Source organism: Lontra canadensis, unplaced genomic scaffold (genome assembly GCF_010015895.1).
Source record: "Lontra canadensis isolate GAN:19392208 unplaced genomic scaffold, GSC_riverotter_1.0 scaffold100, whole genome shotgun sequence".
NCBI lineage: Eukaryota > Metazoa > Chordata > Mammalia > Carnivora > Mustelidae > Lontra > Lontra canadensis.
In genome coordinates, this window is record NW_022631094.1 from 2,378,552 (window position 1) to 2,641,548 (window position 262,997).

The window sequence follows — 262,997 nt, forward strand, 5'->3', positions numbered from 1 at the left end:
AAAAACTGAGATAGATAGGAGAGGAGAAGGGAGTTGGGGGAAATTGGAGGGGGAGACAAACCATGAGAGACTGTGGGTTCTGAAAAACAATCTGAGGGTGTTGGAGGGGTGGGGGATGGGAGGTTGGGTGAGCCTGGTGGTGGGTATTATGGAGGGCACGTATTGCATGGAGCACTGGATGTGGTACATAAACAATGAATTCTGGAACACTGAAAAGAAATTTAAAAAATAAATAAAAATTTAAAAAAAAACTGAGATAGGCCAAAATCTAGGCACCAGTAGTCAAATTGCATGCAAAGGAAAAGTTCTTGATGGAAATTAGAAGTGCTACTCCAGTGAACACATGAATGAATGATAAGACAGTGAACTAGCTTGATTGTTGACATGGAGAAAATTTGAGTGGCCTGGGTAGATCAAACCTCCATAACATTAAGCCAAAACCTAATCCAGAGCAAGGGCCCAACTTTATTTAATTCTATGAAGGCTTAAAGAGGTGAAGAAGCTACAGAAGAGAAGTCTGAAGCTAGCAGAGATTGGCTCATGAGGTATAAGGAAAGAAGCCATCTCCATAAAAGAATAGAGCAAGAGGAAGCAGCATGTGCTGATGTAGAAGCTGCAGCAAGTTCTCCAGATCTAGCTCAGATCATTAGTGAGGGGGGCTACACTAAACAACAGATCTTCAATGTAGATGAAACAGCCTTCTGTTGGGAGACGATGCCAACATAGGACTTTACCAGCTAGAGAGAAGTCAATGCCTGACTTCAAACCTTCAAAGGGCAGGCTGCCTCTCTTAGTAGGGTCTATTGTAGCTGGTTGAGGCTAATGCTCATTAATTGTTCTGAAAATCCTAGAGCCCTTAGGGATTACATTAAATCTACTCTGCCTGTGTTCTATAAACGGAACAACAAAGCCTGAATGACAGCACATCTGTTTACAACATGGTTTACTGAATATTTTAAGGCCACTATTGAGACCTTCTGCTCAGAAAAGAAGATTCCTTTTAAAATATTAGTGCTCACTGACTATGCACCTGGTCATCCAAGAACTCTGAGGGAGATGGACAAGATTAATGTCTTCATGCTTGCTAACACATCCATTCTGCAGTCCATGGATTAAAAAGTAATTTTGTCTTTCAAGTCTTATTAAGAAATACCTTTCATAAGGCTATAGCTGCCATACATAATGATTCCTCTGACGGATTTTGGCAAAGTAAACTGGAAACTGAGTCATGGAAAGAAAACTTTCCTTCTGGAAAGAAGTCACCATTCTAAACGCCATTAAGAATATCTATGGTTCATGGAAATAGGTCAAATATCAACATTAACAGGAATTTGGAAGGAGTTGATTCCAGCCCTCATGGAGGACTATGAGGGATTCAAGACGTCGGTGGAGGCAGTCACTGCAGGTGTGATAGAAGCAGCAAGAGAACTAAGATGAGCAGAGGAGCCTAAAGATGGGACTAAACTGCTATAAACTCATGATAAAACTTGAACAGATGAGCGGTTGTTTCTTATGGCTGATCAAAAAAAGTGGTTTCTTGAGGTGGAATCTGCTCGTGGTGAGGATTCTGTGAAGACTGTTGAAATAACAAGAAAAGATCTAGAAATATTACATAAACTAAGTTGATAACACAGTAGCAGGGTCTGAGAGGATCAACTCCAATTCTGAAAGAAGTTCTACCGTAAGTAAAATGCTATCAAACATGCTACAGAGAAATAGTTCATGAAAGAAAGAGTTTTATGGGCAAAATTCACTGTTGTCACCCCTGCCCTCAGCAACCACCATCCTGATCAGTCAGTAACCATCTATCTCAAGACAAGACCCTCCCAGAGAAAAAACATTATGACTTGTTAAAATCTCAGATGATAGTCAGCAGCTTTTAGCAATAATTTTTTTAAATTACAGCATGTTCACCAGCTTTTTAGACATATGACTATTGTACACTTAATAGACCACCATACAGTGTACATGTAACTTTTATATGCACCGGTAAACCAAAAATCTCATTTGACTCACTAGCTTTATTGCAGAAGTCTGGAACCAAAACCACAGCATCTCCAAGGTATGCCTGGACTCAAAACTAGTTGTTCTAATGTGAATTTTAAGTAGGAACTGAGCTAAATATATTCCCCCATGTAATTTCTCCTCAAAAGCCTTAACAAACTGTTATTTGCAGAAGAATTTCAACAAATAATGATTATTTGCCCTACAATTAAAACTAGAATGGCTGCTTGACATTTAGAACTCAAAATGGAAAGTTCTTTTTATCCACCCTGCCTACCTTTGGGATTGCACTTATCTTGCTATTTGCCTTTGAGGGACTCAGCTCGTTTTCCGACTTAGGGTCACAGAGCCTTGGAAAACTATTGTATAATTTGAAAAATTACCATTTTACCAAAAGGGGTTTGCCTAAGGACCTCCCTCTATTTGCCTTTGATTCTATTGCCTCTTGGGTGGGGATGAGGAAGAGGAGTAATGGCTGGAAGGGATGGGAACAGTGAAGATATGCTGGGAAGCGAGCGACATAAGGTCAAAGTGAAAGTATCTGTCTCCTATGTTCTAAGACAGTGCTGCTTTTGAGCTGGCTGAGAGGGACAGATTGTCCCAGGGGTAGTACACACCACCTGGAACTGACAAAAGGGATTAAGAATGATGATGGGTGGCCGTTGGCTCTCAGACTGTCATCTGCGTATTTTATACAACCAGATGCTTTCTTGGATTGACCAGATTAATTCCAGGCCCAAAGAGCAAAAGAGTCGTAAAACAGAGTCATAGAATGTGAGAAGTGAACTGAACTGTGGATATTACTGCCCTGATATGTAGAAAACCAAATATTTCCCATGACTTGCCCAGAGAATACACAGGGCAGGAATCTGAGCTGGGAATCCAAATGCCAGGCCCCTCAGCCCATATCCTCATATGCTACACACTGTGGTGGTCCCAATCTTCAGACCCTGTCTTCCATTTGCAATCATGCCTAAAGCAACAGGGCCAGTGGGGAGGTGATAATGAGACTCACTTTTCTCCCTGGCTCAAGCCTTCTGAGAAAGTTTGTTTTGGACTTTGAAGCACTCTCCTCCTCTTAGACAAATTTCTTACTTCCTTTCCTCTTTACTGTGCCTTATCTGGGCAACCAAGGGTATGGAGTAGAGAAATCTTGGAGTCCATGAAAAGATGACACAGAGATTACTGCCACTAAGGGGACTCAAATCAGTCACTGAGGCATGCTATAAAGACTGATAATTAGTTAATAAATCTAGGCATTTTTTCATCCAAAAATTCCTCCACTCAGGAGGGTAAATTCTCACACCATCACTATGATAGGTATTTATAAATGGGGCACTGCTGGGGAGCCTGGGTGGCTCAGTCGGTTAAGTATCCCACTTTTAACTTCAGCTCAGGTCATGATCTCAGGGTTGTAAGACCGAGCCCCGCATCTGCCTCCTCAATGGGCATGAAGCCTGCTTAAGATTCTCTCTCTAGGGGCCCCTGGGTGGCTCAGTCAGTTGAGCATATACTTTTGGTTTCAGCTCAGGTCGTGAACTCGCAGTTGTGAGACTGAGCCTTACAAAGGGCTCTGCACTTAGTGCTGAGTCTGTTTCAGATTCTCTCTCTGCCTCCCTCCCCCTCTCCCCACCTTGCTTGCTCTCTCTCTAAAATAAATGAACAAATAAAATCTTAAAAAAGAGATTCTCCCTCAGCTTCTGCCATTCCATCATCCCTCTCTAAAAAGATAAAAAATAAATAAATGGGGGCATTTCAGGAGCCTCCCTCCCCCTTTTTTTTTTCTTTACAATTCCCACTGCAGAGTGTTTTCTTGTGGAGACCTGCACTGGCCTTACTATCAATAAGACTGCCCATATTTATCAGTTTGCAAATCATATGAAATATGTCTTTTCTTATTAATAAACATGCATGGTAGTCAGTCATACTAAAAATGAGATTGTCTTAAAAAATGACATTCTTTGGGACACCTGGGTGGCTCAGTGGGTTAAGCATCTGCCTTCGGCTCAGGTCATGATCCCAGGGTGCTGGGATTGAGTCCTGCATCGGGCTCATTGCTCAGCGGGGAGCCTGCTTCTCTCTCTGTCTCTGCCTGCCACTCTGCCTGCTTGTGTGTGTGCACACACACACTCTCTCTCTCTCTGACAAATAAATAAATAAAATCTTTTAAAAAAATGAGATTCTTTAGTACCAGTGTTCCAATGACCCACTCAACCTGGGTCATCTATAGTACTCTCCTCCGCTTATAGGATTTTTAGCACTAACTTTTATCTGTTGAACGCCTCCTCTGTGCAAGCATGATTTAAAATATTTTTCATGCTGGACTCATTTATATCTTGAAATAAGTGTATGGGGTAGGTTCTGACATTATCTCATCTTACAGATGAGGAAACTGACTTACAGCGGTTAAGTATAATCATTTGTCAAGTGCCACACCTACTAACAAACAGAGCCAGGATCTGAACAGAGGCAGCCTGGTTCCATGCTGTTTCCTATTAACCGTGTTACACTACCTCTCTAGAGGTCAGCTAGTCTGCAATAACTGTGTGTGTGTGTGTGTGTGTGTGTGTGTGTGTGTGTGTGATATGATATAGTTGAAAAGAGCACAGACTTTAAAGTCAATGAAACACTGAGCTTAATTCCAGCTCCTCCTCTATATGTTATTTGCTTTAAACAAGTTCTAAATGACTTCGTTTTCTCACCTAGGAAATGAGAACAGAAATGACTACCTCACTGAGTTAAGGAATTAAATAGGACGTGCACAGAAAGGGTCTAGGTGTGCATGACTCCTAGCAGGTGCCCAACATAAGTTAGCACCCTCCCTTCCCTCTGGTTCCGACCCAGTTATTTAATCTGACAGTTCTGGTCAGTCTATTCTCATTAATGTAAACCTTAAGACAAGAAGGGTTAGATCACATTATGGAAATTATATACAGTACTTCCTTTCAGCCTGATTCTTTGGCTTTCCAGACTCTTACGTGTTTCATTACAATCAGAAGCATGAAAGCAATCCTCGGGAACTGGATTTTCAATCAGAAAAAGATGATGTAGAATAAGGAAACAGACTGACCACTATGTAAAATTTTGGTACATATTTTTGATTCTTATATTTCTATAGTCTCAGTATCTTAAGCTGTTTTTCCTTTCTAGGACATACGTTCAGGATCACAAGAATAACACAGCCCATCGCCTCCTTCAGTGTTCATTCTTTTTTGCATCTGTTTAAAATGTTAAGTGGTTTGACTGGTAAGAAAGGCAATGATCCCTTTCAACCCAAGCTAATTTATATAATTTCTAGTTCAAAAATTGTCTAGTGCAAAGGACTTGTCCAAATGTATCCAGATTTATCAAAAACATACATTTTCCAGCTCCTAAATGAGACGTGAAACCTATTATAGCCAGCTCGGCAGAGCATTCTACACCCCTTGGCACAGGACAGAGCAAGCTCGGTCAGGGTGAGGGCTGGGATCTGGAAGGTGTTCAGCTCTCGTAGCTCTTGGCCACAATGTGGGGATATATCAGGAGAGCTTCAAGGGATTGAACTTCATGTGATTGACTGGGGAAAGGTACTTATTGCTTGTACAATCACCAACGGAAACTTTACTTTGGAAAAGTGTCATAGGGAAGATGGATGGTCAACCTGTTTACTTCTTCTAGAGAGGACACTAGGTCTTGCTTGTTTTACCACGTGCTACATGTATCAGTTAGCAATGCTCTCATTGCACTACTGAATGAGAATCATCAGAGCTTTGATTGAGACAAACCCTAACCTTCGCATGATGTCACAGAATTGCATACGTGAAAAATGCTTCATCCCAGTCCCTGCCTCCCTCTACATGGTATTTAATGTGTTGGGGGCAGAGTATTGTCAGTGTGCTTCTCCAGTGTCTCCAAGCAAATACCCTCTACTGTTTGGTGACCCAACACTGATCTTGCACACTATTATGCTTTAGAATGGGTGACTGAATTGTATCCATAAGAAGAAAAAGAGGACACAGAAGGAAAGACGAAAATGCCTTCACCGAAGTAGAATACAAAGAGCATGGATTTTAAACCCACAGAGGGTGGTCCCAGCTCTGTCACTTGCTAGCATGTCACCTTGTACAAGTAATTTAACCTCTGAGCCTCAATTTCTTTGCGTGTAAAATGGGGATAATACATAAATTGGATCATAAATAGTGCTAAAAATAGTCATCTATTATTACTGCGTGCTTCCTATGTACAGCATTTGGTTCCAGCACTTTATGTATTCATTTAGTATTCAGAACACTTCTAAAGAATAGATTTTATTGCAATCTTGACTTTACAAGGAGGAACTGAGGCACAGTTATTGATCTAGTTGTAGCCATTACTATGAATAATCATGGTGTCATACTGTCAGGATTTAAAAGCATTAACATCTAATAAAGGCAAGTAAAACCAACAGGAATTTCTTCACTTAAAAATATTATATAATCAAGACATATATGGAAAAAACTGAGTAGGAGGTAAGATAAATCACTCTTTAGATTTATACTTGATTTCCTCCCCCTTTCTTTCTTTCTCCAAAATGGTAGGTCATCATGAAAACCATTTGCTATAAAAGAGAGCTATGATTTAAAGAGCTCTGTAAAAAAAGTGATTAGAAAGCGAAATTATTTGCAAGTCCTAGTGAGAACAGAGAAAATGGATGTGGGCAGGAGTAGCCAAAATAATTTTCCAAAATGTTCTCAAACTAAAAAACAAGAGTTTCCAAATTGAAAGGGGACTAGCACAGTGAACAAGAAAACACCAACACCAAGTCACATCATCACGGAAATATAAGAACATCAGAAGGAAGAGAAGACCCTAAAATCTTCCCAAAAGTACAAACAAGCAAACAAACTGCCTGCAAAGGTGTCAAATCTGACATCAGATTTGGGGAAGCATCAAACTCCCCAACAACACAGGAAACTAGACAACAATGGTGAAATCTCTTCAGAAGTTTGAGGCAAAATTATTCCCAACCTAAAAGATTACACCCAAATTACCAATTTTTTCAGATATGTTATGAAATTCAAAGGATCACAAATTTTATCTCCTCTCGGGGCACCTGGGTAGCTCAGTCATTAAGTGTCTGCCTCTGGTTCAGGTCATGATCCCAGGGTCCTGGGATCAAGCCCTGCACTGGAATCCCTGCTGGGCAGGAAGCCAGCTTCTCCCTCTCCCACTCTCCCTGCTTGTGTTCCCTCTCTCACTGTGTCTCTTTCTGTCAAATAAATAAATAAAATCTTAAAAAAAAAAAAAGAATTTTACCTCCTCTCCATATTCTTTTTCAGGAAACTACTAGGGAATCTGTTCCACAAAAAAGAGGAAGTAAATGAAGAAAAAGGAAAACTTGAGATACAGGAAAGAGAGGATGCAGGAGACTAAGGAAATTCCCAGGACTTAGTGAAAGAATGTTCCAGAATGACAGCTGTGCAACAGCCCTGGACAGCAGGGCTATATTTCAGCAAGAAGACTGATAGCCATTGGAGAGAAATCTCCAGAGAGGGGAAAATGGACTTGATTGATTTGCTGTAAGTTATATTTTAGTTGTTTGGCAGGTATGTTACAGCATTAAAGAAAAGTATATAGTGATAGATACACAGAAACTAAGCAAATATCAATATAAGCAAGGTAATTATTAATTCTAGGAAGAATAAAAAGTGCTACAAAAAAGGAAACAAAGTATACTACCCGAATGAGCACAGAAACAATTTATGTAGTTCTATTCATGTAAACAATAACTGTTGATTTAGCCAAAAATTGAAATTTCACTCCATAGGTAAGATGGGAGAGGGGGTATGGAGAGGGTGGGGCACTATAACTATAGCTCCACCTATCAAAATATCCAGTTGATATTGTCTAGAATTCATAAACCAAGAACTGGATTCAAGTATATTACTTACAATGTTGAGAGCAGATAAAAGAATTGAATTTTGCTGCCTTTGCATCATCAGTTTGGTAAGTTAAGAGGGATAGTGAGAGGAGTGTTGTTTTTCAACAAGACTTTTATTTTATTTTTTTTCAACTGAGATGTAATTGATATATAACATTATATTAGTTCCAGGTGTACGGACTTCAGGTTTTTTAATCCCCAAATATGTAAATATGCTCATGTACTACTCACAGATGAAAAAAAATTTCATTTAAAAAAGGACTACTCATGAGTTGTTAACCTTCATCAAAAATGCTATATTAACTTAAAGAAGCTGCCTTTTCTAAAGGCATTTTCTAAATGATTCCAATCTGATGGGTAAAGATTATAATTTTGTTCTTGTAAAAAAAAAAAAAATCCTGAATTTAGGAAGTTAATTTTAGTGCCTCAAACTGATGGAAAAGAAGCAGAAAAATTAAGGATGAGACATATTCAGTAAGAGAAAGAGAAATAAAGAGGAGAAAATGAGAGAAGAGAAAATAAGTTAGGAAAAAAAAACTTAAGAGGAAATAACACTGAAAGCCGAGGAACTGTGGAAACGTTTATGTACTTAGTATAAAGTGGGAAAGAAAAAAGACTCACAGAGACCTGTGCTGGTCATCCACAAGCACAAACAGAAAGCAACGGGAAGGAAAATATTTAATGAGGGCAAATAAAGCATTTTAAAATTTATTGGTAATTTGATTTGAAACTAATTCCTAGAAAGGTTTATCTTTTTTCCTTTTGAGCTTAAGAAAGGAGACTCATGAAATTACATAAATATTAATAATCCATTAAATACATGAATTATATATTTAATTATAATTAAAGAGAATAGAACCAACACATTTTGAGAGAGAAAAAGAGCATTTCTAAAGCAGCTGAAAGCTCTTTCTTAGTGTGTATGTAACCAGGGATTCCAATGCTGGAGAACAGTCTTCTCTGGAACAAGAGGACCATGTAGGGCAAATGAAGATCTGGAAAAGATCTCAGAAGTGTACGGTTTTTTTTTTCCTTCTCTAATTGAAAACAGCTTTAACTCTGAATTAATATCCCTTTCCTTCTATACTTTAATAACTATTTATGCTACATAAATTTCCAAATATTTGGAGTTTCTGGGTAAAGTGATATTTAAAGCCTCATTTCCATGCATCCAATGCATTGTGAAATTTGAATGCCTGTCCAACAACTATGGAAACTCTAGGTCCCAGGTAGATGGTTCTAAAGCCAAAGTTGCCATTTTGAGGTCACCATTATTTATCATACCAGAATTTTGAAGACCTATCAACTGTGTGGAGAAAAGGAAGAAAAATGCTTTATCTTTTTTGTAAGGGAAATGTAAATGTGACCTGCTTATTTTATAATAATTTATACAGTTATTTATTTTGTAATCATTTCTAAGTATAGTCACAAGAATTCTAGGAATAAAAGTAGCCCAGGTCTGCACTATGCTTTTCCCTCTTATGTTCTGGGCCTGTCTTCTGAAGAGGAGGAGTAAGGCAAGCCTTATTTAGAGATCTTACTAGCTTCCTACATGCAACTTTTATCTCATCATTGCTCTTTGTCTGCCGGCCAAGTGGCTCATAATTTGTCTCTAAGCAACACCCTTCTGGGGACAAATTACTGCAAAAGGTGTCACAGAGATTAATTGTCTTTTGAATATGACTGTAAATGAACATGAATATAGAAAAGTATATAATTGTTTTTCCTATACCAACAACAAGACAGAAGAAAGAGAAATTAAGGAGTCGATCCCATCTACAATTACACCCAAAAACCATAAGATACCTAGGAATAAACCTAACCAAGGAGGCAAAGAATCTGTACTCAGGAAACTATAAAGTACTCACGAAAGAAATTGAGGAAGACACAAAGAAATGGAAAAACATTCCATGCTCTTGGATTGGAAGAACAAATATTGTGAAAATATCTATGCTATCTCTATCAATCTACACATTTAATACAATCCCTATCAAAATACCATCAATTTTTTTAAAGAAATGTAACAAATAATCCTAAAATTTATATGGACCCAGAAAAACCCCCGAATAGCCAGAGGAATGTTGAAAAAGAAAGCCAAAGTTGGTGGCATCACAATTCCAGTCTTCAAGCTCTATTACAAAGCTGTCATCATCAAGGCAGTATGGTACTGGCACAAAAACAGATACATAGATCAATGGAACAGAATAGAGAGCCCAGAAATGGACCCTCATCTCTAGGGTCAACTAATCTTCGACAAAGTAAAAAAGAATGTCCAAGGGAAAAATGTGTCTTCAACAAATGGTGTTGGGAAAATTGGACAGCCACATGCAGAAAAATGAAACTGGACCATTTCCTTACACCACACACAAAATAGACTCAAAAATGGATGAAAGACCTCAATGTGAGACTGGAATCCATCAAAATCCTTGAGTAGAACACAGGCAGCAACTTCTTCGACCTAAGCTGCAGCAACTTCTTCCTAGAAACATCGCCAAGGCAAGGGAAGCAAGGGACAGAAGGGCAAAAATGAACTATTGGGACTTCATCAAGATCAAAAGCTTTTGCACAGCAAAGGAAACAGTCAATAAAACCAAAAGACAACGGACAGAATGGGAGAAGATATTTGCAAACAACATATCAAATGAAGGGCTAGTATCAAAAATCTATAAAGAACTTACTAACTCAACGCCCAAAGAACAACTAATCCAATCAAGAAAATGGGCAGAGGACATGAACAGACATTTCTGCAAAGAAGACATCCAGATGGCCAACAGACACATGAAAAAATGCTCAACATCACTCCGCATCAGGGAAATACAAATCAAAATCACAATGAGACACCACCTCACACCAGTCAGAATGGCTAAAATTAACAAGTTGGGAAACAACAGATGTTGGAGAGGGTGTGGAGAAAAGGGAACCCTCTTACAGTGTTGATATCTATCTATCTATCTATCTATCTATCTATCTATATGTGACGGAATATTACCAGCCATAAAAAATGAAATATTGTCATTTACAATGACAAGGATGGAGCTAGGGTATATTACACTAAGCGAAATAAGTCAATCAGAGAAAGACAAATACCATATGATTTCACTCATATGTGGAATTTAAGAAACAAAACAGATGAACATGGGAGGCTTAGGCAAACCGTAAAATACACTCTTAACTATAAAGAACAAACTGAGGGTGGCTGGAGTGGTGGTGGGGGGGAAGGGTTAAATTGGTGATGGGTATTAAGGAGAGCACTTTTGTGGAGCACTGGGTGTTATATATAATTAATGAATCACTAAATTTTACTCTTGAAACTAATATTACACTATATGTTAGCCAACTAGAATTTAAACAAAAACTTGAAACTACAAAAAAAAAAAAAAGAGAGAGAGAGAGAGAGGGGGCCACCTGGGTGGCTCAGTGGGTTAAAGCCTCTGCCTTCGGCTCAGGTCATGATCCCAGTGTCCTGGGATCAAACCCCACGTCGAGCTCTCTGCTCAAAGGGGAGCCTGTTTGCCTCTCTGTCTCTGCCTGCCTCTCTGCTTACTTGTGATCTCTGTCTGTCAAATAAATAAAAAAATCTTTTTAAAAAAGAAGAGACAGAGAGAGAAATGGTATACATACACACACTCATACAATGGAATAGTAAAAAAAGAATGAAATCTTGCCATTTGCAACAACGTGTATGGAGCTAGAGAGTATAATGCTAAGCAAAATAAGTCAGTAGAGAGACAAATATCATGAATTCACTCTTATGTGGAATTTAAGGAACAAAACAAACAAGGAAAGGGAAAAAAAGACAAATCAGTAAACATATTCTTCTTCTTCTTCTTCTTTTTTTTTTTTTTTAATAGAGAGAACTTAAGCAGTCTCCATACCCAGTGCGGAGCCCTACACATGGCTTGATGTCAGGACTCTGAGATCATGACCTGAGCCGAAGCCAAGAGTTGGACACTTAGCTGACTGAGCCACCCACATGCCCCAAGGAACAGATTCTCAATTATAGAAAACTGATGGTCACCAGAGGGGAGGAGGATGGGGAGATGGGTGACATAGGTGAAGGAGATTAAGGAGTGCAGTTGCTGTGATGAGCACCAGGTGCTGTGTGGAAGTTGAATCACTGTATTATATACCTAAAACTAATAAATCACTGAATGTTAAAAAAAAAGTTTTCCTTTAGATAAGTATATACGCATACTCCATGGAATACCTTTCTACATTAGAAAAATCTCTGATTATAAGTCAAAAAGCTTGAATTAGATTTTTTAAATTTCCTTAATAAAATGACAGAAAAAGGAAATTTATTCCACAAACATTTGTTAAGCACCATCTCCTAGGTGCTGGGGATTCAGTAGTAGGCCAAAACATACAGAAAGCCCTACATTAATGAAAAGTACTTTGGGAAGGATGAAAGCACGGAAGGAAAGTCAATGTAAAAGTAGACTTCTTTTTACAGAAATGTGCTGGTTACTATATACAGATATTTGCTATGCAAAATGTTCTTGGATTTGGAAAACAGGTTGAAGACTGGTTAATTTATGTGGTTAAAATTCACTAAAATATAATGAAAGAAATTAAATTATTCAGTAACAACTAAAGTATAGATTTAGTTATGGAGGAAACATATAGTCTTTAGATTTCACTTCCTATATCATGGAGAGCCTACACATAAAAGATTATATTATATCCTAATTCCTGTATCATCACATGGCTCCACTTCAATGTGGCAAAAATCTGTATTTCTGTAACATGTTTTTTATATACTTTCACTGCTAATGTCTGAGATTAATCAACTACTATTAGCCTCAGGAAGTGCTGTATCTATTATATGAGAATTCTCCACTTATTCCCACATAGCAGTAGCAACAATAACAACAAAAAGGACAATAGACTCAGAGTTATGACAACTACTCAGATTTTTAAAAGGGGGTAGAGAGGTGGAAAGGGATGAGTAAAGAACTGCACAATTAACCAGTGGGCTCGTATACAGAATTCTTCCTCAATCTCCCCCTGCTAGGCAGATGACAACAAGGAGAGGGAACCGGTGGGCAGTCAGAGAGTCAAGGTCAGCATGGGAGAGACCCTGACACCATGGCTTTGGGAATCAATGTTCCTTCTAAATTATTCATTAAAAGAGGAATAAGATAGCTAATAAAATAAGTTAGGCTGTTCTTTTTTTTAAAGATTTTATTTATTTATTTGACAGAGATCATAAGTAGGCAGAGAGAGAGGGGGAAGCAGATTCCCTGCTGAACAGAGCCCAATGCAGGGCTCGATCCCAGGACCCTGAGATCATGACCTGAGCTGAAGGCAGAGGCTTAACCCACTGAGCCACCGAGGCACCCCAAGTTAGGCTGTTCTTAATCAAGGCAGAGAACAGAGGGAATCCTACATGGCCTACCACTTAAATAAAAGGCCAGTGAGTGAAACACTGGTTCTCAAACTTGAGTGTGCATCAACATCTCCACAAGGGCTTGTTTCTGACACAGATGGGACATGAGGATTTACATTTCCAAGTGATACTGATGCTGAGAGTCCAGGGATCACACTTTGACCACCACTCGCAAGAGATATATACACAAAAAAGATACAGAAAAGGAGCGTCACCTCGCGCCTGGGTGGCTCAGTGTCCTGGGATCAAGCCCTGCTTTAGGCTCTCTGCTCAGCAGGGAGCCCGCTTCTCCCCTACCCCCGCCTGCCACTCTGCCTACTTGTGATCTCTGTCTGTCAAATAAATAAATAAATAAATCGTAAAAAAAAAAAAAAAAAAGAAAAGGAGGGGCATATGACAGGAAAAATGCTACAATGGCTCCTATTATTTTTGTGCCCCCCTCCTTGAGTACAGGTGGAATCTACACATGTGACAGTGTCACTCTGATGATTAAATTAATAATAAGTTGACTATGAGTAATCAAATAAAAGATTGTCCTGGGTAGGTTTTACCTAATTAGGTAAGCCTTTAAAGAAAAGTGGAGAGTCAGAGACACATGTTTCAACTGGCCCAGAAGAAAACAACATCTGTATTGTGAACCACCTATGGAGGCCACATATCCCCAATATTTGACTGGACAACTATTTATCAACTAACTATTATTTGTAAGACTCTAGTGGACTCTTCTGTGAATTTTTTAATGATTTTTTTAAAGATTTTATTTATTTATTTGACAGACATCACAAGTAGGCAGAGAGGCAGGCAGAGACAAGAGAGAGGGGGAAGCAGGCTCCCCGCTGAGCAGAGAGCCAGATGCGGGGCTCGATTCCAGGATCCCGGATCATGACCCGAGCCGAAAGCAGAGGCCTCAACCCACTGAGCCACCCAGGCACCCCTTCTGTGAATTTTTTTAAAAATCACAGTTCTGTTACTCAAAGGGTTCAGTGTCTAATAAGAGGGAAAACAAACAATTTTTCTTCAAGGCAGACTATAATAAAAGTCCTAAGAGATACATAAGCAAAGTGTTAGAGCAGTTTAAAGGAAGAACAGGTCACATCTGGCTGGGAATAGAAATATTTACTAGAGAAAGAGGCATGGGAGAGAATACTAAGAAACAAGGAAGATTACCATAAACAGAGATATTGGGAAAAAAAAAAAAAAGAGCAAAGAGAGGATCTATTCCAAGGAGATGGGCCAAATAAACAAAAGCTTAGAGGTATAAAAAATACAGGGCATATTTACAGAATTGCAGGTGGTCTAGTAGGGGTGTAGTATAAGTATCAACAAGGCAGGAGAGGAAGATGAGGCCAGAAAATTAAGTTACAAGGGCTTCTAAATGTTTAAAAGGATCAGTAATTGGAGGAATCAAAATGGGAATCAGTGATGCGAGCCATCTGTAGAAGTCAGTGGGACTAGAATTAACTGGTGACACAGTAAGTTGATGATTTACCAACTTTAAATTCTTTCTTTTCTGCCAACAGTTTCAAAATTGTTCCAGGGAATTATATTACCTTAATTTTAAATATAAGTATGTGTCTGGGGATATTAAGAGTAGAAGTGATATGAGGCTCAGAATTCCATTACACTTAGAAAGATAACCTTCATGACAAATTGGAAATCTCTCATATATTTCTCTAGCTGTTTATATGTACTACAAACAGCTTACCCTAACTTTCATTACTTATTCTTAATGCTAGCTGCGTATCTATATCCCAATATTTTATCCTTTGCCAATTTGGTCTTCATTTAGAGGGATTTTATCTCCTTGGATTTTCCTTTCTAAGGACAGAAAATTCTCATTCTGCTTTTCCAAACAGTCATTAGAAATGTAGCTATCCCTATGAGTCAGTAGAATTCCTTATCTTTCTGATATTGGTCACATGTGTCCCTGTCCTCAATCTCTAGGAGGTATCACATGGAAGAAAAGAGATAACACCCCCTTCCTATAACATACAGAAATTTTCTTACCTTATTTTTAATTTTTAAAAAAGTATTTGAAAGGCCTTGTTTGGATTACAAACACTTTTTTCTTTAATAATTTTTTTAAGTAAGAATTACTTAAAATATTTTTTCTTTAAGTAATATTTATTCTTTATGTAAGAATTACTTCCAGACTCCTTCTAGATTATATATAACTTACCGGACATAAAATGTTTAGTATTTAAATAATAGTGTTAGCAACTAACCGGCTCAGCAACACACAGAAAATTTGGATCTCGTAAAACATGGATCAATTGAAAAGATTAATGTGAAAAAATCAACTTCCATTTTAAGGGATACACCTTGGAGTATACCAATGCTCCCCCTGAGGGGAAAAAAAAGACAAATAGAAAATGAGATGCATAAAACATCTATTTAAATGCATCAATGACCTACTGAAGCAATGAGAAGGAAGGGAGGCCAAGATTCTGAAGAGTCTTGAGAAGAAACAACCATGGAAAGAAAAGCTGAGAATCCTTAACTGCTCTTTCCCTGGGGAAATTTGGCAGTGCTGGATCCTAGAATCAGAACTGGCTACTAAGGAGACACACCAGCAGAGTTTTGGGTGGCCTTGCAGTACTGGAGATACAAACTTAGAGATTTGTAGGGCTAGTACTTAAGGGAAAAGGACTGCTAAGAGTTTAGCTGAGCTACTCCACAGTATTGCTGCTTCTGCACACATTTTTTTAGCCAAGTGGTCTGCAGGGCCTTCAAACTGACACTAGCCCCTCATGTAACAGCTTTGGATAGTCACAAGCAAATTGTGATCAATTTGATAGACAGATAACAGCTTTTGCAGTTACAAGCAAATTGTGACCCATAGTCTCCCCTGCTTCGTGGGGACTTCTTTGTGTACCCCATCAGCCTACCAAAACCTCATTCTTTTTGGTTTGAATTGACCAACCTGACCTTAGCTTGGGAACCCCAAAGCACTTGGCCCATAGACCCTAATAAAGACATGTGCCCATGTCCTGCCTCTTTCTTTGCCTGCACCTTTCTTTGACCTCTTGATGTTGCCTATTGATGTGCCATGTACTTTCTCCAAGATCTGTGGATAATAAACTTCTCTATTTCTATTTCAGCTTCTCTTATGGACTTTTGTTGGACCATGGCCCACCATCTGGTACCCTGTGCTCCACTTAACAAATGTTAACTTAACTGTGTCAAAAGAGGGACAGATAAATCACTGGAATTGGCACATGGTATTTTCCCCAAAATATTTGTTGAATTCTGAAGCTGAATGAGGTGGGGAACTAAGAACCTAAAAACAAAGACCTTAAAAATCAGATCTGGGTTTCTGGCTGAGGAGAAAAAAGTAATAAATGTAAGGATTAAACAGAAGGAGAGGCACCAGTGAACACATCAGTCCTCCTACTGAAAGCTCAAGAGAGCAATACCCTGGAGAGGTAAATGGAGACCTATCTCCTGTGAACAAAGCTCAGTCCTCAATTGGATTTAGGTGATCAGTCTTCACTCCTGCCTAGCAGAAGAAAAGGTCAAACTGGAGAAAGATTACATGACCTGGAGCCTCTATGATTTTTTAATACCCTGTGTACAAAATTAATTTAAAAAATTACTTAGCATTCCAAGAAAAGGGTCATATAAACAAAACTTAAGAGATGAAAAAGACCTCTATATGACTTGGTGATTGGGTTTAGCAGATAACAACTTTGGAATGACTATGATTAACATGTCCAATGAAATAGAGGAAAAGGAAAAAAATACATTAAAATAGTGAAAAGGGCAAGAATTAAAATTAAAAATTCAACACATGGATTTAATAACAGATTATATACAAGGGATTAAAAGGGTAAGTAAACTCAAAGACACGTGATTGTGAAATAGCAATACTAAAGAATAGAATAAAAAATGAGTGGTAAAGACAAAAAAGAATATGAAATATATGTGAAGCATAGTGGAAAAGTCTAACAAAAATGTAATTAGAGTCTTGTGAGGAGTGGAGAGAGAGAGTGAAACTGAAGAAATATTTGAAGACATAAAGATGACTAGTCCAAAAGATGAAAGACATCAAAATACAGATTAATAAGCTCTGTAAACCTCAAGAAGGATAAAATACAAAAGATAAATATTCCTAGCACATCAGAATAAAACTTCTAAAAAAAATCTTCAAAGCAACCAGAGAAAATTTTTACTTGAAAAGAATCCACAGATTTGTTGGTAACTTGTCAACAATAACAGAAACCATAAAACAATGATATGACCCCTCAAAGTCTTTCAAAATGACAGTGATACACTTTTCAGAAAAACAAAAACTGACACTGAAATAATTTGTTGCCAGTAGACCAAGAGAAGGAAAATAATCACAGATGAAAACACCAAATATATTAAAATCATGAAGAGTTAGAAGAAAACTAGACATTTAATTGAATACTGACTCCACAGCATGATGATGGGGGTGATGTCATTGTATAGGGTTCAAACTACAGAAGATCTATAATGCATATAATAAAGAAGGCAGAAGGGTGTAAACTGAATTAAGAACTTATTAGATCTAAGGATTATCTGGGAACTGTTAAAAGTAATCATTTATATCAGCTTGTTAGAAATCAAGAACATAAATTATAATCTCTACGGTAGTCACTAAAGTTAAACAATGACTAAAAAGTAACATATGAAAACAAAATAATAAAAAGCATTAATATAACAGTAGGCAAGAAAGGAGGAAAAAAGCCCCATAATATAGGCGGGTCAAATAGAAAACAACAGAAGACAGATTTAAACCCAACAGTGTCAGTAATCACAATAAATGTAAGTGGGTTAAATATTCTAAGAAACTAAGACTGTCACACCAGATAAAAGCAATTCGACTATATTCTAAATCTCAGAAACACATTTTGAATATAAAGATACAAATTGAAACTGAAAGTATGAGAAAAGTTGCTTTAGTTATAGTAACACCAGATGAATAGATTTTGAAACAAGAACAATTATCAGAGATAAAGAAGAATTTTAATAACAATAAAGGGATTAATCCCCAGGAAACATAAATTTCCAAATCTGTATGCACTCCAAGACAAAGATTCAAAATATATAAGGGAGAAATTAACAGTACTAAAAGGAAAAAAATGGTCCAAATTATAATCATAGCAGGGAGACGAATATGTTCATCCAAGTAGCTCATAGAGCAAACATGCCAAATCTTAGAAAGGCTATAGAAAATCTGAACACTACAATTAGCAAAGTTGGTCTAATTTATGCATCAAGAAGAAAAGAATTCACATTCTTTTCCAATGTATATGAAATATTTAATAAGCTCTACTATTTTTGGGTCATAAAAATGTCTCAACAAATTTTAAAAGAAAAAATTATTTAGAGTATATTTTTGATCACATTGGAATTCTGCTAGAAATTGATACTAAATCCAACTCCCTGCAAAACAACAACAACAATAACACATTATAATCCATTAAACAGTTGTGAAAAGGAGCATTTTATGAGGTGCGATCTCTTCAAAAAATGGATCAAACTTTTTAACTCAACATACTCATGTTTGTAAATAAACTTATAGCATGAAAAACATACATTACAAAACAATTCATGGGGAAAAAAGGAAAATTAGAAAGAAATAGAAAATATTTTGACCTGAATTGTAATGAAAAAATAACATATCAAAACTCAGGGATGCAGTTAAAGCCTTACTTAATGAAAAATTATGTCTTTAAAAACAGTTTTGAGAAGAAAAAAACGCTAAAAAGCAATTTTTAAAGTTTCTATATCAAAAGATAGAAAAAGAAGTATACAGACCCTAAGGAAAAATAACAAACACAATGGCAGAGATCAACAAAAACTGATGAAAATCTACCAAGACCAATCTTTGAAAAAAAAAAAAAAGCATACACAAATTACAATATCAGGAACAAAAAAATGAACATCACTACAGATCTTACAGACATAAAGAGTATATTAAAGGACTAACTGGAACAAGTTTATGCCATAAAATTTGACAGTTTTGATGAAATGAACAAATTCTTCTTTAAAAATATAACTTGGCAAAGCTGACAAAAGAATAAATACACAATCTGAATAATCATACATGTGAACAAACATGTGCATGCACACACACTAAATAATTAAATATATTATTGAACACCTTACCCTGAAGAAAACTCCAAGCCCAGATGGCTTCATTGGTAAAGTCTTCCACTAATTGTAAGAAAGACATATCACTAATTAACAAATTCTTCTAAAGACAGAAAAAGTCAGAATGAATCACAACTCTTCAATGGCATCAGAATCATCTTTTTTTTGTATGCATTACAATTCAGTTAACTGTCCATTTAGACAACTTTTTTTTTTTGTAATCACAGAATAACATTTAATTATAAATCAAGACATGGTATGATATAATGACCATGTATGTTCCCAAACAGGTTTTACTATTGGGAGAATGGAAATATGACCAGAATAATCTTGATACAAAAACAAGGACATTACAGGAAAATTACAAGTCAATCTCTCTTAAAGATAGATGCAAAATTCCTAAACCACATAATAGCAAGTCAAATCTAGCTGTGTATAAAAATAATAATAGATTATGAATAAGTGGAGTTTTTTTACAGGAACAAAAGGGTAATATGACATTTGAAAATCAGTTAATATAATTTAACTCATAGAGAAAAAATGAGAAAAAAATGGTATGATCAAAAAAAATTTAAAAAAAATGGTATGGTCATTTCAATAGACACAAAAAAGCACATGATAATGTTGAGCAATACAAGAAGTTCACCATGTACCCAGAACAGGGAAAAAGTTTCTCTAATAATGAAGAAGAAAGTGGGAAGAAATGACAGTTTGGAACTCAGCTTCCAGATAGGGATATGTTCCAGGGCACTGATTGGGCAATCCAGGATACAGATATCCAGGTGCAGTAATGGCTGCTTCCCCAACAGAAAGGTATTCATTTCCCAAAGTCAACACTCATTAATGATATAAATTTTTAGCAACAAGGAATAAAAGAGAATTTCATTAATCTAGTGAATGATTATTTACAAAAGCAAAACAAAACTTACAGCAGGTGTAATACTTCATGGTGAATTATTGAAAGCCGTCTCCCTGAGACTAAGAATGAGACAAGCACATCCAAAACTAGCATTTCTACTCAAAACTGTATCAGAGATCCTAGTTAGTACAATATGGCAAGGCAAACTTAAAGATATTTGCAATACTATATATGACTAAAATCTAGAATAAAATAAGAACTCCTATGAATTAAAAATAACAAGGCAACTGGTGGAAACTTATTTAAATAATAATATTTAGAGGAATGAATAGTAGTAGTTAGGCTTCAAGGTGGGCTTGATCCAGTGGCTCAAGAATGTTATCCAGTTTCCTTTAGTTTCACCACTCTACCTTCAGCAGTGTCAACTTTATTTCCAAAGGCTGGCTCTCACTGTGGTCAAAAGATGGTTGTCAAGAACTCCGTAGCCATATTCTTTCTCACTAAAAGACAGAGAGAGGAGATTAATATTGAGATTGTTCAAGTATTTTAAGCAAGGGACCTGAGATTTACTCTGACTGGGCTGATGTGGGACACATGTTCATCTCTTATCAAAACCTAGAGAGTGCACTGCATTGATGAATTTAGCTTGATTATATACTCCATCCCTTGGATTTGGGGGTAAATTCAACGTCTCAGATCCATGTGGATCCTCAAAGAGAAATAAGTTGTTGGGAAGGGGATAATGCAGAGGTGCCCAAACTTCCTCTGTTCACAGTGCCCTTAGTGTCCCACTAATTTTTTCATGGTGTCAAAACAAATAATCAACAGGTCTTTTTTATTCCTTTTATTAAGTAGTCAGGCACAAACAACTTAATAATATTAGTTCATGTAACATCCAACTGTTACAGTGCTTCTCTTGAGAATTTAAAAGATCTCACAGTGCTTCTTTGAGTTCTCCATGGAACAGAACACAGCAGGGCAGTTTGGGAACTATGGTAATAACAGCTGATGGAAAGGCAATCACACATAACCACTGACTTCCTAAGTCAACAATCATGACAAGAAAATCAGTCACCAATTGTTTTGGAACAAAGTATAGAAACTTCCACACAGGAGAAATTTAGAAAGCATAGTTGGTGACACTATCTTAATGAGACCACAGAATATAAGGAAGAATGATGGAGTTTAGAGAAGGGGGAAAAAAAGATGATAAAAACTCATCCCCTCCTGCTCACCACTGGGCCAAGAGCTTCGAAAGATAATGAGAATTGAAACTCCTGGTTGAGTCTCTTTAGCTCTCTTCTACACTGGCTTCTTTGCTCTGAACCAAAACAGTTAAACCACTTTGTAGATTTGTGATCAAAGGACAGGCTTAATGGCAAGTAAGGATTTTTAGATAGCAAAAACATAGAGGCAAAAATAAGAGAAGTTTAATAATCTTTATTTTAAAGGCTATGGGTTTAAAAATTAAAAACTTACCTATAGCTAACTAGCATAATTCTTACTTTACTGGATCTTTCTGTCACTTGCAAATACAACATCTTAGATCTCTAAAAACCTGCTCCAAGTGTTTCTGGGAGTTCCTGAGGACTGTCTCACATGAGCTCATTAACAAATGTGGTTAATTTTCACCAAGCAGTTAGAATAAATAAAGGTAATTCATCATTGTGTAGAGTTCTAGCCCCTTTTTTCTCTCTGTATCCCCTCCACGGATTATCACTACATCCTCTGGGCACCGTGGCATCCACTGGGTCTAGCCAGGCCTGCCATGCACCACCACATTTTATGTGCATGACTGGACACTGTTGTGGATGCCTCCTTCTCTATAGTACATAGCTGTATGGTTTTCCATGAGAAAAAGCAGAGATTTAAGATTATAAAACAGCCTCCCCCCCGCCCCCGCCAGAAAACCTTACCACCAATCAACAGGGCTCCGGTATAACAAGCATGGAATACAACTGAGAGAACTGCAAGACACAGACTCTATTTAAGGAGGAGTTCTTGGGGCGCCTGGGTGGCTCAGTGGGTTATGCCTCTGCCTTCGGCTCAGGTCATGATCTCGGGGTCCTGGGATCGAGTCCCCCATCGGGCTCTGCTCAGCGGGGAGCCTGCTTCTCCCTCTCTCTCTGCCTGCCTCTCTGCCTACCTGTAATCTCTGTCTGTCAAATAAATAAATAAAATCTTAAAAAAAAAAAAAAGGAGTTCTTAGGGAAACCTAAAGTCAATGGGAAGAAAAAAATGCACCCAACCAACCAACCAACCAACCAACCAAACTTACACATGAAACCAAAAAACCCCAGAGGAAACTGAAGCCTCTGACACAGTTGGAGCAAACATTAAACACAGCCCAGCTCCTGGCTAGATTAACGTAACACCTCACACTTCAAACCTGATTGCCTCAGTTCCTATTCTCAGACATATCATATCTAGCTTTCAGCAAAAAAATTACAAGTCATCTTTTAGGGCAAAAGGTTAAGATGACCATTTCACAAAGGATACATGCATAGAAATATGTGTGCCCTTGTCTAGTCCCTCTGCCCCAAAGCAGGAGATATCTCATGACCAAATGACACTGTGTGCTCTGAAGTGGGAAGGCAAAAAAGACGTGGAGCCTCAGGCTTCGCAAATTCAGAACCCAATGAAACTCCACTTCTAGTGAAATAATGAAGGGCAGGAACTCTGTAGCCATATTACCTGGGTTTGAATACTGGCTCTGCTTCATACGTGTCTACTTTGCTTAGCATTTGTACACTTCCTATTCCTAATCTGTGCAATGGTGCTTTTTGTAACATCCAAGTTATAGGGTTTTAAATGAAGTACTTACAAGTGCACCAAGCACTTAATAAGCACTCAAAAACGAGCCATGATTGTTCCCAAAATCTAAAAGTCATTCAGATATCAAATTTCCACCATGTCTTCTGTTCTTTCACTATTAACAAAAATTAAAAAAAAATTTTTTTTTAAATCTTGTATTACAGTGAAGAAACATTGTATTTTGATGCATGGTATAGGTAAATAAAAGAGCTAGAGTACCAATTGTCTGGCTGTAAAGAAGAAATTGTATCTGTTCCTCTCTAAATTCCAACTATTTTTAGAGCACATTAATACAAATAGTGTCCACTGCTTCATTTCTAAGAGGTTTTGATGCCTTCATTTCCTGGTGTTAAACTAAGGATCCCTATCAGCAGTCGGTACAGACTTAAATGATCAACAGTTCTCCAGCAGAAGAAAAACTCAATTCTTAGAACAGCATGATTCAAGGATGATCTCCTTTTAGAGTAAATGTGGCCTCATCCTGAGAAGACAATTTCTAATATAAGGAATCTAAACAAAATATTTTACTTGATTATTACTATTATAAATTTGTGATTTTATTATATTACAATTCTTGTTTGTGAATAGAGACTGTACTTTTAAGTTTTGTTTGTTCATTCTACATTTGACATTCAAATGGTTCTTGTGACTATGGGCTTGGAGCTGGGGAAAACTATCTCCTGTATGTCTTTCCTTCTACTAAAACCCTATACCATTAATGGTTTAGTATATCCTTGTCTTGAAAGATTGGTTTAGTATATCCTCTGTCTTGAAAGATTCATTGGTTCCCATTTTGGTGCTTTACCTGAAATTAGTTTTCTTGATATGATGCTCTATCAAGTTCTCAATGACTATTCACAAAAGTAAAGTTTGGTTTGGTTATTTTCAATGTCAAAAAATATTTATACTCTTGACTCAGCAATTCCTACACATATACTCTCTCAAACAGACACACACACACACATAGTGTTGTAACATTTTTGTAATGACAAAAAAATGGGAACAATCTATGTATTACAAGAAAGTCCAAGTAATAAATTTTCTCTGTTGGAATATTATGCAACCATTAAAAAGAATTGTATATATATTACCCAGATTTAAAAGAATGATGTAGATATTTATGCAATGACATGAAAATATGCAAATATGCTGAAACTATATTGATGAAAAACAAAGTTGCTGAAGAGTATGAGCTCAAAGTCTATAAAAAAAATTACACTGACATGTACATAGAGAATTTATGGAAGGATGCAAAAAACAATGTATTAAGATCATTTATTTTAGGAAATAGGATGGAGGAGGGGAGGAATAAAGGGGAATTTACTTTTCACTCTATAGTCTTTTTAGTTTGAGTAACTTAATCTTATAAAAATAAATGAAAGGATTTCAAACATATGTTTTAGGTATAAAAATAAATCACAAAATAACATGTAATTTATGAACACATTTTATATTTTTAAAAACTATATATTTTCCATGTGTTGATAAATGCAGGCATAAACTAATGTCTGGAACCATAGAATATATCTTAATTTGGAATTAAATATTATTTAAAAAGGTATTTACTGGGCGCCTGGGTGGCTCAGTAGGTTTAAGCCTCTGCCTTCAGCTCGGGTCATGATCCCAGGGTCCTGGGATCAAGCCCCACATCGGGCTCTCTGCTCAGCAGGGAGCCTGTTCCCCGCCCCCCACCGCCTGCCTCTCTGCCTACTTGTGATCTCTGTCAAATAAATAAAATCTTTAAAAAAAATAAAAAATAAAAAGGTATTTACTTGGTAAAGTGCTCTTAAGATTTTGTCCTCATGCTTACTATCTAAAAAGATCCAGTCATTTTTCGTGCCAAGATTATGATTTCCCAAGGTGCTATTATATGTATTAGTTCACCTAATGCCTTTCCCAACAACTATAAGACACTATACAAAAATAAATGATTGACAAACTGGTAAAAATGGCACCTAGGAAGTAATAGTTGCTATACTGCAATAGGTATTTTTAAAAAATCTTTTAAAAAATTATTAAGTATAAGGGTGCCTCTGCAGCTCAGTCAGTTAAGCAACCAACTTTTGGTTTTGGTTCAGGTCATGATCTCAGTGTCATGAGATTGAGCTCTGAGTTGGAATCTGCATTCAGTTGAGAGTCTGCTTGAAAAATTGTCTCCCTCTGCCCCTCCCCCCAATTCATTCTCTCACAAATAAAATTTTAAAAATTTATTAAGTTTAAAAGACATATTAAAGTGAACACAACAAACTCAGTGAATTATCACAAGATGAACACTATTTCTTGTTTGTTTTTGTTTTCTTTTTGTTTTTACCATCACACAGGTCAAGAAATAGAGTATTACTAAACATTCCAAATACCTCTTTTGGTCCTTCTCCATTTAGAAATCCTCCCTCCTCCTAAAAAATAATCAATGTTCTCATTTTTATCACCATAGTTTTATCTATTTTTGAACTTCATATAAATGGAATAGCAGTGGTTACTTTATTTTCATTGGTGGAATGGGCATTTTACAATATTTGTTTATATGCTGGTATGAACATTCTTGTACATGTCTTCTGGTATCTGTGCACATATGTATGCATTTCCAACAAGGAGCAGAATTACAGGTATGAACCTGTTCAGTTTTTTTTTTTTTAAGATTTTATTTATTTATTTGACAGAGATCACAAGTAGGCAGAGAGGCAGGCAGGCAGGGTGTGGGTGGAAGCAGGCTCCCCACTGAGCAGAGAGCCCCATGCGGGGCTCAATTCTGGGACCCTGAGATCATGACCTGAGCCAAAAGCAGAGGCTTAACCCACTGAGCCACCCAGGCGCCCTGGAACCTGTTCAGTTTTGGTAGGTAATACAAAACAATTTCTAAATTACCAGTACCAATTTACATCCCTACCAGCAGCAATATGAGTACCCATTGCTCCACATCCTCTGCATAGAGTACTGTCAGACTCTTCTATTTTAGCCATTCTGCTGGATTTGAAATGCTATCTCCTTGTGGTTTTAATTTCCATTTCTATGAAGAGTAATGATGTCACCTTTTCATATCTTTATTGGCCATCTGGATATCCTCTTTTATGAAGTGTCTGTTCTTGTCTCCTGCCCACTTTTCTTTTGGTTATCTTTTTCTTATTGACCTGTAAGAGTTCTTCACATGTTTTAGATATGAGTTCTTTGTTGGTTATACAATTGACAAATACTTTCTTTGACTCTAATTTTCACTTTTATTCTCTAAATGGTTTCTATGAGTGGAAGTTCTTAATTTTAATGTAGTCTACTGAGTGTGATGCATCAATCATTTCCCCTTTTTAGGTAGTCCTTCTGTGTTCTATTTAGGAAACCTTTGCCTATCCTAATGCCCTGAAGATAATCTACTATTTTATTTTCTGCAAGATTTAATTTTTATTTCAGATTTATATCTACAATCTACTTGTAGTGGATTTTTGTAGATAAAGGCTCCTGTTTCATCTTTTATCATATGGATAGCTAGTTGACTCACACCAATTTTTTTTAAAGATTTTATTTATTTGACAGAGAGAGATTACAAGTAGGCAGAGAGGCAGGCAGAGAGAGAGGAGGAAGCAGGCTCCCTGCTGAGCAGAGAGCCCGATGTGGGGCTCAATCCCAGGACCCTGAGATCATGACATGAGCCTAAGGCAGAGGCTTAACACACTGAGCCACCCAGGCATCCCAGCTCACACCAATTATTGAAGACTATGTCACCTATCATAAACCAAGAGTCCATAGATATATATGCATATATATATGCATAGATACATGTGCATAGATACATATTCTGGTCTTTTGGTCTTTTTCTCAATCCTTTTGCCAATTTACACTCTTAACTCTTCTGTCTTATTAAAAAAAATCATGATATTTGATAAAGGAATTTCTCCATTCTTCTTTTTCTAAAGATTCTTTGCTATTTCTGGTCCTTTTCATTTCGATATAGATTGTAGAATCAGCTTATCAGTTTTCATAAAAACCTGGAATTTTTATTTGGTTTGGTTGAATATATTCATTCCATCAAAATCACTGAATTAAGGGAGAATGAACATCTTTACAATAGCAAGTTTTCCAACACATACATATTTATTAAGGTGTTCTATGCTTTCAATAATGTTTTGTGGTTGTCTGGGTATGAAAAGCTTTTTATTATGCTTTTATTAAGTTTATTCCTAGGCATTTGGTGCTTTCTAATATTCTATATGGTGTCTTCAAATTTTTTTCTTTTTCTAAGTCCTATTTATTTCAGCTATTATTTGTATATCGTGTACTCAGCCTTCTAATACTCTAATTCTAATTAATCCTAAAAATTACCTGAAGATTCTTTTGAATTTTCTTTGACCTAATCATATCATCTGTGAACAAAGAACTTCATATTTTACTTTCAGATCCTATATGTTTCATGTCTTTTTCTTGCCTATTGCATTGGGGCGGACAATCATTATAATATTGATGTGCTGATATAGGGCATCATTATCTCCTCAGATCTTAAGTGAGAAGGTTTCCACCATTTCACTGATAAACATAACGTTTAAGTTTTGTTTAGGTACTCTTTGTCAGATTAAGTAAACATCTTTCTATTCTTAGTTTGAGGTTTTTTTTAATTTAGTTGAATTTTATCAAATGGTTTTTCTGCATCTATTCAGATATAATTTTTCTTCTTTATTAATATAATTCACTAACTTATTATAATGTTCAGTAAGACTTGTACTCATGTAACAGTCACGTCTTACTACCTATTGGACAAAGACATCTGATAATCCTTGTTACAAAATCACTTGGGTCTTCCCCAGTTTCTCGCTCTCCTCTTAGATTCTGTTTTTCTCACTCACCACTCTATCCCTCCCTAATGTGAGACGACATTAATGTGCTCAAGGTAGATGCCAGCACTTAATTGCTACTGAGTTAACATTTGTAGACATTACTTAGATGCTTTTAGCTTAGATAATCTGTGTCATACATCACAGAACTCTGTTAACATCTTTTTAGTTCCATAATAGTTTAGATTAGATTTTAGGAAATAGCCAAGCAACATGAAGTAATATGTTTAGAATTCCTTTTAATAGGGGCATTTAAAAATCAGCATATGATTTAGGTACTGTTTCTATGAGAATATTCTGATTAGGATTTCTGGAGAGTGTCTATAAACTGTTGAGATTCAGGAACAGCATGTGGAACCTGACAGACCTTGTTTCCAACCCTTGCTCCTGGGCCAAAACAAGCCTGGCCTATTCAAGGAACATTGAGGAGGCAGATGTGGTTGAACTGGGTGAAGGATGGGGACTGTAGGAGGTAAGGCTGGAGAGCTGGGTGTGAGCAGATCATGTAGACCTTAAAAACCTTGTAAGGACTTTGGCTTTAATTTATTGAGAAGGGAAGTCATTGGAGGGTTTGAGCAAAGATCACAATCTGACTAGTGTTTTAACAGGAAAACTGTGGCTGGTCCACTGAAACAAGCCAAAGGATGACAAAGGCAGAAAGGAAAATACTCCGTGAGGGAGAGAATAGCAAGAAAACTGATGAAAAGTGGTCAAATTCTGGATGTATTTTAAAAGTAGAAGATAAGAATTTTCTGGGGAAAAAAAAAAATGAACAAGGATTTAAAGGAGAGTTATGAAGAACTCCAAGGTTTTCACCTGAGCCTTTAGAAGGATGGAATTACTCTTGTGTGAAATAAGAAGTTGAGATTGCAGATGACACAGGTTGGGGTCTGGATACCAGGAGCACAGTTTGGGGCTATGTTTGCAATGTCTACTGGCCATCCAAATACAGAAGCCAAATAAGCCTGGAGTTCATGGGTTAGGTCCAGGCTAAAGATATTTATTTGGGAGCCATTAGCATATAGATAAGAATTAAAGCCAAGAAGAGGGATAAGATCATTTAGGGAAGACATGTAGACTGAGAGGGAAAGACTTCCATGGACTGACCCTTAGCAATTTAATATTTAGAGACTGGGAAGAGGAGAACAAGAAAGAAAGACTGAAAAGGACTAGCTTAAGAAGAATTAGAGAAACCAGGCAAGTCCTAAAGCTAAGGGCAAGAAGCATTTCAAAGAGGAGAGTGGATCAACTATGAGGATTTGCTTATCACAAGGTATATAAGGACTAAGAATGAACCACTGGGTGTAATAATATTATAGCACATTGTACTACTGAAGAGAATACGGACACAGAAGAAGGGAGGTAACTTCATCCCTGAGTAGATGAGAAGTTGTGGGATTCAGTGTGTAGATCAAAGGGCTCACTTAGTCTTATTACCAGTTAGAGAGAAAAGCAGAAGAAAATCCAAAATTGCAAAAGTGGTAAGCTGTCTGAGCAATAAAAAGGTTATCTTAATAAACCCGCAAAAATCTGGAATGAGATTCTAAATCTCCTTACCTGGGGAATCACTTCAGTCTTTAGGGATACTTGATAAACAATACAGTTATTTTTCACCCGGGAATGGGGTAGGACACTTCTGCTGGATAATGTTACATTTCATCCCATTATTCAACATGAAGTTAAACTTGTTTACCAATCCCTTAATATAGTGCATGCATACATGCCCACACCAGACCTACCCACCCACCCCAACACCCCCCCCACTCCAAGAATATTTTTGAACAAGGGAAAAAAACCTTTAGATTTCCAGAATAGTAATTTTTTATTGTCAGTTTCATAAAACAAAATGTGATATGTTATTCTTTTGCAAGCTTAGTTAATAACCAACTTGAGAGATCTGAGGCAAAGCCTATGGCAGTTAATGTTCTAGACACTAATATACAGCAAAAGACTAAATGCTTAGCATTTCTAGTTCTGTAATTATATGAGTATTGAGAGTAGAAATTTTCACAAACTTGATTTCTAAAATTTTGGCTTGATCCATAAATTATGTACAAAGTAGTAAAAAGCAGGCTTTGAAATACTAATTTTTACTATACCCATTTTGAGATTTTTTCAGTCTTAAAAATCATGAATTATTAAGAATGATTGTTCAAGAGATATTGTTTCACTCAAAAAATTTTTACAGTCCATATCCTCAGTAAGCATAACATTAAAAATAAGCCAACTAAAATTTCTGTGCATCCTTTGTCACTTACTTAATTGGAGATCACTGTTTCTGCCCTGGGAGCTGAAGTGAGCTGTGCTACTGGCAGGGCAGAGAAAGGAACAGTGGAGTAAAGATGCTTTGTCATTTAATGACAAGCATTTACCTAGACAATACAATGTTTAGATTTGGTAAACTCTATTAAATACTCTTCCAGTTTTCACAATAAAACCAAGTCACTTGGTGCAAAAACAATGAATACTGTTACGCTGAAAATAAATTAAAAAATTAAAAAAAAAACCAAGTCACTTAACATAGCTTAGAATATATTATTTTTAAAGAACTGTAGATTCATCTCAGTCCCATGCACTGTGCTCTCCACCCCACCCCTACTAGTTAGTGACCTTGGTAAAATAACCCTCTCTGAGCCTCAGTCTGGAAAGAATCTTCCTGACATCATGTTATAATGAGGATTGAGATTTTAAGTGGTAAAGAGCACAAAGCTCTTTGAACTACTATTATTGTAGTTTAATAATAATACATTAGTTTCCTATTTCTAACAATCTTCCAAGAGTTGAGAAAAGGAGGCAGAAGTTCCTATATTCATGTGGTCTATAAACTTACATGTCATTGATAACGTTGCTGCAAAAAACTAAAAGAACTAAGCAAAAGGTACATGAAGCCTGAGGTCTTTGCCTACTCCTAACTTAGTAAATTCCTGTGCAAACAGATGAGATGGACATATTCATCTGTGGTAAAGAAATTATTCCTTTTTTTAAGCATACTCAACACAAAACATTATATTATCATTAACAATGATGGAAAGAATAGAATGTAAATGTTTTATGACTAATAGTGCACATATGTTCAGTTATTTTGTTTTAAAACAGTAGTGAAATGGTACTTAACAAAATGAAAAACAAAAGGTAAATGAAGAGAACAGGTGTTAGGGATTCAGTTAATGGGACACATCACAGATTTTGTTTATTATAGCACTCATTTAAAAAACTATATATTTCTTTTACGAGAATTCCACAACTTAATTTCTGCTATGACACCTGCTGTGAACCAAACAAGAATTACTGAGCAGTTAAAATCAAATGGTCATTTACTGGACATATCTTAATGCTCATCTCCACTGACATCCTCAATATACTTACGTGCAGCTTTCTGAGAATCCATTACATAGTCCTGCAATTTTATGTTTTGTAATTTAAAAGAGCAACCATGATGTTTTTGCATCTCCAGTCATTCTTATCCTGCTCTATTTTTCCAGAGCAGTCAAACCTCTTCTAACATATAATTTGCTTATTTATTATATTTGTTATTTGTCTCATTTTACTAGACTACAGGTTCTGCTAGGCAGGGATTTTTCTCTCTGGTTCCTTATCGTAGTCCCCAAGAACTTAGACCTGTGCCTTGTACAGAGAAGCAGATCAACAAATATTTGTCAAATAAATGAATAAACAAATTCGTAAGTGTCCCCATTTAAAAAGACAGGGCACTCTCCTTGGTTTCAGGCTAGGTTTTCAAGATTAAATAGCATGTTTTGATATCTTTGGTTCAATATTTTACCTCAGTTTTAACACACCCACACACACAGTTTTCTAAAAATAATCCAGCAATGTTTTCGGTAATGATCTTACCACATTGACCTTCCCCATCAATGAAAGAACAATAATTCTTGTGCCTTAAACTAATAGCTGGTTCCATCCAGAAATCCTTTAAAAAATCCTTCTGTTTCTACTGATTTCTTTTGATCTTTCTTAATGACTTGATTCTTTTTTTAAAAGATTTTATTTACTCATTTGACAGGGAGGGAGAGCACAAGCAAGGGGAGCAGCAAGCAGAGGGAGAAGCAGGCTCCCTGCTGAGCAGGGAGCCCGATGAGGGGCTCAGTCCCAGGTCCCCAGGAACATGACCTGAGCCAAAGGCAGACACTTAACCCATTGAACCACTCAGGCACCCCATAACTTGAATGATTCTTAAAAGGCATTCCTTCTCTGTTGACATTTTTTTGTGGAAAATTATTACCTGTATCTATATTTTTTCCTGTTTTTTTTTCTCAAATATTAGATTTTCTCCCAGCTCTCACGTCTTTCTATTATCATTTCCCTCAGATATACAGTTAATATGTTTTTTATTTCATTTCATTCTCTAAAATTCTCAATCACTACATTTTGCGTGTTTCTGTGTAACACTATCTTTATTCTTGTAGAATCAGTCTTGGTTCTGAAACACAACTTAAAATTTTTTAACTTCTAAATTTTTACTTTACTTTTAAAACCATTTTTTGGTAGGCTTCTGAGATTTCTTCCTATTCTGGATTCATTTGTTTTTGACTACAGGTAGTCTTAGAGATTGCTAAGATATGAGTGATACATTTTTGAGATCTTGCCCTGCTTATGTTTCATTCCATGATAACTAGTGACAACTAGAACATCTTGTGTTATCTTTAAAAAACTTTTCCTCCTCTTACCTCTATTTCTACCATTTGTTAATTTTTCCACTGGCTAATATAAAATGTGCATATTGAAGGAAGGCTACCCTGAGAGTTCTACAAATTAATGTTGTATCTGGTTGGCAATTTTTTCCGTGCCAGGAGGAACTACTATGGCTATGGGGTCTTGGCTCCATATATTATATTAATGCAAGAACTTTAAAATTGTATTTTAAGAGAATGTTTGTGGGTAACACTAACAACAATGTAGTATTAGTTTTCCAACTCTTAGCTTTCCCCACTAGAGGTATTCACTCCTCTAGATATATTTTCTTTCCTGTCCCTATAACTCTAAAGAGGTATTGTCATGTGTCCTCACATCCATTAACAATGTAGATTCCTTTCTATCCCAGAGCTACTAAATTCTAATTCAGAATTTGAGTTGTTTTGGAGGGTGGATATCAACTTCTGAGTGCTGTCTTCCTTTTTTGTTTTTGCCTAGTTATGTTAAAGGTGTTTGCTCCAAGAATCAGTCTTCTCTCCTTTGGCTCTCAGAACTCAGGTATACTAATATCATAATACCATATATAATGGTACTAAAATGTGATGGCTAATCCCTGGCAGCTCATTTTAAAAGGGGGGTACTTCTTTTTCAGCTCTTTTGTTTCCTATTGGGTTAAGTTCAGGTTATCAAGTGCACTGAAGAAAACTGTGGTCTCTTTCCATATTAGCATCCAATTAGGATCGTTGTTTTTTTTTAGAGATTGATTTTAGAGAGAGAGCACATGTGCCCAAGAGAGTGGGGGGAGGGGCAGAAGGAGAGGAAAAGAGAATCCCCAAGCAGATTCTTTGCTGAGTGCGGAGCCTGACCTAGGGCTAGATCCCAGGACTCTGAGATCATGACCTGAGCTGAAATCAAGTCAGCTGCTTAATCAACTGAGCCACTCAGGCCTCCCAGGATCCTCTTCTTATACCAGCCATAGATGGTAGTTAACTATCATAAAAGATATTTAAAATATATTTTTTTCCAGATATGGTCATCACTATAGCAGGAATTATTAGCCATGGTCTCTATCATAAATGAGTTTATAATATGGAATGAAAGACAAGACACAGAGCAACTGATTATGAAATAAAGCTGGTAAAATTTGTGTTGGGTCATCAGGGCAAGTGGGGAGGGATAGAGACTGGGGAGTAAGGAAAAAGTTGGGAGGGATAGAGACTGGGAAGTAAGGAAAAAGACTTTCTGAAAGGGGGCAGGAGAGAATGTTTTATGTTCAATAAACAGAGAAAATGAAGTATAGAAAGAATTATATGCCACTCAAAGTTTTGCATGAGAAAATTTATAGAAATATTGAACATATAACAGAATATTCATTAAAAAGAATATTCACAATTCTTTTTCTGAATATTAATTTTATGCTTTAGAATAAAGGTTTATGCTTTAGAATCTTGTCTTTGGACAGCCCTGGATATTTTATGTTTACTGAGCACAACAGAATTTACACATAGAATCTGAATTTGAGTCCCAGTCTATATGAACTGGGTGACTGTAGCCTCTGAATTGGTCTCTCTATACATAAGAGATGGAAATAATATCTACTAATGTCATAATAAAGCTCAAATAAAACAATATGTAGTAATTATAAAGGCTCTACAAATAGTACATTCTCTATTAAAATTGGTGTGTATTAACATACGCAAACTATTTCCTTCTTTTACTTTTTTATCCTAGAATCTAAACAGGGGATATATGATTCACCATTTTATTCTGAGAAGAGCTTTCATTCTTTATCTGGAACATGACAGCAATCATTCTCTAGTTAGATCTAAATGACTGAATTGCAAGGTGAACTGTATTGGTGACTAACTCATTTTCCCTCACCTCCAGCACCCTCTTTTCCCAAGATCAAGCAATTTTCCTGTGTAATGAACTGTATCTGCTATCAAGTGGCCTGAAAATTAAGAGGTCCAAAGCATCTCCCAAGTCCTCATTTCCTATTTGGTATCATGATGTCTTTTACTGCTACATCACTGATCTATGCTTCCCAAGGCTATACAAAGCAGGAATGCAAAAAATGAAGGGAATGACAGAACAATTTTACATATGGGGGAAAAGCTTCAATCGATTTTGAATTATTCAGGTGATGGTTTTCTAGCTAATGGGTTGTCAAATTCTTTGCATCAAATGCTTTTGTGGGGTTGATAGTCTTTTGGTCAGTCCGCTGCTGTCTAGCACTGAAAGGAGAGCAGACGCAACAAGGATATGATTTGAAACCAACCTCAACCACCCAAAGTGGACTTTAGTAGTTTGATGCATGTCCATAACATACCCGAAGACTGAAGAACTTGATTTCAGGGGAGGACAAAAATATAAGTAAACTAGGTAATAAGAAAAAAAATCAGGTTGCATTTTCCTCTATAAACACAAAAAATAAAGTAAAATAGGGAAGAACTATAATCAATTTATTCTATCATCTCAAAAAACTAGTATTTTTCTCATAGAGTCAATTTTTTTTAGTTTTTTTCTTTAGCAGACAATATCTGAGTAATATCTTCTACTATCCATTTCTGCTATTTATAAAGTTGATGCTGAACATATGATGTTTTATAATCATATATTACTTTTGGCATTTACTAAAAATGTTACCAGTTAGCTAATGAAAATACCCACCAGAAAATTCTTCATCCTACTATGACATTATTTGAAAAACAGTAACATATTTATTGGTGACTTTAACAGATCAAAAGCACAATATCATATGGGTAGATTCAGGAAATAAGTTGAGCTACTAAAGAGAAAAGATATTTAATGACAGTAAAGAATTCAGTAACACACAAAATGACTAGATTCCACAGCTATTTACAAAATTAAAATAATGTAAATCATTAGTTGTAATAACAAAACACATAGAATAATGTTGACTCTAAATGTGCATACTTTATATACTATTTTAACTAGGAATAAATTCAGCTATAACTATTAAAATATGGTTTCTGAGGGTGAAACAACATAATTATCTATACATATACAGCAACAATGTAAAGCAGTATCAAATGTAGGAATAAAGCAATAATTTGGCTCTTTGTGGACATTTTTATGATCTGTAAAAACACTTCATGAAGCTACCTAGAAAGAAAAACTTGCTTAAATTCAATTGCATTTGACAGTTGTTCAAAATCTAAGTAGATATATGGTTTCACTTATTTGTGGAGCATAACAAATAGCATGGAGGACATGGGGAGTTAGGAGAAGGGAGTTGGGGGAAATTGGAAGTGGAGGTGAACAATGAGAGACTATGGACTCTGAAAAAACAATCTGAAGGGTTTGAAGAGGTGTGGGGGTAGGAGGTTGGGGGAACCAGGTGGTGGGTATTAGAGAGGGCATGGATTGCATGGAGCACTGGGTGTGGTACAAAAACAATGAATACTGTTATGCTGAAAATAAATTAAAAAAATGATTAAAAAAAATCTAAGTAGATAATTTCAAAGACAAAATTGGTCATAAAGCCAAAACCAGTCCTTTGCAACCACCTTAAGAAATAAAAAGCAAATATTTTTCAAAACTGTATCAAGGTAGATTTAATGTAATAGTCAAGTATTTGATATACCGTGTCAATTCAGACCTGTTTTTGACATTTTAACTCCATCACGGTGTGAACAAGAGGAAGAAGTAAAAAAAAATAAGTCGTTATTTAAAAAAAAATTCATGTTACTCAAATGAGTTAGTATCATGGGGGTTGTCATAAAATACAAAAGAGTCAATTATTCAAAATTCATGAATATTTAACTCTAGGGAGAATTATGTTGATCTAGCAGGTTTGTACAATAAAAATTCAAAATTCTTTGTCTTATGGTTTTTAAAATAACTTTCCCATACATGATCTCATGTGACACTCACCAAAACCCTGTGAATAAGTAGGGAATTTTTGGTGTATGTAGAAAAATTAGATTTGATTTTGCAGAGAAGGAACTCAGGCTCAGAGTCAGAGAAGTTAGGGAGGTATATCCAAGGTTATACCCATAGGAAAGAGTTGAGTGTGGACCCTCAAATCCCATTCATTCATTCATTCTTTTGTTAATAGTGAAAGTGTTCTTCCATTCCCTAAGTGCCCTTTGCTACCTGAAGGCAATCTTGATAGAGGAGAGCAAGAAAAGCCACCTGAGATTAAGAACTTACCATAGAAAATCAGCAAAATAGAAAATTGGCCAGAATTGTAAGGTTTAGATAGGAATTAAAAGTATAAATATTGGCTAACAGAGATCTGTGATTTTGTCAGACCATGCTATGCCTCTGCCTGTTAGCAGGGCTAAGAATTGACTATGTCTCTACAGCTTTAAATGGAATCGCTTTAATATAGAGAGAAATAAACATATCTTTTTTAAGCCACCATTATCTTAGATTTTCTGTTGTAGGCAGCCAAAGTTAATGCTGTTTGATATAGGTATATATAGGTTTTTCCTAATGTTACTGCAAAAAATTATCACAAACTTAGTGGCTTAAAATAACACAAATATATTATCTTACAGTTCTTAGAAGTCAAAAGTCACAAATGGGTCTTACCAGGCTAAACTCAAGGTTTTGGTAGGATTAGGTTCCTCCAGAAGGGTCTAGGGGGGAATCTTTCTTTGTCTTCTTTGGGGCTACCTACATTCCTTGGCTCATGGCCCCTTCTTCTATCTTCAAAGCCAGCAACACTGGACAGAGAGAGCAACACTGGACAGAGAGAGTCCTTCTTCGGCTGTCAGCTCACTAATTCCATTTCTGCCTCCCTCTTCTGTTTTTAAGGGCATTTTTGATTGAATTAAGTCCACCCAGATAATTCAGGATATCTCCCCATTTCAAGATCAGCAAGATTAATTCCACCTGTTTACCCACTTCTGCAGCCTCATTTGGAATAGGTATTCCTCTTATTTGATGCTCTTATTCTATTGGATCCTCAACACTTTCATCTGGAGGGGTCTGCATATGCTGTAATTTCTGCATTTAACATTTTCCCCTCATTTTCCTGACAAATTCTATCCTTCTCCAAGAAGGACTTGACTCCAGGTTAGTTTAGATGTATCTATCTCCTTTGTATACTAGATCTCCTGGACATTTATTTAAACAGTCTTTTTGTTAATCTGTTTCTTTCTTCACTTCTTGAGGTCAAAAGGTGTATGAAGCATTATAGCCCCACATAGCATTTGTCACATAGAATATGCACAAGAATAGTAGTTGAATAAATGAACTAGTGAATGGGATCATAATTTTGAGTACTGCAGTCTTTCTAGTTTACAACTACCACCCCTTAGGGAATAACCTTATGCCCAAAAAAAGTTTTAGAAGGATTCTCTAGCCCTTTGTATCCATTATTAAAAATTACCATTATCCAGAGTTTTGGATATATTCACAATACAAAATTCAAAAAATATGAAGATATGTACAAAGTAAGTTTCTCTTTCTTGTGCTTTAGTCTCCCAGAACTCTCTAGAGGCAAACACTGCTATCATGTGCCCTCCCACAGAAAATCTATGCACTTACACATGTTTGGGTATGCATAATTGTGTGTTTTTGTGTGCATGTAGTAAACGGTAGAAAACAATATACACACTGTTCTTTACCTTTCTACCGGACTTTATTTTTAATCTTTAAGAGCTTTTCAGATTAGCTGCTTCATCCTTCCTAAATGATTGCAGCAAAGTATTCCTAGAAATTCCTTTGAGTTACTTTTCAATTTATTTTGCAGTCAAGTACACTTACCCAAGAATTCTAAAATGGTTAACTTTTGCCAGCATATAACAGGAATCTTTGCAGTTAATTGATTATTGCTTAAGAGCTAGCAGGAATTTGAAACTTAGAAAAATTCTAAGGATGGTTATTTTGTTAGACATTTCTTTAATTTAAAAATCTAGTGATAAGTTTAGTTAGAAGCTAAATGAAATACAAACTGTTCTTTCAGCAAGGGTATTTTAAATAAACAAATATATAGGGTTTTGTGTGTGTGTGTTTTTTTTTTTTTTTTTTTTTTTTTTTTTGTAATACTAGGCATAAAAGAGCTTGAAGAGGTTGCAAGATCCAGAACTGAAATGATTATTGGTTTAATCCAGTATGGAATTTAATACACATTTAGGTGTTTTCCTATGTACATATTCTAAACCATTAGGAAATTCATGTTTACATTCAGTGTAAATAAACTACCAATATCTTTTCTTTTCAAATTTTTATTTAAGTTCTAGTTAGTAACATACGGCACACTAGTTTTAGGTGTAGGGTTTAGTGATTCATCACTTCAATAGAACACTGGGTGCTCATCACAAGTGCTCTCCTTAATACCCAGCACCCATTTAACTCATACTTCAACCTCCCCCCAGCATTCAGTTTGTTCTCAATAATTAAGAGTTTGTTTGCTGGTTTGCCTTTTTTCCCTTCCCCTATGCTCATCTCTTCTGTTTCTTAAATTCTACATATGAATGAAATCATATGGTGTTTGTCTTTCTCTGAACTTACTTCATTTAGTATAATACTCTTAGCTCCAACCATGCTGTGCAAATGGCAAGATTTCATTCTTTTTTTAATGGGTGAGTAGTATTCCATGATATATACAGATATAGATATATATGCACCCCTTCCTCCACATCTTTATCCATTCATCAGTCAATGGCCATTTAGGCTCTTTCTATAATTTGGCTATTGTTGATAAATTGTTTCTATAAACACTGGGGTACACGTATCCCTTAGAATCACTGTTGTGTCCTTTGGGCAAATACCTAGTAGTACAATGCTGGATTTCAGAGTAGTTCTATTTTTAACTTTTTGAGGAACCTCCCTACTGTGGGAATGCAAAGTTCATCCACTCTAGAAAATAAGCTACAAATTTCAAAAATTTTTTAATCATGGTGAGACAAGTTCATGTATTTCCAGTGGCCTCATACATTGGTACGATCCTTTGCAAAAACAAGCTGACAATAGACTTAAAAAGATACAACCATATTTATTCCTGTTGACTAAATAATTCCAGTTCTGAGACTATTTCCCCAGGAAATGATCAAAAAACCAAACAAAAACTACACTACAACAGTGTTCATTATTCATAAAACAAAAAATGGAAGTGATTCAAATGTTCAATAATATGTAACTGGTTTAGTAAATTATAGTAAATTTAGTAAATTCCAATTAGAGGAATATTATAGCCAAGTTAAAAAAAATTCAAGTGCAAGGTTATGTGCCTATATAGGAAAAGGTGTGTGGCATGTTAAGTGAAAAGGCATAATACTAAATTTCATGTAGTTCTCATACGTGTATGGCAAAAACTAGGCATCACTGCAACTATATAAACTATACATGTGAAAAAAGCACTGAATACTACTAGTCTTAGGGTAGGAATAGGGACGATTTCTTTTCCTCTAAGTATTGTGTAATTTTAGAGTGGGCACATTTAGGTGTCTTTTCGTACTCTTTTGAGTCGATAACACCTTTGTGCACAGTGGTAAGTCCTGAAAGAAAGTTAAACAGAAGTGCGGAGATGCAGAGGTAAGAGGTGGAGAGGTTCTGTCTATCTAAAGGTGATTCAACTCTTTACCTAGGAGACCTGATTGTTCTCCTACTCTTGGATGCTATGGAAAAAAAAATATCATGAACTTCTATCTGAATTGGTGTCTGTTCCACACAAACCAGGAAATAAAACTAAGACAGATTTTATAGTTCTTCTATAATAATCTTTAACTTGTATTTTAAAAAATGTTCTCGCCATCTAATTACATTGAAAATAGTGTTATTTATGCTAGGGTAGTAAGTTTAGTTACTGTGCAGACAATTCCTTAGATAATATAGTTAACGGAAGCCACCAGTATCTCTACATGATATAACAAATATTCCAACTAATGCTAAACAAACAACATATTAATCTCACCTCTTCCTTTTGTCCTTTATTAGAATCATTCCACCTATGCCTGAAGTGACATTTTCAGGGATAAAAATTATATTTTAGCCTTGTGGAACAGAAAGGTGTGGTGTGGGTTATGCTCCAAATATCTGGCTCTGATCTTTGTCTAAAAATTTGCATTTGCTGTATTACCTATTGTTTACTATTTATCACGTGCCAGGCACCATGTAAAAACACCTCACATACAAATCTCATTTGCTCTTCACAAAAGTGCTTGTGCCAGAATGATTCACAGACGGCAGAAACTTCTGCTCTATTCCATAGTTACTGAGTGTGCTTCCTGTTTGACAGGCATTGTTTTTGGTATCAGAAATACAAAGATGAAAATTTCAGGCTAGGAAAGAAGACAGATGTAAAACATAGTAAAAGCAAAGTAAATGCTACAATAGTGGTGTGTACAAGGTACTCTGAAGGATGTGAGGGAAAGAAAATGAAGTCTGCCTTCTTCGAAGTATATAAGGTAATTTGGAAGACAGCAGAATCTGAACAGGGAGGTGTTAGCTTTAGTGCATTAGGGTGTTGTAAACATAATAGAGGGAAAACAGTATTAAAGGGTATACTGAAGCCTTTTAAAACATTCACTTATCATATAATTTTGAGAGCCTGGCATGTAGCAAGACAGTTTTAGGAGTCCAACCTGAAACAATTTATTATTATAAACATTACAAATATTAAGTATGGTTTATGTTGCTTACAATTTAACAATAGTATTATCTATTTGTTAATATAATCTGAAAACGTTATTCTTCACCTGTGCTTCATTTCAGATAGCCACATCTTGTATGGCTTTTAGTTATGGCTAAGTTATTCCTTTATAAATGATTATACAAGAGGAAAAAAACTTGTATTAAAGTTCCCTTGATGAATGCTGTTCTGTTCACTTTTCCTCTGCTCCTCTTGCTATCCCCCCACCATCAGAACACTTATATAATGTGGACACTCTTGACTTTTTAAAAACCCTTTCATGGATTACAATTGCTTTCAGTACAGGGTCCCCAATCCTTACAATCTTTATGTGATCTGTTTCCTGTTTACCCACTTCTGCAGCCTCATCTGGAATAGGTATTCCTTTTATTTGATGCTCTTCTTCCCTTGGATCCTCTGCCCCCAAAACACCGCACTTTCATCTGGAAGGGTCTGCATATGTTGTTACTTCTGCCTTTAACAGCCTTCCCTCATTTTCCCAATAAATTCTATCCTTCTCTAAGAAAGACTTACTTGACTTCAGGTTAGTTGTCTCTCCTTTGTATACTAGATCTCCTGGACATTTATTTAAACAGTGTTTTTGTCAATCTGTTTCTTCCTGCACTTCTTGAGGTCAAGAAGTGTATGAAGCCCCCACATAGCATCTGTCACATAGAATATGCACGACAACAGCAATTAAATAAATGAACTAATGAATAATTATTAAAACTCCTATGTGGCACAATGCTAAATGTTACATTAAAAGTAATGACCAATTACCATAATGTTTTAAAGCTGTTTATAAATTAAATATGAACAAATAAATCAATTAAAAATATTTATCATGAAACTTAAAGCCTGCATACTTTGGTAGGCAAACAGTGGTCTCCAAAGATGTCTATGCCCTAATTCCCAGAACCTGTGAATATGTTAGATTATGTGGGAATTAAGGTTGCAGATGCAATTAAGTTTGCCGATCAGCTGATCCTGAACTGTGGAGATATCCTGAATTATCTGGGTGGACCTAATTTAATCACAAATGCCCTTAGAAATAGAAAGGGGAGACGGTTGCCAAACTGTGGAAAGAACCAAGATGCCCTTCAACGGACGAATGGATAAGGAAGATGTGGTCCATATATACTATGGAGTATTATGCCTCCAACAGAAAGGATGAATACCCAACTTTTGTAGCAACATGGATGGGACTAGAAGAGATTATGCTGAGTGAAATAAGTCAAGCAGAGAGAGTCAATTATCATATGGTTTCACTTATTTGTGGAACATAACAAATAGCATGGAGGACATGGGGAGTCAGGAGAAGGGAGCTGAGGGAAATTGGAAGGGGAGGTGAACAATGAGAGACTATGGACTCTGAAAAACAATCTGAAGGGTTTGAAGAGGTGGGGGGGTGGGAGGTTGGGGGAACCAGGTGGTGGGTATTGGAGAGGGCACAGATTGCATGGAGCACTGGGTGTGGTACAAAAACAATGAATACTGTTATGTTGAAAAATAAAAAGAACTAATAAGCTGACAGCAGAAGAGCTTGGCCCAATGTTGCTGGCTTTGAAGACAGAGGAAGGGGCTATAAGCCAAGGAATGTGGGTAGCCCCTAGAAGCAGGAAAAGGTAAAGAAAGAGCCCCTCCTAGAGCCTTCTGGAGGAAACTAATCCTACCAAAACCTTGAGTTTAGCCTGGTGAGACCCATTTTGGATTTCTGATTTCAAGAACTGTAAGATAATGGATGTTATTTTAAGCCACTAACTTTGTGATAATTTTTTGCCATAATAATAGGAAACTCATATATATACCTGTATCAAACAGGATTAACTTTGGCTACCTGCAACAGGAAATCTAAGATAATGGTGGCTTAAAGAAGATGTTTATTTCTCTCTAAATAAAAGAGATCTGGAAGTAAGAAGTCTAGGGTTAGTTATGGTATTCTATCGTGTCAAGGACTTGGGCCCCTTCAATCTTGTTGCTCTACCTTTCTTAATCTTAAGAAGCTCTAGCTAGCAGTTCTGATTCAAACCAGCAAGAAGAGAAAGAATGGTGAACCATCTCCTTTTGAAGGACAGACTTCCTCAACATTGCACACATCACCTCCACTTATATCTCACTGGCCAGAACTGAGTAGCACAGTAACACCGAGATTTGTGAAAAGAGCATTCAAGTGGCATGGGTAGGAGAGGAGGGTTCCATTATTAAGAAGAAACATACTGGAGACAACCAGTTATCTCCAACTTAATACTGTGGTATTAAGATTTTCTTTTCCCCTTCATGTTTTATGTATATAAAAGTAGTCTCTCTTAGATTTCATATCATTAGCACAGAGGCCTTCATTCTACAAATAGTTACTGAATAATTACTATGTAGTAGACTCTGGAATATTTCTAAGTATTTGTCAGATTTTGCATGTACACACAGTACATGAGTATATACTTAGTCACTGAATGATATATTTATATCATATGCAAACTTTAGTGTTGTGATCAATAGAAATAAAATTCTGGATTGATAAATAAGGGTAAATGTATTTTATTTCTCTATGTATAGTGCTGAGGGGCCTGGCAGGAAGCAAATGGCACACTCAAAGGGTAAACTGAAGAGAGTTTGATGAAGAGACTATTTACAGAGATGTGGGCAGGCGTTAGGGGAACCAATAAGGAATAAAGTCCCCAAGGACTCATAATATATGACACCATTGCCATCCCTAGGCCTGAAGGGACAAAGGGAAGCAGTTGCTGGAACTTGCCAAGACCTGTTGCCATGAGATAGCGTTGTATGACTAGAACCATGGCCCTAGGTAGAGGAATGAAGTTACTGCCAAAAGCCACAAACAGGTGAGGCAGAGTATGGGGGAAGGTGAAATAAATATCCTGACCTCTCTCTCTTTCCTTCCTGTGATCATTTGCCAAGGCCCCAAATTGGTTGAAACCAAACAGAAACCAGAGGGCAAAGGATCCTGGGTGTTGTGGTCCATAAAAATTAGCCTCTAAGAACATAGAAATGCAGAGAATGGGCTTTGAAGGACAAAGAAAAACCAGAATATGAAAAATCGAAGCATTTTACAGAGTTGGGATGACTCAAAATACTTTGAACAAAGAGAGAAAGGAATTGATCCAAATAGGTATGTTAGACCTGGCACAAAGAAAGATGAAGAGAATGATTAAAACATAAACCAGTGGAGAGGGGCAGAGTCTGTGATCTATTTATGTGATTAGGATAAAGAGAGTGAGCTAGAAATAGAGGCATAAGAAAGAATGAAAAGGGTCTGACCAAGGATCTTAAAGTTGTAGATATAATTCAACACAGGGTGTTTCTTATTGCCAACTTTTTCATGTGAGCTTAACACAATTGTGGGACATTGAAAACCCTTTACTGACTGCTAATATTTAAAAAAATATATATATACCCCAAGGAATGAAAAGTGGCAGTGACTGTAACTGAGGATCTGTGGACTACAGGTCAATCAAATAGCTACACTCTGTCACAGAACCAGTCAGCTACTTAAAAAAAAAAAAAAAAAATCAAGATGCCACAGAAAAGACATACAAGGAGACAAGAGGGGGGGAAATCAGCAGTAGAAACCAGGTATCAGATCCCTGATAGGGTAAATTCACTGAAATCCAGAATATGCACGTAGCTCTTTAATTTACCTATAGTTGTCAAGTATACAAAAAAAATGTTATACATGTTCTAAAAGAAAGTCTCTTCCGTGAAGGCAGCCTTTGAAAACAATCATATTAATTACTGTGATTTTATGGAAAGATTAGTTTTAGTTTTTGGATGTTCATTAACACCCTCCAAACGTATTTTTTCTACATTTATTTATACTTACATCTGTCCGTATTAGACATGTTCCTGAAAAAAAATGCCCCCAAAATAAGAAGCTCTGTGTGTTAACATTTCATTGACTTATATTAAAAATAGGAGACTTACATCCAAGAGGAAAAAAACATTTTATGGTGCAATATATAATAAAACCACATGGAGGTTTGGGGAAACCATTTGTCCCTATTATTACCTCCTGGAAGACTTTATTAGAAGTTGGTGTGGGTCCCAAAGACAGCTGTTGGTTCTGGATCACTCTGTAGTCATGTTTCCTTCCTGACTCAGTGACTGTAGAATTTGGTCAAACTGCAGCAGTTAAACTACCATTGCCCTCTTTTGTCTCATTGTGAACTCCATGTCCAGAGTCACTATTGAGCTAAGGAATGAAGGGCAACATTACGGGACTTCTAAATTCTGTACTTTGATGGGAAACCTATGTCAAATTTATTCTTTTTCTTTCAAAGCTCTAAAATTAAAATTACATGGTAACATAATTAATTTACCTGATGCAATTAATGTTATCTTCCAATGAAAACAACCAACTTCTTATTTTGATGGAGATTATAAAATCGTATTATAAGTTATACTTCCCAAATGTGTTCAGGAAGTGAGGTTCGAGAAAATCATATGCTTGATGTAGAACACCATGAAATATCTACATTTTAAATTCAAAAGAATTTTATGTCGAATTTTATCCTAACTTATACATGAACCATACATGGAAAGCAAATAGCAGGTGCAAAGGGTTTATGAAAAATTTATAGAAAAAATTTATAGAAAAAAAATCAGTATTGAATATCCTAATTTATTTTCTTTATAAATTTAAAAAAGATTGTAATAATTCATTTTTACCAGAATACCTCTTTCAGCACATGTGCACACTAGAATTTCAATCCCAGTGCACACTAGAGGCAGAATATAAACAATTCATTTACAGTTAAATTAGAAGTACATATATTGAATAAATATTGTATATGGACACTATAACAACTAAAATCAATGATAAAAGATACATGTTAAACTCTTAATAGTATGGTTGGGGGAACCAGGTGGTGGGTATTAGAGAGGGCACGGATTGTATGGAGCACTGGGTGTGGTGCAAAAACAGTGAATACTGTTAACGCTGAAAAGAAATAAAAAATTAAAAAAAAAAAACCCTCTTAATAGTATGACCACCATGGTGACGTAAATGAACCTAAATTTTTTACTGAGGTATAACTGACTAAATAAAGGTAAACTTTAATAAAGTTTAATAAAGTTCTCCCTTTTCTAAATTTATTCTAAAGATTTTTTTCCAATTATTTAGTTATATTTAAGAGATAAGAAGCAACCACCACATATGCATAAGGCAACAATTTATTCTGAGATTTACTTTCGTCTGCTTTCTTTTCAGTCTAGATTTCAACAATTTTGGGAACGTTACAGTGAACAAAATGTATTAATCAAATATTCAATTTGTAATATATATCATTTTTCCAGAATTTTACAAAACTGAAATTTCATATTAGAAGATTTAGGATATCAATAATATTTCCTACGTATATTTAAAACACAGGAGTGAGCAGAGTTAATCATTCAGGGAAAACCATTATGGAGACACTAAAATCAAAATCAATTAGTTTCAAAATAAGGCAAGATATAAATGACAGTATTTAGCTTTTACATCCATGACTTCAACTGTTCCTAACAACTAATGTGATGAAGGCAGATAAACAATCCTCACTTTATATAGGAAAGGTCAAGAATATTAATTTAAGAAATATTTCCGTATTGAGCATCTACTATGTAACTAGGTACTCCACTAGGTCCTGAGGGCACAGAAATGAACAACAAAAAAAGTCCAGCCCAAGCTAACTAAACCAGTAACCATTAAAGCAAGGAAGACAGTAACTACCTACTTGTCGCTTTGTCTCTTTGATTTTAAGGTGAGGATGAATATTAAAGGAAGCTTAGTAGGGAGGTATAGGACACTTCAGAAAGAGAAAAGCACAGGAGCAATACTTCCTAAGTTTAAGACTAGATAGAATGTGTGCTACACACTTTCTACTTAGAAAGTATTTTTTTTTCCCCTTTCTGACTGGAAATTAGGATAGCTATAAAAAAAAAGTTGTGTGTGGTGGGAGGAATTGCTGGATTCAGAAGGCAACTGAAGAACACTGTACAGCTTTTAGGAGGTAGGAAAAAATTACTGCTTGAACCAAGCAAAACATGGACATGGTTCTGGTTCTGACATACACAAATGCAGTTAACATGGTATTAAGGAAATGGAGGACTGCCTGTTCTTAAGATGATCATTAAGAGTAATGATTCTGGTTTTGGCATGAGGATGAGTAGATATATAGACATAATGTATAGCAAAGAATATTTACAGTCACATTTCATGCACTAATAAATAATGCATTCACTTCTCTAAATGCCAAAGAAAATGTGGGAGAGAAAATTTTCATCTATATTCAGGATTAAACTTTCTAATTTTAAATTACCAGACTTCAGATGTAAATTTATTTCAGTTGAAAGGTTTGAAGAGATTATTAATGTATCTTCTAAACTTCTAGAGTGTTTAAAAGATGATTTTAATATAATAATCTTGCCATAGGCATGGCAACAATTACAAATTTATTGAGCACCTACTATGTGACAGCACTGTGCTGGGTGACTTATTTCTAATACTCTAAGTCACATTTCAGTTTTCTCAATTTTTCTATCAGTAACTTTTAAAAAATATTTTATTTATATATTTGACTGAGACACAGCAAGAGAGGAAGAAACACAAGCAGGGGGAGTGGGAGAGGGAGAAGCAGGATTCCCGCTGAGCGCGGAGCCCTGTCAGGGGCTCGACCCCAGGACCCTAAGATCAGGGCCCCAGCTGAAGGTAGACGCTTAACAACTGAGCCACCCCTGCTTCCCTCCATCAGTAACTTTTACATTGTTAATTTACAGCTAAATTACTTGAAATACAGCTCATTCTATAAAGCTGGTACCAAAGACATGTCCTCATCTGAACGGGGCAGAGGGATGGGTGGGAGGGAAAGCTAAATTCTACTGAATACGGAAGACCTGACTTTCTTGTTATTTGTAGTGTTATCTATATGGTCTTTCAGAAATCCCCAAACTTGTATAAAGTGAGAGACTTGAGATAAGATCAGCAATCTATCAATTTCAAAGACATGTGTCAGCCCTTGTCTCTTGCCTTAAGGTCCTATTCAGCGATAACTGCCCATTTAGGTAGTAAACCCTTAGTACCTTAATTCTACGTCTCAGCGCCTCCGCTCTCCGTCTACTCTAAGGGGAAAGCAGGGAGGAGGGCCCACAGCTCGGCGGCGGGGCGGGGGAGGCCGAAGTGACAGCAGGTGAGAGCCTGGTGCGGATGAGGAAGTGAGACAGGGGCCGTGTGGGTATTACTCATTATGCTTCACCGCCGGTGTTGCCTGCAAGAGGAACTTCTCGCCTCTCTTTCGGTCCAGCTGAAGTTTTTATCTAATTGAAGCCACTTCCCATCCCTGTTCGCTTGGGGGAAAACCGTGCGTCCGTGTCAGGCAAGGGAGTGAGAACTGCGGGGTCAGGTAGTCTCTCCGTGACGCCGCGTGTCCTCGCCGTCAGAGGCCGAGCTTCCCAAATCAGTCCCTACTGTTCCCCGAACCTGCCTTCCCTCTACGCTTGGGAACTCCCCGGGTAGCCCAGAGCACGACCCTCTCCCGCGCCCCAAGATGCGCTGAGAGAACACACGCTGCGTGGGAGCGGAGCCCAACCTTGACCAAGCGGGAGGACAGGTTGCTCCGGTCACTGGGAGGGGGCAGCTCTGAGGGTACCGGGTCCTGAGAGCGATCAGCCAGACCCGTCCGCGCCCCAGGCAGCCGCGGCGGGTGTGGCCAGTTCAAGAAGCACAACGCTGCTGAGCCTCCTACTTTACCTTTCTCACTCCAACTGCCTGCCGCCCTTCAGACCGCGTCTCCACAGTTTCCCAACGCCCCCCTCCCCCATCCCACGACACCTGAGGGAAACTTTTCCCTCTCCCCACAATTCAAACTCAGCTGTTTCTACGGTTGCCGCAAACCGTCCTCTCCCTAGCAACGAGGTTCCGGCCGTAGAGCGAGTGGCTCTAGGTGTAAGGAAGGTGATGTCGTAAAGCCGCGAGTGTCGTAAACCAGGTGCGGTGGGGAGGGGGGAGGGGTGGAGGCGGAGGGGTGAGGGGGGGGAAGGGGGAGGGAGGGGGAGGAGGTGACTCGAGCATTTAGACACAAGCGAGAGGATCATGGCGGATGGCCCCAGGTGTAAGCGCAGAAAGCAGGCGAACCCGCGGCGCAATAACGGTGAGTGGCGGAGGGGACTGGGGAGCGGCGGAGTCAGGGGGAGCCGGGCAGCCGGGGCGCCCCCGGGGGTGAGGGGGGCGAGCCGGGCTGGGGGCGGCCGGGGCAAAGACGGGCAAAGTGGAGTGGGAAAGTAGAAAGTAGTGCTCTCTGCCCCCCTCCGCTGCTGCCGCTGCCGGAGCCGCGCCGCGGCCGCTCGCTCTCCCTGAACCGTTATGTCTCTTACCTGGTCTCTCTCCGCCTAGCGGCTCCTGCCGCCCCTGCCGCCTCCTTGGACCGTTAGCCGCCGCATCCCCGGCGCAGGGCGGGCGGCCGGGACGCGGCCGGCCACTTTTCTGGTCCCGGGTGGAGCGGCTGTTGCTTCTTTTCGCACTTTTCCCCACTCTTTTGCCCCTCGGCGCCTCCCCTCTCCCCCTCCTCTCAGCCCCCTCCGCGTTATTCTCCCTCAGCGCGGAGGCCCCCGGGAGCCGAGGAACAAACTTGTGGCCGGCGCTGACCGTGCAAAGTGGCTTCCGCGCGCCGCGGCCCCGGCCGGCGCCGTCGCTCGGGCCCCGCGGCTCCAGCCGGGCCGGACTGCGGGCGCGCGGCGGGCGGCGGCGGCGGCGGGACGCGGCGGCCGCGGGCTGCGTGTCGTCCGTGCGCGCGTGTGCGCGGGCGCCGGCGGTGCGTGCCGCTGGCGGACCGGGCTCGGCCGGCGGCGGTAAAGTTGTGACCGGCCGGCGAGGCGCGCTTGCGGAATGGGGATTAGCGGAGCGGAGGCGCGGGTCCCTAAGCGCCCCTCCTCCCCCGCGCCTCGGGCCACCGTACCGCGGGCCCCCGGCTGGGGACGCCGAGGCGAGCCCCGCGAGTGAGGTCCACGTTCAGTGGGGAGCTGGTGGGGCGGCAGAGGAGATGGGGCAGGAGCGGACACCTACTTGCTGCTGTGGGAGATCTGTGGATGGCGGCGAGCTGGGCAGCGGGTGTGTTTGTGGAGTTGTTACCTGGTCTTAGGGAAGCACCACAGACAGATCCCCCCCTCCCCGGGGGAGACTCCTTCTCCGCGCTGGGATGGGGTTCTGTGCGTACGCCTCTCATTTTTCTCTTTCGGTTTTTGGGGAAGTTGTTACCTGGACCGGACGCACGGAGCGCTGAAGCCGGATAATGGAGCTTGGATGGCGCTCTTGGTCTCGAGTGGAAGGGGGGTGGGGGAGGGGGCAGACGGACCGACGGACGCACGGGTCTGCTGCTGTCGCTGCAGCTGCAGTGTTTATTGATTTGTGCTGATGTGCCGGGGCAATACACACCCCTCTGCCTGGCGTGAGAGTTAAAAATAAATAAATAAATAAATAAATAAAAGAAAGAGAGAGACAGCAAGAGAGAGCGAGACCCGAACATGTGGTTGTTGTTGCACTGTCGCCTTTTCCAGTTTGGAGAGACGTTGTAAGTTGATTGTATTTCTGCTTATCTTGGGGGCGATTCTGTGCTTTCTCTCCCTCTTGTTCAGCAGCGAAATGTCTGCTGATTGTTATTGTCTGGACAGTTCCTGTGGCGAGAGGGGCGAGACTTCTCCGCCCGGGGGCGGCGGTAGCGCGGGGCGAGGTCCCCCGCCCGCGCCGGCCGGGTACCTGTTTGTATAATAATGGGCGGCAACGGCCCTGCCGCTGGCTGCAGCCGAGTCTATATAAGGAATTACACGTACATTTCGGACCGAGGGGCTCATTTTGGTTCCTACGTTATTTTTGAAACGAGTTTTTAACTGTAGGGAAATAAATGCGCCTATAATGGGAACGCTGTTTCTTCCAGAAAATGAGGAAATACGTGTTTAAGTAAAAACTCTCTCGCGTTGCCCCCGCCCCACCCCCAGCTCCTGGGCTCCCTTTCTCCCTCCCCTCTGGGATGCGAAACGAGAGGTTTTGTAACCTTTCCTGGCAATTTTAGATTTTGTGTGGGATTTCCTGTCTAGAAGCAGATACGAAGATTTTTAGCTGTTTCAAGATGTTTCCTTCCAATCGTAAAAATATTTTTAATATATTTGAGCCGACATTAAAATTACTGCTTTCATGAATGATTTTAGCTATACAAATAAACATTTGCGTTTTAAAGACGTCTGTTAGTTATGATTGATAACTAATATTTGGTATCGTCATTGTGGAGAGATGACTTGTTACAGCAAGGAGCGGAGCATAGGCTATTGCAATTTTAATTTCCTGTTTTAGCGTCAAATAGTGTGCTATATTGAGCTGTTGCCACTGTTGCTGATGTGGCTTTATGAAAGGTAAGTTGCTTCAGAAAGGGCTGCTCGCTTTTTACCTTATTTAAAATGTTCATCGCCAGAGAAAGGGGCTTTTCTTGTTGCTGACGACATGTGTGTGACATGTGAGTCTGAACCACCCAGCGTCTGTGCAGCTGCTGTAAACATGTTTACCTGAACGGGAAAGAATGGATTTTTCTCCTAAAGATCCTGTGATATGAATATTACACTCATAAGGCATATCAACAGATGACTTAAGGGGGAAAAAGCTTTCCTGAAAGGTACTTGAAATCAACAGGAAAAAGAGGTTCTCGATCGCTGCAGCAAATGGCAACTTGTGCAGGTAGAAAAAAGATGGTGTTTAGTTTTCTCCTGCATGTATGTCAGCCCCCTCCTGTCTGCTGCTTTCATTCTCAAGGGAGGGATTTATTTACCATGCTTGCTGTCAGTGTTTTTCCTTTGTGTTTAATATTAGAAAAACAGATTTGGGCTGTTCAGCACAAAATGTCTTGTCTGCAGTATGCATTACTCTCAGAAAACAAAAGGTGTTTAAGATAGCACCGTACTACTACAGGTATCTTCCATTTTCATCACTTTTGGCTCTGTCCTTGTATTTCTTTTTGTTCTCAAATGCATTTCATGCATTGCTGATGATTACAGCCATGCTATTTGATTAAGCCTTATAATTTACAGATTAAAAATGAAGTTATATGCCATTTTGTTGTGAAACCTCAGAATAGGTGCTGGTTAATATTTCTTAGCAACGCAGTCATATTTAAGTTGCAGTTGTTTATTGGAAAGAATTGCATGAAAGATAACTCTTAAATCTTTTTAATGAGGGAATAAATGATGTGTACAGTGGATGATAGCATTAGAGATAGTTTATGTTGTTATTTATATGTAAATAATTTTTTGTTCATTTAAAAATAAGATATGCAGATTTTACTGCTAAGCCTCCAGTGAAACATTTTAATTTCCTTTCTGGAATATATCTGCAGAGTAGGATATTAATGGGAGAATCAAGTAATGTAACTTGACAGGGGTAAACCAACTGAGCAAGGCTTGGCCAAAGCATCAAACATTAGGTAGTAACTTTACGGTGATGATGTTAGTCATGTATAAAGGAGTGGCATTAGAATTACGTAGAATCGATTTTTACCATTTGTAATGTCATGCTTTGTTTGTTGTATTTTAAAAATATGTCTTCTAATTTTCCACTTCTGTTCTGCGTGGTTTTTGTATGTAAGTATATATGCATTTTGGAGGGGGAGAGAAATGTGCGCTAGTTACTAATGACCACATGCTGATTAATTCACTTTAGATGAAATAGCAGGTACATATTTTTCTGTCATTTGCACCATTTCCACTTGCTGTCTTTGGAAACCACCAGTAGAGGATGCTAACAAAAAAATGATTATTGGTATAGTAGCACCATAAGTCTCTCTGTCTCCTGTTGATTGGGACCTCTGCATTAATAGGGACCTTTGGTGTAATTCTGGGTCTTCGTGTTGCTTAAAACTAGCGTTGGGTAAATTAGGCATAAACATTATCTGGTTTGCTAAGATGGAAAGAAGTAGAAATGTTTTAACTTCAACAATTTTATAAATTTGAGCTTTTTAAATACTGAGATTGGTATTGCTATCAATTTAGTCTTGCTTTAGACCACTTATATTACTACTCTTTTGTTTTTATGTTATTAGGTTTGGAAAAGAATATGTGATGATTGGCCTGTATTTATTTTGCATATTTACTGTATTTTTAACCTTTTTTATTCATTGTAAGATTCCCTGAAAACATGTATTTTAGATGTTTAAAGATGTAAACTGTTAAATATGGTTAAGAAAAATTGCAATTAATTGATTGTTAATACTTTCTAATTATCTTCCCATAACTTATGTAAACTTAAACTATATACATGGATTGGGCAAACAACAACTCAAGAAGGTGTTAACCAGCAGCCACTCAGATGTTAATGATTTTTAGATTTTATCTTTTCCTTTCCCTTCTAATTAAGAATCAGGTAGTGTAGAAGTTTTACATTTGTCAATTGTAAATTAGGAAGTATGTTAGCTTTGATGTTTTAAATGCAGCAAAAAATTATCTGTGGTTTGATAATTATAGTATGTTTGTATTCATGAATTCTTTTCAAAGTGTATAAATTGGTATTATAACTTTCACGTATAAAAAATTGCATGAGACTTGGTGTATTTAGTAATATTTTTGGTGTGTGTCTACAATTAATATAACTAAACTTTTGGAAGACTTTCGTTAGGTCAAATGTAGGAAATATTTCTTTGCCTATTTATTTTTAATGGTGTTTCTAAAAATGCATCAACAGTAGTATCATAATGCAATAGTAATACTGCTTATTTTGAATTAACTAGGAATTACCTGAATTACCAGGTAAGCTTGTGTGATTTCTCATTTTAGAATGTCATGGTTTTTCAAGAGTGTGTGTGTGTTTGTGTGTATGTATGTATAAATATAGTTTTACATTTCCTGACAGATATTTCTTGAATTTGGTGTTCACTTAATTCTTAGAGCTCAGTAGTAATAGGTGTGATTCACTTACTACTTTTATGAAATGGGGAAGTTTACCACAAAGCCATAATGTATATGACTGTGGCATGGAGCAAACTTGAAGTATCTTATAAACTGAGAGCAACCATCATTTGTTAAGATGAGCCTGTTGTAAAAGCACATGGAATATTTCATTATTTTTTCTTTCTTTATTTCATAGTATTTTTGAAAGTTTGTACCCTCTGTTTGCAATTTTAGTAGCTTTGAAGCATTTGGTGAGAAGTGAGAAAGTTCTACCAAATTGGGAATGATACTTTAAAAATAACATAATTATATCCCATAATTGTGTTTTTATTGTTTTTTTCCTCCTCTCTTTTTTTTGTTTTCCCCTGTATAAATTACTTTTAAGCATGTGATTAGAGCCATATGTAAACACAGATGCAACATCATGTGGAATTCTATTAACTATTCTCAACTACCTGTATTGAATTGTAGTAGAGAAGAAGAAAAATCTTTTGGATGTTGGAAGAAGATATGCATTAATATGTAAAAGTGCAATGAAAGTTTAGAGGCCTTGATGAAATTGTGGAATAGTATTTGGGATTGGAAAAGGTTTCTTAATGTTTGCAGCATGATCATTAATTTATGGGGAAATGTCTGTTCTTCTCTAATTGAGACAGGAGCTAGAATAAAAGTTCATTGTTAAAAGAAAATCTTAAAAATCTTAAACTAGAAAAGTGCCTGATTAGGAAATAAAAAGTTTTTGAAAACACTTTTTAGAAGCCTATATTTTGTGCATATTACTAGTAAAATATTTAACTAGATGTAAGTTGAAAGAAAATTAATGGATATATATATCTAAAAAACAAGTTTTTAGTAACCCCAGTTAAAATGTAATCTATTAGATATACATTGCTTTAGGAAATAAACTTTCCTTTGGATGGGATAGAGTTTTCAGAATTGTATTCCTAGAGGAAGCCTTCTTAAGACATCATTTTTAACTAATAAAAATTTTCAGTATGGTGTATATGATCATGTCCTGACTTTTAACCTTGAGGGAGGTGGGTTATACTGCTTGTTAACATGGAACTGGTTGCTTAAAAGATGGCAATATTCTGTAACACTTAAGTATAACTGTGTACTCTAATAAGTAGAATATCCATTATGATTGTTTTCAGAGAAAAAAAAATTTAATATTTAGAACTCAATTCATTAATTTCGTTAAAACATATTTTGAAGTATATCATTCAGGTATAGATAAATTGAAAGATTCACTTTTAAAAAGCAAAACAGCCAAATGTAAGTCTACACTTGTATTATAGCTATGAAACGTTATTATTTTTTCATTCTCTTAAAATTTATCTTTATCTCGTTTATTTCTTCAAACGCCTTCCTGTTATTTAATCCATACCTACTGTATTTATAGGGATCACACTTATCTGTCCATGTAGACAATTTTATGTATTTATTGGGACTTGAAACATCGAGCTTGAGTATAAACTATGGCTGTTGGTAGGAGACAATATAGTATGGCAGCCTGTGAACAACTTCATCATCTCTTTTATAGGAACAACTACATCTGTGCTGGAATTATTAGTAACAGATGTTTTGTGACCTCTTAATTCCCACCCCCGCTTCCCCATCCATATTTAAAATTAAATGTGAATGGGAGATAAGGGAATGATGTCAATTTCTCATATTTATTGAGAAATATTCTTAGAAGTATTCTAAGAATATTGCAAGTCTTCTGTTTTCCCCTTTAAAATATAATTTCAAATATTTAGGTATTATAACTATCTTAATTTGGTTTTTAGATATCTTTAATATTCTGGTTTTAATTTTCTTTTTATAATATGTGACACTATTATTTTTTAGATATCTCAGTTACCATTCATGGTTACCAACCTCTGATATATTCTAATTTTCCTTATTCTTAAGGAAAATTATCCCCATTTATCCCCATTTAATCCTCACTTCTAATTGAATGCTTGGCTTTTTGTTAAATACTCAGAGTATGACTGGTCTGTTAATTTAAAAATTCATTTTTCTCTTGGAATGTTACATGTTTAGTATGGAAGGGATCTTTAGAGATCGTATTTTTTTAACAAAACTGATACAGATCAGTTGAAGTTTAGGGCCTTCAAGTAGAAATTCTACTAGAGACTTTAACTTACATTTTAGAAGAGGTAATAGTGACATGTGGTAAATCCTTCAGAAAGTAGATTGAACTTGGGCTGAAATACTCTGCCTTACATACTTGAAAAGGCTGTGAAAATCACTGTATCTCTTTAGTGTTTTCTCCTTCCTACCTTGAGAAGCTAAGTTGCTATTCATACTTATTGCTATACCACTTTTCTAAATCTCTTTTGACCTTTGTTGTTGTTGTTGTTGTTGTGGGGCAGGGGTAAACAGTTGGGAGAGAGAGAGAGAATAATTCCAATAATTCCATAAGTAAGTATTAGGAAAATAATAATTTTAGAGCTGGAGAGATTTGGAGAATCATTCAAATTCGATTTTGCAGATAAGCAAACATTCAAGGAGGTAGAATGACTTTGCCAAGTTCCTTCTACTAGTTAGCTTGGACTAGGTTACAGCTTTTCAGGTTCATAGCTCAATATTCCTTTTATTAGGCCATTTGAACATGTTTATCTATGATGGCAACAAGGAAGAACTAAATGCCATGAATTTTCAATAATATCATGGTTAAAACCAAGAGGTATTGTAAGGAATACTCAATCATCCCAGGAAAAGGGATTTCTTAACCATTTGCATAAATTTACCAAATTTAATAGTTTACATTACTGTATCACTTAAAACATTTCAGACAACAAAGTTAGGTTTATATTGTTTAAAGGCATTCCCTCATTATTTGGATTATAATTTTTCCTCTTCATTCTCAATCTCAACTCCTTCCCAACCCTTACTTGCACCCAATCTAGTATGTTTTATATATGTTCCTGGTTATGTCTCTGTCCTTGTAAAATAATGTGTGTTTTACATCTGTATAGCTGCTATTTTGCTATGTATTTTATTTTCTTCACTAAGCATTGTTTGATATTTGTTCATGTTGCTCTGTGCACATCTAGTTCTCTAACTATCTAATATTTCATGGTTTGCATGTAGCACAAATTATCAGTTCCCCTAATGACGGATGCCCAGGTTGGTTCCAACTCTTGAGTAAAATAATGTGATAAACATCTTCATACATGTTGCTAATGGCTGTGGAAGAGTTTTTCTGGATATACATATCCAGGTGTGATATTGCTGTGTAATAGGTTAGTCGCATATTTAATATCACCATATTATGCCAGATTATTTCTGAAATGGCTACAATTTTTACCCTCACCAACATTGTATATGAATTTTTACTTTTTCCCAGTTTTGTCAGCATTTGGTATTGTAGAATGTCTTACATCTTGCTAATTTAACTGTTGTTAAGTGGAATCCTATGGTTTTGTGCTGTGATATGTTTCTCTGTTTACCGAGGTGGTTGGTTATGTCTTCATATCCTTGCTAGCTGTTTGAGTTTGCCTTCTCATGTCTGGCCTATTCATACCCTTTGCCCTTCTTTTTGGTTGGGTTTCCATTTTTTCTTGGTTTCCCAGAATCCTCTATCTGAGGTCGTAATCCCTTGGTGGTTTTAGACATGGCAAATATTTTCCCAGTGTGTCAGCATGTGTTGACTTTGAAAGGGGTACACAGATCCTTAATTTTAATGTACTTACAATTTTTTATTTGTGGGTAGTAGAAGTCCTTCCTGATCCACAAACTTCAAAGATATTTTCCTATGTTTTCTTCTAATAGTTCTATAATTTTACCTTTCGTATTTAAGTCTTTAATGCATCTGGAGTTCACCTTTCTTATATAGAGTTTCTTTCTTTCTTAAGAGAAACAGAGTGGTTAAGAGTGTAGGTTATCCTGTCATTTATTAGCTGAGTCACCTTGACCAAGTTGTTTAGTCTCCCTTTGAATTTCCCCATGTGTAAAGTGGGTAGGATAATCTCAGAGCTGGGAATGTTAAATGAGGGTTATAAAGTACTGTGCTTCATATCTGTTTGTTTAAATTTTTATTTACATTATTAGATTAAGTTTGTTTTAAATATATCTTCCATCAGCTGACAATTTCTTATTCTCTTTGTCCAATATTAACTCTGATGGAACTTCAGTCTGAAAGGATGTGGTTATAAAATTTATTCTTTGTTTCTATAGCTTTGACTAGATATTGCTTAGTTGTTCTGGCCTTAAGGACAAGGCTCTTTGTTAAGTCAGTAATAGAACAGTATCCTAATGCTATTTGTGATACGGCTTCTTTCAGCCTGAGGAAGGCTGCCTTGGCCTCTTTAAGGGGCACTATATTGAAGGAGACCTTACCGTATTACTTTTATATGTAGTAAGGACATGAACTTTAAGGAAAAGGTCCCCCATGCTATTCTTTTGGATAACATAAAGAACCCAACCCCAAGGAAGCTAAACTTTATATTCTATATTTGAATACCATAAGCAATGGGCAGTCCACAGATTTTCATACAGATTCATTCATTTAGTTGGGAATATTTTTAAGAAGATGGTTGTATGTATTCTTAATACATAATATGTTCTTGTGGCATAGATTGGGGCAATCCTAAGACAAAAGTTGAAATTGTACCATTTTGTGTGTGTGTGTGAATGAACTTTATTGAGGTATAATTTACATTCATCATTATGCATGTACATCTTAATGAGTTTTCACATACTTACATGCATGTGTAACCACCACCACAGTTAAGCTATAGAACATTTCCATCATCCCAGAAAGTTCTCTTGTTCCTCATCTCAGTCAGTCTTCCTCTAGTCTAGCCCAAGCAACTAATGATCTGTTTTTGATAAGTAGAGATTAGATTTACTTTTTCTAGAGTTTCTTATAAATGGAATAATACAGTATGTACTCTTTTGCCTGCCTTCTTTTACTCGTGTGATGTTTTTAAGATTAATCCCTGTTATTGCTTGTATCAGTAGCTCATTCCTTTTATATTGTTAAGTGGTATTCCATTGCCTGAATATATCACAATTAGTTTTTCCGTTCACCTACAATGGGCAAAATATTTGGGTTGTTTCTGGGTTTGGGTATAGAATAAAGCTGCTGTGAACATTAACATACAAACTTTTATGTGGATATATGCTTACATTTCTTTTGGGTAAATACCCAAGATTCAAATTGCCAGGTCATATAATAAGTACAGGCTTGACTTTGTAAGAAACTGCTGAACTAGTTTCTAAAGTGCTTGTAACATTTTACATTTTACAAGGTATGAAAGTTCTAGTTGTTCCAATCCTTATAAACATTTGTCCATGTTTTTAATTTTAGCTATTCTAATAGTTATGTCATAGTATTTTGGTTTTAGTCTGGACTTCACTGTAATGTTGTTTGAGTATATTTTTGATGTACTTACTAGCGATTTGTGTATTTTCTTTTATGAAATGTCTGTTCTAATCATTTTCCCATTTTTAATTGGGTTGCTTATCTTTTTATTATCAAGATATAAGACTTCTTTATTCTGGGTCCAGATTCTTTTTTGGATATAGGTATTTAAAGTATTTTCTCCCTTTCTGTGGCTTATCTTCTGATTTTCTTAATGGTATCTTCGAAGCGCAAATGTTTTAAATTTTGAAGAAGTCCAATTTATAATTTTATTCTCTTAGACATCGTGCTTTTTGTCTTTTAAGAAATCTTTGCCCATCCCAGGATTTTCTTCCCTTGTGTTTTTAGAAGTGTATAGCTTTAACATTAGGCCTGTGATCCATTTCAAGTTAATTTTTTGTCTGTTACCCTGTTTTGATCTGCATCTAGAAGCCTGCCTGAGATAGCCCTGAGTAGTTTGCAAGAGGCTAAAACTTGGTCTTACTAATCAAAATTCTGTGTGAGAATTTCTGTTGAGTATTTTAAAAATATTTTTCAGGACCCAACTAAGAACCAGAGCTCAAGATTGTAGAGAAACACAAATCCTACTTTCCTGGTTTTATACATTTTTTAAACTGAGAGCAGTGGTGTTGTGCTTAGTGTTTTCAGAATTTTTCATGTTCTTGACACGTTTTTAATTCACAGAGACATATTTGAGTGAAGCTAGAGTTTAAGAGAAAGATGCGCAAAGAGTGTCCAAAGTAAATGTTATCTTCATGGTCTCTTATTTCCTACACAGTTTTAATGAGTTTAGCATCATACCAGTTCTTTTTTTTACATTCCATAGCTTTTATCTTTACATGGGAATTTGTTCAAACCTGCCATTTATCTTGAATTCATTAAGGGACATAATTTTATCCGTTTGAAATGAACATTTCTTTAGCCATCTCTAAGTTTCTTGTATAAGGATTCCACCTTACTGTTCCGCTGAAGCTGCAGTATGAGTAAAGGTCTCCAGTGACCTCCAAATCCTGCCAACCTTTCTCAACCTTTATCTTACTTGACTTTTCTACATTTGTTGTTGTTGAATCTCCTGAAAGATTTTGCTTCCTTAGCTTCTGTATTTTTACTCTTTTCTTAAATTTTCATCTTTTTCCATTCTTGTTTCTTAGAGCCTCTTTCTCTTTGACGTTGCCCATGACTGTGTCATTGGCATCACTCTTCTCACTCAATATACCCTACCTAGAAATCTGACCCAATTCTTATAGTTTTAGCTCCCACCTATATGCTGATATTTTCAAAGTTTTTAATCTCTTGCCCAGAACTAGATTGAGTTCCAAATATGTATACAGTTGTCTGTGCAACTTTTCTACATATATATCCCTCAGGACTGTCAAATTTCACAAGCCCAAAGTTGAACTAATTTATATCCCAGGTCTCACTTTCCTTCTCATTCATGATCTTGTTAGCACCACTGCCAATGTATTATATTTAAGTTAAAACCTAGGGTTAACCTTCCCTCTCATAACCTGACATCACCAAATCTGCCAGTCCTATATTCTGAATGTCTTTCAAGTCAGTCTTTTCCTTTCCATTTCTATTTCTGTTGCTTTAGGATCTTCATTTCTCATGCAAACTCTTATACTGGCCTATTGTTTGTCCCTACTCTTTGCCATGCAGGCTGCTGCCAAAATTATCTTTGTACAAAACAGCTGGTTTAATAATTCTCCCAATCAGATGCCTTCCCTGGGTCTTTATTAACTTACTGGATGAAACCAGGATTCTTTCCATGACATACATGATCCAGATTTATTATCATTTCCCTGCTATTTCTTCTGTCTGCTGACCACTTCCCTCCTCCTCCTTTTAATTATAGATACTTACATCCACAGACTGTTTTTCCCTCCATGCATTTGAATATACTTTTGGTCCTTCTACCAGAAATGTATTTCCCTTTTCCCTACTTCATATTTTCTGCTGTATTTTGAAAGGTGGACAGGAATTTATCTCAGATATTTCTTCTTCAGAAATGCTTTCTCTGATCCCATTCATTCTTCTTAAGTTGGTGATTTTTCATTTAAGTTAAAATATTATCTCCCTCTACCTTTTTTATTCAATAAAAGGTAACTTATGTAACCAAATAAAGCCACCCACCTTAGGCCCCTTTTTACCTTGGCATAAATTATTACTATGCCAATTGCCTTGGCATAAATGCTTGATCTTACAGGTTTTTAGCTAAATACTTTACCCCTCATTTTGTTATGGTTAAAGAAAAAAATGTTTATTTCCTTTAAACGTCGATGAGTTGATTACAGATGCATTCATTTACTTACTCATATTTATGAGTAAAATGTATATGTCACTGAAATGCTCCCACATAATTCTTACTTTCAAGATAATATTTTCCTGACTTTTCTATTTCTTTTTACCACCTATTCCTATTCCTTGAAAATCCATCATAACTAGCTTGTGTTTTATTTTTGTTTTTAAAGCACGTACTTTTTTATACTCCATTTAGCTCTGTATCTGCCTTGAACATTCTAGATGTTAGTGACATAATTCCTTCTGATCTGGTATCTGTAGGTGCATTTAGATAAAAGTCTTAGTCTAATATTAAATCTGCCATTAATTGGCCTATGAAATTGGGAAAATTATTTGGCCTAGGTCTGTTCATCTGTAGAATGAATATGATGGATTAATGTGTGCTAGGCAGTGAGACTCTGAAGATAAGAAATGTAGCTTCTTTCTTTAAAGAGCTTAAAGTACACTAGAGGGGGAAGAAAGGAAAACAAAACTTTAGAATATAGTTTGGTAACTGATTCTATCCCAAATGTAGAGAGGATGGCCAAGTCTTAAAGGATGTGTGTAGGTTATCTTAGTAAAAACGTGGAATGTATTACTCCAGGTAGGGAAACAGAATGTGCAGAAGCATATGAGACACACACGTACACACACATACATGTGCACATATACATATATTATGGGATCCGCAAGTCATAGGTTTGGTTGAACTCTAGGGTGAGTGGAGGAATGGCTAAACATGAGGCTAGAGAATTAGATAGGAAGCAAATGAAAACAACAAAAAACAGCTTTATACTGCCATGATTGGATTCTGTCTTGAAAGTGTTGAGGAACTGCCAAAGATCTTAAAGCAGGAGTGACTTGAATATAACTGTATAGCTCATTATCTTATTTTCTTTATGTATTCTAAATGATTAAAAATTCAAGATTATACATGTTTTACTAAAAGTAAAAAAAAAGGTAAAAGCTGATTTGTCTTGCTTTCCTGAGTTTTTGCTTATATATACTATAATGCGAATAGATTCACATAATAATTGCTCTAAAATGGTGCTGCCACCACACTACCATCATCATCAATATAAATAAAAAGCATCCTTTACTAGAAACAAAAGTGGCCTTGGTTAGAGTTGGTTGCTAAAATTTTTTACTTTGGGGAGTATATGTGTTGTAATGAGCACTGGGTATTAGATAAAACTAATGAATCATAGTCCTGTACTCCTGAAACAAATAATATATTATATGTTAATTAATTGAACTTAAATTTCTTCAAAATTAACAGAATAAAAAACAAATTTATACATCAAGTTGGGTATGCATTTCTGAACTCTGCACTATTGTGAGGGAATTATGTTTTCATTTTTTTTTCTCTTTCCAAATCGTTAAATCACAGCTTATATGGATGTGTTGTGTACTTACAGTCCCTATGGAATAAGATGGTTTTACTGCTATTAGTGATGGTTCTCCAAATGTGTAAAATTCTTTGAGTTTATTATTTCTTCATAAAATTTTGGGTTATTTCTGGTACTTATTAATGGTTCTGTGTAGAACTCCATCTTATGAACCTGTTATATATACTTTGATATCCATTCTCTATTATGGATATTTAATAAAATACAGTTAGACAATCCTTGCCATTCTCTTGACTGGCATGATCCCAGTACCTGATTATGATAAATGAGGCTAATGAGTAAGCTGGCTATTTTGTTGTTTGCATTGAAATAACTGGATATCCATGAAACTTCAGATTCCAAATAAAATAAAACTTTATTTTCCTGAGTGTTTCTTGTTGAGTGAGGGAAAATAGCCATAGGCCTGATACATGTTTTTCTTACTGAACAAAAAAATTTGAGCTTTTGAGGGGAGTTACACTATATGCAACAAGATGTACAGATTGAGGACAATGCCGTTTTTTAGTCCAAGTGCTGAGGAAATACACTTTATCATGTTTCAACCTGTAAGTTAATAATTTTATGTAAAAAATAGTGTCTTATTTATACACCATTTCTCTCAGTATTTTACATATGACCTAGGTTGTATGTTAAGGGGCTTTTGTGCTGATGTTGTATACGAAATGTTTTTAACCTAAACTGTAAAACTTATCCTAATCTTACTAGTATTCCTTTATACTTATTATACATTATTTATATGCTCAACTTGTCTTATGTATTATGTGTTATAATAGTGAAACTTAATGGTCATAAAATTCTATGTAATTTCAATTCTATCACATCAAGCTGATTTTTTTTTTTTTTTGGTGGGAGGCATCATCCTTTTTTTTTGTTGTTGTTGTTTCTCATTAGAGATAGATTTATAGTCTTATTGTACCAATGCTAGAATAGTTCAGGACAGTAAGACAGATTTTGAGTGTTTATTATATTGAGAGTCTTAATATATTAAGCATATGGGGAGGGAAGCAAGGTGCTAGCTATTTTAAGGTCTCATGGCCACACTAACATCCATCTTGTTCATGTTCACCTGGGTTTTACAGAGCTTGGGGATTTCCATCTACCCTTACTGTATTTGGTTGAGTCATCAGTCAGGTAACAGTAATGGTCATACTTCTGCCATTATTTTCTCTGAGTTTCTGATCACCATAGTCTCACAGATGAGGAAAGTGGTTACAAATGGAAGATCTGATATGTAAAGATAACACAGGAAATGATAAATATGGGTAGATATAAACAAACACTGTATAAAACCTGGGAGCAGAGTAAAATTATTGATTAGCTGTAGACTTTGGTAAGTTATGTGGTCATGTTAAAATCTCTGAGATAAGTAAACATCTAGAAATAGTATGGGGAGCTTTCAAATTAATAGAGGAGGGAAATGAGAAAAAATAATCTAAAGAAAAAGGAAGCAAAAGAAGAGAAACAAAAAAGACAAGTGGGAAGCACAAATATTAGTGATAGATGCAAATATATTAGTAATTACAGCGCATATAAATTGACAAAATACTCCAGTTAACAGAAGCTGATTGTCAGATTGCATAAAGTAACAAAATCTACATATGTACTATTTATAAGAAACATACCTTTAAAAAAGAAATAGAAAACTTGAAAATAGAAAGGATGTAAAAGATATGCTTGACAGTACTTACAAAAGAAAGGTTGTGTTGTGTGGCTTTATTAGTATCAGCTGAAGTTGGCTTTGTGGAAGAACTTACCTTAGAGAGTGAGGGTCACTAAATAATGATAAAAGCAACGATAATTCTAAATTTGCATTGGGGCGCCTGGGTGGCTCAGTTGGTTGAGCATCTGCCTTCAGCTCAGGTCAGGATCCCAGAACCCTGGGATCTAGACCTGCGTGGAGCTTGGCATAGCGCTCCATGCTCAGCGGGGTGTCTGCTTCTCCCTTTGCCCTTCACCTTGCTTGTGCTTTCTCTCTCTTGCTTGCTCTCAAATAAATGAATAAATAATATATAAATAAATTGGTATGTACCTGATAGTATACTTTGAAGATGTATATTAGGCAAAAAATAGGACCACAGAAGGAATGGGCAAATTCATCAACATTGTGAATTATTTAAAATAATCTTTCTTGGGGCACCTGGGTGGCTCAGTGGGTTAAAGCCTCTGCCTTCGGCTCTGGTCGAGGTCCCGAGATCGTGGTCATGGGATCGAGCCCCGCATGGGGCTCTCTGCTCGGCTGGGAGCCTGCTTCCCCCCTCTCTGCCTTCCTCTCTGCCTACTTGTGATCTCTGTCTGTCAAATAAATGAATAAGATCTTTAAAATAATCTTTCTTAGTAAATATTGGAATAAGCAGAGAAAATTTTAAAAAAATATAGATCTTAATAGGATTTACAGACTTGCTGTAATGAACATTTAGGAAACTGCATCTCAGAATGCTTTTTAAAAAATTCTTTTAAAAAATTCTCTAAAAGCACATAAGACCTATTTACAAAAAGTGATGATTCTGGTCAAATATAGCCAGTTTTCACAATTTCAGTGGATTAGCCTTACACTACATTCTCTGTTTACAATGACATTAGCTGTAAGCACCATAATTTTCCTGTATCTTTGGAAGTTGAGATGTATTGTTTACGAATAACTCATGGGTAAAAGAAATACTTGTAAGGAATATTAGAAAATATAATTTAACAGTAATAAAACACCATACACCAAAACTTATGTGATAAACTATCATTAACTGATACTTTATGGAAATTTATAGACTTTAATGCTTACATTAAAGGAATAAATGCTGAAAAATAGTAAGCGCATTCATAAGAATTAGAAGTGACTAAAAGAAAACTCCTGCAATTGAAGTAAAAAGTAAATATAAATTAATGAAATAGAAAACAAAAGCAAATCAGAGAGGAAACAGTGCAGGTAAAAATAGATTATTTGAAAAGACTAACAAAATTGAAAACTATTGGCAAGATTAATCAAGGGAAAAGAGAAGTCAGAAACAATAACTTGAATGAAAAAAGGAGATGTTACCACAGATGTTTCAGGAATAGTCATCTTTATGCTAGTATATTGAAAACATATCAAATGGACAAGTTCCTAGAAAAAAGTAGCTCATATTAGCTCAAGAGGGAGTAGAAAATTGAATAGTCTTAAAATATAAAGGAAAGAAATGCCTCCAAAGAAAAATACCAAGGCCACACAGTTTATACCAAGTTCTTTAAAACATCCAAGGGCTAATAGCAAGACGCTCATTAAGGAACCTTGATCTTTAATGGTACTAGTATTGCCTGTTAGTGGAAAAAGGATGGCTCTTTCAATAACCAAGTAGTTAGTTAATTAAATGGACAAAATTGAGTTGGGCCATTATCTCATCTTATTTAGAGAAATTAGTTGGATTAGATTATAGATCTAAATCTGTAAGTAAGGTAATTGTATAGTTAAAGTAAAACTAACTTTCTAGAGATAATAGAGTAGAATGTTTTCATGACTTTGAATAAGATAAAAATGCATAAAACACAGAATGCAAAAGATTGGCAAATATGACTTCAGGAAAATTAGTAATTTCACCAGTAGATACCATAAAGAGAGTGGGGATTAGTATTTAGCACAAATAAAGATCTGCCACACAGTGAAATAAAGATAACAACTTAAGAGAAAACTAGGTAAAAGAGTTGAATGTACACTTCATAAAAGAATAAACTCATTTGACCAATAAGCACATTATAAGATAGTCAACCTCATATATAATCAGAGAAATGAAAATTAAAAACAGTGAAAAATTATTTCATGCCTCCTAGATTCTCAAGAATTCAAGGTCAAATTTTTAAAATTTGACCTTAAAAATTCAAGGTCAAATGGAATTGCTGTTCATGGGAATATGGAGCAACTGGAACACTTAGGCAGTGCACGTGGTAATGTTAATTGCTATGTCCATCAGAAAAAAAATGGCATTATTAAAGTTGAAGATGCACATATGCTATGATCTAGTATCTCTATTCCTAAGTATGTCTTTTTTTTTAAGATTTTTATTTATTTATTCAACAGACAGATCACAAGTAGGCAGAGAGGCAGGGAGAGAGAGAGGAGGAAGCAGGCTCCCCACTGAGCAGAGAGCCCGATGCTGGGCTCCATCCCAGGACCCTGGGATCATGACCTGAGCCGAAGGCAGAGGCCTTAACACACTGAGCCACCCAGGTGCCCCCCTAAGTATGTCTTAAAGGAACCTTTATACAGATGATCAGGTGATATATATAGTTGTTAATAATAGCCTTATTCATCCATAATAACAAAACAAAAAACAACTCAAATATCTATCGGTAGTATGATGAATAGTGGTGTATTCATTCAATGGAATGTACACAATTCTGAAAATGAATGAATTATAGCTTGTCAGCAGGTAGGAATGTAACATTGGGAAATATAGTGTTGGGATATAATGTTGGGAAAAAACAAATCATAGAAGAATATACAACAACATGTTTCCATTTATATAAAAATTCAAGAACATGTAAAATGAAGTAATATATTAATACAAATATACTGCAGCTCTAAAAGAAAAATTTAGGGATGAATGAGTAACACAAGTTTGGGAAGATAACTCTGTTTCTACACAGAAGATACAGCGGGTAAGTGTGATGATTTTTTTACGCAACTAATAAATCGTTGAACGTAGCATCAAAAACTAATGATGTACTACTATATGCTGACTAACTGAACATAATAAAAAAAACTGGATGGTGGGTACTCAAATAATTATTGTATTCTTTTTACCTTAAACTTATTTTATAGAACTATTTATTTCGTACTTAGTATTGATTGATAATTACTGACAGGAATGATATTTAATGATAATAATTAATTGAAAATAGTAACTAGAAAAAGAAAAGTGAATCATTTTGGGGAGAATGCTGTGTATTTCCGATATATCTACATTTAGTCTTTCTGTGAATTCTCATATATAGTCAATTTTTTGGCTTTTATTTGAAGTAAATTTAGTACTATTGTTGTGTTTTATAGAGCATAATAATTTCTGTCCCTGGTTGTGAGACACTGCAAATGTATTCGTTTATCTCAAAGGGTACAGACAATTTTAGTTCTTTTACATTTTTCTAAGCACTAAATTAACATGTTTTCTGCCTCATATATTTCCTGAATTTTTTAAAAAAGATTTTATTTATTTATTTGAGAGAGAGTATGTGTGTGCATGAATGGGGGGCGGGGGGGACAGTGGGTAAAAGTGGGGGACAGAGGGACAAGCAGAAGCTGAACTGGATCCCACGACGCTGAGATTCTGACCTGAGCTGAAATCAGATGCTTATTAACTGGCTGAGCCACCCAGATGCCCCTCATACATTTCTTGTTTATTGCCCACATTTTAAGACAGTTGAGAAAGATATTGCCTTACCTTATCTTTTTCTTTCTTTCTTTTTTTTTTTTTTTTTTTTTGTAGAGAGAGTATGGCATGTGAATGGGGCTGGCAGGGTTGGGGGCAGAGGGAGAGGAGAAAGAGATGTTAAGTAGACTCCACTCTCAGTGAGGAGCTCTATGGGAGCTCGATCTCAAGATTGTGGGCTCAATCTCAAGACTGCGAGCTCATGACCTGAGATGAAACCAAGAGTCCCAAGAGTTGGATGCTTAACCTATAGACTGAGTCAGCCAGGTGCCCCTGAAAGTATTTTTAAAAATTTTTTGTTTTTTAAAGTAAGCTCTATACCTAGCATGGGGCTTGAACTCATAGCCTTGAGATCAAGAGTTGCATGCTTTACCAACTGAACCAGACAGGTACCCCTTATATTTGTCTAACTTCTATGTCTTTTTTTCTTCTACATTTGTAGGTATAACATTTTGTTTCAGGATATTACCATTTTGTTTATTTATGAGACTTTATCATGTTTATATGTCAGGCACTGTTCTAAGCAGTTTAAAAATACTAACTCATTTCATCTGCAATAAAATCCTATGAGGAAGACATTGTTATCCTTACTGTAATGGTAAGGAAATGGAGGCACAGAGAGATTGTTGTCTTGGGTCATGTAGCTAGTAGGTGGAGCCTATATTCAAATGTAGGCATCCTGGCTCCATATCGTGCATTTAACCTCTAAGCTGTAAAAAACCATAGGAAGTATATCGCTAAGAAGAATATGCCATCTTTTTCAATATTCTTTAATAAATAAGGTACTATTTTTAAAGGTTGTTAGCATATATTGTCATACAATGATGAAAAGATTATGCAATTCCCTTTCTTTTATCCAAGAATATATATCAACAATTGATATTTTTAGATACTGCTTTAAAATGAAATTTATGTCCATAGATCCATGGGATGAGAAAAGTATATAGGTCTAATTGCAGATATGACCATATGCATAAATGGTGATAACAACCTCTCTTTCTTATTCTAAAGGTAAGTTCATAGGGTCATAATTTAAAATCAGAAAATTTAATAGAAATATATATATATATTTAAGAAAGCAATATTCAGGGATGTTGACATGGTATTTTTGGAAAATTCTTATGGTAAAATAGAGTTAAACTGTGAACAGAGAAAGTTAGGCAGTTGTGATTTGTAAAGCTAGTAGTAGTATTCGAAAGTGACACACCAAGGGTAGAGAGAAGAATCAGACAAATTCTTGCAATGGTTCTTTACCACTGAGAATATGATGTTAGCTTACAGAAATTTCTGTTAAGTTCAAGGGTTTTATAACTACATGAAAGTCTTTCCATGGGTCAACCCCTAACCCTATTCCGAATTGGAGCCTTTACTTCAGAGGCTTTTGAGAGAACTCATCCTATAGCTATATGCTTGTGATACTATGTTGTCTCTAAAAAGTTCACCTTTTTTTGTGCATGGCTTTTTGTCAGCCACTTCAGATAACTTAACTTTCAGCAACACGTGGTTTTACCAGTCAAAACACATGACTGTTACTGATTTTTCCTTTAGAGTTGAAACTGTATATGTGGCCTAAATATACTTTCAGAGATTCTTCAAAGAGACAGTATTTCCTGCTTAATTTACTTTAGCGGCCTGTTTTTATATTGTAAGATCAAGCACATATGTAGCATATTTTAAGCATTAATTTACATTTAAATAAAGAAACCTCTTGCAGTTGAATAAAGGCATTTATTTATTTATTTTTATTAACATATAATGTATTGTTTGTTTCATGGGTACAGGTCTGTGATTCATCAGTCTTACATAATCCACAGCACTCACCATAGCACATACTTCCCCAATGCCCATCACCCACTGCCCCATCCCTCCCATCTCCCTCCCGTCTAGCAACCCTCAGTTTGTTTCCTGAGATTAAGTTATTTATTTTTTAAGAATACATATGAATGTACAGCAATTTATAGCTCCAACCATTAGGTAATTTGAGGTACTCACATAGGATTCTGAGTGATTATGACAGTGTCCCATCTGCATCTGTATTTGTTTTGTCCGCTTCTCTACTAGGAAGACAAATATCATACAATATGTGGTATTTTCAGTTATTTTAGATTAATCCATCTCAACATAGCGGAGGAGAGTATATTACACATGATACTACATGAAATAGCCTTTAAGAATTTGGATGATAACTGCCACAAAATGTTTCTCAGAAAGTGAGAAGTATCTTTTGGCTATAACTTTTATAATGCAGACTTGCTGTGTTACTCCATAATTTAATGTAAGAACTATAGGAATTTGTATTAATTTTTTACCTTTAAAAATTGAGTCAGATGAGTTCTCTAGGATGAGTACATTGTTTAATCTGTGGCTTCAATTCTCCATGTTGTTACTCCCTTCCCCTACCAAGTACATCCTGCTTTTGGCACAAGATATCTTTCTTTCAGATGTCAAAACACTTAGGAATACATTTTTTAAAAGATACTTTTTATTTATTTGACAGAGAGAGAGGTCACAAGTAGGCAGAGAGGCAGGCAGAGAGAAAGGGGGAAGCAGGCTCCCCGCTGAGCAGAGAGCCCAATGCAGGGTTCGATCCCAGGACCCTGGGATCATGACCTGAGCTGAAGGCAGAGGCTTTAACCCACTGAGCCACCCAGGTGCCCCAGGAATACATTTTATAAATTATTAACTTATTCTTTTAGTACAGACTTGAAACCATTTGGAGAATAAGCTATAGCAATTGAAAAGTCTAGTTTTTGTTGAATGGAGCTGCAGCCAATCTTGAAAACCCACTGATAACATAGCACTTAACATTCAGAAAAGTTAAATAAGTCACCTAACTTTTCATTTTCAGTTTTATGTAACTTTACAGTTTGGTACTTGATACTTATTGTTGGTAAGAGATAAGGTTATATGATGTAACAAACATTTAATAATTGCCTACTGTGTTTCACTATGCTAATTGCTAGGGATACAATGTGGGTAAAACTGGGGTTCTGCACTTACAGAACTCAGAAATGATGGATAGAATCACAAAAACAGATATTTGTAGTACAGTGCAGCCACTATAATATAGAGAAATGGAAAGAATGGCCAATGAAAGCATTGCTGGAAAAGTTAATGTCTGATCTGAATATTAAAGGATCAGAGAGAGAGAAAATAGAAGTGAAGGAAATGGGGGAATGGGACTAGAGGACCAACTGGTGGAGAACAGAAGCAAAGTCACATTGGTAAGAAATAGCATGATTTGTTCTGGAAGTACAAGCATATATGTGTTGGAAGAGTATAAATAAGGGACAAAGAATGATGGAGGGGTATGGAACCAAATCCTGAAGGGTTTTTAATGCCATATTTATGAGCTTGAACTTACCTTTCTTTCTAGGCTTTAAGAAGTCATTGAAGACTTTTAAGCATGGACCTGGTTTGCTCTTATTTAGGTTTAAATAGAACACTCTGGTAGCTGTTTTGAATGACAAATTTTAAAGGGAAATGGTTGGAGACAGGGAAGGCATTTGTGAAGCAGTTGGCTTGACAAGATCTGATGGGGGCTTAAACTAGGGCTGTGATAATAGAAATGGAGAAAAGGGAACCGATTTCAGACTGTTTACTTTTGTTGTTAGTGAATCATACATTCATTTGGACTTGATACTTGGAATGGCCAATGAGGGAGAAGCAGACAAGTTTAAATCCAGAGTTTCTAGCTGGGGCGACTGCATGGATGGGGATGATGCCAAACAGAGAGCGAATACATGAGTAAGGGTCAATTTAGAAGCTAAGGAAATCAGGTTTAGATATTTTGAGTTTGAGATGGTAATGAGATAACCAGTGTGGGTAGTCTAACAAGGCAACTGATCTTTTGAATCCGGTGCTGTGGGATGTGACTGGGGGCCCTGGGCTGGAAACCGTGGGGCCATTTATGGAAGGTATATGGGCTGAGAAGAAAATAAAGAAGGCAGTAGATAGGATCTTTGGGAGCATCAGTGTTTTAGAGACTAGCAGAGAGAAAGAAGCCCCATAAAGGAGAGAAGAACCTAACCAGAAACAAATGAAATAATTAGTGAGCCAACCTGTGGATCCAGTTGAGACTAGAAACTATGCATTTTTAATGGAACAAAGTGATAAAGTTGTAATTCACTTAGATGCCCTCTGTAGTAAGTGATGGGAGATTAGAATGTAACATTAGTCTAGGATTGAGATTTTACCAGAGTGGTACAGTGACAAGTTATGAGCCTTGGGAAATTAAGGTGTTGTAGTTAAAGAGCAGTTTAGATGATGAGCTGTGACAAATGTTGCATATTACGTGCTGTGCATTATTCTTTATAAACATTAACTCATTTGCTCCTGACAACCAGCCTGGTAAAACTTCAGTCCTTGAATATAAATTCCATGAAGGAAGGGAGTTCATTTTTTTGTCTCTTTGTATCCTCAGTGCCTGACCTGCAAAATGGGATCAAATACCTGTTGAATAAATGAATGAAGATGACTTGCATTATTATTTACATTTTACAGATGTGGAAACTGGGTAAGGAGAGGTTAAGTAATTTATGCTATTTAGTAGCAGAGCTAGTGGGAGAGAGTATGAGCCAAGGAGAGTGAGCTGGTAAAAAACGGAGGGATTCTAGGACTTAAGATCTCTATGCGATATAGTAGAAGTGAAGGCGTGAGTGATACAGAAGAAGAGGAAGTCTAGTCAGAGAGTAACGTGTTAAAAATTATAATTTGTTGAGGTGGAGTTCTGGATGACAACAAATAGTCTGGTCCTAGGAATGGAATGGAGTAGATGTTAATTATGGAAATTCTATGGGTATATATATAGATGATAGAAGTTTTGACATAGAGGAAGATTATGATACAGTCTTCAACAAATGAAGAGTTATTATATGGAGATATGTAAATGAGAAAAGATAGTGGAATGGATGAATATCATTTGGATAATCTTGTTGGAAAACTTCAAAAGTACTCAGAATGTAAATATGAATGTTTAAAATTTTGCCTGGTCTTGCAGCCACACTTAAGGTTGAATTTTGAATGTTACATTTCTCCCCTGCAAAAAGAAGCTTCCACACTTTTCTTAATGTAGGGGTAGAGAACATAATTTTGTTTGAGTTCCTAGCAGCATGGTTTACCTATTTTTGTTTGGTAGCTGTTGAGTACACATCTCAAGGATAGTGAAAATAAAACGCTCTTGCTCTTCCAAATCTCCAGCAACTGCCCAGTGCATTGTCATTCATTGCCAGTTCCCTTGCTGACCCTTTACCCTCCTCCTCCCCTACGTCTCTTTTTGAATGCTTTTGTTTCAAGAAGCTCTTGAGAGCTCTCTTTCTATATTATCCTTGTGGCAGAGAAAAAAGTAAAATTTATTTTAGCACTAAATTATAGTTAACATTTTAAGTTGAACATTTGCAGCATGTTTCAATAACCTAAGCAATCAATTCAGGTTCACTTTAAAAAGATTATTCAGGCTCATATTTTGTTTGTTTTAAAAGGCTCAAATTTCTTTTTCATATGTTTTGATAGCATTATAATTTCTGCCCTGAATATTTTCCTTCAGAAAAATATGAAAATCCTGTAATTTATTATAAGAGGATATTAAACCTAAAATTGAATTATTTATATCAGTTTAAAGCATAGACTTTGAGTTACAGAATTTTTCATTTTCAGTTGCATAGTTATATGCCCACCTATCCTTTTGTGTGTGTGTGTGTGTGTGTGTGTGTGTGTGTGTGTGTGTGTTTCCCACAAATAAGTATCTGAATAGTTATGAGAAAATTCAGCTCTTAGGAATTCAGAATTAATCAAATGTTTATATAATGAAAAGGTTGGAAGAGATGATTTCCAAGGTGTCTTCTAGAACAGATATTCTGTGATTTTGTGGTTCTCTATGCTCTGCCCACTTCAGATCTTAGTAAATAGTCACTGAGATACTGCTAAATGACCTTTGACACAGAACCCATGAATGCCCTAGGTATGATTTCACTTTCACCTACTTTGTAAACTTAAATGCTTGTCAAATTAAAATGTGTGTTTAGGTCTTTTTGTTGAACGTGCCTTGAGGAGGAGAACAAAGCTTGGGATCAACTTGCCATAATCCCCATGTTTATCTTTTTCTGTTACAGAGATTTGTTGGGAGATGGGGTGACAGTCCTTTCTGAGGAGAAAGTAGGAGTGTAGGTGGACTTGCTGTCTTCTTCATATTTTTCCTTGCAGCCTCACTGGGCCTTGTTGATTTCCATAGGTTAATAAAAGCAGACTAGGTGGGTTACTGGTTGGTACTTGTTTTCATTTGATCCAAGTGGTCTGTTATAGACACCCTAACTGACAAATTAAATCAAGGCGCTATATTTGGAAGTATCTCACTTTTCCATTGTCAGTAAACTAGATTAAATTATCTCACAGGAGTTAATACCATACGAGGTTTTTCATGTGTTCATGTGTGTAGTATATATTAAAATATTATTTTTATGTTTTTCTGTATAAATTTTATAAATGCTAGCTTGTCAACTCTGAAGTATAAAATACTTAAATGTAAGTATACTTAAGTAAATATTTGTATTAAATTTATATTTTAACTATAGTAATAAAAACTGAAAATTCTTGGATCTTACTCTTAAACTTTCTCATTTAGGTTCTGATAATCTGATAATCTGTAGGAAAGTGCTCAGGCTCACATGACTTTTAGTAGCAGACACTACTACATCTCACTGGTTGTAATTGATTAGAAGCTGTGAACAGTCATTAATTGTTTGAATATAAGAAGGTTGTAGGAGACCATATTACAAAAGAACTAGTTACCTTTACAGTTTCTGTGTTACACCTCAGGCACTTTGTTTCAGAAGAAAAGCTCTATTCAGTGCCTTGGGTGAAAAGACCCTTACCTCCTTGTAGATGAGAGGGCTATAGGAAATTTCTTGCTAAATTGGACATTTCACCTTATTCAGGGTTATTTTGAACACACTGAGCAGGAGTTGTGAAATGGTTGAGAACTTAGCTAATTCCTTTTTTGGGTTACTTTGCTGAATGAATGTTTAGTGATTAAAGCTTATGGCCTTTTCACAGGTTTAATAAAGAAATGTTGAAATTTAAGTCAATGAAATGTAATTAAATTACATGGAGGTGATGTCCAGTAGTTTTGATATTTTAGAACATAGGAAGTCATAGTATTTAAAGATTTAACCAGGAGAAGATGTTTTCTACCAGAAATTGTTTTGATTTTAATAATTTGAGGGAGGGGGAAATGAGTTGTGAAGGTGGTTAAGCCCAGATTAACCACTAACATGCTAACTGTACAAGTCCATAGACATTTCACTAAACCATTTAGTCATTTTTGTTGACCACTCTTTTCATTTACAGAGCTCTGAAGTCACTCTATTTATCTATAAATTCATTTAGCTAAAGTTTAAAGCATACATTATGATAAATGAAAACAATTTTAGGGGTTTATATTATAAAATATAAGTTCCATCAAAGCTATTTTGATTAGAAACATTAATTTCACCTTTAGAATTGTTTAAGTTATAGGGAAGTAGAGTGATAACCTAAAATTGATTTTTTCTCTTAAGTTTATCACATTTTTTAGCTAATACGGTAGATATGGACCTCGTGTGCTCTAAGTTGTCCAGCTTACAAAACTACTGTACAAAACGACTTTTTGGAAGACTTGATGTTCCCCGAAAATGTATAAAGGCAAAACAAAACAAAATCTTAACACCTTTTATGGGAGATAAACCCTGTCATGAGTTTTGGCACTCATCTTGACTAAGCAGAAGGCTGTAGGAACTAGTAGTCTAAGAGGAAAGTGACCAAAAGGAGGCTGTTAGCAGAGACCTCATTCATTCATAGGAGTCATCATGTAACCAGGCTAATCAACTTCTCCAGATCTTAAGGAGGGTTTTGAAATGCTGGGAAATGCAGACTGTCAGAGAAAGGTGAAAATGTTTTCTAAGTGCCTTATTACTTTTGAAAAGAATTTGAAAAAGACAGAGAAATGAAATAAAGATTTTTAAATTGGAAAGAGACTTAAATTCATTAGGTCTAGCCATTTTATAGAAAGGAACTGAGCCTCTCAATAATGTGATTTGGTGTAGATCACATAGTTTGAGTTGAAAGCTATAATTTTCTCACTGGGTTTATTTGGTTCCAAGTGTAAGGAGTTTATAGGGGACCCTGGGACAGAAGAACTACTACTTTACAGTTTGTTCACTGCACCTCATCCACTTTGTTTCCAAAGAAAAAGTGTTCAGTGACTTGTGGGAGAGACTCTGACCTTCCTACAAATGGGAATTATCAGAAATTTCTTGCCAACTTGGGTGTTTCATCTACTTCAGGGTTATTTTTAGGAACTAGATTTCAGAATCCTAGTTAGACTTAATAGCAAGAGAGTATAAGATTTATTGATACATGGAAACCTTAGGCAAAATAAAGATAGAATGATGGGAATTTATTAAAATTTGAATGGAATAATGCATTTTTAAAAAGATTTTATTTATTTATTTGACAGAGATTACAAGTAGGCAGAGAGGCAGGCAGAGAGAGAGAGAGAGGAGAAAGCAGGCTCCCTGCCAAGGAGAGAACCCGATGTGGGGCTTGATCCCAGGACTCTGGGATCATGACCAGAGCCGAAGGCAGAGGCTTTAACCCACTGAGCCACCCAGGCGCCCCTGGAATAACGCATTTTTGAGATATTTTGTAAGTTGTCCTTAACAATTTATCTTAAACAGGTCTGAGAGTAATACTGTTTCTTTTGACAAAAAATAAATATATGAAGGAACTTTTGTGTATTCGTTTTCTTTTCTCTTTTTGAGGTAGATAAGGCATTTGAATGTTTCTAATCTAGTATGTCTTGGTAAGTCAAGAACAAACCACTTGTTGAAGAAATTAATGAAATAATAACTAAAAGAAAAAAATCCCCTTAGGAAAAAAAAATAGAAAATTTTCACTGTCTTTTTGTCTGGTTATAAAAAGAAGCTTTTATAAGCTAAATGAGTCTTGTCAACTTTCACATAAGTCCCGTTTGTATCTTATTTCTGCCACTTATTTATTTATTACAGAATAAATAAATGTGTTATCAGAACTTTGAGTCTTAGATATGAATATCCTTTGCACTTTTTTTTTTTGCACTGCCTAGTTGGTGATAGATACACAAAATATTTTTCTCTCCTCAGACTGTGCCTCTGCTAGTTCAGCCCCTAAACTCAGGGTTAGATTAGTCAAGATTTATAGACCTTATAGAATGAGATTTTTGAAAAGCCTCTATTGAGGATCATTAGAAGCTTTGGTATTTAGTGCTTTAATAGCTATTACTGCTTTACTAACTTTAAAAACATTTCTCACATCACTTGGAAAATATTTATTCCAGTTCTTCTAAGTAAAATGCACTTCAGCTTTAGATAAGGATACTCTTGAAGTTTTATTTGGGGTTTAGGAAATTCATTTTATTTCCAGTCCAAAGTGATAATCAGTGCAAGTTTTTGTTCCCTGTTAAAGCTCTAGAGAAAGAAAATGAATTGTGCACTGCCAATTAAAAAAAAAATAAGGCAAATATATTTCCTAGAGAAAGATCATTTTCTCTCTCTTATAACCTCTTCTTGTTGAAAATAAGATTTTATTTGGTTATTTGAGAGAAAGCGAGAGACAGAACATGAGCAGGGCAGGCGGCAGAGGGACAGGGACAAGCAGACACTCCCTGCTGAGCAGGGAGCTGGACTCAGGGCTCAGTCCCAGCACCCTGGGATCATGACCTGGGCTGAAGGCAGCTGCTTAACCGACTGAGCCACCCAGGCTCCTGGGAAGGTTTTGCTTGAGAACATTTGCTTTGTATACATTCATAAGTTTTGTAAGTTGTCCCCTTCCCCAAACACACAGCACCACTTAACATGGAAAAGTGCCTTTTATAATAGTACTCTAAAATTTTAATAAACATTTCAAATTTTTCCATTATATTTCTTTTAATGGATATACCATCTCCTCTTATTATTGGATATATAAATATATATATATATATATATTTTTTAAATGTTCTTATTACAAATACCTGACATGAATATTTGTATATAAAACTTACCTGACAATTTATCCTAAGAGTGTCCCAGGAGTGGAATTACTGGGCAAACCTTCTAAGCTTCACAGTACATATTGTTAAAGTGCTTTCCACAAGCCTTTATCAGTTACTCTTCATTATCAATTCCAGGATCCATTTAGGAAGTTGGTGAAGACATGTAGCAAAGAGTACCAGATGGTGTCTGGAGACTTGGTTTCTGCTCTCTGCTATGCCACATACTAATTGTAGGTTTCTGATTAATAACATCGTTCCTATAGATCTCAGCCACATCATAAACCTAGATGAATTTTAAGTACTCTCCCAGCTCTGATTCTCGTTCTGTGAAAAAAAAAAAATGAGTTTAAACAAGGATCAGTGCTGACATCTGACCAGGTGATTTGTCTGAAAGGAAAACAGAAGCAAGGTGAATCAGATGTACCTGGACCAGGGAGGGAGGGAGCTAGGCCAAACGGATGAGACATTTGGTTTACTATTTGGGTATTTTATCTGAAGAAGAATGCAGTCTAGTCAAATTATAGACACTTCTGTTGAGATTTAGGGATTTTCAAACAATTTTAGATAAAGAACGAATGTATAAGGAGATTTGTATGTAACTTTTCAAAAGAAGTTGTGTTCTATGTGGGTTATAGGTTACAAAATGCCTTAATTCAAGCCTAAAAAAAGAAAGGGAGATTGTTAAAGATTCAGACATTCACACAAAAGGCAAAATATTTTCATATTTCTAGAGTAATTTCTTTTGTGGTGAGAAAAGGGGCAAAAATTCTACATCATCTTGAATACATAGGGAAAGGTGACAGGTATAAACCTGATTATTTCTCTTTTCACAAAGCAAGTACTTGATCTGTGCCTTTAGTCAAAGACTTAATCTCTATTAATAATTTAGGCAACCAAACATTATTAATGTTGTGAGGGAAATCCAACTCTAGCTTGGCTATTCTTATCAAGAGCCAGATTACCTTCCAGAGATTTCTATAAAACAGATCTCAGTGACATTAGCACCAGCAAAAGCAAGGTTTCCTTGAACCAGCTTCAGATACTTAATTATTAAGCAGACACGAATAGAAGTAATAATAAAAAGTTTGATAGATGAGAATTTTTGTAATTAGCTTCCTAAATTAAGAATAACAAAAAAGAGTTTATTAATTCTTAATATCTTATGATGAAAGTTATTAGCTGATTTTTGCCTGTTTTCAAAATTGACACTTCTCATTTGATCTATAAACCTTATGAATTAGAAATATAAATTATTCTGTAAAAACATAATTTATTAAGTTAAAAATGTTTTTAGGTAGAAAAAATTAGGTTTGCTAAGTAGTGATAGTTTTTAAACCTTATTAGTCTTTGAGTTCACTCTTTACAGTTCCCTGATAGATTGTTAGAGTTAGAAATAGTGAGTTCATTGCTTGAGTGAATAAATAATTCATATGGCACAAAAGCGGCTTTTCCTTCATCCCCAGTTCCTTTCTCCCCCATTATATTCACTTTCTCTCTTTTAAAAGGATCCTTTGCAGCCAAAGAGTAACTTTGTGTGAATGTGCAAGGGCTTTGGCATCATTGCAAACTTAGTGTTAGCTGAATATCTGGGATCAATCTAAGAAAATGAAGAATCTGTTTTAAATGTATATTCTGTAGTAGCAACTGAAGAGGTATATAGTAGTTATAAATCATTAGACCTTACCCTTATGGTGGAGTTGTCTTGGAAATTTCTTTTAGCAAAAGACAATTTTCTTTTTGGATATAGTATCTTTCATAGTGTCTGCCTTAAAATCAAATTGAGTTTTAAAATTGAGTAAATCATTGAATTTCTTCTAGTTTTTCGGAAACCTTTTCAGTAGATTAAATGACATGGAGTTAGCAAAATATGAGTTAATAAAATGAGTTTTTTTAAAATTCTTTACATGATATTTTAGAATTCTTTATTTTCTAAGGATGATAAGATTATATTAAATATTTATATGAAATTGTATTTATTCTACCTTTTAATGTAGCACCAGAGTATGAATCATGCCAGATTATTTTGTCTCTGCTGTTTAAATCATGAGAGACTCAGTGTTATATTGAATCAGAGCAGTTGTCTATCCTAATAATCTCTTTGACAATGACACTGCTGGAGATGATGGTTGTTTTTCATAAATCAACTACATTCTGATTTTTTGTAAAAAATTCACATTTGATATCCTTAAGAGATATCTAAAAGTATTTCTTGAAATTTGTCTGTATTCAGCATATTTCATGGTATAACAGTATTTTTATATAATAGAAATTTAATGTAAGCTAATCCAGACTTCTATCCACTGGAAATATTTATGAATATTTGATATTTTGCAACTTCTCCAGTGTGCTAATACTTTAGTTCTTCTTTGAAGAAGTTTCTGAATAAGATAAAATATTATGTTTAGCATAATTCAGTGCTGTATATTTTATTGTATGCTATTCTTCATATGATGGTAATCTATAATACATAGGCTAATAAATCTGATCTGGATTATCTATTTTGATATAACCAAACTTTGTTGCCTATTTGCCTTTCTTTTAACTTAAAGTGATGCCATCTTATTTTCTTATTTTAAGACTTAGTGATTCAGTCAATGTTAATTTTATCTGTAAATAGTCATTGTGATTTTACCAAACGTTGTGATTTTAAGCTCTGAACCACATCTTTTTTTTTTTTAATTTAAACTAGGTGTAACCCTTAGTAATTCTTAAAACTTGGGTTTTACCATTGCTTTTCACAATTCTATTTCATTAGTCACAGAAACCAAATATTATTGTTTTTTTTTTTTAAGATTTTATTTATCCATTTGACAGAGATCACAAGTAAGCAGAGAGGCAGGCAGAGAGAGAGAGAGGAGGAAGCAGGCTCCTTGCAGAGCAGAGAGCCCAATGTGGGGCTCGATCCCAGGACCCTGGGATCATGACCTGAGCCAAAGGCAGAGGATTTAACCCACTGAGCCACCCAGGTGCCCCATATTATTGGTTTTTATTGGCCACTTAAGTGTTGACACTGGTGGTGTTGAAATATATTTCTAAGGAGAATAGTATTTCACTTATCAATTACTGCATAACAAACCACCCCAAGGTTTAGTGGCTTAAACACCAGTAATTTATTATTTTTCATCATTTTCAGTGTTGACTGGGTGAATCTTCTGCCTTGTATGGTCTTTGTTGGGATGCTAGGAAGGCAGGGTAGTCTCAAATGGCCCCCTCACATGACTGGCAATGGATGCTGGTTGCTGGGCCCTAGTCCTTAGTTCTCCTTAAGGGTGCTTCTCTGTGATGTTAATTGGGCTTCCTCACAGTAAGATAGCTGGATTCTGTACAGGAATGTTCTGAAAGATAAAGGCTGAGATTCTGGAGTTACCCAGAATTACTTCTATCCATTCTGTTGGTCAAAACAGGTCACAAGAACAGCCCAGATCAAGGAGAGGGGCAATAGGTTTTATTTCTTTGTGGACGAAATCACGCTATAAAAGAGCAAATGGGATGGGATATATTGTTGTAGCCAACTTTGGAAACTCAGACTCTATCACAGGGGAATATAATTTTTTTTCTGAATTTAGCTGTTTGCCATTCCACATTTCACAAACTGGTATGGTCAGGCATATAGGATTATAAGCTGACTTATACTAGAACTCACTATTTTCTCAGGTATACATGGTAATGTTAACATCACATGATAATTCAGCAGTTAAATGAGATGATTTGTTTGGAAGTACGCTGCATAGAGATGGAAATTCAGTTACTCCTCTGCCACCCTTTTTCCATGTTTTCATGTTTGATTAATATACATATATATTTGTGATGATAGTACTTAAAATTATGCTTTTAATGACAAGTAATAATTTATCTAAAGTCTTACCAGTCCTATCAAGGCATATTGATAGCTGTACTCTGAATAAAATTCATAATGATCATATAATTTATAGGTCTTCTAAGTATCTATTTAATGCAAAATTCTTTATAAGCTGTCTATATGGGCTGTTTTTAGCATAAGGAACTGCTGTTTGGTAGAAAAGTTTAAACAAATTGGCTGTCCTTATTTGCCGTAGTTCTACATTCTATTCTGCCTTCCATTTTTCAGGAAAGTCTTGCGACTTTTCATAAGCAGTCTTTTTAGGACATCTTCCAGAATTTGTTTATGACCTAATGTATAATAAGTCTTTCACATAGGGATTTACAAACTGAATCAGAGAAAGAAGTCTGAAGAGATATATAATTTTCCAGTGGTCATTTATAAGAAGGGCATAAGGATACTCTACTTTCTTTGCTCAAGAAAGCAAAGAATTGTTCTTGGTATTAATTGTCAAAAGTTTGATTCTGTTTGAGTCAGCTATTGTTTGTCCCCATCTCAGTAGTCACCAGTGCCACGAACCTGTCATATTGTCAGTACATAGTTTTGGTCACCAGGTAAGCAAGTCCTAGAAAACCAGTACTGCTTGTATAAAAATAAGTAAAAGCCAGTGTCCTGTTTTGCTCTTAAAGACCAGATTGAAGAGGATATTGTTTTGGCTTTAAAAAAATATCTACAAAGACACAAATTAAATATCATATTAAGTATAATAGGCAATTGAAAGAATGGAGATAAACAAAGGAAGAAGTTTTGGATAGTAGTAATGATTAGATGCTAGAATAGAATTCCAAGGAGAATATTTGAAAGAATTGAACATATGACAGTGTTATGGATTGTGTGGGAAGCACTGAAAGTGAGAATAAGACAAAAGAAATGGAGTCAGTTTTGTCAAGTCTGCCTACTAAAAGGGGGAATGTTTCATTTCCTCTAAGAAATTAGTAACATTTAAATCTTGCTTCATCTTAATTTTAAGCACTGACTTTATAAGTGATTTTTGGGAGAAGCTTTTAAGTTTTATGTAAAGCATTATCTTCTGTATGCAACACACAATGGGTACCTTTAAAACTACCTATTTGTGTTAACACTTAATTTGTAGAATATGTTCATGCATATTATGTATTTGCTTAATTCAAAGAAATCAACAATTGTAAGGCACATCTTTTAACTTAATAACTTTTTCCTCTGTTTTTGGAAAACTGAAATACTTTTGTTGGGGGATGGAGGAGCATCGTATCTAGGGATTATTCTAAATTACTTTTAGCCACGAGCAATGTAGCCACATGCTACTCTTGACCCCTAAAATCTTTAGGATTGATAGCATAGTTCTGAGGCACATCTAGCAATTACTTTGGCTTGGTTTCCATTTCCTATTTAAACTGGTAGCTTTTTTTTTTTAAACTAGTTATATTATCTATTACTAGAAGTTAAATATCATCCAGAAGAATTTAACATTATGTTAAAACTCAACTGTATATGGTTCTATCAATGCAGATAACTGAGGTGACAGATAAAAGGTATATTCTTGGTTCATACTTGGATAGACAGTGTAATGACTGGCAGGGTTCTTCTGATATCTACTCTAGGGCTCCTCCTGGTCTGAAAAAAGTTAAAGTGAAAAGAATACACATTTTGGAGTTGAGAAAATAGAGTACTTATTTTTTTCCCTCCCAAAACCTACATAAGGAAGACAGAACAGGTGTTGGATAGTGTTACTAAGGTAAAGAATTGGAGTGTTTGAGACTTAAAGTCGCATAATAAGTAGTAGATCTTGGACAGATCTTTAATATTCCTGGGTAAGTGTACTGTCAACTGTACTATGCTGCCTTTTCAACAAGTTATCAATTAACTTCAATTTCAGGAGATTCACTATCCAACAAATATTTATTAAAAGCTGTTTTTGCATGTCTGATATTATGTTAAATTATATTGTGAGACAGTAAATAAAACAATAAAGATCTTTGTGCTCACAAAACCAAAAACGTTGGAAAAGACTGAAACTAAACAAATAATTACAAGTACATGAACGTTAAGAGAGAGACTATAGGGTGATGTGAGAGTACATCAAGGGCAAACTGAACTGCCTGGAATGAGGGCAGTGTTGATGGTCAAGTCAGGCAAGGACAAGAGAAATAACTTTTTGGCTGAAATGCGAAGAGTCAGCATGAGTCAAAGAGCATTGCAGGTAGCAGAAATAGTGTCTGCAAAAGCAAAAGAACTGAAAGGATTCCACTGTTAGCTGAGCATTGAGAAGAAGGAGGAATAAAGATGGAAAAGAATGCAGGAAAGAGGTGATGTGATCTTGTTCAGGATTTTAGCCTTTATCCTAGAGGCTACTGAGAAGCCTTGAAAGGGTCTTAAGCAGAGGCGTAGCATGATTAAATTTTCATTCAGAAAACGTGAATCTGACTGCAGTGAATGTAGAAGCCTCTTGTTATAAGCTATTTCTGCACATGAGGTTGGAGATGATGGATATAGCTGTTGAGTTGGAGAGAAGGTGATAGATTTAAAATTTTTGAGATAGATAAAACCTAAGGATTTTACAGAGATACAAAACCAGTATTATTATTGTTTAATTTGTAGAGTTTGAGTGCAAGATTATCTCTAAAGTCCTTTCAATAACTTGTGCTTGATGTTAGGAAGTGATTATATTATATAATTTAGAAAGCATTATTCCTTAAATAATTTGTGAGTTGAGCTAATTACTATTGTTTATTTAATTCCATTAAATAGTATAGGGAGAGCTTAGTTTCAAAAGAGAATTTGGCATCTTAATTTATATGGCAAAGCATATAAGTAATTTTGTATATACATGGTGTGTGTGCACGTATAAAGCTTATTATTTTGTTTATACCACTTGTTAGTCTGCATCAGATTTGAAAGTTAACTAATATTTAGGATTCTTCTATTCTTTGTTGATTGGTTGAAACTCAGATGAAGAATTTAAACCATTCTCTTTCAAGTAACATTCTATTAAGAAACACTTTTTCTGGGGTGCCTGGGTGGCTCAGTGGGTTAAAGCCTCTGCCTTTTAGCTCAGATCATGATCCCGGGGTCCTGGGACTCAGGGGTCCTGGGATGAGTCCCGCATTGGGCTCTCTTCTCAGCGGGGAGCCTGCTTCCTCCTCCCTCTCCTCCTCCCTCTCTGCCTGCCCCTCTGCCTACTTGTGATCTCTGTCTGTCAAATAAATAAATAAATAAATCTTTAAAAAAAAAAACACTTTTTCTTTATTATGAATAAAAGTTATTGCTGGATCATTTTGTTTTAGAAACAGACTCCTAGTTAAATTAGAAGGTTCGAGAAGACAAAGTTTTAGAAACATATTTCCCTGAATGCCTTAAGAGCTGCTTTATTTTCTTAACTAACAGTTTCTTTCGTATTCTTCTGGCTGTTATTAGCTGTTGTATCAGGAGTAGTGTAGTCAAATACCTATAAGCACTTTTGACTATGAAGAATTAGGCCATTTAGGGAAATCTGTGGAGACTGGATTTCTAGAAAGGCTATGCTCATCTCAGTGGGACAGGGAACAGCTAGTATTCTTTTCTGCTTGATTGTGGCCATGTAAGTATTCACACTGATTGTTGCCAAGTTTTTCAGTTTTTCAGCAAGATCCTAAAATACATATCTTTATGCAAATTAGTTGGTTACTAATTCAGATGTTTTAAAAATACTTTAGCTCTACTGTGCAAAATATGCCTGTGGAATATATTTGGTCCACAGGTCTCTGTTTTAAATTCTCTGCTTTATGGAGGTCTTCTGTATATAGGTAAAAGATCAAATTATTCCTAGGCAAAGTAAATGTCAAATATAAGGAAGGAAAAGAAAGGGAAGAAAAGAAAGAGAAGAGAAGATACTTTTTATTAAAAGGACAAAACTAATTATCTAGGTGGTATTTTTAGTTTAAACTAAGTTCAAAGAGAAATTCACTGTCCCCAGAATAATTTTATATGCTCAGAACATATTTCTAACAGGTTCAACTATCTGAATATGGATAACTGGGATGGGCGTATATAGGGTATAGGAAGCCAATGAACTAGAGGAAAGTCTAGTGGTTCTCTCTTAATCAGTTAAGAGTAAATTACAGCAAAAATAAGAGACATGTGACATCAGAAATCAGATTATAGCAATCTGAGTAGATGATGGACCCATAAAAGCATATTTGACTTTTATATTAATGATCAAAAAGAGGCCCAATTGTTTGGCACACTCTGATGTTTTAAATACCGCCCTCCCAATAACATATATGATACACGATCATTGTAGGCAATTAAGAAAATACACAAAAGTCACATAGAGCACTATTCTTTAAAAGCCAGGAAAGGAAAAAATAGATTTTATAATTTCCTGAAATAATTTAGAACTTGGTGTTTTTTTCTAAAAGTTAGTTTCCGAATTCATCTAATTTTGGCCTAAATAAAAATATTAATTACCTCATGTAAGAAAACACCTTAAGTAAGACATATGTTGTTAGTTAAGCCAGTGGCTCCTTGATTTCTTCAGGGACCAGTTTGTCTTTCTGTTCTACTCTTTCTACACAGTATTGCCTTTCTCCCAATGTTGTGGTTATAGAATGGCTACCAGTTGCAGTCAGGATTATGTGTTTCTTCTTTCAGAACCACAGAGAGAAGATAAATTCACTTTCGAGGGCAATATAGCTTTTTTTTCGTTCCCCTAAGCAGTTACCCTTTACCTTCACCCCTGCTTGCTTCTCATTGACCTAAATTTGTCTAATCGAGAAATACCTAAAGTAATCACTAGGAAGGGGGAATGGGCTTACCATAATAATGGGTTAAACTCATTGTGGTGTAGGCTCCTAGCTCAGGGTCAGTCAGCTTTCCCTGAGGTGCGTTGAACTAGTAGAGAGACTTGGATACTGAATCAAATCATAGATCATTAGGAAGGGGAAAGCAAGGGAAGGCTGGATAAGCCCTCAGCATGGTCCATGACAGGTACTTTAAGAAGTATGTGTTATCTGGAACTTTAGAAGCACCCCCGTGAAGCCCCACCAATACTGGGTAGAATGAGGTGGGTCTGTGGTGAGTGTGTGCTGTCTTCTGTTCCAGCACCCTCATTAGCAAAACTTTTATAGCTACTGAGGACTTTTTTCTCAAAAATTTTCTTGTCACTTAAGAGACAGTTCTGTAGAATAAACGGTATGGGCCACAAACAGAACAAACTTAGTTTAGATAAACAGTTTCTTAAATAAGCTTTACTTTGAAAAAATGTATATTCTCCTTCTGCTCTTCAAAGGATTTTTATACCATGATCTCTGTAATAGGTAGTGTTGTCCTTACAAAACAAAAATATGTGTTTTTAACATTTTAAAAATCTTTGTGTAGAAAATGCTAATTATATATTTTTAAGCACCTATCATTTTGATTATTTTTTTTTTACTAAAATGTGTAACCAGCTGACCATGTATCTCATTTCTCTCAGTTTTCAGATTTCTAAATATTAGCCAAATATTTAGTATCTGGGTCACATTGTCATTACAAACAAATCTAGGCCAGAATGGGTTATGCTTCTCAGTTGCCAGCTTTAGTTTCTCTGTTTGACCAGGCCTGACTTTCTGTTATTTGTTTCCCTTTCAACTACACTTTACTTGTTTCATGGAGTGCCATGTTAGTTCTTTGTGTGGAACTGGGTCTCTTTGGGCTCCCCCAGCCCTGAATCAAGGTAACGGAGCAAATAAATAACTGCGATGCTTTAGAATTGTGACAGTGCAGAGGGTCACACCTGTTAAATGACCTACTGCAGTGCTAATGATTGTGTGAGACCTTGTTTAAGATGCTAGGGAAACTGTGTCTGAGCACAGAAGCTATAACATTTCTTAAAGATTCGACCTGTATGCAGATATTGAGAACATGAAAACTCCTAAAGACCCTGTGAAAATCTTCATTGTAAATTTGTTCCACTTGTCATACTAGATGTGACAGTATCTTTCTTCAAGTTAAAATGAGAAGTCTTAAGTGTTACAGTATCAGATATAAGGGAAAAGAGAAGGAAAGTATATTAAAACAACAAATATTTCACCTGCATTTTTGAAGAAGTAAAGGCTGTAAAAGACTATTTTGAAATATTTTTAACTTTGAAAGTAGTATAGTTTATGGCAGTTTTTGTGTTAATGCAGGGCCCATAGTTTTGCTGAAATTAAGAACTTTGTACCTTTTGGGATTTTTTTTTTTTCATGAGTTATTCACTGCCTCTACTTTATTTATTTATTTTTATTTTTTTTTAATTTTATTTTTTATAAACATATTTTTTTTCCCCAGGGGTACAGGTCTGTGAATCGCCAGGTTTACACACTTCACAGCACTCACCATAGCACATACCCTACCCAATGTCCATAACCCCACCCCGCCTCCCAAATCCCCTCCCCCCAGCAACCCTCAGTTTGTTTTGTGAGATTAAGAGTCACTTATGGTTTATCTCCCTCCCAATCCCATCTTGCTTCATTTCCTTTTGGGATTTTTAATGCTATTTTTTCCTCTAAATTAGTAATGCTTGATTTCACAACTGCTGTATCGTGTTGTGAAAATATAAAATGATAGCATGTATACTTCTTGAAGGTTTCTAGATAAAATAAATTTGTTATAATTAGATACTCAATTAGTATATTTTCTAGATGATAGATACTTCTTTGATTGTGAAAACATTTCATCTGAACCATTCTTACTGTAAAGTATCTTAGAAAGACTAGCATTTCTTAATGACTCTGGATTGTTGAGGGATATTTGTTAACACAGTGTCTTCAGGGGCTACTGAGGTATGTCATAGGGCCATTTGTCTTTAACAATAAGCAGTTTTCAGTAACTATTCTTTTGGGTTTTGTTAAATGGTGTTTCTATTTTTCAAAGCTGGATATTAATTCATATGGCTACTAGAATGCAGAGAAGAGTATTTGTGAATTGAGTAAGAGAAAGAAGGTTCTTAATAGGCTTGAAGAGCACTTCAGTGAGGGAAGTACTTGGACTTCATGATGTTTACTTTTATTTCACTTGGTGCCTCCCCTCTGTTTAATGAGACTGCTCCCTTATACCCAGCCCCCACCACTTTTTTCCCCAAAAAGCATGGTACTTGGCACATGTTCCCGTTATTATAAGAAGGTTAGGCTTAGATTTTGGAGCTAGACAAACAATGATGGGGATCTTAATTGGATCATTTAATAGCACCAGAATCTTAGACAAGTTAATAGCTGTAAAATGGGTACGTTATACCAATCTCTCAGGGTTGTGAGGATTTAAAAATAATGGATTTTAAATCTAGTGTTGGAGATACTTTAACAAATGCTAGTTTCCTTTCCTTATGTTTTAAAATAAGTGACCCACTTACTTTGGAAATGATACTTGCTTGTTTTAGTATGATACTATAATGATTAATGAGTCAGTGTCCCTAAAATATGGTAGCTTTTAATATCTTTTTAATCAGAAATAAATGGTATATGACAAGGTATTGTTGATTAATTTGGTTGGTCATATGAATGACATGAGGTGGAATTTTTTGAAGACAAATACAAATTCAGAAGCAAGAAATTTTTTTAATAAAACGTGGGAAACATTTTTTTTTTCAGCCAGTAAGATTAATCATATTGGAATATTTTGCTGGTATCTTCAAAGAGTTTGCATACTAATGTAATGAGTGCTGTTTCTTTAGTGAAAAGGTGAATGTTAACCTGGAAACCATGTAGATAAGTTAAAAAGCCCATAGAGTTCTCAAGTCCATTTTGTATTTACTAGGCCACATCAGTGATGCACCCCATTGCAGCACACTTCAGTAATCTGAAACAATCCTGCCTGGGTGCTCTAGTAAATCATGTATTTACTGTTATGAAGTTTTATAATCATCCATAGCTTTTAGTTAATTCATTTACAGATCAGATCCTGAGGATATCATGCACTTAATAAATATACATCTAGTGCCATTAAGTTTCGATAGTATGGGAGGGGGAAAAACAAAAAAGCATATAAGGAGCTGTCTCCTAATAAATCAAAGATGTGATTTAAAATTTTCTAATGTTTAAGAATGATGTATGAAATTTAAGGTGAGTTCAGGGTAACAAAGCAAGGATTCTCACTTCCAAAGGAAATAAATGAGCTTTATTATTGAGTTTTGTTCCTAAATACAGACTTGTGATTGTTTTGGTAGTGGTAGGGTAGAATTAATTTGTTTAGCATCATTGCCTGTTCAAAAGAGTTTTGTGAGTGGTGAATGATTTTAGGTGTTGCCTAATGAGTCCTCTGACTTTTGAGACCAGTTCAACTAAAAGCATGTTGTTTCACTAGAAACATGACTTATGACTTGAGAGACAACGAAATCTCATGAGAGTTAGTAGCCAAATTTTATTTGTACAACGAAATCAAAGCAGCCTTTTGACTATTTCTTTTTATATCTCCCATTTACAAATATTCTGAACCTCTCTTCCTGACCGTTTTTACACCATTGGGATTCATTATATCACCTGAAGCAGTCAAAATACGACTTTTTATTTCTAATGTTATCTGTGTAGGTGCTTGAATTGCTAGACAGTCCTATGAAAAACTGAATAAAATAGGTTGCCAGTGAAAGAAAAATAGAAGTGATGTCATGGCAAATTCTAGGAAATAGTCTTTTCTATAAAAAGATTTGATATAATTGTATATATTCCTCAAACCTGTGTTCTTAGTCTGTAAGTTTGGTATAAAACTGAATCTATGCCTTAAAGCTTATAAAGGGGTTTAATTTAGTCATACAGCTTTACTTCCCTAACTTTATGAATTGGTTCTTTGCATTTGCTGGGGCTGATGATTTGGATGTTTCAGATTTAGTTTGGAGGTTAAAAAGTTGAAATCTTTCTAACAAAATTATATCTCTTTCTGAGTTGCTACTATTTCTTTCCCTGATTATAGTAAAAAAAAAAAAAGGTATTTGTTCTTGAGAGGTCTTAATTTTGCTCCTGACTACCTGTGTGACTTTGCACAAATAATGTCATATTCCTGGAACTGTTTCTTTGTTTATGAAATTAAAGGTAGTGTTAAAATTTAAAACTCTTCTAAATAGATTAGTAGGCTATATTTAAGATGTATACAAACACTTAAAACACATTGACAGGTCCCTTGCTGCTCATCATTGCTAGAATATGAAACTTTTTTTATGTTAGGTGCATTATCGATAATGTTACTCACACCGAGGAAATCATTGTGTGCTTTTTTGTTTCATGATTTTGTTAATCTGATAGTACTCTTCAGGATTATGTATCTTGTATTAAAAATTAAATTACTTCCATGATGATTGGAATTATTAGGGTGAGTGACATAAGCAAATTGAGAATTGTTTCACTTGTACTGAAGACCCATTTTTTAAAAAATATACCCAGTATTCTGTAATTTCATTTGACTAAATAATAGATCTTTGACCTTCTTCCAGAGTAAGGACATGACTATGTCTATAGTTGTATTCTGAATTAGTTTTTGCTTTGTGGGTTTCATCAGGCTAAATAAGAATAAAGTGGTTGTATATTTTCTGCTTTAAAAAGGTTCTTGTTATAAAGTCTTTCTTAGATCAGCCCCACATATCACAAACCTATTCAAACAATTTAAGCTGCCCCAGTGTGTTTGTTTCTTTCATGGAAATCTAACCATTTATATGTCTTTGTGAGCTGTTTTTCTCCTCCCTACACCTGCATGTTAAGTTGTAGATGATAAACTTGCTGAGAAAGGAATTTAATCTTTTCCTTGTATCTCTTAGTAGCCAGGAAAGAATTCTGTTAGTCACTGAATAGTTTATAAATGTTATTACCACTGAGAATTTTGGATTAAAATTACTGGATAAAATGAGCCTTTTCTAGGATATCATATTGGGGTAGTGTGAATAACTCAAAGACGTAGCAGTTTTGTTAAGCTCTTTCTTTGTTCTGAAGTCAGTTTATCTTGATTTAACCATAAATTGATTATTCACCTTATATACTCTCTTATATACTATTTAGTATCAGGTTATTGGTAGTGGAAAGACTGTCAGGGGGTGGGTTGGATAGATGTGCACATGCTCATACACATGTGCTCTTGTATGTGTATGAGAGATAGGGTGGGCACATGGAATATATGGGAATTAGGGGTACATGTTAAGTTTGGCATTCTAATCTGAGTATTACATAATTATCTAGTTATGTGCACTTAATTTTAGACTACTGACATTCAGTAACAACTTTTGATCAATGGTAAATGTGATAATTCAGGAAGATAAGGACGTTTTCCATTCCTTTCAGGTGATCTTTTTAGCTTTATTCTGTTGTATATTTTCCAAATACCTAACTTGTCAAAGATAAAAGAATACTAAAATGGGTCAACTTCTGTAGCTGGCAGAGTTGATTGGAGCTCTGCAGCATATCTTAACAACGTATAGGGACAATTTAATATGCCTAATATTTGAGAAGTATCCAAATAAACTATAAAACTTAACAATCATAATGTTTAGTGGTCAAAAGTCATATATAATTAACAGGCTGTATACAAAGATTAGCTATAATAATTGAGAGAAAAAGAGACTAAATTTGGTGCAGAAAAGGAGCTGAGTTGTTTTGATACTATAATTAGAAGTTTGTATCCATAGATTTTTTTTTTTTTTTTTGTATCCATAGATTTTTGTCTTCTCAGTACAAAGAATGATATTTGCAGGCAGGGCATGTCTTTTCAGTATAACCTTTAACTTCTTGTGGTATGTACTCCTACAAGTAGTTGATGATTTAGTAAATATTTTATGAATATAGATGATACTATTAAAATGTTTCCAAATATTACATTTAGTTTTAAGGTAGAGTAAGTGTTTGACAGAATATAAATTTGAGACTCTATAATTTATAGATATATCATTGAATACATGCCATCTTTATTGTGTGTTAATTTGGATTACAAAATAATTGGGGGAACTTTGTTAAAAAAAAACTGAAGTTCACTTAAAACTGTTCTCTGAAGAGATTAGAATTTTAAAGGGTTTTTTCTTTCTTATGTCCTAGCATTTCTTCTTAAACATAATGTTATGACTACTTGAAAGGAGATAAATCAAAGTCACTCACTTTATATTCCAGTTTAGAATCATTGCTCATTTTCAGTTGGTGGGTATGGAAACAACTTAATAAAGTTTGGGTAATTTAGTTTCAGTTTAAATTCTCAACTGGCAATTGGCCGAAAACTCCCATCAGAAGACGTGAGCATCCAAATGTCCTTTTGTGATTTGGCTACTGTCTGCTTGACATAGGAAGGCCCTATCAAGAAAAACTAATGGAGTGATTAACTATCAAAAGAAAATCAATGGTAAGAGTTTTCATTTAAATTATAATATGTGTGTGTATGTGTGTGTATAAAACATACCAACTTATTATTTGAATTAAAATTTTAGAACTTTAAAAATCTAGGACAAATATTTGAATTTATATGTCTGTGACTTACATTTGTAATAAAATAAATGCAAATAATGGTTTTATAGATGTTTTATGTGCTTAATGTTGATAAGAAAAATTAGAAGTATGAAAAATCAGTTATATAATTCATATAGTTTAACAGATTCAGCTTTTTTGTAGTTCTGTAGTCTTTAAAAAATAGCATATTATAAATATTATTTGAGTGAAGCTTAACATTTTTCAAAAACAAATTTATACCAAACTGAATTAGATGCTTCTTACTAAAGTAAATGTCATAAGTTTTGCAGTAGAATAGTCTGTTGATCTCTGTTTTGTTTTCTTTTACTTCCACTGTAAAATGATTGGGGGGAGCAGGGGGAGAAAAAACACATCATGTAATGAAATCCACCTTAACATTAGGTCTTTAAAACTGTATCATTGCTACTATATCTCTGGAAAATATTAAATGGACAGGATTAGATGTTTATACAGCTAAAATGAAGTGGAATATCTATTCATAATATAGCACAGTGTCAAATTTCGGTGATAAAATCAGACCTTTCTCATCTCCCTTATGCAGATTTGCATTGAGAAAATAAGTTAGATGCTTCAAGTGACCTTAAACCTTAAAGAGAATATTTTTATTCTCTTTGTATTTGCTTCCTTTATATCCCTTTATTTGGACATCTGTGTCCTGTCAGATTTGTGATTAATAATGTTCACTTTGGACAGGAGTGGAAGTAGTAGCTTACAAAGGTTGAGATAAAAAATTGCTATTTATCAGAGCTTATTTTAGTATCCTTATGGACATAGTAGCTTTGTGATAACTGGATAATGGGTGATAAAGCTCAGATATTAATAATATACTGTGATCCTTGTCAAACTTATAATCTTTGAGACTGACATAGTTTGAGTAATTTTTCTGCTCAATTAGAGATGTCAAAATGATGGTAACTGAATGTGACCATGTTTTTAACTATTTTCTAGAGCTTAAGTAATAACCATATTGGGAATTGCACATGTGGCAAACACCTAGCACAGCATCTGTCATTATGTAAGCATTCAAATATTGACAGTGAACTAAGTACTCTAGATGGCAACATCTGTCCTTCAATCCATCTACCTCATAATTCCAATTTTTATAGATTGTCTGTTATGTGTCATTCATTCAGCTAGGTGCTGAGGATAAAATGGCACTGTTAAAAACAGAGATACTTTCTAACTGCTCTTGAACTTCCACTGTAGATAGTAATTACAGTGTAGAAAAAATTATACAGACAAATGTAAAATTGCAACTGGAACCAGTACTTTGGAAAAGCAGAAGTAGCTATGAGCTATGATTTTTACAGGATGCTTTCACATTTCAGATTGAATGCAATGAATGAGGGACCCTGATTTCTTCAGCTGAATTTAAGCTAATTAAAAGATGTCAACCACAAAATAACTGCTCTCCTCTCTTAGCAACTGTTCCATTCTGTTATCAAGCTAGTACAGGGATTTATTTATCACTCCTTTTATGTCATTGAGTTGTTACATGTAGACATTTCTTAATGGCAGTATGTTTTCCTTAATCAACTTTTATCCCTTTTTGAAAGAAAATGTAAAATTTATATTTCTCTTATATATTCTAACACACACATTTACTAAATTTTTGGAAATAAAATGGGAGAACATTTGGAGGCCGAAATGTGAACACTTTCTCTGTGGGACACACGGAATCTCATCTAAGGGAAAGACCCTAGTGATCTTTGAGGAATTATAAAATTAGTTGTTTTATGTGTTCAATCTGTCAACATTTTTAAAAGCTCTCATTGAAGACTAGCTGTTTTCTCATCATCTGATAGTATAAACAAATTGAATCAGAGCATACAATCTAGTATGCAACTAAAATTTGAAAAACTTAGTTTTACAAAAGCAATGATCTTTCCCTAACTTACTACTAAAATATGTAAGCTATTTAAAATATTTTAAAAATGTCTTTTTCAAATAGCAAAATCAAAGTTAAGTCATTATTAACTTTTAACTTAAAATTACCATGTTGAATTTCATCTCTACATTGATGTCTAAATTTAGTTTTTTTATTTGATTTGTATTCTTAGTATTCTGATTTGAAGTTCTTAGCTCAAATACCTAGGCAGGTCTGCTTATCAATGCTGGACAAAAGATGTCCTTTCCATACCGCCCAGGAGAGTCTTGAGGGAAATGTTCCTTGCTGGGTAATATGCCTTGCAATGCCCATGACATTCCATTTTTTTTTTAAACTCTTTTTGCTTCTGTGCAGTTTGCTTTGATTGGTCTGTGATGTCAGCTGGACAATTGAGGCATTAGCCACACCAGGGTATTTTAAAGATGTAGATATTTAAGCATCACAGTTGGAAGTTGATACATAACATTTCTTTTACTGAAATGAATGAAAAATAACCCTTGTTTCTAAGCAAACAAAGGTCTACCAGACATTATCAGTTTTTAATTATATAACTTTTAAATATAACAATGCAGTATCTGATTGGGTGCATTATATAATGGCTTCTGTTTGGAATTTTGGGGCTACTACTGACAAAGAGGTGATGATTAATGAAGGTATTTAATTGGAAAGGAAAATTTTAATAAAAGTTAGTGTTTACATTTGTTGGAAGGAAAAGAACATTTTCAGTTCATTATATAAGGAAGAACCTTTTAACTGTGGAAAATAAAATGGAATGCCTTCTAGAATCTATTCTTTTAAGAATCTATGACAAAAATGTATGAAGAAGGAATTCTTGCTGATATAAGAATCATTAATATTAACATTAATCATTATATAACAATCCATAAGGATTATTATTATTATTATAATCCATAAGGATTATTTGGAGGAAATTTGTGGCACCTTAAAATTAACATAGTCAGATAATAAGTATATAAAATACTATATGTAACAGATGTCACTAGCAATATGCTACTATTTTTGATGGAATCTTTACTAAATAAACTGAAGAGATAAAAGAGCAAATCCAATTCATTCATTCTATAAATTCTTACTGACAACCTGCTTTATGTCAGGCATGGCACTAGACCTTGCAGGTGTAGTCATGAATAAGACTGATATGACTCTCTTGTTTATAGTCTCTCAGGGAAGATAGACATTAAACAAATAATTAATAATAAAGTTTAGTGGCTTGTGACATTATAAAAACAAAACAGTCCTTTTTTAAGGATACCTTGAGAATTGATCTCTAGATGCTAATCATTTAATCAGGTTACTTTCTTCATGAAATGAATTTATTCATTTTGACAGAAAAATTGGATGAAAATTATTTGGGAGTCAGTAGAGACTGAAATAGTCTTGGTTTTTCTGTGGCTTATTTAAAACAAGAAACTATTGTGGAAAGATGAGTATGAAGAAATGTGAATATATGTAGAATAAACTTCACATTGTCTCATATATATTATACACTATACAGATCATTTAATAAAATTATTAAAGCAGTTTTACATGAGAAATTTCAAAGTTGCAGTAGCTAAGGAGTTGCCCTCTAATCAGACTGGCTGGTTTGAGTAATAACTCTGACACTTACAAGTTTTGCAGTTTAAAGTTGTATAACTCCTCTGATCTTCAGTTTCCTTTTCCATAAAATGGGGATAATAAAAGTATATATCTTATTAAATAATTATTTGATGTGTATAAAATGTCTAGAACAGTGTCTGGCCCATAGGAAGTGGTTAAGACCCTATATGTTGTTGCACTTAACAATGACAATAACAATAATGAAATAATTTCCTCATGTCAAAATGTCTTATCTAAGTTATGAAGTTGGGCCAACTGTAGTAATTTCAAAATGTTGCTTCAAATATATAGGTATTGCACTACAAAGAGCTGTTATCTTTTTTACTGCTAAACAAAATCTCAGTAAATTCTCACCCAAGTTTCGGGCTCTCTTTAACAGCAATACAACAGTCACCCAAAGGTCTCCAGAGAGGGCCATCTCCAGGGCCAAGGTTATCTCAGCATTTAACCCAAGACTAGGTCCATCCCAAGCATCATGGAACTGATCCTTCGTGTCTAAGAAAGGAAGTAGCAGAGATCTTATTTACCCCATGGGAGATAAGTCCAAACCAGATTAGAGTAAGTTTGGGAAGGAAGTGACTATGTTGATATTAAGTATTTTTTTTTTCCTGCAGAAATCTAAACAAAGGATTTCTTCCTATAATAGGTCTACAATGTATTTGTAACATTTGTACACTGAGTCATACACTCAAACAAGTAGCACTACTTGTTACTTTGCTTATATTAGAAAACAAATTTTCTGCCATAAAATAGTCCTATATTACATTACTACATCCATATATAATTTGTGAAACTATTTTTTAAATTCATAAAAAATATTTTTATGTAGATTTTTTACTGTATCTTAGTTAGATATCCTAGAAAAATGTTTGTAAGAGTTAAATAATTTTTGCTAAGTAATTCTTGTGGAGAAACAATTTCAGGGTAATATTTACCATGACATTTTCAAGTCTACATATGTAAAATGGAAATTTATATATTTATAAATATAAATGGATTAATTCAACTTATTTACCATAATAAGTGCAAGCAAGTACTCTAATGAATTGTTTTCAGATTGAATGTTTGAATTAAATCTAAAGTATTTCATAACCTAGTTATTTTCATTTGTAATGAAAATGTTTCTTTCATTGTAAGACACTGAGAGAAAATTCTTTGAATACAAGTGTGGTTTCCCTTGACCACAATGAGTTTGAATAGGATCATTCAGTAGGTGTCTATTGAAAACTTACTAGCTATCTAGCACTTGCTAGTAATAGTGATGTGGTAGCCTAAAAGAATTATGCCACTGCTCTGTTTAGGCTCTAGGAACCGTGGAAAGAATACTTAGACATGGAGCAGAAAATCTAAGACCTAGTTCCTGTTCTGCTACTAATGAATAGAGGGATCTTAGATATAGAACCTTTTAAAATTATGAAGCCATCTTAGCATCTCAGTCTCCTCATTATATATGTTATGTGTATATATATATATGTGTGTGTGTGTGTGTGTTTTGCCTCTATATGTACACATATGTATATATTCATCCTAAATTATTGCACTAAATTGGAATAAAGAGCTAAGACTTTAAGTTTTTTAATGTCCAAATATATAAAGAATTCTGTACTTCTATAAAATATTTCACATGATTCCTTCAAGTGAAATACATTATTGATTTTTACATATACTATTTTAGGGCTTCTCATATATTCTCATATAAATTATGTACTGCTCCAAAAGTTCACAAAGGGAATGTAGAATTTCTTTAGTCTGCCTAATTTCATTTTTTAAAAGATTTTATTTATTTGAGAGAGAGAGAGAGAGAACAGAGGGAGAGACGGAGAAGCAGACTCCCCACTGAGCAGGGAGCCCGACGTGGAGCTCTTTCCCAGGACTATTGGATCGTGACCTGAGCCAAAGCCAGACACTTAACAGACTGAGCCACCCAGGTGCCCCAATCAGCCTAATTTCAAACTGGATTTCCTTGTTAAGTGATTCAGTTTTTTCCTAATAAACATTTTTAATAGATACTGAATTAATTTTTTATGCCATGATTCATTTTTTTCTTAATAAACATTTTCAGTAGATACCAAATTATTTTTTATGCCACTGACTTTTTATAAACCAGTTTTAAATAGTTACATCAATCATTACGAACTCTACCATTTGCCACATTGTTAAGGCTTCCCTAGTTTTATAGCATCATGAATTCTCAGATTAATTTTACTAATTCATTAAAAGAAATACTGAAGCATTTTAAGAGAAAAAGCAAGCATTACTTATGTGTACACAAATACACACACACACACACACACACACACACGCCTGCTTTACTGAGTAATCTCACTGACTCGCTCAAACACCATTCACTGCTGCTAAAGAGAAGAGGACTAGTTGAGAGCTGTTCATTGAAGCACAACATTTTTAGGGTTGTAGAGATCTATGCCCTGACTGGTTTTGAGTCAGGTGAATGTTGGGTGTAAAATGTTATATGTATATATATCTACTAACCATGAGAACTTATTTAGTATGTTTATGGAACTACTAGATGCTACTATAGTGAGAATAATTTTTCATATAAAAATCAAAGAATTAAAATTGATACCGTTTTAAGCCTAATAGAAGATTTAGGAACACCTGTATTGTGAGCTATTGCATTTTAAATGTTAAAATGTTATGAGGGTATTGAATGCAAACACTTTTTGGACAAGAATAACATTTAAATTTATGAGTTATTTGGAGGAAATATGAAAGCAATCATATGGAAGCAGACTAGAGTTTTTAAGAAAATAAAATTAACAGAAAAAATTTTCTTTGGAGGATTTCCTTTGGTGTTGTGTGGAAAAAATTTTTATGCATCATTAAGCAATCATTAACACTGTAGAAATGAAGTGAAGAACCAGCAAAAATAATCTAATTGCTATTAAAATGACACGTAGACAATCCCATCTTAGGCTGTAGAATTCTTTTTATGAGAGGAAGAGTACCTGACGACTGCTGCTCTTTGATGGAGACGGTGGCGCATGGAAGTCTTTCAGGCTTAAATGTATTTCTGCCACAAACTTTATGCATTAGAAATGCATTTAAATTTTTAAGAAAAGCATATAAGTCCAAATACCCCTATGGATGTTAAACTTTTATCTGTCATTCACTTGACTACCTGAGTACCTGCTTACTAAATGTAAAATATTGTGCTTTTCTACTTTGCACAGGGAGGCTGCAACACACTACCTCCTGTTACTTAGCTGAGACCAGTCGGTCTCATTCAGAGAAGGGCCTGTCCCCAAAGGGGTCCTTTGAATATTGGAACAGTTTTTGAAAATGTAGACCCAACTAATATGTACCATTAAGTATAAGAAAGCAGCAGCATGAATTTATTGAGGTTTAAAGGAGATAGGAAGATATCAAAATAAAATAATTTACCGTGCATTGATTCACTGTGCCCTACAAATTTAATTTAATTTTAATTGTTTTTTTTAGTTAGTTCATGTGCAATGTTACAGTAGTTTCAAGTGTCCAATATAGTGATTCAACAAGTTTATACTACTCAACTCAAGTGTAGCTACACTCTGTCACCATACAGTGCTGTTGTAATACCATCTACTATAATTATTTCAAAAATTACAAATGACAGAATTTTTTTTTTTTTATGACTGAATGAATTACCTGGGCAATTACCCTTTCTAGAGACCAAAATGCTAGTATTAGCCAAGGCAAATCCTTCCTGGTTGTAAGGAACCCAGGAAAACAAATTCAGTGAGTTAGAACTTAATCTTGGTTGAATGCCTTTTGTGTATAACAGTGGATTCTTTTTTCTTTACATGTAATTTTATTAAATCCCTCAATAGTTATGTCAGAAATATGCTATGATCTCTCTTTTACTGATGAGGAAACAGATTCAGAGAGGCTGAGTGATTTTCTCAAGGTCACACAACTAGTGTTCAAAGTAGTTTATAGGCCTAATAAGGCAAAGTCTAGAGAGCATTCATTGCTTTTTACAGTTAGAAGACCATTTGAGCCAGGTGGTGGGTATTAAGGAGGGCACTTATTGCATGGAGCACTGGGTGTGGTGCAAAAACAATGAATACTGTTACACTGAAAAGAAATAATTTTAAAAAAAGAAAAAAAACAAAGAAGACCATTTGATGATTTAGTGAAGGCATTAGGCTGACTACAGTTGGCTTAAGGGTGGATAAGGACCTAGAAAATGAATAGAACAGGTATGGGCTAGTTTTGGAGAATTCTGGCTGAGAGGAAGTAGAGGAGGGGACTAGTAGGTAATTTGAGGTGCAAAAGAAAGGTAGAAGTTTTGGATGACAGAGATGGAGGTTTTGCAGAAAAGCAAAAGCGAAAAAATAATTTTAAAATGAATCTTTTAAAATGTGGGTGTATCTCTTGCCAGTCACAGAACAATCTGTCATATCTTTTGCATTCTTGCTTTGTATAGATTGTTAATGTTTGGTATGCAGTATGGTAGTAAATAACAGTTCCATTTTTACTTTGACTAGAATATATTTGGCTTATTAGATGATATTCCCAGGGCCTAGATTTTAAAAACTTACTGTAAAAAATTTCAGACATACACAGGAGAGACTGGTGTAATAAATGCCCTCTGTCTGTGGCCCAAATTTAACAATTAGCCAAATTTGTCCACATTTGTTTCATCCACTTCCTCCTTTTTTAACTATTTTTTTCTTTTTTTTCTTAACTATTTTAAAGCAGACCCCATATTTCAACTCTTTTTACTCCTACATTCTTCAGTGTGCATTTCTTTTTTTTTCTTGAAAAAAAAAAAAAAAGACAGTTTTCTTATGTAAACAGAACACCTTTCTGACATCAAACAAAATAACAATAATTGTTTCTCACCTGATATTATCTCCCTATTCAGTTTCCCCTACCTTTGACTCAAAAACATCATGTACCATCTGGGTTGTTCATGCAGATTGCACCCAAGATCCACATAGCATTTGGTTGTTAGGACTCTTCTGTAATTAAAATGTCTTTTCTTCTCCTCTATTTACCTCCCTACATCCTTTACCTCCCTCACCCCTTTCCTTTTCTCCTTCTTCTCTTCCTCTTTCTTTCCTTCTTGTTCATGCCTTATTAAAGAAATTGAGTAGCTCTTCCACATAATATTCTCATTCTGGATTTTTCTGTCAGCTTCCCCAATTAACTTATTTCTCTAACCTCTAAATTGCCTGCAAATTAGAAGTTAGCTCAAAATACTTAGCTTGAGTTTCAGCTTTTATTTTGGTGAGTAGGGAGGGTAGACAGATAATGTCTACTTGTCATGCTCTTAGTGATGCTGAAATTGGTCTGGCGACAGTCCAGTCTCCATTGAGAGTTTTCCATCAACCTCTCCTTTCACTGTTTCATCTCTTGCTGATGGCTCTCTGAATCAATTCTATCATTAGGGTTTACAAGATAATAAATTTTTACACTGCCACCCCTTCCACATTTATTAGTGGAAATAAAGAAGAAAATTCTCTATTAAGAAGAGATTCTATAAAGAAGAAATTCTATAGGGAGAAATTTCTCTCATGAACTATGACTTTGGATTTCCATGACATAGTTCATCCTAGAAAGAAACCTGGTGCTTTTGATATCTCTTAAATGCCTAGTTTAATATTCAAGAATAATTTTAGATAGGAGGAGTATATAGCACTTAAGTACCCATGTAATTGTAGAAATTTTATGGAATAAAAGTATTTATAGTGTGATTTTCATGAACATTGTCAGTATTTTTTTTAAAGATTTTATTTATTTATTTGACAGAGAGAGAGAGAGAGATCACAAATAAGCAGAGAGGCAGGCAGAGAGAGAAGGGGAGGCAGGCTCCCTGCTGAAAAGAGAGCCTGATGCGGGTCTCTATCCCAGCACCCTGAGACCATGACCTGAGGCTGAAGGCAGAGGCTTAATCCACTGAGCCACCACCCAGGTGCCCCAAATATTGTCAGTATTAAGATAACTTTGTATAGTTATATAAGTTGAGCTTCAAGCAATAGGAAACTTCATTTAGCCAGCAAGGTAAACAGTATCACTTAACAGAGTAGTAGCATAGGTGGGGATGATTTTATATTGCTATAGTAGTAAATTCAAGAATGAAACAATCACAGTTTTTATTATTTTATTCAGTAATAACCACTAACTCCATTTTTATGTAACACTGTCAATGGACAGAACCTAAAGAAGAAGAAGGGAAATAAAACCAAAATATTTCATTTTTAGATGACATGATTGATTAGGAAAATCTATTAGCACTCAGCTTTAAAACCACTTATGAAAAAATAAAAATTTAATAAAGTACAGAATACAATGTATCTTAACGTAGGTAATAATGAAAATAATGGGAAAAGACCCAACTCAGAATTATAACAAATCAAAATATAAAACCTAGCAATAAATTTGAGAAAGATGTTATTAGACCTTTAGAAAGAAACCATTAACATACTTGAAAATACTTTAAGACCAAATAAATGGAGAGAAACTTTCTGAATCATGAGAATATTGGCAAATTGTCTATAAGTAATTTATAGATTTCTGGGTGTACTTTTAACTTTCAAAATTCCTACCAGTTTATTTAAATTTTTTTTTTTTTTTAAGATTTATTGACTTATTTAGAGAGCACAAGCGGGAGAAGCAGAAGGAGAGGGAGAGGGATAGATGATTTTCAGCAGACTCCCCATTGAGCTCCACACAGGCCTCGATCTCGGGACTCTGAGATCATGACCTGGGCTGAAATCAAATTGGAAGCTTAACCGACTGTGCCACCCAGGCGCCCCCCTAAGTGATTTATTTTATAGTGATTCTACAGTAAGTGTAAGTCTCACCCTTACTATGCATCAGAAACCTTTTAAAGCAACAACGTCTAAAACAGTGGAGTGATGCAGGAGTAGATGGGTGGTCTAGATACTACAAGAGACTCTCTGCTCCTTGGCGATTTAAATATAAACTTTTCTTGACCCTGACTTCCTGGTCAGTGCGAGGTAAGGGAATGCCTTCCATCCTGTGACTTACAGGATGAGATATCTGTGCCTGACTGATGCACCCTCATGTTTCTTGCTGCTGCTTGCATGCCTCCCTGATTTCTGCCAGTGCCAATACAGATGTGAAATCAGCTCCTTTTTAACTAGTTTCCAAAACTAAATAGCAGGACTGTCCATATCCATGCCCTACTTTTACTCATACACTTTCCTAAATTAATACACTTGCTTTCTTCAGGGGAATTCTGAAGATTAAGCCTTTTTTCCATTTTGTAAAACATGAATCACTGCAGCATTATTAGGAATCCAAAATTAGTCCCATCTACTACATATAACAACTGAACATATGATAAAATATTCTTTCCTATAGGAGAGACCACTTAAAGGATTTACTCAATAGTATTAAATAGTAGTCTTCACTAGACCAAAAAAATGTCATCCATACTTTATACAACCATAGGATTTTTTTTTAAAAAAGCATAGAATATACCTTTACATCTCATATTTGATGCATTAATGTGCTCACCAAGATGTAAAGATGTACTTGAATATCTAAAAAAAATTGCTTGACTGAAATACTATAATTAAATGATCACAGGAGATTGTAGGAAATCTTTAGATCAAAATTTACAAAGAAAATAATAGCTTTGACAATTTTATATTATTGCAGAATTTGCTAATTTAGACTTCAGGATCCTAAGGTATAAGTGAGAAGAAATATGACATATTAAGAATATGAAGATAAATATGAATATTTACAAGGGAAATGAATAAATGAATATATGAATAAATGCAAGTGAAAATATCTACCCTTATTCTAAAATTACAAGTGAAATGACTTTGTTTTTTCATTGTATTAAAGGAACTAAATTCTTTAAAAAGAAATCTAATACTGGCAAGATAAAAGTGATACCAAACTCTTTTAAAAGGTAATACCAGGAGTATATGCTGAGAGTCACAATAATGTTCAGATAGTTCCCTCATAGGAATTTAGCAAATAAATACTGTGCTAATTATAAGTCATAGATACAGAAAAAAATGTTTAGAGTCTAATTATAGAACATCAATGTAAAATATGTTGTCTTTAAATAATTATTTTTGAAGGCTCTAGAACAATTGTCCAATAGAACTTTCTGTGTTGATGAAAAGTTCTATAATTTGCACTGTCCAATATGGTATCTATTAGCCACGTGTAGCTACTGAGGACATGAAATGTGGCTTGGGCAACTGAGGAACTGAATTTTAAATTTTATTTAACATTTTTTATACTGAAATACATAGGGCTAGTGGCCGTGTTATTGGAAAGTGCAGTTCTAGAAATATAAAGAAATGTTAGGTGAAAATAAATTAGTAAGTGTATATGACATGATTACAAGTATGTAAATACCTGTATGTACATAAGGAAAATGATATTAACAATTCAAATATCTGTTTTAGGATTAAAGGAAATGGGTGATTTATTTTTAATGCTGATTAAAAGATCATGTGAAAATAATATATTACTCCAGCACTGTGCAACTCAATATGGTAGCCACTAGCCTGATGTGGCAATTTTCATTTAAATTAATTTAAGTAAAATTAAAAACTCAGTTCCTCAGTCACACTAGCCACATTCCAAGTGCTCAGTAGCACACATGGCTAATGTTTACCATTTAGGCAGAGGAGATTATAGAACATTTCTAACATTGCAAAAATTCTATTGTATAGTTCTATGGAACTGATAAAAAGAATATACTGCAACAAGTCATATGATTACTTATTAGTAATTTCTAAGGGCCCAAATGAATTAAAACTGGAAAGTGGATTTAGTGAAAAAGCGTAAGGACCAGTATCATAAGACCCTATACTTGTAACTTAGGTCAGCACTCCGTAAAATATGAGCTGTAAACTAGTGCTGGTTATACCGGTCCATGACTAAATGCTTACTCTTAATTTCATACTTGTTTAGAAACTTTTATAGCAATATGATAGTTGTCTGTCATCCAAGCCTATCAGCTATCTTATTTCATTGAACTGATGGAGTTATTAATGAAGCTGCCTGTAGAGTTCTATGTATACTACATAGCTGAGTTATTAGTTGGGAGCAATAGTAGTCCATGAGTGGGAATAAAAAGAGTTCTTTACTACAAATACCACGTGATCTCATTCATATGTGGCATTTAAGAAACAGCAGATGAACATAGGGGAAGGGAAAGAGAAAAAGAGAGCAAACCATAGAGACTCTTAAGGATAGAGAACAAATAGGGTTGCTGGAGGGTAGTTGGGTGGGAAATGGGCTAAACAGGGGGTAGGTATTAAGGAGGGCACGTCTTGGTTTTTTTGTTGTTGTTGTTGTTTAAGTTTTTATTTATTATTTGATAGAGAGAGACACAGCGAGAGAGGGAACATAAGCAGCGGGAGTGGGAGAGGGAGATGCAGGCTTTTGGCCAAGCAGGGAGCCCAATGCGGGGCTCCATCCCTGGACTCTGGGATCATGACCTGAGCTGAAGGCAGACACTTAACGACTGAGCCACCCAGGTGCCCCAAAGAGGGCACTTCATGTGATGAGCACTGGGTGTTAGGTGCAACTGATGAATCACTAAATTCTCCTGAAATCAGTAATACACTATAGGTTAAGTAACTAAAATTTAGTATAAATATGAAAAAAAATTAACAAAACTGTTAATTACTGTAGGCAGTATGAGAAACATTAGTCAAGATAAAGAAGAGAATGTAGAGGGCTCAGGGAAATTTTGTAAGGAACCTAAAGTAGCTGTTAGTATAGCTTAACATGTACTTGCAAGTGAAATTAAAAATTGAACACTAAATCTCTGAATGTGATAAACTTAGCTTCATCTCTCCTGCTAGTAGAAATAAAACAAAAGATTCATTCTTCAACAGTGTGAATAAAGATTTTAAAGGAGCTCTTTCTAGTCAGTGCCTCTATTTTGGGTGTCCCATTTTCCTCCTGGGGATGGAGGGATTCAACCAGCTAGCAGAATCTTTTCCTTTTAGCAAATTTTCCAACTTTGTGTTTTCCTCTACCCCTTCTAAACTCCTTTTGGCGTACTGTTACACTTAGTTCTTTGTAACTCTTTTCATCTCTTCTCCACAAAGTTAGTTTCAGAGGCTTGCAAAATGTCCCAGATGAGAAAATTGCTTTAGACTAAGTGAGCTTCTCACGTTTTGTTTAAAAATTTTGTTTTTTTTTCCACACTTAAGCTTGATTGATTCCCTGATACAAGATATTCAATTGAATTATTTGTGAAATGTGAAGAGCTTTTTACTACTATAATAAAGGTATAATCTGTCAGCTAAAGCGTTGTTGTAATGATAGAGGGTAGGCATAATTCTAGATTTACTACCCATTTTTGTATTGTGGCTTTGGCTCTACATTAAATGGCTGCCTATTCCCCTGAAATGAAATGCCCTATATGGGCTGTCCAGTTTGTTTTGAGGACCAATTCCACACTTGTGGAGTTTGTCAAATGGAAGCAAATACTTAATATATAATAGTTCTTCTGATTTTAATGACATTGCATTTTGGATTAAAAAACATACATATTCAGGGGCCCCGGGGTGGCTCAGTGGGTTAAGCCTCTGCCTTCGGCTCAGGTCATGGTCTCAGGGTCCCAGAATTGAGCCCCGCATCGGGCTCTCTGCTCAGCAGGGAGCCTGCTTCCCTTCCCCTCTCTCTGCCTGCCTCTCTGCCTACTTGTGATCTCTATCAAATAAATAAATAAATAAAATCTTTTTAAAAAAATAAAAAACATATACATATTCAGTCCTTCATCAATATGATTGATTAATCTGTTACTGATTTTAGCATTTCTTCTTTTTCTCTCTAACTTACCAAATTTGAAAAGGGTTAGAAAACACTTGAAGGAAATCAGCTGTTTTCAATAGCAGTCTGTAAATTACAGAAAAATAAATAAATGAATAGTGTTTAGCATTTCTTGTTTAAATTTTGCATTTTTTGAGATTGAACAAACTGTACATATTTATTTAAAGTATATATAAATATCATACTGATAGAATGGCATCTTCTGATTTCACTTTAATATTATGATTTGCTTAGGCAGATTTATAGATCATCATATTATCACTTGGCTTATATAGTATCTTTAAAAGATGAAAAATAATATTAATGTATTAAAATGTGTTACTTCTAATCTATATTAGTCTTATTTTATTTGATATTTGGTAATATTATTTTTCTGGTAATATTATTTTTAAGATACAATGTATGATTTCCTGATCTGAACAAAGTATCCCATTTCTTTTTAGGATTTGGGTGGTAATAATAGATTTATAGCATTTTCTCATAAATATGTTAAGGTATAGCATTTTAAAAACATGATACTCTTAGTATGTAATTAGAGGTTTATATTACTAATACTCTTTTTATATAACACACTTCAGTCTCCTTATAATATTTTTAGTCTTCTAATTATTTTATGCAAATTTTGACCTTGAGAATATTGACTAATGGGTTAATATTCTTTCTATTCAAATTTTTTTAGTGCTTACTATGTTTTAGGAACTATTTAAGGCTCTTCAGAGAATCAATGTGGGGGAAAAAAACCCTTTTCCTTTGGAAGCTTACATTCTAGCATTTCTTCAGTGAATTTAGCTTTACTGATTTTTCTAATGGAATTTACGAGTATGACCATTTGGCAACCCAGGATTTCTCTGTATTTTTTCTCAACTTCCCAACTGATAATTCAGTGCTGGGGTAGAAGTTAAACTAGCCACTTAAAGTTTTGGGTTCAAGGAATAGTGTTTGGAGCATGCAATATTCTTTAGGGAAGATACTCTTTTTCTGAAAGAAGAGAATGTGATTTTGGAATACTCATGATTTTATCTAATTTCTTTTTTTTTTCCAGAACCTACATTTTGCAATATATAGGTAGATAAACTTGAACCAGATGGTATGATCTCAGTATAATATTTTACTCTTCTCTCCTCCTTCAGGAAAATCTTTAATCCACCACAAGAAGATTAAAAAGAGGTCCCTCCTGCACCAAGAAAGATCTGCAGATCTTTTTCAGTGTTCTTGGAGGTGTGGGGTGTGAGAACTTGATCAGTTTGTGTCAACCACCTTGTTCTCTAAAGGTAAGCACCGTGTAGTGAGTGCACACTCATGGGCCCAAGCTCCTAATGCAGGTCTGGTTTTGGAATGCTCCATTGAGGGTTTGAGGCCATCAGATTTCCTCATAGAAGGATGGCCTAGGCAGTCACTTGTGGGCAAGACATCACACACATTCATCAAGAGATGGTTTTCCTTGTTTAGAAGTGAAGCATGTCCTAGAGATGTATGGGTGTTTCTTTTTTTTAAATCCCAATTATAGTAAAACTTGTCTTCTAGATCAGCCTGCATTTAAATCAGTTTAATAACTGCTGTGGTTGATCGCTCATCAAGAACTCTTCTTGGATGTCTCAGTGACAGTGTTTAAGCAGTCTGATTACTTAATAGCTTAAAATGATATAAACCACTCTGAAGAGTTGCTTTTCATGATCTTTGTGAAGCTGTCTCTTAACTTTACTTCAGAGAAAGTCCCTTAAACCATTTTTTAATCGGTATTAAGCTTCAGAAAGTATGGAAGCAAATACCTTCTTAATCTTTAATAGGTATATGATCATAAAATTGCTATGTCATCTCCTAATTTTAAAAAAATTACTTAAAATGAGCAGGGTTTTTTTTCCTATCTTAAAGCTTTTTCCTGTCTTTAGGAAATGAAGAAATATACATTGTTGGTTCCATGAGGGAAACCTCATAAAGGATAAATAATGTCTCACCTTTACTTCTAAACTCCAGTATCAGAAAACCTTATTGTTCTGTTGTACAATGTATTGATACCTCCCAAAAAGACCAATCCTAAATTATATTGTCATTGGAAAAGCATTCATTGACCATGAAAAAGAACAGGAACATGTTGATTTTGAAAATGTCAAGATTAAAAGTAGGTTAGCATTAAATAACAATAATTTGGACTGCCACCAAGAGACTAAATGTCTAACAAAACATTCACATTATAGTCACCAGGATACTATGGTATTGACAATGAGGATTTAAAGTGCTGCTGAAGAAATTAACTGGTCCACATCTAGTTTCATTCATCTTTTTTTTTTTTCTTAAAGCTCCTAAACTGATCTTGGAAACTTAGTTCTAAAAGACATGAATGATTCATGAAGCATTAAATTTGGGAGTAGTCTGCTGATTTTTGTCTGGTAGCCTTGTCTGGTTTATGATAAATTTTATTGTCTTTTCAAAATACTTTTTCTTCCTATATCTGTATCATAAAAGATATTAAGGAGGAAAAAACCTTTTGTATTTGCTGTTAGTATGGGGAAAAATGTAGCTGAGACCTTTTTCGAGAAAACCTTGTGAACCAGGTCTTGCTTATTGTAACTGAAGGCAACTTTAAAAGATTTAATTCTTCAAAGTAGGTATGATATAGGTTATATAGTAAAGACATAGAGATTTACTGAGTCTTTAGAGATAATCTTGCTATATAATTCTTTTGAATTTTTATTTGTGAGAGCATGTTAAATATTTTTAACCTTTATAATAGCGTGGACAGAATAGATAAATGCATTAACTTTTTGAGGCAGTTGAGAAAAAAAATTGAATTAAAAGCCAAACCAACTGAAAATGTAAGGTGGGATATAAGAATAACTACCTAGATTATTATTTGGTACCGAAAGTATTATTATAGCTGGATTTTTTAAATCAAAACCATCCCCATTTTTAAAAAATGAGCTCTGTCTTACAATAGTACTGATGATATATTTTGTAAAAAGAAAAATTTATTTCACCATGTTAGAACTAGTGTTCTAATTTCAAATCAGTTATGTAGCATGAATTATAAAACGGGGACCACTGAGATCTTGCCTTTTGTATCTAGAGTATGAAAAATAAGATCTTTTTTGTAACAATTCTTATTAATAACTTATATCACCTCCGTTCATGTTAGGCAGTAAAATAAACTATTGTTCTTTGATTTTGACGGTATATAGGAGTGAAAAACCAACATATTGGCACTAAGGAATTCATCTCTTGGAATTGGAACTAGGATCTGGGGAGATTTTATGTATATATATACACACACACTTAATCATACACACATATACATCCTAATATTTAATTCTTCTTTTGAATTATGTAAGAATGATTTGTCAAAGAATAGGTTTCTGATTTGTCTTTCACTAGTCTTAGATGCCATGTTTTGTTTTTGTTTTAAGGAGTCAAAGCTAATCTATGGAAAGAGTCGCTACTAGAAATTTAGATTCTTTGGTATGATCATGCTCCCTATCTACTCTAATAGCTAAATAAAGGTGAGAAGAGCAGCTGTATGTTCAACAGTACTGATTTTTTTTTTAGAGAAGGAACAAGGACATTCTAGCCCAGCCCTTTCCTTGGAGCCATCTAGACAGCACTGGTCAGTAAAAATATAATACAATCTACAAATATAAGCTACATACATAATTTTAAGTTTATTTTGTAACCACATTTAAAAAGGAAAAAGATATAGGCAAATTAATTTTAATACCATTTAATTTAACCTAATGTATCTAAAATATTATTTCAACATGCAATCAGTATAAAGATTTATGAGAAGTTTTATTTTTATTCAATGAAATATTCAAAATCCGATGTGTATTTTACACTTACAGAAAATTTTGTTTTGAACTCGCCACATTTCAAGTGCTCAGTAGCTACACACAGCAGTAGCTACTGTATTAGTGCAGATCTACACCAAGAGTGGAGCTCCGATTTTAGCATCATCCGTGGTGAATTCCATTGGGCAACTCTGTAAGCTCCCCTGGTCTAGAGTTTCCAGATTTTAACAGAACACAAAAAATTAAGAACAAAAACAAAACAGGGTGCCCATTTTAATTTAAATTTCAAGTAAATACTGTAATTTTGACTCATGTTATACTTGGAACGTACTTAGAAAAAAATTATTTGAAATACAGATTTAACTGGGAGTCCTTTATTTTATATGGCAATCCTACCCTGTTTTAACTGTGCGGAAGACATCATCAGGCTTCCCAGATAATTGTAAGACTAGAGCACAGAGAATCTCTTCCTCTGCAGAGGATTTTGATCCCACCCCCAAATCAGTATGCAAACCAGAAACTATCTATAGCTCGTTTCCTCCTGATTCCCTAAAATGTTTAAGACAGAAGATGGGCTTGTATCACAGAGGCTTGGTCCTTACAAATTTAAACATTTTAAATCTAGAGTATTACATTAAGCTGTAAGGTTTATGAAATTTTATGACTTGCATGATTAGTTACTTGAATTTATAAAATAGAAATTGTCTAACATCATATTGTTAGTATCACATCTTATGAAAAACATTTCACCCTTGGTGACAGTCTCGGCAGTTTTCAGGGTCTTGGCTATTTCATATTATTCTCCTACCTTCAGTTACCACCGCAGCTGTCACATCGTCTCAAGTTGACAAGCATTAACACAAAATATTAGGTCACTAAATGTCAGGATAAGGCTTTACTTTACATGGCGAATATTTAAGTACTTGTAATTCTGTGCTCTAGTGTTGATCACTGGACCCTGCCCCAGTCGACATCCAGTCAGTTCTTAAACCAGTATCTCTCATTCATCCTGAGAGCTGCTTTTCCAGGAGAACAGCTTTGCGTTCATATTTTTTAACATGTTTAATGTTCAAGTTTTAGCACCGTTTTGAAACATGTAACAATTTCTTTAGTAGTAGATCTATTCCTCTTAACCTCTAGAAAAGAGACCATTTATAATTCGTGTTCTCTAAGGACAGTAATTACACCAGCTCCACACTCCCTCTCGAGAGGAACACGTGCCTTCATGAGATGAATGACGTCAGGTGTCAGGTCGACTTCATCACCAGCCAGGCAGGTAGATCAGCCGCCAGTGCGGTTGGGCAGTTAAGCAGTTCAGTTTCAGCCATGGCGCATTCCAAATCCATTTGTGCTTAGGAGAATGTACCCAAGAGTGTGGATGTGTTTATAATTACTGCATTTCCTTCAGAGAACAAGAATTGCAGGTAAGGTTTGGTTTTTTTGTTGTTGTTGTTGGTTTTTTGGGTTTTTTTTTTCAGTGATCCAAAAATTATTTTTAGATAAGAAATTTAAGGATTTGAAAGGATTATTCTTTTCCTGAAACAGTCACCTAAAACATCTCAAATATAGCCTATATTATATAATAGTTTTCTTCCTCACTCTAAGAAGGAATTGAACCTGGAAAGGAGGGGAGTGGGAAGAGACAACTTATTGTCATTTGAAAGCTGTGAATATCACACATTTCCATGTCTAGAAATATCCTAGGTTTATGTAAGAATCTTACTTTGCCTAACTTCTAAGGTCTAAGGTATGAATTATTTTGTCAAATTAACACCTACATCTATATATAGATAAGGTGTTCAGCCTTTGTGAGCTAATATCTTTAGCAGCAATGCGTAAATTAGTGAATTGTGTTTGGGTTTTCACTTTTATTCTCAAGACTGACTTCCTCTGGTTTAAAGGTTTTAACCTTGTTTCTGATAACAGAATTTAAAGCTGTGGCAAAATACCCTAAAATGTAGCTCCTTTTTTACCCCATGATGTTTGGATGAGCTTTAAAGGGTCTGTGAATCCCCTAAAATTATACTAAAATTTTGTATGTATGTGTTTTTTTGCTGGGAAGTGTGTACATAATTTTTATTCTGTTCTTGAAGGGCTTTGCAACAAAAAATTTGGTTAACAACCACGGATCAAGTCTAACATCATCACTTAACTGATAAACTGAATTTCAAAGAATATGTTATTTGCTTTTACTCATTTGAAATTTAATACTTGTAAAAACTAAAATTTATTTCTAAGAAAAAATTGTACTTGTTGTTAGAAGGAAAAGCTTTACTTTGAGTTAATTAAACTTGAGAAGACCAGCCTAAATGGGGGCAGTTAATTTGCTACTAGTTTCTTCCATTCTGCCCTTTGACTGAAATCTTTACTAGTTGTTAACATAAAAATGGCCCTTCAATAAAGTATGAGGCTGAGTGCTAAATTCTTGAAGATCAGTTAAGGAAAAATGAATTATCTATTATAATTTGACTCCTACTTTTTTTTCTCTTTTCAAATTCTTTATTCAGAGAGTAACTAAAACTCAAGAAAATAGGTGAAAAATGTTGTTTTGAGGGTATTAAAAAAGCTGTTAATTCCTTTAGTAAACATCACACTGGGCATTCTTGGGACTCCTTCTGGTCTGGACCCTAGTTAAAGAAATTCTACAGTAGACTCTACATACCTTACGTACATACCTTACATGTTTTTCAGTGATACAGTATTTTAAGGTTATTCTTTTTTTTAATCAGAAGATAAGTTTTTGTTATTACAGTAGTACTTTAGAAGTAGTAAGTAATCAAATTCCATATTAAGGAAACTCATACTTCTTTCTTGAAATAAAGGAAATACCTTTTTTTTTTTAATTTTTTTTCTGGTACTGGCTAGGAAAGTCTGCCTAATTCAAGATTTAATGAATTTAGAAGGAATTAGAAGGAAATTAGAAATTGAATGTTAGAAGAAAAAGAAATTGGTAGATGATCCACAGAAAGCACTTATTTCCCAAAAGGAGCAGAAAAGAGTAAGACAACTTAGGACACTTCCTATATTTTTTATTTAAATTTAATTATACTTAAAGATTCTAAAATATATAATACAAAGTTCATTATAGAAAATGGTGTTGATTTCTGAAACACAGTTTTGGACATTATCATTCAAGATGATTATCTATCACTTATGCTCTCCTGCCTTTGTAGAAGGTAACTTTTGAAGTGAGCCAGTTTTTGTTTCTCATCCAGGAAGAACAGTATGTATATGCTACCCAATAGGCCACCTATGTTACTTTCTGTGGGTAATTCTAACAAATAAAAACAAATTTTTGACTTTTCATTCATCAGATCATTTTATGTTTAAATAGAAAAGCTTAAGTTCTTCTTAGGAACATTTACAAATATTTAGAAATAGTCGGGTTTTTAAATTTGAGGTAGACCAATTTTAAATATTCTCTGCATTCAAAGAAATTGAAATAATTGACTACTCACTCAGCTCATTAATCAGTGGTGGGGCTTTGGTTTACATAGCAGATTAAAACTAATGCAACATCTGAACATGGAGGAGTAGAAATTTATTTGCAGTCAATTTCATATCAATTTTATTAACATAGATTATTGTTTAAAATAGAAGTTTCAAATAAACTGGAACTATTAAAAGTGGCTCCTCTGTGCCCACATGCATAGCTTATATCTTTCTGTGTATAAACAATTTAGCGTTTAACTCTTATTTCTTTTTAGTTCATATATCAAAAATGTTTTAATAGCAATTTCACTGTTTCTATTGCAGTACAGAGACTTTGAAATTTTGCCACGACTACTTTACATGTTCTTGTCTAGGACATAAATTTATTCAGTCAGTCATCAAGTATATAGAGAATTATGAGAATAGAATGGTAAATGAAACACATTCCCTCATGAAACACATATGCTCATAGAAACTATAGTTTACTAAAGATGTGTGATGGAGTGGTACAAAGGGAAGATAGAGGGGATTCTCACCTAAGCCAGGGGTCAGAGAAGGCTTCCTTGCCAAAATGAAATTTTGACTGAACCTGAGGCATTATTAGGAGTTAGTCAAACAAAATGGGAAGGCAGAATAAACATATGTGAAAGCCCTGAAGGAAGAAACAAGAAACACTGAAGAGAGAAGACTTAGGAGAGAGGGAGAGATGAGACTGCACAGCAAAGTATCTTTGAAGTCATTATCAGATATTTGGCCTTTGGACTTTAGCTTAAGAGCAGTGGGAAGATGTTGAACATTGTATTTTATTTTTTATAAAACTTTTAATGAAAGCCTAATAACACAATTAGAAAAGTGAGCATATTATATCACTCCGTGAATTTTCACAAGCGAATTCTTCACTCCTATGTGACCATCACCCAGATGAAGAAGCAGAACACCAGCAGCAACCCAGAAGTTCCCTTTCATCTTTCTTTTCAGTCAGTCTTGCCCCCTTCCAACCACCAAGGACAACTCTCACCTGACTTCTTATTGCAGAATTGACTTCTTATCGCCTGTATTGTACTTCGTATAAATGGGGCTTTCAGTACACATGCTCGTTTCTTACAAGTGAAAGAAGCCAGACACGACGTTCTGATTTTGAGTGTGGTTGCTGATCAGTCTTGTGGCTGAATCCTGCATCATCTGAATACCAAGAGATTTGCCACTTCTGCCCAATGAAGAGTAGAAAGATAAGAAGTCAGCAAGTTTCACAGGAAGTCTAAGGGAGAGATAATAAGGTTTGAGCTGGTGTGGTGACAGTGGGGATGAAGAGAAGTGGGCACATTGGAGAGAGATTTAGGAGTTAGAATTTATAGGGCATGAGGATTAATTCAGTGAGGGGATGAGGAATACAGAGGCACCAAGGATGACTCATGGCTTTCTGACCTGAGCAGAAGTGGATGGTGCTGCCCTTTAAGTCCAAATACCAGAGAGGAATGGATTATTGTGTGAGTTTTAGTGATAGAAGTGGATAATGAGTTCAGCATCCATATATTTGAGGTACCTGTGAAACATTGCACTGGTCCACTTTGTACTGAATGAACGCGTGACTTGACATTCATTAATAACAGCGTGCTAACACAGAACTCCTGTATGTGGGGAAAGTTGTAAATCTTGTCTTCTCAGTGTCTGTTCTTCACCTATAAATCTCATCGGATGCTCTTTCTAATGTTTGTAGGAGTGGTTTTGGCACATTGTTTTGTTTTGTTTTTTTTCATACATTTGTTTGTTTAGTATATTTCCCGTAAAGTACTGCTAACTTAACATGCATGCAGAGGCTTACCTTCCCATATGCGTGTTAAGAAAGGCATTGTAATGCTTCCATACTTTAAAAATTGTGCTTTTATCATTACAGTCTTGAATTATTGTACCATAGCCACACTTTAAAGTGAGTTTATTTATATGAGATGATTAACCTACTTACTTGGCAAGACTTAAAAAGTGATTGCAGCTGAAAATGAGGTAAAACCTGAAGCCTAAGTACAAGCCTAGGTAAAGAGTCACAGAGAAAGCCCTAGGTGTCAGCGAGGAAAATGAAAGCTGTGATTTTAAAGGGATGAGGTACTGAAGGGGTTGGATGGGAACTAGAAACTTTGTCTCCTTTACAGTGCTGCCTGGGACTGGTGCCCTTGGGAAATTTTATGGGAGGAGGGTTAATAGGTATGGCACTGAATTAAGCAAATGCTTAGCACATAGTAGACTTGACAGTTTACCCAGTTCACACCACTCAGTTGTGATTTAGTGTTCTATTTAGCCCACAAAATTTGAACTAAAATCAAGGCATTTTATCATATCCGTGGGGGGGAAAAAACAGTAATCAGTCATGATCATGATTTTCAGTTTTTGGAGTTTTCCCTAGCTTTAGGCTCTGTCACTTATCAGGTAGTAGTGTTTTCAAAATTAAATACTCTACTTCCTTTTGTGGAGTTGGGTTTTTTTTTTTTTTTTTTTTGGTATGTTTTCAAACTTTTGCCTAATCAGCATATGTATAGTGAAATCAAATGAGTACTTTCTGAAGCCACTGGAGTTATTCAAAATACATTTATGAGAAAATCCCATATTTGTAATAGTTTTATAGCATAGGATGATGATGATACAAAGAAATATTTCTGCCTTCTGTTACTGGCACTATGGTTGGGAGACTCAGAACATACAAAAACAATGTGATAATACAAATTATTATTGGATTAACTGAATAGTGTTGTAAAAACAATGAATTCAGTTGGAGGGGATGTGGAGAAAGGGGAACCCTCTTACACTGTTGGTGGGAATGCAAGTTGGTGCAGCCACTTTGGAGAACAGTGTGGAGATTCCTCAAGAAATTAAAAATAGAGCTTCCCTATGACCCTGCCATTGCACTACTGGGTATTTACCCCAAAGATACAGATGTAGTGAAAAGAAGGACCATCTGTACCCCAATGTTTATAGCAGCAATGGCCACGGTCGCCAAACTGTGGAAGGAACCAAGATGCCCTTCAACGGACGAATGGATAAGGAAGATGTGGTCCATATACACTATGGAGTATTATGCCTCCATCAGAAAGGATGAATACCCAACTTTTGTAGCAACACGGACGGGACTGGAAAAGATTATGCTGAGTGAAATAAGTCAAGCAGAGAGAGTCAATTATCATATGGTTTCACTTATTTGTGGAGCATAACAAATAGCATGAAGGACAAGGGGAGATGGAGAGGAAAAGGGAGTTGAGGGAAATTGGAAGGGGAGGTGAACCATGAGAGACTATGGACTCTGAAAAACAATCTGAGGGGTTTGAAGGGGTGGGGGGTGGGAGGTTGGGGGAACCAGGTGGTGGGTATTGGAGAGGGCACGGATTGCATGGAGCACTGGGTGTGGTGCAAAAACAATGAATACTGTTACGCTGAAAATAAATTTAAAAAAATTAAAAAAAAATCCAGGGGAAAGAAGTTATAGGCTATGGTACCAGAGAAGAAATGGTGGAGATGGTAGAATTTAATTTGGGTCCCAGTGGCTCAGTGGGATTTGAATAGTTGTGGCAAGAGCCCTGCAGGCAAGGGAGCCATCACGAGAAAAGTGCAGAAACAAATATGGCAGATATTTGGCACAGTGAGAAACTAGCCAGACTGCACCAGAAAGCACAAGCTGGCATGTGGAGAGAGAGAAATGTTTCATTAAAATTTGACCATGTTTTAGGAGGCTTTGTATTACTCAAAAATCCACCAGATCTAAGAGCATGGATTACTGTCTTGATTTTTAGATTATCTGTAAGTATAATTTTACTCGTCATTAGGTGATAATTATTTAGGTTTTACTTGTCATCATGTAGTAATTCCTTAGATTTTTATCTTTTTAGGAACCTCATGATTATCTATAGGAGCAAAGTGATTGTGCTTTTTACGTTCGGGGAATCTTTACCTGGGATCTGTGGATTGGTTTCAGGGAGTCTGGATCTCTCTAAAATTAAGACAGAAGTTTGGATATATCTCTTTTTTGGAGGAAGAACCCATTACCTTTATCAGAGGCTTACAGGATCTGACAATCCAAAAAAGGTTAATAAAACAGCTTTTACTCTCCTGAATTAAAATATTTTTAATCTAATTCCTTTGCATATACATATTTTTAATATAAGAAATTAAATAGGGGAATTGAAACTTTGAATATTATTGGACATTTTTCTTTCACTAATTATAGGTACAATATTTAAGAGTTAAATATCAATTGGATTGATTATGTAATCAGAGATAGTGGCTATTTTATAAATTTCATGGCTTCCAGTAAAAGAACTACTCACTTGCTTTTTTAGATATAAGCTTATTGTTAAGCATGCTATTTCCAGTAGAACTTACTTTCTATTTTTGGAAAAAAAATATATCTCCTTTCTATAGAATATAAAGCATTTTAAATAAATATCCACTTTAATCCTGAGATATGACTTACCTGGATCCTGGCTAAACTTCTATACAACAGTTTAAAGCAGGAATCAACCAATTAGAGCCAATGGGCCGGATCAAGTCTTCAGCCTATTTTTATATGGCCCACAAGCTAAGAACTGTTTTTACATTTTAAAATCATTTTTTAAAAAAGGATTGTAAGTGATTACAATTGTCAAAAAGAAGATGATGAATACTGAATAGAGACTTGTGTAGCCCTCAAACCTAAAATATTTACTATTTGGCCTTTGGCTTTCTTGCCAACCCCTGGTTTAAAAGTAGTTCAGTTTTTAAGCTCTTCCAAATACATATGTTATGCTACAAGAGGATACATTTTTGGAGTTGGGCATATATTTGTATAATTCTAGCAGTCTTGATTAGGTAAAATAATCCATTTATTTTTCTTAACAGGGTATTTAGCTAGTAGTTCAGCTTTCTAAATTCTTCAGTGAAAGCATATAAAAAATGTGGACTTAATGATCCATTTCAGAGAACTATGTGAATGTAAAAGTAGATTTTGTTCTTCACAAATACATAGTGCAGCAACCCCAATACAGATCAGTTGATAAATATGATATTCAATTTAACATAAAAATACACTCTTTACCTTTGAAGATGTCATTTACCTAAAGCATGTATATTGTATGAAGGCAAAAGAAAATATACATTTAACTCATAAAGTGTTGGGCAGGGCAGTTACTACAAAGTGTATTATTCATTGATTTATTCAACATTTATACTTATATCTGGAACTGTTAGATATTTTTTTTACTTTTTAATTATTAATGTATGAGATACTGTGATTCTAGCTTTTAGATAAATATTGAAAAATTCTTATTAATGGGGAATTATTATGTATCATAACTAATTCTCCAACAGTTAGGGCAAGTCTCACTTCCCTCTCCTGCATTATTATTTTTCCTTCACTACCAGATCTTTTTCATCAACATACAAGTAATACTAGATTTTTTCCTCCCATCTTATAAAAAATTCTTATTTCCACTTTTCCCTCTGTTGCTTCCCTATGTCTTTCTATTTATAGCTCATTTCTTTGAAAGACTTGTCTGTACTCTGAATTTATTTTCTGTAACCCCTATCATGGCACCAGAATTGCCCTTGTTTCCGACCCCTATGCTGCTCACTTCTCTGTCCTCATCTTACTTGACCTACCTGGCAGCAGCACTGAACATACTCCTTGTTTGGCTTGCAGCTACTCCACTCTCCTTATTTCTCCTCCTACTTCTCTGGTTGCTACTTTCAACCTCTTGCTGATTCCTTCTTACTTTCCAACCTCTAAATTGGTAGTGCTCCAACATTTGGAATTTGGACCTCTTTTCCCCCCACATTTACTCCCTTGATGACCTCATCTAGTACCATGGCTTTAGATGACCATTCATTTGTTGACAAAGAGAAGTCATTTAGTGTTCTCAAAATGTAATGTGGTAAACTGAATTCCGTATCTCCCCTGCTCTCACCAAAACTTCCCCCCAAGTTTTCCCCATCTCAATAAATAATAGCTGCATTCTTTTGATCAATATTAGTGCCATCCTTGATTCCTAGCTTTCTTTCACCCCATATCTAATAATTCCCCATATTTCTGTCATCATATTCTCTTGTCTGTACCCTTCATATATACTCAAAATTCAGTACCGATCACCATTTCCACTGCTCTATGATCCAAGTCATCTTCACATCTGCCCTTGATTTATTTCAATCAATTCTTAATACAGCAGTAGAGTAATTATATTAAAATGTAAGTCATGTTATATCACTCCTTGATGAAAACCCATATTTTCATCTCTATGAAAATAAAAGCCAGATACTAAGAAATGGCCTACCAGGCTCTAGCTCTTGGGCCCCTTTTACTCCCAGACATCAACTACTTTTCTTCCCCTACTCACTCTGCTCTAGTCAGACTGACCTCTTTGCTGTTCTTGGAATGTATCAGGCAAGTTCTTGCTTGGGAAGATTTGCACTGGCTATTCTCTGCCTCTAATGCTTTTCCCTATTATCTGTATGGCTCATTTCCACCTCAATTTGGGATTTTTCTTCAAGTCAGTTGACTTTCCTTAGACACTCAATCTAAAAGTGCAAAATTCCCCCACTCCACCTTAATTCTCCTTCCCCCTTTATTTTTCTTTTCTTGTAAGCCTTGTTGCCATCTTCCATCCCGTATTTTACTTACTTTTCCTGTTTATTTTCTTCCACCTTCCACTAGGCAAGGTTTTTGTTCACTTTGTTTACTGCTCTATCCTCAGCACATAGATGTATTGTGCCTGGCTCATATATTTCACTGTTAATATTTGTTGAATGAATGAGTGAATGAATGTGGTTGAAAGTCAACACAAAAAAATTTAAATAATTCAGGGATTTGGAGAGTCCCTGGATCATTTAATAAGTGCTCAAACATTACAGCATGACAGTAGACAGCATGAATGGAACTAAGGTGTTAGAAATATGAATGTATATACTGATATTATAACATATAGAACTTGCTTCTTTGAACAAATCCTTGGTTTTGACCATTTACCCATTTACCTATCCAGTTTTGTTTTGTTTTGTTTTTTTGAGGGGGGTGAGGAGGGAGTGCATGCGCCAGGGGTGGGAGTGGAGGTGGGGGGGTCAGGGGAAGAGGGAAAGAGAGAATATTAAGCAAGCTGCATGCCCAACACAGAGCCTGACACAGGGCTCGGTCTCTTGACTCTGAGATCATGACCTGAGGTGAAATTGAGAGTCAAATACTTAACCAACTGAGCCATCTGAGTGCCCCTTACTTATCCAATTTTATAAGTATAGAATGCTGAAAAAATAAGTGCCATTTGAAATTAAATATGACACCTTAAATGTGCTATAATATGGGTATTTACAAAAGGAATTTTTTGTCAGGTTTTCAGGGTGGCTCAGATGGTTAAGCATCTGCATTCAGCTCAGGTTGTGATCTCCGAGTCCTGGGATTGAGCCCCACGTTGGGCTCCCAGCTCAGTGGAGAGTCTGCTTCTCTCTTTGCCTCTCACCACTGCTTGTTCACTCTCTCTCTCGGTCTCTTTCCCAAATGAATAAATAAAATATTTTTTTTTAAATCTTTTTGTCATTAAAAGTATTGGTCACTTAGTGCAATGTAAAAGGTTTTCTTTTTTAAGCTTTTAAAACTTTTATTTTGAAGTAATTTAGAATTATAGAAGAGTTGCAAAAATAGTACAAAGACTATATTCTTCAGGACCCTTGTTTTATGTTTTATAAGTTTGCAAGCTTCGAAAAGCATAAGACGAATACTAATTCAGACTGCCAATGTAGCTTTTGTTAAGGTTACTGCTTTTTAAAATAATGTTTTTAAAGTAACTGTTATAAAGTACCAAATAGCTACTGTTTTCAAATTTCCATATTTTCTATCATGACTACATGCATAACTATTTTAAATAATTGTAGTCATATATGTATTTGATTTTGATTCTAAATTATGACATCCATTTTCCATGTTTTATTATAGTCTCCATTTCTAGCTTTTTGAACAACTGATAATAGACCATATTGTGGATGTTCATTATTAATAAACTATTATCTTTTGGAGGTTGTCATCTAGCATGGTGGCAGTAAGAATGGAAAAGAAAGTATAAACATGAGTGGTAAGATTTGTTTCCCAATGAATGTAGGATAAAGAGGACGTAAAAATAAATATTTCTCTAGTGTTGCTCTTAAGTATCCTGAGTAGCTAAATAATAATAATCCTAAGAAAAAGAGTGGAGGATCAGGAAGAATTCTGTGAGTGGAAAGAGAGGGTATTCTTGAAATGACGTGCTTAGTACTGTACTCAGTGTCAGGAAAGTCTGATTAATCACCTGGGACCCTAGACGGCCATTTACTTCTCGAGGTTTCAGTTTTGTCATCTGCAAAATAACTATTGGGCTACTAGATGATTGCTGAAGTCTCTTCCAACTTTTGGACAATTGCTGTGTCTTCTATTTTATTTGAACTTCATTTCTGTTTCTTCTCACTGTTTTCTAGTGACCTTTCACGAAAGCTCTGATTTATAATGAAAAGCATGAAATGCTCAATCCTGAGTCTATTGGAGATTAAACTTCCCTTAATACTGAAACACTTGACTAGACACAGGAAGTACAGAACTGCTGTTTCACTTATCTTTCTCAGCCAAAAAATAACTTCTCATAGATCAAAATTTAGAACAAGAAATATTGGATTAAGGCCAGACTCAGAAAAAGCACTATGGAATTTTCTTTAATGCATACTTTGGGGGTTCTTATTGTTATTAGCTATCAGAAATCCCAGTAAATTATTCAGAAAAAAAGTAATGCAATCAAATATAATATCACATAAGTATATGTATAAAATAAGTATTATAAGTGTAATCTAGGGGAAGCAATATCCCATAGTGGAAAGATTAGACTTCGGAATTAGGTTGGATTCAATTATCAGTGTTACTATATTAGCTGTGTCACCTTAGACAAATTGCAATGAAAAGCTTAATTTTGGAGGATGATTTAGTTTCTTTCCATGTAAAATTGAAATAGTAGCACTGAGTTTGCAGAATTGTCATGAGGATTAGGGAGAATATTTATAAAGTGCTAAGTATAAAGCCTGATATTCAGTGAACAGTAACCCTTATCAATTACCAGTAATGTGTATTAACACTTTTTCAAAACCTTACCTATATGAAACACTTATTCTATACTTCTGTCCTGTAATTAGGATCATATGTGTTGTGTGTTGGGAGGAGTGAGACCGTGGGATTTCTAAAATTTAACTTATTAACAGTTTTAATGATTTGTCAGAACTAAAGAATTATTTTAAAATTCTCACTCTGCAGCTTCAGCATATTCAAGTCTCAGATGGAATAAAGTTTCTATTTAAAGAAATGTTTGTTTCCTTATAAATGCCCATCTTGTACTGCTCTTATAAGAGCTCTTGTTAGATTGAGACCATAATTCAATAGAATCACTGGAAGTACACTTTTAGGGGGTTGGGTCATATCATGCAGAATGTTTTGTGATAGGAATCAGGAGGGCTAGTTTTCTTTTCCTTAAAGATTATTGGTTATATTTTATAATGTTATACAAAGTGTGACCATACTATGTACAAATTTATTATTTCTAATGCCAGAGCCAAAGAATTGCCCCGGGTACTTAGCTGGAGGAAGGGTCTTATGGTTCTCTGTGGCCTCTCTCAGGAACTTTATTTGTTTGGGGATCTAAAAAAAAGTAGTTGTGTTTCACTGACTTGATAATATACTTTTTAACGGAAGTCCAGAAAATTAATTATTCAAATATATGTAGAGAAAGAAAGAATAGTAAGTGAGGGAACAAGGTTCATATAGACCTATCATAAGCTTCAAAACTAAGAAAGGATGGATGAAAATGACTTTATGGTTTGTCAAGAAAGATTTTAGTCAGGAATGCAAAATAGGATAAGGTGAAAAATCAGGAAGAAATTTTTAAATATCCCTAATACTTGGAATATATATTTTATGACAGGAGCAGAAAGATTATTTACCTTCAAGAGAAAAGACATGTTGAATTCTAAAGAAGCATGGACATGCAGATATTATTAATGCTAAGTCGTATGCTATCAGAAGACCTAGTTTATGCTGGAAGTGATGAAACTGTCACAAGTTTAGCTATGTTTTCAGACCAGTTGTCCTTAAGGAACAGGCATATGTTTTCTTTCTTTTATGTTGTATTCTCCTTATGTTGTGTTTTGTACCTGGCGTGAGTTCAGTAGGTGTTGTGCACTTATGATTTCTCAATTCCTAAGATTTATTATATAGTTGCTACTTATAGCATTTTTTGTGGTTCTTTTTAACCTGTTGTTGACCAAAAAATTACATTCAATCATAATTTCTCATATGGTTTGTTATATTATTGCTAGAAAGAGTAGATTTAATATATTTGTAAATTTCTGTGTTTCTTCTAAGCTGCCCTTAAACTATACATTTGGTCTAGGGATACTTTATAAATAAAAAATACATGAAATTTGGATCATTTAATTTCAAATACCTTATGATACATTTTGAAGACATATTAAGCCACTGGTTCTTAAACTTTAGCTGCATTAGAATCACCTGGAGAACTTGTTTAAATAAAGATTGATGGGTCCACCCCCCATTATTTCTGATTTAGTAGGTCTAGGCAGGGACCCCAGAATTTCCAAGAAGTTTCTAACAAGCCCCCAGGTGGAGCTGATGCTATTGTTCTAGGGACCATAATTTGAAAACCGCTACATTTAATAAATGGGTAACTTTACTTGACCCCTCCTCTAACCAATTAAAAATTAGTATTGTTTGAATTACATGCGTTTAAGCTAGTTTTGTGACTCTTTTTTTACCGGGTTCTAGCATAGAGGCAAAAAATGACCTTGTTCCTGGTAGTTAAACTAACTGCTTAGTTGGTTTATCTAACTTAGCAGGTAGTTAAACTAACTGCTAGTTAAACACAGAAATCACTCCTTTGTGAGAAGGATTTGTGAGAAGAATTATTGTGTAAAATTTTGGTGACTTTCCCTTCCCCATTTCTTACATTTAAAGATAGCATTATTTCTGAAAAAGTTCTTAAAAAATAAGTCTTCAGGGGCACCTGGGTGGCTCCGTGGGTTAAAACCTCTGCCTTCGGCTCAGGTCATGATCCCAGGGTCCTGGGATTGAGCCCCACATCAGGCTCTCTGCTGAGCAGGGAACCTGCTTCCTCATCTCTCTCTGCCTCCCTCTCTGCCTACTTGTGATCTCCGTCTGTCAAATAAATAAATAAAATCTAAAAAAGAAAAAAAGTCTTCATACTAGTAATCTACTAACTAGAGCTGACAAAATAATAGAAACAACATCTTATAGAATCTTGTTTACACTACTTCCTTTACAAGATAGTTGATATTGCAGTTATTAAAGATGGTTTGTTAGTATATTGTTTACATTTTATATCTACCTTTGCTTTTACAAAACTTATCTACATATTTCAAAAAAGTATTTTAAAACTAAGTACTTCTTAATATCTTTTTTGCTTTTGCTTTAAATGAAAACATGATGCTAATATGGTAAAATTGTCATGTTTTTGCAGAAACCCTATTTTATTTTCTGAAATAATAAAAACAGTTTTTAAAATAGGTAGAGAAAATATGAAAGGCACATTGCTGCTGAAAATTCACATAGTTTTTAAAGGGAAAAACTATGTAAGTGTTGACTATGAACAGACTGGCCTATATTTATTAAATTTCTTCTTAAGTTATGAAAGATTCACTATATTATCCTTCTGGACATTTAAATCACATTCTGTTTAAGAGCAGGAAAAGTGTGTTTGAAATACATTTTATGATTGCAATTATATTTAAAGAGTGTATCTTAATAAAATCAATCATTGCTTTTCTGCTCATTACCCTTCCTTTTCTACAACTTTTAATTTTTTTACTCTTAAAGTGTCATTATAGTGATTCTCCTTCTTGCTTTAGAAATGTAAATGATTATTTATTTGTTAACAATAAATTCAAGCTTCTTCTTACCTGCTTTTATACATTATTTACTTACCTATATACAGTATTTACCTATGTAAGCAAGTGTTAACCTACTAAAAAAGTTGCCAACTTTGTAGCCTTAAAGTCATTTTTTAAAATCTTGTCACCTGATGATACTCAAGTTAATAGCAAAATGTAACCTCCTACTTGAGAGAATTTGTTTTTACCTTTGAAGAAAAAAAAACCATATTTGGTCATATTTTAAGTATACTTTCTGCTCACTTTCATATTATTACGTAGTTTGTATTTTGTGTTTGTATAGTTTTCTAGCAAGTTTATCTTTTTTGTGGATTTATTATATACTATTATTAACCTGTAAGGACTGGGTTACAATTAATGTATCTCAAAGACCACTGAGACGTGATGTGTTCAACTGAGGACCTTGCCTTTCATCATGTTCAGCCTGAGTCTCTCCTTTTATTACTCAGTCTGAAGAATCTGAAGATAGTGGCGGTATCAGAGAGTGAATGAGATCTCTGTCAGTTAGCCATGTGGTGGCTAAGAGGTGAAGGCAAATGTGGCTAACTTTAGAGGAAATAAGTTTTCCACTGGGTGAAGGGGTGGAACAAAGGCCACATAGGAAGAAGAGTACAGACAGCTTTGTGGGCAGGTGATTTGGGTAGTCATACAGGGCCCAGCAGCATGTGGTTGAATGCTCTCCTGCTACCATCTTCAAATTTTTAATAATTCACAAACAGGGATCCTCCTTATATTTCCATTTCTCACTAGATCTCCCAAATGATGTAGCTGATTGTGCAAAGAAGAGATTTCTTGTCTCATTGGTTCTTCATTCTTTTTCCTAGTATAGCCAGAATGGGAATGATTTTTAAAAGTATGACTTACAGGGGCGCCTGGGTGGCTCAGTGGGTTAAAGCCTCTGCCTTCGGCTCAGGTCATGATCCCAGCGTCCTGGGATTGAGCCCTGCATCGGGCTTTCTGCTCTGCTGAGAGCCTGCTTCCTCCTCTCTCTGCCTGCCTCCCTGCCTGCTTGTGATCTCTCTCTCTCTGTCAAATAAATGAATAAAATCTTAAAAAAAAAAAAGTATGACTCAAAGATAATGAAATGTTTTGGAAAATTAGCCTAATTTGAAAGTGATTATGTATGTACTCAGATCTGTATTTTATTCACTTACCAAAGAATTGGGTAAGGAGAAGTAGGAGCTTATTAAATTTTTTAATAAAAATATCAAATGTGATAAACTTCTAATAGAGACTACTAAGTAAATATACAGTATGTACAGCTTGAGAGGTAAGAATAATTGGAACTACAAAATTTTATTTCTGATTTAATCTACTACATGTTCATGAACTCCACAGTAGTGTTTTCTTCTGCCACAGAGCCTGAGGCTTTATATTCAATACAGTCCTTTATTACTTGGTAATTATTTCCCCCTAATATTATTATAGCTAGCATGGTAGTTTTTTCTTGCCTTTACAATACTTGTAAAGTTTATTTTTAAAAGATTTTGGAAACTAAAATTTAGAAATTCAAAAATCCCAAACAGTGTTTAGGGAATTTTTAAGGAGTCCTGTCTTGTTTGTCACTTTTATTTGATAGTTACATAGTCCTTAACTATTGTTGACATCACATCAAGACTTTTTTCAGATCTCTTTCTTGCGTCAGCCTGTTAATTTCATTTACTGCATAACAAAGCTAAAATGTAAAACCATACTTCTTTACATTCTTCAGAAGAGAGTTCTTTTATTCTAATAACATATGAAATAATGTGTGGAGTAGGGGATTGCATGAGTTCATAAGGATCTTTGCAAATTTAAGTAAGCCAGTATAAGATTTTCTGCTATATACAATTGTACTTTACAGGTCTCAGCCAAAATTCATTATATTTAAACCACATGGTATAGAAGGAGACTTTATCTTTTAGGAGCAAAATTGTGAGAAAGATAGGACTGTGGAGAAATAACTAACAACACTATTTGTTTCTCTGCTATATGTGCTCACTTTTATAAAGCATCTAACAATACAATAGAGAACTAATTTTTGAAACTAGAGAAGGGGAATATCAACATTTTCATTATGAGATGACTCCTTGGGGAATTTCTGTTTTGAAATTAATAAAATGAATTTCTTACATAATTTTAAGGACTCCTTGGCTTGATTTGAGTTCTCCTTGGCTTCAGTCCAAAATATTTTAACTGCCTTGGTTTCTAAGTGTTCCAAAAGAGCTCTCAGGAAGCATCAGGCTAAAGATTTAAGCAGGAGTACTGTCATTCTAGTAAGGGTGTTCAAACTCTTTTACATCCTGGAAGTATATCTAAAGGAGAGAGCCCCAAAGCCCAAGATTTACCCTGCAGTTTCTCCGTTTGTAGGAGGGCATTTTTAAAGAGTAATATAGTTAATAATTTTAATAGCCATAGATCCTTGAGTGATTTTATTTTGCCTTTTCTTATCCAGAATTATACAATTACATAGAAAATAAACTACATTAGAAACATTAATTCTGCATCTAGTTTAGCATGACATTCTGTAAGTTAATAACTATAAAAATGAAGTCAAATATAATGTCCATTCATCAGAAGCCTAAAACTTAAACATTGTCAACACAGCCCTTTAGAAGTATATGTAAGCAACTGAACAAAGAGTGTAAGTCAGAGAATATATTGATAAATTGGTGAGTGCATTTTGGGCTTCACAGATAATAAACCCTTCTTTCTGTTGGAATAATCTAGCAAAAACTGCATCTTTTTCTTTAGCCTAAAAAGCTTTACAGGGAAGGTGTAATTTTATGTGGATGATAAGAGAAATTGCTTTTGACAAGCTGCAGTTTAAAAAACAAGTGAATGTGTGATTACAGGTACAGAGGTAGGAAAGCACCAGCTTCAGGAATCAGTGGCCATAATAGACTTGTGGTGGTGTAGAACTAGAAAGCAAAACCTACTGGACAAAAGGACTGAACGTATTTGTCAAAAAAGAAGAAAAGGACAAACAAATATAAGAGATGAGTAAAAGCTGATGCAGAATGAAGCTGGTGTGCCCACTTGTTCACTAATAGGCATTTCAGTGGTTTTTTTTCCCAGAATAAAAAGTTTGAAAGAGACAAAATATTTACAGTTTAATTTTATAGCTTGAACATTTTTATAATTTTATGACAATTAAAATAAGCTTGATGTTCATAAACATAAAAAGATAAAACGTCTTGGTCTCTGTGCCAGTGTGTGCCTCCAGCTTCCCAGAAAAGCACTCTTTTGGTTGTCTGCTGCTGCGTGGAAGCACTTCCACTGCCACAGTCTCCTTACCCTCCACACCCTCCACCCCCACCCCCCAAACCCCCACCCCAAGCCGGCTCCTGGCCCAGCCCTGCCCCCTCCCACACTTTCTTTCCCTCTTAATAGCATTTCTAAGGAGTAACAAAGTCCTATTTTTTCTCCTTCCTCTACTCTTTTTGATCCTAAATATAATTTTTGTAAATCAAGTAATCTTTCTGTGTCTTTGTTTTCTGAAATGTAACATGGGGCTAATAAAATTTTATTTCCACTTTCAGAATTAAATGAGTTAATGTTTGAAAGCACCCAACATAGTACCTGGCACATAACATTTGTCCTTTAGTTCAACAAAAGTTATTTGTTTTTCTTCTCTTCTCAAATGGTAATAATAGCTCTACTGGAAAAATAATACAGTAATTTAGGGAAAGATTTTAAATGATCCATGATGTTTGCTAAAATTTTGGTTTGTATGTGTACAGCGGATTATGTATACATTTGTTCTCATTAGATAGGTTATTGAACATTTTTACTTTAGTTTTTTTTTTGTTTTTAATATTTTATTTATTTATTTAACAGGCAGAGATCACAAGTAGGCAGAGAGGCAGGCAGAGAGAGTAGGGGGGAAGCAGGCTCCCTGCCAAGCAAAGAGCCCGATGTGGGGCTCCATCCCAGGACCCTGGGATCATGACCTGAGCCGAAGGCAGAGGCTTAACCTACTGAGCCACCCAGGCACCCCTAGTTTTTTTTTTTTTTTTTTTTTAAAGATTCGGTATTTATTTGGGAGAAAGAGAATGAGCGAGACCATACTTGGGGGGGCGGGGATCAGAGGGAGAAGGGAGAAGCAGACTTCCTGCTGAGCAGGAAGCCCAATAGGGAACTCAGTCCTGGGACTCCAGGATTGTAACATGAGCCAAAGCAGTCAGTCACTTAGCTAACTGATCCACCCAGGCACCCAGTTTTGTTGTTTTAAAGGGTTAATTGGGGCATAGCAGAATGTAGCATCATCTTGTAAATAACCCATAAAATCATAATTATTTTAAATTAAGTAGACTGTGGATTTTGAGAAACAAACTTAGGGTAATGGAGGGGTGGGAGGTAGGGGAATGGGTGAGCCTCATGGTGAGTATTAAGGAGGGCAGGGATTGCAGGGAGCACTGGGTGTGGTGCATAAACAATAAATCTTGGAACATGAAAAAAATAAAATCAAGATGTTAATAATTAAATAAAATGTCTGATTTCCTAAAAATAAAGAAAGAAAGAAAAGAAAACAATTTTGAAAATTAGTAAGAAGGCTTGTTACATGAGACACAGTTTGAAAATTAGTAAGGGGGTTGTTAGACACATTATTTTCAGTTTAGTTATGAAATTATTTGCTTCTCAAACTAAGGCCACCTCTCTAATTCCATCTCTCTACCAATGACTGTGTGATTTTAGAAGTTGTGATTTAATTTTTTTCACATTCGTACCTGTAATGACTCATTTTAGATTATCTAATGATGATATCCCTGACATGTACAGCATTGTATTGGACGCTTTATAAAATTTATATGAAACCTTTTATGTGTCAAAACTATCTCCTTTTCTGTCTTTAAAGATCTCTTAGTAAAGTAAAATTGAGTCCTCATTTATTATAAATAACAGCATTGTCAACTAAACCTTTAGATATATTAAATAAGAAACACCCCTCAAAGAATGATAAAAGCATTGTTCATACATTATAATGCACTGATGAAAGATTGGAACTGAAACTTAACATGAGCAGATCAACTTTATTCAAACAAGATTATTGAGAAGCAGGAATCATAGGTTTCATTTAATCCAAGTTTTATCAGTTATACATTGTTTCTCACTCAGGATCATTTTTGTTATCCCCTTTATCCAGCTCCTTATCCTTACTTTACAAAGATTTTTGACCTGGTAGACATTGCTGTTGGTGAAATACAATGTCCTGAAGTCTGTCCTTGCAATACGAAGTTTATGTTTCTGATATAATTAGCTGTTCAAAAGGGAGAACAAGATTTCTGTGAAAAGGTGGAACAGTCCTATAAAAATAGATTTATTTTTACTTTGTTCATTTAATTCTGGAAACTTCAATGTCAAAAAATTCTTAACCATTGGCATAACACATGTGTATAAGCCAAATTACATTTCTGAGAAGTAATGTTAGGAACATTTCACCCATATATGTTGTATAAATTAAGTAAGGATACCTTAATAATTCTGACTGCTGCTACTGTTGCTGCTAGTGCTGGTATGACTCTACTCCTGCTAGTATAGAAGAAAGTCTCTCTCATCATGGGGGGAGCAGTGACTGTGGGTGGTCAGAGCACATCTTTTTTAAAGTCTTTTTATGTATCCTTAATTTTTTAATTTTTAATTAAAAATATTTTATTGGGCTTGTTTATACCATCAGTTATTTTTCATTTACATAATTCATTTTTTACATTAATAGAGCCATTTAAAATTTACTCTCAATAACTTGACATACTTTAATGATTCTGTAAATACTGTTCAAGTAATTCTGAGTTTGGAAAAGTGAAAAATATATTTGAATGTAAAACCTGTATTTGGGATATTTGTTGCCTTTTTTGCATTCTACAGGATAATTTAGAAACACTAAAGTGATTGGTTATTTTGTTTTGAAACCCTTTATAAAATCATTTTAGTAATAAATGTTAATTTCTCTTCCACTGTGAGCAATAACAAAAAAGTTATTCAGAATTACCTGGTGATTTAAGATACCCAAGTTTGACACTCAAAAATTTGAGAGAGCTTCAGAACATGAGATAGTGAATTGTTAATCAATGCTGAATTACTGGTAATAATCTTAGATGTAAATGGTAATGTCTTATTGGTTTTGTACCCTATCTTATAGCTGGTATAAAAATGTGTTGAAATGTTTGAAATTATTTCTTCTGCTATAGTTTAGGCCCTATGCAGAAGTGTGTCTGTCTGAGGAGTGTATTTTTCCCCCGGATTTTTAGTATAGATATTATTTATTATTAACACATAGTTATAAAGACCACTTTGGCTAAATATTTTTTATTTTGGTTGGTTATAATTTAATATTTCATATATTTGGGAAAGAAGAGAGACAGTTAATTTTAAGTGTATTTATAAGTGATATCTTAATATCTATCTTTTGTGATGTAGACTTCTAAGCTGAAATTGGTATTATTAAATATATAGACCATTTTTATATTTTACTACTATAGTACAAAATGAAATGGCCTCTGCCATCACATGCAGGCTAGCCACTAGCCTCCATTGCCCAGCTCCCACTATAGTCTTGGTTTTCATTGTTATCTATGCACTGATTGTCAGCCCCCACAGCTGTACACACACTCTGCTGGCACTGCCCCTACATAAGTGCTCATAGCAGGCCACCACCGCACATATGGCCCCTATGGCTGCATTCAGTTCCTGCCACCACCCTGGCTCCACTACTGAGCATGTTCCTGGAGATGACCCCTATAGCAGAACAACTATACACGTCTGCCCTTGCCCTTCCTGCCACATTCATACCTGTAGCTGGCTCTCACTATCATGCACACAATCAGCCTAAGCACACTCACTCTTAGACCTGGAAGCATTGCTGAGGACCCCACTAGCCCTCTCAGCCACTACTAAACCCCACAGTCATTGCCACCCACGACCATGAATGGACACTAGTTGCCATGACACTAGGTCCCTCCTGACACCTGCAGCTGCTGTACACTCCTGTACTTAGTGCCCCATGAACAACTAGACCTGGTGTAACAGTGCTCTTACACACGGCCCTTCAAGTGACACCCCCCCACAACCCCTCCACTCCTCACTCTAGGTGAAGGTCTTTCCTTATGGAAGCTAATTCCTAAAATCTGGAAAATATGACAGACACCAATGCAAGGAAATAACACTAAAAATCAGGGAAACATGGCACCACCAAACACACACAATAAACATCCAATAACCTACCCCCAAAGAAATGGAAATTCACAAATTACCTGAAAAAGAATGCAGAATAACTATCATAAGGAAACTCTGCATGCCAGAAGTGAACATAGGTAAACGATTTAATGAAATCAGACAGATAATACAAAAACAAAAAGGGAAGTTCAACAAGAGATAGGAAACGTATGAAAAAACAAATTATGGAGCTAAAATATGCAATGCCTACACTGGAAATGCAATTCAGAGTTTCAGCAGCAGACTTGATCAAGCAGAAGAAAGAATCAATGAATATGAAGACAGGTCATGTGAAATTATCCAGTCAGAGGAAAAGAAAGAGCGAAAAAAGCCTACAAAAGTTATTAGACACTATTAAATGAACCAATACACATATCATGGGAGTCTTGGAAGGAGACGAGACAGAGAAGGGGGCAGAGAGCTTATTTAAAGAAATAATAACTTGAGAACTTTCCAAATCTGGGAAGTGAAATGGATATCCAGATTCATGAAGCCTGTAGGACCCCAAATAGATTGAACACAAAGAAGTCTACACAAAGAAACATTACAACTAAGCTGCCAAAATCAAAGACAAAGGGAGATTTTTGAGAAGACCTAAGAAAATAGTGACTCATCACATACAAAGGAACACCACCACACACACACTGCACTGCCAATAAGACTATCAGTGGATTTCTTAATAAAAATCTTGCAGGCCAAGAAAGAGTGGGATGATATAATTCAAAGTACTGAAAGAACTACCAACCAAGGGAACTGTACCAAGCAAAGCTATCCTTTAAAATGAAGAGGAGATAAAGTCATTTCCATATAAACAGTAACTGAAGACAGTTTGTCACTAGCCTACTTTACAAGAAATCCTTAAGTGAGTTCCTCAGATGGAATTGAAACATGCTAAACAGGAATATTAAAACATGTTAAAGTATAAATTTCACTGGTAAAAGTAAATATATAGACAAATGTGGATAATATAACACTCTATTGATGGTATACAAATTATCTGATATAAAAATGAAGAGACAAAGTATTAAGAATAACTATAACCACAAAAATTGGATAACAAATTCACAGTATAAAAAGAAGTAAACTCTTACTTCAAGAACACAAAATGTGTGGGGGGGTAAAAGCATAAAATTGTTGTATGCAGTTGAATTTAAATTGTTATCAAATTAAAATAAATCATTATAAGTAAAAGAAACTTTATATGAGCCTCATGGTAATGACAAAGGAAAAACTTGTAGTAGTACACAAAAGATAATGAGAAAGGAATCAAACCAAGTCACTACCAAAAAAATTGTAAAAGAAGACCACAAGAAGGGAATAAAAATAACTGCAAAACAAAAAACAATAAAATGGAAATAATTACATCTTTACATTATCAATCATTACTTGAAGTATTAATGAATTAAACTCCCCATTGAAAAGGGATAGAGTGGCTGACTGGATGTTTTTTTAAGGAAAAATAAGAAAATAAGATCTAATGATAAGCTGACTACAAGATACTCACTTTTGGTATCATGGGCTGAAAAGTGAAGGTACAGAAAAGGATATTCTATAGAAATGGTAACCAAGAGACACTAAGGTTGGCAATAACAGACAAAACAGATTTTAAGTCAGAAATTGTCTCTGGAGACAAAGAAGGTCATTATATAATGATAAAGAGAAGATCTAACAGATAAACAGGTAGATATATACCCAACATCAGAGCACCTAAATATTGATAGATCTAAAGGAAAAACTGACAACAATAGAATAATATAATAGTTAGAGACTTAAGTATCCCACTTTCAATAATGGATAGAACATCCAGGCAGAAAATCAATAAGGAAACAGCTGACTTAAACAACACTATAGACCAAATGGACCTAACAGGCATATACAGAACTTTCCACCAAATAACAGCAGAATATACATTCTTCTCAAGTGCACACAGAACATCCTCTGGGATAGATCACATAGGTACAGAACACATCTTAACAAATTAAAGAAGACTGAAATCATATCTTCTCAGACCCAGAGGGGAATGAAACTAGAAATCAGAAAAAGAAAGGAAATAGAAAATTACACTATCAGATAGAAACCAAACAATATACTCTTGAGCAACCACTGAGTGAAAGAGGAAGTTGAAAGAGAATTTTAGAGCTAACTTTAGACAAAAAAGAAAGTGAAAATATAATTTACCAAGACCTGGGATGCAGCAAAAGCAACAGCGAGAGGGAAATTTATAGCAATAAATGCCAGCATTTTAAAAAGAAAGCTCACAAACAACCTAACATTACATACAATTTAAGGAACTAAAGAATAAATAGCACCCAAATTAGTGGAAGGAATGAAATAATAAATATTAGAAGCAGAAATAGATAATAGAAAAATAATGCCAAAATCAACAAAACTAAGTTGTTTTTTTGAAAAGGTAAATAAAATTGACACACTCTTAGCTAATTCAAGGAAAGAAAAGAGAAGACTCAAACTCAGATACAAAGAGGAGACATTACAACAAATGACCCAGAAACAAAAAGGATCAAAGAGCCTATTAAGATAATTATATGCCAATAATTAGAAAACCTGGAAGAAATCAGTATATTCCTAGAGGCATACAGCCTGTCAAGACTGAATAAAGAAGTAATAGAAAGTCAGCACAGACCTTTAACAAAGAGATTAAGTAAGTAATAGAAAACCTTCCATAAAGAAAAGACCAGGACCAGATGGCTTCATTGGGGGACTTTCAACAGACACCAAAAGATGCACTAATACCAATCCTTTAACACTTCCAAAAAATGAAGTAAATGAATACTCCTAAACTCATTTTCAGGCCAGATTTACCCTGATTCCAAAGCCAGACAAAGACAATGCAAGACAAAAAAACTATAGGGCAGTGTCTCTGATGAACATAGATGCAAAAATCTTCAATAAAATATTAGCAGCAGCTCATTAAAAAGATCATACACCATGGCCAAGTGGGATTTATCCCTGGGATGCATGGATGACTCTACCCATGAAAATCAATGTAGTGTAACTCACATTAATAGAATGAAAGACAAAAAAGCACGTGATAATCTCAATAGATGTAGAAAAAACATTCAAATCCTTTTATAAAATATCTCCACGAAGTATGTATAGAAGGAACATACTTAAACACATATATGAAAAAAACAAGACTAACACCATAATCAATGGGGAAAAATTGGGAACCTTTTATTCAGAAGATTCAGAAGAAGGCAGAGATGCCCACTCTCAGCACAACCAGCAACATAGTATTAAAAACCTAGCCAATGTAATCAAGCAAGGAAGAGAAATAAAAGACATTCAAAACAGAAGGGAAGTAAAATTATTTCTCTTTGCAGATAACATGATTATATATATAGAAATTGGTAAAGATCACACACACACACACACACACACACACACACACAAAGAAAGCCATTAGAACTAGTAATGTAGCAAAGTTGAGGGATGTAAAATCAACATACACCAACAAGGAATTATCTGAAAAAGAAATTTTGAAAACAGTCCCATTCACATTAGCTAAGCAAAGAATGAAATGCTTAGGAATTAACCAAAGAGGCAAAGACTTAGACACTGAAAATTATAAAGCCATGATGAAGAAAATTAAGACACTAATAAATGGATCCCGTATTAATGGACTGGAAAGATTAATATTGTTAACATGTCCATATTGTCCAAAGTGATCTACAAATCTATTTTTTAAAAAGATTATTTATTTGACAGAGCGCACATGAGCACAAGTACAGTGGGGTGGCATAGAGAGATGATTCTCAGCCAGACTCCCTGCTGAGCGTGGAGCTGAAAGCAGGGCTCCATCTGATGACCCTGAGACAATGACCTAAGCAGAAATCAAGAGCCACCCAGGTGTTCCCCAAAGTGATTTTTTAATGCAATCCCTATCCAAATCCCAAAGACAATTTTTTACAGAAACAGAAAAACAATCTTGAAATATGTATGGAACCATAACCCCAAATAGTCAAAGCAATCTTGAACAAGAAGGCATCTAGAAGAGGCATCACACTTCCTGATTTCAAATTATGTTATGAAGTTATAGTAATCAGAACAGTACTGACATTAAAATAGACATGTAGACCAATGGAACAATATCAAGTAAGAAATAAGCCTACACAGGTATAGTCAGCTGACCTTTGACAAGGGTTCCCTTAAAACACAACAGGGAAAGGGTAATCAAGTGGGTGTTGGGAAAACTGGTTATCTACATGTAAAAGAATTAAGTTGGACTCCTATTTTATACCATTCATAAAAATCAACCCCAAATGGATTAAAACTTAAATGTAAGATCTGAAGCTGTCAAACTTCTAGAAGAAAACACAAGGGAAACACTTCTTTATGTTGGTCTTAGTGATTTTTTCTAAATGACACCAAAAGCACAGTCAACAGAAGCAAAAAATAGACAAATGTAATTACATCAAACTAAAGAGCTTCTCTACAGCAAAGGGTAATAATCAATAAAGTGAAAAGGCAGCCTACAAAGTGGGAATAACAGTTGCTAACTATATATCCAATAAGAAGGTAATACCTAAAATATATAAGGAATTCCTACAACTCAATACCAAAATACAAATAACCCAATTTAAAATGGCCCAAAGAACCTAATAGGCATTTCTCAAAGGGAATTCAGATGGCTAAAAGGTATACAAAAAGGTTCCTATCATCTCTAATTATCAGGGAAATGCAAATCAAAGCCATGTGTTATCACCTATTAGGATGACTATTATCAAAAAGATGAATAACAAACATTGGCAAGGGTATGGGAGGAAAGGAATCCCTTGTACACTGTTAGAATAGCCAATGAAAAGAGTATGGAGATAGCTCAAAAAATTATCACTGTATGGGGCTGCCTGGGTGGCTCAGTGGGTTAAGCCTCTGCCTTCAGCTCAGGTCATGATCTCAGGGTCCTGGGATTGAGTCCCACATCTGGCTCTCTGCTAGGCAGGGAGCATGCTTCCTCCTCTCTCTCTCTCTCTACTTGTGATCTCTCTCTGGGTCAAATAAATAAAATCTTAAAAAAAAATTATCACTGTATGATCTAACAATCCCATTTCTGAGTATATACCAAAGGAAATAAAATCAGGATCTTGAAGAGATCTCATGCATTCCCAAGTTAGGTACAACATTATTCACAGTGGTCAAAATATGGAAACAACCTAAATGTCCTTTGACAGGTGAATGGATAACAAAAAAATACATATATGTACAGAAACACAAAGGAATATTATTCAGGCATTAAAAAAGTAAGGAAATCCTGCCACTTGCAATAAAGCTGGAGGACGTTATGCTAAGTGAAATAAGCAAGACTCAGAAATATTACATGATCTTACTTCTATGGGGCATCTAAAATAGTCAAACAAATAGAAGTAGAGAGTAGAATGATGTGCCAGGGGCTGGGGGAATGGGGAAATGGAATGATGTTGATCAAAGGATACAAGGTTTTAGTTATGCAAGACAAATTCTAGAGATCTAATATACAGCTTGGTGATGATAGTTAATAGTACCATATTATATACCTGAAATTTGCAAAAAAGATATATCTTAAATCTCCCCCACACACAAAATGGCAACTATATAGAGGTAATGATATATTAATTAGCTTGATAAGGGTCCTTCTCTCCCAATTGTATATGTGTATCAAAGCATCAAGTTGAAAACCTTGAGTATACATAATTTTATATGTCAAAGGTATCTCAGTAGAGCTGTCAAAAAATAAAAAATTCAGGAAAAATACTTTTTAAGAAATGAAATTCCAAGTTCTTTCTGACTCTCATATGATGGTGTGGTAATATGTATTTTCTAGTCTTTATCATAGGCTTACAGTTATCTACATGATGGTAATGCACCAGACTGATTAAAATGGAAAACAAGAAATTGAAAATACTGAATTTGAATCCTCCTTGAACTCTTTAGTCATTTTTCCTCGAAGATATTGAAGTAAATTTTAAAATATGTTATTTGACTAAAGATTCAAAACACCTTGTAAGCTAGGAGATACTACAGATATACCTCAGTCTTACCTTGAGAGCAGCAAAAAGAAATACAGAAATACGTAGAAAGAGTAAATCCAGTGCACATTGTGTAGCTAATCCAAGGACTTGACCACTTGGGCACATATTTGCCAAATATAATGATTCTATGAAGCAAACATTTTCTTGATTGTACCACAGCAGCCTAAAAGTTTATATTTGTGTCATCACTCTGATTAATGAAATCAGTTCCAGTGCAAACATTTGGGCTGTTAGAGTATTTACAAAACCATTATTGTCCAATTCTACAGCTGCTATCCTAGTTCTGGCTCTCATCTTTTTACACCTGGTTTACTGTATCTTCCATGCTGGAACCAATGCCTCAGTCTTGCCCTGCTCAAATTTATGTAAGCAATGTCTTTATGTTTTCCGGTCCCTGTTAGGAGTTTTAGCAGTCCCAAATTGGTTACCAAATCAAAACTAATCTCAACCTAGAATTTAAAGTTTTCCATATTGTACTTATTCTTGCTCTTCAACACAGTTTCTTCATGGTAACATTTATTCTTCTCAGCATGGTATCCTGCTTCTTGTCTTGGTACCTCCTCATTTCTCTTTACAGATAGCCTCTTCCACCATTACAACTTAAAGCAATAACAACAGTCAAAAACACCTTGCTAGGTTTGAGTTTTAGGTTGATTTAGTCATCTAATCTGGGTCATTCTTTTTACTCTGGAAACTGAAAGCATCACCAGGAAGTTGAGTATTCTAGTTAATTAATGCCTTATCACATAACTTATTCATAAGTTAACAAAGCTAAGCACTTTTTATTCAAATTCATGTTATAAGAAATTATGCTGCAATATATTTAATGCTTCTTTGAAGATATAGAAGGCATTTCACTTAGAAATTTCGATGCATAGGAATGGTTAGTAGAAATGTCTAATTTTTACTGTCTTTCATATTTGGTAATGTTTTATCTATTTGAAGATATTGCAAATATTTTATATGTTTTATATTTTTAATCAAGCAGTAAGTATCTCTATTCCCCTACTCTGAACCCCAAATATAGTAGTTTGTATTTCCTAGGTTTTCATAAAATTCTTGATTCATTCTGTCAGAAAATACTTAGTAAAAATCTTCTATGTGCCAGGATGTAGAACTTTAGTACTATAGCCATGGAAGGACAGTCTTTGCTCTTAGCTTGCTTATAGACTAGTGGAAGAGATAGACAAGCAGACGATATCCCTAATACAGTATAAGTTCTCTAATAGAAGAAAATGCACAATAGTATGTGGTACCTTTTTAGTTCGGGGGGTGTCAAACAAGCTTTTCCAGTAGAAGCAGTTAATATCAAGGAGGGAATTAAGAAACTTAAGTCCCTCATATTCTTCAGGCCCCCCAAAATGCACCAGATGAAATTTATAATCCCAGCAGCAATGTGTTTTTGTTATGCAAATATAGTTGTAAGACAAATCTCCAGTTTTCTTTCCCTTCAGAGTACCACCATAAGCCCTCTTATATAGAAATTCTGGAGCCTCCTTTGAGAGAAAGGGATGGCTAAGTGAGGTAAATAGAAAGTCATCCTGAAGGAGAAAAGGAACAAGATATTCCTTGAATGGGAACTTGAACAAAGGCCAGTGGTGGAGAGAGCAAGGTGAGTTGGGGAAAGTAGTTCTCCAAGGCCAGAGTTTAGATTTGGTTGGAGGGCTTAGTAAAGGAAAAATTGTCATAGATGAGTTGTAGAAGTAGATAGCACATAGGTCGTGAAGGGCTTTAAAAGCTTCATGATTCATGATTCTTGGGAGACCAATGGGAAGTCACTGAAAGGTTTTAGGTGAAAGAAAAATTATAGGATCCTCTTTGTCACAGTTTTCTAAGCCCAATTTAGATTCTTCGTTTACTTTGCATGCTATTTAGTAATCAGATTTTTAAAAATGGTACTCTATACTCTCTTACTCTTAAAAAATATTCTTTATAAAAAACATTTGGAATCCTTACCTCAGCGATTTTAAGACTTGTTTTCCTAGCATTGGAATTCTTAAGAATTTTAAAATTCTACATAGTAGTTCAGTGTTCAAAAAGAGTAATATTAAAAGGAGAATTACTTTGTTTTTACTTCTGGTGCTGTTGTTTATTTTGTTGGTTTTTGGTGAAGTGGTGTAGTGGTAGGGATCGTAGTTGTCTTGGTTGCTTGCCTCTGTACTTCACTGAGGTTAGGGATTGTATTCTAGAGTGACTTTATTACCAGGTGAGGCTCCATAGTTCTAACGATGGTAGCAGTAGCTTTTTCATAGTTTACGGTTGGTAGTCTCCTAGCCCTTTGCTTTTTAAAAAAATTTTTAAATTAACATATAATGTGTTGTTTGCTCCAGGGATATAGGTCTGCGACTCATCAGGCTTATACATTTTGCAGCCCTCACCATAGCACATACTCTCCCCAATGTCCGTAACACAGCCACCCTAGGCCTTTGCTTTTATTTATTCAACAAATATGTATGAAATATTCTTAGTACTAGTGATATTTCTCTGGGCAAAATAGACAAAATCCTGGACCTAATGGAGCTACAGTGTAATGGAGGAGATGAATATTAAAAAGTAATCATACAATGTAATTGCAAGTATACAATAAATGCTGTGTAGAGGGGTAATTTATATTGAGAGATCATTGAAGAAGTGATATTTAGAGATTCAAGCTGGGATCTGAGGGATGAGTAGGAGGTAAGCAAAGACAGAGTGTTCTAGGCAAAGAGTATAACAAACATGCATGAATGCTCTGAGGTGATAAGGTGAGTAGTAAAGAATAAAAGCTGGAGAAGAAGGTAGAGCCCAGGTTATGGAAAGACAAGTTAAGGCCTTTGTCTTTTATCCTCAGTATAATGAGAAACTACTAAAAAGTTTTCAACAGGGGAATGAAATAAGATGATTAGTCTTAAAATATTACTGTGGCTTATGTGTGGAAGTACGCTAAGAGGTAGATTGGATACAGAGATATCAGCTAAGAAACTATTGCAGGAGTCTTATTCTAGAATCTGGCACACTAGTAGGGTATTAGCTGATATTTGTGGATTAGCTAGCTGACAACTCTATCCGTGTCTCTGTTGTGACATCTCAAATTATTCATACTTTAATAGAATTAACTTGAATATTTTCAAGAAGTCACAAAGAGTAGTGCCAATTTATACTGTTTCCTCATAAAATTTCGTATTTTTAATCTTTTGTACATTGGTCAATGTGAAGTAAATTCATTCATTCATTCATTCATTCGGCAAACATTGAGTACTTAAAATATGCCAGATACTGGATGGGGGCTGAGGACAAAGAATCAGTGAATAAAATAGGCATTGCATCTGCCATCAATTGACTTCTAGTCTGATTAACCAGATAAAAGCAAAGCAAGCAGTATATTGACCTAATCCCTATGAAATGATGCGGCGTGAAATTTGTCAGTTTATCCCAGCCTCAGCATCAGGAATGCTGATGAACCGTGTGACCTTTTTATCAATTAAACTGTGTCTTTTCCTTACCTGCTTCTGGTTCTAATTTATACTACTAGGTTTCTACTTTATCTTTGCTGAAAATTCAGCCCCTCATAAATCCTAACACATATGTCGAAGACCTGACAACCTAAAGATTGAATCCCAACCCTCCTTTACTCTTACAGAAGCTGGGACCTTGCTTAATGGATTACCCTTCTATTGCTACATAACAAATCACCACAAATTTAGTGGGTTAAACAACACATATTTATTATCTCACATTTTCTGTGGATCAAGGGTCCAAGCATAGCTTAACTGGGTCCTCTGCTCAAAACTGCAAAGCATCAGTCATTCTGTATTCTCATATGTAGCTCAGTGTCCTCTTCCAAGCTCATTTAGATTGTTGACAGAATTCATTTCCTTATGCTTGTAGGAAGGCTGCGGCCTCCATAGGCAATTCACAACATGGCTCTTTGCTCCTTCAAGGACAGCAAGAGAGAGAGTGAGTCTCTGTTATTTGGAGTCTCTGAGTTCAGGGAGGCCTTTGGCCTCTTTTAAAGCTTTTCCTGGTTAAGTCAAGGCCATGCAAGATAATCTGATAAACACAAAATCAACTGATTAGAATGGCAATATAGCTGCAAAGTCCCTTCACATTTGTCATATAACCTAACATTATAATGGGAGTAGTATCCCATCATATTCACAGCTCCCATCCACACTCAGGATGGGATTGTTCTGCCTGTCTCACTTGCCTCTTTTTAAAAATCTCCTATATCTCTTGGCTTCCAACAAGGCATGTTCTTCTTAGTCTCTCTGTGTTTGATCGTTTCTTTTCCACTCTGTCTCCATTTCATAAATGTTAAGGTTCCTCAGAACATCCCATTAACCATCCACCCTGTTTCTTGACCCTGTATCTATTGTTTTCCACTGGCCAAGGACCAATTTCCTACTAAAAATAATTATAAGAGCAAATTCTTTTTCCTCCAGGGACTTGCTGAAGAACGCAGACTGATCAGATAATGAATAAAACACAGACTGATCAGATAATGAATAAAACAAAAGCAATCTATTATTCTGCCATTCTTGGATCCATTTGGGGAGAAAGGGGATGATTCCTCACTTAAGGGAGCACTATTGTTTCAGCTTCAGATATTCAAGGTAGGGGAAGTTGTTCATGGATCGTGAAGAAAACCCTGAGGATGGTTGGGAAAACTTCACTAGATCAGAGGATAGGCAGTTGTGTCAGCTGATTCTATAAAATGTAGCTGCAGTAGTATAGGGTGAGTATTGTCTTGTTATGCCAGGATACCTTAGAAGAATATGGGTGTGGTTATGACTTTTATTGAGAGGGACCAGATACGAATGAATTGGACAACAGTGTGTTAATTCACCCACTAGTGATTTTAAAGTATATTGCTAAAAACAATTAAATTCTTTGACATCAACCATAATTTTTCTAGATATGTCTCCTCTGGCAAGGGAAACAACAGCAAAATTGAACTATTAGGACTACATCAAAATAAAGAGCTTTTATGTAGAAAAAAATCATCAGCAAAACAAAAAGGCAACCTAACAGATGAATATATTTGCAAATGATATATTTTAATGAGGAGCTAATATTCAAAATATATAAAGAATTTTAAGATTTTATTTATTTATTTGACAGAGGAGAGTACAAGCAGGGGGAGCAGCAGGCAGGGGGAGGAGCAGGGAGCCTGATGTAGGACTCGATCCCATGATCTGAGCCAAAGACGACTGTTAACTGACTGAGCCACCCAGGCACCATGTATAAAGAACTTCTACAACTCAACACTAAAAAAGCCAAATAATCAAACTAAAAATGGGCAAAGGACCTGAAGAGGCATTTTTCCAAAGAAGACATAGAAATGGCCAACAGACACATGAAAAGATGCTCATCATCACTATCTATCAGGGAAATACAAATTCAGACAACAATGAGATATAATTGTACACCTGTCATAATGGCTAAAATTAAAAACACATGAAGTAGCAAGTGTTGCTGAGGATGTAGAGAAAAAAGAACCCTTGTGCACTGTTCATAGAAATGCAAATTGGTTTAGCCACTCTGGAGAACTGTATATAAGTTCCTCAAGAATTAAAACTAGAGGGGCACCTAGGTGGCTCAGTGGGTTAAGCCTCTGCCTTCAGCCCAGGTCATGATCTCAGGGTCCTGGGATCAAGCCCTGCATCAGGCTCTCTGTTCAGCCTGCTTCCCCCTCTCTCTCTGCCTGCTTGTGATCTCTCTCTCTCTCTCTCTCTCTCTGTCAAATAAATAAATAAATAAATATTTTTAAAAAAGAATTAAAAATGAATTACCTTATGATCCAGTAATTCTACTATAGGGTATTTACCAAAAGAAAACAAAAACACTAATTTGAAAAGATATATGCACCCCTATGTTTATAAATAAATAACATTTTTATTAATAGTCAAGATATGGAAGCAACCCAAGTGTCCGTTGATAGTTGAATGGATAAAGAAGATGTGATACACACACACACAGAAATATTACTCAGCCATAAAAAAGTGAGATCTTGTCATTTGCAACAACATAGTTAGACCTAGAGGGTATAATTCCAAATGGAATAAGTCAGTCAGAGAAAGACAAATACTGTATGATTTTATTCATATGTAGAATTTAAGAAACAAAACAAATGAACAAAGAAACAAAAAACCAGACTCTTAAATACAGAGAACACACTGGTGATTGACAAAGGGGAGGTGGGTGGGGAGATGGGTTTGAAAAACAATTTTTTTAAATAAACTCAACCCCCAGTGTGGGGCTTGAAATCATGACTGCAAGATTAAGAATTGCTTGTTCTACCAACTGAGCCAGCTTGGCACCGTGAAAAAAAATTAATAAAAAAAAAAATGAATACATTCTTACAATTTAACTGTAGCATTTGCACTTGAATTTCACCTCTGTCCTCTAGCAAAATTGAGTATTTTGCATTGAACTTAAGGCCTTCATTCTTCTGCAGTTTTCTTAATTTAGGAATAGCTTGGTAGAATTTACTTGGAAGAAGCAGTGCCTTTCCTCTTTCTGAAATGACCTTCATCTCTTATATGATTGGTTTATTGTTAAAAACCAGGTTAGAGGGGTACATGGATGGCTCAGTCGGTTGAGTGCCTGATTCTTAACTTTGGCTCGGGTCATGAACTCAAGATCATAAGATTGAGCCCCACGTTGGGCTCCATGCTCATCAGGGAGTCTGCTTGAGATTCTCCTTCTCCTTCTCCTTCTGCCCCTCCCCACTCTTCACTTTTTCTCTCTGTCACTCTCTCAAATAAATAATCTTTTTTTAAAAAAGTTTGGACATCATCTCCCTCTTAGAGCACTTTCATTTTTAGAAACCTGCCCCCCAGTGCCCATCCTAGAGAAAGTTAATCCTTTTCTCTGTTCTATTCCAGATTTATACCAACTACACCTATCATAATGTATTACAACTTACTTAATTACATGTTTGTCCACCCTACTAGTCAGATCCCTGCTGGTAGAAATTGACATATTCATATTCTTCCTTTCTTTCTTTTTTTTTTTTTTACAATTTTATTTATTTATTTAGAGAGAGAGCATGCAGGGGGAAGGGGCAGGGGGAGAAAGAATCTCAAGCAGACTCCCTTCTAAGCATGCAGCCTGATGCAGGGCTGGATCCTACAACCCTGAAACCATGACCTGAATGAAAACCAAGAGTTGGACACTAAACCGACTGAGCCACCTAGGGGCCCCAACATTATATTCATTTTCTTAACTCTAGTACCTGAAACAACCAATGCTCCGTAAGTGTTTTTAAATAAAGAAATGAATCAGTACTTGCACTCATCCAAATCATAATATTTTCATCCACTTGACTTCAAATGACCAGATCTGATTCCCTTAGCTACAGACACTGACCCTGATAAACCTTTTCTTACTTTGCTCCATGGCTATATATATGAAGTACTAGCCATCTGTTCTGTAGCTAGTTTGGTCTGGCCTAGAGTTCTTTGCCTTCCCCTACCCCTTATCACCACCAATCATCATGTTTTAAAGTCATAAGACCAGACTTCCAAAGAGATATTACGGCTGGGACAAACTCTTTTTGTCTTGAAGCCCTGTAAGTTACTCCAGAAAGTATAGGAAAAGAAAGTGCTTGGCAAAAGTATAACAAATAGCCAAGGATCTTCGTTATAATTCTTCACATCTGAGTGAACTTCTGAGTGTATGAAAGAGAAAAATAGAAGCTGTCATTCCAGCATCCTTAGGTTTGGGGTATGGAGTAAGAAAGACCTTCAGAAATCCCACTTTGAAATGTACATTACATTTTTAAGGCTGTAGGTGATGAATAATTTTAAGTTAATATAATATTTGGGCTACTAAGGAAACTGATTTTACAGTCATACTTAACAGAGAGCTTAATCAGAGGTAGTCTTCAGATTGTCATCCCCACTGAAGATCTTTATATATTTGACTGTTGAAAAGCAGCATTAAAGATGATATAGTTAGCATCTCTAGAAATATGGCCTTGGAAGAACATAACTTCCATATTAGAAATGTCTTTGTAATATGAGAATTCTATAAAATATTGATGACTATAGCGTAGGAGTATAGAATTAAGAGAGTGATACGGATAACAAGGCTTCTTTGATTTCAGAAAACTTACGTAGCTCTTCTTCTGGAATATGGCAGAAATTAGTTTCATAGTTTTCTATAGTTGTCATTTTCTGTTGGTACTTACCTAGTCAGAAGATATCTAACTGATTATAAGTAACTAAAAGTTGTTGTTTAAAAAAGAATCTTTTGTGGATGGAAAACAGAGCCCACAAGGTTACTAACTTCGTACTGTGCAAGAAATGATGCTTTTAAGCTAACAGCTCTAAAGCCAGGTGAAGGTAATAAATGATTCAGTAAAAATTGGGACATGTGAGTGATTTTGTAAAATATTTTAAAACATGTTAATATTATGCATGATTTTCCAACTTTTTTTCTGTTTTCAAATTATCCTGATAATAGAGATCTTTGCAGTAGGCATATTCACACAAGGTTGTGTTACCATATAGTGTGACTGCATAAGGTCAGATTTTAAGAAACTAAGGGGTCACAGACACCTCATTTATCTCTTGGTTCCCCAAATGTAATGTTTTATCTTTTGTTATCTCTAAACAGGTTCACTGGTAGGAAGAAATGGAAAATGGGGAAAAGTTGGTTATGTAGGATTTTTAGTCTGAAAACTTAATAGGAAATATTAAAATAGTTAATTAAAATCTGATTGTATTTGCTTATTAACAAATGTTCTTCAGGCCCAGTCTTTTGATACTATTAGTTCTGTTTTATGAATATTTATTTTTATTAACATGTATTATATGCCCCAGCAGTACAGGTCTGTGAATCATCAGACTTACACATTTCACAGCACTCACCATAGCACATAACCTCCCCAATGTCCATAACCCAGCTACCCTATCCCTAGACCCCACCCCCAGCAACCCTCAGTTTGTTTCCTGAGATTAAGTCTCTTATGGTTTGTCTCCCTCCCAATCCCATCTTGTTTTGTTTTTTTCCCTCCCTAACCTCCAGACCCCCTACCCTGCCTCTCAAATTCCTCCTATCAGAGAGATCATATGATAATTGTCTTTTTCTGATTGACTTATTTCACTTAGCATAATACCTTCTAGTTCTATCCGCATCATTGCAAATGGCAAGATTTCGTTTTGATGGCTGCATAGTATTCCATCGTGTGTGTGTGTGTGTGTGTGTGTGTGTGTGTGTGTATAATTTTCTTTATCCATTCATCTGTTGATGGACATCGAGGTTCTTTCCATAGTTTGGCTATTGTGGACCCTGCTGCTATAAACATTCGGGTGCACATGACCCTTCAGATCACTACATTTGTGATACTATTAGTTCTTAAATGAGGAATTTTCACTCTCAGTTCAACAGGTTATCTTTGAAGGTGCCATAGTGGTAGAAAACCACTCTGGAAACACGGGGATAATTTAGATTTTTCTTAGAGATTCTATAATGATCAATTATTTATAAAAGACCTGTTACAATCCCATGCTGTGAAGTGTGTAAACCTGGCGATTCACAGACCTGTACCCCTGAGGATAAAAATATATGTTTATAAAAAATAAAATTTAAAAAAAAAGCCTGTTACACAAAACCAAATGGTTTCTTTTTTTTGTTGTGTTATTGTCTGTTGCATTGTCCCTGTTATACTTTGTTTTAGCTTATTATTTTAGATCTTTGCCTTCTAAGTGGTACTTTATCCCCTTATTCTCAACTTCAGTTTAATTTTTTTCGGAAAGATATTCTGCCACTCTGGTAAAACATTTTGCATCTTTTCTAACATATTTACATAAATTTATGTTGAAGAAATACATGCAGATTATCAGCTAAATGGGTTAATTAAGAGCCGGCGGCATTATCAGTGATACTATACATTTTTCCTTGTAGAATGGTCTTTTCATCATGACTTTGCATGGCATTGTTTCAGATAAATCAACAAATTGATTATTATATTTTGCTTTTATTATACCATGGGTAATGTCTCATAATGAATGAATGAAATTTATTGGGCAGGGTTTCTTTTTAGGCTGCTGTGTTTAAATAATGCTACAATTGAGTTATTCCACTGAATCCACATAGAGTGTGTAATTGACATAGTTAATAAAAGATTGTGTTAGCTTTCCTTATATTGAGCATTTGAGAAATACACAGTTCTGTTGTGCATTAGGATTTGAATTCCTTATGTACAAGAATATTTACTACCTTCTTTGTTTTATTTCAGAATTACCTTATTTAAAAATGTATGAGGCTATTTATAATCAACTCTGTGGCAGTGATTAAAGAGGTGTGAATAATAGGTTATTGGAACTTGACAGCTCCTGGTTTGCTAAACTAGTGGTAGAACATTTATGCTGCTCAGATGTACTTTATTTTTCTAAGGTGGGAATTTCTCTTTTGACATGTGGGTTATTGGCATAATATATTCCATAGGTTTTTCTCTTTAAAGTGGTTTACCAAATCATAGTATTTTATTGATTTATCTTATGTTTCATATTTTCTTCAACTTAATGGATCAACATTTTATGCTTAATAATTATAACCCGAGTATGGGTTATTAATCAAACATCCAATAATAGAAGATTGGTCCCTTAACAGAGCATTGGCCTACTATCTGAAGCTTACCTATAAGACAAATGCAATCAAGATTTTATTGTTTTAATGGAAAAACTCTTTCTTACTGAAAATTTGAAAATGTTTAGTTGGTTGATACTCAGCAGTTGTTACTTTGGGGGAGATGTTAGTACTTCTGAAGATATTTGGGATAGCACATTATAGCCAAAGGGGAAAAAAAAGAGTTGTATACTTAACATTTCAGCAAACCATTATTGATTTTAAATAACAAGACCAGAAAAACATTAAATTAGTTGAATTTGGATTAGATAATATTTTCATTTTAGAATAAAAGGGAATGTAGTATTTTAAAATTTTGAGTAAATAAATAATTAACCCAATGATTTTTCACTGTTATTATAGATTCAGAGCACTTTATCAGGTGCCTTCTAAACTACACCAAAGATTTATTACTAAAATCCGTTTTAGCATTATCACTCCATCATCCCTAACCAGCCTGAAGGTTAGGTTTCAAAAAGAATAAGGTTGGTGAAACTGAAGCAGAAAAAGTCAAGCTTCACAGAAAACAAAGATTAGGGAAATAATAAAAATTGCCCTGTATATATTTCACTACAAGTCTGACCTAAAAAAAACTAAAAAAAAAAAATGCAAAATAGGGGCACCTGGGCAGCTCAGTGGGTTAAAGCCTCTGCCTTCGGCTCAGGTCATGATCTCAGGGTTCTGGGATTGAGCCCCATGTCGGGCTCTCTGCTCAGCAGGGAGCCTACTTTCTCTTCTCCCTCTGACTGCCTCTCTGCCTACTTGTGATATCTATCCGTCAAATAAATAAATAAAATCTTTTTAAAAAATGCAAAATAAACTCCATCTCTCAGCAAGACAAACCTAAGCTCTTGCCTCAACCCACTGTCCTCAATTGTGATCTGTATCATCAGAGTCTCCCACAAATTTTGAATTGTCCCCATTTTTAAAGTTTTTAATCTGTCTGGTTTGAAACTTACTTTTTCACTTTATTTTCCCTTGCTTTATTATTTTCCAAGTCTGAAAAATTATTGTGAAGCAGTTTGTATTTTTATGGAACTTAAGGGCGTATTTTTCTTAAACTGAACATCTTCCCATCTGTTGAGAAACTGGAATACAAATGTTTACCAAAGAGTGGAAAAACTGGTCTAAGTTGTCAAACAGAATTGTATGTGCATATATATAAATAGCCCAAAGGTTTGGTGAATATTTAATTGATGATGTATTCAAAGCACCCAGCAAGAGACTTACATTTATTCCTGGAGTACCCTGGTACTTTGAAGAGAATGCCAGAAACATTTTTACTTCTTACTTTCCTAATTATTTTCTGTGTGGATTTGAATGGTCTGCCTAATTTCTTCAAGCTTCATATGACTTTTTCTTAAAAAGTGATAACACCAGCTCTTACCATTCAGTCTTACAGTATTGTTCTGAGGATGTTCTGGTTAAAGTGCTTTGCAATTTGTAAAATGCAATAGAGTTGTAAAGTTTGAAGATGTTCTTTTACTCCTCATGAACTTGAAGATTCAAGGTGAATACAAGACAAGTGACCAAGAGAAAACATGACTCTCCATCCCTCCCCAACCTAGTGTGACTCAGGTTGCCAGCTGTTCTGAGTTGAGAGATATTTGGGAAAAACAGGTTAGTTTGAGATGGATATTCATTGACTTCAAGTTCATTTTGGTCTTCTGAAATGCTTTTCTTGAAAAACAGTTTTATGTTCGTAACTTCACTCCAGCTTAGAATACTGTGATACTTTGATTAGAGAGTCAGTCTTACTTTATAGATCTGTAGTAGTGCCGAGAAACTTGGTGTTGATTAGGTTTTACAACTGGGGACGTCCTGTGTTCTGACCATTCAAGTGCACAGGCTAATCCCACCCGTATCCTGTTTGTGAGTAATTGGATGGATGCCTGGAAATTCTAGTGCCAGATTATATAGCACCTTCTACAATAGAAATCTCTAGTTGGAGTGTTTATTTACCTTCTCCCTAAACAAACACCTCCTGTAGGTGAGTCCCTTTGCTCAAAAAGGCAAGATTACATAATAAGCTAGATCCTTAGTTATGTTTCCATAGTCACTCTTTGCATAGCATTTCCAGTTGATGTGGATGGAAGACATATCTGAAGTACAAATATAAGGCTGTAGGCTTTCTGTATAATTGAGGAAATGGGTTTTAAATTGTACACCTCTTCCAATAAAAATAGAAGAGATCCTTCTGGGAAGAGAAAGAATTTAATTATCTTCTTATCTAAATCATTAAGAATAGGAAAATACCATTTACAACATTAAATGGTAGTCTCTATTGCTATCCCATTCTCTTTACAGAGTGTCAAATGTATGGTTAAAAGATACATATAGACGTGTGCAACCTTGTCTTAAGTCAGTAAAGAATTCTATTGCTACATCTCAAGAGGATAAGTGTGATCCTACTGCCATTTACTACAACATTGTGATTAAGGGCACAATCTCTGAAATCAATATCCTGACTATGAATACTAAATCTATCACTTACTAAATAATTCTAATTGGTATGGTGGAAATTCTCACCCATCATTAGTATATTAATAAAGACTGTTTTGGTTGTATTAGAAACACAACTCAGGCATAACCTGAAAGAAGGAAGAGAACAAGGAATGGATTTTATGGATTGATCCCTTGGTTCAAACTATATCATCAAGACTCAGTCACAATCTCTTTCTTTCTCAATCTCTCTTTCTCTGTCTTTTTCTCTAATTTTTTCTCTCCCCATCTCCCATCTGAGTTATAAAAAGCTTGAACTGGTTCTTTCAAGTCAATGACTGTCAAGAATACCACAGACTGAATTTTTACTGAAGGGGGAGGAGTCTCATAGGATTCTGAGATCCTGTTTTTGTGTTCTTAGTATGCAGTGGTGCATATGATTTTGAAGTCTAAATCTTAATTTTTTTATTTGTATTTTTAAATAATATTTGAAAAAATAATATACTGTTTAAAATTTATTATATCAAATACAGTTTACCAGAATGAATCAAAGTGAAATGCTTATAAATATAGTTGTGTCCTAGGGAAACTATGTGTGTTTGGTGTATAGGGCACTAATTAATCACTGTGAAATTTACTGTGCTAAGCAGTTTACATAAATTACCTGATTTGGTCCTTTAAACAATCTTATAAATGGTTTTTATTATCAGTTTATATGTAAGGAAGCCAAGGAAAGAAACTTGCCCCAAAACAATCAACCATTGAGTATTTGACCCATAATTTGAACTCAGATCAGCCTGACTGCAAAACCTCTGTTACATGGTCAGATTATACATTTACAGCTTTTATTAATAAACTTGCCTCCTTATGCAAGCTAAATAAATACTGCCTTTTAATATAGTATCTTGCTACTGTTAATAGACATGACTTGAACTTATTAAAAATTGTTTTTTTCAGTTTAATAACTACTTAGTCATATAATTTTTATCTACATTTTCTAGTTTTCAATGTTAAAATTTTTAACCACCCTGAACTATAAAATCTGATTTTACTTTTTAAAAAATTTCTGCGACTGAAAATATAGCCTAAAAATTTTACACTTGACTGTAGATTGTTACTTGGAAAATAAATTACTACATAGGCACACACCCAGTCTGTATGGAAAGCAGAACAGTTTATGAAAATATGTTAGCTCTTATTTAGCTCATAAGACTTATTAGCGACAGAAACAATGTTTAGAAGGAACTTCTACAGCAAGACAAAATCGAGAACAGAGACTTTAAAATTTAGTATAATATGAAGTGTACAGTTTACAAAAATTATTTAAATAGCAATTATTTTATTTGCTTTCCTACGATTCAATTTATGATACATATTCTGTGTGGAGTAGCCCTAATTGTGTAAGGCTTCTCAGTGCCTACTCCATGTTGCACAAATAATACATTAGTTTTGTAGATCATGTTTTTGCTTCTCTCATCCAAAAAACAGACTTAAGAAATATTTTATTCTTTCTCCAAAAGAATCTGTGGGGGTATATGGAGAGAGTGATGCATAGTCCTAAATTAGTAGAGGGCTTGTGTGTATATACAAGCCGCTGATCTCTTACCTAGTTCCAGGTACATGTCTTGGTTGTTGACCAGAAAAGTACCTGGCCAGAAGCCCACATATCTGTCCTGTTATTCTCCTTCCTATAAATGTGGTTTTGCTTGCCAGGAGCATTACTCAAACTACACTGGAGACGAGCCGCATTCATTACACTATAAATCTCTAACTACTGTACAAGGAGTAATAGAGGGCAACTAGAACATTACAGGCCAGCCCTAGCTTTTTGGTATCCCAAAGTCCTTTTCAGTTCTGAGATGTAAAAATCTCCCAAAATGTATTTAAACAAAATTTAATTTAATTTAAAAGTTAATTTTAACAAGCTTTTACAAAGTCCATTCACTGCTTTTAGTAGGAATAAAGATTGTCAAATTAAAATAATAGGTGCTAAAATTTCAGAAAGTTAGAATCCTACAAAGCTATGAAGGAAATAAAATCAAACTCTAAACCCCAGGTGATACTAACTTATTCAAAACAAATTTAGTTATTGCTTACAGATTTAATGTAACTTCTAAAACTTTGCTTTCAGCCACATGTGTGGAAGTCTTTAGAAAGCTTGCAAGTCATAATTAATAGTCCATAACTATGAACTAGAAGTCTTACTTAATATAACCAATAGGTAATAAGAGAAAAGATCGTTTTTAATCCTCATTTATGAAAATGTGAATTCAAGCAATGTAAACATTAAATTGTTGATAGTTTAATCACATGAGAACAGAAAAAGTGGAGACTATCCATAAATTTGGATATCCTATCCATAAATTTGGATAGGAATATAGTGAAATATGAAAGATAATAATCATAATTACATGTTACCTGTCATATAAAACTCAGAATAGATATTTATCGAGTTAATAAATACTCAGTTTAGCAGGTATCTTATTCAGCATATTTATTCCTAGTAATATGTATCTGAAGCATCTTATGGGCTGTAACATCATATATATACATAAAAATTTCATTATCATATGTAGATATAAATATCAGTGTTCTAGTCTTAGCCCTCAAAAGGCACATATATTCTTTTTAAGAAGTTAGAACAGGTAGGATAAAATATTGTAGGATTATACCAGTGATATTTAGTAAGATGATAATTAATTTCCCCCCAAATATAGATCAGCACTGTCTAGTAGGACTTTCTGTGGAATTAGAAATGTTCTATATCTATTATATCTCAAAGCCACTAGCCACATGTGGTAATTGAGTGCATGAAATGTGTCTAGCATAAATGAGGACCCAAACTTCATATGTTATTTATAATTTTAATTAACTTCAGTGCGAATAGACATATGTGACTAGTGGCTATCTTATTAAACAGCATGATTCTGAAAACTTTTTGATTTCATGATCCCTTTACACTCTTTAAAAATGTTGATGACCCCAAAGTGCTTTTGGTTATGTGGGTTATATTTATCAGTATTTACTATATTCACAATTAAAAGTGGAAAAAAATTAAAATATTTATTAATTGATCCCCAATAATAAAGGCAGCTGGGTTTTCATATTTGCTTCAATCTTTATAATTTTATGGTTGAAATATATTAAAACTTCACCTTACATAGACATGTATGTGGAATTAGCCTTTTCAGATAATTTGGGGTATTGCTTGATGACTGCACCAAAACTGGTCAAGTAGCATGTCTCAAAGTCTAGATGTAATGCAGAATATGAAACTGTATCTTGAATTTCATAGTCTGTTACATTGAAATCCATCAGTCTCTCTTGAACTTTAAATGGATCGTTTTTACCCACTCATGAATTTGTAGTTCCTGCATTAGTCATTTCAAATATATTGGTTCACTTAGTTGTATAGATCTTTCAGGTGTGGACCCATTGCATCTTACCCTATAAAAAAAACCACCAATACTAGCATCAATTTTTTCGGAAGTGTCTTGCAAATTGAGAAGCTGTGAAGCTCACAATGACAGTTGCATGTTTTCCAGAATTCTAATTTATACCTGAAAGCCCAAATTTTATTATTGGCAACACATTCGGTCTTTTGTTTTCCTTGAAGTGGCAGGCTTATTACTTGGCTTATTTTTTAGAAAATGTCTTCCAAATATTCAAGACTGAAAAATGATAGTGATTCGTTGTTCTTTCAAGTAAAATTGGTGTACCATGAGAAAAACAGCTAGTTCCTGACATTTCAAAAAACTGCATGCTTTGATACCCAGCAGAAGTGGTTTATCTGTACATCCTGTTTAAAGACATATGCTGTACTAACAGGTCATGATTTAATAGAATAGCTTCTACTACTTCATCAGGGACATCCTTAAATGAAATTGGCAATTTTTAAAATGTTTTTTACTGGGAATGAGCATCAGTGAAGGATGCAGGATGCTTATGGTTTGTTGCCATGGACCTCAATCATGCTAAAGCACTAACAGTTCTACCCACCATTGCCTTTTCATCAATGCAAATGTCAAGAGTGAAGAAGGCAAATAATGTAATGCCTTAGTATTAATATAAAAACAATTTCAACCTTGTTATTACAAACATGACGGGAGGAGAGAAATTGCTGTTCGCCTAGAATAAGTTGGGGAAGTCTTCATGATATTGATGAATATGCATATGTGATATTCATGTTCTACTTTTTTCCTTCTCTTTTACCAGCTTTGTCCTATAAAAATTGTTTAATTATGTTTGTATTTTACTTTTCAATCATTTATTGATTCAAGATTTTTTTTAAATAAAGATTTATTTATTTATTTATTTATTTGACAGAGACCACAAGCAGGTAGAGAGGCAGGCAGAGAAAGAGAGGAGGAAGCAGGCTCCCTGCTGAGCAGAGAGCCCAACACGTGGCTCGATCCCAGGACCCTGGGATCATGGCCCAAGCTGAAGGCAGAGGCTTTAACCCACTGAGCTACCCAAGCACCCCGTGATTCAAGTATTTTATTGAGTACCTACTTTGTAGAAGTTATTTATATCATTGAGAAATGGGAAATACATAGTGTTTGTGATAAAAGCATCTACTGTGCCCCTTATTTGTAGAACACTTGTTCTGTGCTAGGCACTATGTTTATATGTGTGCTTTTAAATTAATTAAATTCATCTTCATGGCAACTTCAGGAGATTTTTATAGAAGGTCCACTAGATTTTGTGCCAGGCTCACAATTTTTTGTGTAACTAGACAAATTAGTTAGCTTCTTTGGGTTTCAGTTTTCTCAGTGTAAAATATGGAACAGAGATTTATCTTCAGACCCTTAACAGGTTTAAAATTCCTTAAATTAATATACATTTTATAGCAAGGTAATCCTTTACCAACACATTATTAGAATATTCCACACACTTTATTAGGAATCATGAAAACAGTTACAAAATTATTAACATAAACATTTTGGAAACTTTTACTGTCCCTTTCACTTTAAAATTTATTGATTCAATACCTCTTACACACCACTTAATCCTTTATTGACGTATTATTACATGTTCACACTTGACCAAGGACTTAATGATAAGCATGTGAACATAATGGGCACTACTGCTGAGAGGTGTAAAAAATTATACAGGAGCACAAAGTTTAGGACAAGAGTCAGAAAAAGTTAAGAAGAGCATCCCCAAAGCAGTAGTGTCTTAACTTGTTCATTAACTCAACAAATACCTTAAGTGCCTTTGATGTTTGGAACTTAGACTACTGTAGTGAACAAGACAGTGTCCTTGCCCCCATGATACTTATATTTTAGTGGGAAAGTATGGTAGGTAGAATAATGGCCTCCCAAAGATGTCCCATGTCCTAATTCCCAGAACCTGTAAATATATTACATGGCAAAGGAGAATTTTAAAGTAGCAAAAGAAACTAAGGCTGCTAATCAGCTAACCTTAAAATAGTGAGATTATTTTGTGTTCTCTGGTTAAGCCCAATGGAAGAGTCCTTATAAGTGCAAGCAGGGGACAGAAGAAGGTTCACTGTCAGGCTAATGTGATGTAAGAAAATTCTCAACTGGCCCCTGCTGGCTTTGAAGATAGAAGGGGGCCGCATGCCAAGGAATGTGTTCGGCCTCTAGAAGCTGGAAGAAGCAAGAAAACAGGCTCCCCTGGGGCTGCCAGAAAGAACACTGCTCTACCAACACCTTGATTTTAGCCCAGTGAGACCTTTCTCGGGCATCTGACCTTAAGAACTGTAAAATCACAAGTATGTGTTATTTTAAACCTCTTAGGTTTGTGGTAAGTTGTTACAGCAGCAACAAAAACTAATCTAGAGAGAAAGTAAACAAGTAACTAAACAAGATAATTACAGATTGGATGCTTTGAAGGAAATAAACAGGGTGATGTGAGAAATAAAGGATGGAGCATGTATGATCAGGTGGCCATACTTCAAAGACCCTAGAACATTGGAGTGGAGACATGAGGGAAAGAAAGAGCCAGCCCTGCAAAGAACTGGGAACAGCATTCTAGGCTGAGGGAAAGATAAGTGCAAGGGCTTGTGGCCTGCAAAAAATGAAAAGAGTGGGAATGTAGAGGAGTAGTGGAGAAGAAGGCAAGGGCCCAAGCTTGTGAACCCTTGCAAGCCATGCTACAAACACTGAAAAACCATTGAAAGTTTTGAAGAAGTAGAGTGACATATTCTGCTTTGTGGCTTGAAAAGGTCACTCCGGCTGCTATGTGGTAAATGGAGACAAGAGAACCTAGGATAGGGGACATGGCAGTTTGAAATAGAGTAGTGGCAGTGGAGATGGTGAGATACAACCAACAGGATTTTTTGATGGGTTGGAAATGAATTTTGAAAGATGAGTAGCAATTTGGTAGTAGAGGGAAAAGGGCAGAGGGAAAGCATGAAAGTCCAGCAATGTCTAGGGAAAAGAATATATTGGGCAGACTAGTAGGAGGTATAGATAGATATTCAAGGCCCTAATGTTCAGTCTAGAGCCCCTTATTTGCTACCTATAGGAGTTTGGAATTCATAATATATGCAATGGAGAGCTGTCAACATTTTAAATTAGGAGAGTAAAACAGTCTCTGAACTTTGGTTTTATGGTTTTATGTATCTTCCATTGTCATTCTGATACAAAGATGAATAGTAAGGATATTTAAATTTTTATTTTCTTAAAATTCTGAGTTCAGAAAGATTTAAGTTCTTGTCAATGAAGTCTTTAATAATTCATTGTAACATCTCTTCTGTTTCGTTTTTGAGGATTTTTTTGCTCATTTGTTGACTATAATCTGCTTGCTTCAGAGAAACAGCGTAAGTAGGTTCAGAGCAAAGTCTTTAGAGCCTCGTGGCCTGGGTTGGAATCCTGAATCCAGTACTAACTGGTCTCCTTTTGCCAAGTTATACAACCTCTAAGTCTCTGTTTCTTTATCTCTAAAATGAGGGTAGTAATTCTTCATGTGTCCCTTATAAGGATTAGGCAACTGAATGCAAGTACTTTACAGGGCGGGGCTGGAGCAGCATGCAAAACTACGTAAGCAGCATTGATTGAACTTTTCTTTCTACTAGTAGTAGAAATTTGATAAAACAATTTCTTCAAAATACTTTTAAAATACCCTTTTCTGTGTTTCTGCATAGGGGTCTAGAGTTTTCATTTATCTGTATTTTTCCAAGATGTCCACTTCTTTCACCACTAAGTCCATTTACTCTCTTAAGAAAAAATTTATATGAAAATGTGAGTGGGGGTGAGTTCACATGGTCTTCTAGTTTATTGGATATTATTTATTTTCTGAATAGGTTGTATTCACAGATGATTATCATTTTAACTGTTTTTCAGATAAATCAGGCAAAGCAAAACACAAGGGATTCTTTGGTACCTCAGTTCAAATCCATTTAATTTTCCAACAACATATTTCAAATTTTAAAAAAGTAAATTTTATTTCTTTGGAACATTAGCAGGGTGTAAAAGAATAGATTAGATACAGTAGAGTAGAGAATCCTCTAGTATTCATGTTTTATATCACTCTTAATTTAGCACAGAATTATTTATTGTCATAATTCTGTCTCTAATATTTAATGTACATTACTCATATTTTATAACTAGTGCATGTATCTCAGAAGCAGAGACTGTAAGTACTCTATGTCTTCATTCTGCCTTCTTGAGCACTTAGGTCAGAGGAACTAAATTATTCATTCTAATGTGATAATTTGCAAGCTTTGTAACATGTGATGTTTAGAAGGTTTTAGGAAAACTAAACTCTGTTTTTAGTGCTTCATTAAGAAATAACTTCCAATTCAGGTTTTATTAGCATGATCCTTGTTCTTCCATGTCTGTCTAGCCAGTAGAGGAGTAGAAGGACTTTAGACTCAGGGAATTAGCATACATGTATTAAAATTTGGCCCTTTCCAAGGAAAGCTTCCTATGAGGAGGTGTGCTGGATGGATACCATTAAGCCTTACTTGGATTATTGTTTACTGCCACTCCCATGGAAACAAGGAAGTTAGGTCCCTTGAGTGCATCCTTGTAGTCCATGGCCTGTTTCTTTTCACTTATCCTATTATTTTCCCATTGTGAACACTGGTATCTAGTACATAACCAATGGTTTTAAATTATACACACTAATTATATTACTAACTTAAAGGAATCCGAGAAACCCAAATGAAATGAATTCAAATAAAATTCTTGTCCTCTTCCTTCATCTTGTTTTTCATAACCAGTTCACCTCTGAATCAATGACTCCCAAAACCAGAATCTCAAAACCAATCTCTGCTGTGATTGGTAAATGACAAAACATTTCTTAAAACTTCCTTGTAAAGTAAGAAAAACTTAGAATCAAGCCAAATCCTGTAGCAGAAGCTATGAAACATATGAGTAGATGTGTGTGTTGCTCTAACCTGTATTTGGAGGAGGGTATTGGTTGCCCTTGACAGGGGAAATTGCATGCTCCCCACAATGCCATCCTCCAGGACATCTGTGCAGAGTGTGTGTAGCTGCCCTCAGCACTGGTGAGAAGGAACAGGATTCACTTATCTTGGCCTGCACTTAATCTCTTTTTTTTTCCAGTGTTACCTTCCTTTTCATTTTACATAACTTCACACTTTATGTAGCTATGAATAGAAAAGGTGAGTGTTATTCATACTTTAAAGCAGACCTCTGTCTTTCATACATAAAAAATAGAGATTGTTCCCTAATAAGAACTTAAAATAGTTTTATTTCAAAACCCACAAGATAAAGGTTTATAGCATAGCATTTGTTTTTTTCCCTCCTTAAATGTCATTTTAACCTTTATTTTTAAAATTCCATTTTAGTATGTTGATTGCTGTTTCTAATTATACCTCCTGTCTATTGTTATCAAAATTCAAATAACAAAAACATTAAGAAAAAATTGTCCACCAATCCCAGTTCAGTTTCCAAAGCTCACCATTGGCAATGGTATGCTGAATATTATTTCAGCCTTTTTCCTTGCACATTCAAAATATATCTTTAAAAATTTTGCTTAAGATTTTATTTATTTGAGAGAGAATGAGAGAGAGCATGAGAGGAGAGAGGGTCAGAGGGAGAAGCAGACTCTCTGCTGAGCAGGGAGCCCAATGCGGGACTCGATCCTGGGACTCCAGGATCATGACCTGAGCTAAAGGCAGTCACTTAACCAAGTGAACCACCCAGACATCCCTAAATTTTTTTTAAAGTAATATATACACTTGAAGAATATAGAAGACACAAAATAGAAAAAACAAGTCACTCTTTCATTACTTTGTTTTTTCATTTGTATGTTCTTCTAGACCTTATCATTCATTATTCAGGTGCATATGTGCACATACAATTATGTCTTCATTTTCTGCAAGAATGGAATCAAACTATTTTGGAGGACTTCTTTCTATATCAGTGCAAAGGGATCTATCTTGGGTGGCTATTTAGGGTTTTTGTCGTTAAAAACAAGTTTGTAGATAAACATGTATCTATATTTACATACACATATAAGTTAATTTGTAGGGTGAATGCCAAGAAATTTCTGGTTCCACAGGTAATTTTTGATAAAAATTAATTAAAAATAAAAGTTTGTTTTGATAAACAACAGGTTAACACAACAGCATGTAAATATATACTCATTTCCTTAGCTCTTGCATGTATCCTGTGTTATGGAGAAATTTTTTGCTAATTTATTAAACATTTATTGAGCAGTTAATACTTAATGAACAGTGTTATACATACAGGGGGCACAGCAGTAAACAAAACAAAACAAAAATAATCCAGACTATAGGGAATTTATATTCCAGTGAAAGACAATAAAAAATAATAAGACATTATGGAAGTTGGTGATAAGTATTTTAAGAAGAAATAAATCACAGAAGAGGGTGGGGTATGCTCTTGGTTGAAGGAGGTCTATAAATTTAAGTGGAGTGTTCATAGAAGACCTTACTAAGCAGGTAAAATTAAGCCATGCTCCAAGAACACTCCAAGGGGAACAAGAAGTACAAAAGCTTTGAGGCAGGAGGCCAGTGTATATGGAATGGAGTGAGCAAGTTTAAAGTAGAAGATGAGAGATAATGGATGAATGGGAGCGAGCTCATGAAGGGCCTTTATCGTCGTGTGGTGGGATGCCATTAGATGGTTTGAGTAGAGGAATAACAGTTTCTTTAATGCTCTAGAAGAATTGTATTGGCTGCTGTGTTGATAATGCTCTATAGGAAGGCAAAAGTGAAGGCCAAGAGACCTGATGTAAGGGAGCCAGTAGCAACACTGGGTGAAAGTTGGTGGCCTAGAACAGGGAGATGGTGGTGGGGGAGTTAGTGGCAAGGGGATCAGTTGCCAAATTTTAAGGTATTTCTCTCTAGATTAGATGTGGGTTATGAAGGGGTGAGGGTGGGGAAAGGAGTCAAAACTGATACCAAGAGTTTTAGCCTGAGCAACTGGAAGAGTAGAAGTATCATTGGCTGAAATGGAGAAAACTGAGTGGATCAATGAATTGGGTTTTGGATATGGCATGTTTGCCAAGATATCCAAGTGGAGATGTCAACTAGGCAGTTGGGTTTAGAGTGCAAAGAAGTTTGGGCTTGGATATAAAGCAGGGAGCCCTCAAATGGTTTTTAGAGCCAGGAGACAGATTGGAGCCCAGGGGTGGAGGAAAGAAATGGAAAGGTAGCAGTCAGCGAGTTAGGGAAATCAAGGAAGTCAAGAGAAAAGATTGGTTTGAAAAGGAGAGATTTTATGTCAACTGCTGTTAGTAGGGCAGATAAAATGAGGATTGATCATTGTCATTGCCTTTAACAATGTAAAGATCCTTCATAATCATGACAAGAACAGTTTTGTGACCAGAGTGAGTTTAAGAGAGTATAGGAAAAAAACAAATTGGAGACAAGTGTAGGTAACTTTTTCAAGAAGCTTTGCAGTAAAAGGGCCTGAGGTATAGAATTTGGAATTCTATAGACTTAATCAAAATAGAGGTTTAGCCTGAATAGAGTTTTTAAATGCAAGAAAGGCAGGAGAGTTAAGAATGTCTAGAAAGAGTGACTATAATGATATTTCATTAAAGTAGGTATTTAATTAGTGAGGTTGGACATCTTATTATATGTTTATTGTCCATTCATTTGTGTATGTGAATTTTCTTTGCATATTACTGGGTGGTTCTTTTGTTTTCCCTATAGATATTTAAGAATTCTCTGCATAATTTTAAAAAATCAGTCTTTGGTAACATGTATTGCAGTTATTATTTACAGTTTGTCATTCGTCTTTTGCCTTGATTTTTTTCTATATATAGTCATGGGTTTTGTGTCATGCTTATAACAGCCCTACTTATTCCAAGATTGTAAAAGGATTTGCCTATATTTTCTTCTATTACTTATCACTGTGACAGTCCTATTAGGGACATACTGTTATTATCCCCACCTTAGAAATGAGGAAGCTGAGGTGTGAGATTAGGAAACGTGCCCAAGATGGCATGGATAGTCCATGGTGAAGCTGTGGTTTGAACCAGGCAAACTCATTCCAGAGATTGTGTTCTTACCTCTCCTTGTAAATGTTAGAATCATTTGGCCTAAATTACTTAGATTTAGATTTTAAGATACCATATTAATATTTGGATCAGAATTTTATTGAATGTATAGACTATTTTAGGTAGAACTGACATCTTTATAATGCGAAACCATTCTACCCAAATACAAGGTATATCTTTTCATTCATTCATATCTTCTTTTTTGTTTTTATTTAAATTCCAGTTAGTTAATATGCAGTGTAATATTAGTTTCAGGTGTAAATACAGTGATTCAACAGTTCCACACAGCACCTGGTGCTCCTCACAGCAAGTGCACTTCTTACTCTCCATCGCCTATGTCACCCATCCCCCTACCTCCCTCCTCTTTGGTGATGATCACTTGTTCCTTATAGTTAAGAGTCTGTTTCTTGGTCTGCCTCTTTTTTTCCCTTGCCTTATTTGTTTTGTTTCTTTTCTTTTTTGTTTGTTTGTTTGTTTTGTTTCTTAAATTCCATATAAGAGTGAAATCATAGGGTATTTGTCTTTTTCTGACTTATGTCACTTAGCATAATACTCTCTAGCTCCATTCACATCATTGACAGTGGCAAGATTTTATCCTTTTTTATGGCCAAGTAATATCCCAATGTGTATGTGTATGTGTGTATGTGTATGTATATATACATACACATACATGCACATACTGGGATTTATAACCCTCAATAGAATGCTAAAATTTTCTTTATATAGGTTCTCCTTGTTTCTTTTCTTTCTTTCTTTTTTTTTTTTTTTTTTTGCCTTCATGGGTTATCTTTTGTTGGATAGAGTTGACAGAGATTGGTTGAGTTTTCTTCTGTTATGGTTTTTAGCAGGTTATTATTGGTTTATTAGGAAGCTTATTGATTTTTTTCTATTGAATTTGTAATTATTCATTTACCAAATTTCTAATTGCTAGTAGTTTTTTGCAGTGATTTTTCTTGATTTTTCCAGAAACATCCACATATTCCTTGCAAATAATAATTTTGCTTTCTCTTTTCCAATATTTGTGCTTTTTCCTTTTGTTGTTTTTAAAAATTAGCTTATTCTTTTAAAATATTGTCAATAATGATAACAGTAAACATCTTTATCTTATAAATGCCTCTGATACACAGTCATTTATCATAATACTGACTTCAGTTTTATTTTTATGAGAAAGTATCAGCAAGGAATAGTGAATTTTATCAAATGCTTTTCATGGTCTATAGAAGTCATTCATATTCTTTCCCCTTTACTATGTTAAGATGGTGGACTTGTATATTACCTAATGTTGAATAATGCTTGCTTTATTTATCTTCTAATGTGCCACTAGATTTAATATCTTATTTAACATTTTTACATCAGTGAGACTGAGTTTATGAGTGTGTGCATGCATGTGCACATGCACACAGTATGCTCTTAGATTTTAGTTGACTGTTAAAAAGCTGGCTTCACAGAAAGAATTTAGGCTCTTTACATTTTACCCTCTCTTGAATAAACAGCAGAATTATCAGTCCTTTGAAGATCTGAAGAAATTCACCTGGGAAAACACCTGGCAATTTTTGGGTGGTTAACTCTTTGATGTCTTCCTAAATTTATTCTAGGATCTGTCTACATTTGCCATCTCTTGTACAATTTTATAAATTCTATAAAATAATAAACATAGTTATAATCATTAATATTTTCCTAGAAAGTTATTTTATCCAAATTTTTAAATTTATTTGCTTAGATTTGTACAAAATATTCCTAAATTGTCTCTTAAATTCCTTTATAGCTATAATTACTTCTCTGTCTGCATTTATCTTGACCTTGTGCTTCTCAATTTTTTCTAGGATTACGTGGGTTAGCAATTTATCTATTTTATTGATGCTTCAAAGATCTGGCTTTTGGATTGATTTATCAATGATATGTCTTCTCTATTTTTTGACTCAATAATTTCTGCATTTTATTTTTAGTTAAGTCTTGACACTTTACTTGGATTTTGTCATCCTGCCTGTATTCCACAAGTAACAAGTCCTACAAGTTAAAAAGCATCCTTTTTATAAATGCATATTTTCCTATGAAGGAAATATTACTTATTGATAATTTCATGTGAATTCTTTTCATCTAGATACTTTCCTCACACACACACACACACAAGAGAACCAGCTGTCCCTGGGACTGATTTTAGTTTAGCTGCTAAAGAGCTTTGCTATTTAACTGTTTCATCTATCTTTTTGTGAATTGTACTTCTACTGACTAAAAGTAGCTATCTGAATGATCAGGAGTTTTGATAAGTCAGGGAAAGGAGAGGTAATTTGGGATGACTCTTGTTGGGGTATATAGACAGAGGACCTGTGGAGAATGAGAAAGAGACCAGAATAAAGACTGAGAGAACAACCAGAGACCCTAGGAATACTTAGTAATGATTGTGTAATGAGAGAGGGGAGAAAATAAGAACTAGGATTCTGTCCATGAGGGCAATCCTCTCCCCTCTCCCTTCACCTATCAGTTGTCATTCTATGAATAGCCTGTATCTAAAGGCACCAAAACCCACCAACCCTTTGCAGGGGTAAATGTCAGAATCACTGACTTTTGGGGCACATAGGTGGCTCAGTCAGTTAAGCGTCTGCCTTTGGCTCAGGTCAGGATCCTGGGGTCCTGGGATAGAACCCGATGTCAGGCTCCTTGCTCAGCCAGGAGCCTGCTTCTCCCTCTCCCTCTGCCGGCCACTCCCCGTGCTTGTGCGCTCTCTCTCTCTCTCTCACTATCTCTCTCTGTGTGTCAAATAAATAAAATCTTAAAAAAAAATCACTGACTTTCATTGGAGTTAGATTTTTTAAATTATTTTGAAAATGTAAAGACAGTCTGTGATTATTGTTCAATTTAATAGGCACCCTAGATTAAACATTTTACCTAGAGAGAGAGATTATAAAATTTTCCCCTAGATTTGCTGAACTGATAGTATTTATTTAAACCTAACATTAGGTTCAGGGGTACCTGGGTGGTGCAGTCAGTTAAGCAACCAAGTGGTGATTTTGGCTTAGATCATGATCTCATGGGTTGGGAGATCCCCATGTCTGGTTCTGCGTGCTCACCGTCATGCTCAGCAGGGAGTCTGCTCCCTCTGCCCCTCATTTCTCCCTCCCCCCACCACATGCACATGCACACGCGCGTGCTCTCTGTCTCTAAAATAAATAAATCTAACATGTTCATTGTGTTTGGAGCACTCTAAAATCATTATGATGCCTATTTTTAAAAGACTTAAGTTGTAACTCTATAATATACATATTACATATTATATTACTTACATGGTACATTAAATATGCATAATAGGTCATAACATTTATTATACAGTAAAATGCATATACATTAATATTATCTATAAGTTAGATCAAAGGCTAGATTAACAAATATTTACTGTATGCCTGGGTATGGTATTCATGGACACATAAGCTCCTTTTTCCCGGAGTAATACTATTTGCAGAAGTTTTCTCCCCTTAGGATTGTCATATAACCTCCCTTTTTCATTTTGTGTACTAATTTACCAGTTCTTTGGTTATCACTACAGTTTTGTCATCTTCCTGAATCATCAGTAACACTTAAGTATATCGACTTTTCACTCAGAAAAAAAGAAGTGTGGCCCCACATCCAATTCAACAAGTAATTCTGTACCTACTATGTGGAAGGCAGTGTGCCAGGGACTCTTTTCAGGATAAGAAAAACGTGTCAAGTGATGTTGTTATGGTTTTGTCCCAACTGATGTTAAAGAATAATGGAAATCTTTGTTCAGTGTCTCCAGGTATTATTTTCATATTTCATAGCATTCATACCTAAATTGTGTTATTCTCAGCATAGTGCTAATGTTATTATTTAGTTGAGTCTATTACTCATTTTTTTTGGTCCATTACTCTTGAAAACAAGATTCAAAATGTATGTTCTTCTGGGTGTTTCTTAAATTATGGCACTCGGTTAGTCTGATGGATATGGAGCAATTTGTTAGAAGTACAGTAGTCTGTTATTTTGTAAGGATCAGTCTTATATCTGTTCCTAAGAGGGATTTTATCTTTCTTTTCTACCATGCAGAGGAATGTGTGTTTTTGATAGGAATGAGTGAGACATAATTAATAAGCATGTATTAATGGCATGATGTAAGTATAACTTCTCCCTCTAGGAAAAATAAAAAGCCTTTTTATGCCTGAAAATATGTTGACATGTGGCCTTAGCCTGTGGCTTTCATCAACACATGCCATGGTTATCACCTGATGAGAATCAAAGAGCTGCGGGTTAAATATGTCTCCTCCCGCCCCACCCTGCCGCCCTCCCTCCTCCTTTTCCCCTGTGAAGCCTAACTTGCTATTCAGAGCTATAATAAACAGTGCTTGGCAGGGTTCTTATTAATAAAGCATTTAGATGATCTTGCCCTTAATGACTGAAGTTGAGATTGTGCTGCTCTTTATTTGAACTGATTCATCTAATTTATTTAGTTCTTTATTATAATTGTATGTTACTTAAGAAACAGATGTTTACATGGGAGTTTAATTAGTGCAGTTGATACCGTACTACACGTAATCAGGTGCTAAAAATAACATGTTATGTGAAAGCCTTTCAAAATTTTATTGACTATAATGATGATATTACCCTATGGTGTACTGTCAGTTATATTATAATGAGATTCTGATGGTTAAAATTTTTTAGTCATTTGGAAATGTTTTAGTAGCATATTGTTAAGTATGGAATTCCAGAGCCCCAGAATAAACACAAAAATATGAATTTAAGAATATTTCTTATTAGTGCAACAATTTTCAGTCAGGAGGCTTTATACGTAAGTAGTTAAAGAATATGAGCTGTGGAATTGGGCACACGAGGATTTGAGTCCAGCTCCATAACTTCATAGCTAAAAAACCTCAAACAGTTTACTCAGCTACTCTAGTTTTGTTTTGGTTTGGGGGGGTTAATTTTTGTTTTATAAAAAGGGAAATATAACAATACCTACTTCTTAGGAATTGTAAAGATTTAGTGGGATGATGATGATGATGATGATGATAAAATAATAATGATGGCATACACTTATAGTCTTTACTGTGTGCCAGACACTGATCTAAGCACATTTTTGAATCATTAGATCCTCACAACCACCTTATTCAGTGGATACTGTTATATCTGGGATTAGATTTTAGCAAGTATTACCAACAAGAACTACCACCAAGAAGTCACTGTGTCCTTAACTGCCTTCTAGTGACAATAGATGCATTGAAAATGTTACCGTTTTCTACAGAAATTTCAGTTCATATTGTGTTTTGTAAATTATATTTAAAGATTTTAAAAACTTTACTTTTTCTGTTTTCCTTTATCTTTGTTTTCTTGGAATTCTTCATTTTAATTAAAACTCAGAAACAGGAGGTGATAATCACCTGTTAAGAAGGTACCACTCTTTAGGTAAACTATATTTTTTTTAGCCAAAGTTTTAAAAATATAAAGGCATGGAGATAGATGAGCAGACAGTTAAGATAATGGACATTTTCACTGGCTACTGGAATTTTTCAGGGCCTGATTATTATTTATGCTTTTCATACTGGGGCTCTATTTTTTAAATTAGCCCTATAGAGCCACAAAAGGGGAGATCCAGAAACATAGGAAGCTTGACTTTTTTTCTAAGTTACACTAATCAATATAAGCAATTTTCAATGCTTTTTCTCTCAGCTAAGTAACTGTGAAGCAGAAGACAGTAAGAAGACTTGGAAAATAGTTATTGGTTTTTTTCCCACCAACCGATAAAATCCAGTGGATTGTTTTATTTTTCAAGTTCTATGCCACTTATTCAAAACATGCTTTGGGAAAATTCCCGAGATAACTATAAAATATATTCAGTCTTTTTGGCTTGATGTATTTGGCTTAAAATCTTCCATACCACAATGGCAGCTTATACTGGAGGTCAGAGTCCTAGAAAGTGACGGGTATTCTTGAAGAGTACTTTGGGCGACAGTGACCCAGGCAGAATAAAACAGGGTGAAAGAACTCTGGGTAAAAAGAACCTAGTGCAGCTCAGGGTAGAAGGAACTTAGTGAAAACTATGAAGCATGCAAGCAAATACTGGAACGAAAATACATGTATGTCTTGAAGACTAATTCTGTAGGGTACTTTTTAAGTCTCAAATACTCTAAATGTAAATGTAGGGTTTGACAAACTATAACTAACAAAATTGGTAATGATAAAACTGAACTGCAGTATTACATCATTAGAAGGCAAGAATAGCACCAATATAAAACTGTGGCCAACTCAAGATACTGAAGAATCACTAAACCTCTTCACAAAATAGTCATAATTTCAACTATCCATACATGCCCAACCATGGTGAGAGCTATGGAACAGCCTTTGAGAATCATTCCCTTTATCCACACTTAAAATGGCACAATTTACTCTGCTCATTGTGTGTGACTGGAATACAAGAATTCCCCATGTTTCCATATCTGTCTGCTTTTAACAAGTTTTCCATTTGACTCAGGACTTCCATCTCTTCTAGTATACCTAACAAATGTATTTAAAGAATGACCAAAGATATGTTAACAAGAAAATTTGTTGCTAATGCTTAAAAAACACTTGGAAACATAAATTTTATCAATATAGGTTATTGGTTAAATTCTATCTGTACAATGAAATGATGTGCAACCAGTGAGAGCAAAAGGAGAAATCTTCATATATACTGAAATAGAAAAATTTCTAAGATATGTTATTAAGTGTCAAAAAACTTGATATCCAGGTTCTATAAAGAACTCCTCAAACTCAACACACACAAAACAGATAATCATATCAAAAAATGGGCAGAAGATATGAACAGACACTTCTCCAATGAAGACATACAAATGGCTATCAGACACATGAAAAAATGTTCATCATCACTAGCCATCAGGGAGATTCAAATTAAAACCACATTGAGATACCACCTTACACCAGTTAGAATGGCCAAAATTAGCAAGACAGGAAACAACATGTGTTGGAGGGGATGTGGAGAAAGGGGAAACCTCTTCCACTGTTGGTGGGAATGCAAGTTGGTGCAGCCTCTTTGGAGAACAGTATGGAGATTCCTCAAGAAATTAAAAATAGAACTTCCCTATGACCCTGCAATTGCACTACTGGGTATTTACCCCAAAGATACAGATGTAGTGAAAAGAAGGACCATCTGTACCCCAATGTTTATAGCAGCAATGGCCACGGTCGCCAAACTATGGAAGGAACCAAGATGCCCTTCAACGGACGAATGGATAAGGAAGATGTGGTCCATATACACTTTGGAGTATTATGCCTCCACCAGAAGGGATGAATACCCAACTTTTGTAGCAACATGGACAGGACTGGAAAAGATTATGCTGAGTGAAATAAGTCAAGCAGAGAGAGTCAATTATCATATGGTTTCACTTATTTGTGGAGCATAACAAATAGCATGGAGGACATGGGGAGTTAGAAGAAGGCATTTGGGGGAAATTGGAAGGGGAGGTGAACAATGAGAGACTATGGACTCTGAAAAACAATCTGAAGGGTTTGAAGAGGTGCGGGGGTGGGAGGTTGGGGGAACCAGGTGGTGGGTATTAGAGAGGGCACGGACTGCATGGAGCACTGGGTGTGGTACAAAAACAGTGAATACTGTTATGCTGAAAATAAATTAAAAATAGGTGGCAGATGTGATCCCATATGTATAATGTGATCCCGTATGTGTGTATTTAAAGATGTATAATATGTTTATATAGAGAAATGATATTAAATATGACATGTGAATACATTGAGGTCCACATTATAATTAAATAGGATAAGGTATATAAAATGATTAGTATCATGCCTACCTTGTGCATAGACAAATTAAAATTTGCTGTTTTGTTGCTTTAAAGAGTGAGTCAAGGAAGGGAAATTTGGTGGGAGGGCTTTTACTAATTTTACATGTTTTATATTTTTTTGTACTAAACCTGTATTACCTTTATAGTAACATTAAAAAATAGTTTGCTCTTGGGAAAAGATTTGGAAAAAATGTATTCACATTAAAGTATTCATGATACAACAAAACTTAATATTTTTCTTCTGGCACAAGATATTGAAGGATTTCTAATGTGGGCAAAGGGTAGCTCCTGTACTCTTTTGAACAGAGAGGTCTTCCTAAGGTCTGTAAAAGCAATTTTGGAGATTTTTGCTTATTCATTCTCACTGTGACATATACATCCATATTTCTGATTGTATTTCTTTCTTCCTTTTCTCAGGCATGTAGTATATATTTATACAGGAAGGGGTATATACATATATCATTTGAACATTTAGGTTATTACCTTCTTTAAAGAATGGTTGGAAATTTTGAGGGAGAAATGGAAAGAATAACTGAAAATAGTTATTACTTAGTTATCTCAATGAAGCAGATTCCTTTTTCCTCCCTTTCAACCTTTGCTTAGCAAATAGGAATCACCTTGCAAATAATTGAAAAGAGATATTCCAGTGACCATACCAGTGAGGTACTGAATAATTTATCCCAGTAGAGTGATTATTACAAGGACTACAAAGAAAAAATATTGACTATACTGTATTATTTATTTTAGAGAATTTTATTTGCAGCTATTACTCATGGTTCTGCAAACAGTGGTCATTCCAAATACTTATTTATCTTCATAACGCTAATGTTAAGTTTTATTGAAATTCATTAAAAATATGGCAAGGATGCCCATTTGAAAACTTCTGAAAGTCAGTTATTTTTTTCCAAAATTATAGACTTACATATAAACATTACTTAAATCACGCCTTCCTTATGTAGAAGTTTGGCTAAGTTGATTTGATAGATTCTTCTTCTTTTTTTTTTTTTTTTTAGGAAGATAGACATTTTATTTAACATCATTTTTAAAAAGAAAAACAAAAGGGGCACCTGGGTGGCTCAGTCAGCCAAGTGTCTGCCTTTGGCTCAGGTTATGATCTCGGGGTCCTGGGGTTGAGCCCCGCATAGGATCCCCAGATTTGATAGATTCTTTCTAAATTCATGCAGGATTAATATGAAATGTATGGACTGAATTGGTATCTTGAAAATAGTCTTTTTTATGGTTAACTTGATGAGGTTTTGTTGTCTAATTAGGAGAAATGAATTCTTTTCTTAATTGTGGAATGCTTTAAAGATTTGTGGCCCTAATTATGCATAAGCAGTACCATATAGAATAAAGCCATTATGACTGGAGAGGATATTTAATGTAGTGTTTAAGAGCGCAAGGTATAGAAACAGACACTAGGGTTCAAATCCTGGACTTCCCACTTCTTAGCTATATGATCTTGGACAAGTTACTTACCTTCATATGTCTTGGTTTCCGTTTCTGCTTTCAGGGTTATGTGTAGTGGATGGTAGATAGATACTCTATTTCATAAGGTTGCTATAAGGTAATGAGTTACTATTTATAGAGTACTCCTAGTAAGTCCTTTTTAAAATTTCTTTTTACTGAGGTATAAAAACCGATTTTTGCACTAGTTGTTTTTGATTATTTGTTTCTTGTTTGTATTACAGTTACAAATTATAATACTGTGGTAGAAACAAATTCAGATTCAGATGATGAAGACAAACTCCATATTGTGGAAGAAGAAAGTATTACAGATGCAGCAGATTGTGAAGGTGGTGTGCCCGAAGATGACCTCCCAACAGACCAGACAGTATTACCGGGGAGCAGTGAAAGAGAAGGCAGTGCTAAGAGCTGCTGGGAGGATGACAGTAAGTTTAATTTTTTCATAATATTCTAATCTCTTGATTCTTTAAAAATACATATATATTAACTGAAAAGATAAATTTGGTGAAAAGTTTGAAATGATCTGTGAATTTGTCTATTAATCAATTGAAGGTGGTAACCCACTTAACCAAAAAGTAGATTGTGAAACAGAATAATAGTTACACTGATTATTTGTACAATGCATATAATATGTTGCATTTTAGTCACTTTTTAACCAGAATCAAGCTTTCCATATTCTGTTGATACAATTTGAATCTACCTGTAATTTCATATTGTAACTTCAAATGAAGACTCTACTTAGATACCTAGATTATATTTTAATACAGTAAAATTATAACACAACTCAACAAAAATCCCCAAACAGATAAATCTCAGGAGTACTTTGAATGTTTGAAAACTTGTTCCTCCTCCTCCCTGTTCTTCATCCTTTCCCCTTCCCTGCCTTCTCCCATATATATCAGAATGCTATAAATCTTCACTCAAGTAAAATTTTTACTTTTTTTTTTATCTCAAGTATGGTTGAGTGGAAGGATTAGTGAAAGTCTTTCTAGGAGGAGAGAGTCTCTCTACTTACTTACACTGAATATTTAAAATTCTTCCTCATCTGTCAAATGAATAAATTGAGCTATAGCCTTTTCTTCTAGATCAAAAATTCCTCCTCTCTTCTTTTCCTAATAAAACTAAATTATTGAAGGGCACCTGGGTGGCTCAGTGGGGTAAAGCCTCTGCCTTTGGCTCAGGTTATGGTCCCAGGGTTCTTGGATGGAGCCCTGCATCAGGCTTTCTGCTCAGCAGGAAGCCTGCTTCCTCCTCTCTCTCTCTCTCTCTCTCTCTCTGCCTGCCTCTCCACGTACTTGAGAACTGTCTTTCAAATAAATAAATACAATCTTTAAAAAAAAAAAACTAAAACTAAATTATTGAGCCTGTCTTGGTGGGATTTAAGCAACAGTGGTATAAAAACAGAAGAATGTGAAGAAAGCAGGTATTATGAATTAGAGGGATTGGGGATTTGGAATAAGGGCATCAGCAAAGGCAAAGAGAAGCATGTGCAAGTGATCACATTCAAAGTCAGTCAAATGCAAAGCCTCCCCAACAAGAGGTCAAATTTTGGGGAGGTCATCTAAATAGGATTATCAAAACTCAGTTTAGGCAGTCTGGGGAAATGAGTCAGGTTTGCAGGTCAGAGAATCTAGATACAAAAATATGGAAGCTTAGATAAAATGTGGAAGCTTAAATAAAATGTGGATCTGATAATAGGCCCCCTATAGCAGTAGTTGAAATTTCTACAATAGGACAAATTTATAGCTAACAAAGAACTTTCAAAATCATTTATCTGCCCCCCTCATTTTATAGTCTTGTTCATTGATTCATTAAGCAAATTCTGCAGGAATGAATTTGCAAAAAAGTTGAATAAAAAAAGTTGAAAAAAGTTGAATAAAACTGTCTCTATATGAAAAGTACTTATAGTTTAATGAGTGAAAAGGATAAATAGTAATTCATTACAGTTTGACATAGGTGTAAATTTAGAGTTCTGTGGAAACATTAAGCAGGAAAATCCAAATCAGAGAGAGGAAGAGAAGTCCTAAAAGAATTTCTGAGTGAAACAGAACTGGTCTTGAGTTGTAAAGGACCAGTGGAGGTTGATTAGGTAAAGGAGAAGTAAAAGAAGGTGTTTCCAACAGAAACAGCAATATAGATGAAGCCATAGAATTTTGAACAAGCGGTGTTTACAGAAAATACAAAAAATACAGAAGATCAGAGAAGTAAACAAGGAAAAGACTATGTAGGACACCGTGTACTAAGTCAAGGAATTTGAACTTTTACCTTAAAAGCTATGAGAACATCATTGATACCTACTTTAGAAATAAGTCTGGTAGCAATATGGAAAATGAATTTGGAGGGAGAGCATATAGACAGATAGTGCCTTCAGTAAAGAGACTACAAAAACCAAAAATACAAGATTTGATTTGTTATTACATTGAAGGTAACAGAAGTAAGGACTGACAATTCACAGGCTTCTAGAAAGTAGAACCCAGAGAAATTAAATTGTTTATTTATTGTCACAGCTCATTAACAGCAGAGCTGTTAACTTATTAAACTATAATATTGAGCTCAAAACTTTTGGAAGCAAGGGTTGTCATATATATTTCCTGTCTGGGACCAGCATTGATCCATTGGCGTAATTGATCCAAAGTGTTAATATGGAAACAAGAAGGTAATGATTTTTCTGGAAAAAGGGGAGATAAGAGAAAGGGAAATAGAGGGGAAAAGAAAGATGAAAAACCAGTGAAGAGGTTCTGTTTCTGAAAATATGTTGGGATAAGTTATTTGAACTGTCTTAGCTATATGATCTAAGTCTTATATGTCTTAGCTATATGATCTATGCTATCTGAAAAAAACTAATTATGCTAGATTTTAAAATAAATAAATCCTCTTGAAAGCTTTAAAAGAGCTAACTAAATAGTAGACATTAATGGATCAAAATCTAAGTGAGGACAGGAACCCATAAGGGTAAGCAGACCACAGTATAGAAGACTCTGGCCTTAAGGACATTTGCCTACCCAGGGTAATGTAAGACATGGTTTTTCAGGCCTCTGAGAAGAAACAAAGCCTGGGACCACCTAAGAGCTTAATAGCAGATCCTCCCCTAGTATGAATTACATCTTAACAATATGATGGACTATGGTGAACTAAATGCAAACCCTCTACCATCCCTACCTTCCTCAGGAGTTAGCAAACAAAATTGCCTTGGCCGGAGGTTGGGGAAATAGAAGACTGTCTCTGCCAAGGAGTAACCACCATCTGTCTTGCACTGATTTATATTTTAAATTCATATTACTATATGGCCTGATAAGTCTCAAGCCATAACTGAGTTTTTCTAATTGCCAATATTTAATTTAATTTAATTTTAAGCAACTTCATTTTTTTATTTAAATTCAATTAATCAACATAAAGTACATCTTTAGTTTCAGATGTAAAATTCAGTTAATTATCAGTTGTATATAGCACTCAGTGCTCATTACATCACATGCCCTCCTTAATGCCCATCACCCAGTTACCCCATCCCCATACCTCCCTCCCTTTCAGCAACCCTCAGTTTGTTTCCTGTAGTTAAGAATGTCTCATGGTTTGTTTACATTTCTGATTTCTTTCCAATCCATTTTCCCTCCCTTCCCCTTTGATTCTCTGCACTGTTTCTTATATTCCACATAAGTGAGCTTAAAGTAGAATTGCTGCTAATACTCATAGGCACCAAGAAGAAGCAAATCCAAACCTTTATCCTAGCACTACAGAAATCTCCCAAATAAATTAGCAAGAAGAGAACAACATGAGTGACAATTACCAGAAACAAAAGGAAGCAGAAACTTACCCATAAAGACTTTAATTAGTAAAGTTATCGGATACAGATTATAAAATGACTGTCATTTTTTAAGAAAAATGAACAAATTTGAAAGTACGTGCTCTGGGAGAATAAAATATAAACCAGCATATTTTAAGAAGAACCAAGTGGAACTTCTAAAAATGAAAAATTATAATAATAGAAATTCAGATTCAAAGGATGGATTTTAATAACAAAGTAAACAGAATTAAAGAATTGGAAAATGGGGGGAATTACACTAAATACAACTCAGAAAGACATTAAAAATACAAAAAACAGGATAAGAAACATGAAGGATAAAATGACAAGGTCCAATATATGTCTTGATTCAAGGAGAAGAAATAGGAAAGCAAGAATATTTGAAGAGATAATGGCTGAGATTTTTTTCAGAATTGACAAAGCACACCAGACCACAGACTCAAGAAAACTGAGAAACCTCAAGAAGTATAAATAAATCTGCCTCCCTGACATTATGGTGAAATTGCAGAACAACCAAAACAAAAAGAAAATTCTTAAAAGTAAATACAGAAAAGTGAGATTGTGTTTGAGAGAGTGATAGTTAGACCGCTGAATTTTCAGTAACCACAATGGAATCCAGACAGTAAAAAGGTGCCTGCAAATATAGACTTCTGTACTTAGCAAAAATGTCTCCTAAAGAAAAGGCAAATAAAGTAATCATTTCAGGCAAGTTTGAAAATAGGAAATTTGTTATCAGTAGACCCTTATTACAAAAGCAAATTTTAAGGAATGTATTTTACGCATGAGGAAAGAGATCCTTGATGGAAGATCTAAGATGTAAGAACAGAGAAAATTACAAATGGAAAAAATAGATACAATAGGTACATAATATTTCCTATGAAAATACTTTAAAAAGTGGATGTGACTAAATTAATTTCAGATAATATCAACTTTTAAAGCTTAAAGGCATTATTATAGGTAATAGGATCACTTTAAAATAATGAAGGATTAAATTCCCTAATAAAATATTATTTTAAGTGTGTTTGTACCTAATAACCACACTTAAATATAGGGAAAGAAAAATAGGCAGTCTACAAGGAGAGAAATACAAATCTAGTCACTGTGGAAGATTTAACACACCATGGTTAGTCATTGATAGAGTAATCACACAAAACCAGTGAGGATATAGAAGATCTGAAAGTATGCCTAAGGTGTATAATCTGTACACAGTAATCACAAAATATTTTTCAACTACACGGAATATTTATAAAAAGCAGTTTTTAGAGGAAAATTTAGAACCTTAAGTAAAGGTTCTGGCTAAAAGTCAATGGGCTAACCATCTATTTTAAGAACTTAACAGCAAACTGAAATTTTCGAAAGTAAAAACAAAAAAAAATAAAATTGAAAATAAAGCTACAATAAAAAAGGTCAACATAGGCAAAGCTCTATTCTTTGAAAACTATTAACAAACTTTTGACAAGATTGACCAAGAAAAAAGGAGAGAGAATATATAAATAGCTAAAATCAAGAATCGAAGAGGATGGGACGCATGGGTGGCTCAGTTGGTTAAGCTTCTGCCTTCAGTTCAGGTGGTGATCGCAGGGTCCTGGGATCAAGTTACGCTTCAGACTCCTTGCTCAGCAGGGAGCCTGCTTCTCCCTCTGCCTGCTGCTCTCCCTGCTTGTGCATTCTCTCTCTCTCTCTCTCTCTCTCTCCCTCTCTCTCTCTGACAAATCTTAAAAAAAAAAAAAAAGAATGAAAGGGGACATAATTAAGATACTACAGACATTGACAAGGTAAAAGGAAGTATTGTGAGCAACTGCGTTCTAATAAATTTGAAAATATGGACAAGATACTAGAAATTCTTAACCAAACTGGCTGGGGAATAATTGGAAAACATGAATAGTCTAAAACCTCTAAATTGAAATGGTAGTCAGAAATATTCCCATAGGAGCGCCTGGGTGGCTCAGTGGGTTAAAGCCTCTGCCTTCGGCTCAGGTCATGATCCCAGTGTCCTGGGTTCAAACCCCACGTCGGGCTCTCTGCTCAAAGGGGAGCCTGCTTGCCTCTCTGTCTCTGCCTGCCTCTCTGCCTACTTGTCATCTCTGTCTGTCAAATAAATAAATAAAATCTTATTAAAAAATATTCCCATAAAGAGGTAGTGAAGATATGGAACAACTGAAACTCTTGTACATTGCTTATTTTAAGTGCTATGTCACTCTGGAGAACAGGTTGGCAGTTTACCATAAAATTAAATATAAACTAAACTATATGACCCCATAGTCCCACTCCTGGGTATTTTTTCTAGGGAAATCAAAACTTAGGTTTACCTAAAAACTTGTACATTAACACTTAAAGAAGCTTTGTCCATGATTGCCAAAAACTGGGAATAACCCATTGTCCTTCAACAGGTGAAAGTATAAGGAAACTATCGTACATCCATATAATAGTCTTCTACTTAGCAGTAAAAATGAACAAACTATTTAAATAACAAGTTGGATGAATCTCAGAGTCATTATGCTGAGTGAAAGAAGCCAGTCTCAAACAATTACATATTATCTGACTCCATATATATGACATCTTCAAAAAGACAAATCACTGGTTGCCAGGGGCTGGAGCTGGGGACAGAGTGACTGTAAAGGGATAGCATTAGGGAATTTTGGGGCGTGATGGAACTTTTCTATTTCTGATTTTGGTAGTGCTTACGTGAACCTATACATGTGTTAAAATTTAAAGAACCATACACCAAAAGAAAAAACAATAAAAGTTTCTGTATGATAACTTATGTATCTGTATTTGTGTGTATATACATATGTGCTATATATATATATAATATATGTGTATATTATAAAATTTATGTTTTTTCTGTCCTACAAAGAAAACTGTAGCGCAGATGGCATCACTGGTAGGTTTCCTAAGCTTTCAAAAGGGACTAATAATTCCAGTTTTAGACAACTCTTTCAAAGCCTAGTGTAAGAGGGAAGATTCCTCAGCTCTTTAAATGAGGCTACCATAACCTCAATACCAAAACAAAATAAGTATAAGAGAGGAAAATTACAGACTCACTCAGTTGTATAAAGACACAGTAATTCCAAGCAAAGTATTAGTTATACTATATATATATACATATATATGTATATATGTATATATAAATACGTACATAGGGGGAAGCAAAGTCAGAATAATACTTAAACCAATTGAAAAATAACACTTTACTGGACTAAATGAGAACTATCAAAGGTTCATCTCAACAGACAGAAAAACATTAAGTAAAATTTAGTACATACAGATAGTATCATAAAAGCCAGAAACCTAGGAATAGAGGGTACTTGCTTGTTCTAATAAAGTATATTTCTTTAAAATCTATCACATTATGTTTAATGACAAAATGTTGAAAATGCTTTTTTGCAATCAGGAACAAGGTAATGATTTCTTGTATCACTTTTCATCAGTCTTATTAAAATTGCTATCCAGTGCAATAAAACAAAATAAATCAATAAATATAGTGATTAGAAAGGGAAAAAAAGCAAAACTCTCATTATTTACAGATGATATAGCTGTATATAAAAAGGAATCATACTAAATTATTAGAATTAATAAGGGAATTTGACAAGTTTTTGGATACAAATAATAACTGACTTCAAAGTCATCTTTATACATCAGTAAGATCTGTAAAAGAGAACAGATGTGTAAAACCACATGAAAAAATTATAAACTCTTATTAGAGGTATTAGGAAATTTCTCAATAAGTGGAGATATAAATTTTGTTCATATATTAGAAGACTCAATTTTTTTAAACCTAAACCCCAGACTTTATTTGGATTTCACTGGTTTTTCCATTAACGTCCTCTTTGTTAAGGATCCTCTCCAGCCTACTGTATAGTATTTAGTTATTTCTCCTGAGTTTCAGGAGACAGCCTTTGTTGTTTCTCATGTCCTTGACAGTTTTAAGGAATACTGATGAGGTGTTTGGGGTTTAGGTTTGTCTGATATTTTTTTCCAAATTATATGAGAGTGTGGGATTTTGGAAAGAATAACACAGTGCTAAAGTATCCTTCTTCTCATCGACTTAATATCAGTGGATCTCAAGCCATCACTTTGATTTTTTTTCCTATTAATTTCATGAACTTTATTTTATACGCAGCCATATGCAAAATAGTAAAATTGGACCACTGTCTTACATCGCATACAAAAATTAACTCAACGTAGATTGAAGACTTAATCTAAGGCTAGAAATCATAAAACTGCTAGAGGAAAACATAGGTGGTAAGCTCTCTGACATTATTCTCATTGATACGTATTTGGGTCTGATTCTAGCAATGACAACAAAAGCAAAAAATAAAAAAAAACAAATGGGATTAAATTACACGAAACTAAACCAAAAAGTCTCTGCACCGTGAAGGAAATCATTGACAAAATAAAAAAGGCAACCTGCTTGAATGGGAGAAGATATTTGCAAATCATATATTCATATATTCCAAAGTCCATAAAACACTCAAGCAACTCAATAGCAACAATAAAAAAGCAGTCTAGTTAAAAATTCAGAGTATCTCCAGAGTCATTTTTCCAAAGATGAGCCAACAGGCCCATGAAAAGATGCTCAACAGTACTAATCATCATGGAAATACAAATCAAAACCACAATATCACCTTATGCACCTGTCAAAATGGCTGTTATCAAAAAAATAAATAAAAAGTGTTAGAATGTGTCTTCTTCCATTTCTTTCATGAGTGTTCTGTAGTTCCTTGAGTACAGATCCTTTACCTCTTTGGTTAGGTTTATTCCCAGGTATCTTATGGTTCTTGGTGCTATTGTAAATGTAATTGATTCTCTAATTTCCCTTTCTATATTTTCATTGTTAGCATATAAGAAAGCAACTGATTTCTGTATATTGATTTTGTATCCTACCACATTACTGAATTGCTGTATGAGTTCTAGTAGTTTGGGGGTGGAGCTTTTGGATTTTCCATATAAAGCATCATGTCATCTGCAAAGAGAGAGAGTTTGACTTCTTTTTTGCCAATTTGAATACCTTTTATTCCATGCTCATTGATTGGAAGAATAAACATTGTTAAAATGTCTGTACTGCCTAGAGCAATCTATATTTTCAGTGCCATCCCAATCAAAATTCCACTGGCATTTTTCAAAGAGCTGGAAAAACAATCCTAAAATTTGTATGGAACCAGAAGAGACCCCGAATTGCTAAGGAAATGTTGAAAAAGAAAAAACTGGGGGTGTCACGTTGCCTAATTTCAGGCTTTACTACAAAGCTGTAATCACCAAGACAGCATGGTACTGGCATAAAAACAGACACATAGACCAGTGAAACAGAGTAGAGAGCCCAGATATGTATCTCAATGCTATGGTCAACTAATCTTCCACAAAGCTGGAAAAAATATACAGTGGAAAAAAGACAGTCTCTTGAAAAAATGGTACTGGGAAAATTGGACAACTATGTATAGAAGAATGAAACTCGACCTTTTTCTTACACCATACACAAAGATAAACTTGAAATGGATAAAAGACATGAACATGAGGCAGGAATCTATCAAAATCCTAGAGGAGAACATAGGCAGTAACCTCTTTGACATCGGCCACAGCAACTTCTTTCAAGACACGTCTCCAAAGGCAAAGGAAACAAAAGTGAAAATGAACTTTTGGGACTCCATCAAGATCAAATTTCTGCACAGCAAAGGAAACAATCAACAAAACAGGCAACCCACAGAATGGGAGAAGATATTCGCAAATGACACTGCAGACAAAGGGCTGATATCCAAGATCTATAAAGAACTCCTCAAACTCAACACACACAAAACAAATAATCACGTCAAAAAATGGGCAGAAGATATGAACAGACACTTCTCCGAAGAAGACATACAAATGGCTAACAGACACATGAGGAAATGTTCATCGTCATTAGCCATCAGGGAGATTCAAATCAAAACCACATTGAGATACCACCTTACACCAGTCAAATGGCCAAAATCAACAAGACAGTAAACAACAAGTGTTGGAGAGGATGTGGAGAAAGGGGAACCCTCTTACACTGTTAGTGGGAATGTAAGTTGGTGCAGCCACTTTGGAAAACCATGTGGAGATTCCTTAAGAAATTAATAATAGAGCTACCCTACAACCCAGAAATCATACTACTGGGTATTTACCCCAAAGATACAGATGTAGTGAAAAGAAGGGCCATTTGTACCCCAATGTATAGCAGCAATGGCCACAGTCGCCAAACTATGGGAAAAGCCAGATACCCTTCAACAGACGAATGGATGAGGAAGATATGATCCATATATACAAAGTAGTATTATGTCTCCATCAGAAAGGATGAATACCCAACTTTTATATCAACATGAATGGGACTGGAGAAGATTATGCTGAGTGAAATAAGTCAAGCAGAGAGTCAATTATCATATGGTTTCACTTATTTTTGGAGCATAAGGAATAACACGGAGGGCATTGGGAGATGGAGAGGAGAAGTGAGTTGGGGGAAATCAGAGGGGGAGACAAACCATGAGAGACTGTGGACTCTGAGAAACAAACTGAGGGTTTTGGAGGGGAAGGGGTGGGGGTTGGGGCAGTCTGGTGGTGGGTATTAAGGAGGGCACATATTGCATGGAGCACTAGGTGTGGTGCATAAACAATGAATCTTGGAACACTGAAAAAAATTAAAATTAAATTAACAAGTGTTAAAATGTGAAGAAAAGGGGCCTTCATGCATTGTTGGTGAGAATATAAGTCGGTATAGACACTATAGAAAACAGCATGGAGGTTCCTCAGAAACTTAAAAATAGAACTTTCATATAAACCAGCAATTCAATTTCTGGATATTATCTGAGAAATGGAAAACACTAATTTGAAAAGATATATGCACCAATATGTTCACTGCAGCATAATTTTAATAGCAAAGATATTGAGATAATGTAAATGTCCATTGATGGATGAATGGATAAGGATAATGTGTGTGGGATATCTATATATAGAATACTACTCAGCCATAAAAATTGATGAAATCTTGCCATTTGTGACAATATAGATGGACCTCCAGAGATTATGCTAAGTGAAATAAGTCAGACCAAGATAGACAAACACCATATGATTTCACTTATATTTGGAATCTAAAAACAAATGAAAAACAAAAATTCTAGGTATAAGAAAATTCGGTGGTTGCCAGAGGGGAGGGTGGTGGGGGGTCAAAATTAGTGAAAGAGGTGAAGACGGAGACTTCAGTTATAATGTAAATAAGTCATAGGGATGTAATGTACAACATGGGGACTATAGTTAATAATGTATTGCAATTTTGAAAGTTCCTATGAAAGTAAATCTATAAAGTTGTTATCAAAAGAAAAAAAGTTGTAAATTTGTACAGTGACACATGGTAAATAAACTTAATGTGGTGATCATTTCTCAATGTATACAAATGTCAAATCATTATGTTGTGCACCTAAACTTAATACAGTGTTGTGTCATTATACTTCAACAAAAAAAAAAAAGATGGAGAAAGATACAGTCTCTTTGTTGAAATAGAAAATATAAAGAAGCACCAAATAGATAATTTAGAACTGAAAAAGATAATAAATAAAATTTTAGAAATCAGTATACAGACAGTAGCAGCATGGAAGGACAGTTGAAACAATCAATGAAATTGGATATAGAACAATAGAATTTAACTTACCCAGTTTGAACAAAAGAAAGGAAATAGGCTAGAAAAACAGAGCAGGGTCTGAGCAACCTGTTTAGATCTAATGTTTATGTCCTCAGAATTCCAGCAGAAAAGAATGAGGAGGGGCTGGGAAAATATTCAAAGAATTAATAGCTAGAATTTTCCAAAATTAGGCAAATGACAAAAACCTGTACCACAAACAAGATAAATCCAAAGAAATCCATGCCAAGACACATCAGAGTCAAACTTCCAAAAACTAAAGACAAAGAAAAAAATCTTAAAAGCAAACAAAGAAAAGGGATATCTTTATCTACATGGGAAAAATTATTTGAATGAAAGAAATTTCTCATAAGAAACTCTGTAGGCCAGGCAGAAATGGGACACTTCAAATGCTGAAAGAAAAGAACTGTCAACTCTGATTTCTGTATCCAGAGAAAATAAAAACTGGAGAAGAGATTAGGACATTTTCACATGGGGGAACACTAAGAATTTGTCCCCAGCAAATCTACCCTAGGCAAATAGTTAAGAAAATCTCTCTAAACAAAAAGGAAATGGTGAAAGAAGGAATCTTAGAATATCAGGAAGAAAGAACCCCGCAAAGAGTAAAATTGTGGATATATACAACATAATTTCCTTCTAGATTTTTCTTAATTGTATATGATGATGAAGCAAAAAATATTGTAAGTATGGGTAAATAAAATTAATGAAACATGCAGTGAACATTAATAATTATGATTTGTATAATAATTATAATTTGTTTTGTATACAACCTACCTAAAGAGTTATGTATAATGAACTTTTATAGTAAAGTTGATATCCAAGTCATAGGATATTTAGAAGTATACATTAATTCCTACTTTAACATAACTATTTTCATTTGAGTCATTGTTATTCAACATGCATTATTTTAAAGAGAATATTCTCAGACACTAAAAATTACTTAAAATTCCTATAAAGAAAAAAATCCTCCAGTTGAAGATACATTTCTTTTATAAATAAACTACATTTTTAAACCCATCTAAGCACTAATTTTTAAAGTTTTACCTCACCTAATTTAAAAAAATGAAAGGTTTATGTGTGTCATACCATGTTCAAAACAGTCTTGCCTAACCAAATGGAGCAAATCAGTAAACAACAAAACTGTGTTCCTTTCATAAACAATTTCAACCAAAGTAAGAAATTAATGTGAGCCACCAAAAGTCACAAATCAAGATAATTCTCACATTCCATCAGTTAAAAAGTATCCTTTTCATCTGTGAGATGTTAAAATATCCTTGAGAAAATGCACACAACAGATCTACAACACTGCCCAGTGATACAATGCAACAAGACTCCTTGCTAGAATACTGATTGAAAATCCTCAGTAAATTAATTTAAATTCACAAATATCAAGGTTAGTAACTCTTAATAGTTCATTTAGTTGGTTACGATTAAGTCATGCATTTAAATAAAAGTTTATGTAGTGGGGCTTCAGATCCGAACAGAGTACTTCTACCCTTGAATTGTTTTATGGCTCCTCAAGATGATCCCTGTGGCTGAATTTGAAAAGTTAGTCTATCAGATTGTGGGTGGTTGACCAAGCCAACCTGCTCCTGAAGCAGGAAAAGAAAACTTGAGTTACCAAGAAAGGAACGTACTCTAAAGGGCAGTCAGCCAGCTTGACTCCACTGTTTTTACAGTTACTTTCAGATTCTTTTCTTCCGTAAGCCATCTGCACTGCTCTTCTTAAGTTTTTTCTTAAGCATCCCATTCATAAACTATTAGCCAATGTGAAAAGCAAACAGAAACAATGAGAGAAGTGCAGGGTGATCATATCACTACTAAAACTTCAAGAAGACAGCAATATGTAAGATTTCCTGCTATTGAAAAAGAGATTAGCAGTGTTTTTGCTTACAAACTAGAGTAGCTGCAACTTAGGTTTTTAGAAGACAAATTGCTCAGTGAAGTGTTTCCTTTATAGTTACTCAGGGGTGACCAAGAAATAGTGAAGCAAAGGCCTTTTACTGTCAGTTAATGGAAGCCACACCATTTATGTCAGTGAGTTACTCTAAAACTTTTAAGAAAAGGGAGAAACAATAGAGAAGAAAGTGGTTACTGACATTTAGCCATGCTAGAGACCAGTATGTGGAACTGATATTCACAGATCTATAGCATAGTGTAAATCAACAATCCAAAGTATATTTGAAAACATAATGTGCCATTGAAATCTTAACTGTGTAATAAATACCTTTAAAAATCTATTCTTAGCTATAAATGAAATCTCAAGTTAGATTGAGTTCTTAGAAGGAATATATAGAAGAAGCAATATTTTATTGTAGATATTAAGTAAACTGGGACATGTACACTTTCAAAAATAAATAAAACTAGGTTAATTAAGTCCTGTTGTGTGTAGGGAAGATAGTATAACTTGGCAGTGCTCTAACATATCTATATCTATTAACTAATCTGATAATATAAAAGTGTTTATTATGTTTGTTATTCCTTGTTCTTTTAATTGATGAGCTGAGAAAATGATCCCAATAATCACTTAAACATTTTCAGACTTGAAGTTTTTAAAACTCTATGGAAATTTGCACATTTACAAAAATGCCAAGGAAATGAAAACTTCTTTACAATAAAAATAGCAAAAAGGCTTATTTAGGCACAGGTTATAACAAAATGCTATAAGTAATCTTATGCAAAGAATACATCAATCACTACATAACTCAGCACTGAATCATTTTATAATTATCTCTGAAGAGGCAGTTTAACCTACTCTTTGGAACCTTTTTCAACCATGGCTAGTGTGTAATGTAGAAAAAGCTCAGCACGTGGCTTCTAGTCTTTATTATACCACTGTGTCTCTTGAGTTCCACTTCTGCTTCTATAAAATGAAAAGACAGGCCCACATGACCACAGAGATATTTTTTAGCTGTACTTACGAGAGAATCCAATTTCTTTTGTACTAAATATATATCTCTAATATTTAATTACCTCTAAATATCTACGTACTAAGAGATGACACTAATGAAGGAATTTTGGGTTTTCCTACAATGCTGAACCTCAGTTGTACACTCTGTTCTCTTTAAAATCCTAGTCAAACAAACTTGCTACCTCGATCACAATATGTACAGTTCTTTTGTCATTAGCTTTATAGTATATATTCAAAATGTTGTTTTCCAAAGTTACTTAGGTTATTTCTTGTCTTTCCCATCCCCTTCAATATGTTTTATAACTCATTTATAATATAGTTAGGGTCATCTGTCATCACTTGTATTTCATTGTCCATTGCTGAGTGACTTAAATTATTTTTGTGTGAATGGGAAACATTTTCATGGTTATAAATTGAGCTATACAAAAAGGTATGCTCAGAGATGTGTCAACCTCCCATGCCTACTACCCCATCCCCATTTTCCCTCTAGTAAATTAATTTGTTTCTTAAAAGCTATGGTTTATTCTGAAACTACTTTATGTATATACTGGAATTGAACAAATAAGCAGATATATTTAAGATAATGAGACCAAAATTTCTCACTATCAGAGAGAGAAGTTACAAACAAGGAAATTGAGAAGGCTATAATAAAGCTATGGCTTTCTGTTGGAATCAGAGATGTCAATATGAACTCATGGTTCTTAATATATATATAAATATATGTAGAAAAATATAGATGGGCTTTATGCAGGTATTAGTATACATACATATATTTCCTAGCTCTATTTGCTGAAAATACATGAAACAATGATACCTAGTATCAGTGAACATGCCTGGTGCCCAGACCTGGAATTCAAATACCATTCTCCAATAAAAGGTACCCAAGGTCGTTTGCATAAATGACTGATTCTAGAACCAAGGTAGGGAAAATATAAGCTAATCTCAGAACAACAAGTAAGAAAATGTTTAAAAAAAAATCACCCTGTGAAAAGAGACCAAAGAGCTAACCTGAGGGAGCTCCCATTGGCCAAATCTGGGACAGTTTTAGCAGCAAAATAAATAATGATAGTGCTGGATTATAATCAATAGAATAAAATAAATATCCATACATCCATACTTATAGAAATATTTTAATAAATGGGGGAGAAGAAACAGTTCATTCTTATAGTAGGATTTCAGTTATAAATTGAGAAGTAATTAAGGAAATGGAAAATCACTGTTAGGCAGACACTATGGTAATAATTGATGCAGGCAAGAACCATTAGTGGGGCGCCTGTATGGCTCAGTTGGTTAAGTGCCCGACTCTTGGTTTTGGCTCCGATCACGATTTCATGGGTCATGAAGTCAAGCTCAACAGAGAGTCTGCTTGAAGATTCTCTCCCTCTACCCTCCCCCCACTCAGGCATACTCTCTCTCTCTCTCCCCCTCCAATAAATACATAAATTGTTTAAAAAAAATAACCATCAATGAATGCTAAAATAAGTGGGTAAAAGTATATGAAGAAAAAGGATATTTGTATAATATCAAAGTATTTCCTCACCAAATAGTTATTAATCTTAAAGAAATATAAATATATATTATATATACAAATATATATAAATATAAAAACAAAGAAAAATAAACCTGACAGACACCTTCTTAACCAGGTGATCAAGGTTAGTGTCCCAGTAATAAGATAGAGTGACATTATACACCACTGGTGAGATACATTAACAAAGGCGTATCACTTCAGTGGTATTCTTGCTGACAATGTATTTCCTCATCTAATCATTAGAAAACATTAGGGAAATCAAATTGAGGGGCACACTACAAAACCAGTGATCAGTACTCTTCAATAGTGTTGAGGTCATTTAAAAAAAAAAAAAAAAAGACTAAAGCAGCTTCTCAGAGACATGATTGAATTGTGAAATTCTGGAGGAGGCTATAGAGACCTGACAACTAAATGCACTCTGGGTCAATAATTGATTTCTGAACCAGAAAACAAAAGGGACTTAGTGGGAAAACTGGCATAAGTCAAATAAGGTCTGTCTGTTAGTTAATAGTGTTATATTAACATTAATATGATGGTTTCCGTAATAGTACTGTGATTATGTAAGATGTTCTCATTAAAGGAAGCTTGTTGGAGAGTTTACTGGAAGTCTGTGCTAGTTGTACAACTTTTCTGTAAGTCTAAAACTATTTTTAAATTAAAAAGCTTTTAAAAATCCTGATCAGAAAAAAAGTAAAACCCCTTACATTCCTTCTTTTTTCTCAAGATTGCTTTGGCTAAATAGGACCTTTTGAGATTGTTTTTTCTTATTTCTGTAAAAAAAAAAAAAAATCCCATTGGAATGGTGGTAGGAATATCATTGGATCTAGAGTGGCTCTGGGTAGTACAGACATTTTAACAATATTAATCCTTCCAGTTCATGAACACAGAATCTCTTTCCATTTATTTGTATCATATTCAGTTTCTTATCAGTGTCTTACAGTTTTCAGTGTATACATCTTTCACCTCCTTGGTTAAATTTACTCCTAAGCATTTTTTTTTTGATGCTCTTATATATGAGATTGTTTTGTTTCGCTGTCAGATAATTCATTGTTGGTATATAGAATAGCAGCTGATTTTTTATGTCAGTTTTTTTACACTGCATAGGCCTTTGATTTCTCACATTACTGTTTTGTAGTTTCAAAAGCAGATTATATGCATCTTTTGTTAGATTTATACCTATGTATTTCTTTTTTAAAGGGAGAAACTATTGTGAATGTTTTGTTTTCAATTTAGTTTCCATTTGTTCTATTTCTATTAATAGAAATAAATTCTATTTGTTCATTTCTATTAATATAGCAAGCAATATGATAATTAGTGATAATCCCTAGTCCCCATTATTCCTGATGTTAGTAGTTTGTGGCTTCGCTCTGTTTGTTTGTCAGTCTTACTAATGGTTTGTTAATTTTATTGATCTTTTCAAAGAACTAGCTTCATTTTTCGTTGTTTTTCTCTTTTTTGTCTTTAATTTTATTGATTTCTGCTCTTTATTCCTTTCCTCTGCTTGCTCTAGACTTATTCCTTTTTATGTTTTTCTTTTTAACACAGAAGTTTAGAATTTTAACTTGAGAAATTTTGTGTAACATAAGCATTTAATACTGTAAATTTCCCTTTAAATAGTCTTATGTACATCCCATAAATATTGATGTGTTGTTTTTTTTCATTTTTCTCTTTGACCCATGGATTCTTTAGAAATATGTTAATTAATTCCCAAAGTGTTTGGAGATTTTCTTATCTTTATGCTATTGATATCTAGTTTAAATGTATTATGGTCAGAAAACAAACTTTGTATGATTTCATTTCTTTTAAGTTGTTAAGTTTTATTTATGATCTTGGAGATATATATAGTCTGTCTTTGTTAGTGTTTCTGTGTGTGTTTGAAAAGAATACATAGTCTGCTGTTGTTTGCTGGAATAGTCTACAAATGTCAGTTGGATGGAGTAGTTGATAGTGTTGGATGGAGTAGTTGGATGGAGTAGTTGATAGTGTTGCTGACTTCATTTATATCCTTGCTGATTTTCAGCTTTTTGTTTTGTTTTGTTTTGTCAATTAATGTGAGAAGAGTATTGAAGTCTCCGGTTATACACGTGGATTTTTCTCTACTTTCTGTTCTGTTGGTCACATATTTTGAGTATGTGAATATGAATATTTTGAAGCTGTGTTGTTAGATGCCTACTCTTTTAGATTGTTATGTCCTCTTGGTAAATTGGCTGTCTTATTATATCATGTTTCTCTAGGTTTCTGGTAATTTTCTTAGCTCCAGAGTCTACTTTAGCTGATGTAAAATAGTCCCTCTAGATTTCTTTCCCAACTTTTTACTTTTAGCCTCCCTTATTATGTTTGAAATAAATTTTTTTTGTAGACTGCTATAAATGGTTTTTTTTTTTTAATTCTATTCTAACAATCTCTATTCCTTACATTTGCTCATTTAAACCATTTACACATAATGTAAGTTTTGATGTCTGGAGTTGGGTCAACCATTGTATTATTTGCTTTCTGTTTCTTCCCTCTGTTTTTAATTTCTTCTGTTTTCCTTTCTTCCCTTCTTTTGAATTATTTGGATATTTTTTAGTATTTAATTTTCATTTATTTCTTTCATTTTTTACTATATCTTCTGGTATTGATTTTTTAGTAGTTGCTCTGTAGATTCAAATGTACATACTTAACATCTCATAACCTACTTGGAATATTTTACCAAAGTGAAATATAGAAACTTTACCCCCATATGAGTTCCATTACCTTCCCTCCTTTATGTTATAGTTTTCATGTATACTACATCATTTCTTGCGTCCTCTTTCAGTCCTAATATTTCAAATTTTTCTCTAATATCATTTCCCTTTCTTTCTGAAGATCTTCCGTTAGCAGTATGTTGGGTTTCCTGACACTCTCTGTTCACTTTCCTTCATCTGAGAATATCTTTATTTTACCTTTGCTTCCAAAGTATATTTTCACTGGATATAGAATTTGGGGTTGACAGGATTTTTTTTTTCTTTTAGCACTTTAAAAATGTCCAAGTTCCTTATGAAATCCCTCATTTCTGTTGCTAAATCTGTCTTTTAAGTCATTGTTCACTTATAGTTGTGTATCATTTTCTTTGTCTCTTTTCAGTATTTTTTTAACTTTAGTTTTCAGAGTTTGATTGATGGTCTAAGCCCATATTAAGGGGGCTTTGTCCTATTTGAGATTCAGCTAACTTCTTTAATCTATTGGTTTGTGTTTTTTTAATTAAATCTGGGAAGTTTTTAGATACTATTCCTTCAACTATTTTTTCAGCACTATACTGTTTTTTCTCCTTCTAGAACTCAAATGACAGAATGTTAGATATTTTAATATTGTCCTACACATCTCTGAGACTCTATTTTTTTTAAATATTTTCACTTTGTTGCCCAAATTCCCCTTTACCTACCATCCAGTTCACTGATCTTTCTTATTTCATCTCCATTTTGCTATTGAGGCCATCCAGTGATTTTTTTTTTTATTAATACTTTTTATTTTTTTTTAATTTTTTTAAAGATTTTATTTATTTATTTGACAGAGAGAGATCACAAGTAGGCGGAGAGGCAGGCAGAGAGAGAGGAAGGGAAGCAGGCTCCCTGCTGAGCAGAGAGCCCAATACAGGGCTCGATCCCAGGACACTGAGATCATGACCTGAGCTGAAGGCAGAGGCTTTAACCAAACACTGAGCCACCCAGGCGCCCCAATCCAGTGATTTTTTTTTTTCCAAAAAATTTGTTACTGTATTTTTAGTTCTAAATTTCCCTTTGTTTCCTATTTACATCCTCTTTTTGCTGATAAGAATTAGCCTAGACTTTTTATCTTTCCATTCTTTTCAAGTGTTCTTCCTTAGCTCTTAGGTGCTTTCCTAATAGCTGCTTAAAGCCTTTGTTTGATAGTTGCAACATCTGTATCTTAGTGAACAACATCTTGCCATCTTTTGAGTATCTTTTTCTTATAGAAGTTGAGATTTTCCTGGTTCTTCATATGCTAAGTAATTTTGGATTGTATCCTGGATATTATTTTATTAAACTCTTGGTCTTATTTAAATCCTGTGGGGTATTTTGATATTTTTGGTTTAGCAGGCAACTTATCCAGTTGTATCAGGCTGTACTTCCTAAATAATTTCTGTGGGTTATGGTTCCAATGTCAGTTCAGTTGTCAAAGACTTTACAATGCTTTTCGGATCTATGTCCTACAGTGGCCATTCTGGGACATGATTAATGATCTTATCCTTACTTCAGTTCTCAAAGCACGTGGTCAGATCCACACATGGGAAGTTTTGGATATGAACCCAGGACTTTCACAAGCAGCTTATACAGTTGATTTCCAGTGCTCCTCCCTTTCCATGATCTCCCTAGTACTTTCAGTTCCCTGGGACTTCCCTTGTCAGTTCTCTATCCAAAAATCTGGGACTTCCTTTGTTATACTTTGCCAGATTCTTCCCACAACAATGCTGCAAGAAGATGGGGAGAAAGAACTTGATGGAAGTTTGTACCATCCTCTTGGGGCCACTGCTCCTCCGAGTGAATAAGAAGCTTCCCCTTTCTTGGAATTTTAGGTGCCTTTATGTTCTTGCTGTCAACATGATGTCAGCAGCTACCTTGAGCCTGGGACACAAGAGAATCGAGGGGGGAAAATTATTTCTCCCTTCTTTGAGCATTTCCTGTTTCGTGAGCCTAAACTAGAGAGTCTAGAGGGTTCTTCCTAGAGTTTTTCTCTGCCATGCCCCAGTGCTCACTTCTAAATCTAGGCTGCCTTGAATCCATGCCAGGGGGTAGGAGAAATTACTTCCTCAGTGATTCAGTGGTACTTTGAATTCTTATCATTTCTTCTTCCCCAGTCTTCCTGCTATGATTTATCTTGAGAATCTTCAAGTAACTCCTCCATGAATTCTCCCCAGGTTTTTTTTAGCTGCATTCAGTGGAACACAGAGGGTGGTTTATGTTCATTCTATCTTAACCAAATCTGATCTCAGTTATATGTATATAAATATATACAGATATATATATTTATATTTTTTAACCTTTTTTTACCTTAATTTGTGTTATCAGCCATTGACTGACTTGTCAAATAAACTTTAAATTTTGAGATATAGATTTGCAAATAATTCACAAGTAGTTCTAGATTCATAAATAATTCAAAGATCCTGCTGTATACCCTTTACTCTGTTTTCACCAATGGTAACAGCTTGCAAAACTGTAGTATAGTATCACAGCCAGAATATCAACATTGATATAGACAAAATACAGAACACCTCCATCGCTACTGAGCTCCCTCCTTGCCTTTTATATACTCACCCTCCCCTCCCCTCTGCCCCAGCCCTAACCCCTCACAACCACACATTTCTTTCCATTTTTATAATTTTGTTATTTCAAGAATGTTATATAAATGGAATCATACAGTATGTAATCTTTTGTATTTACTTTTTTCATTTTCCATAATTTCTTGAGAGATTCATCTAAGGTATTGGATAAGGTATATAGATTCATCTAAGGTATTACTACTGTAGATAGTGTTTTTCATGCTGCTCATCAATAAATTGTCCCTTTTTTTTTAAAGATTTTATTTATTTATTTGACAGAGAGAGATCACAAGTAGACAGAGAGGCAGGCAGAGAGAGAGAGAGAGAGAAGCAGGCTCCCTGCTGAGCAGAGAGCCCGATGTGGGACTCGATCCCAGGACCCTGAGATCATGACCTGAACCGAAGGCAACGGCTTAACCCACTGAGCCACCCAGGCGCCCTAAATTGTCCCTTTTTATAGCTGAGTAGTATTTCATGACTATTTTTTCAGCTATATTTTGCCACTATTTGAAAAAACAAAGTCTTATTACTTGAGTGTTTTTCCTCATTTATATATTTGGTTTGGAATTTAGACTAAAAGAAAAAGCCTTAGAAATTTTCCGGTTTACCTTTCTAAGTTACATTACAGTTAGTCAATCACGATGTGTTGACATTAGTTAAGTCTTACAGGAGAGAAAAATCTTACACACAAGGAGATTCTATTACTTCCCTACTTATATTTTCTAAGTTATAAGTAAGATCGGAACACACGAGGGAGAAGGCATCTTGGCCAGTATTGAGCTGTTCCAATACTGCACCCTCAAGCTGCTCTATGGGTGAAACAGGAAAGAGCCTATTGCTGGCAGCACCCCGTAGTGGAAGAAGTGTGTTCATGCTGCAGACCAGCATTAGGATATTTTCTGTTTTCATTAGGCAATATGATTTTAGTTGTTCAACCAAAATTCTAGCCCCAGTGATGAGAGAAAGAATGGAGACTTCCAGTTTTTAAATCACAGTAAAAAAGTCTGGGACCAAATTCTGAATTATGTTAAATGCTCATCTAAGGAGCCTAGATTTTTATCCTGAGCAGAAATGAAGAAACCATTTCATTGAATTGAAGACAGATTTTTAATTAGCTATAGTAACTATAGGTAAATAACTATTGTCTAAAATATCATTTTAACTTTTAATATCACTGTCATTAGTAAGTAACTTAGTAAGTAACTTAGTAAGTAACGCTGACTGTCTTAATTTTTTCATTTGGGGAGAAAAAAGAGCATGGATCGATCAACAATAACTAACTATATTACTATCCTATAATTATCCAACTGTCATACAGTTTATTATTTTAGTTTAAGTAGATGCTTCAGAGAGAGAAAAAAAGATGTTGGAGATTTTCAAACACTTAGGCAACATTGATGTTTGTCCTACTATACTTTAGTACGGGTTTTTTAATTGTCATTTTGCTGATGGCAAATATAAAATAAGAATTATTTATCAGACACTAATTTCTTTGTTACTACTATTGCTATTACTATTACTACTGTAGATAGTGTTTTTCATGCTGCTCTAAAGAGGTTTATGCACATTTTAACTATTTTTCACATAGTGATCATCTTTAAGTACTAATATAAAAGTTAATGAGTAAAAAAAATCTGCCGAATAAACCCACCTGATAATCCAAGGCACTTACAGAAATACATGCTTAAAAGTGAACAAAGATTTTACTTGATTAGTGTTCTAGTTCTCAATTCAATTACCAAACTTAGGGGAAATCTAAATCAAGATTTTTTGACTGGCATATTCAATGGGATTTGATTGGGGTGCAGATTAACTACATGATGTGATGTTTTAGCATGACTTTATAAGTATTCTGCTGCTAGTTTTTTTTAAAAGCAGGTTTTTACTTCTTCATGTTCTTTATATAGCATATGTCTTAATAAACTATTACAATAAAATGTACCTTAATATACAAAACTGACTTTCTGCTTGCTAAAATAATATGCTTATTTACTCTGATCTTATTCTGTATAGAATACTGCAGTCAGCTCACTATAAATCTAGGTGGCAAAGGAGGACAACTGACAACTAAAAATGTTTACCACTACTATTATTACTATGATTTACCAGTAGTTAGAATAATGAATAGAGTGAAAGAGAAAATATAGTGCCCTCAGTGTTTATTCTGGATGCAGTGAAGTTTAGTACAGTCTTCTCTCTAGTTAGCTGTCTGGTCGTCTGGTCACAGAAAAGGGCAGAGGAAGAAGTAGATTTTACAGCCTTTCAGACCTGAATTCAAATTCCACTTCCACCATTGAATAACAGTGTCCTTGGGCTCTTTAACCTCTTCAGGCCTCAAGTTTTTGGTTGTCTTTTTTTTTTTTTAACTTATAAAATAAGTAGTTATGAACGTTAAAGGAAGTAAGTTTATAAAGCATCTAGCACAGTGCCTAAAATATAGAAACTTTTGCTTTGCAGAAGAAATTTTAAAAAGGAGTCCTGCTACCTAGAGGTAAAACTCTTCTCAAAAAACAAAACAAAACACTAAAAAACCAGGATGCGTATAATTCTAATATATGCATAATTCCAGGATTATATATAAATCTTCACTAATTTTGCTTCTCTATCATACCTTTGTGAGTTTGGTAAAACTACCTGCTTAATCTCTTTTAAAAAGTTCACTTTTCAAGGACACTTTACTTCTAAAAGGAAAAAAATCCAAATTAAATATAATCTAAAAGTTCTTCAGATTTCTAGATGTTAAAAATGTTTGTACCACCTGGATCTATTTTAATCCTTTGTTCTTTGATTTTAGCAGGAAAGGAAGGACAAGAAATCCTGGGGCCTGAAGCTCAGACAGATGAAGCGGGATGTGCAGGTACGCGCTCGTCATTTTCTTTCATACTGTAGCCTTTGAACAAGGTCTTTTGTGTCACTGGTTTTTGCATTTTTGAGTCGTGAATTTAGTCTGTTTCTTCCTCTTTTATCTTGACCTCCTTTGGTGTTTCAGTACCCAGGCATATAGGGCACTATGAAAAGTTGGAAGTTTATATTCTTTAAATACAGTATAAATTTGCAGATTCATCTAACAGCATATTTTCCATTCTATAAGGATGACAAGTACAATCTACAGATAATCCCAAAAAAAGTGTTTAAATGTTAATGTGAATTTATATCAAATTTTTTACCCAAGCTATAGGAATGCAGATTTAACTATTTTGAGTTTCATTATTAGTTACCAAGATCTGTGTTGAGTTGCCCACAAGAGAGAAAGCAGAAGGGAGAAGAATAAGCAAATATCATGAGTTATCTATAAACCAGATGAGAATCCTGAATATTGATGAGCTGAGTGAATATGTCACAGAAAACAAGAGAATCAAAAATTTTTCTTATAATTTCTGTGATTTTGAAAAAGGCTAAGATGAAGTTAAATTATAATAAACAAGGAGTCTTGCTTCTAAGTGACTAAAAGTACATACTCCCTGAGACTTTAAGTTATTCCTCTATAATGGATTCAAATCAGATTTAAGAAGCAAAATTTAAGTGGAGGACTTAAATCAAGATCTTATGTATGTTAAGAGCAGTCACTTACTATCATGTTACACAGGTCAGCTAGAGCTCTTAGAAAACTTTAGAGATGAATTCCAAGTTATTAAAACATTTCCTCAAAATATTGTACTTCAAAGTAGTATAATTATATTTTATATCATATAAAATACATATGTATTTTATTTTATATCATATAATCATAAGTTAGAAATTTCTATCATATCATTTTAATCAAATTTTGTTTTTTCTTTTTTGGTTTAAAACTTCTAGTTTTTTTTTCTTTTTTCTGCAGTGCATTTTAGGAATATTCCATAGAGTCCTATATATTATCTTTCCTTTGGTCAGATGAGTATATTTCATAGTATTATGTCAAATATAAATTTTCATCTATAATATAAACAAGCACTCCTCTCCTTGTCAGTCAGTTCTGTAAAATAGAGAGTAAATCTTCATTCTGTTATTAAAGATGCATTCCAAATTAATTAAATAATAATGGGATATGTGATGATTTATGGGACTGCTGCCTAAGATTTTATATTCTGCCTTTAACTTGGTTGTGTGTAACATGAATGAATAATGTATTCAAACATGTTGTTATCAAATATTTGTCATGCTAACTTATACATTATATAAAATATTTAAACTTGATATTTGTTATTAGGAAAATAATTTTTTTTTTAAAGATTTTTTTTATTTTTATTGATTTGACAGAGAGAGATCACAAGTAGACAGAGGCAGGCAGAGAGAGAGAGAGAGGGGGAAACAGGCTCCCTGCCGAGCAGAGAGCCCGATGCGGGACTTGATCCCAGGACCCTGAGATCATGACCCGAGCCGAAGGCAGCAGCTCAACCCACTGAGCCACCCAGGCGCCCCAGGAAAATAGTCTTAATGAACACAAAAGAATGCTATTTATTACTGTTTTACCTGATGTTAGATGATTTACAGAAGATCATTTGCCCTTTTATGCAAATGCTATAAAAAATTCACAATTCCAAGTGTCAGCTCTGCTCTTCACTACAAAAATAAATTCTTTCATTTAGTACTGGGTAGTATATAAATTCCCTTAACCACCTCCCCCCAAAAAATCTGGAAGGTAAAGTAACCTTGTATTAACTTAAATTGTTGCTGAAATGTGAGGTCCCCCACCCAGTAGAAGATGATCCCTGCTGCATTATTTCCTGGGAACATGGGGAGTTGGGAGTATGCAAACATTTTAATAAAGCCCTGATAAGTATAGTTTTAAAGGAAGAAGGATAGAAATTGAAAGGTTGAGGCTTTTGAACATTTAAACTTAAAAATTATGTTCTGCCTTTGCTTTTGTTACTTCCTTGACTTCTAGGGAATAATGTGCTGACAAAGTAAATAAAACCTTGTACAAAGGCCACAATCATTAGTTCAGAACTTTGTCAGAGCCTTTCTTCTGCTACTTCCTTTCGTAATTCATGAAGTTAAGAGAACTATAGTCTCAGCTTAGTATTCAGAGAGTGAAAAATTCACCCAAAATGTCCTTTGTTCCTTCTGAGCATCCCTTTTTTGTTTATATAGTTAATAGTTTTATGAAGTTTGAAAAATGGAACATAAAGATAGGAAGAAGCCTAAGCACAGCTGAGCAGAAATACCATCAAATGGATTTCACATTTGAGAGTGGCTCAGGTCATGATTCCAGTGGAAATAAAATATAGCTAAATCATTTTTAATCTTTCTATTAAATGTTTGTGTGTCTCTCCCCTTGCTCTAATCATAACCCTATAATTCTACGCTTTCACAAATGGTTATAGTCAAATAGCCCTGTGATCCAAAGTAATTTTGTATTTGACAGTAAGTTCTGAGTTTTGTCATATCTAAAGAAAGCCAAATTATTATCATGTTTCTATGTATTTACTCCTCTCTCTACTGCTTAAATATGCAAGCTTATCAGTCTTAAGAAATTTTGCTTTATAATTGACCTTTTTACAGTATGCACTTCCTGACACTTTACATGTAAAACTGCAGGATTTCTGGTCTCAGCTTGAAGTTGTTTGGGCTAGATGCAGTCTCATGAAGACAGTGTAGTTTAGTTGAAAAGAACTCAGAAGTTGATACCATACCTAATACCAAACCTTCTAATCTAATAGTAATATTTTAATTCTCACAAATACCCTTAAGAGGTACTATTATTTTCCTCTCAACTTTATATTAAATAAACTGATTATGTACCATCTCACATATTTCTTAATGTACATTTAGAATTTTTCATCTTAAGTGTAAGTAGTTACAATCAAATTTCTGGCATATTAAAAATGACATTTTTGGTGGATAACTGGGTGGCTTGGTCATGTGTCTGCCTTCGGCTCAGGTCATGATCCCAGCATCCCGGGATCAAGTCCCACATGGAGCTTCCTATACAGCAGGGAGGAGACTGCTTCTCCCACTGCCGGCCACTCCCCCTGCTTATGCTCCCACGGGCACGCAAGTGCATGTGCAGTCTCTCTCTCTCTCAAGTAAATAAACAAAAGCTTTAAAAATAAATAAATAAATAAATAAATAAATAAATAATAAAAATGACATTTTAACATCATTCTTACATGTAAATCATAACACTTTAATACCTGTTAATCATTCAATTTTTTTAAATGTTTTAAACGTGAATAAGCTCTTCGTTATGAGTCAGAAATGTTATATCATAATCTTTACTCCTTGAACTCATATTTCTATTCTACATAATCAATAGAATTTGATGCTAGCAGGGAATATATTTCCCATTTGAAGGTATTTCTGATCAGCTATCTTTCTTTATAAGAAAAGCATGTATATAAATTGAAATGTAGGTTTCGTTTTAATTTCTAGGGATAAGGCTCTTAAGATTTTTTAAATTTATGGATTGATTTATCATATAATTATCAGTACTGCACAGTTGATCACAACATAAATATATTACAAATTTTAACAAATAATTATTACAAAAATTGTTACTGGAAGTGGGAGTGAAGGAGCTGAAGTATTCTTTTTTTTTTAAGATTTTATTTATTTATTTGACAGAGGGAGAGAGAGAGAGGAGGGAAAGCAGACTCCCCATTGAGCAGAGAGCCCTATGCGGGACTCGATCCCAGGATCCTGAGACCATGACCTGAGCTGAAGGCAGAGGCTTAACCCACTGAGCCATCCAGGCACCCCAGGAGCTGAAGTGTTCTTTGATTAGTTCACTTATCAATAGTTTAATATTACTTATTTATTTCTGTAAAATATTTATTTATTTGAAAGAGAGAGCATGGGATGGAGGGAGTCAGAGGGAGAAGCAGATTCCCCACTGAGCAGGGAACTCAATGTGGAACTCAATCCCAGGACCCTGAGATTATGACCCCAGCCAAAAGCAGCTGCTTACCTGACTCAGCCCCAATATTACTTATTTCTAGAGGAAAAAAGTTCAGCATTAATTCTGTTTGTTTTGTTTAGCACTCAGATAACCTTCTCATAAATAAAAAGGTGAAATACATTTTTGTGATAACTGTTTTACTTTGGTTCTTTATACACCCTTAGAATGATGTGCAAAGAGTTATATATCAATAAAAATCTTTTTAGTGTTTTGTTAACTGACAATTCTATTAAATGCTACTTCAATTCTGTTGAAAACAAAAATTCAGGGCTGCCTAATGTGCTCAAGAATATGTTTTCCAGTCATTAGACTCCTTCACTCCCTGTTTTTCTAGGACATATACCAAAAAACTTTGCCCACACTTCTCAAAGTACTGATGCTACCTGTTCTTGGCTTTTGTTATTTCTTCCCCTCAAGTAGAGGCACCTTCGTTAATATATTCCAAAATAGTTAGGGAAATTGAAATATTGTTGATTTCAGTACCTTTGCCAGTACATTTTGTATAAAAATCCTTTTATCCTACCACAGGAGATAATAATATTCTCACTAATGCCTTAGAGCTACAAACTTAGTTCATTCAGTTTGTGGAAATTTTGTACCTAGTCATCTAACTAGCAAAGCTGGGTATTACTGTTATACCAGTCAGCCTCATCAGACTTTCAGTCAAAAAAAAGGTGTGTTTTCATTTTTCCAATTCAAATAATTTTGCCAGTACACAATTTGAGAGATTTTATAAAAAGTTCCTTTTTGAAAAAAAATAAATTATAAGTAATGAGGAATATACAAAGTACAAGTAGATATATCTTTTAAAAATAGATTATTTACTTAACCATAGAGAACAAACTGATGGTTACCAGAGGGGAGGTGGGTGGAGATTTAATAGATGAAGGGGGTTAAGGAGAGCACTTGTAAGGAGTACCAGGTGTTGCATGGAATTGTTGAATCTCTATATTGTACACCTGAAACTAATATTATGCCCTTTGTTAACTAGACTGGAATTAAAATTTCAAACTTAATAATTATCTTAAAAAATAGATTATTCAATAGTGAGGTGAAGATTATTTATATCTAATACAAATTTTTTAGTTATAAAGATTTTTGTCTCCAAATGAGTAGTACATTTAGAACCAGTCAACACATAGGTAAGCATGTAACTTACTGAAGATGCAAGGTTCATGTATAAAATACAGACTATATAATTCTGCAAAATGTATACTATTTAAAAACTCATTATTCTAGCATCTAGCCTATACACACACACATATATACACACATACATACTTAATAGCATATAGAAAAATATAAACTTTTTGTAAGTGATGACTATAATAGAAATAATATAATTTGATAAAAATATTTAAAGCATCTTGTAACCTATATATGGAATATATATAGAATACATATTCTATATATATAATATATTATATATGGAAGCAATAATCACATAAAATATAAATTTCACTTGTGTGTTTTATCTAGTATAACTTGAAATTTTGAAATTACATTGAAAAGACTCAGTGACACTGACTTGTACTGCTTTAGCTATTAAAAAATGCTTATTTTTCCAGCTAATGACAGATTGTAGGAATGATTTTTGAGAATATTCTTTGATTTATTCTGACCAGCTTCCTGAAGAGCAATGAAATTTTTAATAATAGTTAGGGAATAGAATAGATGAGGTCATTAAAGGAAAACTCCTCTCACTCCCTCTGACCATATTATTATATAGCTGATTTCAGAGCTTCCTAGCTAGAGCCAAAATATCCACATTACAGAAAATTGCCATGCTTTACCCCGGATAGAAATCCATGTAAACAGAAAAAACTGAAAGACCTGTCTTGATTAATCAATAAGAAGTTTTCCCAGGGTGCCTTGGTGGCTTGGTCAATTAAGCCTTCAGCTCAGGTCATGATCCTGAAGTCCTAGGATCTAGGGCCCCCACCCTCACTGCGGGCTGCCTGCTCCCCCAGGAGTCTGCTTCTCCCTCTCCCTCTGCCGTTCCCCTTGCTCCTTCTCTTTCTCTCTCTATTTCTCGCTCTCAAGTAAATAAATAAATAAATCTTTAAAAAAAAATAAAACTATGCTAAAGAAAAAAAGGGAGGGAGAAAGGAAGGGAGGGAGGGAGAGAGGAAGAAAGGAAGGAAGGAAGGAAGGAAGGAAGGAAGTTAGTTTTCCCCTATCAGTATTTTGAATTTTTTTCCTTTGGCAACCTGGAGGTTTTTACACTCCAAGGTGATGCACAGGATTAATGTACTGGGATATGACTTTTTCTCTTCTTCCTTTTTTTTTTTTTAAGATTTTATTTATTTATTTGAGAGAAAGACCAGGGATCCCAAGATGGGCTTGATCCCAGGACACTGAGATCATGACCTGAACAGAAGGCAGACACTTAACCGACTGAGCCATCCATGCACCCCTCTTCTTCCTTTTTAAAAAGATTTATTTATCTATCTATCTATCTATCTATCTATCTATCTATTTAAGAGAGAGCTAGAGACAGCACCAGCATCAGTGGGGGTGGGGTGAGGGAAGAAGGAGGAGAGGGAGAGGAGCAAGCAGACTCCCAGCTGAGCACAGAGCCTGATGCAGGGCTCAGTCTCACATCTCTGACATCACGACCTGAGCCGAAATCAAGAGTCAGATACTTAACCCACTGAGCCACCCAGGCACTCCTTCTCTTCTTCCTTTTAAAGAAGTCTTAGAAAGTCTGGAAAGGGGAGAGTAGAGAAAACCTTCCAGATTCTAAGAAAGAATATACACGGAATTTGAGGATTTGGAAATAGACTCCCTTAATACCCACAATACCAGCTTATCTCCTTAAGAGTTTTCACTTCCCCCTGGATCCAGTAACGCAGTGCTAAATAATTGATAGCTATTGGCTATATTAAAAAGGAGGGGGAAATGATAGGTCACCATTATTATTATGTCATTGGCTTTAAGGTTTTAAACAGCTTTGACCTGAGGAGTTTACTTACTACCACTGTGTGGGAGATTTAGCAAGATTGTTTCAATAACTAGCACACAAAAACGTGCCCATTCCTCAGCATTTAAATTTGGTCCAATTTTAGTGTGCTGGGAAATGCTATTTTACAAATTTAGAAGTGACAGTTCAGCCTGAAGCATATAAAGAAGTCAGCCACGAGACGGCCATACAACCCATTACAGTTACCAGCAGCATGGAGTAGACACTGTCCTCTGGAGCCAGTGGAGGGAATGGAGGGAAACCATGGCACAGCAATACTGCTTTAGGAACTCAGAGCGCTCTGGGTCTCCTTCTCAAAGTGACAGTATGCCATTATCTCTTGAAACTTTCTAACCGAAAGAAAAAATGCCTCTGCCCCCTAGCCCACTGTTAAGCATTTACTGAAGCAGAAATAAAGGAAAAGTAGCCTTGTTTATTATATATGAATACTAGAGGAGATAAGCAGTTTTATGGATTTGATACTCCTGACTCTTAGTAGATATTTTTCCAACTATAGATAACTATTAACACTGTTGTCTAGGAAATCACATACCTGCACTGAACTTTAAAGTGGTTTAAACTGAGCATGATTCGGATTTACAACTCTAAGTAAATATCTAATAGGTTCCTAGGAGGGACTAAGGTTTGAGAACTAAGGTTTTCTCCCTTTTTTCCTTGCTTTATCCTTGATTGAGAAATTAAGAATTCAGTCAACTATATTACCTTTTCTGTGTCCTATCAGTCACATAGACTAGAAGTACACTCTAAAGTTTAAGAGAGATACTGTGAAAAATTCAAGACTGTTGTAAAGCTTTCTTAAAGACTTCTTAGTAATAGACAACAGAATGAGTAAATTTTTTTAATTTTTGATAAATTTTTGGTAAATATTTCCTGCAAATTCAAGAACAATAGTGTGTTCTCTTAAGGTAAATAATTTCTTATTTAGAAAAGCTTTGTAACAACTTGGCAGTGAAACTGCTTTATATAAGTATGCATTTCTTTTAGTAAAAGATGATGAATGTGACTCAGATGCAGAAAATGAACAAAACCATGATCCTAATGTTGAAGAGTTCCTGCAACAACAAGACACTGCTGTCATTTACCCCGAGGCACCTGAAGAGGACCAGAGGCAGGGCACCCCAGAAGCCAGTGGTCATGATGACAATGGTAAGTAGAGCTTCACAGTTGTTTTCATTTTCATCTTTACAGAATTATCATTTCCATAGCTGTACAATGGGAACCTACTCTACTCTAGGGAACATTTCTGATATCTAACATTTATGGCGATGCCCATAGAAAATAATCTCTTTAATAAAAGGAACATGTGTATGATAACAGCATAGTATTAAGTTTGTGGCATCTCACTACTGGTAAGGCCACTGCAGTGAAGTGCTTAGAACAATGCCTGGATGTTGATTTCCATTCACTAATGTGGCAAGTAGTAGAAATGGGAGCTAGGATGACCTTTAACTGCCTCTTGATTTTTTTCCACTGTTCTGACAATCATGCTCTAGTCTGTTCTGATATGAACAGCCTGTGTATGTAGAGTGGTAAAATGCAGTTCTAATATTTCATACTCTCCTAAAAGGAAATAGGCTACCATTCCCTCCTTCCGTGCTAGAAACAGATGACAATTGCGTGCAAATATTCCAATAAGAAATTTTATGCAAGATCTGCACCAAGAACTAAGACATCACTTGGAACGTTTGGGGATATTTAAAGTATTTAAGATCCTAAATCTGGTTTGATTTTTCTGGGGTTCCCAGTTTAATGGATAGATTTAACTTAATATTTAAATAATCAACTTTTTTAAAAGACATTTTTAGAAAAGCCTAAAGTTTACCAAAAAAGTGAGACAGAAGTACAGGTATTTCCCATGTACCCCTTGCCCCCAGTGTAGCATAACTATTCCCATTATTAACATCGCTCACCAGAAAACACCCAAAGTCTATCATCTCCCTTAGGGTTCATTCTTGGTGGTGTACATTCCGTGGGTTTGGACAAATATGTGATGACATGTATCCATCATTGTAATATCTCATAGAGTATTTTCATTGCCCTAAATACCCTCTATGTTTTGCCTATTCATCTTTCCCCACTTCCCCTCATCCCTGGAAACCAAAGATCTTTTTGTGTCTCCATAGCCTTTTCCAGAATGTCATATAGTTGGAATTATACAGCATGTAACCTTTTAATTTGGCTTTTCTCAGTTAGTAATATGCACTTAAGTTTCCTCCATGTATTTTCATGGCTCATTTCTTTTAAGTGCTGAATAATATTCCAATGTCTGGAGGTACCGTAGTTTATTTACCTGTTCACCTACTAAAGGACATACAAGTTTTGGCAATTACAAATGAAGTTGCCGTACACATCCATGTGCAAATTTTTGTGTAGATGTAAGTTTTCCAACTCCTTTGGGTAAATACCAAGAAGTACATATGCTGGATCCTCTAGTAAGAGTGTTTGTTTTTATAAGAAAGTTTCTGTAGCTCGACATCCTCGCTTGCATTTTGTGGTGTCAGTGTTCTGGATTTTGGCCATTCTGATAGGTGTGTGGTGGTATCTTGTTTTAATTAGCATTTCCCTGATAACGTATGATGTGAAGAGTCTATTTGCCATCTGTATATCTTCTTTGGTGAGGTGTCTGCTAAGGCCTTTGGACTATTTTTTTAATCAAGTTATTGATTTTTTATTGTTGAGTTTTAAGAGTCCTTTGTATATTTTGGCTAATAGTCCTTTATCTCATGTGTCTTTTGCAAATATTTTTCCCAGTCTGGCACTTGTCTTCTAATCCTCTTGAGATCATCTTTCACAGAAGCAGAAGTTTTCATTTTCATGAAGTCCAGCTTGTCAATTCTTTCTTTCCTTGGTGTTATATCTAAAAAAGGCATTGTCATATGTAGGGTCATCTAGGTTTTCCCCTGTTATCTTCTAGGAGCTTTATAGTTTTGCATTTTACAGTTAGGTTTGTGATCCGTTTTGAGTTAATTTTTGGGAAGGGTGTAGGGTCTGTGTCTAGATTCAGGACATTATGCATGTCCTGAATGTTCATTTGTTCGATTACTTTTTTTTTTTAATTTGGTGTTTAAATTCATTTTAGTTAACATATAATGTTATTATTATTTCAGGGGTAGAATTTAGTGATTGAGTAGTTCCACATAACACCCAGTGTTCATTCTATCAAGTGCTCTCCTTAATGCCCATCACCCCATTACCCCATCTACCCATCCACCTCCCGTCCAGCAACCCTCTGTTTGTTTCTAGAGCTAAGAGTCCCTTATGCTTTGCCTCCCTCTCTGTTTCAATCTTATTTTATTTTTCCTTCCCTTACCCTGTGTTCATCTATTTTGTTTCTTAAATTCCACATATGTGAAATCATGGTATTTGTCTTTCTCTGACTGCCTTGTTTTGCTTAACATAATACCCTCTATTTCCATCCATGACATTGCAAATGACAAGATTTCACTCTTCTTGAGGGATGAGTCATAGTCCATTGTATTTATATACACTGTATCTTCTTTATCCATTTGTTTGTCAGTAGTCATCTGGGCTTCTTCCATAGTTTGGCTATTGGGGACATTGCTGCTATATACATTGGGGTGCAGGTGCCCCTTCAAATCACTATTTTTGTATCCTTTGGGTAAAAACCTAGTAGTGCAATTGCTGGGCCATAGGGTAGTTCTATCTTTAACTTTTTGAGGAACCTCCATCCTGTTTTCCAGAGTCGCTGCAACAGTTTGCATTCCCACCCACAGTGTAAGAGAGGGTTCCCTTTCTCCATATCCTCGCCAACATCTGTTTTTTCCCGACTTGATAATTTTAGCCATTCTGACTGGTGTGAGGTGGTATCTCATTGTGGTTTTGATTTGTATTTCCTTGATGCCAAGTGATATTGAGCATTTTTTCATGCGTCTGTTAGCCATTTGTATGTCTTCTTTGGAGAAATGTCTGCTCATGTCTTCTGCCCATTTCTTGACTGGATTTTTTGTTTTTTGGGTATTGAGTTTGGTAAATTCCTTATGGAATTTGGATACTAGCCCTTTATCTGGTATATCATTTGCAAATATCTTCTCCCATTCTGTAGGTTGCCTTTTAGTTTTGTTGATTTTATTTCCTTTGCTGGTGCTAAAGCTTTTTATCTTGGCAAAGTCCCAGTAGTTCATTTTTGCTTTTGTTTCCTGTTCCATTACTGTTGTTGAAAAGACTATCTTTACCTATTGTATTGCCTCTGCTCCTTTGTCAAAGACCAGTTGACTTTATTTATAAAGATATTTCTGGCTCTCTGTTCCACTGGTCCATTTCTGTATTCTCACACCAATACCACACTGTTTTGATTACTATAGCTTTATAATAAGTTTTAAAGTCTGATAGTGTCAGTCCTCCAACTTTATTTTTCACCTCCCATATTGTAACATTGTGTCTTTTGCCTCTCCATATAAACTTTAGAATGTTTGTCAGTATCCATAAAAGGACTCTCCAGATTTGAGTTGGAATTCCACTAAATCAAGTTGGGAAGAACTGGCATCTTGACAATAATAAGTCTTCCTATCCTCAAACAATGAATATCTCTCCATTTATTTACTTCTTTGATTTTGTTCATCAGAGTTTTATAGTTTTCCTTGTATAAATCTTATACATACTTTGTTAGATTTATACATAAGTATTCAGCTTTTTTAGTGCTAAGTTAATGTTATTTATCAATCCACTTTTAAATTTCTGAAGGAAATTGAGAATGGTGTAGAAAACAAAATATATTCCATTACAAAGAATCACCTGTACCTTCCTTAAATCAGGAATCAATTATGAAAAATGCAGAAATAGAAGTTTCATCTCAGAATCGATAGGATTTTCTGTAACTAAATCAGTGACAAAGGAAATAGAAGTAAAACACTCTAGACTGATTCCTCCAGTGTGCCAAAAGGACGCATTTTTGAAGACAATTATTATTACAAAGATTATTACCATTACCCCTGGGGACACAGCATTACAGTTATATGAATAGTGTTGTGTTGACCTATTTGCATATTTGGTGAGTCTATAGTTATAGGCATTGTAAACTTCTGTAGGTCCCTACCATTTGTACTTTGATTTCTCAAGGTTTTGTTTTTTTGTTTTTGTTTTTTTTAAGATTCTATTTATTTAGTTAGTTTAGAGAGAGAACGGCGGGGTGGGGGGCGGGTGGCAGAGGAAGGAAGAGAAAATCCCAAGCAGAGTCTATGCTGAGTATGGAGCCTGATGTGGAGCTCAAAGTTACGACCTTGAGATCATGACCTGAGCTGAAAGCAAGAGTCAGACTCTTAACCAACTGAGCCACGCAGGTGCCCCAGTTTTTTTTTTCCTTAAAGGAAATTTGTTAAATTTCACCTGAGGAAGCCATAGGTTATAATAAATAAGAAAAGGAAATTTAAAAATTTTAATATACATATGCAAGTCTTTTATGTAACAGAAAGTTCTTTAAAAATCCTCATGAAAGGGGCACCTGGGTGGCTCAGTGGGTTAGGCCTCTGCCTTCGGCTCTGGTCACAATCTCAGGGTCCTGGGATGAAGCCCCACATCAGGCTCTCTGCTCAGCAGGGAGCCTGCTTCCCCACCCTCCTCTCTCTCTCTGCCTGCTGCTCTGCCTACTTGTGATCTCTGTCTGTCAAATAAATAAATAAAATCTTTAAAAAAAAATCTTCATGAAAGAAAATGAGGAGAACTAAAAAAATGTTTTATTGCACAGATCAAATAAAGTTAAACTTTGTAAAGTCCATTGTTACTGATCAACACAGTAAAATCCTATAAAAACTGGGGCCCTAATCATTCTGAATTAGTAGAACATTTGAATTCTAGAATCTGTTTTTAATTCAGATAGTCATTACTTTCAGGTATACAGCTAATAAAGTATTTCACAGTAGACATTCTGTCACACCAGTAACATCAGATTATCCTCAGAAGCCCTCAGTTTTTTAAGTGTTGGTGGATTCAACATGCTCTCTGTACTTCATAAATTGTCAAAGGGCAAACTTTATTCTGGAAGGCTGAAGTATCACAAACTCTGAATCAGTGGTGCACAATTAAAGGAGATTTTGCAAATGTTTTATATCCAGTACTACTATCAGTCTGAAATGTCATGCTACCGAGCAAAGGAGGTTTAGGATACAAAAATTAAAGGCTTTTTTAAAGCATATTCATAGTCACAGATACATAAGGAAATTATAGACTGCTCAAAAAATAGACTGAGTTTGGATTTCTATCTAAAGTTATTTATAAGAATTCTAAAAAGAAAAAATTTTTTCCTTATGTGATAAGCCTTCTTTGCTTAAAAAAGTGATTCTTTTAAATAAACAAACATCCAATATTTTTCAAAAATAGAAACAAAAATTTTCATTTAAATCTCAAGCTTGTTCATTCTATAATTTGCTCTTATTATGTCAGATATTCAGGTTTACTTTTTGTTGTTTTATGCTAGTATCCTAAAAGAATAAATTCATATCTCCTTGTGTGAGAAATTCAATATAGATTGATTTATGAAAATAATAACTTGCTGGTAGAATATTATGAGCACCCTGTCATATTAAAAAATTACTAGTATTTTGTTTATTAATGATGAAGGCAAAAAAGAAAATAGAACATAATGAGAACAGACAGCTGTATTACACTTGGATTATAAGCAGCTTAAGTAATGGAATCACATGTCGATTGTGGTGCCAATAATAAAGCACCTGCAATGGCTGACTTGGACTTCTGCCACTGTAACCAGCTAAAATCAATAGGACGGATTAGGTACTCTGGCAAGGAGAATGTCCCAAATGTTGATTTCCTACTTACCTGTACAAATAGGAAATTAATACCAGACAAAACATAATGTGATTTCCAAAACAATTTCATGTGGCTAATCTAGTCCCATTAGAAGTAGGTCATTTTAGAGACATCACCAGCAGAAAATTCTCTGATTCCAGTTGCCTTGCTGGCTGATAATAAAGACACCGTCATAAACTTTGGGGGATTTGGTTGTTTGACTTTATTCATATGGGATCAGGTGCTCAGTCTATTACATGCAGGCTGGTTCTCAAGCAAAACTTTTAATTTATATGGATTTGGATTTCAATAAAGGTAATATATGTTTATGAAGGATTTTGAGATTGTAATAAAATTTTCTTTGGTAGTCTTTTTCTTTTTAAGATTTTATTTATTTATTTATTTGTCAGAGAGAGAGAAAGAGTATGCACAAGCAGGCAGAGTGGCAGGCAGAGGTGGAGAGAGAAGCAGGCTCCCTGCCGAGCAAGGAGCCCGATGCAGGACTCAATCCCAGGATCATGACCTGAGCTGAAGGCAGCGGCTTAATCAACTGAGCCACCCAGGCGTCCCGATAGTCTTTTTCAATAAGAAATTCAAATGAGGGTAGAGATATGACTTACAATAAGTTATCTTTTAAGAACTCTTTTTTTTTTGAAGAAATAAACCAAATATGGAAAAGCACTCTTAGTTAAATAATATTAATTGGCAAAATAGTATTAAGTTTTAGGATTGTCAGGCTTAGATGGCTCCATATGTAAAAATATGGTTCATTCAGGAGCACCTGGGTGGCTCAGTTGGTTAAGTGTCCAACTCTTGGTTTTGGCTCAGGTCATGATCTCATAGGTCCTGGGATCGAGCCCCATGTCAAGCCACGTGGCAGTCTCCACGCTCAGCAAGGAGTCTGCTTGAAGATTCTCTCCCTTTACCCTTGCCCCCACTCACACGCCCCTCTGTCTCAAATAAATAAATCTTTAAAAACTATGTGGTTCACTCAGTGAACTCCAGTTTTTCTGTATTTCCTTTATTTTCTGAATTCTATCCTATACTTATCCATATAAAATTCTACAGAAAATGTATCCATGTAATTCAGTAAGGAAAAGAACATAAAGAAGCATGCGTGGGAGGTCTTTGTGGGACAGACCTAGATCTGGCTCCTGTTACTCATTTCCCCCAGTACTTGTTCTTGTGGTCTGACCTCTGTCATATGGCTACACCTAACTGCAGGGGTGTCTTGAAAACATAATCTAATTATAAACTACTCACTGTGTGATGGCAATAACTTTAGAGTGTCATTTCCAAATTGGAAAGAAAGCATTAAATAATTAATGACACATTGTTACCAATGGAAAGATTCTATTATGGTGTACAAGTCCCCTTCAATATGTATATATTTATAAAAGTAATGTATATTTCTAATTTTGTTTTTGTTTTCTTTGTCTAATTAACCATACAAAAAGAAGGGAAGATTTGTGGTTTAGTGGAAAAGACATGAGAGTTTGAAGTCAGACAGCACATGTTTGAATCCTGACTTCATCATTTACTGGCCAAGTGACTTTTAAGTTATTTAACCTTTTGAGCCTCCTGTTTTCTCTTTTATGAAATAGAGATAGTATCATTGTATTATTTTATGGATCAAATATAAAGTGGGTGGTATAATATCTGGCACAAAGCATAGGGACTCAGTGATAGCTTTGGTAATATTTTTTTGGATGTCTTAAATTCAAAATATATGATCTTTCTTATACAGGAACACCAGATGCATTCTCCCAGTTACTCACCTGCCCATATTGTGATAGAGGCTATAAACGTTTTACCTCTCTGAAAGAACACATTAAATATCGCCATGAAAAGAATGAAGATAATTTTAGTTGCTCCCTGTGCAGTTACACCTTTGCATACAGAACCCAACTTGAACGTCACATGACATCACATAAATCAGGAAGAGATCAAGTAAGTGAAATCAACCATCCGTAGAAGGCAAGGGTTTTAATATACTTAAAAGGATGTAGTAGAAAGCATCTTATCTGCAGCCTTACAAGAATTAGTGATTATTTGAATTATCTGGTCATTTCTGAGTTACAAAGTACATGTGAACATTATTGTTGAGGTCCCTAAGTTTTTTTATTCTTTTTCAGATAAGATCTTTTTTTGTAAATTTAATTATTTTGCTTATACCGTAACAAATATTTCCCTGAAGTTTAAAACTAGATTTCAAAGTGCATTCTACCAAAATGCTCAGTGTAGGAAAAATAAATACTGGTTTCATAAACCATATGACTAAGTACTGACCAAATTGAGAAGAAAATCAAATAATAATAATAAAAGTTAATTTTCTGGGAACCAAAGACTACTTTATTTATTCTCAGTATAAGTTACTGTGTTCTATTTACTCTAGGAAGGGAATTTGCTTCCTTTAAGAATCTAAAGTTTAGATTCTAAACATTCTTATTCTGAAGACTCATTTTTCACATGGTTTGTTCTATCCCTATGTCACGTTGCCTCAATTTCTAGTGTATAAAATAAGACTATTCTTCTAGAAGTTAATGTTTGAACGGTTGGCTCTGTACTTAAAGATTAAACGCCAAGAAGCTCTTGCCAATTGCCCTTCTTTTGGAAGATCCTGATAAGTATCAACTCTAAACAATCGGATTAATATCAACATGATTCTAACTTTAAAAATTAGAGAAATGTTCAGCTGCACAGTGTATTTTAAGTGTATGTGTTATTGTTGTGGCACATGTCCAGTTTCTTGTATCAAAGGATTATGACTATCTATAAATGTGAATCTGTGAGAATTCTGCCCTATGTATGTACCTCATATAGTCCTGTATCTCATAGAGCACAAGTTAGACCCTTTCTAAGATGATGGCTAAGCCAAACAAAAAAAATTACAGCAGAAACAGAATCATCAAGCAGGGTCAACCTATCTTCTCAGGACCTTGGCAACAACACTCACAAAATCACAAAATAAAGGGGGAGAGGGTGGCAATCAGGAAGTATAGAACCAGGATTTCCTTAGATAGGTTAATGGGTAAGTCCATGAGGGAACACTTGAAGTTGGGAAGAATACCAAAAGAAGGAAGAAATTGATACAGAGAAGGAACTCCTGAAGACAAAGACCATCTGCCCCTATGCAAGTCTTACTGGGGATGATGCTTTTTCCATCTGACTACAGTACAGCCAAGCCTTGGGAAAAGAGCCGATTTGTGTGACATTTGGGGAGCAGGCACCAACTGCACCTGTTGTCCCCAAATCCTGTCTCAGAAATGATCTGTAAAGCACATGTAGAGCTAACGGTGAAAACAAGAGATACCATTATAGAAACAAATCATAACATCAACAATGAGCATAAGAGCCAATTTTGTGGTGATTTTTCAGATGAGTGAAAGGCAGTAGGTTTTATATAAAGTATGTGATCAGGCAAAAGTCAGAAAGGAGCTGTGGTTAATATGGGGACCAAAAATGTGAGGAAATATGATCAGGATGTCTTAGAAACAATTTAGGTTATGGGGCAACAAACTTGAGTTTGAAAAACATGCCATGGCTTAAAGATAAGCATTTCCATGTATTATTAATTTATTCATTGAACAACATTTGTGTTTCTATTACATCAGAACCTGTTCTGTGTTCAGAACCTGCTCAGTGTTAAAAGGCACAATAGTGAAAAAGATAGGCAAAGATCAAAAAAGTAGGGAGCATATATTAGCAGATGATATAAAATATAAGAACAGAGATAGTATGAAGAAAAAAAAAAGCAGAAGGTAGAAAGTGAAGAAAGCTGCTACTTTTTTAAGGATAGAGAGAACTTTCTAAGAATGGGACATCTGAACAAAGACCCAAATGAAAGGAAGCAGCCAGTCATAGGATGATTAGGGTAGGGTGTTCCAGTCAAAGGGAACAGAGGGAAACATGAAAAGGCCTTGAGGCAGAAGCCTGCCCCGCATCCCCAAAGGATAGCAAGGAAGCCAGTGTGAATAAAGGGGAGAAAGATAGGTGAGGCCAGGAAGTATTTGGGGCTGGATGATATACCCCCTTGTATAGACCCTGGTAGAGACTTTTTATTTTATTCTACAGTGTGACAGGGAAACCTTTGAAGGTTACTGAATTTTGTCTTTATTTTTTGTTTTTTATTTTTAAGGGAACACTGGCTGTTGGGTGGAAAGTAGATCAAGAAAGATAAGAAGGGAAGCAGGGAGACCATTTGGAGGCTATTGCTATAATCCAGGCCAAATGTGGTGGTGGCTTTGAAATCACTAGTAGTGACTGACAGGACACTGACGAATGTTGGATACAGAGTATATTCAGATGGCTTGCTGAAGGAGTGAGTAAGGGAGTTAAAGAGAGGAATCAAGGATTACTCCATAGTTTGGGGCCGAAGCAATAATCAAATAAGTGATGGTGTCCTTCACAAAGGAGGTGAAACACCAGAGGAGGACCTGACTCTCAAAAGGGAAATTAAGAGCTCGGTGTTAATCATGTTAAGTTTCACATGCCCATTGCTTTCTGACGGTGGTATCAAGGACTCAGTTGGTTCTGAGAGTCTGGAGTTAAGGGGAGGGGTCTAGAGATACACCACTGGGAGTTGTCACCATATATTTGGTGCCTACAGCCATCGGTTTGGATGAAGCAGGGCCTGATACATAGTAAGTACTCATTCTCTTTCCTTCCTGTATGGAAAACAAAAGAAGGGAGATTCCAGCTAGAGGAGCATGAAGCAAGTCATACTTGAGTTAAGCCTTTGAAGTATGACTAGAATCTTAATAATCAAAATTACAGGGAAACATAGCCAAGAAATAAAAAATAGTATAAACTAAAGCAAGGAGATAGAGAAGAGTAGTCTATGTGCAAAAAACTGAGACTCACTAAGTGACTGAGGCATAAACTTCTTAGAGGGAACTGGTGAAGAATCAGCCTGGAAACTCAGGTAACCTCAGAATGTATAGACTCAGAATCTGTATTTAGGGGCTCATGGGGGGAGCCTTTGGAGGTTTATGAGCAATTTATGGTTTATGAGGTTTATGATAGAACTCAGTTCAAGCAGTGCTTTTGTATGATTAATCTAATGAACAAAAAATAATCAGAAACAGACTCAAACACAGAGAACATACTCGTGGTTGCCAAAGGAGAGGGAGGGAGGTGGGCACAATGGGTAAAAGGGAGTGGGAGGTCCAGGATTCCAGTTATAGAATGAGTAATTCATGGGGTTGAAAGGTACAGCATTGAGAAGCTAGTCAAAGGCATTGTGATAGTGTTCTATGGTGACAGATGGTAGACACTTGTGATGAGCATAGCGTAACATACGGACTTATTGACTCACTGTGCTGTATGCTGAAACTAATGTAACACTGTATATCAATTAGACTTGACTGGGAAGCATTTCGTAATAATAAATAAATTTAATGATGGGTAAAGAAAAGTAAATAAATAAAGTAATGGGACCTGGAAAAAAATATCTAAGAGTGCAGAATATATTTGAAATACATAAAAGTGAGAATTTGATAAACCAGACAGAAAGCTGTTATAATACTCCATGTTTGGATGAAAAGATGGAGGTATTTTTTTTAAATTCATCAGATTAAAGTACATTTTGGAAGTACCAAGCATCTAAAAGATAGGATAAACTACTGGGAAAAAGCCTGACTGCAGAAGAGATAATCTCTAGTTTCTAGTAATGTATATACTATCTTACTTGTGCTAAATACTATATTACTCAATAAAGCATGATTCTAATACTCTAAATTAGCAAGTGGAGATTTTTCTTTATGTCAAAATTCTGGTCCTACTATCACCCTTCTTTTTGGTACAATATTCCAAGTGTTAGATTTTTGTGACTGCCTCAATTTGAAGCCTTTGAGAAGCAGAATTCATCAAAATGCTTTTAGCAGATTGGCTATTCTTTTACGTCCAAAGTTTTTTTGCCTTATAATTAAAGTATCAATTCTTTCCTACAGAGACATGTGACACAATCTGGTGGTAATCGTAAATTCAAGTGCACTGAATGTGGAAAAGCTTTCAAATACAAACATCATCTAAAAGAGCACTTAAGAATCCACAGTGGTAAATATTTCTTTTCTGTCTACACCTTGAATATCATAGCATATATGGTAATAAATAAATCTGTTGTATTGTGGTCTACACACATGGTCAGAAACTTTGCTTTTCTTGTAGAATGAAGACTAACCTGGAGAAAATTTTTTTTAAGTATTTTTTTAAAAGATTTTATTTATTTATTTGACAGAGATCACAAGTAGGCAGAGAGGTAGGCAGAGAGAGAGGGAGAAGCAGGCTCCCCGCTGAGCAGAGAGCCCGATGCAGGGCTCAATCCCAGGACCCTGGGATCATGACCTGAGCTGAAGGCAGAGGCTTTAACTCACTGAGCCACCCGGGTGCCCCCTGGAGAAATTTTTTATTTATAAATCGTATTTTATTGGAATCTTGATCTTTAACTAAAGCATAATAAGCTAATATAATATTACATACTCCAAATTTCTTAATCAGAATATAGCATGTTTTAATAAGTGCAACCTCCTTGAGCTTTCTGATGAATACTAATTCCATTGCCTCTTTTGCACAGTTAACGGAGTGAAAAAGGATATAGAGGTACAATTTGCACAAGAAAGTAAGGAGGCCAAGATGTTCTTTACCTGAGAGAAATAGAAGTGGGAACTCCAGATGGGAAGTGGTCAGGGTGATGCGGAGTCACCCAGACAGGGCAGCATGGAAAATTTTAAAGAAAAATATGTTTACCTACCATCTCACCTTTCTATCCCACATCCTTTTCTAAATTTTACTTACAAAATGATATTATATGATAAAAATATGTCTGTTTTAGAAACTTAGAAACAAAAAGAGCTGTATTTGCAGGTCTTAGGGGCTCTACTGCAAAAGCTATAACAAAAATCTGTAGCATCTCACATTGCACTGTGACATCCATTCATCTGATTAATTTTGGTATGTTATTTTAGATTTATTTTATTTTTTTAAAGATTTTATTTATTTATTTGACAGACAGAGATCACAAGTAGGCAGAGAAGCAGACAGAGAGAGAGGAGGAAGCAGGCTCCCCACTGAGCAGAGAGCCCGATGTGGGGCTCGATCCCAGGACCCTGGGATCATGACCTGAGCAGAAGGCAGAGGCTTTAACCCACTGAGCCACCCGGGTGCCCCTTGTTATTTTAGATTTATTAACTAGTAGTGAAAAATAACTCTTTTCTAATTAATGAGAAATGATGGCTGTCTGCACATGACTTATTTTGTGGAAATGGTTTTATTGACATTTACATCTTACAAATATCCTACAAAAGGAGTACAACGGGTGGCTTTGTGAGGGGTGACTAGTAATATCTGTGTTTTATTTTGGAACTACATTTCTAGACGCTTCACTGTCTTGTTTGTTGAGGGCTAATAAGGTTAAAGTTACCAATTTGCTTAAACCAAGATCCTTGCAAAAACATTTATTTATTTGCACACTTAAATGTTCCTGGAAATGAGAAGCTGTCTTTTGCAGTCTGCCACAAAATCCTATTTCTTAGCTTCTGGGCTATCAAAAAAAATTTTCATCAAGGATATATTTTTAATGACTTTTTAATGCTTTCTTACTACAGATGATTTGAAGTTGTTGATAGAGATAGAGCTAGTTCAAGAGCATTTTCTTAAATGTTGAGATTGCAGTAGAGGAGGGAAAATAAAATTTAGAGTAAAATTCATGTACAAAATGAGTCATATGGTCCTATTGCAGTTTTAGAGGCTGTGGATCTGTCAGACCTGCAGAGGGTACAGAATTGGGAGGCATGCATCACTCCAGGGATTACAATGCAAGGCAGAAACAGGAAGTTGGTATTGCAGAATTCTGCGTTGATATTCAAAAATCCGTCTCAGTCAAGTAGTAAGTAGGGAGCTACTATCTATAGTACAGGCAGAAAGTGGACAAGAGCTCCAAGATCGTTAGCAGTACACCGCTGCTGCTGAAGTAGCCGGTGCGAATCAGGTCACATCACGGAACACAGGGCATCACCATACTCTGCACTGCCCGTCCATGGGGCAGTCTTATCCATAAGGATATGTAATATGAAGCTGTATACATCTAATACAGCAAGAAATTTTAATTTTAAAATATATTAGGAAAATAAAGTTAAGGAAGTAACACAGGCATGAAGTAAACGTGAAGTAAAATGGATATACTGTGAAATGCTAAGCACATGCTGGGAGCAGACCACACATTAGACTCTTAAGGTTTAGGAAATCAGAAAACTGTGATCAATAACCATGACCCAGACTGTCTGCAAGTAAAAGGAATTAGTCGCTAGGAAAAGTACAACTCTTCCCACTACGAAGCCCATAGAGAAACAAAATGCATTTTATATCGTTTTTCCAAAGTACTTTCCAAAGTACTTCTGCTGTACTTAAAATAGTACAGCAGAAAAATTGATAGGGTTTTCTTTTTAAAGTAAGATTCTCCGTGGACGCCTGGGTGGCTCGGTCAGTTAAGTGGCTGCCTTTGGCTTAAATGATCAGGTCAGGATCCCAGGGTCCTGGGATCAAGTCCCCCACCAGGCTCCTTATTTATCGGGGAGCCTGCTTCTCCCTCTGCCTTCCTCTCCCCCTGCTTGTGCTCTCTCTCCCTCTCTCTCTGACAAATAAACAAAATCCTTAAAAAAATAAAAATAAAATAAGATTCTCCAGTAGGAAGCCAGTGATATTTCACCAAAATGCAATTCAGAAAAAGTATTTCTCCAGAGTAGCCGCTTGTATACAATCCAAGTATACAGCTCTCTGATGGCCTGGTTTATTCCAAAGGAAGATTTCTGAGTTGGGGCTTCTCAGTGTCATCCCAGGATGGCACCAGTCTGTAAGCTTTTTTGAGACTGGTTCTTGAAGTGCTAAATACAGAAATTGCAAGTAATTTAGAAACTAGTAGATGAAGAAAATACTGTGACAATTTTATTATATTTTATACAATATTGATCTTACAGTAGATTGGAAATTTAAAACAAAAAAAATGGGGGGGTGCAGATAAAAAGGTCCTTCACCACAGATTTGAAAGAGCTGTTTAGAGTCTCAAATAATTGATGAGCTTCATATCCTTCAAGAAACCTCTGTAATCTTTCTTTGTCAGCTCAGTTTCTAATCAGGGTCTTCAAATTATACTCCATAAAATTACCTGGATTGTTGCTATTATTACCTGGACACAGAGTCATGTGTTTTAGCCATCATCTGAATTTCTCATGTGGGACCTGAGCTATGATGAGGAGCAGGTCACCTCACCTCCACTCAGAGGTGAGGCAAAAAAGGCTCCTGCTCCCCGGCTCTGATCCTCCCCAGAAAATAACCTGTTTGTTCCATAGCCCTATGAACTTTAGCCTGAAAAGTTTTTACATCAGATGCAACCAAACGTCTACCTCAGCCATTACAAAAAAGAAATCAGTCTTCATAGGACATCAGACTTCTTACAGCACATCATCACCTCATTTAACAGTTGCTAGACAGATTAGGCGAGGTACTCTATGTATAAACCATTAAGCTATGAAGTTAGAAACAAGGGGTTTTCCAACAAACTTAGTAGATTTGGCTATAGAACAACTGCTCTGTACTTCTTTCTGGTAATGATAAAATACCAGGTAATCCCAACCATAATACTGACAACTAGCATTTATTGCGTACTTAACTATGGACAGCCCCATTCTAGTTATTTGTGTACATTAACTCATACAGTCCCAACGATAGCCCTCTGAGGTAGATGCTATTATTTCCTCCCTTTCTACTGATGAGAAAATGGAGGCTCAGAGAGCTTAATTAACCTATCCAGAGTCACTCAGCTAGCCCATGGCAAAGCCAGGGCCTCGGTGTAGGTATCCTGACTCCAAAGCTGTTGCCTTAGCTACTGTGCTCCTCTGTCTCCCTGTTTGTAAAGATAAAAATAATCTGTGGGGCCCCTGGGTGACTCGGTTGGTTAAGCGTATGCCTTCTTCTGCTCAGGTCATGATCTCCAGGTCCTGAATCAAGCCCCATGTCGGGCAGCAGGCAGTCTGCTTCTCCCTCTCCCCACCACTCTTGCTGTCTCTCTCTCCCTCTCTCAAATAAATAAAATCTTTTTAAAAAATAATCTATATCATAGATTCTTATTTTCCAAGTGTCTCTAACAAGAGAACAAACATATAGCTCATCTAAAAATGTTATGCAAGAATTTAAAATGTTAAAATAGAAATACTAGAACACATCCATTGTTTTACAGCCCTCCCCCCAGAAATTTACCTGGTACATTTGAGTATTGAATCATATTTCAGACATCCCATTGGAAAGATACTGATAAGCTGGAGAATTTCCAGAGATGAGTTAACAAGTGGGTAAGTGGGAAGGGTTCTAAAAACTCTGTCCATTAAGGAATCTTTGAAGGACCTGGGTATATTTAATCCACACAAGGGAAGTATAAGGATACAGATGACAGCTCTTCACCAGCCTGAAAGCCTGGCTTTTAGCAAAGTTAGGCTTGCTCTGTGTGGCATCAGAGTACAGGCTAGGGCAGGAAATTGGGCCTAATAACAGGTGAATTCTGGCTTAGTACTCAACCTATCTCTCCATAGAATTACTTTTTAAAAGAATCACTAACATGTATTGAGACCACACAAAGTTTTGCTGTATTATGTCATGTAACTGCTACAACAATCCAGTGAGGATGTATCTACATTTATTTATACACGAAAACACTGAGACTCGGAAAGATTAAGAAAATAGTAAGAGGCACTTGGGGGACTCAGTCATTTGAGCATCTAACTCTTGATTTCAGCTCAGGTCATAATCTCAGAGTCATGAGATTGAGCCCTGCTTTGGGCTCCATATGCTCACCGCAAGTCTGCTTAAGATTCACTCTCTTTCTCCTTCTTCTCTCCCCCCACTCCTACCCCCCGTTCTCTCAAAATAAATAAGTAAATAAAATCCTTTAAAAAAAAACTCATGGCAGAACCAGGTTTTGAACCCAAATTCATGATTCCCAGCAGAACCAAACTAGACCATCTTCCATAGGACTGTCCAGCAGGTAATAACCTCCTTTTAATAAAGGAGCTTAAGCAAGAGACTAGCTAAAGTCCAGGATGATATGAAATGAACTCTTACTGTACAAGAGGGCCTCTTATATCCCTTCCAGTTCTAATATCTGATTATACTTTGAGAAAATATAACTCACCTTTTAAAAACTGTGCAATACTGAAATTACTTTAGAAGAACTTAAACTGAGTTTCTCACTGCTTTCATTTTCATTCTTAAAAAGAACAGAGGAAAGAAAGAGCTTTTTCTTGATATTGAGTAGATAAATAGTGTCACCATATTCCATAATTTTGCAATTAGCCATCCATTCATCCCAAAAAGGCTTATTCAGCATTTTTGTAACCTACACTTCAATGGATAGAAGGCATAAATGGGACACAAGACTCAAGTTCCTACCTTATCGAAACTGATAGTCTTTAACCTATAAATTACAAATGAATGAACTATAAATATAAATTAAGATGAGAAATTAGGGTTGTCTGAAAGTATTCCACTTGGCTCCATGCTTCTCAAAATTTTCTACCGAAGTATCCCTAATAGCTGACAAGGATAAACGCCTTCTCTCCCAGGTCTAGGGAAGCAACTTGACATAAGCCTCTACAAGTAAGGAGCTTCTTTGACATTGTGGATTTTTCCTAACAAGTCACATGAATTTTGTCTTTTTCTCCATGGTATAATCTGTATTTTAATATTAAAATGTTTTAAATTACTGTAATCACTCTCACTAAAACTGAAACTACAAGAAAGCTTTGCATACCCACTAGAACTTTGCCTTCTAGCTCCAGGAGTGCATACCTCCCAGTTTAATAAGCCAAGGCTGATAGCAATACCTCATATGGAAAGTTTTCTGCCCACTGAAAAAGATCTTTTCAAGGAAACCTTAAAAGCTTGTGGGTATGGGAAGGATAGGTATTCATACTTGTTAAGTCTTATATAAAGGAGATTTTATTTACTTTTCTTTCCTGTAACGTTAATTTTTCCTGCAGATGGTTAAGTATAGTGAAATGTAGAAAAATTACATAGGTAGGTAAAATGGGATAAGAAAAAAAAATTAACTTGAATGAGTAGATGTACATGTGACCCTTGAGCAATGCAGGGTATGGGAGCCGACCTTTCATGCAGTCAAAACTCCACATAAAACTTTTGACTCCCCAAAAACTTAACTACTAATAGCCTACTGCTGACCATAAGCCTTACCTGTAACACAAAGTCAATTCATACATGTTTTTATATTATATGTATTACATACTGCATTCTTACAATACAGTAAGCAAGAGAAAAGGGTATTCAGACTCATAAGGAAAAGTAAATACATTTACAGTACTGTAGGATATTTATCAAAAAACTTCTATGGGTTAAGTCAACCCATACAGTTCAAACCCTGTTGTTCAAGGGTCAACTTTAATTCTTTTTAGCATTTGAGAATTATTTGAAGTTTTAAAGGTTAGCAGGAATATTATACACATATGCTGAGAAGATGCCCTTATGGGTTAGCACGTGTACTACAGATGAAGGTTTTGCTAGTCTTTATAACATTTCTGTCAGTTTTGAACTTATAATCAATATTCTAAATAAAATTGTATCATAAGATACATGATATCTCTTTTTAAATTGAAACTTTGTTTTAAGGACAATGTGGACACATAACTGGTATGTAATAATTCAGTGAATATAATTTTTTGTTGTTCAGGAGAGAAGCCATATGAATGCCCAAACTGCAAGAAACGTTTTTCCCATTCTGGTTCCTATAGCTCACACATAAGCAGTAAGAAATGTATCAGCTTGATGCCTGTGAATGGGCGACCAAGAACAGGACTCAAGACGCCTCAGTGTTCCTCACCATCTCTTTCGGCATCACCAGGCAGTCCCACACGACCACAGATACGGCAAAAGTTAGAGAATAAGCCCCTTCAAGAGCAACTTTCTATAAACCAAATTAAAACTGAACCTGTGGATTATGAATTCAAACCCATAGTGGTTGCTTCAGGAATCAACTGTTCAGCCCCTTTACAGAATGGGGTTTTTAGTGGTGGTGGCCCGTTACAGGCGACCAGTTCTCCTCAGGGTGTGGTGCAAGCTGTTGTTCTGCCAACAGTTGGTTTGGTGTCTCCCATAAGTATCAATTTAAGTGATATTCAGAATGTACTTAAAGTGGCAGTGGATGGTAATGTAATAAGGCAAGTTTTGGAGAATAATCAAGCCAATCTTGCATCCAAAGAACAAGAAACAATCAGTGCTTCATCCATACAGCAAGGTGGCCATTCTGTTATTTCCGCCATCAGTCTTCCTTTGGTTGATCAAGATGGAACAACCAAAATCATCATTAACTACAGTCTTGAGCAGCCTAGCCAACTTCAGGTTGTTCCTCAGAATTTAAAAAAAGAAAATCCAGTCCCCACAAACAGCTGCAAAAGTGAAAAGTTACCAGAAGATCTGACTGTTAAATCAGAGAAGGACAAAAGCTTTGAAGGAGGAGCAAACGATAGCACTTGCCTTTTGTGTGACGAATGTCCAGGAGATATTAATGCACTTCCAGAATTAAAGCACTATGACCTAAAGCAGCCTACTCAGCCGCCTCCGCTCCCTGCCCCAGAAGCTGAGAAGCCCGAGTCCTCTGTTTCATCGGGTGGAGATGGCAATCTGTCTCCCAGTCAGCCACCTTTAAAGAACCTCTTGTCTCTTCTGAAAGCTTATTATGCTTTGAACGCACAACCAAGTGCAGAAGAGCTCTCAAAGATTGCTGACTCAGTAAACCTACCCCTGGATGTAGTAAAAAAGTGGTTTGAAAAGATGCAGGCTGGACAGATTCCAGTGCAGTCTTCTGAACCATCTTCTCCTGAACCCGGCAAAGGAAATATCCCTGCAAAGAACGATGAGCGGCCTCAAGCTACAAATACAAATGAGCCCCCAGACAGCAGCGTAAATCTGCAGAGTCCCCTGAAGATGACTAACTCTCCAGTTTTACCAGCGGGATCCACCGTCAATGGTTCCAGAAGTAGCCCGTCATCCCCATCACCTCTAAACCTTTCCTCCTCCAGAAACACACAGGGTTACTTGTACACGGCAGAAGCCACACAGGAAGAGCCACAAGTAGAACCTCTTGATCTTTCACTACCAAAGCAACAGGGAGAATTATTGGAAAGGTCAACGATCACTAGTGTTTACCAGAACAGTGTTTATTCTGTCCAGGAAGAACCCTTGAACTTGTCTTGCGCAAAAAAGGAGCCACAAAAGGACAGTTGTGTTACAGACTCAGAACCAGTTGTAAATGTAATCCCACCAAGTGCCAACCCCATAAATATTGCTATACCTACAGTCACTGCCCAGTTACCAACGATCGTGGCCATTGCTGACCAGAACAGTGTTCCATGCTTGCGAGCACTAGCTGCCAATAAGCAGACTATTCTGATTCCCCAGGTGGCTTACACGTACTCGACTACGGTCAGCCCTGCGGTCCAGGAACCACCCTTGAAAGTGATCCAGCCAAATGGGAATCAGGTAAAGAAAAGGACTCCATGCCAAAGCTATTTGCTAACATGCTAGTTTGACTTCTTTTGGTGAAATTTTTTTAGTAAAACCAGTCTATGTGGAGCCAAGCAGGTCATTAAAAATTTTTTTGAAAGGAAATAGATTTGCCTTAACTTTCGTAGCATCACGCCTTCAGTTTCTTACTAATCCCAGGTATGGTTATCGGCTACCATTGTGCTATTTTCCTGGGGAAATGAGAAGTCTCAGCTAAAGACTTGACTATCTGAAGCTTGAGACATAAAAGAAAAATTGGAATATTCACCAATTAGATTTCTGTTTCTAGAGTTATATTCCCCAAATGAGTAACAGCTTCTGCTGTATCATCAATACATGGAAATACATTCCCATTCACAGACCCGTCACACTAGCAAAACTGAGCTATTACTTTTTATGTGTTAGCACCTATATTTATTAAAGGCTTTAATTAAACAATAAGTATACAAAGAGCTCATCTAGTGAATTTGCTGATCACTTTATGAGCTGTAAACTAAGACAGCATTCAGTCACAATTTATAATCATGAGTCCATATATGCATTTTCCTCCTTACCTTCCCCCTCAAACCCATGATGTAGTTTTAGATAAAACCATTTTGTGTGACTGTTGTGTGGCTCATTGTGCAGACATTTTTTAGGTCACTAACCTTGATGTCCTCAGTTTTTTTCATTGGTTTCTTATTGAATCAACCAAATACTAGAGATATATTTGATCTTTCATCCAAATATTTGCTATAGGTAGGTGCAGCTGAAATAATTATAATATCCTATTCAAATATAAATCTGCTGCTTTCTTCCCCCTTAAATATCACTACTGATTAGGTTACCTGCAGTGAATTCATTTAGACTCTCAGTGTATAAAACACTGCACACCTTTGAATAATAAAGGAGGACCCACCAACATTTCACTTAATCATATGACCACGTCCCATAGCAATGAAAGTAGTCAAGTTCCTTTAGCACAAACTGGAAGCTCACAGACCACCCAGGCAAATGGCTGCACCTTTCCTCTCCCACTTTGCAAACTATATGAAATGTTGTAAAAAGCCTTTGAGCTTTTAGACAGTTTGTGGGTTTAGAAGCAATAGAATGGAAAATTTTAGGAAAGACATAAGGATCTTGAGGGACCCAATTCCACTACTAGTAACTGTTTACCTACATGAGAGCTTCCTACACAATATTACCACCTTGAGGCTGCCTTGTAATGTTTTTATACCACTGAAATTCTGAAGATTTATTTTGTCTAGCAGGTATTCTTGTTTCAAAATATAGACTCTCCTGCATTGTTTTGTCATCTTGTTCCTTAGAAAAGTGGTAGAGCAAAGCCCTCTCTTTTTGAAGAAACCACGGAGGTCAGTTCCTAGACCTCTGAAGTTCTGGAGGATACAATTGAAAGACCACCTTTTAAAAAATAGAATCTTCATTTTTGCGTAGTAAAACCCAGAAAGAAAAAAATGAAGGTAAATGAGGCAGTTAGAAATTGGTGATGATGTAGCAAACTCATAAGTTAAAAATTTCTGTAAATTTCTCATTAAGTCATGATTCACTTGAAACCAGGTAAATTTTGTTACTGTACATTTAAATTCTTTCTTTTCATTAGTTGATCACTTGTTTTTATCATCATTATGACTGTATTGCCCCAACCTCACTTTTTTTCTATATCATCCCCCACATAGCATCTAGGCTCCCCACCCTTGGACCCTGTCTGCATCGATGAGTTTGCTTTCCTCTAGCTATTGAAAGTATAAATCAAATTAGTTTTTTTAACCTGTGCTTTTTACATGTGTCTCTTGTTTACCTTTTAATCTGAAATTAAATGTTCTTCTTTTCTTTCTTTAGGATGAAAGGCAAGACACTAGCTCAGAAGGAGTATCAAATGTAGAAGACCAGAATGACTCTGATTCTACACCACCCAAAAAGAAAATGCGGAAGACAGAAAATGGAATGTATGCTTGTGATTTGTGTGATAAGATATTCCAAAAGAGTAGCTCACTATTGAGACATAAATACGAACACACAGGTATGTCGATGAACCTGACAACTTTTGAAAAATGACTCTGTAACCCTTTCCGCAAACCGAAGTGCTTCCAAAAGCCTTCTGAGGACTTTGTGTCATGGCTGTGTTCTTATTTTGCAGGTAAGAGACCGCACGAGTGTGGAATCTGTAAAAAGGCATTTAAACACAAACATCATTTGATTGAACACATGCGGTTGCATTCTGGAGAAAAGCCCTATCAATGTGACAAATGTGGGAAGCGTTTCTCACACTCTGGGTCTTATTCTCAACACATGAATCATCGCTACTCCTACTGCAAGCGAGAGGCCGAGGAGCGCGATAGCACGGAGCAGGAAGAGGCGGGACCGGAAGTCCTGGCCAGCGAGCATGCTGGGGCTCGGGCGTCTCCTTCGCAGGCCGACTCTGACGAGAGAGAGAGTCTGACGAGGGAAGAGGATGAAGACAGTGAAAAAGAGGAAGAGGAGGAGGAGGACAAAGAGATGGAAGAACTGCAGGAAGAGAAAGAATGTGAAAAACCGCAAGGGGAGGAGGAAGACGAGGAGGAGGAAGACGAGATGGAGGAGGGGGAAGAGGCAGAGAATGAGGGAGAAGAGGCAAAAACTGAAGGTCTAATGAAGGAAGATGAAGCTGTAAATCAAGCGAGCAGCTTAGAACAAAAAGTGAGCAAGAAGAGTGAGCAGGTGTCTGAAGAAAAAACAAATGAAGCCTAATAGTTTTTCTAGAATGAAAATACATTCTAATTGGTAATGAAGTTTGTTCTATATTATACATGCTTTTCATGGAAACACAGTAACCTGTATACTGTGGTTTCTGTTCACTACTGTGTAAAGTAAAAATTTAAAAAAAATACAAAATACAAAAAAAAAAAAAAAAACCACACAAAAAAAAAAATCCGGGTGTGCCTGATCTCAGACCTAGTAATTTTTCATGCATTTTTCAAAGTTAGGAACAAGTTTGTAACACGAAGCAGATTAGAAAACTTTAATGACTGGGAAAGCCAAGATTTAACAGGTTAAAGGAAACTGATTAATTAGATAAGCATCTGGCATTGTTTCTTTTTGTCAGTATTAATTATCACTCTTACGTTGGTTTATTCTTAAGCTGTACAATTGGGAGAAATTTTATAATTTTTTATTGGTAAACATATGCTAAATCCGCTTCAGTATTTTATTATGTTTTTTAAAATGTGAGAACTTCTGCACTACAAAATTCCCTTCACAGAGAAGTATAATGCAGTTCCAAACCATGCTAACTACCTTTTATAAATTCAATCTAGAAGGTAGTAATTTCTAATATTTAGACGTCGTAGTGGAGTATTATCATTTCAAGTGTATTGTTAGCCTTAAGAAAGCAGCTGATAGAAGAACTGAAGTTTCTTACTCATGTGGTTTAAAATGGAGTTCAGAAGATTGTCATTGAGTTCTGCTTGCAGGGACTAACAGTGTTAATCCTGGGAAGGGTAGCAGAGTCGTCAGAATCAGTGTTCGTAATTGTGTTTGAGTATGTGGTGACAAATATGAAGGATATGATATGAAGCTTTGTATCTCCTTTGGCCTTAAGCAAGACCTGTGTGCTGTAAGTGCCATTTATCAGTATTTTCAAGGCCCTAACCCGCCTTCGTTCGATGTGTGGCCTACAATAACTAGCATTTGTTGATTTGTTTATTGTATCAAGATTCCAAATAAAACTTAAAACCACTGACTCTGTCAGAGAAACCTAAACACTGGGACATTTCATCCTTTAATTCCTCAGTATTCATTTTATGTTAATTGACTTTCAAAATTTCTCTACAGAAATGAAAGGGAAATTTTCTAATCTGCTCTATCCATGTACTTGCATTTCAGACATGGACATGCCCTTGTTATTTGGCTCATAACTGTTTCCAAATGTTAGTTATTATGGACCCAGTTTATTAACAACATTAGCTGATTTTTACCTATCAGTATTATTTTATTTCTTTTAGTTTATAGATCTGTGCAACATTTTTGTACTGTATGTCTTCAAACCTGGCAGTATTAATACCCTTCTTACTGACATGTACTTTTAGTTTTAGAAAACTTTTATATTTATGTGTCTTATTTTTATATTTCTTTATTTATTACACAGTGTAGTGTATAATACTGTAGTTTGTATTAATACAATAATATATTTTAGTATGAAAATTTGGAAAGTTGATAAGATTTAAAGTAGAGATGCAATTGGTTCTCTTGCATTGAGATTTGATTTAACAGTGTTATGTTAACATTTATACTTGCCTTGGACTGTAGAACAGAACTTAAACGGGAATGTATTAGTTTTACAACTACAATCAAGTCATTTTACCTTTACCCAGTTTTTAATATAAAACTCTTAAATTTTGAAATTCACTGTGTGACTAATAGCATGATGCTCTGCAGTTTTATTAAGAGATTAGCCTAACCATCAAACTCTCATCTCCTTAGTAAGCCAAATTAGGATAACCTTATATAAACAGTGTTGGGAACAATGTTTAACATTTTGTGCCAATTTGTTCCTGTATTCATGTATGTAAGTTACAAATCTGATTCTTCATTTTTAAGTTCCTTGTTACACCATGGTCATTTTCTAGTTTTTTACCAGACTCCCCCATCTCACAATAAAATGCATCAACAAGCCTGACCTGCTGTCATTCTGTTCTTTATTACCGAGATTTTCTTTGGAAATCTCTCTGTGAAATGGGATATTGCACAGTCATCTTGCACTCAGTTTATCTTGGGCTGAATGTGGGTAACAAACTAAGCATTTTAGACGTTCACCACTAAACCATGGACTTCCCTGTGGCCAAATGTTTCTGGGAAGATCAGAGTTGGCAACTAAATGCTTCCTCAGAGGTTGTTCCATCTTCCTGAAACCCTGACCGCACCCCCTCATGATCTTGTGACTTCTCATCCTCAGGTCACTTCGGGAAATCCTGGGTGTAGATGCCTTTCCTCTGTACGTTCCTTGTACCTTTCTTGCCATAGCTCTTACACAGTTACTTATATTCCCTCCCTACTAGGAACATGAACCGTATCTGCCAGAGTCACTCGAACACCCCCCAATACCTAGCAGAGTGCCTGGCACTAGAGGTACAAGAGATTTTATTGAAAGAAAATGTTATTTGCATGTTAACAGAGCTCAGCTATGTCTTTGCTACTCTTTTGCCTCTAATCCAGGAATATGCATATTAAATTATTCCAGCAATCTAATATTTTTCTTACTCAGGTCCTATTAAACATTTGACATTATAGACAGTAAATTATGCCACCCTTTTCAATAGAATGCCTTACGATTCTGGTAGAATTTATCTCTAGGTGTCTTTCTGGTGCTTACCCTCCTGGTACATGACACGGGCATTCAAAGCCTATGGAAATGACTGCTTCTAGTATGAATGATGCGACCAATTCTAGGGGACTCTATTTTAGGACTCACTTCTGTTTCTGTGACCCCACATTCCTAACGTCATGTTGCTTCATTTCTTCTGTCACTGAGAATAGTTATCCAATGAACAAACTCACCATGTAGGGTTAGGAACTAAGAATAAGTAGCCTTTCCTAGGAGGCATTTATACAGCAATCTCTGTAATAAGAAGCTCAAAGAAGACAGTGCTTGATACATATGGATAAATGGCTAACAAAAGCAGCTAGCCGTTATCAGAGTTTTGGAAAGGAAGACAAGTGAACACTTGCCAGTATTTACTTAAATCACATAACAACAATAGGGCTGTAGGTTATTTACTTGTGCCTTGCAAAGGTGCTTCACTACTATTACCAAAATTAATCTTCACAAAATATATATAAAAACAATGTTCCTATGAACACACACAAACACACACACACACACATATTAGTAGCAGAATAAGGATTTAAACACAGGACTATCTGGCTCTAAATCCATGTTCTTAACTAGCCTGTATCACATCTCATATAAGGATAGCTCACACTATCTTTAAACTCAAACCTGGCCTTAAAGAGTATGAGAAGAAAATGTCAGCAAAACCAATATACTTTTCATAATGGGATGAAAAAGGAAAAGAGGGGCATCAGATTTTTCAAGTCTGTGTGCAAACTTAAAATTAACCTTGAAAACATGAAGCTACAGTAACTTAGATTTCTCCTCTTAAGATCAAGGGACAATCACAATATGGACTTTGTCTCTGAACCTTCTGCTTTAATGAACAAATACATTCCAGTCAACACAGCAGAATATACATTTTTTTTCCAGTAGCACATGGAACATTCATAAAAAGAAACCATATTATGGGCCGTAAAACAACTCTCAAATTCAAAAGAATTGCAAATAAAATGTTTTCTCAGACTGTAAATAAACTAGAAATCCATAACAGAAATATATCTATAAAATCCCCCAAAATTATTGGAAATAAGACACACAACATTTTTAAGTAATCCATGGGTTAAAAAGTAATTATAAAATAGAGCGAACTAAATGAAAATGAAAATGAACTATATCAAAACTTCTAGTGTGCAGCAAAAGCAGTGCATATAAGAAAATTTATAGCATTAAATGCTTATATGAAAAAAAAATCGAGGGTTCAAGTATCTAATCTTCTACCTTACAAACTAGAAAAAGAATAAAATTAAACCCAAACCAAGCAGAAAGGAGACAATAATAAAAGACAAATTAATGGCATAGGAAACAGAAAAATCATAAATCAGTGAAAAAAATCAATGAAATCAGAATCTGATTCTTCAAAAAGATTAATAAATTGATAAACCCCCAGCCAAGTAAAAAAAGGAGATGCAAATTGCCAATATCAAGAATGACAGAGATCTCTTTGCACATCCTACAGACTAAGGATAAGAATAAAACATGAACTTTATCCCAATGAATTTGACAACTTTGATGACAATTTCTTGAAAGATCCAAAATACCAAAACTTACTGAAGAAGAAATAGATAGCCTCAATAGTCCAATGTCAAAGAAGTTAAATTTCTAGTTAAAAATCTCCCCCACAAAGAGTCCAGGCCCAGACTGCTTCATTGGTGAATTCTACCAAACACGTAAGGAAGATATCATACCAATTCTACATGAACTCAGTGAGAAAATTTCAAAAGGAGAAAACATTAGTCTGTGAAGCCAGCATTAACCTGATATCAAAACCAGGAAATGACATTACAAGAAACAAAAACTACACACCAACATCTCTCATGAATATTGATGCAAAAATCCTTAACAAAAATATTAGGCAATCAATTTGAAGAGTGTATCAAAAGGAAAATATCTCATGACCAAGTGAGATTTATCCCAGGATTGCAAGGTTGATTTGGAATTGAATTCAAAATTCACTTAATGTAAGGCATCATATTTCATCATATTTATAGGGAAAAAAACAAAGCTCATATAATCATCTCAATAGGCATAAAAGTAGCATCTGACAAAACTCAACATCAAGTCATAAAAATTCTCAGCAATCTAGGAATAGAAGATATTTCCTAAACCTAATAAAAGTCATCTCACAAGAAACCTATAGTTAATATCATACTCAATTACAAAAAATTAATTCTTTCTCCTTAAATTATAAACAAGGCAAGAATGTCTGCTCTCACACTTTAATTAAACATTACACCAGAGTTTACACCAGGTGCAACATAACAAGAAAAATAAAAGGCACACAGGTGGGAAAAAAAGTAACACTGTATCTGCAGACAGCTTGGTTGTCTATGAGGAAAACAAGGAATTTGCAAAAAATCAACTAGAAATGTTGAGCAAGTTTACAGGATACAAGGTCATTATACAAAACTCAATATTCTATTACTTAGTAGTGATAAAAATGGAAATAAAATTTAAAAAACAGTACAATCAAAAAAATGAAATATTTAGGGATAATTTAACAAAATTCATGCACACACCAAAGAAACCCTGTGCCCTGAAAACTATAAGACATTACTGAAAAAAACTAAAGATGCAAAGAAATTAAGAGATGTTTCTTCTTTATGGGTTAGAAAATTCAGTATATTATGGTGTCAATCCTCCCCAGATTTATCTACTGATTCAATACAATTTCAGTGGAAATCCCAGCCATACAGTGGTAGAAATGAACATGCAAAAGACTTCAAGTAAGCAAAACAATTTTTACATGTTTTAAAAGATTTTATTTATTTATTTGACAGAGAGAGATCACAAGTAGACAGAGAGGTAGGCAGAGAGAGAGAGAGAGGGAAACAGGCTCCCTCCTGAGCAGAGAGCCCAATGCGGGACTTGATCTCAGGACCCTCAGATCATGACCTGAGCCGAAGGCAGCGGCTTAACCCACTGAGCCACCCAGGCACCTTGGCAAAGCAATTTTTAAAAAGAATAAAGTTGGAGGACTTACACTACCTGATTTCTAGAGTTACTTATAAAGCTAGAGTGACTATAAAGTAGTCAATACAGAATATTATTGGCTTGAGAATAAACATATAAATTGAGAAAACAGGATTGAGAGTTGAGAAGAGACCCTGGCAGTCAATTATTGCCAAAGATGCCAAGATAACCCATCTTTACAAAATATAGTACTGATATAAATATACATATGCAGGAAAATGAACTTGATCTCTACCTTATACCATACACAGAAATTGTTTTAAAATGGATTATAGACCTAAACATAAGAGCTAAAATTGTAAATCTTGAAAACAAATTCTTTGTAACCTTGGGTTAAGAAAAGATTTCCAAAATAAGACACAAGAAAGATGAATGAATCATAAAGAAAAAGTTGACAAATAGAACTTCATAAAAGTTGTAAACTTTTGCCCTGTAAAAGACACTGTTAAGAAAATCAAAAGAGAAGACATAGATTGGGAGAAAATATTTGCAAACATGTATCTATACACCCAAGGGAGATGAAAACATATATCCACACAAAAACCTGTATACCATGTTTATAGCAACATTGTTTATGATAGCTTAAAACTGGAAACAAACCCATTGTCAATCAACTGATGAATGGGTAAATACGGTGTACCCATAGAATTAAATATTATTTGACAATAAAAGGAATGAAGTATTGATGCATGCTACAGCATGGATTCACCTTGAGGACTTTATGCTAAGTCAAAGAAGCTAGTCACAAAATACTACATGTTCTTTTATTGCACTCTAAGAAATGTCCAAAATAGTAAAATAGGTTAGTGGTTGTCTAGGGCTAGAAGTGGAGAGAGAGGGATAGTGACTGCTAATGGTATGGGTTTCTTTTTGGGATAATGAAAGTGTTCTAAATTAGATTATGGTGATATTTGTACAAGTCTGTGAATATACTAAAGACTATGGAACTGTACACTTCAAATGGGTAACTTTATGGTACATGAATTACATCTCAATAAAACTGTTAAAAATATGTATATGTAATGTTGGATATATAAAGAACTATACAACTCAATAATAAGACAACAACCCAATTTTTTTAAGTAAGCAAAATATTTGAAAAGATAACTTTACCAAGGAAGGTCTAGGGATGAGAAATCACCACAAGGAACAACCATCAACATCATTAGTGACTAGAGAAAGGCAAATCAAAACCACAATCTGTATCATTACACACCCAATAGAAGACTAACATTCATAATTACTAAAATCCAGTAATACCAAATGTTGGCCAAGATATAGAGCAACCAGGTTTTCCAGGCATTGATAGTGGGAATTTAAAATAGTACCAACCACTTTTAAAAATATTTTGTCAGTGTTTTCTAAAGTTAAACGCATGCTTAACATACCTAGAAATTCTGTCCTTAATATTTACCCAAGATAAATGAAAACTTATGTTCAAAGACTCATATTAAGATGTTCATAGCAGTTTTATTCATGAGAGCTGCACCAATGGTAACCCTAATGTCTATAAAACAGTGAATTAATAACAATTGAAGTGTTTTCATACAATGGAATACCACTCAGCAATAAATAACAACAAACTCATAACAACATGGATGAATTGCAAAAGCAGATATGCTAAGTATAGTGTGACTGTTGGCTACAAAGGTATATATATTTGTAAAAATTATAAAAATTATCTTTTCTGATATCAACCTCATATAACCTCTATTTCCTTTATGAATTAAAAGAAGATAAAAACAACAGGTAATTTGCACTGGTTTTGTGTTCTAAGTATGTATTTAGGTGGTGTTGCCTTTTTTTGGGGGCAGTGACTCAATATTTCTGTTATTGGATTGAGTTTCTTTTTCTTTTAAGTCTTCCAATACTGGAAGGTAGAAAGAAATATCTTTGAAAATGCAGACATATTCAAGTTACCTTACAAGTTAAATCTTCTTCCAAGTCATCTGGATCTTCAACAAATGTTATTTTCTATTATTTATTGGGCTTTTATGTTCCTTTTTATGATCAAATATACCACATAAAATACACAATTTACCTTTTTAACCACTTTTAAGTGTACAGTTCGGTGACATTCACAATGTTGTGTGGCCATCACCGTTATCTATTTTTCATCACCCTGAAACATTAAACAATAACCCCCACCACCCCATTTTCCCCAACCCCTGTTAACCTTTCATTATATTTTTTTATTCCAATGAATTTGTTGATTCTAGATACCTCATATAAGTGGAATCATACAATATTTGTCCTTTTGTGTCTGGCTTGTTTCACTTATTATAAAGTCCTCAAAGTCCATCCTTGCTGTAGATTGTATCAGAATTTCATTTCTTTTTAAACCTAATATATTCTATTGTATGTTTATGCTACATGTTTATCCACTCCTCTGTTGATGGACATTGGGTTGTTTCCACCTTTGATTATTATGAATAATGCTTCTATGAACATTGGTGTACAAGTATCAGGGTCCCTGCTTTCGATTCTTCGGGCTGTATACCTAAAGTGGAACTTGCTGGATCATATGGTGATTCTATGTTAAGCCTTTTGAGGAGTTGCCCAACTGTCTTCCACGGTGGAAGACATTTTGTGTTCTGCTAGGCTTGCACAAACATTCCAATTGTTCCACACCCTTGCCAACATTTCTTTCTGTTTTGTTTTATTTTTTTATAATAACCATTCTAATGGGCATGAGATGGTATCTATGGTGGTTTTGATTTGCACTGACTCTTGACTTCCCCACCCTTACCAATAACATACTTCTCCCCCAGCCATCCTCATCCCAATAAAAACCACTGTCACCCACCCAGAAGCTCAGGCCACATTTTAGAATCAAGAAGAAGGCATGAAGGAGGGAGCCTCTTTCCTGTGGAATGTTTCTGGAAGAAACTATCTTTTATTCTCCCCTTTGAAAATGAAAACAGCAGTTTTTATTTTTCTGATTGCTATAAGCATCATTATTTTGGTTACAGACGAACATTTAGCAAGGTAAAAACAAGGTAAAAATCAAGACCTATGAGAAGGAATAGCTGTCTTTTAATTCACTCAATATTTTTCTTCTTTTATTTTTTTACTATTAATTTCAGGGGTAGAATTCGGTGATTCATCAGTTGCATACAACACCCAATTGTCACCATATCAAGTGCCCTCCTTAACATCTATCACCCAGTTACCTCACCCCACTACCCATCTCCCCACCAGCAACCTTCAGTTCCTTTCCCATAGTTAAGAGTCTCTTATGATTTGTCTTCCTCTCCATTTCTATCTTATTTTTTTTTTACCTTCCCTTCTCCATGTTCATCTGTTTTGCTTCTTAAATTCCACATACGAATGAAATCTTATAGTATTTGTCTTTCTTTGACTAATTTATTTTGCTTAATGCAATACCCTGTAGTTCCATCATGTCATTGCAAATTGCAAGATTTCATTCTTTTTGATGACTAATATTCCATGGTATATATATAATATGACATCTTTAGGAAACAACAGATGTTGGTGAGTATGCAGAAGAAAGGGAACCCTCTTAAACTGGTGGTGGGAATGCCAGCTGGTGCAACCACTCTGGAAAACAGTATAGAGGTTCCTCAAAAAAGTTGAAAATAGAACTATTCTATGATCTAGAAATGCACTACTAGGAATTTACCCAAAGGATACAAACATAGGGATTCGAAGGAGTACCTGTACCCCAGTGTTTACAGCAGCAATGTCCACAATAGCCAAACTGTGGAAAGAGCCCAGATGTCTATCAATAGATAAGTGGTTAATTCACTCAGTATGTAGTGGAATTGAGTTGGAAGGCAGTATGCACAATATTAAGGAGAGACAAGATTGCCATGTTCACATCCCAACTTGGACAGTGATGCACCTAACAGCTCCATGATCCTTGGCAAGTTACCTAATATCTCAGAACCTATTTCCTTCCTGGTAAAATGGAGATGGTGTTAAAAGAACCCACTTTAAAAGGTTGTTGTGGTGATTACATGAATTCATACACTGAGAGCTAGTGAACATCTATGTTGATCGTCTACATTGAGGTATGTCTTGTGAGGGTGAAGCATGTGTGGAATACCTTGTATGTACAGGATATGATCATACACAAGTCCATCCAGGAGAACACAAGGAAACCTATGGAGCATAGGGTCCCTCCTTTCCCCCCCCCCATGCTTCTCTATCATTTGGGTCTTTTTCTCCATTCTTACAATCAAATCTCATTTTGTTATCTCTTATCCTATCACAAAGAAACCTTTGGTTTCTCCCAATTGGATAGACCTAGGTTTAACTCTCAGAATGTGAGGAATCATTACTCAGCTTCTACATTCATAAAATGTATTGAATATGCTCTGTCATGAGAATTAAATGAGAAAATGTGTACAAGTGTTTTGAGCATGTGCTGCACACAGTAGATGCTTAATAAATGGATTTCCTCTTTTGACTGTTCATCTTCACATGCTGCCCTATTATCTTCCTTAAGGACAACTCTGATTCCATGTCTGACCCATTCCTGTTTGACCATCTTAACTGAATGCATGAATAAATAAAGAAGCGAGAACAGGGAATACAGCACAGCAGGGAAACATTTTTTCCAAGTATGCTCTCTGTGATATTAATGAATGTTGTTGGGGGCAGGGGAGGAATTCCATGGTCAAATAAGTTTAGGAAGTGCTGAGCTGAACAAAATTAACAGATGTCTTTAATGTATGACTTCTCAGAGCATTTAAGGTGCTACTTTTGTTTTGTGACTCTCCAAAGAGCAGAGTCCTTATGATCCCAAGATGGTGTTCTGAGGTTGGGAAACATAATTATGAGAGCACATAAATTTTCCAGGAGACATGGGGCAAATGAGCTGATTCTCAAAGAATTGCAAGGATTTCAGTAGACCAAGATGGAAGAAAGAACGTTCCAGACAGCTTTTCATAAACTACAGAGACAGGAAGGTACAGAGAAAAGCATGAAAATTGCTTATCTCTAAGGTTCTTATAAGAGCCTGAAGGATGACAGGGCCAGGAAGGAAGGTTGTGGGAGAGTTGCATTGCAGACTGGGATACTTGGCCTTTATTATATGATGCTATGAAGGTTTCAGAACCCAGAACTGAAGGAATAAATGGTGACAAAGGAATCACTGGTTTTAATTATAAAAGCATGCTACTTGTGTAATGGTTTGCCAAGAAGAAGTCCATATGCTGCAAAACCAAATGAAGCAATCTCAGGTTTTATAACCAAAGTGATTTGTTTGTCACATTACTAAATCTATAGTCATAATAAGGCTTCTGTCATGCTTAATGTTCTAGCTTGCAATAAGTGTCATGGGAAAGAATCTATCAAGACCCTATTAGGATGAACAAATTATTTTTTTCAACTTCTTCAGAACAGAAGCTATAAATCACTTCCTTTCAATTTCTTGGCTCAGAATTGCAGCCTACATGCACAAGTTTGGGGCAGCTGAAGTTTGTATCTTTTAAGCAAACCTGAAGCTTATTCACTTCAACAAACTAAGGGTTTTGGAGGGGAGGGGGTTGGGTGAGCCAGGTGATGGGTATTATGGAGGGTACATATTGTATGGAGCACTGGGTATGGTGCATAAACAATGAATGCTGAAACACTGAAAAGAAATAAAATAAAATAAAAAGAAATATTTAGTGCTTGTGGATATCATCTTTCAACCAAAAATGGCACGATGTAGACACAAGTGCCGATGCGTGTATACCATTTCCTCCCTAAATCAAGGCCATCATCTGCGTTGCTGCTGAGTTTGGCTCTTAAGAAAGACTGGTTGAGGGGAGGTGAACCATGAGAGACTATGGACTCTGAAAAACAATCTGAGGGTTTTGAAGGGGCGGGGGGGTGGGAAGTTGGGGGAACCAGGTGGTGGGTATTGGAGAGGGCACGGATTGCATGGAGCACTGAGTGTGGTGCAAAAACAATGAATACTGTTACGCTGAAAATAAATTTAAAAAATTTAAAAAAAAAGACTGGTTGATTGTAGATCGGAAATTTCCTAATCAGCACCTTTTCACTCAAATTAAATGAAAAATGTATTAATCTTCATTATTAAATAATGGGAAAGTTGAACAAATTTTGGTCCAGATCTAACATTTTCCCTTGGATTATATCATCATCCCAAAGAACCATTTTTTTTTCTTGTGATAAGGACTTTTTAAGACTTATTACTCTTAACAAACTGATGGATGCCAGCAGGGAGGTGGGTGGGGGTGGTGAGATAAATGCTGGGATTAAAGAGTGCACTTGTGATGAGTGCTGGGTGTTGTATGAAATTGGTGAATCACTATATTGTACACCTGAAACTCAAAAAACACAGGGCATTAACTATACTGGAATTTAAAATTCCATTACAAAATAATTTCATAAAAAATAAAATTAAGTGTTTATTCATGCACATGCACAAAAAGTTTTATTCTCTTAGCCACTTTCAAATATATAATACAGTACTATTAACTATAACCACAATACCGTACATTACATCTCCATGACATTTATAACTTATAAGTTTGTACCTTTTGACTCCCTTCATCCAAAGAATTATTTCAAATTTAATTTTTTCTATTTTAAACTGCAACATTTTGAGTTTTAATTATTTCAAATCAATGTAGGAACAATTTCAAACTCTTCCAAAGACAAAATTTGTTATGGCACTTGCAGTAAGGGAGAAGTATTTCCTGAGGGTACGTTCACTTATTAAAATCTGTCTCCGTAGTTTTTTTCCGGATGCAAATAAGATTTATATCTTGCAATTTGTCTTTTATTTTTTTCCAGCTGTAATTCATACCCCTTTTAGTTAATAACCTAGTGCTCATTCTCAACACTATCTAAACATACAACCAACCCCAGTGTTAGAGACTTGACTAGAGGAATTCCTGGATGTATTTATTTTTCTTTCTCTTCAGTCAGTCACTCTGGCTCCCTGCTCTAGGACCTTTGTTCATGCTGCACTCCCCTCCCCCTCCCACCATATAAAATGCCATTCTTTCTCCTCCTCACCAGATGAAGTCTCATCATTTGCAAAGAGAAAATTTCCTTGTCAACCATCAAGTCAGTGCTCCTTGTATCATTTCCCATAGCCATTCTCCACTTCTTAGAACTTACCACAGGTGTAGTTTTTGTGTTTATGTGATCATTTGATAGTAGCCTGATTTCCCCTAGATCCTAATCTCCCTGAGATAAAGGGATCTGGACTCTTTCTTCTATCATATATGACATGAAATTGTATTTAACTTACATACTTTAAAACCTTTAATATGAACCCCAAGAAGTTGTCTGGTTTGGAAAAGTCCCAAAGAAAATTGAAAAGAGGACAAGAATTACCAAAAATTGGGAAAGGTTTTGCTGATTTTTAAAGAAAATTGAATCTGCTTTGGCCAATACAAACAAATTAGATGAATCTGCCTAATCAGAGAAACATACCTCTGTCACAACTATCCAAGATAAAAAGGGATGATGTAAATCAAATCCTGAATTAAAGGAAGATTAACTATGACACAACAGAGACAAAACAGAAGTAAAAATATTAAGAACCCAACCATTAACAAGTGTAGAAAATCTAGACGAAATGAATAAATTCTGGAAAGATATAAAATATCCAAAAAAAAAAAAAGGTGCAAGAAGAAAGAAATATTGAGTAGACCAGTAATTATTAGGGAAATTAAGGTTTCTAAAAAGTACCCAGACCTAAAGGGTATTGCTATGGATTGAATGTTTGTATCCTCCCAAAATTCACGTGTTGAAGCCTAATTCCCAATGTGATGGTATTTAGAGACGGGGTCTTTGGAAGGTGGTTAGATCATGAGGGTGGAGCCTTCATGAAGAAATTAGTGTCCTTATAAAAAAGACTCCCAGAGAGCTCCCTTACTCTCTTTCTTCCATGGGGAGAGTACAGCATGAAAATGGCTCTTCATGAACCAGGTAGCAGATCTTCATCAGACAGCGAATCTATTGGCACCTTGATCTTGGACTTCCAAGCCGCCAGCACTATGAGAAATAAGTGTTTGTTGTTTATGTCACCCAGTCTATGGTATTTTTGCTATAGCAACCTGAATTAAGACAGGTATTATGCGTGCATTCTACCAAAGGAATAGATAATCCCTCTGGTCTGCTTGATTTTGAAATTGAATAATGAGAGCACAAGAAAAATAACTGTTCTTTCTTTCCATGAACCTGAACAAAATATTAGCTAACCAATGAGTATTGGCAATGTGACAGCATCAATAAAAGGTTATCCTGGAAATTTAGGCATGAGTTAGCATCAGGAAAGCAGCCACCTTACTGGCTAAGGTAAATCATTATTATAACACTACTTGCAGGTTAGTACTAGGTAACATTCAACACCTGTCAATGATTTTTATTCAAAAACGAACTCAGAAAGCTATGAATGTAAGAATCTCGGAGACCTGGGTGGCCCAGTGGGTTAAACCTCTGCCTTTGGCTCAGGTCATGATCCCAGGGTCCTGGGATCAAGCCCCGCTTTGGGCTCTCTGCTCAGCCAGGAGCCCGCTTCCCCTCTCTCTGCCTGCCTCTCCGCCTACTTGTGATCTCTGTCTATCAAATAAATAAATAAAGTTTTAAAAAAAGAATATCTTCTTATTTTGACAAAATCTAAATAGAAAAAGAAGACATATTTAGTCAACAAAAACATCTAACTTAAGAGGAAAGCCTAAACATTCCCTTAAGGATTGAAAATGGCCACCATCATCCTTACTACCTAATATAAATTCTCAGATACTGGTAATCATTCTGAGACCAAAAATAAGTAAATAAATAAATGAAAGAAATAAGAACTAAGAGACTCCAAAAAGGAGAGATAAAAGAGTCTTTATTTGCAAATTTGATAATCTACATAGAAAATCCAACAATACCTAAATTAGATGAATCATAATAAGAGAGTTTACCAATATTGTAAGGTAAAATATCAACTCCCAAAAATGAATCTTGTTCTTCAACTATGATAGCCAACCTAAAAATAAAATAGAAAAGAAGATAGAATTCACAATAGTTACAAAGACTATAATGTACATAGGAATTAAAATAGTAAATGATGTAAAAAATATATTTTTAATTGTTATAAAAGAAAATCCAAATAAATGGTGAGATATACGATGCTCATGGATGGATGAGTTAACATTAAAATCACTTGTTCTCTAATTAATCTATAAATTGAATGCCTGATAAAATTCCAGCTGTATTATTTGAGGCGTTCAAAAATTCTACTATAAATTATTTACAGAAAAATTAAGATGCACAGAAAGAAAAGTCAATTTTGAAAAGGAAGAACAAAAAGTTGAGGAATCCATCCTATTGGACACTGACACAATCCAAAACAACTAATAAAACTTTGGCAGTGGTAGAGATACATGCTCATAGACAAACGGAACAGAAAAGTGGCTCCGAAACAAATACAACTGATCCTCATTAATGGTGGATCCCATATTCTTAAATCTGCCCACTCACTAAAATCTATTTGTAACCCCAAAATCAATATTCTCAATGTCTCATTGGTCATTTGAGTCACTGGATGTACATGTTAATAGCCATGGCAAACAAGGCAATGCTCTGTCTTCTCATTTCAGCCTTCATATTCTAAGCAAATGTCCTGTGGTCTATTCAGTGCCACATTTTTCACATTTCTGTGGGCTTTTTTGGTTGATACCAATGTTTAAAATGGTCCATAGGTGTAGTGCTGAAGTACTATCTAGTGGTCCTAAGCAAGAAAGTTGTGTTGTGTTTTATGAAATATATACAGATATATATATATATACACAGACGTGTGTGTATATATATATCAATATATATACACGTGTGTGTGTGTATATATATATATAGATAGATAGATATTTTTTTTTGATAAATTTTTTTCAAGTATTTGTGAGGATGCTGTTGGCCATGATGATTTCAATGTTAAGGATCCAACAATACAATATGTCCACAAAAAAGGCAAGGAAATTTGCTAAACTGTACATGAGGCCGCTCAGGAATGTATTACAGTAACAGCTAGACTGCATGATGAAGTGATGGTGAGCGGGAAGGCAGTTATATTTGTGGACTCACTAGATGACCACCTATAAGAAAATCAGGTAGACAGCACTGTTGTGAGACATTAAAGCCAAAGACGTTTACTATCACATTTTACCCAGGGGCAGAGGATGCTGAATCCTTCTTGACTGGTACTGGATGGCTTGCAAGTTTCAAAAAGCAATACCGTCTGAAAAATGTTGAACGTGCAGGAGGAAAGGTTCGCATACCAAAAGGCTGCAGAGGAATTTTTAAAATACCTGCTAAGTATTATGCAGGAAGAGTTCTTCGTGGAAGAGCAGGTTCTCAACATAGACGAGACCATCCTGTTTTATGGATGTTAGCAAATGAACCTATAGAATGTGAGTGGCCTCCAAAGCCCCTGGTTGTAAATCATTCAAAGATAGCAAATTTAATTATTTGTGAGAAATAGATCTTAAACAAGTTGTTTCTAAACAGAAACACCTTCAGAACAAGGTTCTGTGTGGATGGGTTGTTGAAAACCTTGTGATCAGAGGCACAAAGAAACATGACCTTGTATTTCCCTAGGAACAATGGTTCCCCATTCACTGATTTTGTATCAGTTTAATACTATTCACTAATTCAGCACCAGAGGATAACTACAGTGAGTAATGAGAATCTGACTGTGTGTGTGTTGTTATATTAATGAAACAGGGAGTCCGTTAGCCTGAGGTGGATCTGATGCCTTAGCATCCTACTTAGGGAACCAACACCTAAGCCTATAAATACCTCAAGGTCATGAAACTGAAATGCTAGGGATGACCAATCACAAAGAGCCAACTAGTCTTTAAGCTACAACCCATCAAATAATTTCCATTCTTTGCTTCTGAACCTATGCCCTTCTCCCATCTCCTATCAGGACCCTAACATTTTTGGCTTGGTGCTGCCCTATTCAAATCGACTTTTGCTCAAATAAATAAAAAATGTTAACATGCCTTATTTTCTTTTAACAGTGTGTATGTGTGCATGTTTGATATAAAATAAACTTGGCACCACAAGTGAATGGGAAGAGGGCAGATGATTTAGGAGGTGGAGCTGAGTAAATTGAACCACCACATGGAAAGATAAAACTAAATTCCTATTTATATGATTTGTAAAAATTGATCCAGAGGAATTAAAGACAATTGAATTTTGTGGGGAAAAACTAGAAGGCTAATAGAAGAAAATGCAGGAGAGTATCTCTGACTTAGGGACAGAAAAGGACTTCCTAAGTCCTTTAAGGCCCAAAAGGACTTCTTAAGTCCTTTAAGGCTCAAAAAGAATGAAGCATAAAGTAAAAGAATTAAAATATTTGACTACAAAGAATTGAAGATTTCTTCATCATAAGAGATAACCTAATCAGATTTAATTAACTTATAACAGACTAGGAAAAGATATTTTCTCTATCTAAGACAACACTAGGGAAATAATGTCCAGAATATGCAAGAAACCCCCAGAAATCAACAAGAAAAAAACAACTGAAAATCCTATAGAAGATATGGTTCATATATATTATGGAGTATTATGCCTCCATCAGAAAGGATGAATACCCAACTTTTGTATCAACATGGACAGGTCTGGAGGAGATTACGCTGAGTGAAATAAGTCAAGCAGAGAGAGTCAATTATCATACGGTTTCACGTACTTGTGGAGCATAAGGAATAACGTGGAGGACATTGGGAGAAGGAGAGGAGAAGTGAGTTGGGGGAAACCGGAGGGGGAGACAAACCATGAGAGACTGTGGACTCTGAGAAACAAACTGAGGGTTTTGGAGGGGAGGGTGGTGGGGGGTTGGGGTAGCCTGGTGGTGGGTATTAAGGAGGGCATGTATTACATGGAGCACTGAGTGTGGTGCATAAACAATGAATTTTGGAACACTGAAAAAAAAATTTTTAATTTAAATTTAAATTTAAAAAAAGAAAAGTTTGGAAATGGGTATGAATGGGCACTTTATAAATGGGAAATCCAAGTGACTAGGAAAAATATAGAGATGCACAAACTCACAATCAAAAAAAAGCAAATGTAAACACAAAGAGCATTCATCAGATGAGGGGGATAAAGTCAAAACAGGTCAAATCAAATGAGACTAAGAACATGAAAAAAAATACAAAAACAGAAATACTCATATACTGCTAATGGGAAGGTAAGTCAGCCCAGCCAACGTGCCAATATGTAGTCAGGTTAGGTATGCCCATATTACTGACCCAGCAGTCCCACCTCTGAGTATAAAACCCAGAGAAATTCCTGTAGAGGTCTTTCCTGATGGTGGGTAGGAATCAGTTCACAGCGTCATTTATGGTCTCAAGGAGCTCAGAAATCTCTGTTGATTTCTATGGGAATAAGCGAGAAACTATGTGGAAGTCATATTTTTTAATGCTGCGTAGTTTAGAAGCTACAAAATCAATCTGCCTACCACAATGGGAGGAGGTATTAAAAACAGGGTTGAGTAGCCAAAAAAAAGGAAAAAGAAAGTAAGAAAGAAAAGAAAGAAAATCAGAAATACATACAGTATCATATATTTTATAAAGCTGCATTTATATGGTGGCCCTAAAATCTGAAAACATGAATAATATTTTATTGTTATGCATATTGAACTGCCTTAACTATTTTTCCTAGAGTATAATACAGGCACAAGTTTATTTAGTATAAAGCAGAGGCACAAGTCATCAAAACCAGCATAGGATAGACATATGTGCAGGGATGGTAAAATGCTGGGATGATGCATTCCTTGAGATTCTGCCTTGAACTATGCATTTGTTAACGAGGGGTCACACACCGAGCATACCATGCATTATTAATATCAATAAACCATTTATCATATGCATTTAATGGTGTGTCCAGACTTCATAGACACAGGATGTCTGTGGGCATATCAAATACAGGAATGTACATGCCTATGACAATGCAAGATTGGGAGTTAGGATGGTGGACAAAGGAAGAGAAAAGTCATGCTGTAAACTGAAGGTGATCAACTCAACCCTTTGTCTGTCAGCCTAAAACCTGGATGCAACCAAGTGTGACAGTTATGCTGAAAGAGGACTTGCCCTGTCACTCCTGGACACAGGATTGAGCCCTTTGGTTTTCACATGGGTTTTTTTGGTTTTACATGTTTTGGGTTTTTTTTAATGATTGCTACTACACACTTCAGAAGGAAACACAGGCAAAAATATTTGTGATGTTGGGATAGATCAAAATGTCTCCAAGATGATACCAAAAGGCCAATCCAAAAACAAAAGAATGGGTAAATGGGATTTGGTCAAAATTAAAGCTTTTGCTCTTTAAAAGACATCACTAAGAAAATGAGAGGACAAAACATGAACTGGGAGAAAATACTTGCAAATCGTGTATCTGATAAAGGTCTGATGCAGAAAATATTCAAAGAACTCAAAACTCACAAAACCACCCAACTGGAAAGTATAGAGAATGTATCCAAACAGATGTTTTATTAGAGGAAATATATAGATGGCAAGTGAGCAGAGGCAAGCATGCTTAACATCACAAGTCGTTAGGAAGATCAAAGTCATGACAAAGGGCTCCAGGCATCAGGGCCTCTGCAACACAGGGCCCAAAAGAGCTACTGAGGATTGGAAATGAAATTGTGCAGTGACCAACCACCACACTCAGGGTTGTAATGAGGGCTTTGCTTGTGCTGAGGCAGGTTTCCAGCTTTGCCACAGGTGGCCCATGTCCATCTGTGTTTGGCCTGACCCGGCCTGGTTCCCCATGGTGAGGCCTTGCCATCCAGGACGGGGATCTTCTGTTCATGCCTCGGAAGCTTTGGGGCAGATTGCTGCCCCCAGCGGCCCTGTCCACTAGGATGGCCGCAGCCGGACCACCCTGTGATGGGGTCCACTTAACACCAAAGGCTGCAGGGAGTCCCAGCAGGAACTGGATCGAGAGGCACCGGGATTCAGAACTCCAAGGTGGGCACCAGGTAGGAACAGCATGACCTTCAACAGGCCGCTCAGCCTCAACAGGCCACTCAGTCTCTCCAGACCTCGGTGTCCTCATCCATGCTCTGCATGGGGAGGAGGACGGTCTTTATGAGGAAACAAGAACCTGTATCTGAAAGCAATTAAAATTAGTACATGACAAGAATATAAATTATTTTCTGAAGTCCCTTCCAGACCCAAGCTCTATGATTCTGCAAAATCCAGACTCAGAAAGGCCAGTGGCTTGGTGACTCACCAGAGGAAGAGCAGGCAGCACAGCAGGAGGAAGGAGCTGGGTGTCCACAGGCCATCTTCCCACTGACACAAGTACGTGGCCATCCCAGTGGCTGACGTGGCACTGTGGAGAAATGGAAGCATATCACAGCTTCTGACAGTCCTCAGCATCTGAGACCCATCCTTAAGGAGTTGGGGATATTTTCCCGTTGGCTCATTGACCCCTCAGATCCAAATCCATCACTGGATTCCATCTTCCTGGTCCAGCAACATCAGAAAACAGTCCATCATGGCTACCGTCATGCAAGGACTGCAGGGCAGCCAGCACTCTCGGACCACAGGAACACAGCACACACTGGGCTTGTCCATCTCTCACAGCGAGACCACCACCAAGGGGACCAACCTCCCAACTTCCCAGCACTGAGGGACGCGGCATCGCCATGGAGAGCCTGAGGCCAGGCAAGTCAAGAATGGGAGGCTCTGAGGAGGCCATTGCAGGGGTCTGGCTGAGCTCCAGCTGAGGAGGCAGGGCCGGTGAGGGACAGACACTGTGTCATCCTCAATGGCCATTCTCTCCATAAAGACAGCAGTGGGAAAGTGAGTGCCCTCAGGTGGAGAAGAGAGACTTCTAAAAGGGGCTGAGGCTGAGGGTGTGGTTAACGAGGGAAGACAGGGAGGCTGTGGACACCTACCCAGATCCCCCATGCCAGACTGTGAGGCGAGAAGGCCCAGAAAGTTCTTAGCCCCCTGGAAAGAGACTCTCAATCTTGTTTTCGTTTACATGGACCTTTTCCCTTGAGCTTTCTGAGTGAGTTAACTCAATCCGTCCAGTCATGACTTCTTGAGGCACTTGCCGTGAGTTTGGTCATATCTTTATGTTGAAAGGAATCGTGTGGTTATTCAGTTTTGGGCACTGACCTTTTTTCTAGCCACGTCCCTGAGGGCTGCCTACTTTCACAGAGCCGCTCGAGGTCGATGACTAAAAGGGGAACTCGGCCGCCCAGGGTTTGTGTCTCCATTTCTTTCAATCATTTCCCCTCTGGGGCAAACCTAGAAAAAAAAAACAGTGGCTGGGGCTGGTTGGGGAGCAGAAATGCCAGAGGCCCCAGGGGGCTCGCAATCCTCTGATCTCTCAGCCTCCCTCACTCAGTTCTGAGATTTATCCAGAAAAAGCACTTTCCTGTCTGTCTGTGGAATGATTATATAAATGTAACATTTCATCTACATCATCTCCTGGAGGCTTTGGCATCAGATTGACTTCAATGCTGAAGGAACAGAACGCAATCCATTTAGGGGACCAGGAACATCTCAAAAATATCCTTTCTTCCCGTTCCAGCTGCGCCATGATGACATTTACACAAAATGAGATAAGATAATAACATTTTTGAGAACGCTGATTCTCCGGCTCTGTGCCACAGAATGAAATTAGCTCAATTTAATTACACATAACGAATGGCTGTGCTCATCTCCGGAGTGTGCAGCAATCCCAAGAGTCCTTTGTGGGCTCCCGGCCTCCACCCACCCCCATGAGACCATCTGGGGGCCCCCCACCCCGACATGTCTCCCTTAGGGCCATCCCCAAAAGGGAAGGAGCTGTGATCCAGGCGTCCTCTGCTGTTTGTTTATCTTGGTGACAGTTGCTAGGGCCAGCCAGTGGCTTGTGATGATGATCGCCTGGAGCAGAACTGTGATGTTACAGAAATAAAAGGGCCCCAGAGAGTTCCCAGGGTGCAGGGCTCCAGCCCACTGCCCCAGGGCCACAGCTGTTCCCCTGGGACAACCCACAGGCTTCTCATCCCTCCAGGCCTCACCCCAGGAAGCCAAGGTGGGTAAACACACAGCTAATGCCCCCAAGTCCTCCAAATCCGGGGGTGAGGGGAGCATATGCGGTGTCCTGGGGACCCCTTCTGCTTGAACTGCGGCCGCTCTTGGATCCCCGATCACAAAACATGTTCGGTTCTTGGGCGCAGTTATTTCTGGCCCCTGGCCTGTCTGTGATCTTACAGTGTCTCTACATTTGCCCAGCGCTATTTATCTAGCACTTTCTGGGGCAGCCCTTGATAGGTGCCTGGAGTTCAGAAATAAGGAGACACAGTCCCTGCCCTTCAGGGAGCTCAAACTCCAATGACCAGAAAGGACAAGATACCCCTGCTCCCGCCCCACAACGATCCAGGACTACCCCGGAAGCTTTTGCCCCCTTCCTCTTCCAAATTCAGAACATCTTTAGATACAACAGCTTTCTGAGTTGCTCAGCAAAACATACAAGACAGCTTCTTGCCTAGTCAGCACTTCCCAAAATGTGAGAAAAACAACAGCTGAATATAAGCTCCAGAGGAACGAAGGGTGGATCTGTGGGAATGAGGTGTCCCGAGGCAGCGCAAGTCACAGGCAGAGAAAAAGGTGAGACGCCCAAGATTTGGGTCTGGCTTGCAGCCCCAGCCCTGCCGGCGGGGACACCCCGGCTGAGCAAGGCTGACCATCTTGCCAGCAACCCACTAGAGCGGACAGGCCCAAGCGAGGAAGGCAGGTTCTTGAATTGCGGTTACGGAGAGTGAATGACTTTGATTTGTCTGTGCCCAGTGACAGCAGCCATTTCACTAGAAGACACGAGATGCGCAGAACTCCTCGAGAGGAGACAAAGTGCCCTCCTCTCTCCAGCTGCGTGGGTCATTTTCTCTTGCTGGCTGTGAGTAAAATTGCTCCGATAATGGTCCGTTTGTGCCTTATGTCCGGGATGCAATTCTAAGCATCGGGGAAGTGGAAGGGGGAGGGGGGGAGGTGCACGGGGAGGGTGCATTGCCTTCTTCTAGGAGGTAGGAAAACCTCGGAAGTGGAGATTCCAGGAATCCAGGAAGCAAAGTGACTTCTGGAGGGGGGTGGTGGCTGCCTGCCAGGGGCTGATCTGACATTGTTCCGCACCAACCCTCCCGGGCCCCGGGCTGAACGCCCCCCCAGCAGGAAAACAGGATGCCCTGCAAAGTGCTGAGCATGGACAAGAATTAGCCGCTCTTCCCCAACATCCTTCCCCTTTCCCTGCTGAGACAGAAGGAACACAGGTGGGGGTGAACACCAGGCTTCTGTGAAGGGGAAACGGGGGCCCCTGTGGCACAGGAGGGGAAGGCAAGGGCGGGGGGGGGGGGGGTGAGTCAGTTCCGGGCTCAGCAGTTCACCAGCTAGAGGTCTTCCATTCTCAGTCCCCAAACTGTAAATGGGGCTGAAGCCTCCAGACATGCCAGCCCTCTCCCTGCCTTGGCCAGCTGGGAGATGGGTGATGCTTCTCACCCTGTCTGGCCCCACACATCCCCTGTGTCTAGATGGAGGAGGAAGAAAAGAGCAGGAACAGCTCCTGCTTCTTCACCCTTAGCTGTGGCTGGCCCCCAGCTGCCCCAAATCCTGCAAAGCCCTCCTCTGCCCTCCCCTACCTTTGTGCGCCCTCAAATCGCAAGCCTGTGTGGCCACCCTGTGAGCATCTCCAAGGTGCAAATTGGAACCAACAAAGACACCCCAAGTGAAGAAAACCCAGAGATGCTGGCCAAGCGCAGGACCGTAGGTGAAGGGAATGGTTCAGGGATCCTGGTTCTAGTCCCAGGTTCTAGTCCCTGGGCCATGGTTCTAGTCCCCAGACCCTCCGTCAGTGAACTTGGCCAAGACATGCTTTCCTTGAGTCTCAGTTTCCTTGTCTGGACCATGGGGAGTAGGCTTTGTCAGCACAGCCCATGAAAGATGGCTTTTTTAGTTAGGGCTGCAGGCTTCACACCCTGTGTGCCTGTGGGGCTGGGATGTCCCCGAGGCACCGCCACCCCAGCCTGGCCACAGGGCTGTGAGGGTTCATGTCCCTTGTAGGACGCCCAGACCCATTCTCCTCCCCCTATTAATCTTCATTACAGTCCTTCCCAGGCCAGGGCGGCTCTATTCCACAGGCACGGTGATCCCTCCTGCTTCTGGGCAAAAGCAGAGGGGCCCTCCTCGCTTCTTCCCTAAGAGCAGGTAGAAGGAAGCACTTTCTCGGCCACTAGACCAGGCAACCATCTGTTCCTGGAAATCATGCTATCTGCTCTCCGTCCTTCTCCCTCTCTCTCCTGTTCCTTCCAGCTGCAAGGGGGAATGCCGTCCAGGGCCCCATCATTCTCATCAGCCTGCAAATTACCGAAGTCTTTCCATAAAGCGACAGAATAGAATCTATTGCAATTTTAATTGTACATATCCTTGAATTAAGTATCCTACAAAAAGAATACCCAAGGATGTGTGCACAAAGTTGTTTCTTGCAACATTATTTACAGTGACAATAAGAGGAAATAAGCTATCTATCTCACTGGGGAGTGGTAGAAGAAATTATAGTGCCTCCAACTAAGAAATCCATGTTATGAGATCTGCAGTTACTAAAAAGAACAGTTTAAAGCCACATTTACCAATGAACAGATTCATTGTGTATTGGAAATAAGCAAATTGTAGAAAAAATTGTGTATAGAATGATCTCATTTAAAAAAAATTAAAAGTGGACAAGGAGAGAGAAAACTTTGCATATTTTGTAATGACTCTCAAGGAAGATGTGGAAGAATGCACATCAAAACGTTAACATGAGTTTCAGTTTGGGGGGCAAGGGGCGGGGTGCCTAGAGGTCTTTCTTTACGTATCTTTGTATCACTTAATTTGTTATTAGCAAGTATTTGAAATTTTGTGCAACTGATAAAATAGAAAGTTTTACAAAAAAAAAGTGGCAGAGGCTGATTGCTGTCCTCTCACTAATAATTCACTCTTTATTCCACAGTAATAGAACTGTCCATAGTCACCTGGGTTTGTGGTCACATTTCTCTGCCTTCTTGTAGCCGATGGAGTGGGAAGAAGGGATGTGTGCAACATCTGGGACAAGATCCCTTAAAGAAAGAGTCATGCCCCTCCTTCTGGTGTCCTCCATCCTGCTCTAGGGACATTGACTGACCTTGGACCTGGAGGTGCAGGACCGTACCCCCAGATTGCTGAGCAGGTACCACCCACACTGCCCTCAAGTGCCATCATCTAGACTTTTACAACAAAGGGAAAGAACCCTGATCTTGTTTCAGCCACTGTTATTTGGGATCTCTTTCACAGGCAGCCAAATAAATTCCCCCGAGTATAGGAAGTGAAAAAACTAGACTCCTATACTTATCATCCATGGAGATCCTGCCATGATGTCACACTGCCATGATGGGGACGAATCCAGGATCTTGACATGCTAGTGGGAAACAGAGAGAAGCTTGCAAACCCGAGCTGCTCAGAGATCCACTACAGGGTCACACGGCTGGCACAGGGACACGGGAGGCAGGATTCTCTCTGCTGGAATGGTACCCGGTACCCGGCCCTAAGCTGCACTGCCTTCACTTCCCACTGCGGGACCTCCTTGGAACAGAGGCTTGGTGACCACAGGAATGCCGGGGGCCAAGAACAGGTGCTGGAAAAGTCCTGGGCAGGAATGGGCAGCTCTGTCCTCCCAACGTGAGTCTAGATGGGGCAGCAACTCCCTTCCCTTACTTCTCAGAGTGCAGCATTTTACCAGCACTTCACTGCCTGGGTCTTGGAGGCCAGACCTCCTGGAAGGAAAGGCAGTCCTGCAGTGAGTTTTGGCAAAAACTGAGCTTTTGCTCCTCTCTCGGCTGTTCCTCACCCCTGCCGTGGGGAAGACATGGACTCTTTTCCAAGGAAAGGTGCTGACTTGATGCTGCTGGGAAAAGTTTTACTCCCTGCTTGAGAGCGACAGCTCTTGGGGCACTCTGTCTTGTCTTTGTGGTGTGACTGGAGTGACTGTGAAAGAAGGGAGCCCTTCAGACAAACCAAGACCCAGAGCCCAGCCTCTCACTCCTCACCTGTCTTAGTCAAGGAATGTGACCTTGAAACTCCAATTGCCAACATTTTCTGACTGACTTGGGTTTTGTGTCAAACTTCAAGGCTCTCTCGTAAGGATCTGATTAACCTAAGGCCACTTGGTACCCGCAAGTCCTACTTCTGCCCCACGTGGACTGTGGGGCTGCTCATTGAAGGCTTTCCAAGGGAATAAAGAGAAAATGCTAGATCCTATCAAGGCAGGCAGCCCAAGTTTGGCAGTGCTCCCTCCTGGCTCCAGATAGAGAGAGAACACACTCATGCCTTTCCCTCTTCTGTGACCTCTGGCAGCATTGCGGAGGGCTGCCATGAGGCACGGTGGGGTTCATGTCTGTCCTTCCAGCACAGACTCTAAGTTTGATCATTTGTATCCAACTTCTTTGACATTTATGACTAATTAGAGAGGGCCCACCATTGGGCCACATCTGTCTCTCGAAACACAAACTAATAATTTGAAGAAGACTGTGATAATGTGTAGTCTATCTTAAAAAAAAAAAAAATCTCCAGGCTCCCATTTGAATATCAGCAAGTACTGTCCTAATAGCAAGGTGTGCTTATCTAATCATAAGAGCAAGTTTAACAAGAATTCATTAAATACTGCATCTTCTTCTAATTGCTTAAAAGTATTAAGACAACTTATTTTGAATTTTTTTAATTTGCTTTTATCACTGATTTGAGACCGAAATTAAGACTGTTCCTCAATAACACCACCCTTGGAGACTCCATTGGAAACCTGGTGCCTGTGCCTGTCTGTGGGTGTGAAGGGAGGACTGAATCTGGATTTTCGTCATATCCCATTCTGTAGGAACTGCCATGTTGGGCTGTACCCATCAACACAGTCTGTCTTTCTATGTGTTTACATACTTGAATTTTAGATAGATCAGTTCACGATTAGGAAGCAAACACCATGAGAACATGGCCCATTGCAACCCACCTGCTCCGGGTTCTTGGATTCCAGGGTAAAGCTGGAAAGTCCAGTCAGATTCCTTTAAGGACATTCCATTTCTCAGCTACTGTGTATTAGCCAAGCCCAGTCTGTGTTGGTTCACAAGTTTCACGGCTTAAAACAACACACATTTATTATGCCAATTTCTGTTGGTGCTGAGTCTGGACTGAGTCCTTTGTTTCACAAGGCTACAGTCAAGGTGATGGCTGAGGCACGTTCTTATCAGAAGGCTCAAGTAGGGAAGACTGGGCTTGCAGGCTCATTCAGGTTGTTGGCAGAAGGCATTTCCTATGACTGGATAGCCAACTGCTCCAAGCTGGCTGTTGGCTAGAAGCCATATTTAGGTCCTAGAGGCTGCCCACAGTTCCCCATGTGAGCTTATCCAACATGGCTGCATCATTCCTTAAGCTCATAAAGAGAGTCTAGCCCCAGTTTGCTGAGTCTTATGTAATGTAACCTAATCATGGGAGTGACAGTCCATTGCCTTTGTCATATTCTATCAGAAGCACCAGTACCACTTGCACTTATGGGGAGATTATGCAAGGTCAAGGACACCAAGAGGCAGGGGTCACGAAGGCCACCCCAAAGTCTCCACCACCCAGTCTTTAGAACGTGTTTTTGAGTGATGTCAATAGAAATACTCCTGTAGCATTTTGGGAAAAGATTACACTAGGAAAAAAAGAGGAAGGGTCCAGTGAGAAGATATTATTCATCCACAGGCTGTGGGCTAAGAGGTAGCCTGCAAGACCCTGAGAACTCGCCTTCCACCCAGCCCTGCTCAGGACACTCTGATTTAAATCAAGACGAGTGGCTCGGGTGGATTAAGGTCTTGACCTGTTTTTCATGTGAATAAGCAGGGACTCTTAGAGCTCAAGAGACCTTCATTATCATCCTACTTCAGTATCCTCGTTTTGAAATTTGGCAAATGGCATTCCCAGAAAGTCCAGTGAAAACACTTCCCTGGAAGTTGGGGGATCAGATAACAAGATGGGAAGTTAGGAAGTGTGAGAAATACAAATGTACAGAGCACGATGCTCAAAGTCCAGGCAGGAAGTCCGTGTGAAGGACTAAACCATGAGATGACTTGTCAGTGTTAGGAATTTCAGGGAGAGCTTCTTGAAGGAGATGGAGTTCAAGATAGCCCTAGGAGGTCGGATTAAGATTGAGACAGGAGAGGAAGAGAAGGACAGCAGCATGGGAGTGCCTATTGGGCACATTATTTGGCCACAATGGAAACCGTGGGACGTGGTGGAGAAAGGATAAATAGAAATCAGATTATACATCAAAAAGAACTTAGATTTTACCCTCTAACCACTGAAATATCACAACTAGGATAACAATATTATGAAGGGTTTACTTTGGGACAATTAATTTGGCCATAGACAGAATTATTATTTATTTTCTTATTTATAAGCTGCCTCATTCCAAAGACCAATCGAGGCATTTAAGCTGCACTAAAAAGGGAAGAAGAAAAACCCCTGAAAGTAGGGGGAGCAGTGAAGAAGCTGCTATATGACTTTTTATTGTAGTGAAATATACAAGACATAAAATGTATTGTTTTAACCACTTAAGTATCCTGTTCAGTGAAGTTTGTTCTGGTTGTTGTGTTGTACAAGTTCTTTCTGTATTTTGCATGTAAATTCCTAATCAATTACAGAATCTGGAAGTATTTTCTCCCATTCTGTGGGTTGTCTTTTCACTCTTGATTATTTCCTTTAACAAGGAGAAGTTTGTAAGTTTTATGTAGTTCCATTTGTCTACTTTGTTTTTGTGACAGGTGCTTTTGCTGTCATACCCAGGAAATCATTGTCAAAACCAATGTTGTGAAGACTTTGTTCTATGTTTTCTTCTAAGAGTTTTATTGTTTTAGATCTTACATTTAGGTCCTTGATCCATTCAGAATTAAGTTTTGTGTATGGTGTAAGGTAAGGGTCCAGCTTACTTTCCCATGAGGATATCCAGTTTTCCCAGCCATGTATGTTGAAATATTGTCCCTTCCCCAGTGAATGGTCTCAGCACTCTTGTTGAAAATCAACTGACCATACATGCAAGGATTTATTTCCAGCCTCCCTATTCTATACCCTTGGTCTCTATATCTGGCCTTATGCTGATGCTCCACTGTGGTGATTTCAGTAGCTTTATAGAAAGTTTTGAAATCAGGAAGTGTGAGTCATCCAGCTTTGATCTTTTTCAAGCTGCTTTGACATTTGGGGAACCCTGAGATTCTGTATGAATTTTAGGATAGGTTTTTCTATTTTTGTAAAGAAAACTGTTGAAATCTTGATAGCAATTTCATTGAATCTATAGTTTCCTTTGGGTAGTATTTTCATCTTGTCAATATTGTCTTCTAACCCATAAACATGGGATATCTTCGCATTTATTTTTCTTTGCTTATTTCTTGTAGCAGTGTTTTGTAATTTTCAATGCAAAGGTTTTTTTTGCCTCCTGCGCTTAATGTTTTTCTATGTATTTTATTATTTTTTGTATTTTTATAAACACAACCATTTTTCTAATATTCTTTTTGGATTGCTCATTGTTGGTGAATGGAAATGCAACTAATTTTTTAAGTGGTAATTTCATATCTTGTAATTTTGCTGAATTTATTTATTAGCTCTAACAGGTCATGTGTGTGTGTGTATGTGTGTGTGTGTAACATTTAGACTTTTCTACATGTAAAGTCAAGTCATCTGAAATAGAGATAATTGTACTTTTTACTTTCCAGTTTAAATGCCCTTTTTTCTTCTTGGCTCATTGCTCTCTCTGGAACTTCCAACAAGATGTTGAATAGAGGTGGTGAGAGTAGACATTCTTGCTTTGTTCCTAATCTTAAAGGAATGCTTTCAGCTTCTCACCATAATGTTAGCTGATGGTTTTTCATATATGGTCTTTGTCATGTTGAGGAAGCTTCTTTCTAGTCACACTTACTATTTTTATCATGAAAGGATTTTGCATTTTGTCACCTTTTCTGCCTCAGTTGATTGAAATGACTGTGTTTCTCCCTCTTTATTGTACATATGTCATGCATTAAACTGATTTTCAGATTGTACCTTCCTTGTAATCTGGGAATAAATCTTATTTGTTCATGGTGTGTAACTCTTTTAATATATTGTTGAATTTAGTTTGCCAATATTTTGTTGAAGATTTTGCATCCATAAAAGAAGGGTTTGAAGATTTTGCATTTTATAAAAGATATTGGTTTGTAGTTTTCCTTTATTGTAGTCTCTCTGTCTAGCTTTGGTGTCAGGGTAGAGCTGACCTTATAGAATGACTTAGGAAATGTTCCCTTCTCTTCAGTTTTTGGAAGAGTTCGAGAAGGATTGGTGTTAATTCTTCTTTTAATGTTTGGCCTAATGTTCCAGTGAAGCTGTCTGGCCCAGGGCTTCTATTTGTCAGGAGGTTTTGATTACTGATTCCATCTCCAACTAGTTATAGGTCTAATCAGATTTTTTATTTTTTTCATGATTCCATTTTGGTATATGTGTGTTTCTGAGAATGTGTCCGATTCATCTAGGTTATCCAAGTTTGTTGGTTTATGATTTTTCATGGTATTCTCTTATAATTCTTTTTATTTCTGTAAAATCAGTAGTAATATTCCCAGTTTCAGTTTTGATTTTTATAACTGGGGTCTATTTTCTTTTTTTTCTTGGTCAGTCTAGTTAAAATTTTATCAATATTGTTGATCTTTTCAAATAGCCAAACTTTGATTTTGTTGGCTTTCTCCATTGTTTTTCTTATATCTCTATTTTATTTACTTCTGACCTAATCTTTATTATTTCTTTCCTTCCGCTAGTTTTGAGGTTAGTTTGCTCTTCTTTTTCTAGCTCCTCATGGTGTGCAGTTAGGTTATTGATTTGAGATCTGTCTTCTCTTCTGACTTATATGTTTAATACTTTAAATTTCCCTTTTATTATTTTAAATATTTTATTTTGTTGAGAGAGAAAGAGAGAGGGAGAGAGAGCAGGGGAGAGCAGAGGGAGAGAGGGAAAGAAGAAGATTTCCTGCTGAGCAAGGAGCCTAATGTGGGGCTCAATCCCAGGACCCTGAGATCATGACCTGAGTGGAAAGCAGACACAACCCACTGAGCCACCCAGGTACCTTGTATAAATTTCACTTTAAATACTTCTTTTACTGCCTCCCATAAGTTTAAGAATATTGTGTTCTTATTTTCACTCATCCCAGAGTATTTTCTAGTTTCCTTTGTGATTTCTTTTTTGATCCATTGATTGTTTGAGAGTATGTTATTTGGTTTCCATATATTGGCAGATTTTTCAGTTTTCCTTCTGTCACTGAGTTTTAGTTTTATTCCATTATGGTCAGAAAAGGTACTTTGTATTATTTCAATCTTTTAAAATTTATTAATATTTATTTTGTGGTTTAACACATAGTCTGTCCTGGAGAATGTTCCATGAACTCTTAAGAAAAACGTGAATTCTGTTGTTACTCAGTGGAGTGTTCTGTACATAGCCGTTAGGTCTGGTTGGTCCATTTTTTTGTTTAATTCCTGTCTTTCCTTATTGATCTTCTGTCTGGATGCTCCATCTGTTATTGAAAATGAGATATTAAAATCTGTTACTGTAGAGCTTTCTATTTTCAATCTGCCAAAGTTTGTTTTATATATTTTGGGGCTCTGATGCTTGGTTCATGTATGTTTATAATTGCATATCATCTTTGTGAACTGACTTTTTTTGTCTCTTATAACAGTTTTTGACTCAAAGTTTACTTTTTATAATCATAGTATGGCCACCCCAGTCTCTTCTGTTTACTATTTGCATGGGATTTTTTTTCCCCATTCTTTCACTTTCAACATATTTGCATCTTTAAATCTAAAAGGAGTACCTTGTGGATAGCATATAGTTTGTATCTATTTTGTCCAATCTGTCAACCTATGCTTTGTCTACAAAAAGAAGTCTCTTTAATTTTAACATTTTATCATGTTTCTAATAGTTACATTTTATTTTCATTCTTAGGATCTTTGCAGTATAAGATTGCAGACATACTGTAGTAAGTGCATGGCAGATTTTTCCCAGTCCTTTATTGTGTAGCACAATATATGCCTTTGGGCAGTTTAATACATTTACATTTAAAGTAATCACCCACAAGGAGGGGTATCTGGGTGGATCAGTTGGTTAAGTGGCTGCCTTCGGCTCAGGTCATGATCCCAGAGTCCTGGGATCAAGCCCCACCACATCGGGTTCCCTGGTCAGTGGAGAGCCTTCTTCTTTCTCTCCTTCTGCTCATCCCCCTGCTTATGCTCACTTGCTTTCTCTCCCTCTATCAGATAAATAAATGAAATCTTAAAAAAAATAAAGTAATTGTCAACAAGGAAATACTTCTGCCACTTTGCTATATATTTTTTTCTATATGCCTTATAGATCTTTTCTTCTTCATTTTTTTCTGTTAAGACCTACTTCTGTGTTTACTTGATTTTTTTTTTTGTAGTGACATGTTGTGAATCCCTTCTCATTTCCTTTGTGTATGTTTATATTTTGTTTGTAATTATCATGGGGATTACTTACTAATTTGAATTGATATCAATTTCGACCACATACAAAACTACTCTGATTCAGCTTCATCATTCCTCCTTATGCTATTGATGTCACAAATTACATCTTTATACATTGTCTCCCCCCAAACAGGCTTATAATCATTTTATACACTTGTCTTTTAGATATAATAGAAAATTCGAAATGGAGTTGCAAACCAAAATTACAATAATACTGGATTTGATTTGAATTAATTCTTTTCTTTTCTTTAACGTTTTTATTTATTTATTTGAGACAGAGGCGGTGGGGAGGAAAGGAGAAGGAGAGGCAGGTTCCCTACTGAGCAGACAGCCCTACACAGGGCTCAATACCAGAACCCTGAAATCATTACCTGAGCCAAAGGCAGACACCTAACTGATTGAGTCACCCAGGCCCCCCAATACTGGATTTGTCCATATATTTCCCTTTACTAGAGATCTCATATCACATCAAACTACTGTCTAAAGTCTTTCATTTCAAACTGAAGAACCCCTTTTAGAATTTCTTAGAGAGCAAGGGTAATAGTAGTAAACTCTCAGGTTTTGTTTATTTTTACTTATTTTGAGACTGTCTTAATTTCTCACTTTCTTTAAAGACAGTTTTACCAGATACAGAATTTTTGGTTGACAGGTGCTTTTCTTTCAGTATGTTAAATAAATCATACCATTGCTTTCTGGCCTCCATGGTTTCTGATGAGAAATCAGCTGAGAATCCCTTATATGTGAAAAGTTACTTTTCTCTTGCTATTTTCAAGATTTTCCTCTTTGTCTTTGGCTGTTGACAGTTTAATATATACCTTGTTCTCAGTCTCTTTATGTTTATCCTCTTTGGAGTTTATTGAGTTTCTTGGATTTGTAGATTCATGTTTTTTCTCAAATTTGAGAAATTTTCAGTCATTATTTCTCCATATAATTTTCTACCTCCTTTGCTCTTCTCTCCTCAAATTCCCATAATGCATATGTTTGTCCATTTAATAGTGTTCCATAAGTCCTTTAAGATGTGTTCATTTTTCTTCACTATTTCTCCCTCCTTCTCCTTAGACTCAATATTTTCAATCACTGTATCTTATTGTTCTCCGATTTCTTCTTCTTGCTCGAAATTGAAATCAAACCCCTCTAATAAATTTATTTAAGTTATTGTGCTTTTCAGCTATAAAATTTCTGCTTAGTTCCTTTTTATAATTTTTTCCTTTTATTGATATTATCATTTTTTTCATATATGGTTTTCTTGATTTGTTTCCCTTGGTATATAAGGGTAAAACATATATCTAGTATCATCAGCTTGAAGTCTTTTTTCTAGTAATTCTGATGTTTGGGTTTCCTCAGGGACAGCTTCTGTCAGTTAATTTTGTTCCTTTGAATTAGCCTTGTGTTCCTGTTTCTTTGTATCCCTTAGTAGTAACTCTGGAAATCAGATTCTCTTTCTCCCTCTATCTCAGAGTTTGCTAGTTTTCTCTTTCTTTCTTTCTTTCTTTCTTTCTTTCTTTCTTTCTTTCTTTCTTTC

General features: G+C 35.8%; 1 protein-coding gene across 4 annotated transcripts; it reads left to right on the plus strand.

The window, feature by feature from the left end:
* The first annotated feature begins 49,205 nt into the window (after positions 1 to 49,205).
* On the plus strand, positions 49,206 to 231,300 carry ZEB1 (zinc finger E-box binding homeobox 1). 4 transcript variants are annotated; one of them, XM_032837795.1, is made up of 9 exons: positions 49,206 to 49,298; positions 174,505 to 174,705; positions 198,257 to 198,319; positions 206,310 to 206,471; positions 213,832 to 214,034; positions 218,036 to 218,141; positions 224,815 to 226,622; positions 228,486 to 228,666; positions 228,784 to 231,300. In XM_032837795.1, exons 1-9 carry the CDS (start codon positions 49,241 to 49,243, stop codon positions 229,371 to 229,373), a joined length of 3,372 nt encoding a protein of 1,123 aa, XP_032693686.1. In that variant the 5' UTR covers positions 49,206 to 49,240; the 3' UTR covers positions 229,374 to 231,300. The 4 variants fall into 4 exon arrangements, with proteins under 4 accessions (XP_032693686.1, XP_032693688.1, XP_032693687.1 ...); XM_032837797.1 differs by having other exon boundaries at positions 206,334 to 206,471; XM_032837796.1 differs by having other exon boundaries at positions 198,260 to 198,319.
* Positions 231,301 to 262,997: the final 31,697 nt, after the last annotated feature.

What these genes read in the sequence shown, in the direction of transcription:
- ZEB1 (XM_032837795.1), top strand. Translation starts at nt 49,241, where the DNA reads ATGGCGGATGGCCCCAGGTGTAAGCGCAGAAAGCAGGCGAACCCGCGG. An exon ending in ATAAATCAGGAAGAGATCAA is followed by an intron (nt 214,035 to 218,035) that starts GTAAGTGAAATC and finishes TCTTTCCTACAG; the next exon opens with AGACATGTGACACAATCTGG. An exon ending in TCCAGCCAAATGGGAATCAG is followed by an intron (nt 226,623 to 228,485) that starts GTAAAGAAAAGG and finishes TTCTTTCTTTAG; the next exon opens with GATGAAAGGCAAGACACTAG.